Raw genomic sequence first — 288,358 nt, 5'->3', positions numbered from 1 at the left:
AAGCAGGGCAAAGGCTAAGAGTTTTGCCAATAGAACTACTGGTTGTAGCAAACACGCTCTTCCAACAACACAAGAGAAGACTCTACACTTGGACATCATCATATGGTCAAAATCGAAATCAGAGTGATCATATTATTTGCATCCAAAGATGGAGAAGCTCTATACAGTCAGCAAAAACAAGACAGGGAGCTGACTGTGGCTCAGATCATGAACTCCTTATTGCCAAATTTAGACTTCAATTGAAGAAAGTAGGGAAAACCACTAGAACATTCAGGTATGACCTAAATCAAATTCCTTATGATTATAGAGTGGCAGTGTGAAATAGATTTATGGGAGTAGATCTTATAGACAGAGTGCCTGATGAATTATGGACAGAGGTTGGTGACATTGTGCAGGAAACAGGCATCAAGACCATACCCAAGAAAAAGAAATGCAAAAAGCAAAATGGCTATCTGAGGAGGCCTTATAAATAGCTGTGAAACGAAGAGAAGCAAAAAACAAAAGAGAAAAGGAAAGATATAAGCATCTGAATGCAGAGTTCCAAAGAATAGAAAGGAGAGATAAGAAAGCCTTCCTCAGTGATCAATGCAAGAAAATAGAGGAAAACAGTGAATGGGAAAGACTAGAGATCTCTTCAAGAAAATTAGAGATACCAAGGGAACATTTCATGCAAAGATGGTCTCAATAAAGGACAAAAATGGTATGGATCTAACAGAAGCACAAGGTATTAAGAAGAGATGGCAAGAATACACAGAAGAACCGTACAAAAAGGATCTTCACGACCCAGATAATCACGATGCTGTGATCACTAACCTAGAGCCAGACATTCTGGAATGTGAAGTCAAGTGGGCCTTAGAAAGCACCACTACAAACAAAGCTAGTGGAGGTGATGGAATCTCAGTGGAGCTATTTCAAATCCTAAAAGATGATGCTGTGAAAGTGCTGCACTCAATATGCCAGCAAATGTGGAAAATTCAGCAGTGGCCTCAGGACTGGAAAAGTCAGTTTTCATTCCAATCCCAAAGAAAGACAATGCCAAAGAATGCTCAAACTACCACACAATTTCACTCATCTCACAAGCTAGTAAAATAATGCTCAAAATTCTCTAAGCCAGGTCTCAGCAATACACGAACCGTGAACTTCCAGATGTTCAAGCTGGTTTTAGAAAAGGCAGAGGAAGCAGAGATCACATTGCCAACATCCGCTGGATCATGGAAAAAGCAAGAGAGTTCCAGAAAAACATCTATTTCTTCTTTATTGACTATGCCAAGCCGTTGACTCTGTGGATCATAATAAACTGTGGAAAATTCTGAAAGAGATGGGAATATCAGACCACCTGACCTGTCCCTTGAGAAACCTATATACAGGTCAGGAAGCAACAGTTAGAACTGGACATGGAACAACAGACTGGTTCCAAATAGCAAAAGGAGTACGTCAAGGCTGTATATTGTCACCCTGCTTATTTAACTTCTGTGCAGAGTACATCATAAGAAATACTGGGCTGGAAGAAACACAAGCTGGAATCAAGATTGCCAGGAGAAATATCAATAACTTCAGATATGCAGAAGACACCACCCTTATGGCAGAAAGTGAAGAGGAGCTAAAAAGCCTCTTGATGAAAGTGAAAGAGGAGAGTGAAATAGTTGGCCTAAAGCTCAACATTCAGAAAACGAAGATCATGGCATCTGGTCCCATCACTTCATGTGAAATAGACAGGGAAACAGTGGAAACAGTGTCAGACTTTATTTTGGGGGGCTCCCAAATCACTGCAGATGGTGACTGCAGCCGTGAAATTAAAAGATGCTTGCTCCTTGGAAGAAAACTTATGACCAACATAGATAGCATATTCAAAAGCAGAGACATTACTTTGCCAACTAATGTACGACTAGTAAAGGCTATGGTTTTTCCAGTAGTCATGTATGGATGTGAGAGTTGGACTGTGAAGAAAGCTGAGTGCCAAAGAATTGATGCATTTGAACTGTGGTGTTAGAGGACTCTTGAGAGTCTCTTGGACTGCAAGGAGATCCATCCAGTCCATCCTAAAGGAGATCAGTCCTGGGTGTACATTGGAAGGAATGATGCTAAAGCTGAAACTCCAATACTTTGGCTATCTCATGAGAAGAGTTGACTCATTGGAAAAGACTCTGAGGCTGGGAGGGATTGAGGGCAGGAGGAGAAGGGAACGACAGAGGATGGGATTGCTGGATGGCATCACCGACTGATGGACATGAGTTTGGGTGAACTCTGGGAGTTGGTGATGGACAGAGAGGCCTGGCGTGCTGCACTTCATGCGGTTGCAAAGAGTCGGACACCACTGAGCGGCTGAACTGAACTGAAGTGAACTAGATGGTAGACATAAAAGCAAAAAGGGATATGATCCTGCAGTCTCCAGAATGAAAGCCACAGTCACAGAAAGCTAATCAAAATGAAAAGGCATAGACTGATGGCCCAGATGAAGGAACAAGATAATTCTCCAGAAAAATAACTAAATGAAGTCAAGATAGGCAACATTTCAGAAGAAGAATCCAGAATAATGAAAATGAAGATGATCCAGGAATTTGGAATAAGAATGGAGAAGAGGTGAAAAAGGTTTACCAAAGACCTAGAAGAACTAAAGGACAAATGAACAGAGATGAACAACACACTAGAGGAAACCTACAACAGAGTTACTGAGGCTAGAAATGGACAAATGACTTGGAATACAGAATGGTGGAAATAACTTCTGCAAAGAAAAAAAAAAGAAAGAAAAAAAAGAAAGACAGCATAAGAGACCTCTGGGATAACATTAAATGCACCAACATTCTCATTATAGTAGTCCCAGAAGGAGAAGAGAGAAAGGATGTAAGAAAATATTTGAAGAGATAATAGCTAAAAATTTGTCTAATGTGGAAAAGGAAATAGTCAACATAGTCCAGGAACTTAGAGTCCCAAGTAGGTTAAACCCAAGGAGGAACACCCTCCTCCAAGACACAAACTAATCAAACTGACAAAAATTAAAGGCAAAGATAAAATATTAAAACCAGCAAAGGAAAAATGACAAACAATATACAGGGGAACTCCTATAAGGTTATCATCTAATTTCTCAACATAAACTCTACAAGCCAGAAAAGAATAGCAAGATAAAGTCAAAGTGATTAAATGGAAAAACTTGCAACCAAAAATACCCTACCCAGCAAGACTCTTATTCAGATTTGACAAGGAAATCAAAAGTTTTTCAGAGAAGCATAAGTTAAGAGAATTCAGCACCACCAAACCAGCTTTACAAGTACTAAAGGAACTTCTCTTGGAAGAGACATACAAAAAATAAACCTCAAAAATTTAGGAAAATGGTAGTAGGATTATACATATCAATAATTACCTTAAAGGTAAACGGGTTAAATGCACCAACCAAAAGACATAGACTGGCTGGGTGAATACAAAAACAAGACTGTTTTTATGCAGTCTATATGAGACCCACCCCAGACCTAGGAATACTTACAGACTGAAAGAAAGGGGATTGGAGAAGTATTTCACACAAATGGAAACCAAAACAAAGCTGGAGAAGCAATACTTATATCATACAAAATAGATTTTAAAAATAAAGATTGTTGAAAAGCTTGTTTTGTCTCTACAAATAAGGACACTACATGATCTAGGATTCAATCCAAGAAGAAGATATAATGATTATAAATATATATCCATCCAACATAGAGTACCTCATACTAACACTCATAAAAGGGGAAGTTTACAGAAACACAATAAAATTAGGAACAAGGCTAGGATGTCCACTGTTACCACTTTTATTCAACATAGTTTTGGAAGTCTTAGCTACAGCAATTAGGGAAGAAAAATAAGTAAAAGGAATCCAAATTAGAAAAGAAAAAATTAATCTACCACTATTTCCAGATGACGTGATACTATACATAGAAGATCCTAAAGATGCTACCAGAAAAATACTGAACCTCATCAATGAATCTGGTAAAGTTGCAGGTTACAGAATTAATACACAGAAATTTGTTGCATATCTACACACTAAAAAAAAATCAAAAAGAAAAATTCAAGAAAGAATTCCATTATTATTGCATCAAAAAGAATAAGATACCAAGGAATAAACATACTTATGGAGATGAAAGACCTATATTCCCAAAACTATAAGATCCTGATGAAATACATCAAAGAACACATAAACTGATGGAAAGATATACTATGTTCGTAGATTGGAAGAATCAATATTGTTAAAATCACTACATTACCCAAGGCAATCTACAGATTCAGTACAATGGCTATCAAATTACCAATTGTATTTTTCATGGAACTAGAACTAAAAAATCTCAGAATGTATATGGTGACACAAAAGACCCTGAATAGTCAAAGCAACCTTGAAAAAGAAAAGCAGGGCTGGAGGAATAAGGCTTCCTCAAAAATAGTATGGTATTGACAAAAAAAAAAAAAAAGAAATATAGATCAATGGAACATAATAAGCCTATGGACAATTAATATATAACAAAGGAGGCAAGTCTACATAATGTTGGAAAGATCATCTCCTCAACAAATGGTGCTGGGAAACCTGGCCAGCTACATGTTAAAAAATAAAATTAGATCCTTATTTAACTCCATATAAAAAACTAAGCTCCAAATGGGTTAAAGACCTCAAAGTGAGAACAGACTCTATAAAAACCTTAGAGGAGAACATAGGCAGAATATTCTCTGACATAAATCACAGCAATATCTTTTTCAATCCATCTACAGAATAATGGAAACATAATCAAAAATAAGCAAATGGGACCTATTTAAACTCAAAAGCTTTTGCACAGAAAAGAATACAATAAGCTCAACAAAAAATTCCACAGATTAGGAGAAAATATTTGCAAGTGATGTGACCGACAAAAGGGCAGTCTAAAAATTTACCAACAGCTCATGACACTTAGGGCTTCCCTTGTGGCTCAGCTGATAAAGAATCCATCTGCAATGTGGTAGGCCTGGGTTTGATCCCTGGGTTGGGAAAATCCCCTGGAGAAGAAAGGCTACCCACTCCAGTATTTGGGCCTGGATAATTCCATGGACTGTATATTCCACGGGATTGCAAACAGTCCGACACGACTGAGTGACATTCACTTTCACTTTCTTTCATGACACTTAACAGATCAAAACAAACAGCCCTCTCAAAAAGTGAGCAGAAGACCTAAATAGGCAATTTGCCAAAGGAGACATACAGATGGCCAATAGGCACGTGAAAAGATGTTCAGTTCAGTTCAGTCGCTCAGTCGTGTCCGACTCTTTGCAACCCCATGAATCGCAGCACGCCAGGCCTCCCTGTCCATCACCAACTCCCAGAGTCCACTCTGACTCCATCGAGTCAGTGATGCCATCCAGCCATCTTATCCTCCGTCGTCCCCTTCTCCTCCTGCCCCCAGTCCCTACCCGCATCAGAGTCTTTTCCAATGAGTCAACTCTTCGCATGAGGTGGCCAAAGTGCTGGAGTTTCAGCTTTAGAATCATTCCTTCCAAAGAAATCCCAGGGCTGATCTCCTTCAGAATGGACTGGATGGATCTCCTTGCAGTCCAAGGGACTCTCAAGAATCTTCTCCAACACCACAGTTCAAAAGCATCAATTCTTCGGCACTCAGCCTTCTTCATAGTCCAACTCTCACATCTATACATGACTACTGGAAAAACCATAGCCTTGACTAGAAAGACCTTTGTTAACAAAGTAACATCTCTGCTTTTCAATATGCTATCTAGGTTGGTCAGAAATTCAAATCAAAACTACAATGAAATATTACCTTACCCCAGTCAGAATGGCCTTACACCAGATGGTTATCATCAAAAAATCCACAAATAGTAAATCCTGGAGAGAGTGTGGAGAGAAGGGAACCCTCCTACACTGTTGATGGGAATGTAAACTGGTACAGCCACTATAGAGCATGTTATGGAGATTCCTTAAAAGACTAAAAATAGAGCTACCATGTGTGTGCATGCATGCTCAGTCAATCAGTCATGTCTGACTCTTTGCTATCCACTTTGTAGCCTGCCAGGCTCTTCCATAGGATTGTCCATGGGATTTTCCAGGTAAGAATACTAGAGGGGTTGTCATTTACTTCTCCAAGAGTTACCGTATGACCCTGTAATCCCATTCCTGCACATATATTTGGAGAAAAACATGGTCTGAAAAGATGCATGCATCCCAACATTCATTATAGCACTGTTTATAATGGCCAAGACATGGAAGCAACCTAAATCTGCAGGATCTAGGTTGAGGAATGGATAAAGATGTGGTACACATATATAATGGAATATGCATATATACAGCCACTAAAAGGAATTAAATAATGCCATTTGCAGCAACATTTATGGAACTAGAGCGTGTCATACTGAGCAAAGTAAGTCAAACAAAGCAGGAGAAATATCATGACACACATTGTAGGTGGGATCTAAAAAGAAATGATACAAATGAACTTAGTTACAAAACAGAAACAGACACAGCCTTTGAGAAGGAGCTTAAGGTTACCAGGTGGAAGGATGGGGTAAGGAACAGTTAGGGAGTTTGGGATGGGCATGTACGCATTGCTATATTTAAAATGAATAACCAATAAGGATTTGCTGTATAGCACATGGAACTCTGCTCAATGTTATGTTGCAGCCTGGATGTATTATGAGTACAGAATGGATTCATGTATGTGTATGACTTAATCCTTTTGCTATTCACCAGAAATTATCCCAAAATTGTTAACTGGCTATACCCCAATACAAAATTTAAAAGTTTAATATATGTATAATACAATATATATATATATATTATACAGATATGTTTGATTTTCAAGCCCTAGTATCTCAGAATGTTCTCTTATTTGGAGATAGATTCTTTACAGAGTAATGAAATTAAAATGAGTTCATTAGTGTGGATCCTAATCCTATATTGCTTGTGTCTTCATAAAAAGAAGAAATTTTCACACTGATTTGACTGAGGTGGACAAGGAGAAGAGCATCTGAAGACACCAAGAGATTGCTATCTACAAGCCAAAGGATGCCTGAGGCCACCAGAAACTGGGGAAGATATCTCGAGCAGATTTTATCCCACAGCCCTCCCTCAGAAGGAATCGACCCTGCCAACACCCTGATTTCAGTCTTCTAGCTTCTGGGATTTTGAGATAGTACATTTCTGCTGTTTAAGCCACCCAATTTGTAGAACTTTGTTACAGCAGCTTTACCAAACAAATATGTACTATTAATTTACTAGTAGTTAAAAGGAAAGTGAACTCGTCCTCCCTACTCAATCATAAACTAGCCTTGAAAATAGAAAGCATAGAAAACTATGTAAATAAAATTCAATCAATCATGCTAATTGTAACTTCCCTTCCCATCAGTAGTTCTTAATCAGAGGAGATAAGACATCTAGGGGACATTTGGAGACATTGGGGAATATTTTGTCACAGCTGCTGGCATCTAGTGTGTCTGGAAGCAAAGGATGCTGCTAAACACCCTACAGTACACAGGCAGCCCTTCACAGTAAGATCCATCTTGTCCAAAAGGTCAAAACTACTAGTTGACAAATTCTGTTTCTTACGTTTTAGACTGAAGTTTTCTTTATACATAATATATTGTTATTTTCATTCAACAAATAGTTGAATGCTTTCTACATTTCATGTGAACATAAAAGGATATTTATTAAAACATATATTTGCTTAGTATTATAAACATTAAGCGCAATGTAGCACACCATACACAAAAAAAGTGGCTCTTCTTAAGCATCATGCCCATCTGCTTACAGCCACTAACTAACTAACTAACTAACTTAACTAATGTAAGGTTCATTATTCTTTTTCCATTTTTCAATCTGCTGAAACCAATACATCACTCTCTCCGTATACTGACTAAATCTTCTCTAATAAAATGGCACATGTCTCAAGAATGCACCTGCTCAGAAACGGGTTTAGCCTTCCTGTTTCTGTAAAACGTATGAGAAATAATCCAGACTGAAAGGAAAGTAACAGACAAGCTGCTACTAGTCTCTGATCTGATGGAACTGAGGCTACATACTCTGTGGTTTCTATTATAATGGTCTACACAATCTTTTTGGTATAGTATGTCTCCCTTTCTGGTCCACAAAAGGATTAAAACCCTTTTAACCATTTGAATTTCTGATTTTTTTCTTTAGAGAATGTGTAATGTGTTAATAGATTTTTTTCTTTGATGAGTCTGAACTCAAGTCTCAAATTGAGATAGCTAATGAAAAGATGTCTTGTAGTTTCACATAAATGTCTGGTGGTTTTTTATATACTTTAACCATTGTTTATTCAAATTTGCTTCGAGAATTTTGAGCATTACTTTACTAGCATGTGAGATGAGTGCAATTGTGTGGTAGTTTGAGCACTCTTTGGCATTGCCTTTCTTTGGGATTGGAATGAAAACTGACTTTTTCCAGTCCTGTGGCCACTGCTGAGTTTTCCAAACTTGCTGGCATATTGAGTGCAGCACTTTCACAGCATCATCTTTCAGGATTTGAAACAGCTCAACTGGAATTCCATCACCTCCACTAGCTTTGTTCTTAGTGATGCTTTCTAAGGCCCACTTGACTTCACATTCCAAGATGTCTGGCTCTGGATTAGTGATCACATCATCATGATTATCTGGGTCGTGAAGATCTTTTTTGTACAGTTCTTCCCTGTATTCTTGCCACCTCTTCTTAATATCCTCTGCTTCTGTTAGGTCCACACCATTTCTGTCCTTTATCTAGCCCATCTTTGCATGAAATGTTCCCTTGGTATCTCTAATTTTCTTGAAGAGATCTCTAGTCTTTCCCATTCACTGTTTTCCTCTATTTCTTTGCATTGATCGCTGAAGAAGGCTTTCTTATCTCTTCTTGCTATTCTTTGGAACTCTACATTCAAATGCTTATATCTTTCCTTTTCTCCTTTGCTTTTTGCCTCTCTTCTTTTCACAGCTATTTATAAGGCCTCCCAGACAGCCATTTTGCTTTTTTGCATTTCTTTTCCGTGGGGATGGTCTTGATCCCTGTCTCCTGTACAATGTCATGAACCTCATTCCATAGTTTATCAGACACTCTATCTATCAGATCTAGGCCCTTAAATCTATTTCTCACTTTCACTGTATAATCATAAGGGATTTGATTTCGGTCATACCTGAATGGTCTAGCGGTTTTCCCTACTTTCTTCAATTTAAGTCTGAATTTGGCAATAGGAGTTCATGATCTGAGCCACAGTCCGCTCCTGGTCTTGTTTTTGTTGACTCTATAGAGCTTCTCCACCTTTGGCTGCAAAGAATATAATTAATCTGATTTTGGTTTTGACCATCTGGTGATGTCCATGTGTTGAGTCTTCTCTTGTGTTGTTGGAACAGGGTGTTTGCTCTGACCAGTGCATTTTCTTGGCAAAACTCTATTAGTCTTTGCCCTGCTTCATTCCGCATTCCAAGGCAAAATTTGCCTGTTACTCCAGGTGTTTCTTTACTTCCTACTTTTGCATTCCAGTCCCCTATAATGAAAAGGACATCTTTTGGGGGTGTTCATTCTAAAAGGTCTTGTAGGTCTTCATAAAACCGTTCAACTTCAGCTTCTTCAGAGTTACTGGTTGGGGCATAGACTTGGATAACTGTAATACTGAATGCTTTGCCTTGGAGACAAACAGAGATCATTCTGTCGTTTTTGAGATTGTATCCAAGTACTGCATTTCGGACTCTTTTGTTGACCATGATGGCTACTCCATTTCTTCTGAGAGATTCCTGCCCGCAGTAGTAGATATAATGGTCATCTGGGTTAAATTCACCCATTCCAGTCCATTTTAGTTTGCTGATTCCTAGAATGCCAATGTTCACCCTTGCCATCACTTGTTTGATCACTTCCAATTTGCCTTGATTCATGGACCTGACATTCCAGGTTCCTATGCAATATTGCTCTTTACAGCATCGGATCTTGCTTCTATCACCAGTCACATCGACAACTGGGTATTGTTTTTGCTCTGGCTCAATCCCTTCATTCTTTCTGGAGTTATTTCTCCACTGATCTCCAGTAGCATATTGGACTCCTAATGACACTTCATGGGAAATAGATGGGGAAACAGTGGAAACAGTGTCAGACTTTTTTTTGGGGGGGGGGGGCGGGGGGGAGCTCCAAAATCACTGCAGAAGGTGATTGCAGCCATGAAATTAAAAGATGCTTACTCCTTGGAAGAAAAGTTATGACCAACCTAGACAGCATATTCAAAAGCAGAGACATTACTTTGCCGACTAAGGTCTGTCTAGTCAAGGCTATGGTTTTTCCTGTGGTCATGTATGGATGTGAGAGTTGGACTGTGAAGAAGGCTGAGCACCAAAGAATTGTTGCTTTTGAACTGTGGTGTTGGAGAAGACTCTTAAGAGTCCCTTGGACTGCAAGGAGATCCATCCAGTCCATTCTGAAGGAGATCAGCCCTGGGATTTCTTTGGAAGGAATGATGCTAAAGCTGAAACTCCAGTACTTTGGACACCTCATGCGAAGAGTTGACTCATTGGAAAAGACTCTGATGCTTGGACGGATTGGGGGCAGGAGGAGAAGGGGAAGACCAAGGATGAGATGGCTGGATGGCATCACGGACTCAATGGATGTGAGTCTGAGTGAACCTGGGAGATGGTGATGAACAGGGAGGCCTGGAGTGCTGCGACTCATGGGGTTGCAAAGAGTAGGACACAGGTGAGCGACTGAACTGAACTGAACTAGTTGAATTTGAGGTACGTTTTTTATTAAAAGAAAAAAAATAAATTCTAAATTACTCCAAAGGTCAGAATGAAACACACTGACAGCTTTATTCCGTGTGTTTTAACATTTATTCATTTATTCACCATATCAGAGAAAAGTTTCAAATGGCCTTTGACCAGGAAGAATCTGAGTATTTCATGTTCCTGATAAAAAGGTACCATTTTTTTCCTACATAAATGTTGAAAGCCATTACTTGATTCACAATAACTCTAAATTGATAGGTCTAAATACAAAATGGAGAAGGCAATGATGGCCCACTCCAGTACTCTTGCCTGGAAAACCCCATGGATGGAGGAAGCTGGTAGTCTGCAGCCCATGGGGTCACTAAGAGTCGGACTCGGCTGAGCGACTTCACTCTCACGTTTCACTTTCATGCATTGGAGAAAGAAATGGCAACACACTCCAGTGTTCTTGCCTGGAAAATCCCAGGGACAGTGGAGCCTGATGGGCTGCTGTCTATGGGGTCACAGAGAGACGGACACAACTGAAGTGCCTTAGCAGCAGCAACTATAAAACTGCACAGGTGAATGGTTTGCTGAAAACAAAAGTTGTGTGCATTTTAAAACATTATCAAGGAATAAGTATTACCTATATTGTACACAACAAAATTGAGTGTAAATGATCTTACAACCTTATGTCACATTTTTACTTGAGTATTATGCTATTGGGAGAATATTATGATTCTTAAAGGGAACTTAAAGAGAAGAGCTTAAAAGGAAGCTTGCAAACTCCAGAGGCAGGAGCTCCACAGCTTTTTGTTGTATATGCTGATAAAGCTTTTGCTGAAAGCCTGGAGTGCTGCAATTAAAGGAAAAGAAGAAACTTTAAATGTGCTACAAGAAACTTGTATGTGCTTGTTGTTTATTTATTCATTTGTCTACCAGGAGCATTAAATCCTTGAGGCTTCTGTCAAATACCACTCTTGCTTCCCAAAAAACAGGGTTTCCTTGGGGAAAAGATGCAAATCTTTTCAACAGCAGAGAGTCAGGAATAAACTGAAGGATAATAGAGCTGTGTGGAGTATAAGCTTCCATGTGAATGCTGTCAGCATAAATTGTGTCGTTAGAAATACCATAATAATAATAATAATATCAGAAAGACAGAGTTTTGAGAAAATAAAAAGGCAACAGTGTGTAGTGCCAAGCTTAGGAAGGGGAGTCTCTAGGGAAGGAAATGTGCAGAGATTTTATTGTAATGCAGGAAACAGGGCATGACTGTAAAAAAGAGTGAATTCTAAAGAAGAAAAAAAAAAAAGTCAACCACAAATAAAGAATACAAGACAAAGGGGTCATGAATGTATGAGGAGTTAGTAAAGACAATGAAGACTTATTAAAGGAACTGATGTTGAATAGAAATTGAATAAACCTCCAAAAGAGCCTGAAAGCACTCTCTGACATGGAAGTAATAATAAATAAAGATGCACAGATCACAAAGGCAATTTTGAAATACTAATATAGCCATTGGGGTTTATTATTCTAATAATAGGAGGTAGAGAACTATGATAAATACCCTTATGAGAAGGGATTTGTGAATTAAAACTAAACTAACACTTCTATATTTGCTTCTAATTTATTCTTATACTTTATAAAATTTATTGTCAGTTTGATTATCAAATGATCACTTTTAATCAAAGTATCACAAACAATCTCTAATCAATCTAGCATCTGAAATAAAAGTCCTTAGGTAGATTGTTGATGAAAATGATGCCAGCAGGTAACAACACCACTTCAATTAATTCAATTATTTCCTTTCCTAATAATTAGAGATAAAAGAACAGATACGATATAACCAGTAACCCAGAATGGATGGTTTCCTGACAGTATTTTTTTTTTCATTTGATAACCTCCCTTCTGTGGAAGGTAATGAATTCTCAAACACTCAGAGAGGTGGAACTCATTTGGTTATTCCTAGTTCACTCTGCACCAGATCTCCCTCATCTACTCTGTTTTAGATGGTCAGGAATTATTCAGCAGTAGCTGACAAATTATTTATTATTTCTGGCATAATGCTCAGAACCCAGTGGGAAAATTCCATACTGGGTTCTACACAGCCAATGGAAGAATTCTTGGGCTAATATTTTATACTCCTGCAGGGCTTCTTTCACAGCAGTTATTTATTCATTCTATCATCTCAAATTTACTAGTTAAAACCTGTAATCTGGCAGATAATAAGCAGTTTTCCCTGCCCATCTGGGATCTGGATTAAATTCTAAATGCAGAAGATTCTGAAGCTTTCTTTGTAGAAAGGAGTGGATATGCTGCAGGGTCTCTGTGGAAGGAGCCTGAGGTCCGGCAGCAGCCTAAGTGATGTTTTATCAATGGTGCTGTATAGAAGGAGAAGGCTTGAGACTACTGTAAAAATAAGACAGAAAACCAGAAGCAGGAGGCTTAAGTCCAAACCCTGAGAACACCAGAGAACTCCTGACTCCAGGGAATATAAATTGACAGGAGCTCATCAAACCCCTCCATACCTACACTGAAACCAAGCACCACCCAAGGGCCAACAAGATCCAGAGCAAGACATACCACGCAATTTCTCCAGTAACACAGGAACACAGCCCTGAGCTCCAATATACAGGCTGCACAAAGTTACTCCAAAACCATTGACATCTCATAACTCATTACTGGACACTTCATTGCCCTCCAAAGAGAAGAAATCCAGCTCCATCCACCAGAACACTGACACAAGCTTCCCTGACCAAGAAACATTGACAAGCTACCTGTAGAACCCCACCCACAGCAAGGAAACTCCACAATAAAGAGAACTCCACAAACTGCCAGAATACAGAAAGGCCACCCCAAACGCAGCAATATAACCAAGATGAAGAGACAGAGGAATACCCAGCAGGTAAAGGAACAGGAGAAATGCCCGCCAAACCAAACAAAAGAGGAAGAGATAGGGAATCTGCCTGAGAAAGAATTCCAAATAATGATGGTGAAAATGATGCAAAATCTTGAAATAAAAATGGAATCACAGATAAATAGCCCAGAGACAAGGATTAAGAAGATGCAAGAAAGGTTTAACAAGGACTTAGAAGAAATAAAAAAGAGTCAATATATAATGAATAATGCAATAAGTGAGATCAAAAACACTCTGGAGGCAACAAATAGTAGAATAACGGAAGCAGAAGATAGGATCAGTGGAGTAGAAGATAGAATGGTAGAAATAAATGAATCAGAGAGCAAAAAATAACAACGAATTAAAAGAAATGAGGACAATCTCAGAGACCTTCAGGACAGTGTTAAATGCCCCAACATTCGAATCATAGTCCCAGAAGAAGAAGACAAAAAGAATGACCATGAGAAAATACTTGAGGAGATAATAGTTGAAAACTTCCCTAAAATGGGGAAGGAAATAATCACCCAAGTCCAAGAAACCCAGAGAGTCCCAAACGAGATAAACCCAAGGCGAAACACTCCAAGACACATATTAATCAAATTAACAAAGATTAAACACAAAGAACAAATATTAAAAGCAGCAAAGGAAAAACAACAAATAACACACAAGGGGATTCCCATAAGGATAACAGTGGATCTTTCAATAGAAACTCTCTAAGCCAGGAGGGAATGGCAAGACATACTAAAAGTGATGAAAGAAAATAACCTACAGCCCAGATTGCTGTACCCAGCAAGGATCTCATTCAAATATGAAGGAGAAATTGAAAGCTTTACAGACAAGCAAAAGCTGAGAGAATTTGGCACCACCAAACCAGCTCTCCAACAAATGCTAAAGTATGTTCTCTAGATAGGAAACACAAAAAGGGTGTATAAACTCGAACCCAAAACAATAAAGTAAATGGCAATGGGATCATCCTTATCAATAATTACCTTAAATGTAAATGGGTTGAATGCCCCAACCAAAAGACAAAGACTGGATGAATGGATACAAAAACAAGATCCTTATATATGTTGTCTAACAAGAGACCCACCTCAAAACAAGAGACACATACAGACTGAAAGTGAAGGGCTGGAAAAAGATTTTCCATGCAAGTAGAGACCAAAGGAAAAGCAGCAGTGATTTGATACTCATATCAGATAAAATAGACTTTAAAACAAAGGCTGTGAAAAGAGACAAAAGGGACACTACATAATGATCAAAGGATCAATCCAAGAAGAAGATATAACAATTATAAATATAAATGCACCCAACATTGGAGCACGGCAATATGTAAGACAAATGCTAGCAAGTATGAAAGGGGAAATTAACAATAACACAATAATAGTGGGAGACTTTAATACCCCACTCACACCTATGGATAGATCAACTAAACAGAAAATTAACAAGGAAACACAAACTTTAAATGATACAATAGACCAGTTAGACCTAATTGATATCTATAGAACATTTCACTCCAAAACAACGAATTTCAACTTTTTCTCAAGTGCACACGGAACCTTCTGCAGTATAGGTCAAATCCTGGGCCATAAATCTAGCTTTGGTAAATTAAAAAAAAAAAAATGAAATCATTCCAATCATCTTTTCTGACCACAATGCAGTAAGATTAGACCTCAATTACAGGAGAAAAACTATTAAAAATTCCAACATACGGAAGCTGAACAACACGCTGCTGAATAACCAACAAATCACAGGCGAAATCAAAAAAGAAATCAAAATATGCATAGAAAGGAATGAAAATGAAAACACAACAACCCAAAACCTGTGAGACACTGTAAAAGCAGTGCTAAGGGGAAAGTTCATAGCAATACAGGCATACTTCAAGAAACAAGAAAAAAGTCAAATAAATAACTCTACACCTAAAGCAACTAGAAAAGGAAGAAACGAAAAACCCCAGGGTTAGTAGAAAGAAAGAAATCTCAAAAATTAGGGCAGAAATAAATGCAAAAGAAACGAAAGAGACCATAGCAAAAATTAACAAAGCCAAAAGCTGGTTCTTTGAAAGGATAAAGAAAATAGACAAACCATTAGCCAGACTCATCAGGAAACAAAGGGAGGAAAATCAAATCAATAAAATTAGAAATTAAAATGGAGAGATCACAAGAAAAAAAAATCAGAAATTCAAAGGATCATAAGAGACTACTATCAGCAATTATATGCCAATAAAATGGACAACGTGGAAGAAATGGACAAATTCTGAGAAAAGTACAACTTTCCAAAACTGAACCAGGAAGATATAGAAAATCTTAACAGACCCATCACAAGCACGGAAATTGAAACTGTAATCAGAAATCTTCCAGCAAAAAAAAAGGCCAGGTCCAGACGGCTTCACAGCTGAATTCTACCAAAAATTTAGAGAAGAGCTAACACCTATCCTACTCAAACTCTTCCAGAAAATTGCAGAGGAAGATAAACTTCCAAACTCATTCTATGAGGCCACCATCACCCTAATACCAAAACCCGAGAAAGATGCCACAAAGAAAGAAAACTACAGGCCAATATCACTGATGAACATAGATGGAAAAATCCTTAACAAAATTCTAGCAATCAGAATCTAACAAAACATTAAAAAGATCATACACCATGACGAAGTGGGCTTTATCCCAGGGATGCAAGGATTCTTCAATATCCGCAAATCAATCAATGTAATACACCACATTAACAAATTGAAAAATAAATACCATATGATTATCTCAATAGACGCAGAGAAAGCCTTTGACAAAATTCAACATCCATTTATGATAAAATCTCTCCAGAAAGCAGGAATAGAAGGAACATACCTCAACATAATAAAAGCTGTATATGACAAACCCACAGCAAACACTATCCTCAATGGTGAAAAATTGGAAGCATTTCCCCTAAAGTCAGGAACAAGACAAGGGTGCCCACTTTCACCACTACTATTCAACATAGTTCTAGAAGTTTTGGCCTCAGAAATCAGAGCGGTAAAAGAAACAAATGGAATCCAAATTGAGAAAGAAGAAGAAAAACTCTCACTCTGCAGATGACATGATCCTCTACCTAGAAAACCCTAAAGACTCCATCAAAAAATTACTAGAGCTAATCAGTGAATATAGTAAAGTTGCAGGATATAAAATCAACACACAGAAATTCCTTGCATTCCTATACACTAATAATTAGAAAATAGAAAGATAAATTAAGTAAACAATTCCATTCACCATTGCAATGGAAAGAATAAAATACTTAGGAATATATCTACCTAAAGAAACTAAAGACCTATATAGAGAAACTATAAAACACTGGTGAAAGAAATCAAAGAGGACACTAATAGATGGAGAAATATACCATGTTCATGGATCAGAAGAATCAATATAGTGAAAATGAGTATACTACCCTAAGTAATCTATAGATTCAATGCAACCCCTATCAAGCTACCAGTGGTATTTTTCACAGAGCTAGAACAAATAATTTCACAATTTGTATGGAAATACAAAAAGCCTCGAATAGCCAAAGCAATCTTGAGAAAGAAGAATGGAACTGGAGGAATCAACCTGCCTGACTTCAGGCTCTACTACAAAGCCGCAGTCATCAAGACAGTATGGTACTGGCACAAAGACAGAAATATAGATCAATGGAACAAAATAGAAAGCCCAGAGATAAATCCACACACCTATGGACACCTTATCTTTGACAAAGGAGGCAAAAATATACAATGGATTAAACACAATCTCTTTAACAAGTGGTGCTGGGAAAACTGGTCAACCACTTGTAAAAGAATGAAACTAGAACACTTTCTAACACCATACACAAAAATAAACTCAAAATGGATTAAAGATCTAAATGTAAGACCAGAAACTATAAAACTCCTAGAGGAGAACAAAAGCAAAACACTCTCTGACATACATCATAGCAGGATCCTCTATGATCCACCTCCCAGAATACTGGAAATAAAAGCAGAAATAAACAAATGGGACTTAATTAAACTTAAAAGCCTCTGCACAACAAAGGAAACTATAAGCAAGGTGAAAAGAGAGCCTTCAGAATGGGAGAAAATAATAGCAAATGAAGCAACTGACAAACAACTAATCTCAAAAATATACAAGCAACTTATGCAGCTCAATTCCAGGAAAATAAATGACCCAATCAAAAAATGAGCCAAAGAACTAAATAGCCATTTCTCCAAAAAAGACATACAGATAGCTAACAAACACATGAAAAGATGCTCAACATCACTCATTATCAGAGAAATGCAAATCAAAACCACAATGAGGTACCATTTCACACCAGTCAGAATGGCTGTGATCCAAAACTCTACAAGCAATAAATGCTGGAGAGGGTGTGGAGAAAAGGGAACCCTCTTACACTGTTGGTGGGAATCCAAACTAGTACAGCCACTATGGAAAACAATGTGGAGATTCCTTTAAAAACTGGAATTAGAACTGCCTTATGACCCAGCAACCTCACTGCTGGGCATACACACTGAGGAAACCAGAATTGAAAGTGGCACGTGTACCCCAATGTTCATTACAGCACTGTTTATAATAGCCAGGACATGGAAACAACCTAGATGTCCATCAGCAGATGAATGGATAAGAAAGCTGTGGTACATAAACACAATGGAGTATTACTCAGCCATTAAAAAGACTACATTTGAATCAGTTCTAATGAGGCGGATGAAACTGGAACCTATTATACAGAGTGAAGTAAGCCAAAAAGAAAATCTTCAATACAGTATCAATTCAGTTCACTTCAGTTCAGTAGCTCAGTCGTGTCCGACTCTTTGAGACCCCATGCATGCAGCACTTCAGGCCTCCCTGTCTATCACCAACTTCCGGGGTTCACTCAAATTCACATCCATTGAGTCAGTGATGCCATCTTGCATATATATGGAATTTAGAAAGATGGTAATGATAACCCTGTATGTGAGATAGCAAAAGAGACACAGATGTATAGAACAGTCTTTTGGACTCTGTGGGAGAGGGAGAGGGTGAGATGATTTTGGATAATGCCATGGAAACATGTATAATATCATATATGAAACGATAGCCAGTCCATGTTCGATGCATGATACTGGATGCTTGGGGCTGGTGCCCTGAGATGACCCAGAGGGATGGTACAGGGAGGGAGGATGGTGGGGGGTTCAGGATGGGAAACATGTGTATACCTGTGGTGGATTCATGTTGATTTATGGCAAAACAAATATAATATTGTAAAGTAATTAACCTCCAATTAAAATAAATAAATTTATATTTTTAAAAAAAATCCTAAATGCAACTCCTCTGAAAACTAAAGATTAGCATAACCTAAATCCTACTGACATTTAGAGGCAGGAGTAGCCACTTCTAAATGGGAAGTCCAGGAAGGCATCATGGAAGAACTTAGTTGGAATTGGTTGGAAGTGCCTCAAAAGGCAAAGTTGTGAAGGAAATTAATTCCTGCATATTACAGGCAGAATGAAGGCAAAAATCTTAAGTGTAATGTTACAGAAATAAGTGAGTAGGTAGGAGCCATTCAAGGTTGCCTAGAAAGCTGTATACTGCAAGGAAAGCAGAAGAGATTCCACTGTGAAAATAGGCAGGGCCTAGGCTGTATATTGTCACCCTGCTTATTTAACTTATATGCAGAGTACATCATGAAAAACGCTGGACTGGAAGAAACACAAGCTGGAATCAAGATTGCCGGGAGAAATATCAATAACTTCAGAAATGCAGATGACACCACCCTTATGGCAGAAAATGAAGAGGAGCTAAAAAGCCTCTTGATGAAAGTGAAAGAGGAGAGTGAAAAAGTTGGCTTAAAGTTCAACATTCAGAAAACTAAGATCATGGCATCTGGTCCCATCACTTCATGGGAAATAGATGGGAAAACAGTGGAAACAGTGTCAGACTTTATTTTTTGGGGCTCCAAAATCACTGCAGATGGTGACTGCAGCCATGAAATTAAAAGACGCTTACTCCTTGGAAGAAAAGTTATGAACAAACTAGATAGCATATTCAAAAGCAGAGACATTACTTTGCCGACTAAGGTCCGTCTAGTCAAAGCTATGGTTTTTCCTGTGGTCATGTATGGATGTGAGAGTTGGACTGTGAAGAAGGCTGAGCACCGAAGAATTGATGCTTTTGAACTGTGGTGTTGGAGAAGACTCTTGAGAGTCCCTTGGACTGCAAGAAGATCCAACCAGTCCGTTCTGAAGGAGATCAGCCCTGGGATTTCTTTGGAAGGAATGATGCTAAAGCTGAAACTCCAGTACTTTGGCCACCTCATGCAAAGAGTTGACTCATTGGAAAACCCTCTGATGCTGGGAGGTATTGGGGGCAGGAGGAGAAGGGGACGACCCAGGATGAGATGGCTGGATGGTATCACGGACTCGATGGACGTGAGTCTGAGTGAACTCCGGGAGATGGTGATGGACAGGGAGGCCTGGCGTGCTGTGATTCATGGCGTCGCAAAGAGTTGGACACGACTGAGCGACTGAACTGAACTGAACTGAATAAAGAAGGTCAACTCTCCAAGGCAGTTGAATCATTAATCAAGGCAAGAGAAAGCTCCTAAGCAAAGGAGCAAATTTAGTATGATAAATTTTCAAGTGTTTTGAATTGACTAGTGAAGATAACTGCAGATACAAAATTCAGTTAATAGAATATTCTAACAATATAGGTATAAGTTTTGTTTGAAATGGGAAGTGAGCAACTGGTTTAAAAGCTCTGATGGCATCATCATTACTATTTTTATTCAAGGTACCCAGCACCTTATACTGTATAAAGACAAGAAAATGGTTTGCTAATAAGCAAAGATTTAGAAGTAAGTTAGGAACATACACAGAACAGTGAAAACCAAAGAAAAATCAATTCCAGAGGCTGTGGCATGGTTAAGAAGGACTAAATGACTGATAGCTTTTACATAGGGCAACGTGACAATGAAGAGAAAAATAAGGGCTTAATCAGTGGGTGGCAGAAAACAGAAGGCAGAGAGTCAACTCCTATTTCAAGAAAATTGAAAGGGAAATTTTAAAAGAGAGACTGTTTGGTGAAAGGTGAATAATGAATTAAAAGCTACCTGAGAAAAATATACTTGATGAGACAAAGCCTAGTGTTCAGGAACCATGAGACCTCCAGCAAGAGATCAATTATATATAAAATTAAACATAAAATCCAGTCATTAATATTTGTTTAGCACTATTATGAACTGAAAACTATGCTAAGCGATGGAGATATGAAGATAAAAATACACTATTTCTGTCCCCACAGAATCTATATTCACAAGGGGAATCATCTAGGACTAACAGAAAATTATTATGCAGTAATGACTTTAATTAAGGCATGTACCAATTGTAATAAAAATAGGAGAGGAAGCAAAGGTTTCCTGGGAGAGTTATAGAAGATGCTGTACATCCATTTTACCTCTTCTCATTAAATGAACTTTTGTCATGCTTTTGCAGAATCTTCTCACTCGACAAAGTCCACATGGTTTAAAAGACTGACCAAGATTTCCAGCTGCAGGATAAGTATACAACCTTGGGCCAGCCAATCAGAATAACCTATCCTTCAGTGACTAGGGGATGGACATGTGACCCAGTCTAAGCCAAAATCCTTCACAGAATGTTATTTAACTGTTAAGTATCAAGACAGAGCCATTTTCTCTTTTTAAAATGCTACATAACAGAATCAAGCAAGCTTTCAGCATAAGGTTTCTCTCTGCAGAAGAGAAAAGCCAGCCTGATAAGAAGTCAACCATGAGGAATAAAATCCAAGCAAAGAGGAAAATAAAGATAATAAGAAAGAGAAGAGCCAGCCTGATAATGAAGTCAACCATGAGGAATAAAAACCAAGCAAAGAGGAAAATAAAGATAATAAAAAAGAAAAAATTCCTAATATATTTTAAGACCCTTAAGACTTTATCCACATTAGTTCTTTGAAAAGAAAGATAAAATAGGCAAACTGTTAACCAGACTCATCAAGAAAAAAAGGAGAGAAGAAGCAAATCAATAAAATTACCAACAAAAATGCAAAAAATACAATAAACAGCATAGAAATGCAAAAGATTATAAGAGACTGCTAAAGTAATCACATGGCTAATAAATGGACAACTTGGAAGAAATGGAAAAATTCTTAGAAAAGTATAAAATTCTTAGAAAGTATAACCTTTCAAAGGTTAACCAAGAAGAAATAGAAAGTTCTAACAAGACCCATCACAAGCACGGAAATTGAAACTGTAATTAAAAATTCCAACAAACAAAAGCCCAGGACCAGATGGCTTCACAGGTGAATTCTACCCAAAAGAATTAGCTCTTAGAGAAGAGCTAACAGCTATCCTACTCAAACTCTTCCAGAATATTGCAGGGGAAGGTCAACTCCCAAATTCACTCGACGAGGCCACCATCACCCTAAAACCAAAACCAGACAAAAATGCAACAAAAAAAGAAAGCTACCAGCAAATATCACTGATAAATATGGATGCAAAAATCCTCAACAAAATCCTAGCAAACAGAATCCAATAACATATTAAAAAGTTTATACATCATGACCAAGTGGGATATCCCAGGGATGCAAGGATTTTTCAATATTCACAAATCAATCAATGTGATACACCATATTAACAAATTGAAGGATAAAAACCATATGATTATCTCAATAGATGTAGAGAAAGCCTTAGGCAAAATTCAACACCCATTTATTATAAAAACTCTCCAGAAAACAAGCATAGAAGCAACATACCTTAACTAAATAAAAGCCATATATATCAAACACATAGCAAACATTATCCCCAATGGAGAAAAATTAAAAGCCTTTCCTCTAAAGTCAGGAACAAGGCAAGGGTGCCCACTCTCACCACTATTGTTAACATAGTTATGGAAGGCCTAGCCACTACAATCTTTTTTTTTTTTTTTTTTTGGTACAGTTCTTCTATGTATTGATTGTGGACAGGGAGGCCTGTTGTGCTGCAATTCATGGGGTTGCAAAGAGTCAGACACAACTGAGCGACTGAACTGAACTGAACTGAGCCACTACAATCAGAGAAGAAAAAGAAATAAATGGAATCCAGATTGGAAAAGAAGAAGTAAAACTCACTGTTTGCAGATGACGTGATCCTCTGCATGGAAAACCCTAAAGACCAAAAAAAAAAAAAATTACTAGAACTAATCAATGAATATAGCAAATTTGCAGGATACAAAATTAATACAGGAGTTGCTTATATATTTTTGAGATTAATTGTTTGTCAGTGCCTTCATTTGCTATTACTAATGGCATTGAAACATGTATAATATCATATATGAAACGAATCACCAGTCCAGGTTTGATGCATGATACTGGATGCTCGGGGTTGGTGCACTGAGATGACCCAGAGGGATGGTACAGGGAGGGAGGAGGGAGAGGGGTTCAGGATGGGGAACACGTGTATACCTGTGGCAGATTCATGCTGATGTATGGAAAAATCAATACAATATTGTAAATAATTAACCTCCAGTTAAAATAAATTTATATTAAAAATTAATACAGAAATCCCTTGCATTCCTACACACTAACAATGAAAAACAGAAAGAGACATTAAGGAAAAATCCCATTCAGCGTTTCAATGAAAAGGATAAAGTACTTAGGAATAAATGTACCTAAAGAAACAAAAGACCTATACAAAAAACTATAAAACACTGATGAAAGAAATCAAAGGTGACACAAATAAATCCTGAGAAATATACTATGTGCATGGATTGGAAGAATCAATATAGTGAAAATTAGTATTCTACATAAAGAAATCTATAGATTCAACACAACCCCTATCAAGCTACCAATGGTCTTTTTCACAGATCTAGAACAAATAATTTCACAATTTGTATGGAAACACACAAAAAAACTCAAATAGCCAAACCAATCTTGAGAAAGAAGAATGGACCTGGAGGATCAAATTTCCTGATATCAGACTGTACTATAAAGTTAAAGTCATCAAGACAGTATGGTACTGGCACAAAGATGAAATATAGATCAGTGGAACAAAATAGAAAGCCCAGAGATAAATCTATGGATGCCTTATCTTTGACAAAGGCAGGCAAAAATATACAGTGAAGAATAGACAAACTCTTTTACAAATGGTGCTGGAAAAACTGGTCAACAACATGTAAAAGAATGAAACTAGAACACTTTCTAACACCATACACAAAAATAAACTCAAAATGAATTAAAGATGTAATGTGAGACCAGAAACTATAAAACTCTTAGAGGAAAACAGGCAGAATACTCTCTGACTTAAATCACAGCAAGATCCTCTATGACCCACCTCCCAAAGTAATGGAAATAAAAATAAACAAATGGGACCTAATTAAACTTAAAAGCTTTTGCACAACAAAAGAAACTATAAGCAAGGTATAAAGGCAGCTTTTAGAATGGGGAAAGCTACTAACAAAGAATTAATCTCCAAAATATACAAGCAGTTTATACAGTTCAGTACTAGAAAAATAAACGACCCAATCTAAAAGTGGGACAAAGAGCTAAACAGACATTTCTCCAAAGAAGACATACAGATGGCTAATAAATACATGAAAAGATGTTTAACATCACTCATTATCAAAGAAATGCAAATCAAAACCACAATGAAATACCATCTCACACTGGCCAGAATGGCTGTCATCAAAAAGCCTACAAACAATAAATGCTGGAGAGGGTGTGGAGAAAAGACAACCCTCTTACACTGCTGGTGGGATGCAAACTAGTACAGCCACTATGGAGAAGAGTGTGGAGATTCCTTAAAAACTGAAAATAGAACTGCCATACTACCCAGAAAGTCCACTGCTGGGCAAACACACCAAGGAAACCAAAAATGAAAGAGATACATGTATCCCAATGTTCATTGCATCACCGTTTGCAATAGCTAGGACATGGAAGCAACTTAGATGTCAATCAGCAGACAAATGGATAAGAAAGTTGTGGTACATATACACAATGGAATATTACTCAGCTATAAAAAGAACACATTTAAGTCAGTTCTAATGAAGTGGATGAAACTAGAGCCTATTATACAGAGTGAAGTAAACCAGAAAAAGAAACACCAATACAGTATGTTAACATATATAAATGGAACTTAGAAAGGTGGTAACAACAACCCTATATGCAAGAAAACAAAAAAGACACAGAGGTAAAGAACAGACTTTTCGACTATGTGGGAGAAGGCAAGGGTGGGATGATATGAGAGAATAGCATTGAAACATGTATATTACCATATGTAAAATAGATGACCAGTGCAAGTTTGATGCATGAAGCAGGGCACTCAAAGCTGGTGCTCTGGGACACCCCAGAGGGATAGGTTGGGGAGGGAGGTGAGAGGGGGATTCAGGATGGGGGGAAACATGTACACCATGGCTTATTTATGTCAATGTATGGCAAAACTACTATAATAGTGTAAATGGTCACCTCCAATTAAAATAAAATAATTAATTATTTTTTAAAGATTTTGCCCAGCATAATTAGAAGTAACCATCCAAACTCATTTTGCACATTGGTTTGACAAAAGTGTTTTAACATACTGTTATGGACTGAAAGTCTGTGTCCTTCCCAACATTTGTTCTGAAACCTTAACCCTAAGGTAATAGCATTGCTAATCCTGCTCACAGTGCCAACTGTCTTGCCATTCACACTGCGCACACTCCATTGAACCCAGTGTAGCCAAAGCGTGAGCTAACAGGCTGGAAGAAGATGTGAAGATCCATGGAAACTGTAGACACGTTGATTCTCTCCTGGCTGGTGCAGCAGCCATAGCAGCAAACATAACATCACAACATAACCACACACAACCCTTCAGGACTTTTCCAGGTGAAGCTCATACAGGCGTACCACACAAAGTAACCCATGATCAAATGGATAGCTCATGATGTGCATATGCAGTACTGTATTTGATCTCAGCTGTTACCTAGTCATTATTTAGGAAATGTGGGGGCAAGAGAGCCTGAACATGCCATCTTGGCTAATTTGCTCTCTCTCCATAAACAGTATTTGGAGATGGGGTCTTTGGGAAATAATCAGGGTGATCTGAGATCATGAGGGAGGGACCTGGTCTGATGGAGTTAGTGTTCTAATAGAGAGAGTGCTTTCTCTTTTTATTTTCACTTACATGCACTGAGGAAAGGCTGTGTGAGGATACAGCAACTCAAGGAAAGCGTTCTCACCAGACACAAATCCTGCTGGCAGTTTGAACTTTGACCTCCAATCTTCAGTACTGTGAAAAATAAATTCCTGTTCTTTAAACAACCCAGTTTATGGTATTTTGTTACGGCAGCCCTAGCTGATTTGGTTAATAGTATCTAATGGTGATTTTTATCTATCTCCATTACTAGATCATGACCTATATTGGCAGTGCTCCTTTTACTACTAGATATATAGTCATCAATGCCTTTACATCTAATAAGGTTGGAGAATCAATTCCTGAAGTCTGAGAACCAATTCAGAAAACTCATCCTTAAGATTCCACACCTCTATAACCTCTTTCAGTATCAAGAAAGGGAGAGATTTTAAGGAATTGTTTTATACAATTGTAGGAGCCAGAAAGTTTGAGATCTGTATGGCAGGATATCAGGCTAGAAATTCATGTAACAGTTGATGTTGTAGTCTAGGGTATGAATTTCATGGAGCAAAGGCCTGGAAAATCAGGCAAGGTTTCTATGTTGCAAATTTGAGCATTCCTTCTTCTAGAAACCTGTCTTTGCTCTTGAGGCCTTCAACTGAATGGATGAGGCCCAGCACATTGGGGAATGCAATCCAGTTTACTTAAAAGCTATTGATTTAAATGTTAATTACATCTAAAAAATATTTTCACAGCTACATCTAAACTGGTGTTTGACTAAATAACTGGGCACCATAGCCAAGGGCACACAAAAAATTAACCATCGCCTCTACATAAAGATTTGTACACAAATGTTCGTATCAGCTTTATTCATAAGGATTCCAACCTAGAAACAATTCAAAATGTCCATCATCAGATTAACAGACAGACAAACTATAATATGTCCATTCAATGAAATATCACTCCCTAATAAAATGTAAGCAACAATAAGGACTCTCAAAATCATTATGCTGAATGAAAAACCAAACCAGAATACACATTGTATGATTCCATTTAATCAAATTCCAGAAAATTCAATCTATAGTTACAGAAAAGGAAAAAAAAAAAAAAAGAGGTGTATGTGCCAGGAAAAGAAGATGGGAGGAGGAATGAATTACAAAGAGAGGTGAGAAAAGTTTTGGGGGTAGGAGTGATGGAAATGGCTTTGTTTTGGATGTGTCAATAGTTTCATTGTGTACATATGTCATCATTCATATGGTAGACACTCCTAAGAAGGCCCCAACAATCCCCACTTCCTGGGAGTCATGCCCTTGTGGAATCCCCTTTGATTAAGAGTAAGTTTCATTTAGTAGCTCACTTCTTTGTAATCTAGGCATAGTTGACACATAACATATTATTTAGGTGGTGCCTGTGAAGAAAGCTGAGTGCTGAAGAATTAATGCTTTGAACTATGATGTTGGAGAAGTCCATTCTAAAGGAGATCAGTCCTGGGTGTTCATTGGAAGGACTGATGCTAAAGCTGAAACTTCAATACTTTGGCCACCTCATGCGAAGAGTTGACTCATTGGAAAAGACTCTGACTCTGGGAGGGGTTGGAGGCAGGAGGAGGAGGGGACGACAGAGGATGAGGTGGCTGGATGGTATCACTGACTTAATGGACATGAATATGAGTAAACTCCAGGAGTTGGTGATGGACAGGGAGGCCTGGCGGGCTGCAATTCATGGGGTCGCAAAGAGTCAGACAAGACTGAGAGACTGAACTGACTGAACTGAGTGATAAAGAGTCAGCCTGACAATGTAGGAGATGTAAGAGATGAGGTTTGATCCCTGGGTTGGAAAGACCCCCTGGTGGAGGGCACGGCAACCCACTCCAGTATTCTTGCCTGGAGAATCCCCATGGACAGAGGAGCCTCATGGGCTACAGTCCCTAGGGTATCAAAGAGTCAGACATGACTGAAGTGACTTAGCACAAATGCACAACTCACTTTTAGTGAATAAAATGTAATAGAAGTGATGCATTGTCACTTCAAGATTAGATTACAAAGAAACAACTATGGCTTCAGCCTGGGACACTTTCTCTCTCTCTCTCTCTCTCTCTCTCTCTCTCTCTCTCTCTCTCTCAAGATGTATATATACTTTGCTCTGAGGGGAACAAGCTGCCCTGAAGAGGTTCACAATAGCAAGAGTTGATATATCCAGCCAACAAGCCACATGAGTGAACTTGGAAATGGATCTCTTAGGCCTGCCAATAGTCATGGGAGTGAGTTTCAAAGAAGATTCACACTTTGTTCCACACTGAGATGAGTAACTCTGGCCAACACTTTCATTTCAGCCAGAGTACTCAACTCAGCAGTTTCCAGATTCCCAGTCCACAAAAATGAGGAAATAAGGAATTTTTGTTGTTTTAAATCACTGTTTTAAGGTAATTTATCATAAAGTAATAGATAACTCATACGCTTATCAGATTGTACCTTTTAAACATATGTGCAGTTATTAAACTGCCTATCAGTTAAACCTCAATAAAGCTGAAAAGAAAGAAAAAAGATAAAGGAAAGAGGGAAGAGGAAGAAAAAGGGAGCAATAAGGGGAAAGTGAGGGAGAGGGAGAGGAAAGTAGTGAGGGAGAAGGAGAGGATAATAGAGAGGGATAAGTAAAGGAAGAGAGAGAGAGATGCAGGGAGGGGGACAGACAGGATGGAATAAAGAAACTATGAGGCCAGAACAATCATACATGGTCAGAATAAGGAATGGAAAGGAAGAACATGATGTGGATGCTTAATGTTCTTGATAAATTATTCAATGACTCATTTATTGGAAGGAAAAATAGAAGTTTATCTATTTGGAATACTCAAATCCTACAAAGGAGTAATTTAGAACAAGAGTTAAGTGTAATGTCTTAGAAACAGCACTAGGCAACTAAGAAAATGGCTGCTCCCACTTCCTGATTCATTACATGTTGAAATTAGGGACAAGAGAAGACTCTATCAAGAAGACTTCTTACGGAAATCAAAGGTAGACATCACTTATGAAATGAATTTAGAGTGTTGTGCAAAGCATCAAAGTGTCAAGGAGCATGGATTTTAATGGACACAGAGGAAATGGTATGGTGGAAGAATATCAATAGAAAGATATAATTAGGGGAAGATTTAGTCAGCAATATTTGAATTTGATTACAAGAAGGTCTTCCCTGGTGGCTCAGATGGTAAAGAATCCACCTACAATATGGGAGACGTGGGTTTGATCTCTGTATTGGGAAGATCCCCTGGAGGAAGGGAATGGCTATGCGCTACAGTATTCTTGCCTGGAGAATTCCATGGACAGAAGAGCCTGGCAGGCTACAGTCCATGGGTTCACAAGGAGTCAGACACGACTGAGCGGCTTTCACTTTGCTTCCCTGGTAGCTCAGACAGTAAAGAATCCGCCTGCAATGCAGGAGACCTGGGTTTGATTCCTGGGTTGGGAAGATCCCCTAGAGGAGGGGATGGCAACCCACTCCATTATTCTTGCCTGGAGGATCCCCATGGGCAGAGGAGCCTGGTGGATGACAGTCCATGGGGTGACAAAGGGTTGGACATGACTGAGCAAGTAAACACACAGCACACACACAAGAAAGACTGTTGCCTGAAAGTCTAGTGCTTGGATCTGAAACAAAGACAAGTGGGAGGGTGAAATATCCAAACTGAACAACATGCAAAGCCGTTACGATTAGAGTGGAGTAGACTTAACAGTAGGAATTAAGAGAGACACGTATTCCTCTAAAATAGAAGTAGATTCCTGATTGTATACACAAAGTGAACTTATATTCAAAGACATTTTTAATCCTTGAAAAGGAACTGAAGACAAATTGGAATTCAGAAACTGGAAACTGGTCATTTAATATTCTACATGAGATTACTCATGTCTATTCCATGGTACAGCAGATATTTTGATTGTGCACTCAACACCTGTTGTCCCCTCCTTCCTTTAAAACAGAACAGCTATTTTACTCACATTTCCACCCCTGAGAAAGGTATTCTTATCCCCAAACCACAGGTAAATTCTGGTTAGCCCAAACCAACTGTAGTTATCCCATTATTTCACAAATGGCAGGTTTATAGACAGATACGTAATCCAGTTTGGAATAATGAAACAGACTTAAAAGGAATCAGGAGAGAAGTTTTTAAAAGTTTTCAACTAACACATAAGAAAGCAACATTGCCTCCTCTGTTCAACTTGCTCTGTCTGTTGCATTGACTAAAAAGGGATATCTTAAGACCCTTGTTGGGGGAAGCCTAAGGTCCCAACTAACTCGAACCTAACACAGTGGAAAGCTAGAAAACAAAGTGAATGCTTGATGATATGTTGGACCAGTGAATTAACCAAACCTAGAAATACCTATCTCCCAACAGTTGGTCTTTGAGCTGATTTGCCTGCATATAGCCAAATTGATTTACTCAGGATATTAACTGCATGGCATATTAAAGTGTGACATGAAAAAAGAATCCCACCACAGGCTACCATAGCAAATACCACATATTGGGTGATTTAAAACAGAAATTTATTTTCTCACAGTTCTGGAGGCTAGAAATCTATGAGTAAGATGTTTTCTTTCAAGGTCTCTCTCCTTGGCCTGTAGATGCCATCTCCTTCTAGTGGTCCACATGGTCTTCCTTCTATGTGCATACATGTCTGTGCCCAAGTTTCCTCTTCTTATCAAGACATCTGTCATATTGGATTAGAGCCCACCCATATGATTGCCGTTTACCTTAATTGCCTCTTTAAAGGCCCTGTGTCCAAGTAGAGTCACTTTATGAGATACTGGGGATTAGGACTTCAACATATGCATCTTGAAAGGACACAAATTAGCCCATAACACTTAGTAATTGGCACTGTGCTCAATTCTGGGGATGAAAATTTAATAAGAATGGTCCCTTTTCTCATAGCACTTTCATTTTAGTAGGAAAATAGCAATTAAACATGATTCTTTAATTACAGGCACAACTTGGAGAATAAAAAGTATGACAGCATAGAGTTAGGACAATAAATCTAGTGCAAATGGAAGTAATTTTGCCTCCCAGGGGACATGTGACAACATCTGAAGACATGTTTTATTGTTGCAACTTGGGAGAACTACCAGCAGATGCTGCTAAACACCCTACAATGCACAAGGCAGCTCTCCCTCAACAATTATCTTTTCCACAATGTCATAGTGACACTGTTAGGAAACCCTGACCCCATCTACAGGATCATGGAAATATCCTTTAAACTGACCTCTGAAGAATTTATACTAATTTACTGAAAGAGCAGAGTAGAAATGGAATTATAGGCAGAGATAACAGCAGATATGAATGCCTTGAGTTAGCATGAAAAATGGCACATGTGAGAACTGAAAAAGGCCAATTATGAAACACTACAGGGAGGGGAGATAAAATAGGAGGAGGTACAGCAGGAGCAGGAGGCAGCTCATGCAATCCTGGGCCATATTTGGGACTCTGGTCTTTATTTTTAACTTGATTGAAGAATGATGGTGAAGCAAGGAGTATGAAGGATCAAGGAGAAGATAAACCTACACTCTTTTAGTGATTTAGTGATATTTTGTGTGGTAAATCTTAAGAAGGTGATAAAAAAGGCGGGGATTCATTTGTGATCCATTATATTATTAATAGTTATACAAAGGAGAAAAAGAGCACTCATGAAAAATTGGATGTAGGAAAAGAATTGGAAGGTAAGACATACTACCTAGGTAGAACATTTTGTTTTGTGCTTGGAAAATCTAACAATTCTGTAGATCTAAAAAAAAAAAAAAAAAAAGTGCAAAGAAGGAATAGTAAGGGTGAAACAGAATCAGGAATGGCTTCGGTGTCTAGAATTTACACTGTAGGACAATGATTTTCAAGCTTTAGTTTGAGTAAAATCAACCCTGAAGAGCTTTTAAAAGGATAAATTCCTAAACTTGTGCTCAACCTCCAGTTTTCTAATCAGGGTCAAGCAATTTTCACTTCTAAAAGAAATCCTGGGTGATTTTAATGAAGGGATGAGGGCTTCTCTATATTTCCCTTCAGAAACTCCTCAGGAAAGTATGAGTTGATTTTCATTGTAGAAGGTATCTAGTGACAATGTGAAGGCTGATCTGAAGGGAGGTAGGGTGACTCTGGAGGTAAAAGAACCAGATAGGGGAACATTATGGTAGATCTAATAACTGAGGAGAGAATGTGAGTTATGCAACAGAAGGAAAGGTAGATAGAGCTGGGGTATCCTTGAAAGGTAGAATTGGCAGAGCTGAAGTAACTGATTGAATGTAGTCATGGCTGACTTCCAGGCTTTCAAGTTGGGTTACTGGGTAATGGTTGTACCATTAATTAGAATGGAAATCCAAGGCAGGGAGCAGCTTTAGAGGGTAGGTGAAAAGTGGTAAGGTGACACTGCTATGCTGCTGCTGCTGCTGCTGCTAAGTCGCTTCAGTGGTGTCCGACTCTGTGGGACCCCATAGATGGCAGCCCACCAGGCTCCCCCGTCCCTGGGATTCTCCAGGCAAGAACACTGGAGTGGGTTGCCATTCCCTTCTCCAATGATAAAAGTGAAAAGTGAAAGTGAAGATGCTCAGTCGTGTCCGACTCTTAGCGACCTCATGGACTGCAGCCTACCAGGCTCCCCTGTCCATGGGATTTTCCAGGCAAGAGTACTGAAGTGGGGTGCCATTGCCTTCTCCGAGAGTGCCATAGTCTACCCAATATTTTCCATAGTTCAGTAGATGGTTAGAGATGGAGGTTAGTGATAAGAACGTAAGCCTAGACATTAGAAATCAAATTGGGATCAGTTGTATATGGCTTATTATACAAGCCTTGAGAATGGTAAGATTGCTCATAAACAATATTTAGAATGAGAAAAAATGACGACAGAAGAATGACAATTAGACACCGAGAACATGTAGAGGCATAGAACAAAGGAAAGGGATAGTCAAGTAGATGACGAAAGAGAAGAAAAAAGTCTAAGAAACTAGGGAAGGAGGAATTTTTATGACTTACTATTTCCAATATGTTGGTAATATAAGGGGAACGGGAAGCAACTTATGAAACACTATAATTTTGCAAATTTTCATATATATTTAATTATAAATAAAAGTTACACTTATAAAATGCTTACTACATGCTGGGTACAGTCCAAGTACATATCTATGACATAAGTACTACTAACATTCCTGTTTTATTAAGTGGGAAAATAAGGCACACAGAGGTTAAGTAACTTGCCCAATATCCTACATTAGTACCATGCAGTCTTGCTCCAAAGTTCACACCCTTAAACTTTGTAATATAAATCCCTTATTCTTCAGTTAAAAAATTTACCATACAAGGTCATATGTTTTCCTCCATAGTAGAACATGCACAATACCTAATTCTAAGTGCACAGTGGATACTTACTGAATTGAATTCTCTGTGTAGCTAAAACCGTGAAACAAAAGGAAGTCTCTCTTCAAAGAAGAGAGGAAATGATCATTACTGATTCCACCCATAGATGTTTCTGATTAGGAAAATTTAAGACAAAAATAAAAGGAAAGGAAAGGATGGAAAAAATAAAAGGAAGGTATGGCAAGAGGGATAAGAGGAAGACAGGAAAGGAAGGGAAAATGATCCCTCAAAACGAATACACATTTTTAGCCATGGATCCTTAGATTCTGAGTTTGTTTTTGTTTTTTTTTAGCCTTTAATTCATGTTGGAACATTACAAAATTCATCCTATCTCTCAGGACCCCTATTCTTGTTTTGCACCAAATGGGGATCAGATATTTGTATTCCTAAAATAATTAGAGCTCTTTGGGGTAAAATTATTATCAAACCACAAAAGAACATTTGATTGGTGTACTTGTGGGCTGTTACCAAAGGAACAATCAAAAATTTGAAGCTGTGAATTTTCCATGCGGAAAGGAGCAATACATTTATATGAAAAACCTGTCAGTCAGTAAACAATTCTAGACAAGCTAAAGATTTCTCAGTTTCCATGTGAAATAGTATTCATTAATGAAGGTGTTCTTCAATCATAAGTAAAAAGTTAAAATTGCCTTACTATCCTAATATCACTACTTATAAATTATTATTTTAAAGATCTAAGACTTTAGTATTTGTCTTCATGGTTCTACGAGGTCAGCCTGGCACTAAACACATAAATATGAAAATAAGTGTCAGCTGACTCATCAGATATTAGAATATGTTGGGAGCATTCAATGACTGTTCTATTACAAAAACTGTAGAAGGAAAATACGTTCCTTAGTGATTCTGGTGATGGTCTGATCTGGTTAAAGCAAATGTTGTGTAGAGGTGTAGAGGAACCTGTGGAGGAGCAAAGGTAGTTTTTTTACAGCTGCCCAACATCCTGGAAGGTGGTTTTGCTTTCTCTTCCTAGAGGAATTAAAGAAGAGATTTTATGTCTTCCTTGAAAGTCAAATTCATTTCTTATTAACCTTGATTTTATTTGGTTGAACATACTCACTCTTCTTTATGTTTGTCTCTGTGCTCACTGATAAATACATAGTGTGTACTCTCTTCCTAGTGTCACTCCCTGAATCAGCTCCCACACACTCACCAATTTTAACGCCATCCTCTTGCTCACCCTCAGACTGCAATCCTGACCTCTGTTTCTTGCTTTAGAATTGCATTCATGCTATTTGATATTTCTTCTTGGGTACTACTATCTCAAACTGAATATCTTCAAAAGAGTGCTCCTGCTTCCCTCCTATAGGATATGCTCCTTTTTAACCTCAGCATTACAGCACCAGTTGTCAGTTCATCTAAAAATTAGGAATAATAGTTAATTCTCTATTTTGCTTATACCCACACCAAATTCATTAGCAAGTTCTATCAACTTCATTTTAAAATACACTCCAGGGAAGATCAAATCAGCATGGCAGAGTAGAAGGATGTACCCTCATCTTTCCCAGTGCGAGCACCAAAACCAAAACTAGCTGTCGAACAACCAGCTGGAAGACTCTGGAACACACTAAAAAGATACCCCAAGTCTGAAGACAAAGGAGAAGCCACAATGAGATGGTAGAAGAGGCATAATCACTTTGAAATGAAATCCCATACTGGATGAGTGACCTACAAACTGGAGAAGAATAATACCAAAGAAGTTCTCCCACTGTTCTGAAGGTTCTGAGCCCTATCTCAGTCTCCCTAGCCTGGGGATCCACCAAAGGGACCAGGAATTCCTGAGGAATCTGACTTTGAAGGCCAGTGAGATTTGATTATAGGACTTCCATTAGACTGGGGGAAACAGAGATTCCATTCTTGTAGGGCACAAACAAAATATTATTTGCACCAGGACTCAGGGGAAAGGAGTAGTGACCCTAAAGAAGATTGAATCAGACCTAACTGTTAGTTTTGGAGGGTCTCCTGTGGAGGTATGGGTCAGCAGTGGCTCACTGTGTGGACAGGGAAACTGGCAGCAGAAGTTCTGGGAGGTGCTCCTTGGCAAGTGAGCCCTCTTGGAGGACAGCATTATCCCTACCACAGAATGTCCACACTATGCAGAAAATACAAGAGAAGGAAGAGATCTACAAAAATTAAACCCTGAACAATTAAGATAAAGGTAATACAATCATACCTATGGATAACTACTTTAAATGTAAATGGATTAAATGCACCAACAAAAAGACATAGACTGCCTGGGTGGATGAAGACATGTGCATGTACACATTTCCACTTATCACATCACTCTACTTAAACCCCCAAATTGTATGTAATTATTTAATACTGTTAGGTTAATCATGTTTCCATTATGGCTTACAATTGTAATTATCTTTAATCTTTTTTCTGGCCATTAATTGTGAAAAAGGATAAACATATTTTACTATTGTGATTATGCAACTAGTATTCATTTTAATACCGCTGTACCATGATTGGTCAACAGAAAAATTAGAATCCTATGTCACTAAAACTACCACTTAATAGAAAAACCTGTAATCACTTTTTAAAATCCAGATGCACACTGGAATTATCTTGGAAATTTTTGAAATATACAGATGCCCCAATTTTTTTTTTCCTCCAAAGCTGCAGATGTGATTCTAATGAGCAGCCATGTTTTTAAAAAGCTTGAATATATGATGATTTTTGACTTTATCTAGTTTGTTCCACACTTCTATTTCATATTCAGGGCTCCCACTTCATTAATTTGTGTTTTTCAATTTCTCCATCTCCTTTTTTGTTGTTCTTTATCAAGCCTTTATCAACTGCAGTAGAAAAGTTTCTGTATACATACATACATATGTATAATGAGTATATTATATATATATATATATTTTAAAACTTGTGAATTTTTGCTTAGCTTTTGTTTCTACTTGCTTGACTAAATATAAACACAATGTTAGTTTCCTAATTTATATTCACTCAAAACTTTGATATAGTTCCATTTATTCTGGCATCTAGTATTACTGCTAAAAGTCTAGAAAGTTTATTTTAGTGACTTTAAAAAATTTTATAATACCATATAAGAAACGAATCACCAGTCTAGGTTTGATGCAAAATACAGGATGCTTGGGGCTGGTGCACTGGGATGACCCAGAGGGATGGTATGGGGAGGGAGGTGGGAGGAGGGTTCAGGATTGGGAGCACTTGTACACCCGTGGCAGATTCATGTTGAAGTAGGGCAAAACAAATACAGTATTGTAAAGTAAAAAAAAAAAAAAAAAAAAAAAAAAGTTTTTTGATTGAGACTTAAACGTTCTAATCCAATTCTGAAGATATAAAGAAATACTTGTTGCAAAAAAATAATAACAGAAAATTAACATGTGATAAGTATAAAGAATATGCCTGCAATGCAGAAGACCCAGGTTTTGATCCCTGGGTCAGGAAGATCTCCTGGAGAAGAAAATGGCAACCCACTCCAGTATTCTTGCCTGGAAAACCTCATGGACGGAGGAGCCTGGGGGGCTACAGTCCATGGGGTGCAAAGAGTCAGACACAACTGAATGACTAAGCCACACAGTATTCGTAACTAAAATACAGTTTTTTTTGTTTTCATACCTTTCTCAAAATTCCACATTGTATTTAGTTGCTTTGAGCAGCTTCAGCTGCATACAACAAATTCTGATAAATTGTTACAAATATTTTTATTCTGTTACAAATATTTCTAATTTTTCTTGTTTATGGCTTCTTAGATGTAACCATCATTTGAAAATGGAAATTTAATTTCCAAATACATATTTTGTTTTTGTTTTTGTTTTTTTTTTTTAAGTAGGCATGCATGCATATGTGCTCAGTTACTTTAATCAGACCTGGCTGTTTGCAATCCCATGAACTACCAGGATCTTCTGTCCTCGGGATTCTCCAGGAAAGAATACCAGAGTGAGTTGCCTTGCCCTCCACCAGGGTCTCTTTCCAACCCAGGAATCGAACCTGTGACCCCTGAGACTCCTGCAATGAAGGTGAATTCTTTACCCACTGAGCCACCTGGGGAGCCTTTTATAAGTATCATTGATATTAATTTCTCATTTAAATTTAGAAAGAATAGCATTGAAACATGTATATTATCATATATAAAACAGATAGCCAGTCCAGGTTTGATGCATGAGACAGGGTGCTCAGGGCTGGTACACTGGGATGACCCAAAGAGATGGGATGGGGAGGGGTGTGGGAGGGGGGTTCAGGATGGGGACACATGTACACCCATGGCTGATTCATATCAATGTATGGCAAAAACCACTACAATATTATAAAGCAATTAGCCTCCAACTAAAATAAATACATTCTTTTAATTTAAATACTTTCTTCTCTGAAATCACCCTTTGTGTTTTGTTTTGTTTTGTTTTAGTCTTTTAACCTTCTTGAGGCTTTCAATTGCTAAGTCAATTGTCTCTTTTGGTAAATATTGCATTGCATTTGAAAATATGTGGTTATTTTCAAATATCTTTTGATAATGATTTCTAACACAATTCCACAGCAATAAGAGAACAAATTTTGTTTGATTTCAATACCTTTAGACTGTAAAGTTATATGTCTTTGTATATGTCCACGGATATGTTCCAGTATCTCCTGGTTTATAGTCTATGAGAACTTGAATAGAATTTGTACCCTGCTACTGTGTGAAAAATGCATAAATCTTAATTACATTGAATTGGTTCATAGTGATTTTCATGTCTAGTATATCCTTCTATTTTTCTGTCTAGCCATTCTATTAATTTTTGAGAATTTGATGTTGAAATTCTAACTAGAAATTTTAATTTATCTACTTAAGAATATAGCTATAATATATAGTGGAACTATATGTAACTTTGTTCTATATTTTAAAGTCTCCTATAAATTTTTACCATCCTTTCATAATTTAAATTAAAAAAAATACAATTCAAATGTCTCCAGCTTTCAATACTGTTTCTCATATTCTCCAGTCCCAACTATAACCCAGCCATTCTTCACAGAACAGCTAGGAGAAAGAGGAAAGGAAGAGGAGAAGATGGAATCAGATCTTGCCATTCCTCTTCTTTCTAATTAATAACAAAGTCCAGAATCCTTAACCTGATATCCATATCAAGTATTTAAGTCACTGTTACTCTCTAATTCTTGCTGATGCCTTCTAGTTTCCAACTCTGCAATTTTTTGACCCGCCATAGTCTACAAAGCCAAAGATCCTACCATCTTTCACAGTCCTTCAACTTCATCATCTTCTCATTCACTTCTTTGAAAAATTGCACAATTGATCGATAATTATAACCAGTTTTTCTCATATAAACTTCTGTTATCCTAGCAAAGCCCAACACTCCATTTATGCTTAATATATTATTTCTTCTCATCCACGTGAACACATTGCCTCATACCTTTCACATTTCTTTCCAATATCTTAAAATTATCCTTCTGCACTATATCTTTTCCAAAAGCGCATAACAGTATACTTTCTCCCATGTTAAAAGTTTTGCTTTATTTCATATGCTCCTCTATTTCTGCTCTATTTCTACTCTTTCTTTCTACAATAAAACACCTCAGAAGAGTTCATTGTTATCAGTATTCCTCTCCTCTTTCCTTGAGCCCACTCTAACTGTCCTTTTAACTACTGAATTGGAAACATACACTCCTCCTGTGGGTCTCCTTTGCTTTCACACTGTACCACATTCACAACACGTCTGGTGCCAGATATGTGGGGGTTTTCCCCAATCAAGCAATACTCTGATACCAGCTGAGTGTCCTAAAATTTAACTCACTTCTGACACTATCTATCTGGAGATGGCATCAGATCCCATAGGACTCAGTCCCACAATAATCCCCCTCCTCCTTATAGATGTCACTTAGTCTTCACCCCTAATTCTGCCAACCAGCTATAAGTCAACTTTTCCATAGCCCTCTCTCTGGATTGGACCATTTTGTAGAAGGGCTTACAGAGCTCAAGGAAACACCTATTTATGTTTACTAGTTTATTAAAGGATATAATAAAAAACAAAATACAAATGAACAGTCAGAGAAGGCTTCCCTGGTGGCTCTATCGTAAAGAATACACCTGCAAATGAAGGAGATGCAAATTCGATCCCTGGATTAGGAAGATTCCTTGGAGAAGGAAACGGCAACCCACCCCAGTATTCTTGACTGGGAAATCCCATGAACCGAGGAATCTGTGGGATCACAAAAGAGTCAGACATGACTTAGCAACTAAACAACAACAAACAGCCAGATAAAGCAATACTGAGGGGGGAGGTCTAGAAGGACCTCAAATGCAGAAGCTTTGCCCCATGTAGTTGGAGTGCACCGCTTCCCAGCATTTAGATGTTTTCACCAACTCAGAAGCTCTCTGAACCCTGTATTTGGGGGATTTATATGGGCACTTCATCATATAGGCATGATGAGCTATTAACTCCACTTCTAGCTCCTCTCCCCTCTCTAGAGGAGGTAGGCAGTGGCAGTACTGAAACTTTCAAGCTTCACCTCATAGCTTGGTCTTTGAGAGAACAGGGCCCCATCCAGAAACTGTCAAGGAGCTCACTCAAAGTCACATCATTAGAACAAAGTCTCTCCTATCACCTAGGAAATTCCAAGAGATTTGGGGGCTCTGTGTCAGGAACCAGAATCAAAGAACAAGTATTAGAACAAAGGATGCTCCTAGTGCTCTTATCATTCATGAAATTACAGAACACTCAGGACCCCTGTACCAGGAACTGTAACTGCTGCTGCTGCTGCTGCTGCTGCTAAGTCACTTCAGTCGTATCCAACTCTGTGCGACCCCATAGACCACAGCCCACCAGGCTCCGCCATCCCTGGGATTCTCCAAGCAAGAACACTGAAGTGGGTTGCCACTTCCTTCTCCAATGAATGAAAGTGAAAAGTGAAAGTGAAGTCCCTCAGTCCTCTGGCTCTTCGTGACCCCATGGACTGCAGCCTACCAGGGTCCTTCATCCATGGGATATTCCAGGCAAGAGTACTGGAGTAGGTTGCCATTGCCTTCTCTGAGGAACTGTAGGCAGAGACCAATAGATACAGTTTCTGTTATTTCACAACTACCACTCCCAAAAAACTTCTTTTACCTAGTTTACCTCAAAGTTGTTGAAACTCAATACACTATGTTTCCAAGCTATCGTTTATGTGACTTGCAACAGTATTTGAAACAGTTCTTTACTGTTCTTTACTTTACTCCCCCTGCCTTGTTAACACTTCATTCAATAATGTCTGGCATTCCATACTCACTTGCTTTACCTTCTATCTCATTAACCGTTCTTTCTCAGTCTACATTGCTGGCTCCTTATCTTTTCCCCAATCTATTACTGTTGATGTACTCTAAGCTTGAGTCCTCATACCATTTCTCCTCTCTTTCCAGTCTTCTTCCTTTGATGATCTCACCCAGATACATGGCTTTATATAGAATGTGGTGGTGGTTTAGTCACTAAGTCATGTCCAGATCACCCTATAGATTATAGCCTGCCATTACCCTATAGACTATATCCCGCCAGGCTCCTCTGTCATGGAATTCTCCAGACAAGAATATTGGAGTGGGCTTCCATTTCCTTCTTCAGGGGATCTTCCCAACCCAGGGATCGAACCCATGTCTCCTGCATTTAAGGCAATTTCTTTACCACATATATCATACATATACTAATAATTCCCTAATTTATAACCCTGAACTCCAGATTCACAAACCCAAGCACCTTCTCAATAACCTTAAATAACATCTAAATGTCTAAAAGCTATTTAAAACTTAAAATGTCCAAATTTGAGCTCTTGATCTTCCTTCTCAAGCTTTCACCTCTAAAGTCTTCCCCATTTTAACTCCATTTTTCCAGGACCATAGGCTGAAATCTTTCTTTCTCTCATACTGCACATCCAATTTGTCAGCACACTATGCAGGTACCACCTGAGTACAAACAACTAGGCTTCCTGTTTCTCTTTCTTCCTGTGTAGATTACTGCAGTAGCCACATAACAGGTCTCCTTGCCCTTATCTTTGCCACATTACAGGTTTTTCTCAATGCAGCAGCCAGAGTGACCCTGTTAAAACATAACTGACCCCATCAAAACCCTCTAATAGCATCCCATTTCAGTATAGGGAAAAACCACAATCCTTAGAATAGCCTACAAGGATTTAAGTGACATGACCCTTTCTACCACTCTGATTTCATATCTTCCTATGTCCTCAGTCTACCTTGTTCACTTCATTCCAACATACTGGTCTCCTCATTGTTGCTGAAACAAGCCAGGCAGAAGCCTTGTACTTGCAATTCCTTTTCCCCAATGATTAACACAGCTTATCTCTTTTATCTTCTTCAGGAATTTTTTAGATGCCACTATTTAAAATGACAACCTCTCTTTTTCTACAATACTTCCTATTCCTCTTTACTGCACTATTTTCCTCTGTACCACTTATCAATATTATTCATTTATGAATTCACTTCTCTGGAAATTCTTTAACTTCTTTAATCCATGAAGTATGCATGCCTGTGTGTGTGTGATAAGGGAACACACCATATTGGACCCAGCCCTCTAATCTGAATGCAAACAGAATAGAGTGGAAGATTTTCTTCTGAATGTCTCATGATTCCCCCATCAATGGTATAATTAAAATCTGAGTCTAAGCGATACTTCATAATAATCATTTTTACCCTTATTTTTGCAGATAAGAGTGTCTCAGAAAGACTTTAAATGACTGCCTAAGGTCACTCAGCCAGTAACAACTTGAAACATAATCTAAATCCAGGACTTTTTGACCCAAAAGTTCATGCACAAAATCACTTTTCTGGGCCACACTGTCCTAAAGCTGTGCTAATTATGTAATATATAACTTTCATGAAAAGAATGTACTTTCTTTTGCAATATACTATCTGCTTAAGAACAATTTTGCCTATGAATGTTATAATACAAGCTATGACTTCTTTGTCCTTTTTCCATAATACGTTAATTCTTTGTAATTATAAACTGCAAATTCCATTCATTCTAAAGAGAACACCTGCTTACACCTTCAGTACCACAAATATTTATTTTAACAACCTGCTTTATTCTTTCTACTTTGCTCACTATACTCATAATTGCCATAATTGAGGCTGAGATTCATTTTTCACAGTCAACCTAGGCCAAACAACAAACATAGACTTGCACTTTGTGAAAATGAAATGTGATTCACACTCTCAGAAATTTCTCCAGGCTTTATTTAGGAAACAGCTAAAGATATCTAATGATATGTCCCCAAAATATCCCAACCCACTCACCTCCCTTCACTCACTGGTAGATTGATGACTTTGATTTCAGCTTCTCTGCAAGGAGGCAGCAATAGACAGCCTTGCCAATACCTTCTATGAAATGCACTGCAGACCACTGTGATAAAGACCAGAGCTAGTTCTACCTTCTGAGCAAATCTTTTCATTCCCCTTCTTCACATTTGGCACCTGTTCCTGGTCAACTGGCTAAAACTGAGCTACTCCTGGGTACAAATGGCAAAATACCTTCCATTTTATGGAAAACTGTTGAATTAATGGGAATTCCTGGGGTTTAGAGTAGATAATAGTCATTTTCTAGGTACTTCATGGTCCATCTTAGTAAGTTCATATACGCTGAGCCTTGAGAGAAAAATCAGTGTCTAAATTCTTCATTCAATCAACTCAAGAAGGCTGAAAGTTTCCTACTAGCTTCCATTCTTTGATTTTAGCATTAGACCTTTCCTGGATTTATTTTAAATATAAATATTTCTGAAAGAAGTAAAATATTGTTAGTATCACTTTACTGCTGACTAGTTTATCAGATGTTTTCTTAGAACAGAAGTCATAGAAGCAGTATTAGATTTATGACTTAAAAAAAGGTGGAAGTGCTGGCCCAGAAAAGGGAAATCAGTAATGCATAGTATAAACCTGGCGCTTTTCCAAGGCCCCATAAGTGGTTGATGGGAGGAAAAAAGGAAGGAACAAGGAGCAAAAGAAAATTATGTAATATTTTCATAGAAATACAATAAACACAAAGATTTTTTTCTTAAGTCTTCTAAGAGTTAAGTTTCAACAAGGTTCAACATTACTTTTATAACTCACATTCAATATTTACATTCTCTAAAAATAATTTTAATCCAAAGTTTCTATTCAAGATTTTCTTCATCATGTCCTTACCAATTATACACACTTAAATATTATTGCTTATGCTCCAGAAGTACCCCCACCCTCCCATTTCAGATACCTAATATCTGAAAAGTAAAAATCAGTCATTAGTGTTCATCCTTCCTAGGACTAAACTACTCTACAGAATTTCTTAGATCTAGGATTAATCTGTGTGCTTCGTACTTCTCCACTCTACAAAGGGTACAGTAATACCTTCAATTGTAGAGAAATACTCAGATTCCCTGACATAAAGGGAATTAACTCAAACAGCTCTGCTAAAATCACACAAGCCTGATTATCCCCTACAGAACATTGGAAAATACTTCAACCATCTTAACCTCTATTTGCCTAGTCCCTATCAGCAGTTTACTCTACTCTCACTAAAATTATCTAAGGATTTGCAAGCAGTTGGTTGCAAGGATAAAAAAGCCTATAAAAATACCCACATTGTTTTTTCTACTTCCTTCTTCCAAGTACACTGGAAAGGACAGGATTTCACACAGGAAACACTTAATGATAATATTTGGAGGAAACTTGCTGACTTTGTAAGACACAACTGGCCAAAATTCAGGTCAGAAATACCCAGGGAAGTAAAAGGCTCCTAGAATTATGGATATGAGGTTTCTTCAGGCAAAGAAGCCTTCTGTAAAGGACAAAGGATAATATGCTTACAAATGAAAAGAGAGAAATATTAGCAAGGCTGCCAACAGCCCAGAGTGTGGTAAACAGGTATGCCAAAAAGTAACTAAAGTGTGACTTTGCAATGAGTGAAAGAAAAAAAAAAGGCCTTTGACTTAATGAATACAGAAGAAGGAAAATGAGAAAGGGAAGGGAAAGGAGAAGATGAAGGCAAGAAAAGAAAAGAACTACCCAGGAACAGATTCAGCAAAATAAGATCCGTGCTGTAGGACTGAGTGGATAATTCTCTGAGATGCCAATGGAGAGAATTATGTAAGAAAATCCTATACTAAAGAATGTTTGAGAGTGTTCTTGCTATGTGCATTCACCCTAAGTCGCTTCAGTCCTGTCCAACTCTTTGCTACCCTATGGACTGTAGCCCACCAGGCTCCTCTGCGCATGGGGATTCTCCAGGGAGAAATACTGGAGTGGTTTGTCATGCCCTCTTCCAGGGGATCTTCTCAATCCAGGAATTGTACCCACATCTCTTATGTCTCCTGAATTGGCAAGCAGGTTCTTTACCACTAGCACCACCTGGGAAGACCCTGGTTTTTGCTATAGTCATTAACTTTATTGATAATTATAAACTGCTGAGCCCATGAAGTAAAATTATCACTTCGTTTCCTAAAAACGTAAGTACTACAAAAGATGTTCATTTATTTCCTCCTAAAGCACTATAAATCAAATCAAAACCACAATGAGATACCATTTCACACCAGTCAGAATGGCTGCGATCCAAAACTCTACAAGCAATAAATGCTGGAGAGGGTGTGGAGAAAAGGGAACCCGCTTACACTGTTGGTGGGAATCCAAATTAGTACAGCCACTATGGAGAACAGTGTGGAGATTCCTTAAAAAACTGGAAATAGAACTGTCTTATGACCCAGCAATCCAACTGCTGGGCATACACACCAAGGAAACCAGAATTGAAAGAGACACGTGTACCCCAATGTTCATCACAGCACTATTTATAATAGCCAGGACATGGACGCAACCTAGATGTCCATCAGCAGATGAATGGATAAGAAAGCTGTGGTACATAAACACAATGGAGTATTACTCAGCCACTAAAAAGAATACATTTGAATCAGTTCTAATGAGGTGGATGAAACTGGAGCTGATTATACAGAGTGAATTAAGCCAGAAAGAAAAACACCAATACAGTATACTAACACACATATATGGAATTTAGAAAGATGGTAACGATAACCCTGTATGCGAGACAGCAAAAGTGACACAGATGTATAGAACAGTCTTCTGGACTCTGTGGGAGAGGAAGAGGGTGGGATGATTTGGGAGAATGGCATTGAAACATGTATAATATCATATAAGAAATAAATCGCCAGTCTAGGTTCGATGCAGGATACAGGATGCTTGGGGCTGATGCACTGGGATGACCCAGAGAGATGGTATGGGGTGGGAGGTGGGAGGGGGTTCAGGATTGGGAACACGTGTACACCTATGGCAGATTCATGTTGATGTATAGCAAAACCAATATAGTATTGTAAAATAAAATAAAATAAATAAATAAATAATAATAAAGCACTATAAAGATAAATGTGTTTCGTCCTATTAAATTCACTGGGGAACAAGTTCCAATGCTAATATTGAAATATATGGAAGGACATGTTAGATGTTTAGAATGTTAAGCAATCAAAGTCAAAAGATATCTTAAATGTTCTTATGAGTTAAGAAACTAAAGCTAAATGACACCCAAAGTCATATCCAGCTAGACAGAACTGGATATTAAACTTTCACCCAGTTTAATATCCAGTTCCCGTGAGCTGTGATAAAGAGCCATTTCCAAGAGTGTTAAGAAAAGGAAAAGCCCATTATCTTCTCAGCCACAAATGCATATGATGCCAGGAACTGGACTAGGGACTAGGGATATTAAGGTGACTCCTCCACGGAGTTCATGAGCTGAGGGAGAGAATGAGACAAACATTTATAAACAACTAAAATCCGTGAAGACACATATAGGATAATATCAGAGTATACAGCTGGGGCACCATTCTGGAGTTCTGGGGGACAATTATAAGGGAATGGGCAGGCCAAAGACAAATAGGTACATTAGAAATGCAGTCTATAAAGATCAAAGTTTTGCTAACAACTAAACAAAAATGGTTTTGCCTCCCCAGCTTCTCAGAAAACACTGAACAGAAAATGGGTGAATGCCTTTGGGTTTGGAAGGTCCCTGTCTGGGCCCAGTAGATCTGTGATCCAGAATTTTAAACTGGCACAGAGCCCAGGTTTACAGCTGACAGGTGTGTGTCCAGAAGGGCAAAAGGAAAGCCTGTTCTGCAGGACATTTCATGTGTTTCATTCCTAAATCCCTTTCCCTGAGGTGGATTTTGGCTGTAAAAACACTTCTGCTAATTCCTTGCCAGAAGAATTCATTATACTCATAAGTGCTGGTCATAGAACCAGGAAGTGATCTCAGAAGCTTCTGAAAATTGGACATTCTATAAAGCCCTCTTTGAATTGGAGAATTTCATCTTTAATAATTTCATAAGTAAGCCTTTGGGCTTTACTAAGTGTCTGGTCTTGGGCATACTCTCTTCAGTACTATAGGCACTGGAGAAGATGGGCCTAAATAATGAAGAAATGATCCTTTATTCTTCTGAAGATGTGTCAAGAGCCTTGAATACATGACATGATTGAGACAGAGGAACCAGAACAGAAATTAACACAGAGCATGAAGCTTCTGAGCTTCCTTTAGTTTAGTGTATAGGACAAGGAACACTTTTCTCCCTGGAGCTGCAGAGTTTGAGATCATTTGAGCATACACTGCTTAATAGGGATTAGAGTGATCATTAGAGCTGGGAGGAAGTAACAATGCAGGAATGTGATCCAGGAAATAATAGAACTAGTGATTCCTATATTAAGAGTAAGAAGGAGAGAATGTTTTCCATATAGTTTTTCAGGTATACACTAATGATATCATATGTGGTAATTCTTGCTAATAGACAGCCCTCCCCTCAATAGGAATGTGATGTCCATCATCTGAGGAAAGCAGAACTCAGAACCAAAAGAGAAATGTTCATTTTTACACTTACAAAACAAGCTCTAAAAGTCCAATTTGGAGACAAGGCTTTCACTTGGGAGAACTAAGCTATGTTCCAAAAGAAAAGAATTTGTGTAATACAAGGAGCCAAGGTAAAGGACCAGAATGTATATAAAAGTTAATCAGCGCACATGGAAGGGTGCTGGGTAATGTAAAATTGCATTTTACTGCCCCCCCCCACCCCACCATGAAGGAGAAGAAGCCCTTCTTGGATCAGGTAAAGATGCTATAGAACAGCTAGAAAGGGTTAAGACATTAGTACAGGGTCTTCTCCCTTCTTCCAATTTTGGATTAAAGTTTCCAAAGGATGATGGAGACACCAAGATAATGTTTATGATTCTGATGCCTAAAAGTCTGTGAGAAGACTACTCTGATGACTTCACCAAGCAGAGGGTAGGCTCAGAAAGGGGAGAACAGAGGAACTAGGTAAACCCTTGACTGTTCTTCTGTTTGAATAAGCGCCCTACAGTGTATATGGTCGTAATATCTACTCTACCTGTGCTTCCTCTGCTCTGCTCTTAAGTGTTGGTTGTTGAAAGGGACGCTTGTTCAGGCCTCATGTTTCCTTGTGAGGGAATTTCACCTAGAGGGACATTTCTGGTTTATCTTCAGCCCCTCTCATAACTCCTGAAAGCAAGAAGCACAACTTATTTTATGGGACAAAGCTCTGTGACCTCTGACCTGTCTATCCAGAGTGTCTGCCTCTGGGTCAGATTAGACAACTATGTGGGGTGGAAGGTGAAGGATTTATATGTAGATGCAAATGTCCTTCTGGACTTAGGAGCCAGAAGAAGACCCATCATTATCATATGCCATCACAATGATTTTTTTTTCTTACATTGGGTCTATTAAAACTTGAAATTATACTTTCTTAAGGAATCTTCATATTCAGAAACAATGTGTGTTTGTAAATATACATGTGATTGAGTACTATTGCTTGTTCATGAAAGCTATTGCATTTGGATTATATTGACTAATGGATGAATGCTCAATGATATTATATTTTAATGACAAATGAAATAGTATAAAATAAAAGCTAAGTACTCTATTGTGCTTTCTTGGGAACACAGAATGTTAGAAACCACATGAAACAAGTAAGTAAGAAATTTTTAATTCCGATTTTCTTACCACAGCCATCAATACTTTTACTAGCATTATAAAAGTTAAATTGTATACTGCTGCTAGATTTCTATATAGTCAGAGCATCTATTATCTTTGAATTAAAACCTGGCAGATGAAAGAAATTGCAAAAGTTTCAAAATTTACAGACATTTGTATCAAAGATTTTCAAAGACATGGGATGCTGTAAATTGTAAATACCCGCAAAACTGTTTTTGATTAGTCTGACAGATCAGAGCCTACTATATTTCAATTTGTCTGTCAATGGAAAATTAAGGAGATGCATACCATTTTGAAATTTCCAGGTGAGTGTAGCTGAGGAAACTGCAGATAGATGGTCCAGGTACAACACCCTAAAAAAGCAGCACACACTGCATCTCTAGGAAGGAAATCATTACTTCACTGAGTATAATTTGAAACTGTGTTTTCAATAAGTCAAAGATTTCATCTTGTTTAGTTGAAACATGTTGTGTTTCAACTGTGTGTGTGGCACACAGTTCAGAGCAAACATATCTTATTCTTCCCTTGAAGCCTGTAATTTAAGCATCAAGGATCTTCAAAACAGATATTTCACATAAGGAATAAAACATCTGATTGATTTCCCAATTTCTGACAGCAGAAATATCCAAGAAGCCTAGTTCATGAGATGGTGTTTTCACTGGCATCCCCAGCTGACAATGATAATAAAGAGATTCAGAGATCTTCCAAATGTGGTTCAAAGGTTCTTGATTCACAGCAGTGAATTCATATCACTGCAGGCATCATGTGAAAAGTATATATAATCTGCCCCATTATAGAACTAGGGGTTAGGAATGTTATTTAATTCTTTAAGGCAAAGACAGCACACAAAGCTCAACCTTTTGAAATCTAAGTCTCAATTCACATTATTAAATTGATTATAAAAAGTACAGTGGAAATATGGGTTATACAGCTAATTTGATCTCTGTGGACAACAAATTAGATTTGTTTACTTAAATGTCTTAATATCATCCAGGAAAAATTAAGTGTTAAATGTTAGGTCTGCACAGATGAATACACTATATTTGGACTTTAATAATAAAAACCTAAAACATAAGAAATTGAATGATTTTAGATCTCAAGGTGTTAACTGTAATACTCCAGTTAGCTTGTTCTTCATGTTGAAATCTTAGGATGAACAACTTTTATTAGCTTTGTTTTTTTCTTTATATTTTGAATCTTATAGTGTCAACAATATACAAATCACAGCTTGGAGCTGAATATATATAGTTAGATTCTTGCTGCAGTTTATGCTGACCACAAAACCCCTCCTGTTTCCATCTCACGCCACCATGCTCTTCTACTAGTTATTCTCCTCCTGTGCTATCTCTGAATATTATTCAGGAGATTTCTGAACCAACTTGCCTGGATTCAAATCCTAGATTGGAAGCCTACATGTGTCTCTGTTTCCTTACATGCACTTCATGCTTGTTGCAAGGATTAAATACATCAATGACTATATCCCATAGAGGCCAAGATAACAGAGTAGAAAGGACTTGAACTCACCTGCATTACAGCCATTTGTACAGCAACTACCAATGAGAAAGTAATAAAGATTATCAGAAGAGATTTTCCACTTCTAAAGATATCAAGAAGGAACCTCAACAAAAAAAGGGAAAAGAGGCAGAGACACAGTATATTCAAATCCACAACCCAGGTAGACACCCACAAATGACAAATATGGGGCAGAAATCTCTAATTGATATACATATTTAAAAAAGAAAGTAATACAAACATAACAGTAAAGACAATGATCAAATCACAAGGGAAGAGAACAAAAGAGGAAGAAGAAAAACAGAGCTATAAAACAATCAGAAAACAATCATCAAAATGGCAATAAGTACACACCAATAAATAATTAAGTGGTAATAGACTGAAACACTCAATCAAAAGAGAGTAGCTTAATGAATTTTTAATTTATTTCTTTTTTATTAAAGTATAGTTGATTTATAATGTTAGTTTCTGCTGTACAGCAAAGTGAGTCACTTATACATATGCATATATCCACTCTTTGTTTTTATTATTCTATTTCCATATAGGACATTACAGAGTACTGAATACAATTCCCTGTGCAATAAGTAGGTTATTATTCATTATATAGCTTATATATAGTAGTGTGTATGTGCCAGCTCCAATCCCTAATTTATCCCCCCTGGTATCCATAAGTTTGTTTGCTACATCCATTACTCAATTTCTGTTCAGTAAACAGGTTCATTTGTATCATTTGTTATATATCACATGATATTTACATTTATCTGACTTACTTCACTAGGTATGACAATCTCTAGGTCCATCCATGTCACTGCATATACATTTTATTGTACTTTTTATTGCCAAATAGTGTTCCATTGTATTTATGTACCATATCTTACTTATCCATTCCTCTGTTAATGAACATTTAACTGCTTCCATGTCTTGGCTATTATAAATTGTGCCGCAATGAACATTGGGGTGCATGTATGTCTTTACATTATGGTTTTCTCCAGATAAATGCCCAAGAGTGGGATTCCAAGGTCATATAGTAGTTCTATCTTTAGTTTTTAAGGAACCTCCATACTGTTCTCCACAGTGATTGTACCAGTCTACATTTCCATCAAAAGAGTAAGAGGATTCCCTTTTTTCCATACCTTCTCCAGGATGTATTGTTTATAGAATTTTTTGATGATGGCCATGCTCAGCAGTGTTAGGTGATAGCTCATTGTAGTTTTTATTTACATTTCTCTAATAATTATTGATGTTGAGCATCTTTTCATGTTTCTTTTTCTTTTGCCATCTTATTTGGAGTTCAGTTCAGTTCAGTTCAGTTGCTCAGTCATGTTCGACTCTTTGCGACCCCATGAATTGCAACATGCCAGGCCTCCCTGTCCATCACCATCTCCCAGAGTTCACTCAAACTCACGTCCATTGAGTCAGTGATGCCATCCAGCCGTCTCATCCTCTGTCGTCCCCTTCTTCTCCTGCCCCGAATCCCTCCCAGCATCAAAGTCTTTTCCAATGAATCAACTCTTCGCATGAGGTGGCCAAAGTACTGGAGTTTCAGCTTCAGCATCATTCCTTCCAAAGACCACCCAGGGCTGTTATCATTTAGAATGGACTGGTTGGATCTCCTTGCAGTCCAAGGGATTCTCAAGGGTCTTCTCCAACACCACAGTTCTAAAGCATCAGTTCTTTGGTGTTCAGCTTTCTTAACAGTCCAACTCTCACATCCATACATGAACACTGGAAAAACCATAGCCTTGACAAAACCGACCTTTGTTGGCAAAGTAATGTCTCTGCTTTTGAATATGCTATCCAGGTTGGTCATAACTTTCCTTCCAAGGAGTAAGCATCTTTTAATTTCATGGTTGCAATCACCATCTGCAGTGATTTCGGAGCCCAAAAAGATAAACTCTGACACTGTTTCCACTGTTTTGCCATCTATTTCCCATGAAGTAATGGGACCAGATGTCATGATCTTCATTTTCTGAATATTGAGCTTTAAGCCAACTTTTTCACTCTCCTCTTTCACTTCCATCAAGAGGCTTTTTAGTTCCTCTTCACTTTCTGCCATAGGATGGTGTCATCTGCATATCTGAGGTTATTGATATTTCTCTTGGCAAACTTGATTCCAGATTGTGCTTCTTCCAGTCCAGCATTTCTCATGATGTACTCTGCATAGAAGTTAAATAAGCAGGGTGACAATATACAGCCTTGATATACTCCTTTTCTTATTTGGAACCAGTCTGTTGTTCCATGTCCAGTTCTAACTGTTTCTTTCTGACCTGCATATAGGTTTCTCAAGAGGCAGGTCAGGTGATCTGGTATTCCCATAACACTTATTTATATCCTTCCCTCTGTTTTGTATTGGTTCTATTTTTGTTTTGTTGTTGTTATTGTTTTTTATTGAGCTGCGTAAGCTATTTGTATATATTGGAGATTAATCCCCTGTTGGTCACTTCCTTGCAAATATTTTCTCTCAATATCAGGGTTGAGATTTTTTGTTTTGTTTTGTTCATGATTTCTTTTGCTGTGCAAAAGTTTTTATGCTCACTTAGGTTCCATTTACTTTTGTTTTTATTTTCACTACTCTAGGAGGTGGATAAAGAAGATCTTGCTGTGATTTATATCAAAGAGTGTTCTACTTATGTTTTCTTCTAAGAGTTTTATAGTATCAGGCTTTACCCTTACATCTTTAATCCATTCTGAGTTTATATTTGTGTATGCTGTTATGAAGTGGTCTAATTTTATTCTTTTACATGGAGCTGCCCAGTTTTTCCAGCTCCACTTATGGAAAAGGTTGTCTTTTCTCTATTGTGCATCCTTGCCTCCTTTGCCATAGATTAGATGACCTTTACTTCTGGGGTGTCTATCCTGCTCCACTGATCTATATTTCTACTATTGCGCCAATGCCATACTATCTTGATTACTTGATTACTGTATCTTTGTAGTATAGTCTGAATTCAGGGAACCTGATCCCTCTAGCTCTCCTCTTCTTTCTCAAGATTGCCTTTTTTTTTTTTTGCTTCCATAAAAATTGCAAAATATTTGTTCTAATAGTGTGGGAAAATACAATTGGTAGTTTGATAAGGAATGCTTTCAATCTGTAGATTACTTTGAATAATATAATTATTTTCACAATACTGATTCTTTCACAATACTGATAACATGGTGTATCTCTACACCTACTTCTGTCAACTTTGATTTCCTTCATCAGTATCTTATATTTTTCTGAGTACATGTTTTTACCTTCTCAGGGAATTGTATACCTAGGATTTTATTATTTTTGTTGTGATACTAAATGGGACTGTTTCTTTCTGATCTTTCATTGTTAGCGTACAGGAAATTTATATGTGTTAATTTTGTATCCTGCAGCTATAACAAATTTACTGTTTAACTCCAGTGGTTTTCTCATAGCATGTTAAGGACTTTTAATGTATAGTATCATGTCATCTGCAAACAGTGGAAGTTTCGCTTCTGCTTTTCCAATTTGAGCTCATTTTATTTCATTTCTAATTGTTGTGTTTAGGACTTTCAGAACTATGTTGAATGATAGCGGTGAGAGTGGACATCCTTTTTTTTTATTCCTGGCCTTAAAGGAAATGCTTTCAGCTTTCTCCATCGAGAATGATCTTAGCTACGGGTGTGTCATATATGGCCTTAATTATCTTGAGATATGTTTCCTCAGTGCCGACTTTTTGGATAGTTTCTATAATAAATAGGTGTTGAACTTTGTCAAAAGGTTTTTCTCCATCTAATAAGATGGTCATTTTTTTTTTTTGGTTTGTTACTGTGGTATATTATATTGAGTGATTTGCATATGTTGATGAATATTTGCATCCCTTGGATAAATCTCTCTTGTTCGTGGTGTTTGACCCTTTTAATGTGTTGGTAGATTCTGTTTGCTAGTATTTTGTTGAGGATTTTTGGATCTATGTTCATCAGTGATGTTGACCTGAAATTTTATTTTCTGTGTGATATTTTTGTCTGATTTTGGTATCAGGGTGATTGTGACCACATAGAATTACCTTGGGGGTGTTCCTTCCTATGCAATTTTTTAAAAAAGGTTTGAGAAGAATAGATGTTAGCTCTTTTCTAAAAGTTAGGTGGAATTCACCCGTGAAGCTTTTGTCAGCAAAGTGATGTCTCCTTTTTAATATAGTCTAGGTTTGTCATAGCTTTCCCTCCAAGAGTAAGCATCTTTTAATTTATGGCTTCAGTCACTGTCCTCAGTGATTTTGGAGCCCAAAAAAATAAAGTCTGTCACTGTTTCCATGCCCTGTTTTCAAAGCAGAGACAAAGATCATGTAGTCAGACAAAAATCATATAGTCAGACAAAGATCATATAGTCAGACAATGATCATATTGTCAGAGCTATGGTTTTTCCAGTAGCCACATACGGATGTGAGAGTTGGACCATAAAGATGGTTGTGGTGCTGGAGAAAACTCGAGTCCCTTGGATAGCAAAGAGGTCAAACAATCAATCTTAAAGGAAATCAACCCTGAATATTCATTGGAAGGACTGATGCTGAAGCTAAAGCTTCAATACTAGGAGCTCCAATACTGGCCCCCTGTTGGGAACAACTGACTCATTGGAAAAGACCATGATGTTGGGAAAGATTGAAGGCAGAAGGATAAAAGAGTGACAGAGGATGAAATATTTGGATGGCATCACTGATTCAATGGACATGAACTTGGGCAAACTTGGAGATAATGAAAGACAGGGAGGCCTGGTGTGCTGCAATCTGTGGGGTCACAAAGAGTTGGACACAACTGAGCGATTTAACAACAACAACCTGTGAAGCCATGTAGTTCTGCACTTTTGTGGAAGATTTTTAAACACTGCTTCAATTTCATTACTTGTGATTGGTCATTTCATATTTTCCATTTCTCCCTGGTTCAGTCTTGGAAGATTGTATATTTATTAGAATTAGTCCATTTCTTCCAGGTTGTCCTTTATTGACATGTAGTTGATCTTAGTAGTTTCTTATGATCCTGCTGTCAGTTCTAACTTCTTTTTCACCTCTAATTTTACTAATTTGAAACTTCTCCCTTTCTTTCTTGATTAATCTGGCAAAAGGTTTATCAATTTTGTTTAACTTCTCAAAGAACCAGCTTTTAGTTTCACTGATCTTTGCTGTTTTTCTTCATGTCAATTTCATTTCTCCTCTGATCCTTACAATGTCTTCCATTCTGCAAATTTGGGTTTTGTTTCCCCTTCTTCCTCTAGTAACTTTAGGTGTAAAGTTAGGTTATTTCTTTATGATTTGACTTGTTTATTTTCTAATCTATTGTTATTTTTTAATGCCAAAAACATTTTTGTATTGCAGTATAGCTGATTAACAATGTTGTGATAGTTTCAGGTGAAGAGCAAAGAGACTCGCCTTACATATACATGTATCCATTCTCCTCCAAATATGATGTCATACATAGAAAACTTAAAAGATTCTATCAGAAAATTACTAGAGCTAATCAGTGAATTCAGTAATGTCACAGGACATAAAATCAATACACAGAAATCACTTGCATTCTTATTCACTAACAATGAAAAATCAGAAATAGAAATTAAGGACTCAATCACATCTACCATTGTAAGAAAAGAATAAACTTTACCTAATAACACAAAAGAGCAATATACATAGAACTATAAAACACAGATAAAACAAATCAAAGACAACGTTCTTCAATGTTCTTGAGTTGCAAAATGAGTATACTACCAAATGCAATCTACAGATTCAATGTGATCCCCATCAAATTATCAATGGCATTTTCCATAGAACCAGAACATTAAAAAAAAAAACTCACAATTCATATGGATACACAAAGACCCCAAATAGCTAAAGCAATCTTGAGAAAAAAGTATGGTGCTGGATGGAATCTACCTTCCTGACTTCAGACTATACTACAAAGCTACAGTCATCAAAACAGTAATGTACTGGCACAAAAAGAGAAATATAGGCTAATGAAACAAGATAGAAAGTCCAGAGATAAACCCAAGCACATATGGGCATCTTATCCTGACAAAGAAGGCAAGAATATAGAGTGGAGAAAAGGTAGTCTCTTCAACAAGTGGTGTTGGGAAAACTGAACCAGTATGTGTAAAAGAATTAAATTAGAAGATTTCAAACACCATGCTCAAAGGGAAACTTAAAATGGATTAAAGACCTAAATGTGAGACCAGAAACTATAACATCTTAGGAAAAAACATAGGCAGAACACTGACATAAATCACAGCAAGATCCTCTGTGACTTACCTCTTCAGTTCAGTTCAGTCTCTCAGTCGTGTCCGACTCTGCGACCCCATGAATCGCAGCACGCCAGGCCTCCCTGTCCATCACCAACTCCCGGGGTTCACTCAGACTCACGTCCACCAAGTCAGTGATGTCATCCAGCCATCTCATCCTCTACCATCCCCTTCTCCTCCTGCCCCCAAACCCTCCCAGCATCAGAGTCTTTTCCAATGAGTCAACTCTTCACATGAGGTGGCCAAAGTACTGGAGTTTCAGCTTCAGCATCATTCCCTCCAAAGAAATCCCAGGGCTGATCTCCTTCAGAATGGACTGGTTGGATCTCCTTGCAGTCCAGGGGACTCTCAAGAGCCTTCTCCAACACCACAGTTCAAAAGCATCAATTCTTCAGCGCTCAGCTTTCTTCACAGTTCAATTCTCACATCCATACATGACCACTGGAAAAACCATAGCCTAGCCTAGACTAGACAGAGCTTTGTTGGCAAAGTAATGTCTCTGCTTTTGAATATGCTATCCAGGTTGGTCATAACTTTCCTTCCAAGGAGTAAGCGTCTTTTTTTTTTTTTAATTTTAAAATCTTTAATTCTTACATGCGTTCCCAAACATGACCCCCCCTCCCACCTCCCTCCCCACAACATCTCTCTGGGTCATCCCCATGCACCAGCCCCAAGCATGCTGCACCCTATGTCAGACATGGACTGGCGATTCAATTCTTACATGATAGTCTACATGTTAGAATTCCCATTTTCCCAAATCATCCCACCCTCTCCCTCTCCCTCTGAGTCCAAAAGTCCGTTATACACATCTGTGTCTTTTTTCCTGTCTTGCATACAGGGTCGTCATTGCCATCTTCCTATATTCCATATATATGTGTTAGTATACTGTATTGGTGTTTTTCTTTCTGGCTTACTTCACTCTGTATAATTGGCTCCCGTTTCATCCATCTCATCAGAACTGATTCAAATGAATTCTTTTTAACGGCTGAGTAATACTCCATTGTGTATATGTACCACAGCTTTCTTATCCATTCATCTGCTGATGGACATCTAGGTTGTTTCCATGTCCTGGCTATTATAAACAGTGCTGCGATGAACATTGGGGTACATGTGTCTCTTTCAATTCTGGTTTCCTCGGTGTGTATGCCCAGGAGTGGGATTGCTGGGTCATAAGGTAGTTCTATTTGCAATTTTTTAAGGAATCTCCACACTGTTCTCCATAGTGGCTGTACTAGTTTGCATTCCCACCAACAGTGTAGGAGGGTTCCCTTTTCTCCACACCCTCTCCAGCATTTATTGCTTGCAGATTTTTGGATCACAGCCATTCTGACTGGTGTGAAGTGGTACCTCATTGTGGTTTTGATTTGCATTTCTCTAATAATGAGTGATTTTGGAGCCCAGAAAAATAAAGTCTGACACTGTTTCCACTGTTTCCCCATCAATTTCCCATGAAGCGATGGGACCAAATGCTATGATCTTCGTTTTCTGAATGTTAAGCTTTAGGCCAACTTTTTCACTCTCCACTTTCACTTTCATCAAGAGGCTTTTTAGTTCCTCTTCACTTTCTGCCATAAGGGTGGTGTTACCTGCATATCTGAGGTTATTGATATTTCTCCCAGCAATCTTGATTCCAGCTTGTGCTTCTCCCAGCCCAGCATTTCTCATGATGTACTCTGCATAGTAGTTAAATAAGCAGAGTGACAATATACAGCCTTGACGTACTCCTTTTCTTATTTGGAACCAGTCTGTTGTTCCATGTCCAACTTACCTCTTAGAATAATGGAAATAAAATCAAATATAAACAAATGGGACCTAGTTAAACTTAAACACTTTTGCACAGCTTTAAGGAAACTATAAACAACTTGAAAAGGCAACTCTCAGAATGGGAAAATATAAGAGCAAATGAAACAACTGACAATGGGTTCATCTCCATAATATACAAGCAGTTCCTGCAGCTCATTGTGAGAAAAACAAACAACACAATCAAAAATTGGGAGAAAGAAGACCAAAATAGACATTTTTTTTCAAAGAAGACTTACAGACGGCTAATAAACACAAGAAAAAAATGCTCAAGAAAGCTCATTATTAGAGAAATGCAAATCAAAACTTCAATGAACGATCACCACTGATTAGAATCAGTTCAGTTCAGTTTCTCAGTCGTGTCCAATTCTTTGTGACCCCATAGACTGCAGCACGCCAGTTTTCCCTGTCCATCACCAACTCCCAGAGCTTGGTCAAACTCATATCCATCGAGTTGGTGATGCCCATCTGATCTGAATGGCCACCATCTATAAAATATACAAATGATAAACTCTGGAGAGGGTGTAGAGAAAAAGGAACGCTCTTGCACTGTTGATGGAATGTAAACTGATAAAGACAACATGAAACACAGTATAGAGATTCCTTTAAAAATTAGAAATAAAACTATCATATGACCTAACAATCCCACTCCCAGGCATATACTCTGAGAAAACCATAATTGAAAAAGACACATGTGACCCAATGTTTCATCGACGCATTATTTATAATAACTAGGACATGGAAGCAACCTAGATGTCCTTCAACAGATGAATGGATAAAAAATTATGGTACATGTATTCAGTGGAATTTACTCAGCCACAAAAAAGGAACGCATTTGTGTCAGTTCTAATGAGGTGGATGAACCTAGAGGCTAGAGTCAGAAAAAGAAAAACAAATGTTGTATATTAATACATATATGTGTAATCTGGGGCTTTCCCAGTGTTGCTGGTGGTAAAAAGCTGCCTGCCAATGAAGGAGACATAAGAGATGCAGGTTCCATCCCTGGGTGGAGAAGATCATCTGGAGGAGGGCATAGCAACCCACTCTAGTATTCTTGCCTGGAGAATCCCATGGACAGAGAAGTCTGGCAGGCTACAGTGCAGTGCATTGCAAAGAGTCTAACACAACTGAAATGACAGCTTGCACACATGCACATATGGAATCTAGAAAGATGATACTGATGAACTTATTTTAGGGCAGCAATGAACACTTAGACATACAGAACAGCCTTGTGGACACAGTGGGGAGAAAAGAATGGGACAAATATATATATTTGTCAGTCAGTCAGTTCAGTCGCTCAGTCATGTCCAACTCTTTGCGACCCCATGAACTGCAGCATGCCAGGCCTCCCTGTCCATCACCAACTCCCGAAGTTCACTCAGACTCATGTCCATCTAGTCAGTGATGCCATCCAGCCATCTCATCCTCTGTCGTCCCCTTTTCCTCCTGCCCCCAATCCCTCCCAGCATCAGAGTCTTTTCCAATGAGTCAACTCTTCGCATGAGGTGGCCAAAGTATTGGAGTTTCAGCTTTAGCATCATTCCTTCCAAAGAAATCCCAGGGCTGATCTCTTTCAGAATGGACTGGTTGGATCTCCTTGCAGTCCAAGGGACTCTCAAGTGTCTTCTCCAACACCACAGTTCAAAAGCATCAATTCTGCAGCACTCAGCCTTCTTCACAGTTCAACTCTCACATCCGTACATGACCACTGGAAAAACCATAGCCTTGACTAGATGGAGCTTTGTTGGCAAAGTAATGTCTCTGCTTTTCATATAATCGTAAAGATACCATCAAAACTGTAAAATTTAATAACTTAATTCCATAAAGTTTCAGGATACAAAATTAATATACAGAAATTTGGTTTTTTCTCTGCATTAACAATGAACTATCAGAAAGAGATATTAAGAATACAATCCCATTTATAATTGCAATGAGATATCACTTTACACCTGTCAGAATAATTGTCAAAAAGAGAATGAACAGCAATGGTTGGCTAGGATGTGGAGAGATGAGAACACTCTGTCACCGTTGGTGGGAATGTAAATTGATGCAGTCACTATGTAGAAAAATATGGAGGTTCCTCAAAAAGTTAAAAATAAATATTTCCAAAATCCAGCAATTCAACTTCTGGGTATTTTTCCAAATAAAACAAAAACACTAATTTGAAAAGGTATTGCAACTCTATGTTCTTTTTAACATACCTCACAATAGGTAAGATATGGGAGCAACCTAAGAGTGCTCACTGATAATAAATGGCTAACAATGCAGCATATGTGTATGTGTATACATGTATGTATGTATATGTATATATATTGAGTGGGGTTTCCCTGGTAGCTCAGTGATAAAGAATCCACTGTCAGTGTAGATGTGGGCTCGATCTTGGAATTGGGAACATACCTTGGAGAAGGAAATGGCAACCCACTCTAGTATTATTGGCTGGGAAATTGCATGGACAGAGGAGCCTGGTGGGCTACAGTCGATGGGATTACAAAAGCGTTGGACACGACTTAGTGACTAAATAGCAGCAACTAGTATATAATAAGAGGTTACATCACCATAAGAAAGAATGAAACCTTGGCATTTTTTACAACATAGATGGGCATAGAGTGTACTATGATAAGCGAAATGTCAGACAGAGAAAGACAAATGCTATATGATTTGGCTTTTATGTGGAAATTTTAAAATAAAACAAATGAGCAAACATAAAAACAAAAACAGAGTCACAGAACAGAGAACAAACAAGTGTTTTCCAAAAGAGAACAAGATAGGCGGATGAGTGAAATAGGTGAGGTACAAGCTTCCAGTTACAAAATAAAAAAGTCATGGGTAGAAGGGAGGGAAAGATGGCGGAGGAATAGGACGGGAAGATCACGTTCTCCCTCACAAATTCCTCAAAAGAACATTTCAACGCCGAGCAAACTCCACAAAACAACTTCTGTAGGCTGGCAGAGGACATCAGGCAACCAGAAAAGCAGACCATTGTCTTCAAAAACAGGTAGGAAAAAATATAAAAGATGAAAAAGGAGACAAAGGAGGTGGGGAGGGAGCTCCGTCCCGGGAAGGGAAGCCCATCCCGGGAAGGGAATTTTAAGAAGAGAGGTTTCCAAACACCAGGAAACACTCTCCCTGCCGAGTCTGTGGCGAGCCTTGGAAACACAGAGGGAAACATAACAGGAAGGAAAAATAGATAAATAATTAAAACCAAGAGATTACAAGCCCACCAGTAACTCCCCCAGCGGAAAAGCAGCACAGACGCCTGCATCCGCCACTGGGAAGTGGGGGCAGGGCAGGGACGCGCGGGAGGCACGGGCTGCAGAGCTTTGTAAGAATCGGGCAGGAACGCCCCACGTGCAACCAGAACGATCTAACTTGGGCTCGCAAACCAGACTGTGGGATAGCTACCAAGCGAAAAGCTCGAACATAAGACACCGCCAGGACCGAGCACAGAACAAAGGACTGAGCGGAAAAAGCCGGCTGCAGACCATTCCCCGCCGGGGACAGGCAGCCAGAGCCGTAAGGACTGGAAAGGGGCAATTGCAGACCCGGAGAGACTTTACTTACCTAACTGCAAGCAGGCTCCTTTGCTAAGACTTCTGGGGGTGCTGGACAGTCACAGTCTGCCTCACGGGGTGCGCCAGCGGTCCACCCAGAGAGCTGAGCGGCAGCGGCGGAAAAGGTGACAAGCCGCAGCGATCGCGCTCGCCAAACTCCTGAGCTACTCGGACCTGGGAAGGGCACAAAGCGCAGTCCCAGCCGCATTTGTGCCTCTCAGGGCTGCCTGAGCGCCGAACCTGAGCGGCTTGGACCGGGGAAGTGCACGCAGCCTAGGGCCGGCCCCAGACGGTTCCCAGCTGAGCATCGTAGAGCCGGAGCGGTTTGTGCGCCGCGAGAAAGGACAGGTCAAGCGGGGCAGAGATACTGTGTACACACGACAGTGCTATTTGTTTGCAGCATCCCCCCTCCCCACAGCGCGACTGAACTAGTGAGCCTAAAAACCAGCAAACAGAAGTTAAACAGAGGGAACCACCTTGGAAGTGAGCCCACATGGCCCATAACATCAGAGAAGAGCCAGATATATTTTTAATTTTTTAATATTTTTAAAATCATTCTTTTTTTTTTGCTTTTTTCTTTTTTTTTCTTTTTTTGTCCGAGCTTTTTTTTAATTGCTAAGTCTTCTATTTCTCCTCTAATTTTTATTTCTATAACCTAGTATTACTATTTAAAAAAAAAAAAAAGACTTTTTTTTTTTTAAGGCAAACACCATATATACTCTTTGGATGGTTGTTGGTGTTTTGTTTTGTTTTTTTTGTTTGTTTGTTATTTAGTAATTCTTTTTTTTTTTCTTTCTTCCTTTTTCCTTCTGCTTTTCTTTAATATTGTATCTTTGAAAATCCAACCTCTACTCCAGATTTTTAATCTTTGCTCTTAGGTATTTGTTGTCAATTTTGTACATTTAAAAACCCAAACTTCACTACCCAAGTTTACCTGAGAGCGAGATTACTGGCTTGACCACTCTCTCCTCCTCTGGACTCTCCTTTTTCTCCACCAGGTGGCCTCTGTATCTTTTCTCCCCCATCTCTTCTCTATCCAACTCTGTGAATCTCTGTGTGTTCCAGACGGTAGAGAACACCTAAGGAACTGGTTACTGGCAGGATTTGTCTCTCTCCTACTCATTCCTCTCCCTTATCCTCCTGGTCACCTCTGTCTACTTCCTCCCTCTCCTCTTCCCCGTATAACTCTGTAAATACCTCTGAGCGGTCCAGACTATAGAGCGCACATAAGGAAGTGACTACTGGCTAGCTTGCTCTCTCCTCTCTTGATCTCACCGCATCTCATTCCAGTTACCTCTAACTACCCCCTCCATCTTCTCTTCTCCTTGTAACTCAGTGAACCTCTCTGAGTGTCCCTCAATGTGGAGAAACTTTTCATCTTTAACCTAGATGTTTTATCATCGGTGCTGTATAGATGGAGAAGTGTAGAGGCTACTGTAAAAATAAAACTGAAAACCAGAAGCAGGAAGCTTAAACCCAAAGCCTGAAAACATTAGAGAACTCTTGAATTCAGGGAACATTAAGCAATAGGAGCTCATCAAATGCCTTCATACCTACACTGAAACCAAGCTCCACCCAAGGGCCAACAAGTTCCAAAACAAGACATACCACCCAAATTCTCCAGCAACACAGGAACACTCCCCTGAGCCTCAATATACAGGCAGCTCAAAATTATCCCAAAACCTTTGATGTCTCATAACCCATTACGGGTCACTCCACTGCACTCCAGAGAGAAGAAACCCAGCTCCACCCACCAAAACTCCAACACAAGCCTCCCTAACCAGGAAACCTTGACAAGCCACTGATAGAACCCCACCCAAAGTGAGGAATCTCCATAATAAAGAGAACTCTACAAATTACCAGAATATAAAAAGGCCACCCCAAACGCAGCAATATAACCAAGATGAAGAGACAGAGGAATACTCAGCAGGTAAAGGAACAGGAGAGTTGCCCACCAAACCAAACAAAAGAGGAAGAAGTAGGGAATCTACCGGAGAAGGAATTCCGAATATTGATAGTGAAAATGACCCAAAATCTTGAAATCAAAATGGAAACACAGATAAATAGCCTAGAGACAAGGATTGAGAAGATGCAAGAAAGGTTTAACAAGGACCTAGAAGAAATAAAAAAGAGTCAAAATATAATGAATAACACAATAAATGAGATCAGAAACACTCTGGAGGCAACAAATAGTAGAATAACAGAGGCAGAAGATAGGATTAGTGAAATAGAAGATAGAATGGTAGAAATAAATGAATCAGAGAGGAAACAAGAAAAATGAATTAAAAGAAACGAGGACAATCTCAGAGACCTCCAGGACAATATGAAACGCTCCAACATTCGAATTATAGGAGTCCCAGAAGAAGAAGACAGAAAGAAAGATCATGAGAAAATCCTTGAGGAGATAATAGTTGAAAACTTCCCTAAAATGGGGAAGGAAATAATCACCCAAGTCCAAGAAACACAGAGAGTCCCAAATGGGATAAACCCAAGGTGAAACACCCCAAGACACATATTAATCAAATTAACAAAGATCAAACACAAAGAACAAATATTAAAAGCAGCAAGGGAAAAACAACAAATAACACACAAGGGGATTCCCATAAGGATAACAGCTGATCTGTCAATAGAAACTCTTCAGACCAGGAGGGAATGGCAAGACACACTTAAAGTGATGAAAGACAATAACCTACAGCCCAGATTACTGTACCCAGCAAGGATCTCATTCAAATACGAAGAAGAAATCAAAAGCTTTACAGACAAGCAAAAGCTGAGAGAATTCAGCACCACCAAACCAGCTCTCCAACAAATTCTAAAGGATATCCTCTAGACAGGAAACACGAAAAGGGTGTATAAACCCGAACCCAAAACAATAAAGTAAATGGCAACGGGATCATACTTATCAATAATTACCTTAAACGTAAATGGGTTGAACGCCCCAACCAAAAGACAAAGACTGGCCGAATGGATACAAAAACAAGACCCCTCTATATGCTGCTTACAAGAGACCCACCTCAAAACAAGGGACACATACAGACTGAAAGTGAAGGGCTGGAAAAAGATATACCACGCGAATAGAGACCAAAAGAAAGCAGGAGTGGCAATACTCATATCCGATAAAATAGACTTTAAAATAAAGGCTGTGAAAAGAGACAAAGAAGGCCACTACATAATGATCAAAGGACCAATCCAAGAAGAAGATATAACAATTATAAATATATATGCACCCAATATAGGAGTACCACAATATGTAAGACAAATGCTAACAAGTATGAAAGGGGAAATCAACAATAACACAATAATAGTGGGAGACTTTAATACCCCACTCACACCTATGGACAGATCAACTAAACAGAAAATTAACAAAGAAACGCAAACTTTAAATGATACATTAGATCAGTTAGACCTAATTGATATCTATAGGACATTTCACCCCAAAACAACGAATTTCACCTTTTTTTCAAGTGCTCATGGAACCTTCTCCAGGATAGATCACATCCTGGGCCATAAATCTAAACTTGATAAATTCAAAAAAATCAAAATCATTCCAAGCATCTTTTCTGACCATAATGCATTAAGATTAGATCTCAATTACAGGAGAAAAACTATTAAAAATTCCAACATATGGAGGTTGAACAACACACTTCTGAATAACCAACAAATCACAGAAGAAATCAAAAAAGAAATCAAAATATGCATAGAAACTAATGAAAATGAAAACACAACAACCCAAAACCTGTGGGACACTATAAAAGCAGTGCTAAGAGGAAACTTCATAGCAATACAGGCATACCTCAAGAAACAAGAAAAAAGTCAAATAAATAACCTAACTCTACAACTAAAGCAACTAGAAAAGGAAGAGTTGGAGAACCCCAGAGTTAGTAGAAGGAAAGAAATCTTAAAAATTAGGGCAGAAATAAATGCAAAAGAAACAAAAGAGACCATAGCAAAAATCAACAAAGCCAAAAGCTGGTTCTTTGAAAGGATAAAGAAAATTGACAAACCATTAGCCAGACTCATCAAGAAGCAAAGAGAGAAAAATCAAATCAATAAAATTAGAAATGAAAATGGAGAGATCACAACAGACAACACAGAAATACAAAGGATCATAAGAGACTACTATCAGCAGTTGTATGCCAATAAAATGGACAACGTGGAAGAAATGGACAAATTCTTAGAAAAGTACAATTTTCCAAAACTGAACCAGGAAGAAATAGAAAATCTTAACAGACCCATCACAAGCACGGAAATTGATACTGTAATCAGAAATCTTCCAGCAAACAAAAGCCCAGGTCCAGACGGCTTCACAGCTGAATTCTACCAAAAATTTCGAGAAGAGCTAACACCTATCCTCCTCAAACTCTTCCAGAAAATTGCAGAGGAAGGTAAACTTCCAAACTCATTCTATGAGGCCACCATCACCCTAATACCAAAACCTGACAAAGATGTCACAAAAAAAACTACAGGCCAATATCTCTGATGAACATAGATGCAAAAATCCTCAACAAAATTCTAGCAATCAGAATCCAACACATTAAAAAGATCATACACCATGACGAAGTGGGCTTTATCCCAGGGATGCAAGGATTCTTCAATATCCGCAAATCAATCAATGTAATTCACCACATTAACAAATTGAAAAATAAATACCATATGATTATCTCAATAGATGCAGAGAAGGCCTTTGACAAAATTCAACATCCATTTATGATAAAAACTCTCCAGAAAGCAGGAATAGAAGGAACATACCTCAACATAATAAAAGCTATCTATGACAAACCCACAGCAAACATTATCCTCAATGGTGAAAAATTGAAAGCATTTCCTCTAAAGTCAGGAACAAGACAAGGGTGTCCACTTTCACCGCTACTATTCAACATAGTTCTGGAAGTTTTGGCGACAGCAATCAGAGCAGAAAAAGAAATAAAAGGAATCCAAATTGGAAAAGAAGAAGTAAAACTCTCACTGTTTGCAGATGACATGATCCTCTACATGGAAAACCCTAAAGACTCCACCAGAAAATTACTAGAGCTAATCAATGAATATAGTAAAGTTGCAGGATATAAAATCAACACACAGAAATCCCTTGCATTCCTATACACGAATAATGAGAAAGTAGAAAAAGAAGTTAAGGAAACAATTCCATTCACCATTGCAACGAAAAGAATAAAATACTTAGGAATATATCTACCTAAAGAAACTAAAGACCTATATATAGAAAACTATAAAACACTGATGAAAGAAATCAAAGAGGACACTAATAGATGGAGAAATATACCATGTTCATGGATTGGAAGAATCAATATAGTGAAAATGAGTATACTACCCAAAGCAATTTACAAATTCAATGCAATCCCTATCAAGCTACCAGCCACATTTTTCACAGAACTAGAACAAATAATTTCAAGATTTGTATGGAAATACAAAAAACCTCGAATAGCCAAAGCAATCTTGTGAAAGAAGAATGGAACTGGAGGAATCAACTTGCCTGACTTCAGGCTCTACTACAAAGCCGCAGTCATCAAGACAGTATGGTACTGGCACAAAGACAGACATATAGATCAATGGAACAAAATAGAAAGCCCATAGATAAATCCACACACATATGGACACCTTATCTTTGACAAAGGAGGCAAGAATATACAATGGAGTAAAGACAATCTCTTTAACAAGTGGTGCTTGGAAAACTGGTCAACCACTTGTAAAAGAATGAAACTAGATCACTTTCTAACACCGCACACAAAAATAAACTCAAAATGGATTAAAGATCTAAATGTAAGATCAGAAACTATAAAACTCCTAGAGGAGAACATAGGCAAAACACTCTCCGACATACATCACAGCAGGATCCTCTATGATCCACCTCCCAGAATTCTGGAAATAAAAGCAAAAATAAACAAATGGGATCTAATTAAAATTAAAAGCTTCTGCACAACAAAGGAAAATATAAGCAAGGTGAAAAGACAGCCTTCTGAATGGGAGAAAATAATAGCAAATGAAGCAACTGACAAACAACTAATCTCAAAAATATACAAACAACTTATGCAGCTCAACTCCAGAAAAATAAACGACCCAATCAAAAAATGGGCCAAAGAACTAAATAGACATTTCTCCAAAGAAGACATAAGGATGGCTAACAAACACATGAAAAGATGCTCAACATCACTCATTATTAGAGAAATGCAAATCAAAACCACAATGAGGTACCACTTCACACCAGTCAGAATGGCTGCGATCCAAAAATCTGCAAGCAATAAATGCTGGAGAGGGTGTGGAGAAAAGGGAACACTCCTACACTGTTGGTGGGAATGCAAACTAGTACAACCACTATGGAGAACAGTGTGGAGATTCCTTAAAAAATTGCAAATAGAACTACCTTATGACCCAGCAATCCCACTGCTGGGCATACACACTGAGGAAACCAGAATTGAAAGAGACACATGTACCCCAATGTTCATCGCAGCACTGTTTATAATAGCCAGGACATGGAAACAACCTAGATGTCCATCAGCAGATGAATGGATAAGAAAGCTGTGGTACATATACACAATGGAGTATTACTCAGCCGTTAAAAAGAATTCATTTGAATCAGTTCTGATGAGATGGATGAAACGGGAGCCAATTATACAGAGTGAAGTAAGCCAGAAAGAAAAACACCAATACAGTATACTAACACATATATATGGAATTTAGGAAGATGGCAATGACGACCCTGTATGCAAGACAGGGGAAGAGACACAGATGTGTATAATGGACTTTTGGACTCAGAGGGAGAGGGAGAGGGTGGGATGATTTGGGAGAATGACATTCTAACATGTATACTATCATGTGAATTGAATCGCCAGTCTATGTCTGACGCAGGATGCAGCATGCTTGGGGCTGGTGCATGGGGATGACCCAGAGAGATGTTATGGGGAGGGAGGTGGGAGGGGGGTTCATGTTTGGGAATGCATGTAAGAATTAAAGATTTTAAAATTTAAAAAATAAAAAACAAAGTACATCCTGAAAAAAAAAAAGTCATGGATATAAGGTGTGTAATATGGGGAATATAGTCAAGAAAAAATGTAATATCTTTCTATGAGAATAGAGGGTAAGAGACTTATACTGGTGATAATTTTGCAATGCATAGAAATATCAAATCTTCATGTTATACACCAGTAACTAATGCTGTGTATGACAATTATACTTCAAAAAACAAAGAAATTCCTCATAGAAAAAGAGATTAGATTTGTGGTTACCAGAGGCAGGTGTAATGGAGGAAGGTGAATTGGATCAAGGTGGTCAAAAGGTAAAATTTTCTAGTTATAAGAAATAACTATTAAAGATATAATTTAAACATGATAAATATATTAACTTCTATATATTATTTATGAAGTTATTAAGAGAGTAAATCCTAAGAGTCCTCATCATGAGAAAGAAAATTAATAGTTTTTTTTTCTTTTTTCTCTCACTATTTTTTCTCATCATCCATATGAGATGGTGAATGGTCACTAAATTTATTGGGGTAATTATTTCATTATGTATGTAAGTCAAATCATAGTATACACCTTAAACTTATTACAGTGTTGTAAGTTAGTTTTGTTGTTGTTTTTCAGTCACTAAGTTATGTCTGACTCTTTAGAACTCCATGGACTGTAGCACAGCAGTCTCCTCTGTTCACTGTCTCCTGGAGTTTGCTCAAATTCATGTCCATTGAGTCAGTACATTAGTTATATTGAATCGCCAGTCTATGTCTGACGCAGGATGCAGCATGCTTGGGGCTGGTGCATGGGGATGACCCACAGAGATGTTATGGGGAGGGAGGTGGGAGGGGGTTCATGTTTGGGAACGCATGTAAGAATTAAAGATTTTAAAATTTAAAAAATAAAAAACTGAAAAAAAAAAACTGGAAGAATTTTTAAACTACTTCTAAATTAAATATCTCTAATTTAAATACCTCTAATTAAATATCATTTGAAATGCTTGATAAAGTAAGAAAATTCCATTTTTAAAAAAAAAAAAAAGGTTAATGATTATAAAGAACTTGGAAGGGTGCCAGGCACATAAGAAGTACTCAATATATGTTAGCCATTTTAGTCAACATCATCATCATATTATTCTTTTATATTCTGTTTCTCTGACCTCCTGTTAAATAAAGTCACTCCATTGTCCTTGCCTGGAGAATTCCAGGGACGGGGGAGCCTGGTGGGCTGCCGTCTATGGGGTCGCACAGAGTCAGACACGACTGAAGTGACTTAGCAGCAGCAGGAGACCATTTATTCTGACTTCAAGTCACATGAAGGAACTTCATCTATAACAACCCTTCCAGTTTCTTTCTTGTGCTTCTCAATGAAGAAGGAGTAGCTTATCAGATTGCTGAGCTTCAGAAAGGGACGCTCATTTTTTTTAGTCTGCTTTCATGCAGAAACGTGTTTTCTGATTAACTCTCCTTTCCAAAGCCAAGGACAAGTACAAATGTCTATTAGGTGAAATTCTAGCAATACTTTTTCACCTCAGAAATGTTCTCTAATCAATTTTTGTCAGTAATTGGGGTAATGTTTCCATTGTTAACTGTCTGCTTTTTGTGTCTAGCTCATGTTTGTGTTTTTTTGTTGTTTTTTTTTTTTTAAACAGCAAAGGAAAAGGAATGTAACCTATTCGCTGGCTAAAGTCCCAGCATTAACCTGCACCCAAATTCTAGTTCTTGTCCTGCACTCTCAATCCACTCCTTTTAATTCCATCTCTCATCTAATGACACAACTGCAGACACATTTCTGGGATAGCTCTGCCCAACCACTGTCCAAAATGGAGTTCATATCTATACCCTGGCCATGATCTTTCTTATTGTTGCTGTTGTTCAGTCTCTCAGTGTGTCCTACTATTTGTGACCCCATAGACTGCAGGACACCAAACCTCCCTGCCCCTCATCATCTCCCAAAGTTTGCCCAAATTCATGTCCATTGCACTGGTGATGCCATTCAGCCATCTCATCCTCTGACACCCTCTTCTGCTTCTGTTACTCAGTCTTTCCCGGCATCAGGGACTTTTCCAATGAGCTGGCTATTTGCATCAGATGACCAAAATACTAGAGTTTTAGCTTCAACATCAGTCTTTCCAATGAGTATTCAGGGTTGATTTCCTTTAATTTTGATGGGTTTGATCTCCTCGATGTCCAGGGGACTCTCAGGAGTCTTCTATAGCACCACAGTTCAAAGGCATCAATTCTTTGGCGTTCTGCCTTCTCTACAGTTCACTCTCACAACCGTACATAACCACTGGGAAGACCATAAACTTGACTGTATGGACCTTGTCAGCAAAGTGATGTGTCTGCTTTTCAACACATTGTCCAGGTTTGTCATAGCTTTCCTGCCAAGAAGCAATCATATTCTGATTTTACAATCAACATCTTCAGGGATCTTAGAGCTCAAGAAATGAAAGTGTGTCACTGCTTCCACTTTTTCCCCTTCTATTTGCCATAAAGTAATGGGGTCAGATGCCATAATCTTAGTTTAATATTTATAATTAAGTTGGCTTTTCCATCCTCCTCTTTTAACCTCACCAAGAGGTTCTTTCTTCTTTGCTTTCTGCCATTAGAATGATATGATCCACATATCTGAGTTTGTTGATATTCTCCTGCCTATCTTAATTCCAGCTTGTAACTCATCTGGCCCAGCATTTCTCATGATGTGTTCAGTATATAAATTAAATAAATAGAGTGACAACAGACAGCCCTGTCATACTCCTTTCTCAATCCTGAACCAATCAGTTGTTCCATACAGGGTTCTGCTACTTCTTGACCCAAATACAGGTTTCTCAGGACACAAGTAAGATGGCCTGGTATTCCCATCCCTTAAGAACTTTCCACAGTTTGTTATGATCCCCACAGCCAAAGGCTGTAGCATAATCAATGAAACAGAGGTAGCTATTTTTTCTGGAATTCCTTTTCATTCTCTACGACCCAGTGAATGTTGCCAATTTGATCTCTGGTTCCTCTACCTCTTCTAAACCCAGCTTGAATGTTTGGAAGTTCTTGGTTTGTGTAATTCTGAAGCCTAGCATGCAAGATATTAAGCATGACCTTACTAGCACAGGAGATGAGTGCAATTATCTGATTGTCTGAACATTCTTTAGTACTGCCCTTCTCTGGAATTGGGATGAGGATTGACCTTTTCCAGTCCTGTGGCACTGCTGGGTCTTCAGAATTTTTGACATATTGAGTGCAACACTGTGATAGCATCATCTTTTAGGGTTTTGAATAGCTCTACTAGAATTCCATCATATTCACTACCTTTATCGACAGCAGCCCTTCCTAAGACCCACCTGACTTCACACTCCAGAATGTCTGGCTCTGGGTGACTGATCACACCATTGAGGTTATCTAGTTCATTAAGATCTTTTTTGTGCAGTTCTTCTGTTTCTTCTTTCCATCTCTTCTTGATCTCTTCTGCTTCTACTAGGTCTCTACCATTTCTGTCCTTTAGTCTGTCCTTCTTTGGATGAAATGTTCCCTTGATATTTCCAGTTTTCCTGAAGAGATCTCTAGTCTTTTCCCTTCTGTTGTTTTCCTCTATTTTTAAGCATTGTTCGTTGAAGAAAGCCTTCTTGTATCTCCTTCTTATTCTTTGAAACTCTGCATTTAGTTGGGTGTACCTTTCCCTTTCTCCCTTGATTTTTGTTTCTCTTCTTTCTTCAGCTATTTGTAAAGCCTCCTCAGATAACCACTTTGCCTTCTTGCTTTTCTTTTTCTTTGGGATGGTTTTATTTGCTGCCTTCTGTACAATATTACAGACCTCTGTCCACTGTTTCCTATGTCTATTCTCTTGAATCTATTCATCACCTCCACCAAATTCACCGTAATTCATAAGGGATTTAAGTTGTACCTGGCTGGCCTAGTAGTTTTACCTGCTTTCTTTAGGTTAAGCCTGAATTTTGCTATATGAAGCTGATGATCTGAGACAGTCAGCTCCAGGTCTTGTTTTTGCTGACTCCATCTTTGACTACAAAGAATATAATCAATTTGATTTTGGTATTGATCATTCGGTGATGTCCACGTGTAAAGTCATCTCTTGTGTTGTGAAAAGGGGGTATTTTCTATGACCACTGCATTCTCTTGGCAGAATTCAGTTAGCCTTTTCCCTACTTTGTTTTGTACTCCAAGGCCAAACTTGCCTGTTACTCCAAGTATCTCTTGACTTCCTACTTTGCATTTCAATTCCCAGTGATGAATAGAACATCTCTTTTGGTGTTAGTTCTAGGTGGTCTTCTAGGTCTTCATAGAACTAATCAGCTTCTTCAGCATTGGTGGTAGGGGCATAGATTTGAATTCCTATGATGCTGAACGGCTTGCCTTGGAAATGAACCGAGATCATTCTTTCATTTTCGACAAGTGCTGCATTTGGGATGCATCCAAGTGCTGCATTTTGGATTCTTTCGTTGATTATGAGGGCTACTCCATTTCTTCTAAGGGATTCTTGCCCACAGTAACAGATATAACGGTTATCTGAATTAAATTCACCCATTCCCATCCATTTTAGTTCATTGATTCCAAAAATGTCAAAGTTTAGTCTTACCATCTCCTGCTTGAACACATCTAATTCACCTTGATTCATGCACCTAATATTCCATGTTCCTATGCAATACTGTTTTTGCAGCATCAGATTTTACTTTTGCCACTAGACACATCCACAATTGACCATCAATTCTACTTTGGCCCAGCTGCTTCATTCTTTCTGGAGCTATTAGCAGTTATCCTTCACTCTTTCCCAGTAGCATGTTGTACACCTACCAACATGGTAAGAGGAGGGGGCTCATCTTTCAGGGTCATATCTTTGTGTCTTTTTATACATAAAGACTTTTTATTCATGAAGTTCTCACGACAAGTAGACTGGGGTGGTTTGCCATTCCGTCCTCCTCCTCTTTATTCCAGCTTTAATGTCTTTGTTAGTCACTTGTCTCCCAGGTGAGAATCTCGAGTTTTAACTGACCCCTCTCTTTTGCTCACCTTACATGTTCAATTCTATCTGCCTGATAGATCTCCTGTTTTTCTTGTCCTCATTTCCCACCCTGACACCCTTAATTTGGACTTTCCTCATGTCTCATATATAACAATACCCTGCACTTTTCCTGCCACCAATCTTTCCCCCTCCTCTCCATTTTCCAACTGCTGCTAGGGTGATCTTTCTAAAACAACAACAAAAGAAATCAGTGTAACAATCTTCCTGAATAAGGTTTGAACTCTTCAAGGTAAAAGCTTGCATTATTTGTCTCCTATCTAACTCTCCAGCCTGATTCCTCATGATTAATCTCTTGTATTGATATGCCCTATAACTTGGTCATATTGTACCCTTTTAAAAATACTGAGATTTATTCACATGACTTAATTTGTAGGCTTAAGCACAAAAATAAAGTGTGCAGTCAAGATAAAATTTAATTTTACCATCACCAAAAATTCTATCCTACCAAATATGAGTAAAAATCCATGAGTACTTCAAATATGCATTCAAACTGTAATATTTTAAAGATAACAATGGTTAAATCAAATGAGCATGTTGAATGATACTTTCCTTTATGTCACATCAATGTTAACGTCGGTGTTTTCAGTGAAGAAAAATCCAACAAAGAACCTCTCATGTCTCATGTCATACTATTCTCAACATAGAACTCATTGGGCTCAAAATTCATTCTCTCAAGCCTTTAGGCATTACATGCTGCTCCCTTTCCCCCAAATCTTCTTCACTACATGTCTTCTTAACCCTGTGACTTCAAGTTGGATATAATTTCCTTCAAAGAGTCTTTGCTAATCTCTTGCATACCCACTGTAATTCTCTCATCCCCACTCCTGAACCTTCGGTGCACACCACTATGGCTACCTATTTTGCCTGCATGTTCTTCCAATCTTATTTAAGGCAGGCACCCTGTCCATTGACTAGTGAATCACAACAACATATCAATCATCGTGTTGCACACAGTAAGTGTTCAACGATTGCTTGTTAAAGAAATTAACAGGCAAAATGAAAGTATAAAGTAATATACCGCGCTTTATGGTAAATACAAAAGATAGAAAAGTGGATAGAGTAGAAAGGCACAAAATAGTAAATGGTACTATATTGACTTTACAATATACTTTGAAGAATAAAATTATGTGATACAGACCAGCTCTCTCAGTAGTTTATTCCCCTGTATTCTTCAAATAATAAATATCAATGACAATTTTTCAACTGCATTCTGATACAGCAAAAAAACTTCTGAAAAACTACATTAACTTATAACAGTCAATAATTGTGTTTTGACAGTGTATTTATGATCATTTATTGCCTTTAGTACCCCTAATAAGGAAGAACAGAATCCTCTGCCTCAGCACGCATAGCTGTCACTGCCTTTATTACCTGTGAGCAGTACATGCTTGCCAATGCTAGTTGTATATGAATTGGGGTTTACGTTTCATGAACTTAGACAATAGCAATTGATATTTTTTCCTGTGCTCTTAAAATCTCACTATTATAAATACCCATAAATAATGTCACTCTGTATTGGCACATGAACCTGTGAAACATGTCATCTTGAAGCTAATCATAGATCATGCTGCTGTCATTGATTCCAGACTTTAATTCCTAACAGCTTGATAAAGCCATGGCTGTGAGTCCTACTGGGTTAATATGCACTAGGACAATGTCTCTGATTTTATCCAGACAAAAAAATCAGCTTTGAGTCATTCCACTTTTTTAAACAAAGCATCATGAGCATTTTCCACCAAAACTTGTTTTTAATTAGGGCCTTTTTACAACATGGATGCCAGACTCTTCTAGAAAAAGCAGTAGTCAACCAGCTAATAACACTCCTGGGTAAATCACTGACTGAGTTTGCTTCTTGCTGCAAGAAAACTAAAGCCAGACATTTATGGGTTCTTGAGCTTCCCTTGTGGCTCAGCTAGTAAAGAATCCGCCTGCAAATCGGGAGACCTGGATTCAATCCCTGGGTTGGGAAGATTTCCTGCAGAAGGGAAAAGCTACCCACTCCAGTATTCTGGCTTAGAGAATTCCATGGACTACATAGTCCAAGGCGTTGCAGAGTCGGACACGACTGAGCGGCTTTCACTTTCACTTTTATGGATTCTTAGACATGAAATCCTGCAGGCACATCATAGATGACATACCAAGGACAACTGACACTTTTTTAAAGCCTATGTTTTAAAAATAAGCTGTAGGAATTAGGGGAAAACAAATATATCAGGTCGGTTTACCTGATGACGGTATAATTGCGTTGTGCCGGTTTTGACAGATCGGTCATGCACTACCAGAAATGCAGCCCATTGAGGTTTGTGCCAGCATTCACACCCAGCTCATATATTTTAAGAGTACTAAACATAATCAACTCAGAGAACAAAAGTCCTCAGTTCAGTCACTCAGTCATGTCCGACTCTTTGCGACTCCATGAATCACAGCACGCCAGGCCTCCCTGTCCATCACCAACTCCTGAAGTTTGCTCAAACTCATGTCCATCGTGGTGGTGATGCCATCCAGCCATCTCATCCTCTGTCGTCCCCTTCTCCTCCTGCCCCCAATCCCTCCCAGCTTCAGAGTCTTTTCCAATAAGTCAACTCTTCGCATGAGGTGGCCTAAGTACTGGAGTTTCAGCTTTAGCATCATTCCTTCCAAAGAACACCCAGGACTGATCTCCTTTAGAATGGGTTGGTTGGATCTCCTTGCAGTCTGAGGGATTCTCAAGAGTCTTCTCCAACACCACAGTTCAAGAACATCAATTCTTTGGCGCTCAGCTTTCTTCACAGTCTAACTCTCACATCCATACATGACCACTGGAAAAACCATAGCCTTGACTAGATGGACTTTTGTTGACAAAGTAATGTCTCTGCTTTTGAATATACTATCTAGGTTGGTCATAACTTTCCTTCCAAGGAGTAAGTGTCTTTTAATTTTATGGCTGCAATCACCATCTGCAGTGATTTTGGAGCCCAAAACAAATAAAGTCTGACACTGTTTCCACTGTTTCCCCATCTATTTCCCATGAATTGATGGGATCAGATTTGCATGAAATGTTCCCTTGGTATCTCTAATTTTCTTGAAGAGAGCTCTAGCTTTTCCCATTCTGTTGTTTCCCTCTATTTCTTTGCATTGATCGCTGAAGAAGGCTTTCTTATCTCTTCTTGCTATTCTTTGGAACTCTGCATCCGGATGCTTATATCTTTCCTTTTCTCCTTTGCTTTTTGCTTCTCTTCTTTTCATAGCTATTTGTAAGGCCTTCCCAGACAGCCATTTTGCTTTTTTGCATTTCTTTTCCATGGGGATGGTCTTGATCCCTGTCTCTTGTACAATGTCACCAACCTCATTCCATAGTTCATCAGGCACTCTATCAGATCTAGTCCCTTAAATCTATTCCTCACTTCCACTGTATAATCATAAGGGATTTGATTTAGGTCATACCTGAATGGTCTAGTGGTTTTCCCTACTTTCTTCAATTGAAGTCTGAATTTGGCAATAAGGAGTTCATGATCTGAGCCACAGTCAGCTCCCAGTCTTGTTTTTGCTTACTGTATAGTGCTTCTCCATCTTTGGCTACAAAGAATATAATCAGTCTGATTTTGGTGTTGACTATATAGTGATGTTCATGTGTAGAGTCTTCTCTTGTGTTGTTGGAAGAGGGTGTTTGCTATGACCAGTGCATTTTCTTGGCAAAACTATTAGTTTTTGCCCTGCTTCATTCCGTATTCCAAGGCCAAATTTGCCTGTTACTCCAGGTGTTTCTTTACTTCCTACTTTTGCATTCCAGTCCCCTATAATGAAAAGGAAGGAGAAATTGTCCTCAAACAGGATACATTGTTTTATATCATCCTTAGAACAGAGTTTAAACTAAGTTGTTTGTTGTGTAATCATCAGTTGACTAAAAAAAAAAAAGAAGTTTTATGTGACTAAGACTAAGGAATATAAAGGCGAAGAAAAAGACATTTGTTCTTCCTTCCTCCTTGAGAATTCCAGACCCCTCTCTCCTCCTCGGGAGCCCCAGACCCTTTTCTTCTCCCCAGGGACCCCGGACTTCTTATCAACCTGCCTAGAAATTGACTTTGTCATCCTCTACATAGAAAACCTTAAAGACTCCATGAGAAAATTACTAGAGCTTTTCAGTGAATATAATAAATTTGCAGGATGTAAAATTAATACACAGATATAACTTGCATTCCTACCCACTAACAATGAGAAAAGAGGAAACTATCCGATTCAGCATTAAAATGAAAAGAATAAAACACTTAGGAATAAATATACCCATAGAAACAAAAGACCCTTATATAGAAAACTATAAAACACTGATGAAATCAAATTGACACAAATAGATGGAGAAATATACCATGTTCTTTGATTGTAAGAATCAATATAATGAAAATGAGTCTACTACCCAAAGCAACCTATAGATTCAATGCAATCCCTATCAAGTTACCAATGGTATTTTTCACAGAACTAGAACAAATAATTTCACAATTTGTATGGAAATACAAAAAGCCTCAAACAGCCAAATGATGTTGAGAAAGAAGAATGGAACTGGAAGAATCAACCTGCCTGACTTCAGACTATACTACAAAGCTACAGTCATCAAGACAGTATGGTACAGGCACAAAGACAGGAATATAGACCAAAGGAACAAAATAGAAAGCCCAGAGATAAATCCGCACATCTATGGATACCTCATCTTTGACAAAGGAGGCAGAAATATTCAATGGAGAATAGACAATCTCTTTAACAAGTGGTGCTGGGTAAACTGGTCAACCACTTGTAAAAGAATGAAACTAGAACACTTTCTAACACCATACACAAAAATAAATTCAAAATGGATTAAAGATCTAGATGTAAGACTAGAAACTGTAAAACTTTTATAGGAAAACATAGGCAGAACACTTTCTGACATAAATTACAGCACAATCCTCTACGATTCACCTCCCAGAGTAAAGGAAATAAAAAGAAAAATAAACAAATTGTACTTAATTAAACTTAAAGCTTTTGCACAATGAAGCAAACTATAAGCAATATGAAAAGGTAGCCTTTGGAATGAGAGAAAATAATAGTGAATGAAGCAACTGACAAAGAATCACCAAAATATACAAGCAATACATGCAGCTCAACACCAGAAAAATAAATGACCCAATCAAGAAATTGACCAAAGACTTGGTGATCATTTTACAATACATACAAGGGTGGAGTCGTTGTATCATCTACCCAGATCTAATATAGTGCTAGAACTTATGCCTTAATAATAATGTGAATCAGTGAATTTGCATCAGATCAGTTCAGTTCAGTCACTCAATCATGTCCGACTCCTTGCAACCCCATGGACTGCAGGACACCAGGCTTCCCTGTTCATCACAAACTCCCAGAGCTTGCTCAAACTCGTGTCCATTGATTCAGGGATGCCATCCAACCATTTCATTCTCTTTTATCCCCTTCTCCTCCTGCCTTCAATCTTTCCCAGCATGAGGGTCTTTTCCAATGAGTCAGTTCTTCACATCAGGTAACCAAAGTATTGGAGCTTCAGCTTTAGCATCAGTTTTTCAAATTAATATTCAGGACTGATTTGCTAAGATTGACTAGTTTGATCTCTTTGCAGTCCAAGGGACTCTCAAGATGTCTGTGATCCAGAAGTCTGCAAGCAATAAATGCTGGAGAGGGTGTGGAGAAAAGGGAACCCTCCTACACTGTTGGTGGGAATGCAAACTAGTACAGCCACTATGGAGAACAGCGTGGAGATTCCTTTAAAAATTGCAAATAGAACTGCCTTATGACCCAGCAATCCCACTTCTGGGCATACACACTGAGGAAACCAGAATTGAAAGAGACACATGTACCCCAATGTTCATCGCAGCACTGTTTATAATAGCCAGGACATGGAAACAACCTAGATGTCCATCAGCAGATGAATGGATAAGAAAGCTGTGGTACGTATACACAATGGAGTATTACTCAGCCATTAAAAAGAATACATTTGAATCAGTTCTAATAAGATGGATGAAACTGGAGCCTATTATACAGAGTGAAGTAAGCCAGAAAGAAAAACACCAGTACAGTATACTAACACATATATATGGAATTTAGAAAGATGGCAATGATGACCCTGTATGCAAGACAGCAAAAGAGACACAGATGTGTAGAGTGGACTTTTGGACTCAGAGGGAGAGGGAGAGGGTGGGATGATTTAGGAGAATGGCATTGAAACATGTACACTATCATGTAAGAAACGAATTGCCAGTCTATGTCCGATGCAGGATATAGGATGCTTGGGGCTGGTGCATGGGGATGACCCAGAGAGATGTTATGGGGAGGGAGGTGGGAGGGGGGTTCATGTTTGGGAATGCATGTACACCCATGGTGGATTCATGTCAATGTATGGCAAAACCACTACAGTATTATAAAGTAAAATAAAGTAAAAATAAAAAAATTTTTTAAAAAGAATCTTCTCCAACACCACAGCTCAAAAGCATCAATTCTTCAGTACTCAGCTTTCTTTATCGTCCAACTCTCACATCCATACATGACTATTGGAAAAATCATAGCTTTCACTAGATGGGCACTTGTTGGCAAAGTAATGTCACTGCTTTTTAATATGCTGTCTAGGTTGGTCATAGCTTTTCTCTGCGGAGCAAGCATCTTTTACTTTCATGGCTGCAGTCACCATCTGCAGTGATTTTGGAGCCTCCCAAAACAAAGTCTCTCAATGTTTCCATTGTTTCCCATCTATTTGCCATGAAGTGATGGGATTGGATACCATGATCTTAGCTTTCTGAATGTTAAGATTTTGAGCCAACTTTTTCACTCTCCTCTTTCACTATCAAGAAGCTCGTTAGTTCTTCTTCACTGTCTGCCATAAGGGTGGTGTCATCTGCATATCTGAGTATCCACAATGCCCAGTTGTGGATGTGACTGGTGATGGAAATAAAGTCCAATGCTGTAAAGAACAATACTGCATTGGAACCTGGAATGTTACATCCATTAATCAAGGTAAATTTTTATCAAATATTGACACAGATTATGTGAATTGTATTTTGACACTAACTTTACTGTTCAAATTGTATTTTGCTTAAGCTCATTAAGAAATTAACTTGTCTTCTTGGAGTTTACATTGACATATATGAGGCAAAATGTACCAGCTCTTAAGTGAATTATCTTCTGAATGTAATTTTCAAATGTAAAAGTAACTGTAAGTCACACTTACTTTTTATAATTACAAAGTATGTGTAAGTCACACTTACTTCAGCCTTTCTTTGTCATTTTACTGCCCTAGCTTAGGTGTTTAGTTCCTCTCACTTGGACTTCAGCATGATAGGATGTCCTTATTTTTAGAATTCAGTGTTGGAATTTAGAAAGATGGCAATGATGACCCTGTATGCAAGACAGCAAAAGAGACACAGATGTGTAGAGTGGACTTTCGGACTCAGAGGGAGAGGGTGGGATGATTTGGGAGAATGGCTTTGAAACATGTATAAGATGCCTGAAACATACCTTCAAATAGATCAGGAGGAAAAACTACAGAAAGCAAATACAGTAAAATGTTAAGAATAGAACCTAGAGGTTTTCAATGTGCTTATCTTTCAGCTTTTCTGTGTTTGAAAATTTTATAGCAAAATAAGGAAAAATAACTCCTTAATGGATTCAACCTACTCATCCTCTAAGTTTTTGCAAAGCAACTATAATTGTCTTCTTTAAAACTAATGATAATGTCACTCTCTTGCTTAGAAAACTTCAGGAACTCCAAAATCACCTTGTAGCATTGGAGACACTGTTTATTAATAACACTGATGATATACATAGGCCCTGTGGTCAGACCACTTAAGTTCAAGTCCTAGAGTTATTACTTGTTATCTTGTGAAATGGACACATTTCTTAACCTCTCTGTGCCTCAAATTCCACATATGTGAAAAGAAAAGTGAAGTCACTCAGTCATGTCTGATTCTTTGCGACCTCATGGAGTGTAGCTTACCAGGCTCCTCCATCCATGGAATTTTTCAAGCAAGAATACTGAAGTGGGTTGCCATTTCCTTCTCCAATTTTTGAAAAGAAGATAAATAATAACAGTACCTACCACACAAAGTGTCAAAAGGATTAAATGGGCAAATGCATGTATCTCACAAAAGACTGTGTGCCCAGCACATAGTTACGTATCACTGGTAGTTTTATGTAGGTTTAAGTTACTTCCTTTCATAATATTATTTTTTAATTATTATTATTTTACTTTACAGTATTGTATTGGTTTTGTCACACATCAACATGAATCCACCACAGGTGTATACCTGTTCCCAATCCTGAACCCCCCTCCCACTTCACAAGCCTTTAGAAAATGCCAGATTAAATTAAGTAAAGTGAGAATCTTGACTGTATGAATTCTAATTACAATTAAATATTTTAGTGTCAATGATGAATCTTCAGATATGTGAATCTCACATTCAGTGCATCTCCTTGGACAAGTACATTGCAGATGTGACTTAGGGAACTGCTGAAATAGGAAATACAATCTCAGTTCCTTCACTTGATTTTGAAGGGCTTCCAGGACAAAGCTGTATCCACCTGTCAGCCTCTCAGTCTTCTGCTTTCACGTACTTTGTTCTTCAGCCAAACTTCAATCCCTGCCACATCCCATGTGCCATTCATTTCTCCAAGAGTGCTTTCCTGTCTGCCTGTGGAAATTTTTCTCCCGTCTCCACCCATCAAAACCCAATCAAGTCGAGTTGCCTTTACAAAGACCACCCAAAATTAATTTTCTATCCTTATTCCAACTGCATATTTTGTTTGTTGTTGTTTAGTTAAGAAGCTATTTTCAACCCTTCTGCAACCCCAGGGACTGTAGCCTTCCAGGCTCCTCTGTTCATGGGATTTCCCAGACAAGAATATTAGAGTTGGTTGCCATTTCCTTCTCCAGGGGATCTCCCTAACCCAGGGATAGAACCCACATCTCTTACATTGGCAGGTGAATACTCTACCACTGAGCCACCAGAGAAACCTGAGTATTTTGTTCAAAATTCTATAAAATTCTATGAAAATATATGACATTTTATCATATATTATGGGTTTTTACTTTTATTTTTATGAAAAATTGTATTGGAATTATCTGTAACTGTGTAAGAAGCACATTCAAGATATAGAGGAAAACATTTGTTCACACTCATTTTAATCTCTTCCTTCAAATAATTTTTTAATTCTTTGTGACACACACTGGTAGTAGTATATTCTGAACTGAACATGTCTGCGTCCATACAAAGCTATACATTGCTAGAGGGTCAAATATAATCTGGTCATTTTCTACATCTCTCATAATACCTAACAGAGTTCAATCAGTTCAATTCAGTCACTCATTTGTGTCTGACTCCTTGTGACCCCATGGGCTGTAGCCAGCCAGACTTCCCTACTCATCATCAATTCCTGGAGCTTGCTCAAACTCATGTCCATTGAGTCGGTGATGCCATCCAACCATCTCATTCTCTGTCATCCCCTTCTATATTCCCCAGCATCAAGGTCTTTTCAATAAATACTCTGTATGCTACATAAATATGTGGAACATTATTGACTATCAAAATCTGTGCTCACACACTTTGACTCAGAATAAAAGAAAGAAGAGAAAGAATAACTTTTAAAATAATAGCTATTTTGGAGAGGTGGGCAAAATGGCAAAGTAAGAAGACCCTGACCTCACATCTTCCTTCTGTCACCAAAAAAAAATTACAACTATTTGCAGAGCAACTACCAATCAGAATGTCCTGAAAACTAATAGTAGAAAAGATTCTCTGCAACAAAATATATGAAGAAGGAACTACACTGAGATAAGTTGGAGGGGCAGAGTCCCAGTCTAGTCTAGACCCATATCCCTGGTCCATGACCCACAAAGAGGAAGATAATCAATCACAATTGCAGAGGTTCTCACCAAGGAGTGATGGATCCAAGCCCCACATCAGGACTGCAACCCAGAGGTTGTGCACCAGAACGACAAGGCCCCAGGATGTCTGGTTTTGAAGGCCAGTGGGGCTTACATGGGGCAAAGATGTAGGGCTATAGTAAGCAGAGACTTTGCCCTTAACAGGCACACTCAAAATCTCACACACTCCAAGTCTCCCAGTGCAGAGGCAATAATTAAGAGTCTGTCAGACCCACTTGCTTGCTGATCTTTGAGAGCTTCCTGGAGAGACAACTGAAACTCTCTCTGGTGACAGAGACACATGTGGCAGGTATTTTGAGAATCTCATTCTACAATAAGGCCACTAGTGCTGGCAAGCACCATTTTGGTGTCCTTCTAACTATTAGCGTCAGAGGCGTATTCACACACAAGTAAGTTAACACTAGTCCTGGGACACCCTGGGCCAAACTGCCAGCCATACAGGGACCCAGTCCCACACACTGAAGAGCTAGGCTCCTGCCCACACAGCCAGCTGTGCTGAATCCAAGCCCCACCCACTAGTGGGCTAGTAGCCAACCAAGCCAAAGGTAAGCGCCCCATTACCATTCTCATAATAACCCCACCACAACAGGAAGGCCAACACAGCACACAGGGCGGCACCTCGAGCATATAGCTCTGGTGATAAGAGAGAGTGCTACTGGGCCACATAAGGCATCATATACATAAGACCATTTCTCCAAGATCTGCGAATTTGCCTGACCTGCCTAACACATATAAATAAATACAGATGATTAGGCAAAATAGGGAGACAAAGAAGTACATTCTAAATAAAGAAACAAAGCAACACTTTACAGGAAAAACTAAACAAAGTGGAGATAAGCAATCTACCTAGTAAAGAATTCAAGGTAATGATCATCAAGTTGCTCAATAAACTCAGGAGAACAGTAGATGAACACAGAGAGAACAAAGTGTTGGAAAATACAAAGAAGAACCAAACAGAGTTGAGGATTACAATAACTGAAATTTCAAAATACACTGGAAAGAATAAAAAGTAGATTAGGTGGTAACATAATCTATATATTCAATGCAACCTCTGTCTAAATTCCACTGGCATTTATCACAGAGCTAGAACAAAAAATGCTAAAATGTGTATGGAAATTAAAAAAAAGTTAAAATAATATTGAGAAAGAAGAACAAAGGAAGAGGTATTATGCTTTCAGATTTCAAACTTCAGTTTTTTTGTTTTTTTGTTTTTTTTTTTTGCTCTCCCTTTTTTTTTTAAATTTATTTATTTTTTTTTAATTTTAAAATCTTTAATTCTTACATGCGTTCCCAAACATGACCCCCCCTCCCACCTCCCTCCCCACAACATCTCTCTGGGTCATCCCCATGTACCAGCCCCAAGCATGCTGCACCCTACGTCAGACATGGACTGGCGATTCAATTCTTACATGATTTGAAATGTGCAAATCTACAGTAATCAAAATAGTACAGGAGGGGACATATGCATACCTATGGCTGATTCATGTTAAGTTTGGCAGAAACCAACACACCATTGTAGAGAAAATATCCTTCAATTAAAAATAAATAAATTTAATTATATTTACCAAAAAATGAAAAAACAAACAGTATGGTACTGGAACAAAGATAGATATATATAGATCAATAGAATAAACAACCTGGAAAGAAATATACACCTATATAGTCAATAGAGACAAGACTATACAATGGGGGAAAGACAGCTTCTTCAATAAACAATGGTGGGAAAACTGGACAGCTATGTGCAATAGATTATGTGCAGTGGATTACTTTTACTTTCACACACCATACAAAAATAAATAAATAAACTCAAAATTGATTAAAGCTGTAAATGTCATATCTAAAACCATAAAACTCCTTAATTAATACATAGGTAGTAAAGGATTTTGACATCTGTCCTAGCAGTATTTTTTTTCAATCTATCTCTTCACACAAGTGCAACAAAAGCAAAAATAAACAAATCAAACTAAAAGTTTACTCAGAATTGCTTTGGTAATTCTGGATATTTTGTGGTTCTGTATAAAATTTAGGATTATTTGTTCTAGTTTTATGAAAACATCATGGGCATTTTCCTTGCATATTTTATGAAAATGTCATAGGTAATCTCCACAAAGAGACAGACATGACTGAACTAACATGGGTATTTTGACAGGGATTACAATCTGTAGATTGCTTTAGGTAATATGGTGATTTTAACAATATTAATTCTTCCTAACCCAAGAGCATGGGCTATCTTTCCATTTCTTTGAATCATCTTCAGTTTCCTTTATCAGTGTTTTATAGTTTTTAGTATATATGTCTTTCACTTCCTTGGTTTATTCCCAGATATTTTTTGATGCAATTTTAAATAAGATTTTATTTTACTCTCTCTTTCTCATATTTCATGGTAGTGTAAAAAAATGCAACAGATTTCTGTATGCAAATCTTGTATCCTGATACCTTGCTTAATTTATCAGTTCTAATAGTTTCATGTGTAGTTTTTAAAAAGAAAGTTCACACCAGTCATAAAGGTTATCCTCAAAAAGTCTTCAAATAATAAATGCTAGAGAGGGTGTAGACTCTGACACTCTTGATAGGAATGTAAAGTGGTACAGACACTATGGAAAATAGTATAAAGACTCCTTAAAAACTAAAATAGAGCTAACAAATGGTCCAGCAATTCAGCTCTTGGGCATATATCCAGAAAAGGTGAAATTCTAACTTGAGAAAGATATATGTACCCCAGTGTTCATAAAAGAACTATTTACAATAGCCAAGACATGGAGACAACCTCACTGTCCATCACTGGACAATTAATATAAGAAGCTATATATAATGGAGATTGCCTTTTGCAGTAAATCTATGGACCTAGAGAAAATCATACTAAGTGAAGTAAGTCAGACAGAGAAACTCAAGTATTATATCATTTATATGTGGAATCTAAAAAGTAATAAAAATGAATCTATAAAGAAAACAGAAATAGAATCACAGGCAGAAAACAAACTTATGGCTACCAAAGAGGAAAAGGGTGAGAGGAGGATAAATTAGGAGTATGGGATTAATAGATACTAGTTCAGTTCAGTTGCTCAGTCCTGTCCAACTCTTTCCAACCCATGGATTGCAGCTTGCCAAGCTTCCCTATCCATTACCAAATCCTGGAGCTTTCTCAAACTCATGTCTATCTATTCAGTGATGCCATTCAATCATTTCATCCTCTGTTGTCCCCTTCTCCTCCTGCCTTCAATCTTTCCCAGCATCAGGGTCTTTTCCAATGAGTCAGTTCTTCACATTAGGTGGCAAAAGTATTGGAGTTTCAGCATCAGTCTTTTCAATGAATATTCAGGACTGATTTCCTTTAGGATGAACTAGTTTGATCTCCTTGCAGTCTAGAGGACTCACAACAGTCTTCTCCAACACCATAGTTCAAAAGCATCAATTTTTCAGTGCTCGGCTGTCTTTATGGTCCAACTCTTACATTTATACATGACTACTGGAAAAACCAAGCTTTAACTAGACTGACCTTTGTTGGCAAAGTAATGTCTCTGCTTTTTAATATTCTGTCTAGATTGGGTTAAAGCTTTTCCTCCAAGGAGCAAGCGTCTTTTAATTTCATGGCTGCAGTCACCATCTGCAGTGATTTTGGAGCCCAAGAAAATAAAGTCTGTCAATGTTTCCATTGTTTCCCCATCTATTTGCCATGAAGTGATGGGATCAGATGCCATGATCTTAGTTTCTTTTAGTAGATCAGATCATGAGCTCTTTGTTGCAAAATTCAGACTTAAATTGAAGAAAGCAGGGAAAACCACTAGACCATTCAGGTATGACTGAAATCAACTCTCTTATGATTATAAAGTGGAAGTGACAGATTAGGGGTTAGATCCAATAGACAGATTGCCTGAAGAACTATGGGCAGAGGTTTGTGACACTGTATAGGAGGCAGTGATCAAGACCATCCCCAAGGTGGGGGCAGGGGGATGTTAAAAGGCAAAATGGTTGTCTCAGGAGGCCTTACAAATAGCTGAGAAAAGAAGAAAGTGAAAGGCAAAGGAGAAAAGGAAAGCTATACCCATCTGAATGCAGAATTCCAAAGACTATCAAGGAGAGATAGGAAAACTTTACTCAGTGGTCAATGCAAAATAAATAGAGGAAAACAATAGAATGAAAAAGACTGGAGATTTCTTTAAGAAAATTAGAGATACCAAGGGAATATTTCATGCAAAGATGGGCACAATACAGGACTGAAATGGTATGGACCTAACAGAAGCAGAAGATATTAAGAAGAGGTGGCAAGAACACAAAGAAGAACTATACAAAAAAGATCTTCATGACTCAGATAACCACGATGGTGAGATCACTCACCTAGAGCCAGACATCCTGGAATGTGAAGTCAAGTGGGCCTTAGGAGGCATCACTACAAACAAAGCTAGTAGAAGTGATGGAATTCCAGTTGAGCTATTACAAATCCTTAAAGATGATGCTGTTAAAATGCTCCAATCAATATGCCAGCAAATTTGAAAACTCAGCAATGGTCACAAGACTGGAAAAAGTTTTCATTCCAATCCCAAAAAAAGGCAAGGCCAAATAATGTTCAAACTACCACACAATTGCACTCATCTCACACACTAGGAAAATAATGCTCAAAATTCTCCAGGCCAGGCTTCAACAGTGCATGAAGCAAGAACTTCCAGATGTTTAACCTGGATTTAGAAAAGGCAGAGGAAACAGAGACTAAATTGCCAACATCCATTGGGTCATAAACAAAGCAAGAGAATTCCAGAAAAACATTTACTTCTTATTTACTCACTGTGTGCATCACATCAAACTGTGGAAAATTCTTCAAGAGATGGGACTACCAGACCACTTTACCTGCCTCCTGAGAAATCTGTATGAAGGTCAAGAAGCAACAGCTAGAACCAGATGGAACAATGTACTGGTTCAAAATTGGGAAAGGAGTACCTTAGGGCTCTATATTGTCACTCTGCTTATTTAACTTATTTGCAGAATAAAGCATGCAAAATGCTGGGCTAGATGAGTTGGAATCAAGCACAAGCTGGAATCAAGATTGCCAGGAGAAACATCAATAACCTCAAATATGCAGATGGCACCACCTTTATGGCAGAAACAAAGAAGAACTAAAGAGCCTCTTGATGAAAGTGAAAGAGGAGAGTGAAAAATTTGGCTTAAAACAGATACTAACAACTATATATAAAATAGATAAGCAACAAGATTTACTATATAATGCAGGGAATTATAGTCAATATTTTGTGATAACCTACAATGGATGTATATAAATTATGTGTGTATATATATATATATATATGTATATATACACCACTTTTCTGTACACTGGAAACTAACACATTATTGTAAGTCAAATTTCTGTACTGTACTTTCTGTGCTAATTTTTAAAAATAAAGAACTTTTTCTGCTTCTCCATTTGAATGCTATAAACTAACTGAAGAAATGAACTCTGTAAACAAACTGAACATTTTGATTTCCCTTTAATAATGGCAATAGGCAAGGTGCAGAAACCAAAACTTACTACGGAGAAAGTAAATGTTATTTGGGCAGCATACCCCATTGACATGAAATCCAGTGGGAAATGGTAATTTAATATGTTCAGATTCTGATCATCTGGAAATATTGTTTTTGTTCATTTGCTCAGTCATGTTTGACTCTTTGCAACTCCATGGACTGCAGCATGCCTGCCGTCCTCCCTGTCCTTCACTGTCTCTTGGAGTCTGCTCAAACTCATGTCCATTGAGCAGGTGATGTCATCCAACCATCTCATCCTCTGTGGTCCTCTTTTCCTCCTACCCTGAGTCTTTCCCAGCATTATGGTCTTTTCCAATGAGTCAGTTCTTCACATCCGGTGGTCAAAGTATTGGAGCTTCAGCTCCAGCATCAGTTCTTCCAATAAATATTCAGGGTTGATTTCCTTTAGGAAAAGAATGAATGATACACATCCAATGAATTGTTTTAGAACTTCCCTATAGGAAGCCTCTAAGTTTGATTTGTGTTGGAGAAATTTTGATCAAAAAAGGAACATGTGCATGGGATTTGAATATAGTCCAAAAAGTGGCCTTCTTGGACCCCAAATCATGTAATTCTAGAAGACAGCATAAGGAGAGTAATGTCTGGAGAACTCGTGGAGTTAACCAATAAATATCTACCTAGAATTTCTAATGTCTCAGGCAATAAGCAATTTGATATTTTATATGAGAACCTTTACATTAGAAACAAAATGCCCTACCAAAAATTGTTGCTGTAAATTCTGTAAGCTTTAAGCACTGGGAGTGATTCCAAAGCAAAAGGAAACAACTAAATGATGTACAGACAACATTTCACTCCCATGCAGTAGTGACATTAGCAGAGCTTATTTTAAGCCAGGCCAAGGAGGGCTGAGTGGTACAGATTTTGGCTATTTTCAGAAGGGGGCTAAAGGCATTTGTAGAAAATAAAAACATGAAAATTCTATGGACTTATATATAGATTAAATCACAAATGAGCTTCTCTGGAAACATAAAGGCAGTGAAAGGGTCATCTTGTTATTGTTCAAAGGTATTATGGTACTCAAATGACTGAACTAATAATAAGTGAAGCAGAGAAGGAAGAATCTGACTCTCTAGCTTTTCCAGGCATCACTGGGCTAACCATGACTTAGAGGTTTGACTCTGTTTGGAAATTTTAAGTGGATATGAAAGAATTGCCAAGTTTCAAAATATTCTTGGAAGCAAATTTAAAAACATAATTACCTTGGGTCCTTCAAAAAGCGGGGGTGGGGGTGTCAGGGAATGTATTTGTCTATATTATCATTTGAAATAACAAGCATGTTCTCATGTGGTTTTCTTCTTCCTACTCCTGAAATGTGAATTGCAATCTTAAAGCTTTCAGTTATGAGCAATATACTTCAGATGTGATCTCCTGAAGCAAATAGTTTCTGCAGAAGGAGAAAGCTGGAATAATGGTCTGAAGAGCTTGAAAGATGACTTCTTTCATATCATGGATTGGCCACTCACTAGGTTGTAACTTTAGTTAAGACTCCAAGCTTCAGTTTCCTAATTAAAAAATGGGATAAATTATACCTACCATACAGTATTGTAAAGATAAAATAAGATAATGTATGTACAGTGCTTTACTTGTAGTAAGTCTGACTTTATTTTTCAGTCTTTTTATTTGAGAGTCTAGGTAAAACCATGCTGTTGTCCAGTCACTCAGTCGAGACCAACTCTTTGCAATCCCATGGACTGCCGCATGCCAGCTATGGGATTGATAGTATGTAATGATAGATAGTAAATACATATTTTAGTATCTAATACAGTCTATTTTTCTCAAGCAGAAATGTGTCTGACTGCTTCCATATTCATCATAAAATTTAATTCCCTGGTGATGCAAAGCAATAAAATCACTGTGTGATTACAACCATCAAAGTCTTGTGTGTGCTAAGTCATTTCAGTTGCTCTTTGTGAACCCATGGAGTGCAGCCCACCAGGCTCTTCTCCAGGCACGAATACTGGAGTGGGTTGCAATGCCCTCCTCCAGGTAATCTTCCCAACCCACAGATCAAACCCATATGTCATGTTTCCGAAATTGGCACGCTTGTTCTTTACCACTGAGCCACCTGGAAGCCCTACCACTGAAGCCTTAACTATTTATCATGCAAGTCCTTTGAATAACTTTTCATATCCTCATCTGATTCTCATGGTAAAACTAGCTTTATGTCTCTTTTTGCTAAAGCAGGCAATAAAGCACAAAAACTTAAACAATCTGCTTATAGTTACACAGCTTATAAGTGGCAGCCCTGAAACTCAACCCCAAGTAGTCTGACTGAAGGGCCCATACTCTCAGAAACTATTACCTACAATGATGAATACACATTCAGTTCCCAGAATACTTTCGTTCCCAGTGAGAGAGACAGTGTGTGCTGCCATCACTTGATAGCAACTACCCTCAGATCTCTCCTGCTATCACACACACATGTACAAAGTCATTTTCAACGATAAAGCTCACACCTCATTTTCATATGAAATTCTTTAAGAACTATCAGGAAAAGTGCTAGGATTTCACCTGCTTCAATACTGCATTGAACGTTTATATGCCTATTAAAGGAAAGCTACCTTCTGACTCCAAGATTCTTGTCTCTGTGTTGTGTTAGCATATCCAACTTTTTGCAACCCCATAGACTTTAGCCCACCAGGCTCCTCTGTCCATGGAATTCTCCAAGCAAGAATATTGGAGTGTGTTGCCATTTCCTTCACCAGAATCTTGTCTGATATCTAACAAGGAAAGCCTATCATTAGTCTGTTTCTCCATTTTTCACTTCATTGGTGGATTAGTAGATTAGTGATGCCATTGAGGGGAGAGTTATTCCTATCACTGTCCACCAGCTAATTTCTTCATCCTTCAGATGCTCTCTGGAATGTCACTTCTTCAGAGGAAACTTCCATTCCCCTTCACAGACTTAAGCTACTCACTTATCCAGCTTGTAACTTTCAATACCATGAAACAGTAATGATGTCAATTCCTAAATTTATACCTCCAACTAAGACAAGGTATTGACCTCTGCATGATCAACACACACTTCAATCTTGACATGTCCTAAACTGAATTCCTGGTCCTTAACCTCAAAACCTGCCCCATCCTCAATCTCTCTCATCTCAATTAGTGGCTTCTCTACTTTTAAGTTGGTCAAACCAAATGTCTGTCCAACAGACAAATGATTGTGCCTCCTCTCTTTATCTCCTCCTCTCTTTAAAAACGTCCATCCAAAACTAGAAAAAATGGCACTTGATGAACCTAGTAGAGAATGGACTTATGAACACAGCAGGGTAAGGTGAGGATGGGGTGAATTGAGAAAGTAGTATTTACATATATGCTCTATCACTTAGAAATAGTTAGTGGGAAGTTGCTAAATAGCACAGGGAGTCCAGTCTGGTGCTCTGTGATGACTTAGAGGGATGGGATAAGGGGAAGGAATGGAGGCTCGGGAAGGAAGGGATATGCATATCATTATGACTGGATCACATTGCTGTATGGCAGAAACCAACACAAAATTGAAAAGCAATTTTCCACCAATTAAAAAAATAATTTTTTTTAATTTCCATCCAATCTTTCAGGAAATTCTATTAGCTGTACCTTCAAAGACTAGCCTGAATTTTACCAATTCTCAATACCATCAACATCCATACTGCTATAATATTTCTCTGAATTTTGGGTATCTTGGCTTCCCTCTTTGATCCTTTAAAACTTTCATCACAACAGCCAGAGTGATCCTCTTATAAGTAAGATGATGTCTCTATTCAGAACATTCATAGCTCCTGGCTCTGACTAAAATAGTGTTGCAAAGGCCTACAAGGCCCTACTTGGTCTGCCACTCACTGCCTCTCTGACAAGTCCCCTAAATCTCTCTACTCCTTCCAGCCACATTGGCTTCCACGCAGCTCCTTGAACTCACCAGATGTGTTCCTGCTCGCTCCAGGAGTTTGAACTTGCTCCTCTCTGACCACAGCTCTTTCCCTCATTTCTTTCAAGTTTTCAGGCACACTTCACCCTCTCAAAAAGGCCCTTTCTCACTACACCATTAAAAATTGCAGATTCTTGCTCTGTGCTGTTTTTCTCCTTTCACAGTTTTATACTTCTCCATAGCACTTATATTGGAAGCAATATACTACAAAATTAGCTTCTTTTGTTTGTCTGTATCACTAAAGAAATAAATCAAAAGAATTTAATATGGAAATCTTTCTTCAAAAGCTTGCTTGAATCTGGGAGGTATCTTCCAAGAATAAGAAATTTTTTCCAAGGATAAAAAAGAAGAATGTTATAGGATTATTTCAGCATATTCTAAACAGAAAAATCAAGTTACAAGCCTGAATTATCCGAAGCCTGAAAGAAAAGAGGTTAGAAAACTTTTTACTCCTAAGAGCAAGCTGAATTTGCACTTAAAAAAAAAAAATCAATGTGCTTTTGATATGTTTCTGTGTTTTTGTTTTGTTTTTACTCCTAGTACACAATTACCCCTCTCAAGACAGTTGTCTTTTTTTTTTTTTTAATTTTTATTTTTACTTTATTTTACTTTACAATACTGTATTGGTTTTGCCATACATTGACATGAATCCACCACGGGTGTACATGCGTTCCCAAACATGAACCCCCCTCCCACCTCCCTCCCCATAACATCTCTCTGGGTCATCCCCGTGAACCAGCCCCAAGCATCCTGTATCCTGCATCGGACATAGACTGGCAATTCATTTATTACATGATAGTATACATGTTTCAATGCCATTCTCCCAAATCATCCCACCCTCTCCCTCTCCCTCAGAGTCCAAAAGTCCACTCTACACATCTGTGTCTCTTTTGCTGTCTTGCATACAGGGTCATCATTGCCATCTTTCTAAATTCCATATATATGTGTTAGTATACTGTACTGGTGTTTTTCTTTCTGGCTTACTTCACTCTGTATAATCGGCTCCAGTTTCATCCACCTCATTAGAACTGATTCAAATGTATTCTTTTTAATGGCTGAGTAATACTCCATTGTATATATGTACCACAGCTTTCTTATCCATTCATCTGCTGATGGACATCTAGGTTGCGTCCATGTCCTGGCTATTATAAACAGTGCTATGATGAACATTGGGGTGCATGTGTCTCCTTCAATCCTGGTTTCCTCGGTGTGTATGCCCAGAAGTGGGATTGCTGGGTCATAAGGCAGTTCTATTTGCAATTTTTTAAGGAATCTCCACACTGTTCTCCATAGTGGCTCTACAGTTTGCATTCCCACCAACAGTGTAGGAGGGTTCCCTTTTCTCCACACCCTCTCCAGCATTTATTGCTTGTAGACTTTTGGATCGCAGCCATTCTGACTGGTGTGAAGTGATACCTCATTGTGGTTTTGATTTGCATTTCTCTAATAATGAGTGATGCTGAGCATCTTTTCATGTGTTTGTTAGCCATCCATATATCTTCTTTGGAGAAATGTCTATTTAGTTCTTTGGCCCATTTTTTGATTGGGTCGTTTATTTTTCTGGAATTGAGCTGCATAAGTTGCTTGTATATTTTTGAGATTAGTTGTTTGTCAGTTGCTTCGTCTTTAAACTGTGATAGTAGATGTTAAACTTGCTTTGAAATTGGGGAAAATAAATTTTGTTAGCTTTTTGTTGGTGTTATATTGCCATCTAGTGATGAAAAACTATATGACTAGCACACAGCTAAAAGGCAAAGTAAAATCTCCACATGGCTTTTCCTTTCCTTTACTCTCTAAAATTTTACTGGATTTTTTCTTTCTGGCTTACTTCACTCTATATACAGATGGTAATGATAACCCTATATGTGAGACAGCAAAAGAGACACAGATGTAGAGAACAGACTTTTGGACTCTGTGGGAGAGGGAGAGGGTGGGATGATTTGGGAGAATGACATTGAAACATATATACTATCACGTAAGAAATGAATTGCTAGTCTATGTTCGATACAGGATACAGGATGCTTGGGGCTGGTGCACTGACTGGGATGACCCAGAGAGATGATATGGGGAGGATGGTGGGAGGGAGGTTCAGGGTTGGGAACTATGTACACCTGTGGTGGATTCATGTCAATGTATGGCAAAACCAATACAGTATTATAAAGTTAAAAAAAAAATTAAAATTAAAATAAAATAAAATTTTACTGGAGTGTGGCTGATTTACAATGTTATGTTAGTTTTATATGTACAGAAAAAATGAATTAGCTATACATATACATATATCCATTCATTTTTAGATTCTTTTCCCATACAAGTCATTATAGAGTGTTAAGTAGGGTTTCCTGTGCTATACAGTAGGTTCTTAATAGTTATCTATTTTATATATGGTATTGTGTACATATCATTCCCTCTCCCATATCTCCTGGTATCCATAAGTGTTTTCTACATCTGTAATTCTGTTTTATAAATAAGTTCATTTGTCCCCTTTTATTAGATCCCGCATATAAGTGCACATATAGGGCTTCCAGGTGGTGCTGGTGGCAAAGAACCCACCTGCCAGTGCAGGAGACTTAAGAGACACAGCTTTGACCCCTGGGTTGGGAGGATCTCCTGGAGGAGGGCTGGCAACTCACTTCAGTATTCTTACCTGGAGAATTCCATGGACAGAGGACCCCAGTGGACTAAGTCTGAAACCATTGCACTGCACATAAGTGATATTGTATATTTTTTTTGTCTGACTTGCTTCACTGACTTTACTTCAATCTCTAGGCTCATCCATGTCACTGCAAATGGCATTACTTCATTCTTTTTTATGGCTGTGTAATATCCCATTGTACTTTATCCATTCCTCTGTTGATGGTCATTTAGGCTCCTTCCATGTCCTGGCTATTGTAAATAGTATTGCAATGAATATTGGGGTATATGCGTCTTTTCAAATTATGTTTTTTTCCAGACATATGGTCAAGAGTGGAATTGCTGGATAGTATGGTAGTTCTAAAGCTAATATACACAAATGGTACCTAATTAAACTTAAAGATTTGCACGGCAAAGGAAACCATAAACAAAACAAAAAGACAATCACAGAATGGGAGAAAATGTTTGCAAATGAAGTTACTGACAAGGGCTTAATCTCAAAATAAGCAGCACATGCAGCTCACTATCAAAAGAAGAAAACAAAATCAAAATGGACAAAAGTTCTAAATAGCTATTTCTCCAAAGAAGATATACAAGCGACCAAAAAAGCTCATGAAAAGATTCTGGACATTACTACTTATTAGAGAAATGCATATAGAACCAACACTCACACTGGTCAGAATGGCCATCATCGAAAAATCTACAAACAATAAATGCTGGGGAGGGTGTGGAGGAAAGGGAACCCTCTTACACCGCTTGTGGGAATGTAAATAAGTTCAAAAAGCTATGTGGAATGTAGAAAAGGATACAAATGGACTTACTTACAAGACAGAAATAGTCAGAGATGTAGAAAACAAATCTATGGTTACTGAGGGACAAAGCAGGCAGGGATAAATTAGGAGACTGCGATTGATGTATACACACTAGTGATAGAACAATGTCAGAAACCTGATCTCCAAAGAAGATTTAGCTTCAGGATCACTCAGAACCAGGCTTGATCACTCAGAACTTTTGGGTGGCAGAAGTTTTATTACAGTGAAAAAGGACAGACAGAGATTCTGACATAGACATCAGAAGGACAGAGAGTGCCCACTCACTAGTCTTAGCAAGGGAAGTATATGCTTTTTCAATTGGTTATTACTGTAAATCAAAAGAATATCTCTAGGTTGTACACTTCTTACCAGACCCACTCCCACAACTTACATTTTAAGATAACAGGATTAGAATTAACAATAGAAAGATCTTACCAGACCAAATCCCACAAAGTACACTTTAAAATGACAGGATTAGTCAAAAGTTTCTTAAGGAGAAACATGTCCTCAAGCAGAATACATCGTTGTTATATAATCATTGATACAGTATGTATGTTAGTCGCTCAGTCATGTCTTTGAGACCCCATGGACTGTAGCCCACCAGGCTCCTTTGTCCACGGGATTCTCCAGGCAAGAATACTGGAGTGGGTTGTCATTTCCTTCTCAGAGCTTAAGGAAAATCACCCTTGAGCAAGAGGAGTTGTTTTGTTGTGTCATTAACTCTGGAATTAAACAAGAAAGGTTTGTCATTTTCCCCTCCAGAGCCCCAGACCCCTTCTCCTCAGAGACCACAGACTACCTAAGAATTAACTCTGTCACTACTATATGTAAAATAGATAACTATCAATAATAAGGACCTACTCTATAGCACAGTAGGTCTATAATGATCTGTATGGTATCAAAACTCCATAATGATCTGTATGGGGAAAGAACCTAAAAAGGAGAGGGTATACATATAACTGAGTAACTTAACTGTACAGCACAAACTAATACAACATTGTAAATCAACTATACTTCAATAAAAATTAATTTTAAAAAAACTACACATCCAGCTCATCAAGCTTTGCCTTGGACATCCCTTCCAGACAATCTGCTGAGTTAGAACCTCTTCCTGACTAAAGCTTGCCCCTGAAATGTCCAAGCATGGAAAATGATTTCTGTATTTGATAACTTCCCTGTACCAAATAAAAAAGGCTTCCCTGGTAGCTCAGCTGGTAAAGAATCCACCTGCAATACAGAAGACCCTGGTTCAATTCCTGGACTGGGAAGATCCTCTGGAGCAGGGATAGGCTTTACCCACTCCAGTATTCTTGGGCTTCCATGGTGGCTAAGCTGGTAAAGAATCTGCCTGCAATGGAGGAGACCTGGGTTCGATCCATGAGTTGGGAAGATCCCCTGGAGAAGAGAACAGCTAGCTACTCCAGTATTCTGGCCTGGAGAATCCCATGGACTATATGGTCTGAAAGAATCAGACGTGATTTTCACTTTCACTTTTTTCTGTACCAAGTTGACAGCTTTTGCATGATTCACAAATCACTTTAATGGTACTCATGAAGAAAACACCCTATTTGGGAGATGTAATTCATTAATGTCTCTTCTGGCTTCATGGCAATCAAGGGATGCTTTGGTCAGGGACCTGAAACACTTTTCTATCCACTTCAAAGCAGAGAAACTTTAGAGACCAGTGTAGTTCCATTTAGATATATGTGAACACAAATATTTATGCATATTTTGGGGATCAATGATAATTACAAAATACTCATATTACATAAATTTATTCATCTTCTAACAAATTTACATTATTGCACTCAACTGACACTTAAGCCCCTGGAAATGACCAGCTTTTATGAATAATTTTTTCTGGCTAATAAGCCCAAACTGCTAGTTTATTTGCCTTTCATCTCTCACCACACTTACTTTATATAACAAATGCATTTAATAATTTTATAATAATATTTTAGTTGGCTTATCTTTTTCTTAATAATGTCTACATTTCTAAACATAACATATAAAGAAAAATGTGATGCAGAAATTAGAATGCATTCACTTAGTTGCTCTTATATGAACAAAAATGGGTTGGTATACACTTATAAGATCATCTTGTCTGGTTAACATCTCTTATGGATATATTTAGAGTACAAGGAGGTCTCCAGAGAGATGGAAGCATGTTTACAAAATGAAACAGAGGTGGTGGTACAGGCCTTGTAATCTATTGATTTATTGCCACTGTGAAAAACAAGGACATCCTTCATTTTTATTCAAGGGAGTTAAATGTGTTTCTCATGGGAAAGATTGTTACAGTTATGGATACTGCGTGCTACCTCAGTCCACTCAGTTACTATAACAAAATATCATAAACTTGCATTTATAAACAACAGACATTTATTTCTCAAAGTTCTGGGAGCTGGAGGTCAAGACACAAGCAGGTTCAGCATCTGGGCTCTTGCCCACTTTCTGGTTCATACATGGCTTTTTTCTTGCTGTGTTCTCACAATGCAGAAGAGATAAGGGAGCTATCTGGGATCTCTTTATAAGGGCACCAATCCATTCATAACTGCTACATCCTTGTGACCTCATCACCCCACAAAGGCCCCACCTCCAAATACCATTACAATGGGCATTGGGATTTAACATATGAATTTTGTGGGGAGGGACACAAACATTAGGTCTATAGCTCATGTAAACAGCATATTCTTATAAGAAAGGACAGTAAGTTAAGGGGTTTATTGACACTCCCAAAGCAGAAACTGAATATTATCTACTTAAATAGCTCATTAGTAGATAATGAGTAATTAACTGATTTTATTTTGCCTTGTCTTGGTAGCAAAATTTTAAAATAAAGCTAAGAAAGGTGTCTGATATACCATAAACTACAGACAAGCTACACACAAGATGGCTAAGTAGAAGGACATGTTCTTATCTGCTGCAAGAACTCCAAAATTACAACTCACTGCTGAACAACCATTGACAGGAGAATGTTGAATCCCACCAAAAAAGGATACCCCACATCTAAGGGCAAAGGAGAAGCCCCAGCAAGATGGTAGGAGGGGTAAAATCACATTTAGAATCAAACCCCATATCCACCAGAGAGCCTCAGAGGGTTCAAACAAAACCTAGTGCACACGAGGACCCAGACACCCTACAGAGACTGAGCCAGACCTGCCTGTGAGAGTTGGAGTGTCTCCTGAGGAGGTACAGGTCAGCAGTGGCCTGCCAGAGGGTCAGGGACTCTGGGTGCAACAGACCTGGGCCACACAGCATATGGCATAAGCACTTTTGGAAGAGGTTGCCATCAACCCCACCATGGAACCACCAAGCAGACAACCGACAAACTGCAGGAAAATTATACCAAATAAATTCTTACACTGTTAAGAAAGTTCTAGGAACAACAACAGATTTTCCAACAGGGGGATCTGGAAAAGGTACTGAGAACTCCCAGGGAAACTGACTTTGGAGGCAAGTGGGATTTGATTACAGAACTTCCACAGGACTGGGGAAACAGGCTCTTGCAGGGCACAAACAAAACCTTGTGTGCACTAGGATCCAGGAGAAAGGAGCAGTGACCCTACAAGAAACTGACCCAGATTTGCCTGCGAGTGTCCAGGAGTCTCCGGCAGAGGCATGGGTCTGCCATGGCCTGCTGCAGGGTTGGGGGCACTGAAAGCAGCAGTGAGTGCATGGGACCTTTGGAAGGAGATCCCATTATCTTCATTGCCTCCACCACAGTTTGGTATCAGGTCAAACAACAGGGAGGGAAAACAGCCCTGCCCATCAGCAGAAAATTGAATTAAAGATTTACTGAGCATGCTGCTGCTACTGCTAAGTCTCTTCGGTAGTGTCTGACTCTGTGCGGCCCCATAGACGGCAGCCCACCAGGCTCCCCCGTCCCTGGGATTCTCCAGGCAAGAACAATGGAGTGGGTTGCCATTTCCTTCTCCAATGCATGAAAGTGAAAAGTGAAAGTGAAGTCACTGAGTCGTGTCCAACTCTCAGCGACCCCATGGACTGCAGCCTACCAGGCTCCTCTGTCCATGGGATTTTCCAGGCAAGAATACTGGAGTGGGGTGCCATTGCATGGCCCTGCCCAACAGAGCAGGATCCAGTTTCCCCCAGAGTCAGTCTCTCCCAACAGGAAGCTTACATAAGCCTCTTATCCTTATCCATCAGAGGGCAAACAGAATGAAAACTACAATCACAGAAAACTAACCAAACTAATCACACTGACCATGGCCTTGTCTAACTCAGTGAAACTGTGAGCCATGCCATGTATGGTCAACAAAGACAGACAGGCTATGGTGGAGAGTTCTGACAAAACGTGGTCCACTGGAGAAGGAAATGGCAAACCACTTCAATCTTCTTGCCTTGAGAACCCCATGAACAGTACAAAAATGTAAAAATACATGACACTGAAAGAAGAACTCCCCAGGTTGGTAGGTAATTCCAGAAAGAATGAAGAGATAGAGCTAAAGTAAAAACAATGCCCAGGTGTAGATATGACTGGAGATTGAATTAAAGTCTGATGCTGTAAGAACAATGTTGCATAGGAACCCGGAATGTTAGGTCCATGAATCAAGGTAAACTAGAAGTGGCCAAACATGAGATGGCAAGAGTGAACATCAACATTTTAGGAATCAGTGAAATAAAATGGACTGGAATGGATGACTTTAATTCAGATGACTGAATGGAGGAGGGGTGAAATCACATTTATTTTATTTTTTTTTAATTTTTATTTTACTTTATTTTACTTTACAATACTGTATTGGTTTTGCCATACATTGACATGAATCCACCATGGGTGTACATGCGTTCCCAAACATGAACCCCCCTCCCACCTGTGAAAAAAAGAAATCACATTTAGAATCAAACCCCATATCCACCAGAGAGCCTCAGAGGGTTCAAACAAAACCTAGTGCACACGAGGACGCAGACACCCTACAGAGACTGAGCCAGACCTGCCTGTGAGAGTTTGAGTGTCTCCTGGGGAGGTACAACTACTACTGTGGGCAAGAATTCCTTATAAGGAATGAAATAGCCATCATAGTCAACAAAGGAGTCCAAAATGCAGTACTTGGGTGCAGTCTCAAAAATGAGAGAATGATCTCTGTTCATTTCCAAGGCAAACCATTCAATATTACAGTAATCCAAGTCCATGTCCCAACCAGTAATGCTGAAGAAGCTGAAGTTGAATGGTTCTATGAAGACCTGCAAGACTTTCTAGAACTAACACCAAAAAAAAGATGTCCTTTTCATCATAGGGGACTGGAATGCAAAAGGAGGAAGTTAAGAGTTACATGGATAAACAGGCAAATTTGGCCTTGGAGTACAAAATGAATCAGGGCAAAGGCTACCAGAATTTTGCCAAGAGAACGCACTGGTCATAGCAAACACCCTCTTCCAACAACACAACAGAAAACTCTACACATGAACATCACCAATGACCAATACTGAATCAGATTAATTATTATTTTTCCAGCCAAAGATGGAGAAGGTCTATACAGTCAATTAAAGCAAGACCATGAGCTGACTGTGGCTCAGAACATGAACTCTTTATAGCAAAATTCAGACATAAATTGAAGAAAGTAGGGAAACCACTGGACCATACAGGTACGACCTAAATCAAATCCCTTATGATTATACAGGGGAAGTGAAAAATGGATTCAAGGGTTTAGATCTGATAGACAGAGTGTCTGAAGAACTATGGACAGAGGTTTGTGCCACTGTACCAGAGGCAGGGATCAAAACCATCCCCCCCAAAAAAGAAAAGCTAAAAGGCAAAATAGTTGTCTGAGGAGGCCTTAAAATGGCTAAGAAAAGAAGAGATGCTAAAGGCAAAGGGGAAAAGGAAAGATATACACATTTGAATGCAGAGTTCCAAAGAATAGCAAGGAGAGATTAAAAAAAAAAAAAAAAGCCTTCCTCAGTGATCAATGCAAAGCAATAGAGGAAAGTAGTAGAATGGGAAAGCCTAGAGATCTCTTCAAGAATATTAGAGATCCCAAGGGAATATTTCATGCAAGGATGGGCACGATAAAGGAAAGAAATGGTATGGACCTAACAGAAGCAGGAGATGTTAAGAAGAGGTGGCAAGAATACACAGAAGAACTATACAAAAAAGATCTTCACGACCCAGATAATCACGATGGTGTGATCACTGACCTAGAGTCAGGCATCCTGGTATTTGAAGTCAAGTGAGCCTTAGCAAGCATCACTACAAACAAAACTAGTGGAGGTGATCAAATTCAAATTGAGCTATTACAAATCCTTAAAAATGATGCTGTGAAAGTGCTGTACTCAATATACCAGCAAATTTGGAAAACACATCCGTGGTCACAGGATTGGAAAAGGTCAGTTTTCATTTAAATACCAAAGAAAGGCACTGCCAAAGGATGCTCAAATACAACTGCACTCATCTCACATGCTAGCAAAGTAATGCTCATAATTCTCCAAGCCAGGTTTCAGCAGTATGTGAATCGAGAACTTTCAGATGTTCAAACTGGATCTAGAAAAGGCAAAAGAACCAGAGATCAAATTGCTAACATCTGTTGCATCACAGAAAAATATCTACTTCTGCTTTATTCATTATGACAAAGTCTTTGACTGTGTGCATCACATCAAACAGTAGAAAATTCTTCAAGAGATGAAAATGCCAGACCACCTTACTTGCCTCCTGAGAAATTTGAATGCAGGCCAAGAAGCAACAATTAGAACCAGACATGGTACAAACCGGTTCTAAATTGTGAAAGGAGTACGACAAGGCTGCATATTGTCACCCTGCTTATTTAGCTTATATACAGAGTACATCATGAGAAACACTGGGCTGGATGAAGCACAAGCTGGAATCAAAACTGTAAAGGAGAAATATCAATAACTTCAGATGACATCACCCTTATGGCAGAAAGTGAAGAAGAACTAAAGCACCTCTTGATAAAAGTGGGAGAGTGAAAAAGTTGGCTTAAAGCTCAACATTCAGAAAACTAAGATCATGGCATCTGGTCCCATCACTTCATGGCAAATAGATGGGGAAACAAAGGAAACAGTGAGAGACTTTTTTTTCTTGGGCTCCAAAATCACTGCAGATCATGATTGCAGCCCTGAAATTAAAAGACGCTTGCTCCATGGAAGAAAAGCTATGCCCAACCAAGACAGCATATTAAAAAGCAGAGACAATACTTTGCCAACAAAGGCCCTTCTAGTCAAAGCTCTGGTTTGTCTAGTAGTCATGTATAAACGTGAGAGTTGGACCATAAAGAAAGCTGAATGCCAAAGAATTGATGCTTTTGAACTGTGGTGTTGGAGAAGACTCTTGAGAGTCCCTGGGACTGCAAGAAGATCAAACCAGTCCATTGTAAAGGAAATCGGTCCTGAATATTCATGGGAAGGACTGATGCTGAAGCTGAAGGTCCGATACTTTGGCCACCTGATTAAAAAACTGACTCATTGGAAAAGACTCTGATGCTGGGTAAGATTGATGGCAAGACAAGAAGGGGATGACAGAAGATGAGATGGATAAATGGCATCACCAACTTGATGCACATGAGTTTGAGAAAACTCCAGGAATTGGGGATCTACAGTGAAGCCTGGTGTACTGCAGTCCACGGGGTTGCAAAAAGTCAGATATGACTGAGCAACTGAACTGAACTGATACCATAAACATTTAGTAAATAATAGTGACTCACTAACTGAAGTTGTGCTATATATTTGAACTGATAGAGACAAAGTGGCTCAGACGATAAAGCGTCTGCCTACAGTGCGGGAGACGCGGGTTCGGTCCTTGGGTCAGGAAGATCCTCTGGAGAAGGAAATGGCAACACAACCCAGTACTCTTGCCTGGAAAATCCCATGGAGAGAGGAGTGTGGTAGGCTACAGTCCATGGGGTCGCAAAGAGTCAGACACTACTGAGCGACTTCACTTTCCTTTTCTTTAGGGCAGAAAGTGAAAAGAAAGAGAAAGTGAAGATAGTAGGGGGCTGGAATGCGACAGTAGGAAGTCAAGAGATATCTGGAGTAACTGGCAGATTTGGCCTTCCAATATAAAATGAGGCAGGCAAAGACTAACCTAGTTTTGCCAAGAGAATACACTGATATAGCAAACTTTGTCTCAGCAAGTGGCAAACTCATATTTTATATATCAGGTTTAAAAAAAAAAAATGCAAGACCAGCTAATGAATAAAGATCCAGAACCAACATTGAAGTCCCAAAGACTTGTGACTTCTAACTACTGCACTACTGCCTCCAGCAAATAATAATATACCATGCACATCAGTTAATCAAATATTTCTTGAGAAACTATTATGCTACATTTTTTCAATTAAAAAATGAGGGCATGGTGTCTGTATCAAGCTTACACTGGGCATAACAAAATAAACAAAAATTTAATGAAGTGTGATACATTCAATAAAAGAGTTACAAGATTGTGAGAGCACAAAAATGTTGAGTAATTCAGGAAGTAAAGAGGAAAAAAGTAGGGCTGGCCTCACAGAATTTCAAGACTGTGGACACTAACACGTGTTTCCACACATGAAAAATACATGTATTTAAGAGAAAGAACAGCTCAATGTAAATGTGTTGTTAGCCTTTCAGAGACCTCTTGGTGCCAACTTGCAAGGCCAGTTTGGCCTGCAGTTATTTTGGAAGCCAAGGGGGTGCCACAGTGAATCCAAAATCAGTGAGAATTGAAACTCAAAAGTTTTAGAACACATTTATTTTACTTTCTAAAAAGTATGCTTTTTCTTATCATTTATATGCCATATTTTATTAAATGAATTAACAAAAAGGTAATGAATATAGCTTAAAATATGATAAAAATACTGACTTTGAAATTTTGCATATGAACTTACACCATGGGCAGGACAATAGACTCCCCTGAACAAAGTAGGCATGACACAGAAGCAAGGATGGTGAGTTATGAAGATATTTCAACTTTATAAACAGATACAAGGGATTCTCTATTTATTATTTCTTCAGACTGATGTATACTTATTTCTCACAGAAAAATAGTGCTATAGATCTTATTACAAAAACCATACATACTGAGATGTACTTGAAAAGATACACAGTTATTTCATTCTTTCTCCAAGTTGTAGACCCTTGGTGAAACTTCCTCCCTAGAAAGAAAAACAGAACACACCTTTGCATCATTCATGAAAAAAACCATAACCCACAAGAGATAAACGATAGACCAGAAGTTAGTCTTTTAAGAGATCAGGCCAAAAATTTTAAGCAATCTTAAAATCTTAATTATGAATGCCCCAGAAATATGCAGGTGTGAGTTTGTCGGCATCAAATCCATCTGATCATGTGGTAAAAGCAGTTTTCTTATGTCATCCTAGCCATAAAAAGCTGCCATTGCCCTGCTAAGATACACCGAATTTTTTTCACCTTACTACCTCAGAATAACTGAGCACTGTACTTAGGGAAAAACAAACAAACAAAAAAAACCTTCTTTCCAACTTCATCCTAGCCTACAAATCTAACTTGAAAACTACTGCTACTGCTAAGTCACTTCAGTCGTGTCCGACTCTGTGCGACCCCGTAGACGGCAGCCCACAAGGCTCCCCCGTCCCTGGGATTCTCCAGGCAAGAACACTGGAGTGGGTTGCCATTTCCTTCTTCAGTGCATGAAAGTGAAAAGTTAAAGTGAAATCGCTCAGTCATGTCCGACTCTTAGCGACCCCATGGACTGCAGCCCACCAGACTCCTCCGTCCATGGGATTTTCTAAGCAATAGTACTGGAGTGGGTTGCCATTGCCTTCTCCAAAACCTAGCCAGGCCTAATTCCGTGGCTCCAGCCCTTGCCCTTGGCAATGGTTCACACCCTGAAGAGTGGCTTCTCTCTGGATCCTAACAAATCCACCTCTTATCGCTTTGTCCTTCAGTGAATTTTTGCAATGAGACATCAGGGCCTGAGTTTCATTAGTTTTGGCCAAGCTTGAGTCCCAGGAGAGAGTTGAAGGACAGGAGGAAAAAGCAGTGGGAGAAACGTACCAAGGAATCCCCTTCATAGCCCGCCAGAAAATTTGCTAAATATCTGACAGGTGCTCACAATTTCATTGGTCTGATCCTTGGCACAGAGAAGACAAAGAACAGAAGAACCCCCACCGGCTTATGTAACAGCTACTGGGGCTCTGCAGATAGCACCTTTGGGACATGCTGAGGAGTAGCCTCTCCAGAGTCCCTCAATTGTGCTCCCTGCCAACTGCTTGTTCACAGGAGGTTTGAGGGAACAAGAAACGAGAGATTGTAAAGGAATTAAGATTTCATTAGGCATGTTCCTCCAGCCATAGGAGCAAGGAAAAACATTAAATCAATTATTTTTTTTATTTTAAAGTAACATAACCTATCATGCCTCTCCAGGCTACCTATTATTAATACTTAACACATACATCATAAAATGTAAATCATTTTAAAATAAAGTATAATATATTTATATTCAAGAAATAGTACCAACACAATTCTGGGTATAAACCATATAACGAAGAAAATATAAGTGAACTAACCTGTTACTGCTATTTATAAATTGAAACTACTCATTCCTATGAAAAGAAGAAAATACAGTTGGACAAATTAATATTTAATAGATATGTGTTGAACTTATCCGAATTTTAACATTTGGGCAACATTGGGACAAGGAGATACATACACACAAACAAATCATGAATCAGGAAAATAATGCAGTTCGTACCTCAGAATTTCTTACTTAAAATCCTCAAAGAATTGTCCCCTGGGATGACCCATCAGTGCAATATATTTCTAAATTACATTTGTGTTTGTAACAAGTAGATGCTGTGAAGTAATGGGAAGATCGAGACTTGGTAGTAAAGGATTATGTTTCAGCGCCATCTCTGCCATTTTTTCTAACCTTTGGCAAGTTACTGAGCCTTAGTTTGTCCTTTGTAAAACAGGGAAATTTACAAGTTTCAGCACGTCACTGTGAGGATAAAGTAGGGAACTTCAGGTCAGTTCAGTCCTCAGTCATGTCCCACTCTTTGCGATCTCATGCACTGCAGCATGCCAGTCTTCCCCATCCATCACCAACTCCTGGATCTGGCTCAAACTCATGTCCATAGAGTTGGTGATGCCATCTAATCATCTCATCCTCTGTTGTCCTCTTCTCCTCCTGCCTTCAATCTTTCCCAACATCAGGGTCTTTTCCAGTGAGTCAGTTCTTTGCATAAGGTGGCTGAAGTATTGGAGTTTCACCTTCAGCATCAGCCCTTCCAATGAATATTCAAGACTGATTTCCTTTATGATGGACTGGTTTGATCTTCTTGCAGTCCAAGGGTCAGGAGTCTTCTCTCAAGAGTCTTCTCCAACATCACAGTAAAAAAGCATCAATTCTTTATCACTCAGCTTTCTTTATGGTCCAACTCTCATGTCCATATATGACTACTCGAAAAACCATAGCTTTGACTAGATGGACATTTGTCAGCAAAGTAATGTCTCTGCTTTTTAATATGCTGTCTAGGTTGGGCATACCTTTGCTTTCAATGAGCAAGTGTCTTTTAATTTCACAGCTGCAGTCACCATCTGCAGTGATTTTGGAGCCCAAGAAAAGAAAGTCTCTCACTGTTTCCATTGTTTCCTCATCTGTTTGCCATGAAATGATGGGACCAGATGCTATGATCTTAGTTTTTTGAAAGTTGAGTTTTAAGCCACTTTCATTCTCCTCTTTCACTTTCATCAAGAGGTTCTTTAGTTCCTCTTCACTTTCTGACATATGGGTGGTGTCATCTGCATATTTGAGGTTATTGATATTTCTCCTAGCAATCTTGATTCCAGCTTGTGCTTCATCTAGCCCAACATTTCTCATGAAGTACTCTTCATATAAGCTAAATAAGCAGGGTGACAATATACAGCCTTGTCATACTCCTTTCCCAATTTGGAACCAGTCTGTTGTTCCATGTCCGGTTCTAACTGTTGCTTCTTGACCTGCATACATATTTCTCAGGAGGCAGGTAAGGTGTTCTGGTACTCAGCACTTGTCACAGGACTGAAAAAGGTCAGTTTTCATTCCAACCCCAAAGAAAGGCAATGCCAAAGAATGTTCATACTACTGCACAATTGCAATCATCTCACACACTAGCAAAGTAATGCTCAAAATTCTCTCATGAAGCTTCAACAGTACATGAACAGAGGACTTCCAGATGTTCAAGCTGGATTTAGAAAGGGCAGAGGAACAAGAGACCAAATTGCCAACATCCACTGGATCATCAAAAAAGCAAGAGAGTTCCAGAAAAACATCTACTTCTTCTTTATTAACTACGCCAAAGCCTTTGACTGTGTGGATCATGACAAACTCTGGAAAAGTAGGGAAAGTGGCCAGTGAGTAGTGGATACCCAGCAATATATTTTTCTCTATCGTTTCCTTAATTCCCATGACTCCATACTCAGACCTTTTGATAAGTTTAAGATGCTCTCTACTTGATAATACAAGCAAATAACTCATTCAAATATTTGCTTTTATTTTTTTTTCACTTTCTTTTTTTAATTTAAATTTACTTATTTTAATTGGAGGCTAATTACTTTACAATATTGTATTGGTTTTGCCATACACCAACATGAATCCGCCATGGGTACTTTTAGCATCTTTCTCCTATAGGAGAAATATCTTGAACGATACTAAGAGCACTCCTATAGGATAAATAGGCAAGGGAAATAAAACCAAAATAAACTAATGGGACTCCATCAAACTAAAAAGCTTTTGCACAGCAAAGGAAACCGTCAATTTAAAAAAAGACAGCCTACCAAATGGGAGAAGATATTTGCAAGTGATATATTTGATGTGTGAGTATATAAAATATATATTTATACATATAATATATATTACTATAGAAATTTATATAGAAAATACATAAAGAATTCATACAACCCCAGAACCCATACAACCAAAGAACAAAAGTCATCAGAAGATCTGATAGACAACTTTCCAAAGAAGACATAAAGATGGCCAACTGGCACATGAAAAAGTGTTCTCACATCACTAACTATTAGGAAAATGCAAATTAAAACCACAATGAGATATCACCTTACACTTCTCAGAATAGCTGTCACCAAAAAGATAAAAAATAGCAAGTGTTAATGAGGAGGTGGAGAAAAAGGAACACTTGTACACTATTAGTGGAAATGTAAATTGATGAGGCTGCTTTGGAAAATAGTACGGATGTTCCTCAAAAAGCTAAAAATAGAGTCGATGGGAAGATGGCAGAGGAACAAGATGGGGAGATAAACTTCCTCTCCACAAATACATCAGAAATATATCTGCATGTGGAACAACTCCTACAGAACACCTTCTGAATGCTGAATTTCAATTAACCTCCAATTGAAATAAATAAATTTATATTAAAAAAAGAACTCCCCCTAATTTTTTTTAAGTACTCTTTTGTTATATTGCATTTTTTCCATGTTTTTGATTTTGTATTTTTGCTAATCTAGTTTTTAGTATTCATTTTCACTTATGGGTTAGTTTATTGACTTGATTGCTCTCTTTTTTTGATTCTTGTTTTTAATCCTTTCTTTTTCTCTTTTTACACTTTGTAAGTGTGTAAGTTTCTTTGGCTAATCTTGGCTGTTAAGTGTTGCTTTTACTATTAGTCTTGGAGTCTTGTCTTCTGTGCTGTGTGGCCTATGAAATGTTGGTGCTACAGTAAGGAGTTGGGCCTGAACTTCCAAAGAGGGAGACCTGAGTCAAGGTCTCTGTACCACCAGAGACCTCCTGCCCCATGGAGCATTAATCAGTGAGAGCTTTCACAAAGGCTTCCATCACAATTCTAAGACCAAGTTCAACCCAAAGAACAGCAAGCACCAGTGCTAGATGCCTCATGTCAAACTTTCAGTGAAACAAGCACAAAATCCTGTTAGACAGTCTACCCAAAAGCATACCAAGCCCCCAGAAACCCCCAAACACACTACCAGACATGGCACTGCCCTTCAGAAAGACAAGATATAGCTCCATCCACAAGAACACAGGCACAAGTCCCCCCAACCAAGGAAGCTTAGCAAGGTCCAACCCCACTCATGGGGGGAAGACACCACAAATAAGAGGAACTATAGTCTTTCAGCCAGCAGAAAGGAGATGACAAACATAGTAAATTAAACAAAATAAAAAGACAAAGAAACATGCAATAGATGAAGGAACATGGTAACACCCACAAGATAAACAAATGAAGAAGAAGCAGGCAGCCCACCTTAAAAATAATTCAGAGTAAAAGTAGGAAAGATGATCTAAAATCTTGGAAGTAAAAGAGAGACACAAAGGGAATGAAGGCATGGATCAAGAAGATACAAGAAATATTTAACAAGGACCTAGAATAAACAAAGAACAGACAATCAGCAATAAACAACAGAATGAGACAAAGGATACACTGGAGGAAACCAGTAACATAATAACTGAAGCAGAAAAACAGATACATGAGCTGGGGTGGAAATAGCTGAAGCAAAGCAGAATAAAGAAAAAAGGGTGAAAAAAAATGAGGACAGCCTCAGAGGCCCTTGGGACTACATTAAATGCACCAACATCTGGTCTCTGGTGGTACAAAGTCCTGGACTCAGGTCCCCCTCTTTGGAAGTTCAGGCCCAACTCCTTACTGTAGCACCAACATTTCATAGGCTACACAGCACAGAAGACAAGACTCCAAGACTAATGGTAAAAGCAACACTTAGCAGCCAAGATTAGCCAAAGAAACTTACACACTTACAAAGAGTGAAAGGGTTCCAGAAGAAGGCAAAAAGAAAGGGCTTGAGAAAATACTTGTTGAGATTATAGTCAAAAAATTCCCTAACATGGGAAAGGAAATAGCCACCCAAGTCCAGACAGACAAAGAGACCCATAGAAAATAAACCCAAAGACAAATAAGCCAATCAAACATATTAATTGAAACATATTATTCAGGAACATATTAATCAAACTAACAAAGATTAAACACAAAGAAAAATATTAAAAAGAGCAAAGAAAAAGAAACAAATAACATTCAGGGAGATCCACATAAGACTAACAGCTGATCTTTCAACAGAAATTCATCAGGCCAGAAGGGGGTAACAGGGTATACTTAAAGTGATAAAAGGGGAAAAACCTACTGCAACCAAGATTGCTCTATCCAGCAAGGATCTCATTCAGATTCAAAGGAGAAATAAAACATTTTACAGATAAACAAAAGTCAGGAGAATTCACAATCAAACCAGCTTTATAACAAATACTAAAGAAACTTCTCTAGAAAAGGAAACATAAGAGAAAGAAAAGGCCTACAGAAACAACCCCAAAATAATAAACTAAATGATAATAGAATCATACATATCAATATATATCATTTACATAAATGTAAATGGATTAAAAGATCCAACCAAAAGAAGTAGATTGGGTGAAAGGACATGAAAACAAGACTCCTATATTTGCTGTCTACAAGAGACCTACTTCATAACTATAAATATATACAGATTGAAAGTGAGGGGATGGATAAAGATATTCCATGCAAATTGAAATCAAAAGAAAGCAGGGGTAGCAATACTCATATCAGATAAAATAGACTCTAAAATAAAGACCATTACAAGACACAGTGAAGGACACTACATAACAATGAAGGGATCAATCCAAGAAGACGATATAACAATTATAAATATATATGCGCCCAACATAGGAGCATCTCAATACATAAGGCAAATGTCAACAGTTCTTAAAGGTGACTCAGAAGTAGCACAATAATGGTGAGGGATTTAACACTCCACTCACATCAATGGACAGATCATCCAGACAGACAGACAAATTAATAAGAAACACAACCATAAAAGATATGCAAGAATAGTTGTACCTAATTGATATCTGTAGAGCATTTCATCCAAAGAGTTCATTTCACTTTTTTCCAAGTACACATGGAACATACTCCAGGATTGATCACATTTTGGGTCACAAATAAAGTCTTGGTAAATTTTTTTTATTTATTTTTTTTTGTAGTTTTATTTATTTTTTTTTATATTTATTATTATTTTTTTTACTTTACAATATTGTATTGTTTTTTTTTTTTATTTTAAAATCTTTAACTCTTACATGCGTTCCCAAACATGACCCCCCCTCCCACCTCCCTCCCCACAGCAACTCTCTGGGTCATCCCCATGCACCAGCCCCAAGCATGCTGCACCCTATGTCAGACATGGACTGGCGATTCAATTCTTACATGATAGTTTACGTGTTAGAATTCCCATTCTCCCAAATCATCCCACCCTCTCCCTCTCCCTCTGAGTCCAAAAGTCCACTCTACACATCTGTGTCTTTTTTCCTGTCTTGCATACAGGGTCGTCATTGCCATCTTCCTAAATTCCATATATATGTGTTAGTATACTGTATTGGTGTTTTTCTTTCTGGCTTACTTCACTCTGTATAATTGGCTCCAGTTTCATCCATCTCATCAGAACTGATTCAAATGAATTCTTTTTAACAGCTGAGTAATACTCCATTGTGTATATGTACCACAGCTTTCTTATCCATTCATCTGCTGATGGACATCTAGGTTGTTTCCATGTCCTGGCTATTATAAACAGTGCTGCGATGAACATTGGGGTACATGTGTCTCTTTCAATTCTGGTTTCCTCGGTGTGTATGCCCAGCAGTGGGATTGCTGGGTAAATTTTTTTTTAATTGAAATTATTTCAATCATCTTTTCTGACCACATTGCTATAGAATTAGATGTCAAATACAAGAAAATGCCTGTAAAAAACACAAACACATGGAGGCTAAACAATATGCTCTGAATATCCAAAGGGTCACTGAAGAAATCAAAGAAGAAATTAAAAAAAAAATACCTATAAACAATTGACAATGAAAACACAACTAAAAACCTATAGGATGTAATAAAAGTAGTGGTAAGAGGGAAGTTTATAGCAATACAAGCCAACTTCAAGAAACAAAAGAAATATCAAATAAAAGCAAGTAGAAAAAGAAGAATCCAAAATTCCAAAATTAGTAGAAGGAAAGAAATCCTAAAGATCAGAGCAGAAGTAAATGAAATGGAGACAATAGCAAAGATCAATAAAACTAAAAGATTGTTCTTTGAGAAAATAAACAAATTTGTCAAACCATTAGCCAGACTCATCCAGAAAAAAAACTGAGAAGACTCAAATCAACAAAATTAGAAAACAAAAAGGAGAAATGACAACAAACATTCAGAAATGCAAAGGATCATAAGAGACTTGGAGAGGGCAATGGCAACCCACTCCAGTACTTTTGCTTGGAAAACCCCATGGGCAGAGGAGCCTGGTAGGCTGCCATCCATGGGGTCGCTAAGAGTCGGACATGACTGGGCGACTTCACTTTCACTTTACACTTTCCTTTTTTTTTTCGGGGTTGGGGGGGGGGGGACAGTTAAAAGTCACCGGCTTTAAAGCAGACTCGGACAGGATGGTCCCAGCCTCGCAAGGGGACAGCCCGGCGGTCGTGGGAACACTCATCGCAGAAGCCCTGTCCACAGGCCTGGTAGTGATGCTTCGAGAGCTTGACGCTGAACTCCTTCCAGCAGCTTTGGCAGTGCAGGATCTCGTGGTCCAGGACCCAGTACACCGGCCTGGCCGCATCCTTCACCAGACCTAGTGGTACATCAATGGCTGTCACTACGGCTCCTAAAGTGTTCTGCACGGCCTCGCCCACTTTCCGAGCGATCAGTGTTCCACTTTTGTTGTCCCCCTGTGCCTCAGTGACATCTAACTGGGAATTCCTGTCTTCATAGCAGTTGTCACACACCTGCATGGGCTCAGGGGCACAGCCCCACTCAGGCACCGGCCAGGTCTTAGATGAACAGCTGTCACAGAAGCCCTCCCCACAGGCCCGGCAGTGATGCTTGGTGTTGTTATCTTTAAAGGATGTAGCACATTTGCTGCAGCTCAGGATCTGGGAGTTGGGCTTCCAGTAGGCAGGGGCAATCTGGTCTGTCAGCCAGGACGTCACAGCCTTGGTGGGCCCAAGGCTAAGCTCAGACACCGACTGAGCCATGAAGTTCATTCTGTCCAAGAGGCGCTGGGCAGCATTGTTATTGTCTTTCAGAAATCCATTGGTTCCAGGCCACACATGCACAATCTCTGTCCCCACCACCATATCCACAGGATCTTGGTTCCCAAACCAGTACTGCTGGCTACGATAGACCACAATGCAGTTGGGACATTTGATCAAGTACCCAGACCAGGCATATTTTGCAAGACCCATCCAGGGGGAGTCAGTGGAAGCAGCCGTCTTGGGCACCACACTGACTTCACTGCCTCTCTCGTAGCAGGCCTTGCAGGTGAAAACCCAGTTGTCATACTGGTGGGAATATCTGCAGTGGCTCTTGGCTTCATGAGGTACCCCTTCTTTCCCATGATTCATGCTATTCTTACATCCAGCCCCGCAACTGAGACACAGGGAGGAGCAGGTGGAGTACTCGTCTGGAAAAAAGGAGCTGTATGCCATCTGGTCATCGGGGATCTCACCACTGAAGCGGTCACTCAGAGCCTTCAGGTCTTTGAAGATGATGCCCGGGTGCCAGGGAGAATGGGTGGTATTGTTCTCCGGTCGCTTCTCCAGAGCACGCCCAAGCCCAGAAAAGTCAATGGGAAGGTTGTAGGCCCTCGTCCCCTTGTAGTGAATAGAACTGAAAGCTTCTGGGAAGCATCCCAGCTTTCAGAACCGGTCCTGGATGAGCTTCTCCGGCACCTCGGAGGGGTGATCAGAGCCCAGCAGCTGGGTGTGCACAGTCTCATGGAAAATGATAACAGCAGGGCCCAAGGTGGGCAAGGGGACGTCCAGGCCACAGCGGGCAGTGGTAGCCTTGAGCTCCTTAGTGAAATGTTTCAAATAAGCTTCTGAGGCATCTCCAAGGAACTTGAAGAGGTCGTTGTGCAGTCGGTCTACATGAGTTCAATAGATGACAAGGTCTGAGATGGCCAGGACCTTAAGCAGCAGCCCTGTTCTCTGGCTTAGATTCACTGTAGCTCCCAAGAACCCTTTGATGTCTATCACAGCTATTCTGTGGTTGGGTCATATGCTGCCCACACTCCCACAGTGCAGGACTCCTGGGTAGGGGAGGTTTTGAAGACTTCTTGGCCATAAAAGAAAGTGTGGTTGAGGGTATGAGACTTCCCATCCCCAGTATTTCCAAAGATGGAAACCACTTTCAGATATTGATCAGGTTTGCAGTTAAATTTCCTAATGAAGTCCTCTTCATTCATTACCTGAATTTCTTCATTTTCATCTACTAGCAGGAAACTCACAACCTTCTCAGTCATCTTCTTCCTCTTGGTCTCCTCATCCATCCCTTCTTCTTTCAGCAACTCCTGGACCTTAGTGACATGGTGCACAGTAACGGGGTGCCTCCTTTTGTTACCCCCAGAATGAGTCCTTTTCTGGCACTCCAGGCACAAACTGATTTTACAGGTCTGGCACCTCACCACTGCCCTCTGCTTCACACCTGGATAGTGCCCATTAGGGCCCTTTCAGGGGTCACAGTAAGGGACATGGCCAGCTTTGAGTCTGATCCACTCATGGTCTCTCAGGTGCTCCTGACGATGGAGTTCCTCCTCACAACCGAAACACTACAGGCTGCAATACTCATCACACTCGAAGACAGCTTTGTCAGTCCCACTGCAGGTGTAACTTTCCTGGCACAGCAGCCCTGGATTCAGGCCCTTCTCTGCTGGGGAAGTCTGGGCACTCATATTCAGACTGGAAGGAAACCGCCTACCATGTAACGGTACCTGGGCTTTCCCCAGGGGAAGTGAAGACAGAGGTGTTGAGTCTGAAGACTGCACACAACTTCCACAGGGTTCTGAATACCCTAAAAATACAGTGTTTTGTTTTAAAAAAAAAGATGTCCTATTAGAATTCTTCATACACTCACAAATGTTCCAATGTTTAATTTTCTGCCTCTAAGATTCTCAAATCAGCAGCAATGTTGATTTGGTTTGATATTTTTATCTTCCATAAAGTGCAGGCAAATATGTGGTCAAAATCAACTCAAAAGGGTCTTTTATGGCTATCAGAGAGATCTGATGGATTTACTGAGGTGGGCTCATGGGTGGGGCCTCAGCCGCAAGGTTTTGGTAATGAAAGAGTGGTCAGGAGCCTTTCAATATTATCCAACCTCAAGTCAATATTTCTGGGGAAACCACTAAGCAGTTCTGTCATGGCGAGGCAGCATCTGGGAACTACAGGGCACCGGTGGAGGTGGGGATGTTCTTCAGGGCACTGGTGGATCCATCCCCATCTCCATTTCCACCGCCCTCCACTTTACACTTTCATGCATTGAAGAAGGAAATGGCAATCCACTCCAGTGCTCTTGCCTTGAGAATCCCAGGGAAGGGGGAGCCTGGTGGGCTGCTGTTTATGGGATCGCACAGAGTTGGACACGACTGAAGCAACTTAGCAGCAGCTGCAGCAGCATAAGAGACTACTAAGAGCAACTATGCCAATAAAATAGATGACCTGGAAGAACTGGAAAAATTCTTAGGAAAGTACAACCTTTTAAAACTGAATGAGAAAGAAATTGAAAATTTGAACAGACCAATCATAAACATGAACATCAAACCTGATCAAACCTGTGATCAAAAACCTTCCCACAAACAAAAGCCCACAGTCAGATGACTTCGCAGATGAATTCTAGCAAAAGAGCTAATACCTATCTTTCTCAAACTCTTCCAGAAAATTGCAGAGGAAGGAATACTTCCAAACTCATTATATGAGGCCAACATCACCCTGACACAGAAATCAGACAAAGATATCACACACACAAAAAAACAAAATTACAGGACAATGTCACTGATGAACATAGATGCAAAAATCTTCAACAAAATTCTAGCAAACAGAATCCGTGATCAAGTGGGCTTTATCCCTGGGATGCAAGGATTCTTTGATATATGCAAATCAATCCCTGTGAAAAAAACCATATTAACAAGTTGAAAGATAAAAACTATACAGTCCTCAATAGATGCAGAGAAAGGTTTTGACAAAATTTAATACCCATTTATTACAAAAGAGAAAAAAAGAAAACTCTCCAGAAAGTAAGCATTGAAGGAACATACTTCAACATTATAAAAGTGAAAGTGAAAGTTGCTCAGTTGTGTCTGACTCCTTGTGACCCCATGGACAACTCCGTGGAATTTTCCAGGCCAGAATACTGGAATGGGTAGACTTTCCCATCTCCTGGGGATCTTCCCAACCCAGTAATTGAATCCAGGTTATCCACATTGTAGGTGGATTCTTTACCAGCTGAGCCACAGGGGAAGCGTAATACAGACCATATACCAAAAATCCACAGCAAACATTATCCTCAGTGGTCAAAAGCTGAAAACATTTCCTAAGATCAGGAACAAGACAAGGGTGCCCACTCTCATCACAATTATTCAACATAGTTTTGAAAGTCCTAGCCACAGCAAATCAGAAAAGAAAAAGAAATAAAAGAATACAGATTGAAAAAAAAGTAAAACTCTCACTGTTTGCAGATGACATAATAACATACATAGAAAATTCTGAAGATGCTATCAGAAAATTACTTAAAGCTAATCAGGGAATTTAGCAAAGTGGAAGGATATAAAATTAATATTCAAAAATCCCTTACATCCTATACACTAACAATTAGAATTCAGACAGAGAAATTATGGAAATAATCCTATTCACCACTGCAGCAACAAAATAAAATATCTAATAATAAACCTACCTAAAGAGACTGTATGCAGAAAACTAAATCACTAATGAAAGAAATCAAAGGCAACACAAAAAGATGGAGAGATATACCTGTTCTTGGACTGGAAGAATCAATATTGTGAAAATAACTATACTATCCAAAGTATAGATTTAATGCAATTCCTTTCAAAATACTAGCAGTATTTTTCACAGAAATAAGACAAAAATTTCACCAAAAGAAACACAAAAGACCCCAAATAGCCAAAGCAATCTTGAGAAGAATCACACTGGAGAAATCAACCTCCCTACCTTCAGACTATTCTACAAAGCTATAGTCATCAAGACGCATGGTGCTGGCCCCCAAAAATAGAAATATAGATCAATGGAATAGGATAGAAAGCCCAGAGATAAACCCACACACCTATGGGCACCTTATCTTTGACAAAGGAGGCAAGAATACACAATGGAGAAAAGATAACCTCTTCAATCATTGGCGTTGGAAAACTGGATAGCTATAAGTAAAAGAATGAAATTAGAACACTTTCTAACACCATACACACCATACACAAAAATAAACTCAAAATGGATTAAAGACTTAAATGGGAGGCCAGAAATATAAATTTCTTATAGCAAAACATAGGCAGTACATTCTTTGACATAAATCACGGCAAGATTCTCTTTGACCCACCTCCTAGAGGAATGGAAATAAAAAGAAAAATAAACAAATGATACCTAATTAAACTTAAAAGCTTTTACACAGCAAAGGAAAACAATAAATGATTAAAAGGCAACCCTTAGAATGGGAGATAATAATTGCAAATGAAGCAACTGGCAAAGGATTAATCTCTAAAGTATATAAGCAGTTCTTACAGCTCAATATTGGAAAAACAAAGTCCAATCAAAAAATGGTCAGAAGACCTAAACAGACACTTCTTCGAAGAAGACCTACAGGTGGCCAATAAATACCTGAAAAGATGCTCACTATCACTCATTATTAGAGAAATGCAAATCAAAACTATAATGAGGTATCACCTCACACTTATAAGAATGGCCTTCACAAAAAAAAATCTACAAAAAATAAATGCTGGAGAGGATGTGGAGGAAAGGGAGCCCTCTTGAACTGTTGGTGGGAGTGCAAACTGCTACAGCCAGTATGGAGAGCAGCATTGGGATTCCTATAAAACTATGAGTAATACTACCATGCTGCTGCTAAGTCACTTCAGTCGTGTCTGACTCTGTGCGACCCCATAGACGGCAGCCCATGAGGCTCCCCCGTCTCTGGGGTTCTCCAGGCAAGAACACTGGATTGGGTTGCCATTTCCTTCTCCAATGCATGAAAGTGAAAAGTGAAAGTATAGTCGCTCAGTCGTGTCCGACTCTTACCGACCCCATGGACTGCGGCCCACCAAGCTCCTCCGTCCATGGGATTTTCCAGGTAAGAGTGCTGCTATACGACCCAACAATTCCACTGCTGGGCATATACCCTGAGAAAACCATGACTGAAAAAGACATTTGTACCCCAAAGTTCATTGCAACACTATTTACAATACCTAGGACATAGAAGCAACCTAGATGTCCATCAACAGATGATTAAAAAAGTCATGGTGCATATGTACCATGGGACATTACTCAACCATAAAAAAGAACAAATTTTTGTTCATTCTAGTGAGGTGGATGAACCTAGAGTCTATTACACAGAGTGAAGTAAATCAGAAAAAGAAAGACAATTATTGCATATTAATGTGTATATATGGAAACCAGAAAGGTGATATTGATTAATCTATTTGCAGGGACGGAATGGAGATGTAGATATAGAGAACAGCCTTGTGGACACAGTGAGGGAAGGAAAGATTGGGACAAATGGAAAAAGCAGCACTGACATATATACACCACCATATGGAAAACAAATAGTTGATGAGAAGCTACTGTACTACATGGGGAGCACAGCTTGGCACTCTGTAATTACCTGTAGAAGATTCCCACTGCAGAGGGGTAGGATGGGTTGAAGGGTGAAAGATGTACCTGCTGATCTGCATTGTTGTATGGCAAACACCAACACAACATTGTAAAGCAATTTTCCTCCAATTAAAAAATAAAAATAACTGAAATTGAATTACTATATGATTCAGCAACTTCACTCCTGGCTATATAACTTAAGAAAATGAAAACACTAATTTGAAAAGATGCACTCACACCAAAGTTCACAGCCCATTATTTACAATAGCTAGGATATGGAACGGAGAAGGCAATGGCACCCCACTCCAGTTCTCTTGCCTGGAAAATCCCATGGATGGAGGAGCCTGGTAGGCTGCAGTCTATTCTAAGGGTCAGACATGACTGAGTGACTTCCCTTTCACTTTTCACTTTCATGCATTAGAGAAGGAAATGGCAACCCACTCCAGTGTTCTTGAGTGGAGAATCCCAGAGACAGGGGAGCCTGGTGGGCTGCAATCTATGGGGTCGCATAGAGTCGGACACGACTGAAGTGATTTACTGGCAAGATATGGAAGCAACCTAAGTATTTGTCCATCAACAGATGAATAAAGATGTGGACAATATGCATGTATAAAGTGGAATATGATTTAACCATAAAAAATGAAATTATGCCATTTACAATGACATAGATGGACATAGAGGCAATATGTCTGGTGACATAAGTCAGACAAAGGAAGATGAATATTTCATGTGAATCTAAAAAATAGAACAAGTGAATAAAAATATAGCAGAAACAGACTCAGAGATACAGAGAATGGACTAGTGGTTACCAATGGGGATAAAGAAGTGGAGAGGTGGAGAGAAGGTAGGGGATTAATAGGAACAACCAACTATGTAAAAATAAATAAGCTATAAGTATATATTGTATCCCTGGAGGAGGGCACAGCAACTCACTCCAGTATTCTTGCCTGGAGAATTCCATGGACAGAGAAGCCTGGCAATATACAGTCCATAGGATCGCAAAGCATCAGACACAACTGAAGTGACTTAGCACGTTAGCATACATGTATGCATATATTGTATAGCATAGGGAAATACATACACTGCTTTGTAATAACTCTATTGTATAATCTATAGCCATAACATATTTTATACCTGAAAATAATATAATATTGTAAATCAACTATTCTTCAGTCTTTAAAATGAGAAACATGTAGATCCAGAGAAGAAAGTAGTGGTTACCAGAGCAAGGAGAGATGGGAATTAGGGCAAAATGGGTGGAGGACGTTAACTGCATGAAAAGTAAATGTTTTGATGATGATGTAAAGTACACAGAAGTAGAAATACAGTATTGTACATGTAAACTTATATAATGTTATAAATCACTGTTAACCTCAGTAAAATTAATTAAACTATAAAATTTGCTTTTAATAGAACCAGACCATTGGACTGAACTGTCTCATCTAGTCAAAATGTTAAACTGGTTGCTTTCTGGGAAAAAAAGAAAAAGGCCTTAAAGTTAAGGCAAGTATTACAACACACTTTTTGGAGGATTATGACTGTTTCTGCTTTCTCTTTGAAGAGAAAGAGTGGGTGACTGACACCCTCAATCTCTGGTGCTGCTGGACACTTTTCAGTAGGAGACTTGTTGAGGGGACTGCTTTGCTGTGCTATAGTACAGCCAACATTAACTACAAGGTGAGAACTCTGTAATTGCAGCTGTACTTCTCTGGAAATTTTAAAATTTCAGGAAACAGCAATAATTTAGGATCCATGGAGGAAAATGTATGTGTGATAATTTCATCTCATAACTCACTGCAAGGGCTTAGTATAGCCTAGAAGCCTATAGCAATCAGACTTAAAATCTAAAACCAAAGTCTCTGACTACCATATCTGGGCCCATCAACTCTTGGGATGAAATGCTATAGAGGCTTAGCAACCTCTGCCTTTGATGGAAGAAAGCACTACATAAGTACAGCTAGAAGTTTGCCAGAAAACCTATGAAGCGGTCAACTTGTTCACTGTACCTGCCGCCATGTGCCATTTGATCCAACTCCAAGATCTCCCAAACTACTCCCTTTGAGCGTTGTTTCATGCCCTGATGGACTGATTTTTCTGTATTCCTCCACTTTCTAGATACTCTGATTACAAGATGCTTTTGCAATTTCTGCCCTATTAGGGATATTCCTGGTAGGATACAATATAGTAAGTGATTAGCAGCATTTTGGCTTACATATGTAGTTATATGTACTTGTGGGGCTTCCCTGATGGCTCAGAGGTTAAAGCGTCTGCCTGGAATGTGGGAGACCCGGGTTCAATCCCTGGGTCAGGAATACCCCTGGAGAAGGAAATGGCAACCCACTCCAGTACTCTTGCCTGGAGAATCCCATGGAGGGAGGAGCATACTTGTATTATAAGTATCTGAGATCCATTTCTGGCTCTGGTAACTTTGAACAGGTCACTTACCTGGAGTTAGTAAAACTGCAAAGTTCAAGGACATAGTCCTCTAGGCTCCCAAGACCTCTGACACCATCTGCAAAGTTGGAGGGGAAAGTCCACAGAAAACCACCCTTACTTTTGACAGCAACTGCAAGTTCAGAGAATTCCCAAACCACCCTCAAGTATGATAGTCAGGAGAAGGACTCAGAAATGAAAGCTGTTGTATTCATGATTATGGTTTATTACAAGACAAGGGTGCATATTAAAATCAGAAAGTGAATTGATGCAAAGGACAGAGTCTGGAAGTATTACAAAAGTGAAGTTTCTATCACCCTCATGGCATTGCTCTCCTCTCAGTATCCATGTGTGATGATATACACAGAGTATTGCCAATCAGGGAGGCTCCGGCAAGTCTCCACTTCAGAGTTGTTATTGGGACTCTATTACTTAGCCAGGATTGATTGATTAATTGCCTTTGTGGCTGAACTCAGCATCCAGGTCAACTAATACTTTGCTCCCCACCCTAAATCACATGGTTTGTCCCTGTGGTATTGGCAACTCCCATGTTAAGACCGTCAGATGTGTTCAGCCACCACCATAAACAAAGACATTCTACCAGTGTAATATAGAGGCAACTCCCAGAAATCAGGGGCAAAGGTCAGTGCTCTCTCTGGGCAAGTCTAAAATCTTTGCTACACATTACTTAACATCTCTGAGACTCAGTTTTCTCATCTAAATGAGAATAATCATGTTGACCTTATGATTTTTAGGCCTTAAGTCATAAAACATGAAACAATTTTCTAGATTCAAAAAGTCCCACTTTAGAGAATCCTTTGAGATTTCTGCTTAATTACAGTAGTTTCTGTGTCTGGCTCAAATATTTTAAGTAGTTCCTGCCTCCAAACCCACATTCCAAAGAGTTCTTTGATAATTCTCATTGTACAACATCCTCAAGAGCAGACAGTCTCTATTGTCAGGAGAACTAGTCCACCACAGTAGAAAGCCCACTGGGTCAAGCACTGGTAGAAGAGCTGGCTCCAGCCCTCATCAGCTGCATGATCTAGGGCAAGTCATTTAACTTCTGTAAGCCTCAGGTTTCTCATCTGAAAAATGAAGATATCATGCCTGCAAGGTCTACCTCACAGGTAGATTTCATATATATGTGAAAATGTTTTTAAGCAAACTTTATCGAAAGTATGGTCAAGCTCTCAGATACTAGAACTCCATATGTTCCCTCCTTCTTGAACCTCCCTCCCACCTCCCACCCCATCTGACCTCTCTAGGTTGTCACGGAGCACTGGATTTGAGCTCTCTGCATCATACAGCCACCTTGCACTGGCTATCTAATTTTACATGTGGTTTGTGCTTATGTATGTTTCAATACCGCTCTCTCACTTCATCCCACTGCCTCTCCTCTCCAGCCTCACCCCCACAGCACCCCAATCGTGCCCACAAGTCTGTTCTCAATGTCTGCCCGTATATGTGCATAGTATATTAATGTAATAATGTGTTTTTCTCTTTTTGACTTACTTCACTCTATATACCAGTCTCTAGGTTTATCTGCTTCATTAGAACTGAGTCAAATGCATTCCTTTTTATGGCTAAGTAATACTCCATTGTGTATATGTACCACAATTTGTTTATCCATTCATCTGTTGATGGACATTTAGGTTGCTTCCATATCCTAGCTCTTGTAAATACTGCTGCAGTGAACATTGGGGAACATGTCTTTTTCAGTTATGGTTTTCTCAGAGTATATGCCCAGTAGTGAGACTGCTAAATCATATAGTAGTTTTATTCCTAATTTTTAAAGGAATCTCCATGCTATTCTTATAGTGGCCATATCAATTTGCATTCTCACCAATAATTCAAGAGGGTTCCCTTTCCTCCACACCCTCTCCAGTTTGTAGTTTTTTGGTGTTGGCCATTCTGATAGGTGTGAGATGATACCTCATGGTAGTTTTGATTTGTATTTCTGTAGTAATGAGCAATGAACAATAATGAGCAGTAAACATTTTTTCACATGTTTATTGGTAACCCATATGTCTTCTTTAAAGAAATGTCTGTTTAGGTATTCTGTCCACTCTTTGATTGGGTTGTTTATTTTTCTAATATTGAGCTGCATGAGCTGCTTGTATATTTTGGAGATTAATCCTTTGCTAGTTGTTTCATTTTTTCATTATTTTCTCTCATTTTGAGGACTGCCTTTTCACTTTATTTAGAGTTTCCTTTGATGTGTAAATGCTTTTCATTTAATTGGGCCCCATTTGTTTATTTTTGTTTTTATTTCCATTACTCTAGGAGGTGGGTCATAGAGTATGAGTTTTGTAGTTTCTGGTCTTACATTTAGGTCTTTAATCCATTTTGACCTTATTTTTGTGTACAGTGTTAGAAAGTGTTCTAATTTCATTATTTTACACATAGCTGTCCAGTTTTCCCAGCACCACTTATTGAAAAGACTGTCTTTTCTCCATCATATATTATTGCCTCCTTTGTCAAAGAAAAGGTGCCCATAAGATGTTTCAGTTTATCTCAGGGCTTTCTATCTTGTTCCATTGTTCTATATTTCTATTTCTGGACCAGTACCATACTGTCTTGATGGCTGCAGCTTTGTAGTATAGTCTCAAGTCAGGCAGGTTGATTTCTCCAGCTCCATTCTCCTTTCTCAAGATTGTACAAAGCTTTTTCTGAACCACGGTACAATTTAACTAAAACATACTCAGCACCAAAATGTAAAGATTTTAATAAGCCTTCTATTTTGATCTTCCCTTACTTTCTATAGAGAATTTCCTATTTGTAGGCATATGGGATTATCAAATAAAGAACTTTAATAAATATCTTAATAATAATCATCCTTTCTCCTAGTTAATAAGAGAAGACTGAGCTTCTGGAAGGTGCCAAGTCCACTGCAACTATCACTTAGCAAAGTCTTCTGAGCAGGGCCCAGGACTTTCTCTGCAAAGCCATGATGCCTGATCTTTCAAGCTCAGTTTTCTAATGTTAGATTAGTTTTGCTACTGTTTCTAATATTTGACAATATGAAAAGAAACTTAATTCTTTAATAAATTTCTGTTTTACTCGGGGGCTTTACTTTAGATAGCTGGTCAGTCAGTTCAGTCACTCACATGTCCAACTCTTTGCAACGCCATGGACTGCAGCATGCCAGGCTTCCCTGTCCATGACCAAACGCAGAGCTTGCTCAAACCCATATCAATCAAGTCGATGATACCATTCAACCATCTCATCCTCTGTCAACCCCTTCTCCTCCTACCTTCAATCTTTCCCAGCATCAGGGTCTTTTCTGGTGAGTCAGTTCTTCTCATCAGGTGGCCATAGTATTGGAGTTTCAGCTTCAGCATCAGTCCTTCCAATGAATATTCAGGACTGACTTCCTTTACAATGGACTGGCTTCATCTCCTTGCAGTCTAAAGGACTCTGAAGAGTCTTCTCCAACATCACAGTTCAAAAGTATCAATTAATCCTCACACAGCTTTCTTTATAGTCCGACTCTCATTCATTAATGACAACTGGAAAAACCATAGCTTTGACTAGATGGACGTTTTTTTGGAAAAGTCTCTGCTTTTTAGTATGCTCTCTAGGTTGGTCAAAGTTTTTCTTCCAAGGAACAAATATCTTTTAATTTCGTGGCTGCAGTCACCATCTGCAGTGATTTTGGAGCCCAAAAAAGTAAAGTCTGTCAATGTTTTCATTATTTCCAGTCTATTTGCCATGAAGTGATGGGGCCAGATGCCATGATCTTAGTTTTCTGACTGTTGAGTTTTAAGCCAACTTTTTCACTCTCCTCTCTTTCTTTCATCAAGAGGCTCTTTAGTTTCTCTTCACTTTCTGCCGTTAGGGTAGTGTCATCTGCATATTTGAAGCTATTGATATTTCTCTCAACAATCTTGATTCTAGCTTTTTCTTCATCCAGCCCCACATTTCACATGATGTACTCTGCATGTAATTTAAATAAGCAGGGTGACAAGATACAGACTTCACGTGCTCCTTTCCCAATTTGGAACCAGTCCATTGTTCCATATCCAGTTCTAACTACTGATTCTTGACCTGCATACAGATTTCTCAGGAGGCAAGTAAGGTGGTCTGGTATTTCCTTCTCTCTAAGAATTTTCCACAGCTTGTTATCTATACAGTCAAATGCTTTGGCATAATCAATAAAGCAGAAGTAGATATTTTTCTGGAACTGTCTTGCTTTTCCTATGATGCAATGGATGTTGGCAATTTGATTTCCAGTTCCTCTGTGTTTTCTAAATCCATCTTGAATATCACAATGTTTCATGGTACATGTGCTGTTGAAGCCTGCATTGGAGAATTTTGAACATTACTTTGCTAGCATGTGAGATGACTACAATTGTGCGGTAATTTGAACATTCTTTGGCATTGCCCTTCTTTGGGATTGGAAGGAAAACTGACCTTTTCCAGTCCTGTCACCACTGTTGAGTTTTCCAAATTTGCTAGCATGTTGACTGAAGCACTTTAACAGCATCATATTTGAGAATTTCTAATAGCGTAACTGGAATTCCATCACCTCCACTAGCTTTGTTTGCAGTGATGCTACCTAAGACCCACTTGACTTCACATTTCAAGATGTCTGGCTCTAGGATCTGGCTCAGAGTGATCACACCATCGTGGTTACCTGGGTTATGAAGATCTTTTTTGTGTAGTTCTTCTGTGTATTCTTACCACCTTTTCTTAATATCTTCTGCCTCTGTTAGGTCCATAACATTTCTGTCCTTTATTGTGCCCATCTATGCATGAAGTGTTCCCTTAGTATCTCTAATTTTCTTGAAGAGATCTCTAGTCTTTCCTATTCTATTGTTTTCCTCTTTCTCTGCACTGATTACTGAGGAAGGCTTTCTTACCTATCCTTGCTATTCTTTGGAACTCTGAATTCAAATGAGTATATCTTTCCTCTGCTCCTTTTCCTTTAGCTTCTCTTCTTTTCTCAGCTATTTGTAAGGCCTCCTCAGACAACCTTTTTGCCTTTTTGTATTTATTTTTCTTCAGGATGGTCTTGATCCCTGCCTCCTGTACAACGTCACGAACCTCTGTCCAGAGTTCTTCAGATACTCTGTCTATCAGGTCTAATACCTTGAATCTATTTCTCACTTCCACTGTATAATCATAAGAGATTTTATTTCAGTCATACTGGAATGGTCTAGTGGTTTCCCCTACTTTCTTCAATTTAAGTCTGAATTTTGCAATAAGGAGTTCATGATCTGAGCCACAATCAACTCCTGGTATTGGTTTTGCTGACTGTGTAGAGCTTCTCCTTCTCTGGCAGCAGAGAATATAATCAATCTGATTTTGGTGTTGGCCATCTGGTGATGTCCATGTGTAGAGTCTTCACTTGTGTTTTTGGAAGAGGGTGTTTGCTATGACCAGGCCATTCTCTTGACAGAATTCTTCTAGCTTTTACCTTGCTTCATTTTGTACTCCAGGGCCAATTTTGCCTGTTTCTCAAGGTATCCTTTGACTTTCTACTTTTGCATTCCAGTCCATTATTATGAAAATGACATCTTTTGGGGGTGTTAGTTCTAAAACGTCTTGTAGGTCTCCATAAAACCGTTCAGCTTCAGCTTCTTGAGCATTTCTGGTAAAGTTGAATTACTGTGATATTGAATGGTTTGCCTTGGAATTGAACAGAGACCATTCTGTCATTTTTTAGATTGCATCCAAGTACTGCATCTCAGATTCTTTTTGACTAAGAGGGCTATTCCATTTCTTCTATGGAATTCTTGCCCACAGTAGGAGATATAATGGTCATCTGAATTAAATTTGCCCATTCCAGTCCACTTTTGTTCACTGCTTCCTAAAATATTGATATTCACTCTTGCTAACTCCTGCTTGACCACTTCCAATTTGCCTTGATTCATGGACCTAACATTCCAGGTTCCTATGCAATTTTGCTCTTAACAACATCGGACTATACTTCCATCACCAGTCGCATCCACAGCTGGTCATTGTTTTTGCTTTGGCTCTGTCTCTTCATTTTTTTCTGGAGTTATTTCTCCACTCACTCTTCTCCAGTAGCATATTGGGCACCTACCAACCTGGGGATTTCATCTTTTGGTGTCATATCTTTTTGGCTTTTCATGGGGTTCTCAAGGCAAGAATACTGAGGTGGTGTGCCATTCCCTTCTCCAGTGGACCATGTTTTATCAGAATGCTCCACCATGACCTGTCCATCTTGGGTGGCCCTACACAGCATGGCTCATAGTTTCATTGAGTTAGACAAGGCTGTGGTCCATGTAATCAGCTTGATTAGTTTTCTGTGATTGTGGTTTTCATCTCTCTGCCCTCTGACAGATAAAATAAGAAGCTTATGTAAGCTTCCTGATGGGAGAGACTGACTGTGGGGAAAACTGGGATTTTTTTCTGATGTGTGGGGCCTTGTTCAGTAAATCTTTAATCCGATTTTCTGTTGATAGGCGGGACTTTCTTCTCTCCCTGTTGTTTGGCCTGAGACCAAACTATGGTGGAGTCAATGAAGAGAATGGCAATCTCCTTCAAAATGTCCCCTACAGGCATGCCACACTCCATGTCCCCAAGCTCTCAGCAGGCCACTGCCTACCCACCCCTCTACCAGAGACTCCTATACTCTCACAGACAAATCTGGCTCAGTCTCTTGTGGTGCCACTGCTCCTTTCTCCTGGATCCTGGTGCACACAAGGTTTTGTTTGTGCCTTCCAAGAGTCTGTTTCCCCAGTCCTGTGGAAGTTCTGTAATCAAATCCCACTTGCCTCTAAAGTCAAATTCCCTGGGGGTTCTCAGTCCTTTTGCCAGATCCTCAGGTTGGGAAATCTGTTGTAAGCCATAGAATTTTCTTAACATTGCAAGAAATTCTTTTGTATAATTGTTCTGGAGTTTGTGGGTCATCTGCTCAGCAGCTCTGTGGTGGGGTTAGTGACGACTTCCTCCAAGGCTTATGCTGTGTGACCCAGGTAGCTGCACCCTGAGCCCCTGACCCTGAAGCAGACTATTTCTGACCCATACCTCCACTGGAGACTCAAACACATATCTGGCTCAATCTCTGTGTGGTCTCTGAGTCCTGGTGCTCACAAGGTTTGGTTTAAGTCCTCTGAGTGTCTCCAGTGGGTATGGGGTTTAATTCTAAATGTGATGTCACCCCTCCTGCCATCTTGCTGGGGCTTCTCCTTTGCCCTTGGATGTGGGGTATTTTTTTGTGTGTTGGGGGGTGGGGATCCAAGATTCTCCTGCCAATGATTGTTCAGCAGTGAATTGTAATTTTGGAGTTCTCACAGGAGAAGATGAGAGGGAAAGAGAAGATTTCAGATAAGCCAGACACATTCCAAAATTAGGATCTGCACTTTCAAGGTCAGGGTTGGGCTAGGGTATGGCTAGAGGTTGTGGAGAAGGCCCAGGGGATCCTCTTGATGGCAAATTTCCAGAAAGAAAACTGAGGCTGAGGGAGGCCCCTTCTAGATGGAAGGTCAACAGTACTGAGGGGGAAGGAGTGCCTAGGCTGCTTGACCTCAGCCTCTTTTCTGACTAAATGTAGTCATGATGCAGAGAGGGTCAGAGGGACAGGCGGAGGGGGGAAGGCGGGGGGGTGGGGAGGCGGGGGGGGGGGGGGGCGGCTAGGGACTGTGGCACAGCAAATGCCAGGGGATAGGGGAGGCAAAAGAGATGGAAAGACATGGGAGAAGGAAAGTTATGGAAAGTCCTGACAGATAAAATATGCCTGAGACAGAGGTGATCAGGAAAACAGAAAAGTAGAAAAGAAATGCAAGAGAAATGGATAAATGTTTTCTGTTGTGAAAACTCAAAAATAATATCAGGTTTGAAGTGACTCCAGAGTGGGGGGGAAATGACTTTCTGCTTTTCCATTTCTTCGTTTAGATACACCCTCAAAGAATTTGTCAGTGTTGGCCACATATAGCTTAAGGAGGATCGCAGGTTACCCAGACACAAAAAGCTAGAGTCTACGTTATCTCATTCTCTGATGGGTGAAGGGTCATATTCTTAAATTTGTGTGTGTATAGTAAAAGGCAGAAAAGATAATATGACCAAGTAGACTTTTCACTTACAAAGGACTCAGCCAAACTCTAGCACCTAATCCATTTTCACATCTTTCTGTCAGTTCTGCCTGTTTGCTGCACAGGATCTTGACTGGATCCTGTGGCTGGATCTTGAAGTGGACACACACAGCTGGTGCTTTCTTACTTTATTTACATACTGTATCATTCTTCATCCTGTTCACAGTGCCAATTGTCTTGCTGTTCACACTGTCCGCACCGTTCACTGAACCCAGGTTAGGCAAGGTGTGAGCTAAGAGGCCGGAAGAAGATACAAGAAGCTGTAGGAACTCAGTCACATTTATTTTCTTCCAGCTGGCATAGCAGCCACAGCAGCAGACATAACATAACACAACCTAACTGCACACAACCTCTCTCCTGGCTGACACAGCAGCCACAACAGTATTCTCTCCTGGTTGATGCAGCAGCCATAGCAGTAAATACACTATATTCTCTCCTCTCATGGCTGACCCAACAGACACAGCCATGACACAGCAAAAAAAAAAAAAAAATGCCGCTTCTTTCTTGGGTGAAGTTCATATATCCCTACAGCACAAAGCAGCTCATGACCAAGCAAGTACCTCATGGCATGCATGTGCAGCACTATGTGATCTCAGCTGTTACATAGTCATTATTTACAAAACGTGGGGCGAGAGAGCCTGAACACACCATCTTGGCTACTTTGAACATACCAAGTACACACATATGTACTTGGCTTTAAAATACCTCTGTATATTTAGTGAACAGGGAAATATATTTTAGGTATGAGAGGGTAACAGGCAAGAAGGCCAGGGGTCTCCAAACGGAGGAAATAGGCTACAAGTGACAGACATTTTTATCTCTCTCTTAAGAGGCAGGAGGAAACAAACGTGATATATATATTTCCCCCTTCTCAAATTTTCCTCTTTTCCCCCTTCTACAAATTTAAAAGGAGGTTTCTTTAAAATACTGTGTTGCCATAATAACACCTAATTCCACCTGAAGTTAACTATTCTCAAACCTTGAGTTAACCTATGTATTCTTCTTATGGAAATGTTTGTCTTAAGCTATGTTAATGTACTATGCATTTACCCCAGACTCTGTCTTCAAGTAGGTTCCCCCTAATGACTCAGAACCTACTTGACAAACCATTATGTTATACTCAGATATTGTCCCCCTAATCTATGTAATCGAAACTATTTGTATGGTAACCTGCTCTTCTACAAGATTCAAGTCAATTGCTTTATGGCCCAGGATGAATCACTTGGTGCCGAGATTATCCCAAAATACATCTTATGGATGAGGGGCCTGATGCCATTCTGAGTTTTAAGTCATCCCTTTCTTTCATTAACAGACTGCTAATGACTATATAACATCCAGCTGAAGACTAGTTGGGGGGGGGGGTACTCTTTCTGCCCCCTTCTGATGCCTATGTCAGAAGCTTTCTCTATCTCCTTTATATTTTAATAAAACTTTATTACACAGAAGCTCTGAGTGTTCAAGCCTTGTCTCTGGACCTGATTGAATTCTTCTCCTCCAGAGGCCAAGAATCCTGGCATCTTTTCATGGGTCAGCAACAACCTTTCAGGTTTAAAGTGAAGAATGCTGAACCACCACTGCTCTAATCTTCTCTGCATGCATGCCAGCATGCTAAGTCACTTCAGTCATATCTGACTCTTTGCAACCCTGTGGACTGCAGTCTGCCAGGCTTCTCTGTCCATGGAATTCTCCAGGCAAGAATACTAGAGTAAGTTGCCATGCCTTTCTCCAGGGGCCAGACCCCAAATTCCACAGCCACATTTCACGTGATCAGATGAGCCAGGGTAGTAACTGCACAGAGCCCTCCTGGTCAGGCTCAACGTTTTCCCTCACCATCTTGCTCTTCAAACTTAAAGTTTAAAATAAACACAGAGGAAAAGCTGCAGGTATGTTTCTGGAGTGAAGGATAGCTATGGGCAAATGACTGTGGCCAGCTGCTTGCAGACTGTTTCATTGCAAGGGCAGATGAGAAGGTAACAGGCAGGAAGGCTAGGGGTCCCCAAGTGGAGAAAACAGGCTGCAAGTGTCAGACTTTTTTTCTCTCTCTCTTAAGTGGCAGGAGAAAACAAACTACAAGTGTCAGATTTTTTTTTTTCCCTTTGTGCCCAATATGCTACTGGAGATCAGTGGAGAAATAACTCCAGAAAGAATGAAGGGATAGAGCCAAAGCAAAAACAATATCCAGCTGTGGATGTGACTTGTGATAGAAGCAAGGTCCAATGCTGTAAAGAGCAATATTGCATAGGAACCTGGAATGTCAGGTCCATGAATCAAGGCAAATTGGAAGTGGTCAAACAAGAGATGGCAAGAGTGAACGTCAACATTCGAGGAATCAGTGAACTAAAATGGACTGGAATGGGTGAATTTAACTCAGATGACCATTACATCTACTACTGTGGGCAGGAATCCCTCAGAAGAAATGGAGTAGCCATCATGGTCAAAAAAAGAGTCCGAAATGCAGTACTTGGATGCAATCTCAAAAACCACAGAATGATCTCTGTTCATCTCCAAGGCAAACCATTCAATATCACAGTAATCCAAGTCTATGCCCCAACCAGTAATGCTGAAGAAGCTGAAGTTGAATGGTTCCATGAAGACCTAGAAGACCTTTTAGAACTAATATCCAAAAAAGATGTCCTTTTCATTATAAGGGACTGGAATGCAAAAGTAGGAAGTCAAGAAACACCTGGAGTAACAGGCAAATTTGGCCTTGGAATGCAGAATGAAGCAGGGCAAAGACTAACAGAGTTTTGCCAAGAAAATGCACTGGTCATAGCAAACACCCTCTTCCAACAACACAAGAGAAGACTCTACACATGGACATCACCAGATGGTCAACACCGAAAGCAGATTGATTATATTCTTTGCAGTGAAAGATGGAGAAGCTCTATACAGTCAGCAAAAACAAGATTTCGACCTGACTGTGGCTCAGATCATGAACTCCTTATTGTAAAATTCAGACTTAAATAGAAGAAAGTAGGGGAAACCACTAGACCATTCAGGTATGACCTAAATCAAATCCCTTATGACTATACAGTGGAAGTGACAAATAGATTCAAGGTATTAGATCTGATAAACAGAGTGCCTGAAGAACTCTGGACAGAGGTTTGTGACACTGTACAGGAGGCAGGGATCAAGAACATCCCCAAGAAAAAGAAATGCAAAAGCAAAATGGTTGTCTGAGGAGGTCTTACAAACTGATATGAAAAGAAGAGAAGATGGATGAAACTGGAGCCGATTATACAGAGTGAAGTAAGCCAGAAAGAAAAACACCAATACAGTATATTAACACATATATATGGAATTTAGAAAGATGGCAATGACGACCCTGTATGCAAGACAGGAAAAAAGACACAGCTGTGTATAACGGACTTTTGGACTCAGAGGGAGAGGGAGAGGGTGGGATGATTTGGGAGAATGGCATTCTAACATGTATACTATCATGTAAGAATTGAATCGCCAGTCTATGTCTGATGTAGGATACAGCATGCTTGGGGCTGGTGCATGGGGATGACCCACAGAGATGTTATGGGGAGGGAGGTGGGAGGGGGGTTCATGTTTGGGAACACATGTAAGAATTAAAGATTTTTAAATTAAAAAAAAATAAAAAACTAAAAAAAAAAAAAACTGAAAGGAAGTGCATAGTAAAACAGGTTCACAAAGTATTACTTGTATTACACGACTATTTTACATGTAAAACTAAAAAGGAGTTTCCCATACCCCTCAGTGTGAACCACTTCTCTATATAAGTTGAATAATAGATAGAATTAAATTGGCCATTAAAAGAAAAAAAAAAGAGAGAAGTGAAAGGCAAAGGAAAAAAGGAAAGATATATCCATTGGAATGCAGAGTTCCAAAGAAGAGTAAGGAGATATAAGAAAGCCTTCCTCTGTTATCAATGCAAAGCAATAGAGGAAAACAATAGAATGGGAAAGACTAGAGATGTCTTCAAGAAAATTAGAGATACCAACGGAAATTTTCAAGCAATGATGGGCACATTAAAGGACAGAAATGGTATGGACGTAACAGAAGCAGCAAATATTGAGAAGAGGTGGCAAGAATACACAGAACTACACAAAAAGATCTTCATGATCCAGATGATCACGATGGTGTGATCACTCACCTAGAGCCAAACATCCTGGAGATCAAGTGGGTCTTAAAAAGAATCACTACAAACAAAGCTAGTGGTGGTGATGGAATTCCAGTTGAGCTATTACAAATCGTCAAATATGATGCTGCACTCAATATGCTAGCAAATTTGGAAAACTCAGCAATGGCCACAGGACTGGAAAAGGTCAGTTTCATTCCAATCCCAAAGATAGGCAATGTCAAAGAATGCTGAAACTGCCGCATAATTGTATTCATCTCACATGCTAGCAGGAGAAGGCAATGGCAACCCACTCCAGTACTCTTTCCTGGAAAATCCCATGGACAAAGGAGCCTGGTAGGCTCTAGTCTATGGGGTCGCTAAGATTCGGACATGAGTGAGCGACTTCTCTTTCACTTTTCACTTTCCTGTATTGGAGAAGGAAATGGTAACCCACTCCAGTGTTCTTGCCTGGAGAATCCCAGGGACGAGGGAGCCTGGCGGGCTGCTGTCTCTGGGGTCGCACAGAGTCAGACATGACTGAAGTGACTTAGCAGCAGCAGCAGCACATGCTAGAAAAGTAATGCTCAAAATTCTCCAAGCCAGGCTTCAGCAATACATGAACTGTAAATTTCCACATGTTCAAGCTGGATTTAGAAAAGGTAGAGGAACCAGAGATCAAATTGACATCTATTGGATCATCAAAAAAAGAGATTTCCAGAAAAACATCTACTCCTGCTTTATTGACTACACCAAAGCCTTTGATTGTTTGGATAACAACAAACTGTGGAACATTCTTAAAGAGATGGGAATACCAGACCACCTGACCTGCCTCTTGAGAAATCTGTATGCAGGTCAGGAAGAAACAGTTAGAACTGGACATGGAACAACAGACTGGCTCCAAATAGGAAAAGAAATACGTCAATGTTGTATGTTGTCACCCTGCTTATTTAACTTATGTGCAGAGTACATCATGAGAAATGCTGGACTGGATGAATCAAGATTGCTGGGAGAAATATCAATAACCTCAGATATGCAGATGCTGCTGCTGCTAAGTCCCTTCAGTCGTGTCCTACTCTGTGAAACCCCATAGACAGCAGCCCACCAGGCCCCCCTGTCCCTGGGATCCTCCAGGCAAAAATACTGGAATGGGTTGCCATTTCCTTCTCCAATGCATGAAGGTGAAAAGTGAAAGTGAAGTTGCTCAGTCATGTCCAATTCCTAGCGACACCATGGACTACAGCCTACCAGGCTCTTCTGTCCATGGGATTCGCCAGGCAAGAGTACTGGAGTGGGTTGCCATTGCCTTCTCCAGATATGCAGATGACACCACTGTTATGACAGAAAGTGAAGAACTAAAGACCCTCTTGATGAAAGTGAAAGAGGAGAGTGAAAAAGCTGGGTTAAAACTCAACATTCAGAAGACTAAGATCATGACATCTGGTCCCATCACTTCATGGCAAATAGATGGGGAAACAGTGGAAACAGTGATGGGCTTTATTTGGGGGGGCTCCAAAATCACTGCAGATGGTGACTACAACCATGAAATTAAAAGACACTTTCTCCTTGGAAGAAAAGTTATGACCAACCTAGACAGCATATTAAAAAGCAGAGTCATTACTTTGCCAACAAAGGTCCATCTAGTCAGAGCTATGGTTTTTCCTGTAGTTATGTATGGATGTGAGAGTTGGACTATAAAGAAAGCTGAGTGCCAAAGAACTTTTGCTTTTGAATTGTGGTGTTGGAGAGGATTCTTGAGACTCCCTTGGTCTGCAAGGAGATCCAACCAGTCCATCCTAAAGGAAATCAGTCCTGAATATTCATTGGAAGGACTAATGCTGGAGCTGAAACTCCAGTACTTCGGCCATCTGATGTGAACAGCTGACTCATTTGAAAAGATCCTGATGCTGGGAAAGACTGAGTGCGGGAGGTAAAGGGGATGACAGAGGAGGAGATGGTTGGATGGTATCACCGACTCAATGGACTGACTTTGAGTAAACTCTGGGAGTTGGTGATGGACAGGGAGGCCTGGCATGCTGCAGTCCATGGGGTCGCAAAGAGTCAGACACGACTGAGAGTGAACTGACTGAACTGAACTCATAGTCTAAGTATGGGTTTAACTTGCATTAAGAGGCCATCCCCGAATCTAGTCTAAAGCAAGTTGCTCTGACATTTCTCTTTATCCACACACTAGTCCTTCCTATCACTTTACTCATCACAATGCTTAATTACATGTTCATTTTCGTGTATATGTATTTAAAGTTTATGTCCACACCTGATCCATGGAATCACATTTTGACCACCAAAATAATATACACAGTACATGCAGTGCTTGCACTGTGCTTGGCATATAGCAGTCACTTAACAAATTTAAAATTATAGAAGATGAATCAATGAGAGGCTGCTCTCAAGGGAATACATTTTTTATCACATGATCAAAACTGTAGACCAAAAATAATACAGAATTAAATACATATCATAGGGATTTTTTAAAATTTTTATTCATTTAGAATGCAATTCTGGGACAATCTACAACCAAGAAAAACCCTACATTTTGAAGTAGTGTTAGCACACTGAATAATATAACACTATTGTGCCAATGTATACAAGCAAGAAATCAATTTCCACTCTTTTCATAAAACTTCTCACTAAACATTTACATTTTACTCCCATCAAGTAGACTTACCCTGGTGGCTCAGAGGGCAAAGCATCTGCCTACAGTGCAGAAGACCCGAGTTCAATCCCTGGGTTGGGAAGATCTCCTGGAGAAGGAAATGGCGACCCACTCCAGTACTCTTGCCTGGAGAATCCCATGGACAGAGGAGCCTGGTAGGCTACAGTCCATGGGGTCACAAAGAGTTGGACACAACTGAACGACTTCACTTTCACTTTCCCATCAAGAATGTGTTAACAAGATCATACTTCTATAGCTAGACAGCATACTACACAATGATGATTAATACAGGACTGTTTAAGTTTTGCAGTATAGTGCTGACAACTCAACCTGTAGCTGTTGACTTTTCCAATGGCTTCATTATGTGACACTGTCACCAGTTACATTAATTAAAAGGACTCTATTTTTTCTTTTTTTCGCTTTTAGCTTTTATCCTGTCAAAGTACCCCTTGTTTACTCTCCCCTTCTATCCATTGCACAGATGCTTTTTCAAATACATTTTCCTTTCTTTTTTTAGGATTTAAAAAAATTTTTACTTTATATTAGAGTATAGCTGATCAACAATGTTGTGATAGTTTCGGGTGTATGGCAAAGGGACTCAATCGTATATATATATATATATATATATATATATATATATATATATATCCATTCTCTCCCAAATATCCCTCCCCTCCAGGCTGCCAGATAACACTAAGCAGAGTTCTCTGTACTATACAGTAGGACCTTACTGGTTATCCATTTTAAATATAGCAGTGTCTACATGCTGATCCCAGACTCCCTATCTCTTCTTCCCCTATGGCAACCATAAGTGGATTCACTAATTTTTAAAACCTAGAATTACTCAAAAAGTTCTATATTGTAAATAACATATGGAATATTGTCTCTAAGCCTAAAATGGCAAAATCACTCAAATCTCTTCTACAGTCCTCTGTATCACATATATAGGAAAATGAATGCTATAGACCAAGTTCTTATATTTTAACCTAAGAGTCTATTTTAAGTAATATCTATTAATATTTAAATGATCAAAAATAAATCAATGTTAAATATTAACTGCACAAAATCTAAAAGAAAATGGCCACATTACATCATACTACATACATTATATAGATTAAAAGCAATTAATTAGAAGCTTCCTTAAAAGTTTAAAGTTTCTGACATCATCTTCCACCATTCCATTAATTCTTCCTTCTCTTCTTCTTTCCTTTCAGAAAATGACTCCAGTTCAAAATCAACCTAAAGGAGAAAATAAGAATATATTATTATCAAATTGATTATATACTTTTAAAAACTAAAATTAAAAATGAACAGGTTTAAAGTTTATTAGAATAATCTCAATCTAGCCATCTGAATTAAAGTAAACCCTAAAAAATGTCTCATGATAACCAAAAAGATACTTTTAGGGAAAAAGAATATCAAAAGTCATTATGTTTGAAATGTGCTTTGATCTAATAAGGTCTCAAAGAATCAGACATGACTGAAGCAGTTTAGCACATGCACATGCTCAGTATTATTGGAAAGCAGATTATTTATGGGCAGATTATTTAAAGGCAGTCTTTTCCCCCATAAAAAGATGTAACTTCTTTCAAATTAACCCACCCTCTCCTCCCTCACCGCATCCAAAAGTCAGTTCTTTATGCCTGTCTCCTTTGCTGCCCTGCAAGTAGGATCATCAGTTCTATCTTTCTAGATTCCACACTGCTGCTGCTAAGTCGCTTCAGTCATGTCCGACTCTGCGACGGCAGCCCACCAGGCTCCCCAGTCCCTGGGATTCTCCAGGCAAGAACACTGGAGTGGGTTGCCATTTCCTTCTCCAATGCATGAAAGTGAAAAGTGCGAGTGAAGTTGCTCAGTCGTGTCTGACTCTTAGTGACTCCATGGACTGCAGTCCACCAGGCTCCTCCATCCATAGGATTTTCCAGGCAAGAGTAGTGGAGTGGGGTGCTATTGCCTTCTCTGTTCTAGATTCCATATATGTGCATTAGTATATATTGTCTTTCTCTTTTTAACTTACTTCACTCTGTCTATGGCTGATTAATACTGATGTATGGCAGAAACCATCACAATATTGTAAAGTAATTATCCTCTAATTAAAAATAAAAATTAAAAAAAAAAAAAACCACATAGCTTTTACAGGGATCTGTTTTCCAGAATCTTGCATCTGTGAAAGAACTGATGGAACTACATACACCTCCAACCACCATGAAGATCAGTAACCCAGGAACTCAATTCGCCTATAGACTGGGCATCCTCATCAGGTCTATGGAGAATTCATACATTTTTCCACAAAGGACTATTTAAAATATGCAAGCTATTTGGGCCCATGAGATAGCCATGCTCCATTCCACATGGAGCTAAGAGCTCTTTGATTCGGCTACTCAAGCCTATGGTTATTTAAGAATGTGACTACTCAAAACCTCTTTGAATTAACACATAGCAGAAAGGCCAAGGGTCAAAATAGTTGAAATCTTTTATAACCTGACTCTGAAACAAACATTTTTCCAGGATTTACTTGTTCAAATTTACCTCCTGATTTTAATACATATCCAGCCTAATAAACACATACAATCAAAACCAAAGGATCACTTGAAAACCCAAGATATTTAGCTTGCAAAACCAAGCATTTATACTCCAATCTTTGGGTATATAACCAAAAATACAATAGATTCTTTTCAAGTAAGGCTTTTAATTGGAAATCCTGTAGGCCATTCCATAGTAATATATTACAAGGATAATAGTAAAATCATGCTCTATGAGATTTTTGGTCTCATCACCATCACCCTTAGTAGTTAAATATCAATAAATGTCATCTACTTAAATAAGTATCATTTTTTATAGTTCTTATCATAGAGGACCTGACTTTGCTAATAGTATGTGCTTAATAGATGTTTAGTTAGTACCTAAAATTACATTGCAGGCCTAATTTATTTTTCAAAATACTTATTGAGTAAGGTATGATACTAGCTGTTAGGGATAAAAAGATAAATCAAACAGAACATTATTTAGATATAAATCAAGATCAGCAAATAAAACTTTAATTTTTTCATTTTATTTAATTTTTTGTGGATCTCTTCAGAAATTGAGAAATGGTAACAGAGTTTCACGTTGAGTGGTATTAAATTAAACACTGAGCCTTTGGGCAAGTCACTTAACTTTTCAAGGCCTCAGTTTTCTCATCTTTTAACAGATGGACAACAGGGTAATAGTAGAGTTATTATGAAAGCTAAATATAATGATTTAAATATGCTTGACCCATGGTAAGTGTTTAATAAATTTTAGCTATTATCATGATCACTTACCCTGACAGCAGGGCTATAAGGAACTGCCACTTTCTTTGCTATTGCCAGATAGCCTGGTGCTGAGGCTGTAAGTTTATAGTTTCCAGGAACGAGCAATCTCCAGTAATCACCATCCTTTGCTGTGGGGAACAGAATATCAAGTCACAGGCACATATGAGAAATTCATAGTTATGCCACCTAAATTCATTTTTTATTCTCTGTCTTTAGATATTTATAGAATTTAATGAAATTCCATTAAAAAGAGTATGACACTCTCTAGAAGGCATCATTTCTTATAGCAGTTTTACAGATAATAATGTTATTTAATGAATCTTTTAATATAATGAATCATCATATTCACGTGAGAAATAACACAGATTAATGGATATTCTCAAGTCCCCAAGCTGCTGGCACCATAATTTGATTCTTGCTGTGAAGATCTGAAGATCTGAGAGTCTAGGTCAGTATCTCATGAAGTGTGACCTGATGGCACCTCTTTGGAAATCCTGAGGGATGTGTTAGAATTTAGATTTCAAAAGACAAAACAGCTGGCATGCTTTCTAGGATTGCATTTTCAACCAACTTTCCAGAGGATTTCTAAGCAGAGTTGTGTTCCTGTACCTCCATCCTCTTTTTGAGCAGCTTAGGTTCCCAGATCCCCTAGTCATCCACTCACATGTCTCCTTCAACTGATGTGCTGTTCCCCACCTGCTTATATGCCTGGCAAGCCGTCAGCACTGGAAAACACCCACCCCTCTACTCTCTGCCTGCCTCTGTGGCTGCAAGGGGCTGGGGAAAACACACACCGATGATGAGCTGTCCCCTGTCTACAAACACAAGGCCCTGGTCCTGCCCTGTTTTCCTCCCAAGTCCTTTCACTTTCCTGTTTCTTAGATTAGTGCACATCAATCACCTGAGAGACAGTAAGGAGCAAATCCTAATTCCCTAGATCTGGGATGAGGCCTGAGATTCTGCATTTCTAGCTAGTTCCAGGTGATTGCTGAATTCGGTCTTGGTAGGGGCCACACTGAATAGCAAGGTCCAAGTGGAATTTTCCCTTTTCCTAACACCTGTACTGCATCCCCTTCATCCTCACTCTTAGTTGATGCTTCACATTGTATTAATATTTCACTGTGAATATGGAAACCATCAGAAAAAAACAAACTCCCATCACCATCTCTTCTTTATGAACTCTACATTTCCTTTAACCTAGTGTCTCATTTCTTTTCTTCACTTTACAGCAAAAGTTCTAGAAAGACTTGTCAATACTCTCCATTTCAGGCCCTTTCCTTCTCCTCCACAGTCCACTGAAATAGACTCATCAAGACTCCACACTGCCTCATTCAAAGGTGCATCTTTCCTGACACTTCACATTTCATCTCTCCTGAAATGCTTTCAGGTTTCCCAGACAAGGCATTACATTTTCTCTCCACCTTTGACTCCACTGCCCCATTGCTTGTTTCTCCTTACTACCCTATACTGCCCTTGAAAAACTGCTGTGTCAAGGGAGAACAAGATGGCAGAGGAGTAGATGGACTTGGAGTACATCTCTTTTCATGGATACATCAGGAATACACCTTCAGACACAGAAGTGCATCTAGAACACCAGCTGAAAGTGGACAGGAGTACCTGACCAGTGGAAAAGAATATATAGAACCACAAAACTTGAGAGGATGAAGGAACTAGGGGAGAAAACAGGAATGTTAGTAGGACTGGACCTGCCTTTGGTGGGTGGGGGAACTGAAGCAGGGGTCCAATCCCCACATTGGGGCAATTGTCTGAGTCAGAGGAGAAACATTTAAGGCTGAGAGTGAAACCACTGATCTGTGGCAGCCTAAATGGAATGAGAATCAGACAGTCCTTGCCACAGCCATTCATACCCCGGGCAGGAATGCTGGTCTCCTGGAAGGGGCAGCTGCTGGGAGCTGGAGTTTAGGGACTGTGGAGCAATCCCAGGGTAAGGGCTGCTGTTGACTGCAAAGAGATAGATTGAGGGGATGTGAGGGAGGAGATAGTGGTGGGAAATGCCAGTAGAAGAAAGCCAAGCAGCCATGGAAGCAAGGCGATACTGCTGAGTCACGCGTCCGGGGTGGAGCCATCATCATAGCCTCTCTCTCCCTGCATGCCAGGATTGGCAGCTGAACAACAGAGTGGCTGGCCCATCAAATGCCTGACTGCACTGAACTACAGAGTAGGACCCCACACAGGGTACTCCTTTCAGTGACTGATGCGCCAAACTACAGAGTAGGGACCCACCCAGGTGCCCCTTTAAATGTCCCATGTGCCGGTCTACAGACTACGACCCCAGTCAGGGGGGGCCCTTCTATGTGCTTGACACGCCAAACAACAGAGAAGGACCCGAGGCAAAGGAGCCCTCTAAGTGTTCTAATGGGTGGAGCTGTGAAGAAAGACTGGCCAAAGAGGCCTTCTGATCACCAGCTACAAGAGGCTCAAAAAAGACTCTGATAGGGCCATATCTCCTGCAGCGGAAGCAGTCTGTGTTCCTGCACACTTGGCGCTGCCAGGGTCCCCGAAACCCAAGCAACTGCACCATGTTCATGCTCAGCTCTCACAGGGGAAGAGATGCCACAGGCAAAAAAAATAGTCTTGCATTTATGTGCGCAGGGTCACTTCGGTCATGTCCGACTCTTTGTGACCCTGTAGACTGTGGTCAAAATAGAGAGCCCAGAAAAAAACCTATGCACCTAAGGGTACCTTATTTTTGACAAAGGAAGCAAGAATATACAATGGGGCAAAGACAGCCTCTTCAATAAATGGTGCTGGGAAAACTGGACAGCTGCATATAAAAGAATGAAATTAGAACACTTCCAAACACCATACACAAAGATAAACTCAAAATGGATTTAAGACATTAATGTAAGACCAGAAACTATAGAACTCTTAGAGGAAAACATAGGCAGAATACTCAATGACATAAATCAAAGCAAGATCCTGTATGACCCACTTCCTAGAGTAACAGAAATAAAAACAATAGTAAACAAGTGGGACCTGATTAAACTTAAAAGCTTTTATACAGCAAAGGAAACTATAAGCAAGGTGAAAAGACAACACTCAGAATGGGAGAAAACAATAGCAAGTGAAACAACTGACAAAGGATTAATTTCCAAAATATACAAGCAGCTCATACAACTCAATGCCAGAAAAACAAACAACCCAATCAAAAAGTGGGAAAAAGACCTAAACAGACATTTCTCCAAAGAAGACATACAGATGGCTAACAAACACATGAAAAGATGCTCAATATTGCTTATTATTAGAGAAATGCAAATCAAAACTACAATGAGATATCACCTCACAAAAAGCCTACAAACAATAAATGCTGGAGAGAGTGTGGAGAAAAGGGAACGCTCTTGTACTTTTGCTGGGAATGTAAATTGATACAGCCACTATGGAAGATGGTATGGAGATTCCTTAAAATAAACTAGGAGTAAAACCACCATATGACCCAGCAATCCCACTTCTAGGCATATGTCCTGAGGAAACCAAAATTGAAAGAGAAACATGTATCTCATCATTCATTGCAGCACTATTTACAATAGCTAGAACATGGAAGCAACCTAGATGTCCATCAACAGATGAATGGATAAAGAAGTTGTGGTACATATACACAATGGAATATTACTCAGTCATAAAAAGGAATGCATTTGAGTCAGTTCTAATGGGGTGGATGAACCTAGAACACATACAGAATGAAGTGAGTTAGAAAGAGAAAGATGAATACCTTATATTAATGCATATATATGGAATCTAGAAAAATGGTACTGAAGAATTTATTTACAGGGCAACAATGGAGAAACAGACATAGAGAATAGACTTATGGACATGGGGACAGGGGAGAAGAGGGTGAGATGTATGTTAAGAGTAACATAGAACTTACATTACCATATGTAAAATAGTCTATGGGAATTTTCTGTATGGCTCAGGAAACTCAAACAGGGGCTCTGTATCATCCTCGAAGGGTGGGATGGGGAGGGAGGTGGGAGGGAGTTTCAAAATGGAGGGGATATATGTATTCCTATGGCTGATTCATGTTGAGGATTTGACAGAAAACAGCAAAATTCTGTAAAGCAATTATCCTTCAATAAAAAATAAATTAATTTTGAAAAAAAAGCTAAAGTCCCAGAACCTGCTCCTCAGATTTCATTCCTTTCTACCTATTTATACTGCCAACGTGAGATTTTCCTAAAATTTTCACATCTGGAATGCAGAGAAAATAATGTTTATATGTTACTAAGATTAACAAAAGCAGTTGCTTGTGGCCATAGGGTGCACGGCCTAGGTCCTTCAAGAAGTCCCGCCCCGGGGGTGAAAGGAGCAAAAATTTGGCACAGGTTCTGGCATATTGGTCCAGAAGGTAGGCTGGCGCTTCACCAGGTGTTGATAAGCATTGCTGTTTGAATAAATAAATGGATTTTTAGAAAACAAATATTCAAGATTAAAAAATACAAATTATAAATGTGAGGTTAAATAAGAGTTAATGGTATAGGATGTTTGGGAACTAATTTAAAGGTTAACTAATGCTAAGGTCTTGAAACATGTAGAGTTTATAGCTAAAAAGATATTGTTGTTTTTGATAAGATACAAACAAATGAGAATTACACTAAAATGAGTTGGAGAGATGTTTATTAACAGGAGTAGATAGGTTTGCCAGAAAAACACATCATTTCCCCCAAACTAGGAAAATGGAAAGAAGGCTTTAAACCTTGAAATAATTAACATCAACTTCAATCCTGTAAGGTCCTTTTCAGCCTTGGATATATCCAGCTTTATGATACAGATTAAATGAAGAAATGGATGGGACATCCTGGACAACAAAACACAGGCAGTTACCCTCCTTCCTACTCTTCTGCTCCTTCCTGAGTTTCACCAATTAACAGCTCTTTAGAATCTCTTCTTAGGAGATATTATTAAGAGACAGCATTTCAATTCCAGCTGGTTCACCTTCCTTTGCCTTGACAACTGCAAAGAGTCTCACAGACAGCCCTGCCTCACAGCCCTCCTAAGTAACTGCCTGACTTGTTCCCCAGATAAAAATTTAACTAGATCAAAGCTGAAGAGAGACAGTAAAGAGACATGAGGCATTTAATTGCTTTGCATAGAACAGTATAAGAATGTATCTAGGCTAAGAAGTAGCCACGGTCTCATATGCAATACTAGAGCCTCTGATCACAGCGAAGAACACCCACCAGATGTGACATCATGGTCTATTCCTTCCACAGAGATGGTGGCGTTAGCAATTGGGTTACCCTGAAGATCTCGGACAAATCCTTTAACCCCTCGGTGTATCTGTGATGGTCAAGAATAACAACAACAAAAAAAATTGTATTAGAAACAACATAAAAACATGCTTCATATCAAACATCTCCTTATTTTCTAGCAAAATACTGCAGATTCCTATTGTTTAGGAATCAAAACAAGCTTAAAAAGTCACTGAATTTTGTGAACATTCTTTACTCTGCTTTTTCTCAAGTAGACAAATGAGAAGTAACCCCTGGAAAATTGATATCTTATTCTGAGTCAAATAAGACTTTGAAGTACCTTCCAAACCACCAAAACAAATAAACAAACAAAAACCTGTCAATGTGTAAAACAGTTCTGGTCTGAACATATTCCATTGCTTTCTATTTTAAATTTGGTTAATTATGTATACTTTATATGTCATGTATCAGTTAAAAAGTTATCACATTATAGCCCTTCAATACTTGTTCCTTATAGATAAAAGGATATATATACTGTGAATATTTTTGCATTAAACCCACTAATAATATTATTTTGGTTGAAAATCACTGCATGAAAAGTCAGTGAACTTACTAACTGAAAACTGGGTTTATTAATAAAAAAGATTTTATGTCGAGAACAAGCTATTGAATTAAGTTGCTGTCATCAAAACAACTTTATTTCTAAATGATAATTCAACTAAGTCAACATGTATTTGAAGTAAAGGAGGGTCACTTAAGGTCTTTGAGAAAGTACTGCTTCCGGAATATCAAATGATAATCTATCAATTTTGATAATTTAGCAAAACACCATCCACCCTACCCCAGTTGTTCTTCACTCATATGACCCCAGAAAATGAATTTTGTTTTGCTATTGATGGTATTTACATATTTTCCTACAGAAAGTAGAATAAATCTCATGTGTCCCTTTCTCATTGGAGAGTAAATATGGCAGTGGTACAATGTTTTATCAAAGAGATACCCTTTGTATACTAATAAAATTTTTTGAATTTGTTATTTAAAAAAATAACAATAAAACTCTTTATAACACATAATTCTTTTCTCCAAACGCAATTTACTCATGATAAAAAAGTGATACAGGGACTTTCTGGGTGGTTCAGTGGCTAAGACTGTGTGCTCTCAATGCAGGAGGCCTGAGTTTGATCCCTGGTCAGAGAACTAGATCCCACATGCCACAACTAAAAAATCCTGCATGCCGAAGATTGAAAATCCTATGTGCTAAAACTAAGATCCAATGCAGCCAAATAAATAAACATTTTTAAGTGATACATTTGCAGTAATAATAATAATTTTAATGGCAATCAGTAAAGTGAGAAGAGAGTAAACACATTTTTAAAACAAAAAGATATTTTTAATCTTTTCCCCAAGACTCACCTATGGATTAGCCAGCCAAATTGAATGAGACTGAAATTTAGCTACTGGAAACAAGAGAAGTTAGCTTTCTGAATGAAATTCACATGGTAAAAGTATTAGAAAAATTGTAAAGATCAATTTATTCATCTTGGGGCATTATAATCCTGATACATAAGTTTAAAATTTCCTTGTCATTGCAAAAATAAATCAATCACTTCAAAAACATATAATTCACCTACATTAGGTATAAATACACACATTAATATTCATAATTGTACGTTTTTCTGCCTCTGCAACCCAACACTTAAATTACAGTATGTGATTAACAAATAGTTATGTTAGGTAGGAAATTAGGCATGAGCAACAAGCGGTGGCCTAGCTGAAAAGGATGCAAGCTGATCTCTAAACCCCAGCCTAAACACACCCAGGAGAGATCACAGATATGCTACAAAAATAACCACAGTGATTTTTCCAACTTCTGCACATGCACCCTAGGCACACAGTGAATACAAACTAACCACAGGGGCTTCTTCGAGTAATCTTAAACAGCTAGGAGCCCATTAAGGACTCATAAATACTCATAATATGTATGGATTTATGGATACTTACATAGTCATAAATATGTATGTGTTCATATATACATATATTTGATTGTACAAACTGAATGATGGGAAAGACATGCACAGCAGAGACTGTTGCTGTGTAACTTGCAAGTGTCAATTGGCCTTGACTGTATGCCCTTTCCTGATAGGTGGTGAGTACAGGTCCTATTTTGCACAGGACAGAACCAAGAGGAAGAGACAGGAAGTATAACAGGATAAGCCAAGAGGGATTGTTATGACTCCTTTGGGATTGGCCTACTGCCACGTCTCTTTAATAAAAGTTCTGTCTGCTTGAGCTATAACTGGACTGTAACTTGTCTGTTGTTTCAAACCCTTTAGTCCATCATTCTAAATCTTTGTTGCTATGAGACAAGAATCGAGGGTGACAAATAAACCAACTTCTTCAGTTCAGTTCAGTCACTCAGTCGTGTCGGATTCTTTGCGACCCCATGAATTGCAGCACGCCAGGCCTCGCTGTCCATCACCAACTCCCGGAGTACACTCAGACTCATGTCCATCGAGTCAGTGATGCCATCCAGTCATCTCATCCTCGGTCGTCCCCTTCTCCTCCTGCCCCCAATCCCTCCCAGCATCAGAGTCTTTTCCAATGAGTCAACTCTTCGCATGAGGTGGCCAAAATATTGGAGTTTCAGCTTTAGCATCATTCTTTCCAAAGAAATCCCAGGGCTGATCTCCTTCAGAATGGACTGCTTGGATCTCCTTGCAGTCCAAGGGACTCTCAAGAGTCTTCTCCAACACCACAGTTCAAATGCATCAAATCTGTGGTGCTCAGCCTTCTTCACAGTCCAACGCTCACATCCATACATGACTACTGGAAAAACCATAGCCTTGACTAGATGGACATTTGCTGGCAAAGTAATGTCTCTGCTTTTGAATATGCTGTCTAGGTTGGTCATAAGTTTTCTTCCAAGGAGCAAGCATCTTTTAATTTATGGCTGCAGTCACCATCTGCAGTGATTTGGGAGCCCAAAAAAATAAAGTCTGACACTGTTTCCATTGTTTCCCCATCTATTTCACATGAAGTGATGGGATCAGATGCCATGATCTTTGTTTTCTGCATGTTGAGCTTTAAGCCAACTATTTCACTCTCCTCTTTCACTTTCATCAAGAGGCTTTTTAGTTCCTCTTCACTTTCTGCCATAAGGGTGGTGTCATCTGCATATCTGAGGTTACTGATATTTCTCCCAGCAATCTTGATTCCAGTTTGTGTTTCTTCCAGCCCAGCGTTTCTCATGATGTACTCTGCATATAAGTTAAATAAGCAGGGTGACAATATACAGCCTTGACGTACTCCTTTTCCTATTTGAAACCAGTCTGTTGTTCCATGTCCAGTTCTAACTGTTGCTTCCTGACCTGCATACAGATTTCTCAAGAGGCAGGTCAGGTGGTCTGGTATTCCCATCTCTTTCAGACTTTTCCATAGTTTATTGTGATCCACACAGTCAAAGGCTTTGGCATAGTCAATAAAGCAGAAAGAGATGTTTTTCTGGAACTCTCTTGCTTTTTCCATGATCTAGTAGATGTTGGCAATTTGATCTCTGGTTCCTCTGCCTTTTCTAAAATCAGCTTGAACATCAGGATGTTCACGGTTCACATATTGCTGAAGCCTGGCTTGGAGAATTTTGAGCATTACTTTACCAGCATGTAAGATGAGTGCAGTTGTGTAGTAGCTTGAGCATTCTTTGGCATTCCCTTTCTTTGGGATTGCAATGAAAACAGACCTTTTCCAGTCCTGTGGCCACTGCTGAGTTTTCCACATTTGCTGGTGTATTGCACTTTCACAGCATCATCTTTCAGGATTTGAAATAGCTCAGCTGGAATTCCATCACCTCCACTAGCTTTTTTCGTAGTGATGCTTTCTAAGGCCCACTTGACTTCACATTCCAGGATGTGTGGCTCTAGATAAGTGATCACACCATCATGATTATCCGGGTCATCAAGATCTTCTTTGTACAGTTCTTCTGTGTATTCTTGCCACCTCTTCTTAATATCTTCTGCTTCTGTTAGGTCCATACCATTTCTGTCCTTTATCGAGCCCATTTTTGCATGAAATGTTCCCTTGGTATCTCAAATTTTCTTAAAGAGATGATGGTTAAATAAATAAATGTCTGATATACCAATTATGGAGCATTATTTTTCTGTTTGAAATTTTCCACTATAGGAGTAAACCTCAATGGAAATGTTATGGGCTACCAGGACTCCACAGGAATGCAGACTGGAAAACACAGTCATTTTATGGTGTTTGCAAAAGAAATCCCAGAAGTTTGTTAATAAATTTCACTCATATCTGGGGAAGTTATTTTACTACACTGTTATTCCTATAATTCTCCCTCCCCAGATTCCAAACATTTCAGTCAAGCAAGGCTAAAAAACAAAAAAATTAAATCTTCATTGTTGCTAGAATTGTTTAATGTCAATTACCCTTAAATCTTCAAATACTCCTGCTCTTCAAGGGGACTGTGTTGGACTGAAAACTCATTTTTAACAATAATCTAGATGAGTCTGAGGCAAGTGCTCATGAACCATTCTTTGAAAAATTCTTTGGAAATTCTGAGAACTAGACAGTTCCATGGTTATTTCATAGGAGCTCTTTTTAGCAAACTATTTATGTTGATTAACTTTACAACTCCAGGTCCTAGAAACATCCTTTTAAGTTTCGGCAAGAGATTTCTTCTCAACCAATCATTGAATTGGATCTCCTAATTACCAATAGAGTTTTGCCAAGAGAACTCACTGGTCATAGCAAATACCCTCTTCCAACAAGAAAAGAAGACTACATATGGACATCACCAGATAGCCAACACCGAAATCAGATAGATTATATTCTTTGCAGCCAAAGATTGAGAAGCTCTATACAGTCAGCAAAAACAAGACCAGAGGTGACTGTGGTTCAGATCATGAACTCCTTATGCTGTATTCAAACTTAAATAGGAGAAAGTAGGGAAAACCACTAGACCATTCAGGTATGACCTAAATCAAATCCCTTACAATTATACAGTGGATGTTAGAAATAGATTTGAGGGACTAGATCTGATAGACAGAGTGCTGATGAACTATAGATGGAGGTTCGTGACATTGTACAGGAGACAGGGATCAAGACCATCCCCATGGAAAAGAAATGCAAAAAAAACCAAAATGGCTGCCTGAGGAGGCCTTATAAATAGCTGTGAAATGAAGAGAAGCAAAAAGCAAAGGGGAAAAGTAAAGATATACCCATTTGAATGCAGAGTTACAAAGAAGAGCAAGGAGAGATAAGAAAGCCTTCCTCAGTGATCAGTGCAAAGAAATAGAGGAAAACAACAAATGGGAAAGACTAGAGATCTCTTCAAGAAAATTAGAGATAACAAGGGAACGTTTCATGCAAAGATGGGCTCGTAAAAGGACAGAAATGGTATGGACCTAACAGAAGCAGAAGATATTAAGAAGAGGTGGCAAGAATACATAGAGGAACTGTACAAAAGAGATTTTCATGATTCAAATGATCACGATGGTGTGATCACTCACCTAGAGCCAGACATCCTGGAATGTGAAGGATTCAAGTGGGCCTTAGAAATCATCAATGGAATTCCAGGTGAGCTATTTCAAATCCTGAAAGATGATGCTGTGAAAGTGCTGCACTCAATATGCCAGCAAATGTGGAAAACTCAGCAGTGGCCACAGGACTGGAAAAGGTCAGTTTTCATCCCAATCCCAAAGAAAGGGAATGCCAAAGAATGCTCAAACTACTACACAACTGCACACATCTTACATGCTGGTAAAGTAATGCTCAAAATTCTCCAAGCCAGGCTTCAGCAATAGATGAACCGTGAACATTCACATGTTCAAGCTGGTTTTAGAAAAGGCAGAAGAACCAGAGATCAAATTGCCAACATCTGCTGGATCATGGAAAACGCAAGAGAGTTCCAGAAAAACATCTATTTCTGCTTTCTTGACTATGCCAAAGCCTTTGACTGTGTGGATGACAATAAACAGTGGAAAACAGTGGAAAATCAGGCACTACCTGATGTGCCTCTTGAGAAACCTGTATGCAGGTCAGGAAGCAACAGTTAGAACTGGACATGGAAAAACAGATTGGTTCCAAATAGGAAAAGGAGTATGTCAAGGCTGTATATTGTCACCCTGCTTATTTAACTTATATGAAGAGTACATCATGAGAAACCCTGGGCTGGATGAAGCACAGGCTGCAACCAAGATTGCAGGGAGAAATACCAATAACCTGATATGCAGATGACGCCACCCTTATGGCAGAAAGTGAAGAAGAAGTAAAGTGCTTCTTGATGAAAGTGAAAGAAGATAGTGAAAAAGTTGGCTTAAAGCTCAACATTCAGAAAAGAAAGATCATGGCATCCGGTCCCATCACTTCATGCGAAATAGATGGGAAACAGTGGCTGACTTTATTTATTTTATTTTATTTTATTTTATTTTATTTTAGCTCCAAAATCATGCAGATGGTGATCGCAGCCATGAAATTAAAAGATGCTTGCTCCTTGGAAGGAAAGTTATGATCAACCTAGACAGCATATTAAAAAGCAGAGACATTATTTTGCCAACAAATGTCCATCTAGTCAAGGCTATGGTTTTTTCAGTAGTCAAGTATGGATGTGAGAGTTGGACTATAAAGAAAGCTGAGCACTGAAGAATTGATGCTTTTGAACTGTGGTGTTGGAGAAGACTCTTGAAAGTCCCTTGGACTGCAAGGAGATCCAACCAGTCCACCCTAAAGGAGATCAATCCTGAGTATTCATTGGAAGGACTGATGCTGAAGCTGAAACTCCGATATTTTGGCCACCTGATGCAAAGAGCTGACTCGTTTGAAAAGACCCTGATGCTGGAAAAGATTGATAGCAGGAGGAGAAGGGGATGACAGAGGATGAGATGTTTGGATGGCATCACCAACTCAATGGACATGAGTTTGGGTAGCCCTCGGGAGTTGGTGGTGGACAGGGAGACCTGGCATGCTGCGGTCCCTGGGGTCACAAAGAGTCAGACACGACTGAGTGACTGAATGAAATGAATGGAATCACCTATTTTCCATCTGTTATAAAACTAGTCAATGATTAGATTTTAGGCCCAAGTGTTCAAGTATTAATCACCACCATATTGTTCCACTGTCATGAAACAATTTCAACACAGAACTTCTGGAAGCCTTCACCGATATTCCACTAGCCTTTGATTCCCTAATCTGGAGTGTCCTTTGAGGCAAGCTGGTGTGTGTTCACTGCAAATACCAATCTTACTGCTTCCATACATTCTGTACAATAATAGTGATGTTACACCAGGATGGGTCACAGGGATCTGTCGACAGATCAAATTTTCATTACAAGAGGCATAAAACAGGACTGTATCATCTGATCCCTCTTCTTTTGAGCTGATTCTTATGTAAACTGATACAGCTTTTAGATTAATTAATGCACCTGCCACCATAAATATGCCAATCACTCTACTCTTTCTGATGGCACACATTTGGGTTTTGTTTTATAGTGCATTTTTTCTCAAGCACTAAGATAGGACTTCCTTGGTAGTTTAGTGGTTAAGAATCCACCTGCCAATCCAGGGAACATAGGTTCAACCCCTGGTCCAGGAAGATTCCACATGCCATAACCATGCACCACAGCAACTGAGCCTGGGCAACACAACTACTAAGCCTGTGCTCTAGAGCCCATGAGCCACAACTACTGAGCTTGCACACTCTAGAACCCATGCTCTGCAACCAGAGAATACACCACAATAAGAAGTTTGCACACCACAACTAGAGAGTAGCCCCCACTCACTGCAACTAGAATAAGTTCATGTGAGGCAATGAAGGTTCATGTGCATCAATGAAGATTCAGCACAGTCAACAATAAATAAATTACAACTGAGAACTTAAATAGCAGCTGAACTTTTTCTTTTAATTCTTGACAGTATAATAATTTTACTGACATCAACTGTAGGGAATCCTAGAACATAGCTCCAAGAAGCCTTTTCTGAACTGGCAGCACTGGCTTAAGGACCCTTCTGTGTACTGCTATTGCTCTTTATGTTAACATTTATCATCCTCTCTTGTAGTTAGGTATTGATATCTGAACTTAAGATGAAACACACTCTCTCCAGAGTGCCTAGGACATAAAAGCTTAATAAATTTTTGCTGTAAAAATAAATAAATAAAATGAAAAGTATTGAATTAAGGAAGCATTCTTTGATATCTAAGCAAAGAACACACCAAATAGCCCCATCTTACTTACTCAGCCTACAACTTTACTTTTAAATTTTGCTCTTAAAATATCCATCCAAATATAGCTCTCCTCAAACGACATTCCACAAGGGTGCCCACTAAGATTTTTTCAGAATCAACATAGCTAATTATCTTTAGCTTTGTTGTTGAAAATATCTTTTTGTGTTAACATGCACTTTTATGTTAATTCCATTGACTGATACAAATCCTGTATAATGGATGTTTTTTAATCACTGTCATCACTGTATCTATTCCATGATAATACCTTTTGGTAAGGTACATGGATACTTGTGGAGAAGGCAATGGCAACCCACTCCAGTACTCTTGCCTGGAAAATCCCATGGACAGAGACGCTTGGTAGGCTGCAGTCCATGGGGTCGCCAAGAGTCGGACACAACTGAGCAACTTCACTTTGACTTTTCATTTTCATGCATTGGAGAAGGAAATGGCAACCCACTCCATTGTTCTTGCCTGGAGAATCCCAGTGATGGGGGAGCCTGGTGGGCTGCCATCTATGGGGTTGCACAGAGTTGGACACAACTGAAGCGACCTAACAGCAGCAGCATGGATACTTGACAAGTGTAAAAGAATTCTTAAGCTGATTTCACATTTTTAATGCATTGGGTTCACGTGTATATGTCTCTATGTACCTGTGGGTGTGAGCTAAGTCACTTCAGTAGTGTCCTATTCTTTGCAACCCTGTGGACTGTAGCCCACCAGGTTCCTCTGTCCTTGGAATTTCCCAAGCAAGAACACTGGAGTGGGTCACCATTCCCTTCTCCAGAGAATCTTCCTGATCCAGGGATCAAACTTTCATTTCTTATGTCTCCTGCATTGGCAAGCAGGTTCTTTACCACTAATGCCACCTGGGAAGCCCTTTTATATGTACATGTATGTGCAAATAGCTACTTATCTATACAATAGCATTTGTTTATATCAAATTAGTTTAAAAATCAGTCTATACTACCTGCCAATATATGAAACTAACATTACTCTCCCTGACTTTGGATGTAAATGGCCACATACAGAATGGAAAGTGAAACTGTCAAGGCACTGCAAGCAAAGAACAGAGTCCTTAGGTCTTTCCCAACAGTACTGCCCCTGGTGTTGGTCTCTACCTAGTACAGAGGGATGCGGTTAACAGGGAACTGGCCTGGATCAAGTCTGAACAGGTAGGTATTTTATTCTGACCCGTGGTGAGATTCTCCAAAATTCTGTACAGTGACTCTCTGCTAAAGATCTAAATTTATGTCATGAGAGGCAACACAGCATGGTGATTCTGGAACTAGACAGCCTGGATTCTGGCAGAATAACTCAGACAAGTTGTTTAACTTCTCTGTGCTTCTGATTTCTTATTTTTAGTTCATGGGTGATAATGGTGGTGGAATAAAAGATGATGTTGATGATGATATAACTTTCCTCATGGAGTTGTGACAATTAAATTAATCAATTACTACATTAAGGCATTTAGAATAATGCCTGGGAAAGAGTTAATGCCCCGTATATGTAACTTACCCATCATTGCCATTACCTCATCTCCAGTTGAGTCTGGGCTGTGACAAGTGAGGCATAAGGAGACTTTCACTCCTAGGTGCTGATCCTACACCTGCATAACCCTGGGAGTGAATGGCTCATTAAATTTTGTATCCTGGGTGCCTCATTTACCTCATTCTAGTTTTGGTCCTGCCTGGACTGTCTGACAAACCCAAGGTGATCAGGGTAGAGGAGTATCCTAGGATTGCCCTTGATTAATGCAATATGAAAGAAGAGAGGGTGTCACTCTACCTTTCCATAATTCCAGTTTAATCAGTTCTCAGCGAATATTCATGAACTAAAAAAACAATTACAAATGAAAGACTATTTGAATCACGACTGATGCATTTTCCAAATGTAGCATTCTCACTCTGGGTCAGGTGGATTCATATAGTCTGGGATCCTCTTAGGAGACTATTGTGCACCAGGTTACTATTATGCACTTAGATCTCCCATTTTATGCTGGAGACTGGGTTTACCTGATGAATGTAGCTAATGAGGGAGTTTTTGTTATCCTCCCAGTAGTTCTTCAAAGTCTCTTCAGGTGGAAACTTTTCACAGCTAAGCTCCACAGTAATCTCAAAGCAGTTGCTGCTGAGGTAATTGAAATCTTGCATTCCTGCCAAAACACCAAATGAAAAGTTAAAATATGCATGTGGTGACTAGAACCCACACCAACTGTTCTGCTGACAGCTAGGTAAAAACTGTACCAATCCATGCATCTTGAGGAGACTGTGGAAAATTGCCAATGAAATCACCTACTATATGAGAAGGAACAACATACTTGGGGGATAGTTACCACTACACAAGCACAAATTCTCTCAGGTTCTTAAACAGTCATTTAGTGTAATACATTGCTGTTGTATAGTCCTAAAGCAAGTATCAGCCACATTCCACAGTGCTGGAATCAACTTCAAAGACAACAGGAGAGTGACATCATCAAAAAGGTGAAGCAGGAATTTTCTACTATCTTCCCTCCCCCCCAAAATACAAATTTTAACAATTACCCATGAATAGAATGTGTTTGTGGAAGTTCAGGAATCTAATGGAAAAGTTAAAGCACACTATTGGAGAAAAAGATTCAAGACTGGACACGTTGAAGTGAGGAAGAGGAACAGTTTCACTTTACCTGTATTACCTCCTTCCCTAAGATGACATAGCTTAGTGCCAAAGAGACTTAATTAGTAATATGAAAACATATAAAAACATACAACACATTGGTAAAGGTAAGTATATAGTCAGATTCACAATATTCTAGTACTGTAATATGAAAGTGTATTATTCACTTTACTATAAAGTTTTTAAATATTAAAAATAAGTATAGCTACAATAATCTGTTCATAGATACACAAAATGGAAAGATGTAAATTGTGACATCAAAACATAAAATGTGGGATAAAGTTTTTGCTTGCAATCAAAGTTAAGTTGTTGACAGCCTAAAATGGACTATTACACTATAAGATGTTTTATGTAAGCCACATGGTAACCACAAAGCAAAAACCTATTCAGAAACAGTAAAGAGAAAAGAATCAAAGCATATCATTGTAGAAAATCATCAATTCACAAAGAAAGAGAGCAAGAGAAGAAGAAAGGAACAAGGCAACTTCAAAACAGAAAAACAATATGGCAAGGCCTTATCTATCAATAATTATTTTATGCATGGGGATGACCCAGAGAGATGTTATGGGGAGGAAGGTGGGAGGGGGGTTCATGTTTGGGAACACATGTAAGAATTAAAGATTTTAAAATTAAAAAAATAAAAAAAATAATTATTTTAAATATAAATAAATTAAATTCTTTAATCAAAAGACATAGAGTAGCTGAATAGATTTAAAAAAACAAGACCCAACTATGTGGTGCCTACAAGAAACTCACTTCAGGTTTAAGAACACACATAAGCTCAAAGTGAAGAGATGACAAAAGATATTCAGTGCTTATGAAAACCAGAAGAGAGAAGAGGTAGCAGTACTTTTCTCAGACAAAATACAGTTAAAGCCAAAAACTGTAATAAGAGACAAATACCATTATATTTTGATAAATGGGTCAATTCATCAAAGGATGATACAACTATCAAAAATACACAAACACTCAACATTGGAGTATCTAAATATATTAAGCAAATACTAATAGGCCTGAAGAGAGGAATGATTACGGTACTATAACAGTAGGGGACTTCAGTATCCTACTTCCAATAATGGATAACTAGATCATCCATACAGTCTCAGCAAGGAAAAACTGGCCTTGAACTATACTTTATATTACTGTGAAGAAGGCTGAGCACCAAAGAATTGACGCTTTTGAACTGTGGTGTTGGAGAAGACTCTTGAGAGTCCCTTGGACTGCAAGGAGATTCAACCAGTCCATTCGGAAGGAGATCAACCCTGGGATTTCTTTGGAAGGAATGATGCTAAAGCTGAAGCTCCAGTACTTTGGCCACCTCATGCGAAGAGTTGACTCATTGGAAAAGACTCTGATGCTGGGAGGGATTGAGGGTGGGAGGAGAAGGGGACAACCGAGGATGAGATGGCTGGATGGCATCACTGACTCGATGGACGTGAGTCTGAGTGAACTCCGGGAGTTGGTGACGGACAGGGAGGCCTGGCGTGCTGCGATTCATGGGGTCGCAAAGAGTCGGACACGACTGAGTGACTGAACTGAACTGAACTGAACTGAATAGCCATACAGAACAAACCATTCAACAGCTGCAGAATAAACATTCTTCTCAAGCATACATGGAACATTCTCTAGGAGAGATCATATCATAGGTCACAAAACAAATCTCAGCAGACTAAAGTAGGCTGAAATTATGCCAACTATCTTTTCCAATCACAATGGTACAGAACTAGAAATCATAACAAGAGAAAAACTAGAAAATTCACAAACATGTAGAAAAGTAAACAACACACTCTTGAACAAGTCAAAGGGAAACCAAAATATCTTGAACAAATGAAAACAGTAACACAACCTACCAAAACTTATGAGATGTAGCAAAAGCAATCCTAAGAAAGAAGCTCATTATGACAAATGCTCACATTTAAAGAAAAAAGAAATATGTAAAATAAATTATTTGCTCTTACACTTTAAAAAACTAGAAAATGAACAAATCAAGCACAAAGTTGCAGGAGGATGGGAATAATAAGGATCAAAGCAGAAATAAACGAAATAGAGGCAGGGATAACAATAGAAAATATAAATCTAAGGACTGTTTTTTTTTTCTTATGGTTTTATTTATTTATTTATTTTAATTGGAGAATAATTACTTTACAATATTGTGATTTTTTTTGCCACACATCGACATGAATCAGCCATGGGTACACATGACTGGTTTTTGAAAAGATAAAACAGACAAAGCTTTAGTTAGACTTACCAAGAATAAAAGAAAGGGGAAAAATTTCAACTGATACTATAGAAATGCAAAGGATCATAAAAGACTGTGAACAATTATAAGCCAACAACTGGACAACCTAGAAGAAATGGATACATTCCCAGAATCATACAACTTACCAGACTGAACCAGGAAGAAACAGAAAATCAAAACAAATCAATTACTAGTAGGGAAATTGAATCAGTAATCAAAAACTTTCCAAAAAGAAAAGCCCAGAACCAGAAGGTTTCACTGGTGAATTCTACCAAACATTTAAAGAAGAATTCACATCAATCCTCATCAAAATTTTCCAAAAAAACTGAAGAGAAGGGAACACTCTCAAACTTTTTTTTACAAGTCCAGCATAATGCTGATTTCAAAGCTAGATAAGGATACTACAGAAAAAGAAATTACAGGCTGGCTAATTATCATGATGAATAAAGATGCAAAAATTCTCAACAAAAATTAGCAAATTGAATTCAACAGCACATAAAAAACATCATACACCATGACCAAGTGAAATTTATCCCTAGGATGCAAGGATGGTTCAACAAAGACTAATCAACAAATATACTGCATTAATAGAATGAAAGATAAAAGTTAAATGATCATTTCAAAATATGAAGAAAAATCACCTGAAAAAATTCAGCATGTTTTAATGATAAAAACTCTTAACAGGTTGGGTAGAAAAGGAACATACCTTAACATAGTAAAGTCCATATATGACAATTCCACAACTAACATACTCAGTGTTGAAAGATTTAAAGCTTCTCCTTTAAGATCAAGAACAAGACAAGGAAGCCTACTCTCACCATTCCTATTCAATATAGTGTTAGAAGTCCTATCCAGAGAAATGAGGCAAAGATAATAAATAAGAGACACACGTTAGAAAGGAAGAAGTAAAATTATCTGTCTGTAATGATATGACTTTATATATAGAAAACCCTAGAGACTACCAAGCACACACACACACACACACACACACACACACACACACAACTATTTGGACTAATAAAATAATTCATTAAAGTCTCAGGATACCAAATCAACATACAAAGATAAGTTACATTTCTATCTGCTAACAAAAAACTATCCAACATACATATAAAGAAATCAATCTCACTTACAATAGCAACAAAAACAATAAAATACTTAGGAACAACTTTAACCAAGGAGATGAAAGAGCTAAACAAAGAAAACTATAAGACAATGATTAAAAAAAAAGAAAGAAAGAAATGAAAGAACGTACAATGATAATGGAAAGATATCCCATGTTCGTAAATTTAATACTGTTAAAATATCCATAGCACTCAAACTATCTATAGATTGAATACAATTCCTATCAAAATCCCAATGACGTTTTTCACAAAGCTAGTGGGAAAAAATCCTAAAATGCATATAGAAACACAAAAGATACTGAATAGCCAAAACAACCTTGAAAAAAAAAGAACAAATGAAAAATAAGAACTTCCTTATTTCAAGTGACAAGTGAAAGTGTTAGTCACTCAGTCATGTCCAACTCTACAACCCCATGGACTGTAGCCAACCAGGTTCCTCTGTCCATGGAATTCTCCAGGCAAGAATACTGGAGTGGGTAGCCATTTCCTACTCCAGGGGATCTTCCCAACCCAGTGATCGAACCCAGGCTGCCCGCACTGCAAAACATACTACCAAACTATAATAAACAAAGCAGTTTGGTATCAGCATAAAAACAGACACATATACTAAACAAAATCAAGACTGAGCCCAGAAATAAACCCTGATGTATACAGCCAACTAAGGAGATCAGTCCTGGGTGTTCTTTGGAAGGACTGATGCTAAAGCTGAAACTCCAATACTTTGGCCACCTCATGCGAAGAGTTGACTCATTGGAAAAGACTGATGCTGGGAGGGATTCAGGGCAGGAGGAGAAGGGGATGACAGAGGATGAGATGGCTGGATGGCATCACCGACTCCATGTACATGAGTTTGGGTGAACTCCGGGAGCTGGTGATTGACAGGGAGGCCTGGCGTGCTGCAATTCATGGGGTCGCAAACAGTCGGACATGACTGAGCGACCGAACTGAAATGAACTGAATATTTGACAACAGAGCCAAGAATGCTCAATGGAAATAAGATAGTCTCTTTAATAAAAAGCTTTGGGAAAACTTGATACATACCTATAAAAGCAACAAATGGGACTTTTATCTTATACAAAAATTAATTTAAAATGGGTTAAAGGATTAAATTCAAGACTTTGAACTGTAAAGCTCCTAGAAGGAAACAGAGAAAAAAGCTCCCAACATTGGTCTTAACTAAATTTGGGGGCCATGATACCAAAAGTATTAGATTAGTGCAAAAGTGTGGTTTTGCATTGTTGAACTTTGTCATTTGATACTGGAATACATTCTTAAATAAATGTGGTTGTGTTATACATCATTTTACTGCACAATATCTAGCTTTATGTTTTTTGCTAATGACATTACTTGCTCTTTATTTTATATTTATTTTAGACTATAGAAATGATGTTAGACAAAAAGCAAATTCAAGTGAAAAAATAAAAGTTTGACACTGCTTCCACTGTTTCCCCATCTATTTCCCATGAAGTGATGTGACCAGATGCCATGAGCTTCATTTTCTGAATGTTGAGCTTTAAGCCAACTTTTTCACTCTCCTCTTTCACTTTCATCAAGAGGCTTTTTAGTCCCTCTTCACTTTCTGCCATAAGAGAGGTATTATCTGCATATATGAGGTTATTGATATTTCTCCTGGCAATCTTGATTCCAGCTTGTGCTTCTTCCAGTCCAGCATGTCTCATGATATACTCTGCATAATTGCTCAGAATTCTCCAACCCAGGCTTCAGTAATACATGAACCATGAACTTCCAGATGTTCAAGCTGATTTTTGAAATTGCAGAGGAACCAGAGATCAAATTGCCAACATCCACTGAATCATCAAAAAAGCAAGAGAGTTCTAGAAAAACATCTATTTCTGCTTTATTGACTATGCCAAAGCCTTTGACTGTGTGGATCACAATAAACTGTGGAAAATTCTGAGAGAGATGGGAATACCAGACCACCTGACCTGCCTCTTGAGAAACCTATATGCTGGTCAGGAAGCAACAATTAGAACTGGACATGGGACAACAGACTGGTTCCAAATAGGAAAAGGAGTATGTCTAGGCTGTATATTGTCACCGTCATTATTTAACTTATTGAGTGCAGCAGAGGTACAAATTATTACATATAAAATAAATAAGCTACAAGGATATATAGCATAGGGAAGATAGCCAATATTTTATATGGCGACCCACTCCAATATCCCTGCCTGAAAAAATCATATGGATAGAAGAGCCTGGCGGGCTACAGTCCATGGTGTCACACATAGTTAGATATAACTGAGCAATTGAACACAAAGAAATTGAGTACAACCTTTAAAACTTCTGAATCACTATGTTGTACACCTGTAACTTACATAATACTTTACATCAACTACCTCAATTTTAAATAAAACAAGATAAGCACATATAAGAAAGAAAAATATCTGAAAGAATATGTTTATCAGGGCATAATTCAACCCAAAAAAAAGCATATTGAACAAACCAAGTCCTATAGTTAGCCACTACTGCTACTGTCCTAATTCTCTTTTCACTTTTCTTTTCAGGTGGGCCACAGAAAATTGTTCTTAGGCTGAGGAAAAAAGCGGTATCTTTACATTTCACTCTTTGTCCTTGGTAAAGGTGATGCTACACAACTGTGAGTGATGGAGGTAGCCAGAAAAGTGAGAGCTCTTCAAAGTTTACACTCGAGCAGAGAGCCATAAGAGCTGCCTTGATGTCTAGAACTGCTTCTTCCAGCTGTGCTGAGGTGAGTTTTTCCATGTCCAGACTCAATAAAATGTGTAGCGCTTTCTGAACTGATAATAGTACTTACTGCATTAATGAATACAAAATAAACATCCTATATGAAGTGGAACTTACTAAATAAAAACAAAAGGTATATGAACCAAGATATACTAAAGGCCAAAGCCAGCCCTCTAAAATATACATTTACATATGGCAAAGCATGACTAACATATAATCATGATGATATCTTGTTTAATAAGGCCAGAATTTGAAAACTAGGGTAATTAACAGTGTTCAATTTGAATTTTCCCAGTGGATATCTTCAGTTCCTTTCCTACATCTCTTCTACATCTCAAATTCAACAATCTCATCCTCTGTCGTTCCCTTCTCCTCCTGCCTTCAATCTTTCCCAGCATCAGGGTCTTTTCCAATGAGTCGGTTCTTCTCATCACGTGGCCAAATTATTGGAGTTTCAGCTTCAGCATCAGTCCTTCTAATAAGTATTCAAGACTGATTTCCTTTAGGGTTGACTGGTTGGATCTCCTTGCAATCCAAGAGACTCTCAAGAGTCTTCTCCCACACCACAGTTCAAAAGCTAAATATAAATGGTAATTATTTTTTAAAAGTCACTATTCACATGAAGAGTGAAAGGGAAACTCACCTCCAGGCACGCTGTACCATGCAGCGCCATTGGTCGTTCCTTCTACAAAGCTGCTGTCATCATCATTCTTGCGACATGGGGGCCGATCTGGGTCCGACATAGGGGGGTTGAAGGATGAGTATGCCCGAGCTAAGCTTTGGAAGACGTCATCATCTGGGCAGAAGCTGTATTCGTGAGCACTACCTGGAAAATAAAGCCACAACACTAAGGAAACTGACACAAACCAACTAGTACTGCATGTTTTCTGAAGACTGATTCAGTGTTGATCTCCTGCTGATGCATTTTTAGCTACATCACTATGGGAAAGGAGTGAAGGCTTAAGTACTCAACAATTACACTTAGTTTTCTTTCAGGTTTTATAAGGCCCACTGCTGATACTGCAAAGTAAAAATTGAGTAGAATGTACTTTCTTCTAGTGAATTGAAAGCTTCACAAGAAAAGAGATAAGCACCTAGTAAAGTGGACTTGGGAAGACAGTAAGGAGATTCCATTGTTAAAATTTTTAATTTATAAATTGCACCTGTACAAATCCACTAGGCACTGTGAACCACTGTCATACATATTTTTCAGTATCTGAATTTACAGTTTTTAAAAACCTCCTACTACTGAAATAAATAGCATCTATTTTGGTACACTGTATTCTTATTCTGTATTATCAAATATGCCAGTCTTTAAATTTCCCAGCTATTGACAAACCATTAAGTCTAAATTTCAAGTTTCCTGTGTTGGTGCTTTCAAATTGTGGTGCTGGAGAAGACTCTCAAGAGTTCCTTGGACAGCAAGAAGGTCAACCCAGTGAATCCTAAAGGAAATCAACACTAAATATTCATTGGAAACACTGATGCTGAAGCTGAAGCTCCAATACTTTGGCTACCTGATGCGAAGAGCTGACTCACTAGAAAAGACTCTGGTGCTAAGAAAGACTGAGGCCAGGAGGAGTAGGGGATGACACAGGATGAGATGGTTGGATGGTATCTCCAACTCAATGGATATGAATTTGAGCAAACTCCCGGGAAACAGTGAAGGACAGGGAAACCTGGCATGCTGCAGTCCATAGGGTCACAAAGAATCAGACATGACTTAGAGGCTGAACAACAATATCCTGTATTACAAAAACCTAACTCTTCAAAGTCTCCTGAAAATTGATTCAAAGTAGGTAATTTCTTAAAAAAAAAAAAAAAACAAAGTAGGTAATTTCTTGAAACAACAAAAATTAAGCTGAGAATATCTATCTGGCTAAAGTTTGCTGTGTCTAAAGATTAGCTATAACTAGTTTAGTTCAGTCCAGTCGCTCAGTAGTGTCCGACTCTTTGCGACCCCATGAATCGCAGCACACCAGGCCTCCCTGTCCATCATCAACTCCTGGAGTTGACTCAGATTCACATTCATCGAGTTAGTGATGCCATCCAGCCATCTCATCCTCAGTCGTCCCCTTCTCCGCCTGCCCCCAATCCCTCCCAGCATCAGAGTCTTTTCCAATGAGTCAACACTTCACATGAGGTGGTCAAAGTACTGGAGTTTCAGCTTTAGCATCATTCCTTCCAAAGAAATCCCAGGGTTGATCTCCTTCATAATGGACTGGTTGGATCTCCTTGCAGTCTCAAGAATCTTCTCCAACACCACAGTTCAAACACATCAAATCTTCGGTGTTCAGCCTTCTTCGCAGTCCAACTCTCACACCCATACATGACTACTGGAAAAACCATAGCCTCGACTAGATGGACCTTAGTTGGCAAAGTAATATCTTTGCTTTTGAATATGCTATCTACGTTGGTCATAACTTTCATTCCAAGGAGTAAGCGTCTTTTAATTTCATGGCTGCAATCACCATCTGCAGTGATTTTGGAGCCCCCAAAAATAAAGTCTGACACTGTTTCCAATGTTTCCCCATCTATTTCCCATGAAGTGATGGGACCAGATGCCATGATCTTCATTTTCTGAATGTTGAGCTTTAAGCCAACTTTTCCACTCTCCTCTTTCACTTTCGTCAAGAGGCTTTTTAGTTCCTCTTCACTTTCTGCCATAAGACTGGTGTCATCTGCATATCTGAGGTTATTGATATTTCTCCCGACAATCTTGATTCCAGCTTGTGTTTCTTCCAGTCCAGCGTTTCTCATGATGTACTCTGCATATAAGTTAAATAAGCAGGGTGACAATATACAGCCTTGACGTACTCCTTTTCCTATTTGGAACCAGTCTGTTGTTCCATGTCCAGTTCTAACTGCATACAGATTTCTCAAGAGGCAGGTCAGGTGGTCTGGTATTCCCAATTCTTTCAGAATTTTCCACAGTTTATTGTGATCCACACAGTCAAAGGCTTTGGCATAGTCAATAAAGCATAAATAGATGTTTTTCTGGAATTCTCTTGCTTTTCCCATGATCCAGCAGATGATGGTAATTTGATCTCTGGTTCCTCTGCCTTTTCTAAAACCAGCTTGAACATCTGGAAGTTCACGGTTCACATATTGCTGAAGCCTGAGTTGGAGAATTTTGAGCATTACTTTACTAGCATGTGAGATGAGTGCAACTGTGGCAGTAGTTTGAGCATTCTTTGGCATTGCCTTTCTTTGGGATTGCAATGAAAGCTGACCTTTTCCGGTCTTGTGGCCACTGCTGAGTTTTCCAAATTTGCTGGCATATTGAGTGCAGCTAAAACTAGTTAAATAAAATCAAAGCATCACTTCTTCTCCCTGACACCACCAAGAAACACTTCCAATTGTAGAAGTGTGAATGCATAATAAGTGTGAATGCACACGCAGAGATATTCATGGGCCCCTGATGGAGTTCTAAAAGTTTGCCTTCAGTTTTAAGCTGTCTTGTACATAAAGCTACATAGATCCATTATTCCTCCATTTACCAGATTCCAAGAGTTACCCAAGTTCACAACTTCTGTTTTTTCCCTTTCTCTTACCTAAGTGATTATGTTTCTCTTCATTTAATTTTTTTTAATTACAGTCTTTTTTTGCCAGATATATGGCAGTGCCACATGAAACAGAGGATATTCCAGTTCAGCAGATGTATTTATATAGGCAAAATCACTGAACAATCAGTTCCTTAAAAGAATACCACAGAAATCATTCAATAAACCCTTGTAAAGTAATTGTAAACCTTGAATTAATTAGAGAAACAGGAAGAACACCTACCACTCCGCGTCTCATCATATGGATAATTGGCCACAAGATCTCCTCCATGAAGATTGGCAGAGAGCACAAAAGGAATATCCATAATCCAATGAATGACAGCCTTCGTCTCAGGAGCAAGCTGTATTAAAGATTAGAGGTTAAAAGGATTCTAAATGTGGCATTCATTGGTGGGTCACTTGACAGAAAAGACATAAAAGGTAAGAACAATATCAACTGAAATTTTGTCATATTCCAAGCACTCTATGATTGTTTTCATAGAAAAAAGAAAAGAGGAGCATTCCCCATCTCTATCTTTCTCAGACTTACAATAAAAAATATTTCTATTTCCTTAAAAGTTCTATTTAAAAGCTACCAGTTTTCTTTCTTTGTATGACAGCATAGAAATCATTTACAAATATGGGTACATCTCCATCTGAACTTGTTAATAATAATGATAAGACAAGGAGAAAAGAAAATAGCTAAGCCGAACAAGGTTCTTCTTTATGGTGGTTCAATTCAAGAAAGGTGGTAGATTTTCTTTCCAAGTTTTGTTTACTATTTCTCCAATTCCCTTCAACCACTTCAACATTTTTCCTATAAAAAAAATTAAATTTGGTCTTTTTCAGATTTTACCACCGAATAATGTACTTCGGGATGATCATCTCAAATTTTAAAACAACAGCAAAAGTTTTAGGAATTCCTGTGGTCTTTTGAAAGATTCACAGCCCCTCTTACCGAAGCAAAACAAAGGAGGAAAGAAATCTATACCAAAGAATTAATCTGAGCCAAAAGCTTGACACTTTCATGTGATGTGTTTTTAACAGCAACTAGGAAGACTCTCAAAATCCCAATTACCTTTTGATTTTAATTCCTCACCCCACCCCACCCCCACTGGAGATGTGGTTCACATTGTTCTTAGGGACAGAATATCTAAAAACCACTGGATTGTATACTTCACATGGGTGAGTTCTATGTTATGTAAATCATATATTAATAAACCTGCTTTTTAAAAAGAGGAAAAGAAAAAATAATACAGTCCTGAGTACACAAAGTAGTATATGACTATTGGATTTTTGCCTACTGTTAGTTCCTATACAGAGTCTATTTCTTACATATATTGCATTCACTGTTCATGCTACTAAATGTTCAAAAACAAACAAACTCCACAATTTTATCAGTTAAACTTAATTTCTCTTTGACTATTATAGAGTCTTTTAGGCTGACTAAATGCTGAAATATCCTCAGTACTGTAATCACATATTTAACTAACCCATAGAGGCGGCTTTGGAGCACCCCTAAATGGGGCTGGTTAAGCCAGTCCTTAACAGAATCTAGAGCCAAATATAACCTATTTTTTAAACTTTCATTGAGAGATTATAAGTATAGTTCAAATGTTATGCTCTATAATTATATAGCTTGGCTTTTAAAAATATCAAAGCCATGTTTATTCTATATTCTTCACAACTCTAGCCACTAAAGACAAGTATTTAATATAATTATTTGATGTAATCATTGTTTGGATTCAAGCCAAGGCCCATATACTGAGCCCAGACAATGGTGGACATAACCAGACTGAAGACCTCGAGAGCAGATGAGAAATGATTCAGCAGGAAGAACTCCAGGGAACAGAATGATCCTGTGCTCAGAGAGGTTCAGAAGAGCAAAGAGATCATCTGGAGGACTTGGTAAAAATGTATGTTCCTTTCCATCACTCAACCCCATTGCATACACACCCCAGACTTCCTGATTCAGCATTCACAGGAATCTGAATTTTTTTAATTGACATATAGTTGATGTACAACTCATGAGAAACGCTAGACTGGAGAGGAACTAAAAAGCCTCTTGATGAAAGTGAAAGAGGAGAGTGAAAAAGTTGGCTTAAAGCTCAACATTCAGAAAATGAAGATCATGGCATCTGGTCCCATCACTTCATGGGAAATAGATGGGGAAACAGTGGAAACAGTGTCAGACTTTATTTTGGGGGGCTCCAAAATCACTGCAGATGGTGACTGCAGCCATGAAATTAAAAGACGCTTACTCCTTGGAATGAAAGTTATGACCAACCTAGATAGCATATTGAAAAGCAGAGATATTACTTTGCCGACTAAGGTCCGTCTAGTCAAGGCTGTGGTTTTTCCTGAGGTCATGTATGGATGTGACAGTTGGACTGTGAAGAAGGCTGAGCGCCAAAGAACTGATGTGTTCGAACTGTGGTGTTGGAGAAGACTTTTGAGAGTCCCTAGGACGGCAAGGCGATCCAACCAGTCCATTCTGAAGGAGATCAGCCCTGGGATTTCTTTGGAAGGAATGATGCTAAAGCTGAAGCTCCAGTACTTTGACCACCTCATGTGAAGAGTTAACTCATTGGAAAAGACTCTGATGCTGGGAGGGATTGGGGGCAGGAGGAGAAGGGGACAACCGAGGATGAGATGGCTGGATGGCATCACTGACTGGATGGACGTGAGTCTGAGTGAACTCCGGGAGTTGGTGATGGACAGGGAGGCCTGGTGTGCTGCGATTCATGGGGTTGCAAAGATTCAGACATGACTGATCAACTGAACTGAACTGAACTGAACTGATGTACAACATTACAGGAGTTTCAGGTATACAGCATAGTGATTTTCAATTTTTAAAGGTTATATTCCATTTATAGTTATTATAAAATACTGGCTATATTCCCTGTGATGTACAATATGTCCTTGCAGCTTATTTATTTTATTCATGGTAGTTTGACCCACTTAATCCCCAACCCCTATCTATCTCTTCCCTTTCCCCCTCCCCACTGTAACCACTAGTTCTCTATATCTGTGAGTCTGCTTTTTTTTGTTATATTCACTACTCTGTTTTATATTTTAGATTTCACATATAGGTGATACCATACAGTATTTATCTATCTATGTCTGATTTAGTCCACTTAATACCCTCCATATCCATCCATGTTGTTGTAAATGGCAACATTTTACTCTTTTTTTATGGCTGAGTAGCTTTCCATTATGTGTGTATGTGTGTGTGCTTCTTTATCTAGTCATCTGTTGCTTCCATATCTTGCCTATTGTAAATAAGGAATCTGCCTTTTTAATCCTTCATTCCTATAACTCTATAGATTTTAAACCACACTAATGATACAGCATATTCCCTCATAGCTCAGTTGGCAAAGAATCCGCCTGAGACCATGGTTCAATTCATGGGTAGGGAAGATTTGCTGGAGAAGGGATAGGCTACCAACTGCAGTATTCTTGGGCCTCCTTTGTGGTTCAGCTGGTAAAGAATCTGCCTGCAATGTAGGAGATCTGGATTCAATCCCTGGGTTGAGACAATCCCCTGGGGAAAGGAAAGTCTACCCACTCCAGTATTCTGACCTGGAGAATTCCATGGGCTGTATAGTCCATGGGGTTGCAAATAGTGAGACACGACTAAGCAACTTTCACTTTCTAATGATACAGAGAAGAGATTGATGGTTGCCAGAGGCAAATTACAAACTTTGGATTATAAAATAAATCCTAGACATGTAATGTATAGCATAGAGACTATAGTTAATATAGTTAATAGATTTGGGAGAATGGCAATGAAACATACATAATATATATAAACGAATTGCCAGTCCAGGTTCGATGCGTGATACTGGATGCTTGGGGCTGGTGCACTGGGACGACCCAGACGGATGGTACATGGAGGGAGGAGGGAGGGGGGTTCAGGATGGGGAACACGTGTATACCTGTGGCAGATTCATGTTGATGTATGGCAAAATCAGTACAATATTGTAAAGTCATTAACATCCAATTAAAATAAATAAATTATATTTTAAAATAATAACAATACTGTATTGTATACTTGAAAGTTGCTAAGAGAAAATATCTTAAAAGTTCTCATCACAATCAAGAAAAAAAATGTAACTATGTATGCTGATAAATGTTAACTAGACTTATTATCCAATCATCTCACAATATATACAAATATCAAATCAATGTGTTGTATGCTTCAAATTAAATAACATTATAAATTAATTATATCTATAGGTATGTATCTGTCTATACCTATCTATATCTATAGATATATATAAACACAGTACCTACATACCTACATTTGAGCTATTTCAAATCCTAAAAGATGATGCTGTGAAAGTGCTGACAAAGATGGAAAAAGGAGATGAGGCAGACATGGGCAATATCATCCATGATTTAAGCAGATTTACTGAAGATTTAGTAAAATGTAAACAAATCTTGCTTCTCTTCCTGAAAAGAGTTCAAAACTTAACTTTTATATATTTCTCTTTTTATTACCTTTATAATACCCAGGAAAGGTATTGGCATTGAGACTTTTTAAAATAAAAGCTCTATTTTTTTTTAAGTTTCATGACATGCATCTTTTTTAAAATATTGCTTAAACTAGATATATGAAAATATCTAATATAAAGCTGATAGAAATATTATATAGGTTCCATTGGGGAAAAGGATAGTAGTGCTGGCTGAAAATGACAGTATTTTCACTAAAACTGTTAATCTAATAGCCTGTCAACCTGAGTTTATTTCATGCTTTTTCCATGATTGGTAACAAGAATTCTTTTTCTCGTTGCTTAGTTTCTTTTTTCCTACACAATACTATGTTTATCAGTTTTCATAAGTAATAGACAAAGAGTAAAAGATAATTACAATTGCAGCCCATAATAGTAACATGATTAACTTAACAATGTGAAATAATTACATACAAGTTGGGGGTCAAGTAGAATGATGTGGTAAGTGGAAGTGCATATGTGCACATGTTTTCATCCACCCAGTCAATCTATGTTTTTTGATTGGTGCATTTAACCCATTTACATTTAAAGTAATTATTAATATGCATGATACTTTTACCATTTTACTAACTGTTTGGGGTTTATTCTCTGTAGGTCTTTTCCTTCTCTTGTGTTTCCTGCCTAAAGAAGTTCCTTTAGCATTTGTTTTCAAGCTGGTCTGGGGGTGCCTAATTCTCTTAACCTTTGCTTGTCTGGAAAGCTTTTGATTTCTCCATCAACTCTGAAGCAGAGTTTTGCTGGGTAGAGTATTCTTAGTTGTAGGAGTTCCCTTTCATCACTTTAAATGTATCATGCCATTCCCTCCGGCTTGTAGAGTTTCTGTTGAGAAATCAGCCTGATGTGAGTTCCTTTATGTTATTTGTTGTTTTTCCTTTGTTGCTTTCAATATTTTATCTTTGTCTTTAATTTTTGTCAATTTGATCACTATGTGCTTTGATGTGTTCCTCCATGGGTTTATCCTGCGTGGGACTCTCTGTGTTTCCTGGACTTGGTTGACTAGTTTCTTTCCTACGGTAGGGAAGTTTTCAGTTATTATTGTCTTCAAATATCTTCTCAGGACCTTTCTCTCTCTCTTCTCCTCTGGGACTTCTATAATGCAAATATTGCTGCATTTAATATTGTCCCAGAGGTCTCTCAGGCTGTCTTGATTTCTTTTCATTCTTTTTTCTATATTCTGTTCTGTGGCAGTGATGTCCACCATTTTGTCCTCCAGGTCATTTATCTTTCTGCCTCAGTTATTCTGCTATTGATTTCTTCACATCTTCTCCATTGTTTTCTCAAGATCCTAGATCATCTTCACTATTCATTACTCTGGATTGTTTTTCTGGAAGGTTGCCTGTCCCCACTTCATTTAGTTGTTTTTCTGGGGTTTTATCTTGTCCCTTCATCTGGGACATAACTTTCTGCTTTTTCGTCATGATTCAGTTCAGTTCAGTTCAGTTCAGTTCAGTTGATCAGTCGTGTCCGACTCTTTGCGACCCCATGAATCGCAGCACACCAGGCCTCTCTGTCCATCAACTCCCAGAGTTCACTCAGACTCACGTCCATTGACTCAGTGATGCCATCCAGCTATCTCATCCTCTGTTGTCCCCTTCTCCTCCTGCCCCCAATCCCTCCCAGCATCAGAGTCTTTTCCAATGAGTCAACTCTTTGCATGGCCTAAGTACTGGAGTTTCAGCTTCAGCATCATTCCTTCCAAAGAAATCCCAGGGCTGATCTTCAGAATGGACTGGTTGGATATCCTTGCCGTCCAAGGGACTCTCAAGAGTCTTCTCCAACACCACAGTTCAAAAGCATCAATTATTCGGTGCTTAGCTTTCTTCAAAGTCCAACTCTCACATCCATACACCACTGGGAAAACCTTAGCCTTGACTAGACAGACCTTTGTTGGCAAAGTAATGTCTCTGCTTTTCAATATGCTACCTAGGTTGGTCATACCTTTTCTTCCAAGGAGTAAGTGTCTTTTAATTTCATGGCTGCAGTCACCATCTCCAGTGATTTTGGAGCCCAAAAAAATAGTCTGACACTCTTTCCACTGTTTCCCCATCTATTTCCCATGAAGCAATGGGACCAGATGCCATGATCTTCGTTTTCTGAATGTTGAGCTTTAAGCCAACTTTTTCACTCTCCTCTTTTACTTTCATCAAGAGGCTTTTTGGTTCCTCTTCACTTTATGCCATAAGGGTGGTGTCACCTGCATATCTGAGGTTATTGATATTTCTCCTGGCAATCTTGATTCCAGCCTGTGCTTCTTCCAGCCCAGCATTTCTCATGATGTTCTCTGCATATAAGTTAAATGAGCAGGGTGACAATATACAGCCTTGACGTACTCCTTTTCCTATTTGGAACCAGTCTGTTGTTCCATGTCCAGTTCTAACTGTTGCTTCCTGACCTGCATATAGGTTTCTCAAGAGGCAGGTCAGGTGATCTGGTATTCCCATCTCTTTCAGAATTTTCCACAGTTGATTGTGATCCACACAGTCAAAGCATTTGGCATAGTCAATAAAGCAGAAATAGATGTTTTTCTGGAACTCTCTTGGTTTTTTGATGATCCAGCGGATGTTGGCAATTTGATCTCTCATTCCTCTTCCTTTTCTATCATATTAGCTTTCTGTAATGTGGTTTTTGTTTTAACTGCTATGGGACTGTGGTTCTTCTTGCTTCTTCTGTATGCCCTCTGATGTAAGAGGCTAAAAGGCTTGTGTATGCTTCCTGATGGGAGGAACTGCTAGTGGGAAAAACTGGACCTTGCTCTGGTGGGCAGGGCCTTGCTCAGTAAAGCTTTAATCCAATTATCTGCTTATAGATGTGGTTGCACTCCCTCCCTGGTAGTTGTTTGGCCTGAGCAACCCAGCCCTGGGGTCTGTGGGCTCTATGGTAGAGTTAATGGTGACCTCCAAGAGGGCTTTCATCAAGGATGACCATCCCAGACTGCTGCTTCCAGTGTCCCAGTCCCTGTGGTGAGCCCCTGCTGACCCACACCTCAACAGGAAACCCTTCATTTTGGTTCAGTCTTCTGTGGAGTCACTGTTCCTTTCCTCTGGGTCTTGGTGTACACAAGATTTTTGTTTGTGCCCTCCAAGACTGGATTCTCTGTTTCCCCCAGTCCTGTAGAAGTCCTATAGTCAAATCATACTGGTCCTCAAGGTCAAGTTCCTTGGGAATTCCTAGTCCCTTTCTTGGATCCCCAGGCAGGGAAGCCTGATGTGGGGTTCAGAATCTTCACAACAGTGAGAGAACGTATTTGGTATTATTGTTCTCCAGTTTGCAGGTCACCCACCAGCAAGTATGGAATTTTATTTTATCATGATTGCACCCCTCTTATCATTTCTCTGTGGTCTCTTCTTTGTCTTTAGATGTGGAGTATCTTTTTGTGGTGGGTTCCAGTGTCCTCCTATTGATGGTCATTCAACAGCTAGTTGTGATTTTGGTGCTCTCACAGAAGGAGATGCTCTCATTTCTTAATTGTACAGACAGCATGGGCAATGGGGAAAATTTGGGAAGATAGCCACACTAAGCTTTCAGAACAATTTTTCATTTCTGTCTTATGCCACATCACACAGGACTATCCTCTTTTCCCTTTTGATTACCCCTGCCCTTTTCTTTTCTAGCCCTCCCTTCTCCCAGGAAAGATGATTTAGGAGCAGAAAAAATGAAGATCTGTGACTCAGAAACAAGTGTGCTTAATTCACCCATTTATCAAGTTCTGCCAAAATCCTTGGCCCCAGACAGCCCTTTCACAGACTGATCCCCATTTATAGACTCAGCCCAGGTTTCTGGGATGAATTCTAAATATAGACAGGAAAATTTTAAGAATTTTAGACCAATAATCTGAGACTCCCTTTCTCCTGGATCTTCTAACAAGTGTCTCAGCCATGTGCTGAGTGCATGTCTGGAGCTCCAGCAGCTGGTTTTCAGATGTTGTGATCTTCTTGGCAGGCTGGATTGAACTCATTTATAATAGGCTTCAAGCCTACTATATGTTAGATTCAAATAGGAATTCTAATTCCTGTAATCAGGGGACTGAAATCTAAAATCAAAAAGAAAAACAGCTGTGTAAACAAATAGTAATATGACATATACAAAGTTCTATGCAACTATAAGCACCAGGCTGGAAGTATATATAAAGAACATAAAGGCAGGCTTAACAGAATGTCTGGAAGAGCAGAGAAAGGCTTCACAGAGGAGGTGATAGGGAAGGAAAGTGAAAAGCACTGTGAACAGCTGGAATAAGCACACATATAAAGATATAAAGTTATTAGAAGATGATACACTTAAGAAGTACATGGCATATCAAAGCCAGATTAAGGAGTGGCTGAGCTGGCAGCTGCTAGGGGCCAAGGGAAATTTGAATGGTCCTGGAGCTATAATAAAATGGAGACACTGTCCTTTCCAATCTCTCACTTAGAAAGGTAGTAGAAGAAGTTGATAAGTAAGAGTGGAAATGCCAGGAAAGACACAAGAGGCAGAGGAACCAGCAGTCCTCACCATTCCTCCATAATGGGCTCACCTCCCCTACATGGAACTAAAAACAACGTTCAAACAGTATAAGCTTCAAACTCAATGTTTAGTGGGTGGGTGTGTGTCCATTTGACCCTGTGGTCCATAATAAAGCACTGAGAAACAATGCCGACACAGTAGTAAGAATTCTAGACCCTGGCCTCAAGCTCTTTATATATACTAACTCACTCAATCCTCACAACCACTCTATGTAATAGATACTACAATCATCTCCATATTTCAAATGAAGATAAAGAAGCACACAGTTGTTAAATAACTTTGCAAAACTCATACAGCAAGAACAGAACCAACATTTGAACCAAGGTGGCTGCCTCCAGAATCTTCACACTAAACTATCACAGTGGTTTCACATTTTGAGTTTTTACTTTATTCTTTGGAGCAGTGGAGACCTGACAAGTTTAGAGATTTTAAGCAATAGAGCATTTATTTCTGTATGAAGATCACTCTGGAGGAATTTGAGAAGACTAAAAGGAGTTGGAAGAGGCTGAACCCAAAACAAGGATGGCGGCTACCTTCCTCATGAGGACAGAAGACCATAGGGCCTGAGTTTTCAGAGGAGAGAGAGGCTGAGGGTGTCATCAAGATCTGGTAACATGTGTGGGGAGTAGTGACAGAGAGAAAATTCAAGGTCTTAATGATCGAGTAAATGAGAGAATAGTGTTTCTTAGGAAAAGATTTATTTCTGGCCATGCTAAGTTTGAGGCCCTAGATGTCACCACATAAAGGGACTGAGTGAGTAAGTAAAGAGATCTGGGAGAATCTGTATAATCAACAACATACTGAAGGTACAGAAGAGGATAGAAACCCAGGGAGAGAAATAAGGGTAGCAGATGGGACCTTAAAGGCCAGTGTTTAAGCCAAGGCAGAAGAAGCAGGGAAAGAAACTCAGAAGTGATTTAAAAGGTATTAGAAGAGGTAGAAGAAAGTAGAGTTGTGCAAAGCAGGAGAAAGTTCTGGAAAAGAAGAAAATGTCAACAGTGTAAAATCCTGTAGGAGAAGCAAATCAAACGTGCTGATAAAGGGCCCCTAAATAGGCCAAAAATACTTTCTAAACAACTGGGTTCCTCCCTCCTGCCCCTACTGTTACATTCAATGTCATAAATTCATGACCAATTCTAGTCGCAGGACTACTTTCCAGGCCCCAGGCTCCCAGCCTTGACTTTCACAGCCACAGGGAAGTATCCCATAGAGGCATTCATGACACTTCTGCATACTTCATTGTTATGAAGATAGTAGATGTATTTCCTCAGACTGGAGGAACAGAACGCAAGAAAACCATACATGTTCTCTACCTTTGTGTTTTGATCCACAATTTTCTTCAGATTTTTCAATAGATGATTATTTGGACCACCTTCTTTCTCATTAACATAAACTATTCTGTCCAGGTCTGGAAAGTTCCGGTTCAGATCTATTCCCTGGGCATTGCTTCGACCCACGAACCAGTCCTTCAGCTCACCAAGCTGGAAAAAAAAATCAGAGGAAACTCATCAGTTATTTATTTAAAGTCTTCATTAACGGCTTTTAAAATAATTTTTAAGACTATTCATTTCAACAGTATCCTCCTACAGTGGCACTTCATTATCTAACTGATACACACATGAAAGTATCAGGTTTAAAGCATTTTTTATGGATATTTTCAAAACATTCTCAATGAACAATATTTTAAATGTTAATTATATATACAAGATATTCAACATCAAACTGCATATATGTTAGCTGCTAATGTAGATGGCACGTCTCACAAACTGCATATATGTTAGCTATTAATGTAGATGGAATGTCTCACAGCACACTACTCTTTACTTGGTTTAAGTAAAATACTCACTATCTCTGAAAACCACAGCAATCTATTTACAAATATTTGAAAGAATAAATTACTAAATAAGGTTGGGCACTTAAAATGAGTTTAATGTGAATTATTTACATGTTACCTCTCTCTTATATTCTTAATGAAAAAGTGTGAGCTCTGTAACTTCTGTTTCAACTTTGTAAATTGAAAATTTTCTGCTTAATTCTAAACACTTCATTTCACTAATGATATAATCCAGAAACTTAATAAATTTCTAGAATATTCATTTATATTCCATTTTTTGTTTTACTATTAGTACTAAATCTCTAATACAGAGATAATGTCCATATTCTTAAAGTCATGTAAGTTCAGATGGCTTAGACTGTGAGGAATTGAAATCTATGAGACAAAAAATAGCAATGACAGTTTTTTGTCCATCTTGATATTCCTGAATATCACTTTAAAATAGTCAATAATTTAATTCTCTATGTACTACAATATACTAGAATTTTTCTCTTCATAACTTTAGAAATTATATCAACATTGTACTTACAGAAATTCACTGTTTGGGTTTTTTACAAGGTCAAATGGTAATTGGATTTTTTATTTTTAATGTACAAAACAAATTCTTAGCTATAGATAAATATACTAAATATATACTTCAATACATTTCCATTAAACACAAAAATTATTTCGAACTGTAGAAAACAACAAATAAAATGTCCTGCATCCCTGTCCAAACACTTAATTATGAAAATGTAATTACTACTCAGTTTCCCTAACAGTTAAAATTTACTAAATTTGTTTTTTATTTATGTTACGAAGGTTTTGTTCTGTTTATTTGTTTCTTTTTTGCTTTATGGATCATGTATATCAATAGATAAGACTAGGATTAAGCATCCATAAAATATTATCTAGCCAAATATCCTTATTTCTTGATTTCAGTAGATGGCAATATGATATCATCTCATTTAGAAACAGCAATGTCCTCACTCTTCAATACATGGGAGTAGATAGCTGTCAATCTTCTGGATTTTTAGAAAGAAAGTAACCTAGTGACAAACATGAATGAATAAATATGATTCATTAAGCAACAATAACCAAACAATTAAATATTGACTTATAAATTTTCTCATTTGGAATTTCTGTGGAAGAAACCCTCAGCCATCATTCCTTACCTTCTGAACTTTTTCATTACCCAGAAACTGAATACCATTTCACTTATACTCAGCCCTGCACTCTCTGTAAGCTTCATGTGAGCATATATTCCTTGTCTATAAGTATATATGTACAAACCTTAAAAAAAAAATTCATGCTCTGCTGTGATCTGACCCACACCCACCTGAGATGCTGCCTTTTCAAAGCCATCAGGGTTCAGGGAAGGCATGATGTGGATTCGGGTGTTATGGATCAGCTGGACAATTGTCTCATTCCCTTTTTGGTACTCATTGCACAGGTACTGGGCCAGAAAAATGAGCAGCTCCCGTCCGACAGCTTCATTGCCATGCATATTCCCGATGTATTTAAATTCAGGCTCACCTAAAAGCCCAAAAATAAATAGTATAGAGGCTTTTTCTATCATACCAGAGAGAAGGCAAATAACACACAGTGTAAAAAAAAGTTGTACAGTTACTAACTTATTACACAAAGATTATAACTTCTTTGCCCTCCACAGTTGATGTCTAAGAAATCTAATGTAAGCATAAAATACTTAACATTTCCCTTCCATCTTTTGAGTTCTGTCTTCCAAGTCTCCCACTTATTGTACCCTGAATTTTGACCCCCAAAATCATAAGCCTAAATCCTAAGTTTGAATGTAATTGTATCTGGAGATATGACCCTTAATGAGGTAATTAAGGTTAAATGAGGTCATAACCCAGAAGGACTACTGCCCTTATAAGAAAATGAAGAGAGAGATAGCAGAAGCAAAAAGAGCTACAATCCTTGAGCCTGCGAAATTAAAGCAACAATCACAGAAAGTTAGAAAAAATGCAAACGCAGAGGATTATGTCCTAGATGAAGGAACAAGATAAAATCCCCAGAAAAAAGCAACTAAATGAAGTGGAGATAGGCAAACTTGTAAAAAAAAAAAATTTTTTTTTTCAGAATAATTATAGTGAACATGATCCAGGATCTCAGAAAAAGAATGGAGGCAAAGACTGAGAAGATGCAAGAAAAGGTTAACAGAGACCTAGAAGAACTAAAGAACAAACAGAGATGAACAATACAATAACTGAAATGAAAAATATACTAGGAGGAATCAATAGCAGAATAACTGAGACAAATGAGCAGATAAGTGACCTGGAAGAAAGAATGGTGGAAATCACACTGAAGACCAGAATAAAGAAAAAAGAATGAAAAGAAATGAAGATAGCTTAAGAGACCTCTGGGACAACATTAAATGCACCAACATTCACATTATAGGGGTCCCAGAAGGAGAAAGAGAGAGGACATGAGAAAATATTTGAAGTCATGATAGCTGAAAACTTCCCTAATATGGAAAAGGAAGCAGTCAACCAAGTCCAGCAAGCACAGAGAATCCCACACAGGATAAACAAAAGGAGAAACATATTGACACATACTAATCAAATTGACAAAAACTAAGACAAAGAAAAAATATTAAAAGTAACAAGGGAAAATGAAAAATAACTCACAAGAGAACTCCCAGAAGACCATCAGATAATTTCTCAGCAGAAACAATGCAAGCTGAAAGGAGTGTCGTGATATATGTAAAGGTGTGAAAGGGAAGAATATATAACCAAGAAAACTCGACCCAGTGAGAATCTCATTCAGATTTGATGGAGACATAAAAAGCTTTACACATAACTAAAAGCTAAGAGAACTCAGCATCACCAGGCCAATTTTACAAAAAATGCTAAAGGACTCATCTAGGCAGAAAAGAGAATAGCAATTCTAAGGAAAAATAATTCTACACATTCAGTTCAGCACAGTTCACTCTGTCATATCCAATTCTTTGTGACTCCACAGACTGCAGAACACCAGACTTCCTTGTCCTTCAGCACCTCCCAGAACATGCTCAAACTCATGTTCATCAAGTTGATGATGCCATCCAACCATCTCATCCTCTGTTGTCCCCTCCTCTTCCTGTCTTCAATCTTTTCCAGGATCAAGGTCTTTTCCATTGAGTCGGCTCTTCTCATCAAGTGGTCAAAGTATTGGAGCTTCACCTTCAGCATCAGTCTTTCTGATGAATATTCAGGGCTGATTCCCTTTACGTTTGACTGGTTTGATCTTCTTGTAGTCCAAGGGACTCTCAAGAGTCTTCTACAGTGTCACAGCTCAAAAGCATCAATTTTTTTGGCACTCATGCTTTCTTTATGGTCCAACTCTCACATCCATACGTGACTAATGGAAAAACCTTAGCTTTGACTAGATGGACCTTTGTTGGAAGTAATGTCTTTGCTTTTTAATATGCTGTCTAGGTTTGTCATAGCTTTTCTTCAAAGGAGCAAGCATCTTTCAATTTCATCGCTGCAGTCACCATCTGCAGTGATTTTGGAGCCCAAGAAAATAAAGCCTCTCACTGTTTCCATTGTTTCCCTATTTGCCATAAAGTGATAGGACCAGATGACATGATGTTTGTTTTTGAATGTTGAGTTTTAAGCCAGCTTTTTTCACGCTCCTCTTTCATTTTCATCAAGAGGCTCTTTAGTTCCTCTTGCTTTCTACCATGAGATTGGTGTCATCAGCATATCTGAGGTTATTGATATTTCTCCCAGCAGTTTTAATTCCAAGGTGTGCTTCCTCCAGCCCAGTATTTCGCAGGATGCACTCTACATACAAGTTAAGTAAGCAGGATGATAATATACAGCCTCAAAATACTCCTTTCTCAATTTGGAACCAGTCTGTTGTTCCATGTCCCATTTTAACTGTTGCTTCTTGACTGGCATACAAATTTCTCAGGAGGCAGGTAAAATGGTCTGTATTCCCATCTCTTGAAGAATTTTCTACAGTTTGTCATAATCCACATAGTCAAAGGCTTTGGTATAATCAATAAAGCAGAAGTAGATGTTTTTCTGGAACTCTCTTGCTTTGTCTATGGTCCAAATGATGTTGGCAATTTGATCTCTGGTTCCTCTGTCTTTTCTAAATCCAGCTTCAACATCTGGAAGTTCTCAGCTCACATACTGTTGAACCCTAGCTTGGAGAACTTTGAGCATTACTTTGCTAGTGTGTGAGAAGAGTACATCTGTATGGTAGTTGGAACATTCTTTGGCATTACCTTTCTTTGGGATTGGAAGGAAAATTAACCTTTTCCAGTCCTGTGACCACTGCTGAGTTTTCCAAATTTGCTGGCATATTGAGTGTGGCACTTTCCCAGCATCATCTTTGAGGGTTTTAAATAGTTCGACTGGAATTCCATCACCTCCAGTAGCTTTGTTTGTAGTGATGCTTCCTAAGGCCCACTTGCTTGCATTCCAGGATGTCTGGCTCTAGGTGAGTAATCACACCATCATAGTTATCTGGGTCATGAAGATCTTTTTTGTATAGTTCTTTGGTGTATTCTTGCCACCTGTTCTTAATATCTTCTGCTTCTATTAGGTCCATATAGTTTCTGTCCTTTATTGTGCCCATCTGTACATGAAATATTCCCTTGGTATCTCTAATTTTCTTGAAGAGATCTCTAGTCTTTCCCATTCTATTGTTTTCCTCTATTTCTTTGAACGGACCACTGAGGAAGGCTTTCTTATCTCTCCTTGCTATTTGGAAGTCTGACTGTTTCCATGTTGAACAGTTCTATGATGACCTATAAGACCTTCTAGAACTAACACCAAGAAAAAAAGATGTCTTTTTCATCATAGGGGACTAGAATACAAAAGTAAGAAATCAAGAAATACCTAGAGTAACAGGCAAGTTTGGCCTTGGAGTACTAAATGAAGCAGGGAAAGGGCTAACATAATTTTGCCAAGAGAAAGCACTGGTCATAGCAAGAGATGACTTTATCATTGGACTTCACCAGACAGTCAATATTGAAATCAGATTGATTATATTCTTTGGAGCCAAAGATGGAGAAGCTCTATACAGTCAGCAAAAACAAGACTGGGTGCTGACTGTGGCTCAGATCATGAACTCCTTATTGCAAAATTCAAACTTAAATTGAAGAAAGTGGGGAAAACCATTAGGTCATTCAGGTATGACCTAAATCAAATCCCTTACAATTATACAGTGGAAGTAACAAATAGATTGAAGGGATTAGATTTGATATACAGAGTGCCTGAAGAACTATGGACAGAGGTTCTACACATTCAAACTATTATATCAAAACCTCATGGGAATAGAAAAGCCCAAAGCTACAAAAGATATACACACACAAAAGAAAAAGCAATGCAAACACAAAATAAAGATGGTAATCGAACCACAAGAGACGAGAACAAAAGAAGAAGAGAAGAAAAAAAAGACCAACAAAAACAAATCCAACATATTAAGCAAATGGCAATAAGAATACACATCTCAATAATTGCCTTAAATATAAATGTACTAAATGCACCAACCAGAAGACATAGACTGGTTGTGTGGATTTAAAAAACAATGTCTTTATATACGCTTTCTAAAAAAGACCTACCTCAGACCTAGGAACACATACAGACTGAACATGAGGGGATGGAAGAAGGTATTCCATGTAAATGGATATCAAATGAAAGCTGGAAAATCAATATTCATAGCAGAGAAAATAGACTTCAAAACAAAACTGTTACAAGAGACAAAAAGGGACACTACATAATGATCAAGGGATCAATCTAAGAAGATTTAACAATTGTAAGTATACATGCACACAACATAGGAGCACCTCGATATATAAGGCAAATAAGAACAGCCATAAAAGGAGAAATTAACAGTAACACAGTAATAGTGAGGGAAGTCAGCACCCAATTTTCAACAATGGGCAGATCATCCAAACAGAAAATCAATAAGAAAACACAGGCTTTAAATGACAAATTAGACCAGATGGGCCTAATTGATATTTATAGAGCATTCCATCCAAAACCAGCAGATTACACATTATTTTCAAGTGCACATGGAACATTCTCCAGGATTGACCACATGCTAGACCACAAAGCAAGCCTTAAAATTTAAGAAAACTGCAATCATATCAAGCATCTTTCCTGATCACACTATGAGATTAGAAATAAACTATAGGAAAAAAAATATTAAAAAAAAAAACACAAACAATAGGGGCTCAACAATATTCTACTAAACAACCAATGGATCACTGAATAAATAAAAAAAATACCTAAAGACAAATGAAGGTGAAAGCACACTGATTCAAAACCTATGGAATGCAGCAAAAGCAGTCCTAAGAGGGAAGTTTACTACAATACAATCTTACCTCAGGAAACAAGAAAAGTCTCAAGGAAACAACTTAATGTACATCTCAAACAACTAGAGAAAGAAGAATAAGTAAAACTTTAAATTAGTAGAAGCAAATAAATCATAAAGATCAGAGCAGAAATAGATGAAACAGAGACCAAAAAAAACAACAAAGATCGATGAAACTTGAAGCTGGTTCTTTGAGAAGATAAAAAAGATTGATAAACCTTTAGCCAGACTCTTCAAGAAAAAAGGGAGAGGGCTCATATCAATAAAGTTAGAAAAGGAAAAGAAGTTACAATTGACACCACAGAAATACAAAGGATCACAAGAGACTACTACCAGCAACTGTATGCCAATTAAATGGATAACCTGAAAGAAAGATGGACAAATTCTTAGAAAGATAAAGTCTCCCAAGACTGAATCAGGAAGAAACAGACTAATCACAATACTGAAATTGAAACTGTGTTTTAAAATTTTCCAATAAACAAAAGTCCAGGACCAGCTGGCTTCATAGTTGAACTCTATCAAACATTTAGAGAAGACTTACTATGTATCCTTCTAAGAGGATTAACAGTCATGTAGGAAGGCCAGGGTTCCCCAAGAAGCAGGAGGAAATAAACTGCAAGTGGCAGACATTTTTTTCTCTTCTAATTCTGTGCTGTAATGATGTCATCTGGTTCTGCCTGAACTTAACTTTTCTCAAACCTTGAGCTAACCCATGTGTTTTTCTCATGGAAATGTTTTTCTTAAGGGATGTTAATGAACTATGTATTTGCTTGGAAATCTGCCTTTCTTCAAGATTCATGTCAATTGTTTTATGGCCCAGGACTACTCCCTTTGTGCCAGTGCTATCTCAAAATGCATGTTGTAGGTGAGGGGGCCATGTGCAACTCTCTCAGTCTTGAGATATTTCTTTTATCTGATTAGCAGCTGCAGTGTAGGAGACCTGGGTTCGATCCCTGGGTTGGGAAGATCCCTTGGAGAAAGAAATGGCAACCCACTCCAGTATCCTTGCTTGGAAAATCTCGTGGACAGAGGAACCTGGTGGGCTGCAGTCCATGGGGTCACAAAGAGTCGGACACGACTGAGCAACTAATGCTTAATGCTAACAGGTATACAATGCTTTGCTAAGAGCTCATCCGAAGAGTTGACTCATTGGAAAATACTGTGATGCTGGGAGGGATTGGGGGCAGGAGGAAAAGGGGACGACAGAGGATGAGATGGCTGGATGGCATCACGGACTCAATGGACGTGAGTTTCAGTGAACTCCAGGAGTTGGTGATGGACAGAGAGGCCTGGAGTGCTGCAATTCATGGAGTCACAAAGAGTCGGACACGACTGAGCGACTGAACTGAACTGAACTGAAGAGCTCGCAAGGGGGCACTCTTTCTGTCCCTTTCTGATGTCTATGTCAGAAGCTTTCTCTATCTCTTTTATACCTTAATAAAACTTTGCTACACAAAAGTTCTGAGTGATTAAGCCTCATCACTGCCTGTGGATCAAAATCCTCTCCTCCAGAGGCCATGAATCCTGGTTTCATTCACAGCTTGCAGCCAGAGCCTTTCACTTCTGAAAATGTTCCAGAACAACTGCAAAGGCAGAACAATTCCCAAATTCATTCTGTGAGGCCACCGTCATGCTGACACCAAAACCAGATAAAAATATCACAAAAAAGAAAATTACAAGCCAATATCACTGTAAAGAATCTGCCTACAAGGTAAGAGACCTGGGTTTGATCCCTGGGTTGGGGATATCGCTTGAAGAAGGGCATGGCAACCCACTCCAGTATTCTCACCTGGAGAATCCCCAAGGACAGAGGAGTATGGCAAGCTAGAGTCCATGGGGTTGCAAAGGGTCAGACACAACTGAGCAACTAAGCATACATGCATATCACTGGTGAACATAGATGCAAAAATCCTTAACAAATATTAGAATTCTGAATCCACAATCAATTAAAAAGGATCATGTACCATGATTAAGTAGAATTTATCCCAGAGATACAAGGATTTTTCAATATCAGCAAATCAATCAGTATGATATAGCACATCAACAAATTGAAGAATAAAAACCATATGATCATCTCAGTAGATGTGGGGGAAGTTTTTGATAAAATTCAACAGCTATTTATGATAAAATCTCTCCAGAAAGTTGTCATACAAGGAACATACCTCAACATAATAAAGCCCATATACAACAAACCTGCAGCTAACATCATACTCAGTTGTGAAAAGCTGAAAGCATTTCCTCTAAGATCAGGGGCAAGATAAGGATATCCACTCTCACAACCTTTATTCAACATAGTTTTGGAAGTCCTGGGTACAAAAATCAGAGAAGAAAAAGAAATAAAGGAATACAAGTTGGAAAAGAAGAAGTTAAACTGTCATTGTCTGCAGATAACATAATACTATACATAGAAAATCCTAAAAATGCTACCAGGAAACTACTGAAGCTCATCCAGGAACCTAGTAAAATTATAGATTACAAAATTCATACACAGAAATCTTTTGCATTTCTATACACTAACAATGAAAGTTCAGAAAGAAAAATTCAAGAAACAATCCCATTTACCACTGCACCAAAAAGAATAAGATACCTAGGAATACACCTATCTAATGAGAAAAAGACTGTACTCTGAAAACTATAAGATGCTGATGAAAGAAATTGAAGAATACACAAGCAAATGAAAGATATACCATGTTTGTGGATTGGAAGAATCAATATCATCAAAATGACTGTCATACCCAAGGCAATCTACAAGATTCAGTGCAATTCTTATCTAATTACCAATCGCTTTTTTTCACAGAACTAAAACAAAAATCTTAAAATTTGTATGGAGACATAAAAGACCTCTAATAGTCAAAGCAATTTTGAGAAAGAAAAATGGAGCTGGAAAAATCAAGCTCCCTGACTTCAGACTATAAAAGCTATAGCCATCAAAGCAGTAAGGTATCATGGAATAGGATAGAAAGCCCAGAGATAAACCCATGCACCTGTGGTCAATAAATCTATGACAAAGGAGGCAAAACTAAAGAATAGTGGAAAGACAGTCTCTTTAATAAATGGTGCTGGGAAAACTGGACAGCTACATGTAAGAAAATGAAACTAGATCATACTTTTAAGCCACACACACAAAAAATAAGTTCAAAATGGATAAAAGACCTAAATGTGAGACTTCAGTTCAGTTCAGTTTAGTCGCTCAGTCATGTCCGACTCTTTGCGACCCCAAGAATTGCAGCATGCCAGGCCTCCCTGTCCATCACCAACTCCCGGAGTTCACTCAAACTCGTGTCCATCAAGTCCGTGATGCCATCCAGCCATCTCATCCTCTGTCGTCCCCTTTTCCTCCTGCCCCCAATCCCTCGCAGCATCAGAGTCTAGACACTATTAAACTCCTAGAGGAAAACATAGGCAGAACACTCTCTAACATAAATCACAGCAATATCTTTTTCAGTCTATCTCCCAGAATAATGGAAATAAAAGTAAAAATAAACAAATGGGACCTACTTAAACTCAAAAGCTTATGCACAACAAGAAAACAATAAGCAAAATAAAGAGACCACCAATGGATTGGGAGAAAATATTGGCAAATGATGTGACCCACAATGCATTAGTCTCCAAAATTTACAAATAGCTCATAAAGCTTTATATCATCAAAACAACCAACCAATCAAAAACTGGGCAGAAGACCTAAATAGACATTTCTCCAAAGACATACTATGACCAAGAGCCACATGAAAATAGTTTCAACATCACTAATTATTAGAGAAATGCAAAACTACAATGAATATCACACAAGTCAGAATGGCTATCATAAAAAAAATCCATAAACAATAAATGCTAGAGAGGTGTGGAGAGAAGGGAACCTTCCTAAACTCTTGGTGGGCATAGAAGTTGGTACAGCCACTATGGAGAACAGTATGGAGATTTTTTAACAAACTAAAAGTAGAGCTACACTATGACCCTGCAACTCTCCTCCTGGAATATATCCAGAGAAAAACATGGTTCTAAAGGATACAAGCTCCCCAAGCATCATCACAGCACTATTTACAATAGCCAAGAAAAAGAATGAAATAATGCTATTTGCAGCAACATAATGGACGCAGATATTGTCATACTGAGTGAAGTAAGTCAGACAGATAAAGAGAAACATCATGATATCCCTTATATGCAGAATCTAAAAAGAAATGAAACAAATGAACTTATCTACAAAATAGAAACAGGCTCACATACATAGAGAACAAAATTATGATTACCGGGGTTGGGGAGGAAAGATGGGGAAGGGATTGTTAGATAGTTTGGGATCAACATGTACACACTGCTATATATATATATATCATAGATAACAAAATAAGGACCTAAGTATGGCACAGGGAACTCTACTCAAAGTTATGTGGCAGCCTAGATGAGAAGGGAGTTTGGGGAGACTGGATATATATATATATATATATATATATATATATATATATATATATATATGACTGAGTTCCTTTTGCTGTCCACATGAAACTACCACAACTTTGCTAATTGGCTATACTCCAATATAAAATTAAAAGCTTAAAAAAAAAAAAGAAGAAGAAGAAGAAGAGGAAGAGACACCAAAGAATTCCTCCCTACCCACCCTCTCTCTTCAGATGCATGAAGAAAATGCAGTGTGAAGACACTGTGGACAGGCAGCAACCTAAAAGTCAGGAAGAGGGGCCTCACTAGGAACCAACACTGCATATACCTTGACCTTGGAATCCCAGCTTCTAGAGCTGTGAGAAAACAAGCGTCCATTGTGTCCACAAGTCTCCAAGTGTCCATGTGACCCAGAGTCCTGGGTCATTTAAATATCATTATCATATCACATTATCTTGTCATTGTGAGATTTACCTCACATAATCTAGTTTTCTCCCTGCAAAAGCTCAATAAACTACTGACGACACTCATTATCATTATCATAGAAACGTGGGAAAAGAAGATAAGTTTTGTTGAAGGGCCCAGAATTCAAACATAAATCATGCTGCCCATTCCCTTGCATTTTATAAGGAGTAATAAAACTGCAGAGCATGGCTGCAAAATAATCTGAATTAATCTGTTGTTCTGATTCTTTCTGCTTCACCCATCTAACAGGCCCAATTTCTGCAATGGAAAACATCTTCCCATTAAAAAAAAGAAGAAGAAGTTGGAATTATTCTTCTCTCAGAAATACATTATCTAAATATTTTCTGTGTGATTTGAGTGACCACTAACTTTAGAAACCCTGTCCCTGGTGACTTCTCAGCCTGAGCTGAAGCTAATCCTAACCTAAGGATCAGGAGGGAGCAGTCAGAGGTATATTTATAAAGTCTCCATAAAACTACACTCAGGGTCTCGTCCAGAAGGTATGTATGTGGGAAGCAAGTTTTCTTTCCTTCTGATTTCATAGTCATAATATTATGACTATTGAAATCATAATATTTCATAGTCATAATATTCAAATCATAATAATCGTGTACCTTTCCATCAAGCCCATCCTCTCAGTGTGTGTGTTGGTGGGACTGAGGTGCAGGGGAAGCTGCCACAGTCCACTGAGACTGGACCAAGAGAAAACAGAGACCAGGATGCCAGGGGGTCTTAGAAACCTGCCTCCCCAGAGTATTTGAGGAGATTGCAATGTCGGAGGCTTTCTGGTCACGTTGCTTTACCCCAGTACAGCTTGAAGCTTCAGTCGCTCAAGAGAGCTTGGCCCACAACCCATAATGAACACATTGAAATTTTCTATTACTCTTCTGGATTAAAAAACAAAAATTCTTTAATGACTTAAAGGGGAAATAGCAAACTCAGTCACTTAGCCAAATTTGGCTGCCAGAGCCTAAACTTGTGTTTGAATTTGAATGCTCTGGCACGGAGCGTGCAGTTTCCAGTCTGCTACAGGTGGTGCCATACCATATCACTGCTTTATTTGTTTCCAGAGTCAAAAAATTTCCAGTGTGGTTTTGCTTCTTTAACTATGGAGAAAATCTCAGAAACAAATCTCTCCCAATATGCTTATTATATTTTTAAGAAGGTAGTAATGACAACAGCAATGCTTTAGGCTGACATAAAGGTAGGATTGTAAAGGTCATTTTATAGAAGATATTCATATATGGAAATAAAGTACAAGGCATATATGAGTTAGCAAAAGAAAATAAAGTATTTTTATATACTTCTTTGGTCTTCAGGAATAAAGTTGATTGCTAGATAATGCTACCACCAAAATATAGAAGGGCTATGATCTTTTAGTGCTTCCCTTGTGGCTCAGACGGTAAAGAATTTGCCCACAATGTGGGAGACCTGGGTTCAATCCCTAGGTTGGAAAGATCCCCTGGAGAAGGGCATGGCAAGCCACTCTAGTATGCTTGCCTGGAGAATCCCCATGGACAGAGGAGTCTGGGGGGCTACATTCCATGCGGTCACAAAGAGTCAGACACAACTGAGCGAGTAAGCACAGCACAGCATGGCAGATGATCTTTTAAGTCTACTGTCTTATGAGACAAGGAAGCGTCGCAGTTCAAATACAGCATTTGTTGAATGTATGCAAATATGCAAATCGCAGTTTCAGACAGTAAGGGGCACCCAAAGCAAGTAAAGCAGCACTCTTAAACTCAAGGAATGCAGGGTCTGGACGAGAGTGCAGACATGCAGACAGCAGTCAGGAGGGAGGAGGCAACCATGAAGAAAGAAATGTTGGATCCATAATCAACCAGCTTCAAGTCCCCAAGATGAAATATTGCCACCACCGCTCTGGCCTCCCTCTAGCCCTTTTCCCTCCCAAGGCCAGATCTATTTTTTGAAAAATGAAATATTTTTCACCGTATCAGTAAACAAAGATGTCGCTCAGCAGTGGTTACAGCCCTCCATTGTCAGTTGGTGAGCCCTAAGGGCTCTCAGGAAGAAGAAAAATACTTGTGATCTACCACTCATCAGACTGCAGCCACCCCATACGATGGACCCCAAGGGAGCTCAGGATGTGAAAAACATAATATACTGGCCCCAGATAGGTGAAGTACATTTGAAAGGAATGATTTCACTGAGCCCAGACTCTTGCACCTTCCCATATATAGAGAAGTGCTAAATTCTTTAATTGGGAATGCCTGGTTTTCTTTCAGTTCAGTTCAGTTCATTCACTCAGTTGTGTCCAGCTCTTTGCAACCCCATGGACTGCAGCATGCCAGGCCTCCCTGTCCATCACCAATTCCTGGAGTTTACTCAAACTCATGTCCTATGAATCGGTGACGCCATCCAACCATCTCATCCTCTGTCATTCCCTTCTCCTCTTTTCTTCAATCTTTCCCAGCATCAGGGTCTTTCCCAATGAGTCAGCTCTTATCATCAGGTGGCCAAAGTATTGGAGCTTCAGCTTTAACATCAGTCCTTTCAATGAACATTCAGGACTGATTTCCTTTAGGATGGACTGGTTGGATCTCCTTGCAGTCCAAGGGACTTTCAAGAGTCTTCTCCAACACCACAGTTCAAAAGTATCAATTCTTCTGCGCTCAGCTTTCTTTATAGTCCAACTCTTACATCCATACATGACTCCTAGAAAAACCATAGCCTTGACTAGACAGACGTTTGTTGGCAAAGTAATGTCTCTGCTTTTTAACATGCTGTCTAGGTTTTCTTCCAAGGAGTAAATGTCTTTTAATTTCATGGCTGCAGTCACCATCTGCAGTGATTTTGGAGCCCAAAAAAATAAAATCTGACACTATTTCCACTGTTTCCCCATCTATTTCCCATGAAGTGATGGGACTGCGTGCCATGATCTTTGTTTTCTGAATGTTGAGCTTTATGCCAACTTTTTCACTCTCCTCTTTCACTTTCATCAAGAGGCTCTTTAGTTTCTCTTCAATTTCTGCCATAAGGGTGGTATTATCTGCATATCTGAGGTTATTGATATTTCTCCTGGCTATCTTGATTCCAGCTTGTGCTTCATCCAGCCCAGCGTTTCTCATGATGTACTCTGCGTATAAGTTAAATAAACAGGGTGACAATATACAGCCTTGACATACTCCTTTCCCAATTTGGAACCAATCTGTTGTTCCACGTCGAGTTCTAACTGTTGCTTCCTGGCCTACATACAGATTTCTCAGGAGGCAGGTCAGGTGATCTGGTATTCCCATTTCTTTCAGAATTTTCCACAGTTTATTGTGATCCACACAGTCAAAGGCTTTGGCATAGTCAATAAAGCAGAAATAGATGTTTTTTCTGGAACTCTCTTGCTTTTTTGGTGATCCACTGGATGTTGGCAATTTCATCTCTGGTTCCTCTGCCTTTTCTAAAACCAGGTTGAACATCTGGAATTTCATAGCTCACGTATGAACTTGTTGAGCTTGTTGAAGCCTGGCTTGGAGAATTTTGAGCATTACTTTGCTAGCATGTGAGTAGAATACAATTTGCGGTAGCTTGAGCATTGTTTGGCATTGCCTTTCTTTGGGACTGCAACAAAAACTGACCTTTTCCAGTCCTGTGGCTACTGCTGAGTTTTCCAAATTTGTTGTTATATTGAGTGCAGCACTTTCACAGCATCATCTTCCAGGATTTCAAGTAGCTCAACTGGAATTCCATCACTTCCACTAGCTTTGTTCATAGTGATGCTTCCTAAGGCCCACTTGACTTCACATTCCAGGATGTCTGGCTCTAGGAGAGTGATCATACCATTGTGGTTATCTGGGTCATGAAGATCTTTTTTACATAGTTCTGTGTGTTCTTGCCATCTTCATAATATATTCTTTCTCTGTTAGGTGCATACCATTTCAGTTCTTTATTGTGCCCATCTTTGCATGAAATATTCCCTTGGTATCTCTAATTTTCTTGAAGACATCTCTAGTCTTTCCCACTCTATTGTTTTCCTCTATTTCTTTGCACTGATCACTGAGGAAGCCTTTCTTATCTCTCCTTTCTATTCTTTGGAACTCTGCATTCAAATGGGTACATCTTTTCTTTTCTCCTTTGCTTTTCACTTCTCTTCTTTCCTCAGCTATTTGTAAGGCCTCTTCAAATAGCTTTTTTGCATTTTTTTCCTTGGGGATGGTCTTGCTCCCTGTCTCCTGTACAATGTCAGAACATCCGTCCATGGTTTTCTTTAATTAACTATAATCTTTTGATGTTCAGACTACCTGCCCTTTGTTGCAAAACTTCTAAATAACCTGGTTCCTCCCTGTGCCTCCTTGGGGCAGTTCTCTCAGGGTTACTTAAGATGCCATCTTCTGGGCTTGGAGTTCGAAAAATTCACACTGAATAAAATATAACTCTCAACTTTTAAGTTGTGAGCATTTTTAAGTTGACACTTTTAAAAATACAGTCCTTATCTGGTTCCCTCTACATGAAAATCCATCAGCTAACTTCCCACTGGACTATACCATAAACACCAAAGTTCTCCATAGTGTTACAGTAGGCAGGTAGCTGGATATGAGCAGAAAAAGGGGAGCATGAGCCAGGTGGCAAGACATCATGCATCTTGTAAACAGTGTACATCCATGGACAGATAAAGAAAAGGAGGAACCTTCAGACTGATAGGAAACCATACATTTTGAGGCAGACAAAGAAAGGTAGGAAGAGGTGAGAATCTCCAATGTCCAAATGTAACCTGTTGCTCATTATGTTATTATTACAATAAAATTAGCCTAGAAGCTAAGAAGTACCCACCATGCATTGATGCCATAACAATTCTAATCTAAGCTAAATAAGGACAAAAATCACTACTCCCCTTGGGAAGGTGGAGGTGGGATGAAAATCAAGGAAGAAGACCTTCCAAACTTCTTCCCTAATGAATATTCCACCCATTCATTTGTATGCCCCTCATAACCAGCTTGCCAAAGGAACCCAGCTACTCACTTGTCTGCCAGCTCTCCCTCTGAGAGCATATTCTTACTTAAATAAATCCTCACTTTATTTTCTTGATTTCCCTGTCTCATTTCTGAATGAGGGGTCTGGTCTGAGGACTCTGGTGTCTCCTGAGCACCATCTCCTCTCCCATCTTCCAGCCATACTTTCTTCAGCACAGGGCTCTTCCTGTGATGCTCTTTACTCCTCACACTCACTTTGCTCTCTCATCTCTATGATCATGGTAACTATGATTTCCTTAGAGCATTTTTGTCACAGTTCAGTTCCTTTGTTATCTTTAGTACCTCAGTTGAAAATGTACATTAATCAGAGTGGTTATATGTTTAATCCCCACCCCATACTGTATGTAGTGGGATGGTGTCCATGTCAGCTTACATGTTTATCACCTGTGCCTGGCATTGAGTCTGAGACACAGTGAGAGAATAAATTCATTATTAAGTAAATAAAGGAATAGTGTTCTTCTAAATCCTATGATCCCAGCAACATGCTGCTGCTGCTAAGTTGCTTCAGTCATGTCCGATCTGTGCAGCCCCAGAGATGGCAGCCCACCGGGCTTCCCCATCCCTGGGATTCTCCAGGCAAGAACACTGGTGTGGGTTGCCATTGCCTTCTAAACTTGCCCTTGAGATGTTCCTTTCTGGAATAGTGAGAGGAATAACTGAATAACTGAAGGGGCCTGAGGCAGTGTCAGGGAAGTCACACCTGAGGCCTCAGCACCTGTTGCCCTATCTCACATTCTCAGGCAGGAATGGAAATTCTTTGGGAATGAAGGCAACAGTGTTGTGAATAGCTGATCTCCTAGGAAGAAGATTAATCTCCATGATCACAGAGAAACACAAAAACTCTCCAGGCAAGCAGCTCCCTAAGGATGTTTTTGCTGTAAAGTCCAAACAAAGGATTCTGAAGAGACTTTGCCTTCATAATCTTTAATCCAGAAATAGAGATAAAATGGAAACATTTAGACTTGGAATAAACTTCTCTGTGTCAATTTACTTTCAATTTGTTTAACAAAAGAGTGACAGCTTTTCCTCAGCAGTTTTGTTTTCTGTTGCTATACAGATGGAGTTTACAACAGGATGGCATATGCATTCCTGTTTACCAGATCCAAGGTTTAACATGGACGTCATTCCTCATGGATATAACTGGTGACGCATGTGTACCTGGGTGCGGGCTTCTCTCTCTCCTGGCAACAAGAAGAAAAGGCAGCAGCCACACTTCCCAGTACACTTGGGGATGATTGTTTTTACTTTCATCTTGCTTTACTCAATATCTTTTTATGAAGTAGTTACCCTGTTAAGTGATTCTGCAGGTGAGGAATCACACTTGCACAGGCTGCATCACACTGGCTCAGGAAGCACAGTTTCCCTGTGGCATCAATTTTTCCTCAATTTTGTGCACTATCAGTTTTCCAGTTTTCCAGGCACACAATCCTCAATTAGGCCAGCATTAAAAGACAGTCAACTCACAAACCACATTCAGTCTGTGTCAGCTGTTTCTGTCTTTCTCATTTGCGTTTCAGAATGCACCTGAGTGGATCTGTATTTTCATCAGAAAAAGATAAGAATAACTTACAAGAATTTTTAAACCTAAGAGTCAAACTTTTATTGAAGTCAGAAATAATAAATACTAAACTGGAGCAAACAAATGATTTTAAACTCTTAATTTTTCCCACATGTATTGATATGATTTGAATAAATAAATCAGGAAGAAAGGAGAGGGGAAAGGGAGGAAGGAATTTCTATTGTTTTTAAAATAAAACGTAAGTATTTTCTACCCCAGAACCCCACATCTTTAGGCTCAGCATTTGAGTGAAGTTTGCAGCTGACAGCAGAATGTCAAATCCCCAAATAGGAGTAATTAATGGCCAGAGAGACCATGAAGCAGAATCCATATTCAATCAGCTAAGCCTGAAACAAAATCACCAAATAAATAGGTAAAAGTAAAAAATAATACTGCCTGCCTTTCCCACAAAAAATAAAAACTTTCACCTCCTTATTTGACCCAATTAGTCCCTCTAATATGTTTTCCTCCTGGAAATAACTGATAGGCCAACTACGGGTAGAATAATTGATCAAATATTTCCCCTTTAAATCTTAGAGTCAGTTATTTAATGACTTTATGGGAAGAAACCTGCAGAGGGAAAATATCTAGTGGAAAATGAGATAAATGTGAAAGTGGGTGGTAAATTGTGAAGTTCTATTTAAGAGGCATAGGGCAACGGCACCCCACTCCAGTACTCTTGCCTGGAAAATCCCATGGACAGAGGAGCCTGGTAGGCTTCAGTCCATGGGGTCGCTAAGAGTCGGACACGACTGAGCAAATTCACTTTCAATTTTCACTTTCATGCACTGGAGAAGGAAATGGCAACCCAGTCCAGTGTTCTTGCCTGGAGAATCCCAGGGATGGGGGAGCCTGGTGGGCTACCGTCTATGGGGTCGCACAGAGTTGGACACGACTGAAGCGACTTAGCAGCAGCAGCAGCAGCAGCAGCAGCAGCAGCAGCAGCATCACTATATAGAAAAAATATGCAGACTAAGGATACTTTAAGAAAGAACTTGATGATAGTAACAAACCCTTCTCTTTCATCCTGAAAATAGAAATGGAACTCATACCAAGATTAATCCTCCAACATCAAATTATTGCCAAAATATAATTTCACTAACTCATTTGAAGTAAATATACGTGTTCAGTTGTGTCTGACTCTTTGGGACCCCATGAACTGTAGCCCCACGAGGCTCCTCTGTCCATGGGATTTTTCAGGCAAGAATACTGGAGTGAGTTGCCATGTTCTACTCCATATAAATTCTCTGGGCAAGAACATTGGAGTAGATAGCCATTCTCTTCTCCAGGGGATCTTCCTGACCCAGGGATCAATCTCAGGTCTCCTACACTGCATGAAGATTCTTTACCATCTGAGTCAGCAAGGAAGCCCCCACCAGGGGAACACTCAAATACCTCCATATACTTAACTCACTGATTACACAGTTCTTAGAGCTAGGGACAATTCCAAATACATGTTGCCTGGTACGTGTAATATATTAAACACACTGCTGAATACCTATAGCATCCAAAACTAAAACCCCATTTCTCAAAGATATCATGTTAAAATGAGAACATAATCAATGATTTTGAGAAACAGATAAACAGTTACACAAGCAGCACAGTCACTGAACTGACTTGATTCACTGCATAAGCAAGTCAGACACACCTTTGGAACAGATGGCCTTTTAATCAATGACTTTCCTCCCTCAGTGGTAAACCTAAGATTAAGACATTAGTGTTGGTAATGATTTCCAATTGTTTGACATCCTAACATATTATAGCCTGTAAATCATTCTTACAGAATGAACCCTGCAAGTTTCCTAGAACTTGTAGACAAATAATAGTCATTAATTGTCTCCTGTGTTAGCACATCTTAGCAACCTAAAATGCTGAGCAAATTCCTAAAAGAAATGCAAATAAACAATGGAAGAGAGTGACTATGGTTATAAAATTAGATTCCCTCTTCTACAGAAGTGATGAGAAGCAAAGAAGGAAAGAAGGGGAAAAGAAATATTTTAATTAAAATATTTGTTTTCACATGAGAATGCTAGATTACAATGAGAAGCTGGTAAATATTTCATAGCCAGCTCTTATCTGTAACATTTGCTAACTTCCATGCTGTAAATACTCCCACCATAGCCAATTTGAAGCTATATATCTGAGATCAATTTGCCCACAAATTTACTGAATAGTAAAAAATAGCTCTCATAAACCAGTACAAACATATTCCAGCATACCACTGCATATGGAGAGCAATTATTTGGGATGTATGACTTTCAGTTTCTTCATAAGTTTTCCAGGGGGGAATCTGAGGCCTAGAAAATCTGAAGGCTTTTCAAACACATGATAAGAAATATAACCAGATTAGCTTCTACTCTACTGTCTTTATGTTTCATTTTATACAGGAAGAATTGAGAGAGGCTCAGATTCTTTTTTTCTTATATTGAAATAGACCTGTTTTCCAAAGCATTGCACCATTGTTCATTTATTCTAGGAGGAAGGAAAGGTAGAGAGAAGTGGGGAATATTTTGGGGCTGAGTTAATTATCCTAGCAGTTACTAATTCACTGGACCCTTTGCTCTAAATTTGGCCAAAATAAATTAATGAAAAAAATTTAACTTTAACCTAGATATTTATCAGCAATTTCATGTCTTCAAAGTTCCTCTGTTCTTCTTACAGTCTTGAACTACAAGGCTATCTTTACGATGGAAAAGGCAATATAATTTCTGTGCCCACTCACAGACTGAGTGACTGCCCACAAAAACCTTTATATTCAGAAAAATCTTTGACTTAAAAACATCTTGAAGTGAACAAAGAGACTTTTAATACAGAAATGAGATAAGGCAGATATTGTTTTAATGATGTAGTCTCATGAAAGATAATCTTTCTATAATCAGAGAATTGCTTTAAAGCACCGCAACAGTTATGGATCTACTCAAAAGCTTGGTAGGATGTGTTTGTGCATTCATTTACTAAAAATGGCTTTTGGACCTTAAAGCATCCTTTAAAAGTATCAATTTCTAGTTATTTTAGATAATTCAGAAGATTCTGCTGTCTCACCAGTATTCTTATCAAATAAAATAAACTATAAGAAAAATTTCTCTAACAGGCCAGGAACAGAATAGAATTAAAAGAACTGGCACTAGAAGAGAAGAAAAGAAACAGGAAAGGACCTAGTTTCAGACAAGTGATTATGATTCAGTCTTTGCCTACTCTCTCTCTAACATATCTGGCTGTGATTGGTATGTCTATTGGAAAAACAATGCTCATGAAGAATTCACTTTGTATCTTGAGAAGATTAGATGTAGCATCAAGTTTCTGAAGATTGAAATTTAAGTTTCCTAAAGTTGTTATGCAGGGAAGGATTTAATTGATCCTGCAAAAGTCCAGAGGACAAAACTAGAATTGAAATTAGAAGGTTCCAACAGGGAGCATTAACACAGGTGAAGAACAAATCTTTCAGCTAGAGCTGTTGGAAGATAGAATGGCTAGGATGAAGTCATTCATTCCTCTGGAAGGCACAAAGCTATCTCAAAGACATGGTATAGAGGTTGGACTGGATGGTCTCTGAAACATCATCCTATGATTCCATTGAAATAGGACCTTTGACAAGCTATTGGTATTCAAGCATCTAAACTTGTACTATACAAATCACAGCCCTCAATACATGATAGTTGACAATTTTGATAGTTCTCTGAAAGAGAAAATGATGAATCATCATAGTGAACTAAGACATGGTCACAAAACATAATGAAAAAACATGAGTCTATTTCCACCAATGCCCATGAATAAAGAGTTCATCTTATCTCAAAAATGATTATTATAGAGGGTGAATAAAATCTGTGTGGGTGGAAAATGCCAAGCATTTCTAGCAGACATGGATGAATGATGAAGAAAACCCTCAATTTGCTAATAAGCAGATAAAGTGGTAGCACAAGCATGTGCACTACCTAAAACAAAATCAGCAACGTAAAAGCTTAGTTGATCTGTCCCTCACCAGAAACTCCTTGGAAATTTCTTTTCAATTCTCTCAGGGAAAAAACCCTCAAAAGTCAAATTTAATTGTCAAAACATCTTTAAGATGCTGTTTTTTTCAACATCATAACTAAAGACTTGCAATGCTGAACATATACTAGTCTCAGAAGAAATGAACAACACAGTAGAATCTTTAAAGATGAGTAAAGGATCAAATGGAGCCTGGGTCTCTCTGCTGCCTCAGCACTGTAGCCAGCACCTAGCCAGTTATGGATCACCTGTGGGAGAGCTGGGTCTACTCCAGGTCTCCCTCCAGATTATTCCATATCAGGGCATGCATGAAGTATCTTCTTTGTTTTTCAAAGTCTTTAAAGAAAAGCATGCTGACATAACAGCTCTGTAGGTCAGAATCACTTGTGGGCTTCCTATACATACAGATTTCTGAGCTCCATTATCATAGATCATACTTCAAAAGATCTGAGGAAGAGGCTGAATACATGTATTTTTCGAAGGACCTAGAGGCGACTCTGATGCATTTCCAGGATTGAGAAGGAGTGGTTAAGGAGGCAGGTACAGGGAAAGTCTACAGGTGGGAGGAGGTCAATAATGACACCAAACAGGTGGGATTTCCAACAGCTAATTCCATCAGAATATAACCTGAGTAGGAAAAGGAGTATGTCACGGCTGTATATTGCCACCCTGCTTATTTAACTTATATGCAGAGTACATCATGAGACATGCTGGACTGGAAGAAACACAAGCTGGAATCAAGATTGCCGGGAGAAATATCAATAACCTCAGATATGCAGATGACACCACCCTTGTGGCAGAAAGTGAAGAGGAACTCAAAAGCCTCTTGATGAAAGTGAAAGAGGAGAGTGAAATAGTTGGCTTAAAGCTCAACATTCAGAAAACGGAGATCATGGCATCTGGTCCCATCACTTCATGGGAAATAGATGGGGAAACAGTAGAAACAGTGTCAGACTTTATTTTGGGGGGCTCCAAAATCACTGCAGATGGTGACTGCAGCCATGAAATTAAAAGACGCTTACTCCTTGGAAGAAAAGTTATGACCAACCTGGATAGTATATTGAAAAGCAGAGACATTACTTCGCCGACTAAGGTCTGTCTAGTCAAGGCTATGGTTTTTCCTGTGGTCATCTATGGATGTGAGAGTTGGCTGAGCGCCGAAGAATTGATGTGTTTGAACTGTGGTGTTGGAGAAGACTTTTGAAGGTCCCTTGGACTTCAAGGAGATCCAACCAGTCCATTCTGAAGGAGATCAACCCTGGGATTTCTTTGGAAGGAATGATGCTAAAGCTGAAGCTCCAGTACTTTGGACACCTCATGAGAAGAGTTGACTCATTGGAAAAGACTCTGATGCTGGGAGGGACTGGGGGCAGGAGGAGAAGGGGACGACCGAGGATGAGATGGCTGCATGGCATCACAGACTCGATGGACCTGAGTCTGAGTGAACTCCAGGAGATGGTGATGGACAGGGAGGCCTGGCATGCTGCGATTCATGGGGTTGCAAAGAGTCAGACACGGCTGAGCGATTGAACTGAATTGAACTGAGGATGATAGTTCTTAACACTTTATGGATCATAAACTTTTTTTGAGAAGTTGATTTAAAACAACACTATGAATTCTTTTTCCTCACATTTGCAAGAAAGCAATCCACAAAACTATGTAAAGATCTTACACACATAAGGAATTGTATACTAAACAATGTATGGAAAGAGGGAATTACATGTCAGGAAAGAGGGAAATGCATAGCCACCATAAATATTAATCTCTTACACAGGCTTGTTTTCCCTTCTAAACAAACAGGAGACTATTATGTATACTTCCTTCCTGCAAATAGAACACAGAACACGTGTACACCCATGGCGGATTCATGTTGATGTATGGCAAAACCAATACAGTATTGTAAAGTAAAATAAAATAAAATAAGTTGGGAAAGTGGGGAGCATGCACTTGGGTAAGACAAACTTGGGTTTGAATTTCAGCTCTAACATATCTAAACTTCTGCACCTTCTCTGAGCCCTAGTGTTCTTTTCTGTAAATTGTATTAAAACCTCTTTCACTGACTCATTGAGAGGGTTAAATAAGAAAATATATAGATATTTTGCATCATCCCAAATGAATAATAGGTAACTAATAAATGGAAGTAACATTACCCATTACAAACATTGCTATGATATGAGTAATCTTCCCTACCCAAGACATATAGAGGCTAGAAGCTTCCAACAGGAATAAGAGGTTGTGCTTGGATCTTTCAAAGAACTATGGAACCAAAGTGGATTTGGAAAACTAACCAATCCTTCCAGGAATGTAGATAATTTCAGCCTACATCAACCTATCCCATATAGCAGGCTCTTTGAGCCTGGATATGCATTTTAATGGCCTGGAGATCATGTTAAAATGTAGATTCCAATTCAGTACTTCTGCAGTGGGGCATGAGAGCCTGAAGCTCTAATAATCTCCCTGTTGATACCATGCTGTTAGTCCGTGGACCACTCTTTCAATGAGGAAAGACTATCTGAAACCTCTAAAATCAAGAATAGGGGAGAGAAGGAGATAATAAGAGAGACTGATTTTTAAATAATAATAACTCTTTAGAAACTTGAGTGCTTTCTCTTATTGTTGGCTTACTCCAATCAACCTGAGTGCCTACCACCCCAAAGGCATGCAGCATAATTCTGGAGGCCATGATGCAGCCTTGGGTCTAAGATTCACTATAAATGCTAAACTGTGTGACTAAAAAACTATCTGTTGGTGTATTCTGAACCCAAGTTAGATGCAGAAAGATGGTAGACTATTACAGGGTTTCCTGAAATAACCCTAAACACTCTGAAACTATTCAGATCATAGGAAAGCAGACAGCTCTTCTCAATTCTAAGTTCAATGTTTAACTTTTTTTTTCTTTTTTCTTTTTTTTTTCTTTTTTAAATTTTAAAATCTTTAATTCTTATATGCGTTCCCAAACATGACCCCCACTCCCACCTCCCTCCCCACAACATCTCTCTGGGTCATCCCCATGCACCAGCCCCAAGCATGCTGCACCCTACGTCAGACATGGACTGGCGATTCAATTCTTACATGATAGTATACATGTTAGAATTCCCATTCTCCCAAATCATCCCACCCTCTCCCTCTCCCTCTGAGTCCAAAAGTCCGTTATACACATCTGTGTCTTTTTTCCTGTCTTGCATACAGGGTCGTCATTGCCATCTTCCTAAATTCCCTATATATGTGTTAGTATACTGTATTGGTGTTTTTCTTTCTGGCTTACTTCACTCTGTATAATTGGCTCCAGTTTCATCCATCTCATCAGAACTGATTCAAATGAATTCTTTTTAATGGCTGAGTAATACTCCATTGTGTATATGTACCACAGCTTTCTTATCCATTCATCTGCTGATGGACATCTAGGTTGTTTCCATGTCCTGGCTATTATAAACAGTGCCGCGATGAACATTGGGGTACATGTGTCTCTTTCAATTCTGGTTTCCTCGGTGTGTATGCCCAGCAGTGGGATTGCTGGGTCATAAGGTAGTTCTATTTGCAATTTTTTAAGGAATCTCCACAGTGTTCTCCATAGTGGCTGTACTAGTTTGCATTCCCACCAACAGTGTAGGAGGGTTCCCTTTTCTCCACACCCTCTCCAGCATTTATTGCTTGCAGATTTTTGGATCGCAGCCATTCTGACTGGTGTGAAGTGGTACCTCATTGTGGTTTTGATTTGCATTTCTCTAATAATGAGTGATGTTGAGCATCTTTTCATGTGTTTGTTAGCCATCCGTATGTCTTCTTTGGAGAAATGTCTATTTAGTTCTTTGGCCCATTTTTTGATTGGGTCGTTTATTTTTCTGGAATTGAGCTGCATAAGTTGCTTGTATATTTTTGAGATTAGTTGTTTGTCAGTTGCTTCATTTGCTATTATTTTCTCCCATTCAGAAGGCTGTCTTTTCACCTTGCTTATATTTTCCTTTGTTGTGCAGAAGCTTTTAATTTTAATTAGATCCCATTTGTTTATTTTTGCTTTTATTTCCAGAATTCTGGGAGGTGGATCATAGAGGATCCTGCTGTGATGTATGTCGGAGAGTGTTTTGCCTATGTTCTCCTCTAGGAGTTTTATAGTTTCTGATCTTACATTTAGATCTTTAATCCTTTTTGAGTTTATTTTTGTGTACGGTGTTAGAAAGTGATCTAGTTTCATTCTTTTACAAGTGGTTGCCCAGTTTTCCCAGCACCACTTGTTAAAGAGATTGTCTTTACTCCATTGTATATTCTTGCCTCCTTTGTCAAAGATAAGGTGTCCATATGTGTGTGGATTTATCTCTGGGCTTTCTATTTTGTTCCATTGATCTATGTGTCTGTCTTTGTACAGAGATATATTTTTAATAAAGTTGTGAATAAATTGTGAGTAGAGTCTTCAGGACATGTGCTATCATATTTTATTTTGTTTATAGTTTTCTCATTAAGTATTTTCATGATTTTCACTGATTGAAACTATTCTAATTTTACTTCCCATTCTATCTCACCCATTTTCTGTTACTCTTTGTATTTCCTCAAAGACTAAGACCTATAGAAAAAAATTTTTTTTGCAATGAAGAAAAAAGGTTAGTAAAATAAAGGACAAAATCATATAAGGACAAGTAGACAACTAAACAAATTTACATGCCCCCCCCCCAAAGACTAGAGATTTCTGATCTTATATAATACTTCATATTATATGTTTGTATTAGTACTTTATCTTTTCCTTCCCTTAGGGATTCTTTAATGTTAATTTAAATAATTGTTCTACAAGCATTCAAAAGTAAAAAATATATATATATTGATATGTTTTTTATGAGTTACCTGGCTTCAGTTAAAAGATAATGAAGAAATAATGTCTTAAGTATTAGCTAATTACTTTTAATTTCATGTGATCACAAATAAACCATATCAAGAATCCCAAAATATCAACATAAAATTTTATACTGAACCTCGTCATTACTTTTGCTATCATTGGTTTTGTTCATGATTCTTTTAAAGCTATTTAAGATTGCATATTTGGATGGTTTGAGATATCTTGTCAAAACATTCTTATGGGAACATTTCTTAGTGAACAAAATAAACAGTTGTCTGTTTTCAAGTTTAATGATAAGAATCATCATGTGTATCAAAAGTTTCTATCTAAAAAGATTTTCTAACTGCTTAACAGCTCAGAAAAAGAAAAATAATTACATCCCAAGCCCAACAAAAGAAAAGAATGTGTTTTCTGGGAACAGAATTAAGTAACTAAAAACAAACAGAAAAAATGCTCATGATACTGCACAAAATCAAAAACAACCAAAAACTTGTACAGCTCTATTCACATAGATAAATATGTATACTTCAATAGCTTCTTCCAAAGAGTTACAGTAATTCACACACCCATCAGCAATATATGACAGTATTTGTTTACCCATACCATTGTCAGCAATGGAGCTTATTGTCTATTTTTAATTTTAATAATACTTTTGATTAAATTTTAATTTCTTTTATTATAGAAGTTGAACCTCTTTTATGTATTTCATACATTTGTACTGGCCATCTGCCTTCCATCTTAAATACCTTGTTTAATTGCAGGCTTTGCCTATTTGTTAAATCATATTTCTATTTTTCTTATTGTTTTATAGGAGCTCATCGCACATTAAGTACAAGTTGCTTGTTTATCATGCAGTCTTGCAAATATTTTCTCGGTTTAGACTTATCTTTTTTACTTTTTGTCATATATTTCCCACACAGAAATTCCTAATTTTGTTAGTCAAAAAATTTTCAACTCTTTTTAAGTGGCATCTGGATTTTTCCTCTCTTTTAAGGAAAATTAAATAAATGTAATTCTAAAGTGTCTTCTGTTTATCATTTTAATCTTTGAATTTAGATCTTTATTCTACCTCAAATATATATATATATATATATATATATATATATATATGATGTGAAATAGCTTTTAACTTTATCTTATTCCAGATGGAGACCATAATTGGAGGCCTATAACATTTTCCCTCTGCATTTAAATTAGACATTTATCACAAATTCTATTTCCATATATAATTTAAATCTATTTCTGGATGTTTTTCTTTTCTACTAGTTTCTGGATTTCATATAATGCTGATTTGATCATATAATCTTAAAAGTATATTTTAACAGCTGGTAATACAGTATAATTTTCATTTTCTAAGACATTCTCTAGAACTGTGATACATTCATTCTTTCATATAGAAATGAAAATAATTTCCTTCATTTTGGAAACATAAGACTGTAGTTGGAATTTCATTAAAAATGCACATTCATTTGGAAGAATTACTATTTTCATGATTTTAAGTCTTCCTGTGAATTCAGTTTTCATTTATCGAACTCTTATCAATAATGTTGTACATCCTTCCTCACATAGAAGCTGCACCCTTCTTGTTAAATATATTCCTGGATATATAATGATGAAAGGAGTATATTTTCCACTATTCTATCTAACTTATTATTGCTGCTATTTTTAAAAAACTGTTGCCTTTTTGTTATTCTCTTTATTTTTTCAAATGCAAAGAAAATACTAAAATCAACAAAAGAAGGTGGGAAATTTTCAAAGCTATAAGCAAAAATTAACCGATACAATAGGAAATATTAATTAAATGTTTTGTTGAGCCTGAAAAGAGAAAAAAAAAAAAAAGTAAAATAAATTTACATACTATTAAAAGAAAGGGAAAAAATAACACAAATGTAGACAAAGTTAAAATCACTTTTATTCTTACTAGTAAAAAAAAAAAAAAGGCAACAAAAGAGAAAGGAAACAAGTGGGATTACATCAAACCTGTGAACTCTTTTCCCCACTTGGCCATCATCATCCCCAAACCTCCACCTCAATTAAAAGCTATTTCTTTGCCTAATACATTTCAAACCCAAATGGACTGTCAACTTAAGAAGATAATGTCAAAATGCAAGTTCTGGAGGTAAACAGGCTAGATTTCTGTGTTTCATCATTTACCAGCTGGGAGACTTTGGGTAGGAGAAGGCAATGGCAACCCACTCCAGTACCCTTGCCTGGATAATTCCATGGACGGAGAAGCCTGGTAGGCTGCAGTCCATGGGGTCACTAAGAGTCGGGCACGAATGAACGACTTCACTTTCACTTTTCACCTTCATGCGTTGCAGAAGGAAATGGCAACCCAGTCCAGTATTCTTGCCTGGAGAATCCCAGGGACAGAGGAACCTAGTGGGCTGCCATCTGTGGGGTCGCACAGAGTCAGACACGACTGAAGCGACTTAGCAGCAGCAGCAGCAACAGACTTTGGGTAAGGTATTTATCCTCTGTACCTCTGTTTCCTCAACTCAGACACTGAAATAACAATAAAACCTACTTCATAGCATTATTGGGAGGATTAAATTTTAAAATCTATTAAAAGCACCTAGGATTGCAGGTAATAAATGCCTCAGAATATTAACTATTTGATAATGGTGATGATGGTGGAGAGGAGGGAGGAGAGAGGGGAGTAGAAGAGAGAGGAAGAGGAGAAAGCACTCAGAAAAATGCTGCTTGCTAAATTCTTTATCCTGACTTCTATGTGGAAGGCACTTCCAATAAATTCCTAGAGAAACTTCAAAATGATCCAAACCTCAAGAGATGCCCAAATCTTTGTACTTAGAACTGCTTTAATTGGTCTTTGCTAAGCTCTTTGATTTTCTGCTATGAGCCAGGCCCTGGGGTCACAGTGGAAAACAAAGCAGATGTAGACCTTGCCGTCATGAAATTTCAAGTCTCTTAGACCTTGGGTTTTAAATTCTGGGATCACTCTTAGGTTTCATTGCTCTTCCTCAAAGTAACATAAAGGCTTCTCCTAGAGCTCTGACTCACTAGCACAGAATCAGATCTGAATATACAACTGTAGGTTGACTCAACTAAATTTTCACTGGAGAATAAAAGGAGTGTTTATACAAAATCTGCCTATTCCTCTGTTATCTCAGTCCAGTAGAACTTTCTGTACTGGTGACAATTTCCTATATCTGTGTTGTCCACTATAGTAACACGAGGGCACCCAAAATGCGGCTAGTGCAACTGAGAACTGAATTTTTAATTATACTTAATTTTAAAAGCTGTATGTGGCTACCATATTGAAGAACACAATATTAAACACATATGGAAGAATATTTTTGTTTGTTTATAACAATCTGGAAACTGAATTTGGCTTTTTTATTATTATTATTAATTCCCTGTATGCTGAGTTTATTTACATTGCAAAAAAATGTAAATGTTGCTTTTTGCCATAAGGGTGGTGTCATCTGCATATCTGAGGTTATTGATATTTCTCCCAGCAATCTTGATTCCAGCTTGTGCTTCATCCAGCCCAGCATTTCTCATGATGTACTCTGCATATAAGTGAAATAAGCAGGGTGACAATATACAGCCTTGACATACTCCTTTTCCTATTTGGAACCAGTCTGTTGTTCCATGTCCAGTTCTAACTGTTGCTTCCTGACCTACATACAGGTTTCTCAAGAGGCACGTCAGGTGGGCTGGTATTCCCATCTCTTGAAGAAGTCTCCAGTTTCTTGCTATCCACACAGTCAAAGGCTTTGGTATAGTCAATAAAGCAGAAGTAGATGTTTTTCGGGAACTCTCTTCCTTTTTCAATGATCCAACGGCAATTACTAGACAGCCAGTTTTTACATTTTGTTATTTGGAGGTGGGGGATTTTTGGTGGTGGTTATTAATTGGGTTGGTTTCTTGGTTGGTTTTTTTAGAAATGTGAAACTAGACCCAAAAACATCTTTAGTGAAACAAGCAAATGAAATGCTTTCTCAATATTCTTTTTGTCTGTGTCAGAATTATAAGAGCCAGATTCTCTGAAGGTTTAAGTCTCTTCCTGGCTGCAAATCAGACACGTTTGAAAAATACACTTACTCTTTTAAAATACCAGGACACATTAGTCAGAACTGCTTTGTGCCAAATCACCCATTGTGAAAGGGACTAGTCTTCACAATGGAAGTCAGTCCAAGCATCTCTGCCTCTGCCCAGTCTTTGCACTAAAATAATAGTAAGCTTACTATTTTTTCATTTCCTTATATATTTCAGGAGTAAGAGTTTTTAAAGTTTTAACAAAAATTTTTAAAGATTGTAACTTTTCCCATTATTCATTAAGACTGCTCTTTATGGTCACTCATTTTTATGATCCTACATTGCTATGCAAAGTGAAAACTGCCTATGTACTTAGGTATCATTAGCACAAAAGTTCGATCTAAAGCTGTGACACTGTGAGAGACATACTTAAAAAAATGTTTTATCAACTGCAAGTTGTGACTCATAAGTGTGTACTGCAATGAATTTAGTGGATGTGAAGACAATGTTTAATGAATTAGAGAAGAGAAAAGAATACATCAAAGTGCATTGTGTTTGGAGAACGTTGACGAGGTGTGTGTGTGTTTGTGTGTGTGAGCGTGCATGCTCAGGAATATCATGAAATGTAACTTTTTTTACTACATATGAATCAAAATGAGTTTCAAAGTCACTGAACAAAGAAATGTATACAGAGAGAGGAAAAGGCTCAAGGACAAAGTCCCAGATACTCTAAATATTTGAGTTTGGGTAGTTGAAGGAACTATAAAGCAAATAGAGAAGAATCAGCCAATGAGAAAAGAGGAGAACTAAGAAACCAAGTCAAAAAGTATTTGTTTTAAGAAGGAAGAAATGACTAGCAAGAGTGGCTACTAATCCAATTACTACTGTATCAGCAACGTGGGTCCTGACAGTCTCACAGTCACAGAGATAGTAAACTTCAGTGGGGTTGAAGGAGAAAAAGCTTAACTGTAATTTATTCAACGGGAAGGAAAGTGAAGACTCCAACACAAAGGTCTTCCAGTAAAATAGCATAGATTGATATCCAAAATATGTGAGGGGCATGACACCAATGAAGGGAAAAAATGTCAGTACACATGGTATCGATAATGGCATATAAAATGTGTTCAAATGTGTTATTATATATATTATTTTTCTCTCCCCTTCTATACATTTTATGAATCATAAAGCTAAGAGGGCACACAAGAGGTAACAGTGCTCATATTTCCAAAACTTTAGGTAATTTTTAATATTTTGCATCATAGGTATAATCATTTTCTATGACTAAACAACCCATGACCTATTCCATTAATGACTTAACTATATATGTCTTTGTAAAAACCCAAGTTCAAGCTTTCATCCTTTCTTCCTTTGTATCTCTGAATTATTTTCCAAGTTGTATTCTCTTCTACAGCCCAAAAAGCATTAGCATTTCAATTCTCCCAGAGGTTGGGAAATTAAAATGGGGGCTTTTTTCAGGCTTCAGATGCAGAAGAGCAGGCCTCTGACCCGCCTGGACACTGCCTGGATTCCATGTCTGCCTGCAAGCACAACAAGTCAGGTGGCACTTTAGATAAGAAGAGAGTGAGTCCTGGAATTCTTAATCTCCTGAAGTTCTGACCAATACCCAAAGTCTAACAAAATCCTATGACTCACCAGGTGAAACAAACAGCCTCTTAAAAAGGTTAAAGTAAACCCAGAGCTGAAACTTCTGTGTGCAAACTGATGATAATATCAGTTTGAGGCTTAGGATTATAATCAGGAGTCCCCGAAACTGCAATTTGAAGTCTCACCCAGGGGGTGGATGCACTACCTGGGACCCTTTCCCAAGTGGGACTCCAGATTGTGGTTAAGGAAGGGACTTCTCAACACTGTTTTTGAGTCTGAAGATAAGCCCAATTTGATGATATGTACATTGTTACTTCTCTCTATTGTTTCTTTTCTTTTAATGATTGTATATTGAAATTAGGTCAAAAAAATCTTCTATAAAAAATTGAAATTGTTTATGTGTGTAACAAGTGGTTTCTTCTGCTCTGTTAACAAATTCTTCAAACCTAAAATGGAAGTAAAACTTTCAGCACAACACCCAGAAAGTCATAATGTGCAAAATCAAGGTCCTTTTCATTTCACAGAGGCTATATAGATAGATTATTTGAGACTATAACTTTTCCATATTTTTTCCTACAGTTTTGACTAACTAGCTACAAAGATCTTTTGTTAGCACACATCAATTACCAAGTGTTGCTACAGCTCTTCTACCTGCTCACCCCCTACTAGCAGATTCCCTCATTCTTACTTCCAGAGCTTCATCTCCATCAGGAGCTCATTAAACCCAATGTTCATGGCAACATAGTCCAGGTGGGCACTGTGATCCCATGCTGGTGTTTGTTGGTTCCAATGAGATCTATAGGTGCTGAAAGTAGAGAACTATAAGAAAGAGGGCACATTAGGTTGAGACACAAGAAACTGCCTTTTTTGTAGGTCAAGAATAGTCAAGTGTAGGCAGTTTCATACAGTTCAGCCTCTGCAAAAAAAATGTTTTTGTTGTAAAAATCTGTGTGTCCTCATGGCTACATATCGTTTCATCTTCATACTAGAAACAGTTTTTCTAATATCAATTTTCACATTTACAGATAACAATTGTACATTTATTTATTTAGCAAATATTTGCTAACTGCCTAATCTAAAGGCACAAGATTTGATGCTGAGAATTCATAGCTGAAACTCCTCAGGTTTCACTGTATAGTAAGAGGCTAAATGTTAGACAAACAATGACACAAGTGTTTGTTTCATTAAAACTACAACTAAAAACCATTTTTTTAAAAATATGGAATAGCATAAAGAACCTACATTAGTCTGGGGGGATAGGGACAATTTCCCTTGGAAAGTGATATTTAAGCTGAGAGCAGAAGGTTGAGTGGGAGTTAAGAAAGTGAAGTTTTCCATGGAAAGGAAAACAACTTGTAAAGACTGTAAATCAAATTGTAAAGATCACAAGTCAGGAAGGAGCTTGGAGCTTTCAAGGATCTCACTGACATAAGGCCAAAAGGACTGGCTTTAAATGATCAAGAAAGAAGGGGTCACAAGCAGATCAAAGACACAGGCATTTCCAGTTTACTTCCGTGAGCTGTGAAAGCATTAGGCAGGAGTCAGATACCATTCACTTAGCATTTAAGCATCATAAGCCAGAGAAGGATTGAGGAGGATTTTCTAATTGAGGAGGATTCTCAGCAAACTATAGCTAGGACACTAAACCCTGTTGCTGCTGCTGCTGCTAAGTCATTTCAGTCATGTCTGACTCTGTGCAACACCATAGATGGCAGCCCACCAGGGTCCCCCGTCCCTGGGATTCTCCAGGCAAGAACACTGGAGTGGGTTGCCATTGCCTTCTCCAATGCATGAAAGTGAAAAGTCAAAGTGAAGTTGCTCAGCCGTGTCCAACTCTTCATGACGCCATGGATGGAAGCCCACCAGGCTCCTCCACCCATGGGATTTTCCAGGCAAGAGTACTGGAGTGGGTTGCTATTGCCTTCTCTGAAACCCTGTTGCTATCTCTCTGTAAATAAATTTTTATTAGAATACCAATACCATTTTGTTTATCCCTTCAATGACAGATTAAATAGCTGAGACAGAGATGGTATGGCTGAAAAGCTGGAAATTGTATCTATTATTGGACCTTTACAGAAAAGTTTATTGACTCCTGATGTGGGGAATGAATTGGAGGAGCCAATAATGTAAAAGGAAAGAAGTTAGGAAGCACTGTACTGGCCCAAGCAGGACTGGAACTAGACGGCGGTGGAAGTCATAAACAGCAGTGGACAGACTTGAGAAAGAACCAACAGGGATAGCTTATGGGCTTGGGAGGGCAGAGAGGCAGCTGGGGGTGGTGGTATCACTTATGCAATTAGGAAACAAAGAATAAATGGGTTCAAGAGAGCAGATTAGGAACTGTTCCTGAACTTCCAAGACAAACAAGAGTAATCCATCTGGCTTCCCTGATAGCTCAGTTGGTAAAGAATCTGCCTACAATGCTGGAGACCTGGGTTAGATCCCTGGGTTGGGAAGATCCCCTGGAGAAGGGAAAGGCTGGAGAATTCTTCTGGCCTGGAGAATTCCAAGGACTGTATAGTCCATTGGGTCGCAAAGAATCGGACACAAATGAGTGACTTTCACTTCACTTCACATCTGGATGATGGAGTCACTGGTGAGACAGTCACTGGTGAATCTATCATCTGCACCCAACACCATGGCTAGAATATAGCTGTACTCACAGAACATCAGGTGAAGGAAGGCAGGGCAAACAAATCTTCCCAAACCAATCACATTCTCATTTTTTGAGTATCCAGACCTTCTTTTCCCTTTGATAGTCTTACATTGTTTTACAATGGTTGTTTCTGTTTTGTTTGGGGGAGTGGATGGTGAGTAGGAGAGATGGAGTATATGTTTTGTTCTGTTTTTCTATCTACCACATTCTTCTCTCTTGCCTTTTTTACTTAGGTTCTCTATTGGCCCCTGCAATTGATGGGAATATCTATTCTGTGAAATCCTCAATATGTGCCCTTCCCTTTAGATCTTTTCTCATATATTTAACCATGCTTATTACTCTCTGGGATCTTTATTATCCTTTACCACACTTTAGTGCCTTCATATTCAAATAATCTAAAAATCAGCTTTCCCAAGTCTATGTCCAAAACTCCAAGTCCTTCAGGTACTTAATTTCAGCTATCACCATTGTATGTTATACAGAAAAAGCAGGAGATTTTCATTTTAAATGTTTCAAACTTGTAAGGCAGCAGCATGTTGTGGTGGGAAAAGTATGGTTTTTTGCCCTTATTATCAACTATGTGTCCTGATGTAATGGGGCTATGAACACCTACTTCATAGAGACCTAAGGGAATTAAACACAAAAATTCCATATAGAAAGCACCCCCAAGTTATCTTTCCCTTCTCCCCTTTCCCTTCCTTCTCTTACCCAGAAAGAATCAGTTCTGTTAGTCCTTTGCCCTTTTTAACAAGGGTAATTTGGTAGTATCAATATGCCTAAACCACAGCCAGAGTGGTATGGAGTTGATACAAAAACAAATGCTAATACTAACCTGGGTGACATAATGTAGGCATGGACAGTGAGCAACAGCAGTGTCCCTTCAGGATAAGAGAGCCCTACCAGAGAAGGATCTGATGGGTATGGAGCCCACTCAACATCAAAGCTCCTGAGCTCACAGGAAATATGGCCCATATATCAATACAAGAATATCTAAGGCAAAAAGAAAATAAAAAACTGGGAGGCTGGGGAAAGGCAGGAACATGCAAACTCACTAGGAAATGGGGCTGGAGCTCCATCTTTCCAGAGTGAGCAGCTGCAGTAGCAGGCTGAGGCCAAGAGCTGAAGGGATGGCTGTCTTTGGAGGTAAGTTTACTGGAAAAGGCCAGAGCACAGGGCTGCTCATGAGCAACCATCAAATCCAAAGTTTCCTCTGGTAGGGCAGGCTCTGCATCAGTAACAGGAGACTATGGCTCGGACATGCCCAGAGTCCCATTCAATCCCTAGCCTCCTCCAGACTGTGCCAGCATCCTTCAACATAAATCCAAATATTCAACATAAATCATTTTCTGATTGTTTTTTTCACTTCTGAAGTACAACTTGCTCACTCTAAATTTCACTCTCCCTTAATAACCCTGAGAAATTTATATCCTTAAATTTCTTTTTACATTTCTTTTATAAAGCATATAGATCTATCATTTTCACATAGATCTACATTTTTTTCAAACTCCAACATGAAATGAAAACTATATATTTTACTAGCACACAGTTTCAATTATCAATCATAATTTGAGTTCCAGAGAGCCCTTATCACCCTCCTTTTGGGACTTGTGCTAAAAATGATACTTAATATTAGTTGACAACAATTTTAGTCCGTTACCTTCAAAATGTCATTGCAATGGGATCCTGAAGAATATATCTATAAACATCATTCTGAAATCCCACACAAGCACTTAGGTTTAAAACCAGGCCCCCATAATAGTTTTTTATGTTATTTTGTCAAACATTGTTTTGCACTGCTTTAAAAAATTTTGTGCAAACTTAGCAGTGTGACATTTTCTCAACAGAAGAAGTCTTGTAGCAAATATAACTAAGATTACTTCTTCCCAAAATTGAAGTTAAATTTTCCAAAATAAGTTTAAAAATTCCAAAAATAAGTTAAAAATTAACTTATTAAGCAGTTAATTTTTTAAATAAAAACTATCCCTCATATATATTTACATATACATGGAAAGAGGGCAAAAAAAGACTAATGCCAAAAGCACTACTGTGATAACTTATATTTTTAATTTTCCCAGCTATGTCCATGTCTTTCTTTTATAAACCAGAAATATTCCATTTCAGATAGACAAAGGGGATTTTTACTTCCTCTTACTTCTAGAAGAATTTGAGGCAGCTTACACAATTTAACATTATATAAACTGTTGTTATCCCTGTTTAGTTGCTAAGTCATATCCGACTCTTTTGTGACCTGATACAAAAATAAATAAAAAGACTAAAATCAATCCATTTTAAAAAGCATGGTATCAATAAATGATATTATTTCTATTTTTCTTTGATATTTGCAATCAGCTTGCAAACAGAAGAATCATTCCCAAGAGAATCCTGGATGAACTCATGCCAACTGAGGTTATGACTTCCCCAGGGATTAAAAGCTAAGCATTATCTTTTTTATCAGCCACTATACTCCAGTACTCTCTCGATAGCACCCCACTCCAGTACTCTTGCCTGGAAAATCCCATGGATGGAGGAGCCTGGTAGGCTGCCGTCTATGGGGTCGCATAGAGTCGGACACGACTGAAGAGACTTAGCAGCAGTAGCAGCAGCAGCAGTCATATATACAGCATGAAAAATAATCTAAAAACATAAGTCCAGCATAAACAAGAATTCATAATCCCTTACAGTTTGTCTTGGTGGTTTTATTTTTCTAATATTATATGTATGTATATTTAACCATTCTTATAAATTTTAAGTGTTGGTAATGTGACAGAAGCTTAATAATTTTTAAAGTGTGTGTAAAAGAACAAAGAATCTTCTCAATATGCTTACTTTGGGAATGCTTTCTTACACAGGTTTGGATTTCTAAACATTTCAAATAGGGGAGATGCAGGGTATTACTAAAAACTGTTAAATCAGTGACCTTTAAAAAATCACAACTCTGAGTTCACATCCTCTGTCATCCCCTCTGGCCTGCTGTTAACCCACAGCCTGCACAGGCAGACATAAGTGTAGTTATGAATCCACCAGCTTCTATATGAAATCAGGCAAACTGAGAACTGCCCAGCTGAACCTAGCCCAAATTGCTGACCCACAGATTTATGAAGAAAATCAGATGACTGTTTTAAAGCCACTAAGTTTTGAGGGGGGTTTGTTATGTAGCAATAGATAACAAACTAATACAGGAGAGAAGCGTGACAGGACTGGTTAAGAGAAACAAAGAAGACTGATGTTATTAAAAGATAAATTGAAATACACTAAATTTTTTTAGAATTTATTTCAGCAAAATTTGATTCAAATCAGGTAGTATCCAATCTAGCAAATAGAAAGGAGCTTCATGAAGTGTACAAAATGGCAAACTTCTACAGGCAGAAGGGAGCACAAAAAGGAAGTTATACAAGGCCAAAAAAAAAAAATGCAGGTCGCTTATTGCAAAATTACTTTCCTTCAGTGAATGGCAGAGATCTATTGGGCAGATTACCTACTAGTGCTGACAGGTGCTTCCTAATTGACTGGTGAAGATTTCATTTCCAAATTTGCTGTATGACCCAGGGTACTCAAACCAGAGCTCTGAAACAACCTAAAGGGGTGAGAAGGAGGTTCAAGAAGGAGGGTACGTATGTATACCTATGGCTGATTCATGTTGATGTTCGGCAGAAACCAACACAATACTGTAAAGCAATTATCCTTCAATTAAAAATTATTTTTAAAAAAGAGAATTAAAAAAGAGATTTCAAGAGACCTGAAACTATAATTAAGTCTGGTTTGGTGATGTGGGGCTCAGCATAAGTGATTCCATATGCTATAAGAAGAGATACCACATACAAAAGAGGAGAAAGCAATGTGACTACAGAGGCAGAGACTACAGTGAGGTGGCCACAGCCAAGGAATGCTGGCAGCAACCACATGCTGGAACAGAAAAGGAAGGGGCTCGCCCCTAGAGCTTCTGGAGGGAGCACTGGCCCTGCCAACACCTTTATTATGGCTCAATAATACTAATCTCAAAATTCTAGCCTCCAAAACTGTAGAGAAGAAATTTCTGTTGTTTTAAACCACCAAATTTGTTACATAACCCACAGGAAACTAATACAATGGGTAATGAATGTATATGGGAAACCAGCTGTCTTTATGTGTGATGTCAAAGAAAATATTATCTCCCATTACAGACAGACCTTTTTTCGTCGAGCAGTAGGTCATTCCTTGAGTGTTTTCACACTGGAATACTTCAAACTAGCCAACGAGTAAGAAAGTACAGCATAAAGCATAAAATCTGAAGGAAAGAGTTCATTTCACTAGTAGGCAATAAAAACACTATTTTTATTTATAGAATGCAATATAAATTCGTATGAATTTTTGAAGAAAATTAAACCTAAAATAAATATCAAATTTATTGATATTTATATCAAGATATGGGTGCTTAAGAGTGCACCCCGAGACTGTTGGAGATTCTAAATCACTATCCCCTACTGCTAGAGGAAATTTCATGAACAATACCAAGATGAGTTATATTCATGTGCATTCACATGACAGGGACAATGGACACTCCTAACAGAGTTTTAGAGAAATGAAGCATCATCAGTAGGGAGTTCTGTCCACATTGTAGAAGGCAGGGTCTACTTCAGAGGATCTAATATTCAGAAACAAAGAATCAAAAAATTTTGTAGGTTCTTACCCAATGTCCATATATTTTTTTTTAAATTCAGAAAGTATTCTCCACAAAACAAATAAATTATTCTACATCCACAAAATGGAATATTATGCAACCATTAATATGTCTTCCAAATCCCTGTAGGAAATGGTTAAGGAGATGTTTCTGGTAAAATGCTTTAAAAAAGCAAGACAAAACTATAATAACTATATACACATATGCATGGAAAGAGGGCAAAAAAGGAGTAATGCCACAGCACTGCTGTGATTATTTATGTTTTTCATTTTCCCAACTGTGTGCATGTCTTTCTTTTATAAACCAGAAATGGTCAACCTAAGATGGACACAGATTTTTACTTCTTCCTATGTCTAAAAGTATTTGAGGCAGCTTATAGAAATTAAGAGGCTTCCATGGTGGCTCCAACAGTAAAGGATCCACCTGCAATGCAGGAGACCTGGATTCAATCCCTGGGTCGGGAAGATCTCCAGAGAAGGGAATCTTCACTCCAGTATTCTTGTCGGAAGAATTCCATGGACAAAGGAGTCTGGTGGGCTACAGTCCATGGGGTCTCAGAGTCAGACATGACTAAATGACTAACATTTTCACTTTACACAATTTAACATTACATGAACTGCTGTTGTTTTTGTTTAGTTAAGTCATGCCTGACTCTTCTGCTACTCCATGGACTGCAGGCCACCAGGCTGCTGTGTCCATGGGATTTCCCAGGCAGAGTGATGGCCATTTCCTTCTCCAGGGGATCTTGCTTACCCAGGGATCAAACCCTCATCCTCTACATTTGCAGGCAATTCTTTACCACCGAGCCACCAGGAAAGCCTCTGACATAAACCAGACAACTGAAATTGAAAATAGAACCAAAACCAACAAAAGAGGTGTCTCAAACTTTACTGTGCATAGAAATCACCTGGGACTTTGTTAACTCAGAGACATTGATCCAGTGAGTCTGTCTGGAACCTGAGAGACTGAACTTCTAAAGCAGGTGTTGCCAATGCTGCTGGTAGAGAGGGTGGAATGGGCACCACACTCCAGAGAGCAAGGAAAGAAACAGGGAGCAGGTGGCGTAGAGCACCTGAGATGACATACTCAGTATAACTGAATGCTGGATTTAGCATTTTTCCCACTTGTTTAAACAGAATGAATCACCATACATAACAAAGGCTAACTTTGGAAACTGTAGTTTAGTAAAAAGAATTTCTCCAAAACCTGGCCTTAAATTTTTTTAAAAAAAATACAGGTTTGCTGCACACGCTTCTTGAAAAAACAGTATTTATAGATTTACAAGGCGGGCGCAGGAGGGGCGAAAGGAGCTACTCCACGTTCAAGGTCAGGAGGGGTGTCTGTGAGGAGATACCCCTCATCCAAGGTAAGGAGCAGCGGCTACGCTTTGCTGGAGTAGGCGTGAAGAGATACCCCACATCCAAGGTAAGACGGCAGGTGTTGTGAGAGGGCATCAGAGGGCAGACACACTGAAACCATAATCACAGAAAACTACTCAGTCTAATCACATGGACCACAGCCTTGTCTAACTCAATGAAACTAAGCCATGCTGTGTGGGGTCATCCAAGATGGGCAGGTTATGGTGGAGAAGTCTGACAGAATGTGGTCCACTGGAGAAGGGAATGGCAAACCATTTCAGTATTCTTGCCTTGAGAACTCCATGAACAGTATGAAAAGGCAAAATGATAGGATATTAAAAGCGGAACTCCCCAGGTCAGTAGGTGCCCAATATGCTACTGGAGATCAGTGGAGAAATAACTCCAAAAAGAATGAAGGGATGGAGCCAGAAAAAAACAATACCTAGTTGTGGATGTGACTGGTGATAGAAGCAAGGTCTGATGCTGTAAAGAGCAATACTGCATAGGAACCTGGAATGATAGGAATGCAAATTGGAAGTAGTCAAAAAGGAGATGGCAAGACTGAACATCGACATTCTAGAAATCAGCGAACTAAAATGGACTGGAATGGGTGAATTTAACTCGCATGACCATTATATCTACTACTGTAGGCAGGAATCCCTTAGAAGAAATGGAGTAGCCATCATGGTCAACAAAAGGGGCCAAAGTGCAGCACTTGGATGCAATCTCAAAAACGACAGAATGATCTCTCTTCATTTCCAAAGCAAACCATTCAATATCGTAGTAAACTAAGTCTATGTACCAACCAGTAACGCTGAAGAAGCCGAAGTGGAATGGTTCTATGAAGAACTCCAAGGCCTTTTAGAAATAACACCCAAATAAGATGTCCTCTTCATTATAGGGGACTGGAATGAAAAAGGAGAAAGTCAAGAAACACCTGGGTTAACAGGCAAACTTGGCATATGGACATCACCAGATGGTCAACACCAAAATCAGATTGATTATCTTCTTTGCAGCCAAAGATGGAGAAGCTCTATACAATCAGCAAAAACAAGACCAGGAGCTGATTGTGGCTCAGATCATGAATACCTTATTGCCAAATTAGGCTTAAATTGAAGAAATAAGGGGAAACCACTAGGCCATTCAGGTATGACCTAAATCAAATTGCTTATGATTATACAGTGGAAGTGAGAAATAGATTTAAGGTGCTAGATCTGATAGATACAGTGACTGATGAACTATGGACGGAGGTTTGTGACATTGTACAGGAGACAGGGATCAAGACCATCCGCATGGAAAAGAAATGCAAAAAAAGCAAAAGGGCTGTCTGCGGAGGCCTTACAAAAGCTGTGAAAAGAAGAGAAGCAAAAAGCAAAGGAGAAAAGGAAAGATATAGGCATCTGAATGCAGAGTTCCAAAGAATAGCAAGAAGAGATAAAGCCTTCCTCAGCGATCAATGCAAAGAAATAGAGGAAAACAACAGAATGGGAAGGACTAGAGATCTCTTTGAGAAAATTAAAGAAACCAAGGGAACATTTCATGCAAAGACGGGCTCAATAAAGGACAGAAATGGTACGGACCTAACAGAAGCAGAAGATATTAAGAAAGGTGGCAAGAATACACAGAAGAACTGTAGAAAAAAGATCTTCACGACCCAGATAATCACGATAGTGTGATCACTCATCTAGAGCCAGACATCCTGGAATGTGAAGTCAAGTGGGCCTTAGAAAGCATCACTACAAACAAAGCTAGTGGAGGCGATGGAGTTCCAGTTGAGCTGTTTCAAATCCTGAAAGATGATGCTGTGAAAGTGCTGCACTCAATATGCCAGCAAATGTGGAAAACTCAGCAGTGGCCACAGGACTGGAAAGGGTCAGTTTTCATTCCAATCCCCAAGAAGGGCAATGCCAAAGAATGCTCAAACTACTGCACAATTGCACTCATCTCACATGCTAGTAAAGTAATGCTCAAAATTCTCCAAGCCAGGCTTCAGCAATTGGTGAACCGTGAACTTCCAGATGTTCAAGCTGGTTTTAGAAAAGGCAGAGGAACCAGAGATAAAATTGCCAACATCTGCTGGATCATCAAAAAACCAAGAGAGTTCCAGAAAAACATCTATTTCTGCTTTCTTGACTATGCCAAACGCTTTGACTGTGTGAATCACAATAAACTGTGGAAAATTCTGAAAGAGATGGGAATGCCAGACCACCTGACCTCCCTCTTGAGAAGTCTGTATGCAGGTCAGGAAGCAACAGTTAGAACTGGACATGGAACAATAGACTGGTTCAAATAGGAAAGGAGTACGTCAAGGCCGTATATTGTCACCCTGCTTATTTAACTTATATGCAGAGTACATCATGAAAAACGCTGGGCTGGAAGAAGCACAGGCTGGAATCAAGATCGCTGGGAGAAATATCAATAACCTCAGATATGCAGATGACACCACCCTTATGGCAGAAATTGAAGAGGAACTAAATAGCCTCTTGAGGAAAGTGAAAGAGGAGAGTGAAAAAGCTGGCTTAAAACTCAACATTCAGAAAACGAAGGTATGGCATCTGGTCCCATCACTTCATAGGAAATAGATGGGGAAACAGTGGAAACAGTGTCAGACTTTATTTTGGGGGGATCCAAAATCACTGCAAATAGTGATGCAGCCATGAAATTAAAAGACGCGTACTCCCTGGAAGAAAAGTTATGATCAACCTAGATAGCATATTTAAAAGCAGAGACATTACTTTGCTGACTAAGGTCCATCCAGTCAAGGCTATGGTTTTTCCAGTGGTCATGTATGGATGTGAGAGTTGGACTGTGAAGAAAGCTGAGCCCCAAAGAATTGATGCTTTTGAACTGTGGTGTTGGAGAAGACTCTTGAGAGTCCTTTGGACTGCAAGGAGATCCAACCAGTCCATTCTAAAGGAGATCAGTCCTGGGTGTTCTTTGGAAGGACTGACATTGAAGCTGAAACTCCAATACTTTGGCCACCTCATGCGAAGAGTTGACTCATGGGAAAAGACTTTGATGCTGGGAGGGATTGGGGGCAGGAGGAGAAGGGGACGGCAGATGATGAGATGGCTGGATGGCATCACCGACTCGATGGACATGAGATGGGTGAACTCCGGGAGTTGGTGGTGGACAGGGAGGCCTGGCGTGCTGCAATTCATGGGTTGCAAAGGGTCAGACACGACTGAGTGACTGAAATGAACTGAACTGAACTGATGACCTCTGAACAACAGATGCCAGTAAAACCTCCCAGATTTGTGACAACCAAAAATATCTCCAGACATACATAAACGATCCCTGGGGAGCAATCTCCCCTTGAAAACCACTAATTTAAAATATCTACTTGGACTTATTGGTATTAAGTAACTTTTTAGGAAAATATTTTACTTTTAAAAGTATCTGACTTTGAGCAATCTTTGCATTATTTTAAGTACATTGTCAATATCTTAACAACTCTGACAGATTATCTTTCAATTATGGCTCATCTTTATCCAAGAAACAGGCAGGTTGAATTTTCTACTAAAAATTTTCCTAAATAAGAATCAGGCAAAGTTTTCACCCTGTCTCTGTCTGTAGGCATATAAAGGGAGTATTAATTCAAACTATTGCTTGAACAGAGTTTTATAAATACCTTAGACTTGAAATTAACTCAAGAACCACAAAATACAGTAAGAAAAAAGAAACTGTAGCAGTTTCTTAACAAGATAAAAGTATGGAAGCTGAAAAATCAAAGTAAAAACATAAGTTAAATACAAATAACCAATAAATATTAAAAGAGAATTTATATTTTTATATTAATAAAAAGATTATAAATCTATATTATCTTTATAGTCAGCAATAGTGGAATTTAAAAGACATTTCTACTTTTTAAATCATTATAGAAATTAAAAGATGATGACCTTTGTTGCAAAATGCAGAATAGAAAGCAAAGAGTAATAGAACACAAAAGAATGACAAGATTAAACATTATAATTATGACAATCAACATGAATCTTTTATATTTTAATATCAAAATGATAAAAAGCCTAATATGTGATGAGAAATAACTAACTCTACAACTTCTGATAAATATATCTAAAATAAAATGACATGGAAATACTTTTTTTAAAGATCAGTGCTTCATCTCCACCAACTGAGAACTATGTGCTAATTCAGACAATGTTTTCTGAGTCACCAGGAATTTTACAAGAGCATTCCACCAAAGTAATTTTGTTCAATAAATACATTTTTCTTCCTTCTGAAAAAAAAAAAGAATATGTATGATGCATATAAAACAAATCAAAAAATAAAAAAGTAAGCTAATTTGCAGAGTTGCCTTTAACTTTTTCTAAAACGAAGACATATTTTGAAGTTACAATATTACTGAGTACATATAAGTCTGATTAATGCATCAAGAAAAGTACATACAAAAACACCTTTGGAGATATAAGCAGAAAACTGTCAAAGGACAATTACATAAGAGACCAACCAACTTTAATCAATTTTCAGTAGGTCAAGCAGACAAAAAGAAGAATAGCAGAGATTTTTAAAAAGAAAGATAAACATTAATCAAAACATATTCAACTTGACAATCTAGAAATGAGGATTTCATCTTCTAAGCATACAAATGTAACATAATGACTAGTTACATAACTGGTCATAGACAAATTTCTGAGTAATTTTATCACAGGGATGCAAGCATTCTTCAATATCTGCAAATCAATCAATGTAATACACCACATTAACAAATTGAAAAATAGGTACCATATGATTATCTCAATAGATGCAGAGAAAGCCTTTGACAAAATTCAACATCCATTTAATGATAAAAACTCTCCAGAAAGCAGGAATAGAAGGAACATACCTCAATATAATAAAACCTATATATGACAAACCCACAGCAAACATTATCCTCAATGGTGAAAAATTGAAAGCATTTCCCTTAAAGTCAGGAATAAGACAAGGGTGCCCACTTTCACCACTACTATTCAACATAGTTTTGGAAGTTTTGGCCACAGCAATCAGAGCAGAAAAAGAAATAAAAAGAATCCAAATTAGAAAAGAAGAAGTAAAACTCTCACTGTTTGCAGATGACATGATCCTCTACATAGAAAACCCTAAAGACTCCACCAGAAAATTTCTAGAGCTAATCAATGAATATAGTAAAGTTGCAGGATATAAAATCAACACACAGAAATCCCTTGCATTCCTATACGCTAATAATGAGAAAATAGAAAGAGAAATTAAGGAAACAATTCCATTCACCATTGCAACAAAAAGAATAAAATACTTAGGAATATACCCACCTAAAGAAACTAAAGACCTATATATAGAAAACTATAAAACACTGGTGAAAGAAATCAAAGAGGACACTAATAGATGGAGAAATATAACCATGTTCGTGGATCAGAAGAATCAATATAGTGAAAATGAGTATATTACACAAAGCAATCTATAGATTCAGTGCAATCCCTATCAAGCTACCAGCAGTATTTTTCACAGAGCTAGAACAAATAATTTCACAATTTGTATGGAAATACAAAAAAACTCAAATAGCCAAAGCAATCCTGAGAAAGAAGAATGGAACTGGAGGAATCAACCTGCCTGACTTCAGGCTCTACTACAAAGCCACAGTCATCAAGACAGAATGGTACTGGCACAAAGACAGAAATATAGATCAATGGAAGCAAATAGAAAGCACAGAGATAAATCCACGCACCTATGGACACCTTATCTTTGACAAAGGAGGCAAGAATATGCAATGGAGAAAAGACAGTCTCTGTAACAAGTGGTGCTGGGAAAACTGGTCAACCACTCGTAAAAGAATGAAACTAGAACACTTTCTAACACCATACACAAAAATAAACTCAAAATCGATTAAAGATCTAAATATAAGACCAGAAACTATAAAACTCCTAGAGGAGAACATAGGCAAAACACTCTCCGACATACATCACAGCAGGATCCTCTATGACCCACCTCCCAAAATACTGGAAATAAAAGCAAAAATAAACAAATGGGACCTAATTAAACTTAAAAGCTTCTGCACAACAAAGGAAACTATAAGCAAGGTGAAAAGATAGCCTTCTGAATGGGAGAAAATAATAGCAAATGAAGCCACTGACAAACAACTAATTTCAAAAATATACAAGCAACTCCTGCAGCTCCATTCCAGAAAAATAACCCAATCAAAAAAATGGGCCAAATAACTAAATAGACATTTTTCCAAAAAAGACATACAGATGGCTAACAAACACATGAAAATATGCTCAACATCACTCATTATCAGAGAAATGCAAAACAAAACACAATGAGGTACCACTTCACGCCAGTCAGAATGGCTGCAATCCAAAAGTGTACAAGCAATAAGTGCTGGAGAGGGTGTGGAGAAAAGGGAACCCTCTTATACTGTTGGTGGGAATGCAAACTAGTACAGCCACTATGGAGAACAGTGTGGAGATTCCTTAAAAAACTGCAAATAGAACTGCTTTAAGACCCAGCAACCCCACTGCTGGGCATACACACCAAGGAAACCAGAATTGAAAGAGACACATGTACCCCAATGTTCATCACAGCACTGTTTATAATTGCCAGGACATGGAAGCAACCTAGATGTCCATCAGCAGATGAATGCATAAGAAAGCTGTGGTACATACACACAATGGAGTATTACTCAGTCATTAAAAAGAATACACTTGAATCAGTTCTAATGAAGTGGATGAAACTGGAGCCAATTATACAGAGTGAAGTAAGCTAGAAAGAAAAACACCAATACAGTATACTAATGCATATATATGGAATTTAGAAAGATGGTAACGATAACCCTGTATGTGAGATAGCAAAAGAGACACAGATGTATAGAACAGTATTTTGGACTGTGTGGGAGAGGGAGAGGGTAGGATGATTTGGGAGAATGACATTGAAACAAGAATAGTATCATATAAGAAACAAATCACCAGTCTAGGTTCGATGCAGGATACAGGATGTTTGGGGCTGGTGCACTGGGATGACCCAGAGAGATGGTATGGGGAATGAGGTGGGAGAGGGGTTCAGGATTGGGAACACATGTATACCTGTGGCAGATTCATATTGATGTATGGCAAAACCAAAACAGTATTTTAAAGAAAAATAAAGTAAAAAAAAAATGCCTAGGAAAAAAATAAAATTAAATAAATAAATTTATATTTTAAAAAATAAATAAATAAAAGGCAAAGTTGTATAAATAAAACTATAGATCACATTCTCTAATAACCATACAACAAAACTTGTAATTAATAAAAAGTTTGAAAAGAGGCTTGTCACCTGCTTATTTTTAACTTATATATAGAATACATCACTTGAAATAGACTGGATGAAGCTCAAGATGGAATCAAGATTGCCAGGAGAAATATTAATAACCTCAGATATGCATATGACAACATCCTAATGACAGAAAGCAAAGATGAACTAAAGAGCCTCTTGCTGAAAGTGAAAGAAGAGAGTGAAAAAGCTGGCTTAAAATTCAACATTCAAAAATCTAAGATCATGGCATCCAGTCCCCTTGCCACTTCATGGCAAATAGGAAAAAAAAAATTAAAACAGTGACAGACTTTATTTTCTTGAGCTCCAAAATTACTGCGGATGGTGACTGCAACCATGAAATTAATAGACACTGCGCATTGGAAGAAAAGCTATGACAAACATAGACAGTGTATTAAGAAGCAGAGGCATCTCCTATGGCTGATTCATGTCAATATGGCAAAAACCACCACAATATTGTAAAGTCATTAGCCTCAAATTAAAATAAATAACAATTTTTAAAAAAAGAAAAACAGAAACATCACTTTGCTGACAAAGGTCTGTATAGTGAAAGCTACGTTTTTTTTCAGTAGTCATTCATGGATGTGAGAGCTGGACCATAAAGAAGGCTGAGTGCTAAAGAACTGATGCCTTCAAATTATGGTGCTGGAGAAGACTCTTGAGAGTCCTTTGGACAGCAAGGATATCAAACCAGTCAATCCTAAAGGAAATCAACTCTGAATAGTCATTGAAAAGACCAAGGCTGAAGCTGAAACTCCAATACTTTGGCCACCTGATGCAAAGAGCTGATTCACTGGAAAAGACCCTGCTGGGAAAGATTGAGGGCAGGAAGAGAGGAGGACGCAGAGGATGAAATGGTTGGATGGCATCACAAACTCAATGGAGAAGTTTATGTAAACTCCAGGAGATAATGAAGGACAGGGAAGCCTGGCATGCTGTAGTCCATGGGGGTCACAAAGTCGGACAAGACTGAGCAACTGAACAACAACAAATAAAATTAGAAAGTTTAAAACTTTTTTCCTAAAAAATTACGCAATTTTTTAAAAGAAAAAAATAAAAATTAAATAGCAATAATGAGTTTGCTTTACCAAAACCTTTAGGATTTGTCCCTTTAGGGCTTCCCTGTTAGCTCAGCTGGTAAAAGAATCCACCCGCAATACAGGAGACCCCCAGCTCGATTTCTGGGCCAAGAAGTTCCCTGGAGAAGAGATAGGCTACCAACTCCAGTATTTTGGGGCTTCCCTGGTGGCTCAGATGGTTAAAAAATCCTCCTGCAATGTGGGAAATCTGGGTTCAATCCTTTGGTTGCGAAGATTCCCTGGAGAAGGGAACAGCTACCCAACTCCAGTACACTGGCCTGGAGAATTCCACGGACAGAGGAGCCTGACAGGCTAAAATCTATGAGATTGCAAAGAATCTGACAGGACAGAGCGACTTTCACTCAGGATTTAGTGAGTTAGGATTGGTCAAATGTATATGTATTCAGAGATATTATCATTATTTTTTCATATTTACATATTAAAATAAATGGAAAACCCTATTTAAAAATTTAAAAAGATGGAAATTTTCTTTAAAAATAAGTAAAAGTAAACAAATAAGATGGAAAAACTGAATTGAATAAACAAATTCCAAAGCCCCTTTTTTGAAGAAATAATAATGTTGATAAAATAGACTGTGTGTTAGTCGTTCAGCTGTGTCTGACTCTTTGTGACCCCATGGATTGGGGCCCACCAGGCTCTTCCGTCCATGGGATTTTTCAGGCAAGAATACTGGAGTAGGTTGCCATTCCCTTCTCAAGGGATAAAATAGACTAACGCTTTCCAAACTAGTGTTAAGAAAAAGTCAGTAACTGTGCCAAGAAACTCTTCCTCTACACAAATAAGTTCTTTATTTTTAAGTCCTTTAAAACATTAAATAGACCAGGAGTTTTCTCTTTTACTTTAAAACTTCTTAGATCTTTTCTTATGTTAATATGTACTTTGAATCCTCAAGGAGGGTATTTACTACAATTTACCAAGCTTATTTGCCCTCTTTTTTAATATTCTGAGGACAGCTTGCAAAATCCTGTACTAGACAAACTTGTAGCAAACCTGCTAATGAAAAAAGCAGAAATAATAAATTCAAAAAATAGAAATAATATATAGAGAAAAATGTGCTAAAATGGAATGCTATGCACAGTCACACATTAATTAAAATGGGAGAACACAATGAGAAAACACTACCTTTTCATTTTAACTTTTGTTTTAAATCAGGATGTGATATTAATTAGGATTATAAGATGGATGAAAATGTAAGCACAAAATATTTAGCCTAAATCAAATTTTAAGTGAGGATCTATAACTATAATTCAAATTGTCCTTTCTCCTGCTGAAAAGATAGGCTGTTTGAAGGGAGACAAAGAAATTTCAAGTGTTTCTCTTTTAAAAGTGAGAAGGATAGGGGATTTGTTAGGCAAATGTTAGGGATTCTTTGGGCAAACTTGGAGAAGAAAAGGGAATTCACCCATTGGGAATGATCCCTACTTCAGTGAGACACAGGGACAGGAACTTTAAATTGCCAAGTCCAGGAAATGGAATGGGGTAGAGGTTATTTGCTGATCAGTCACACAAGGGACATAAACATTAAGATTCAGTCCCTTCTCTGCACACTGGAGGACAAGAAGTCAGTAATGCACATCCTGAAAGTAAACCCTTCATTATATCTATTATTTTCTTCCCCAAAGAAACCATTAGCCTACAGAGCACAGCAATGAAAAGTCTGCAGATCCAACTATGAGGGGAGCAGAAAAAAAACAGATTTAGATGGTAAAATACTTTTTACTTTACTACAACACTTAAGTGTTTGCCATGCTTAATTTGGCCAGTCTTAGGCAATTAAAGGAAAAGAGCAGATAATCACACAGTGTTAAGAAATGTAATTTTCCTATGATACAGACCTAAATATATTTACTATTACATTAATAAATATGTTGATCTCCTTAAATGATTTTCTGAAAATAAATTACAACTCTAATTCCAAATCTGACAAAAATTATAAAAAATAGAAAAGCCAACTGAAAAAAATGCACAACCTAAAAGCTGAGAATTATTGGGGACAATATGAGCACTTAAGCCAGGGATACAGGCTCTCAGTAGCTCTGAGAGACAGCTCTGAAGAGGGAAGGGAGGAGCCAGGATACATAGGAGTTTTTGCAACCAAGACCAGGTAATCAGAACATCAAAAGATTACTGTTAATTAAAGATAATCAGACATCTCAAGTTAATGAATTTAACACTTTCCTATGTTATCGTACTTATGCTCAGTCACTTAAGTCGTGTCCTTCTTTTTGCAACCCTATGGACTGTAGGCCGCCTGGCTCCCCTGTTGGTGGGGACTTCCAGATAAAAATACTGGAGTGGGTTGCCATTTCCTTACCCAGGGTATCTTCTCTACACAAGGATTGAACTCATGTCCCCTGTGTCTCCTGCCTTGGCAGGTGGATTCTTTACCACTGAGCCACCAGGGAAGACCTTTTTCTATGTATGGGAAGATGCAAGAATCAGGGTTTATTAAATTATTCCTTTGATACGTATCTTAGCTCTCTAGGGTCAGTATCCTGCTTTTCTCCATCCTGAATCCCCTCAGATACACAAGTGAGAAGGAGGGTGACTGCAGTGTCTGACTGCTAGATGGTGGGGCATCTTGTTTCTATCCTGAGTTCTCTTAAGGCTCACTGTTAGGGCAGCTGTAATGTGATGGCTTGAAGGTTGCAACACCATTTGCAACTGATATGGCAGGGAACATTTTTCATTGATAAAGCCAATCTCCTTTATGAAAAGAGACATAAAAATCTAAGTGAAACATCAGAAAACAGAATATATTAGAACAATCTGCCCCAGAGTTTTTTGCAATATCTTTTAAAAAAAAATTATTTCAAGTCAAAACAACATTTGATAAAACGAATTAAAGGCTAATTAAGGCTTAACATATTGAATCTGCAAGTGTAGAATATCGTCATTTACATGCTCAAGTAGGCACATGGACCATCATGCAGTGATACAGAGCCATTCCCTTAAAAGTCAGAGGGAAAAGATACCTAATGGTATTGTTATGTAACAATATACTAGAAATTCTTAACTTTTACTATACACATGTGAATAAATTAAGATATATAAACTCTGAAAAAGAAAATGCAAACATTATATACAAATTATATTGTATATTCAGAAAAAAATGAAAGGATCAACCGAACTGTTATTTGAGAGGTAAGCAAAATGGCCAAAAACAAGATACATATACAAAAACTGAACAGTTCTTATACTCCAGCAATAACAACTATAAAATACTATTGAAAGGCAATTCATCCACAGTAGCAATAAAAGCATTGTTTATATAGGAATGACTATAATAAAATTATATTACCTATATTAATAAACTGTTAGAATTTTCTGAGAAACAAAAGATATACATTATTTTCATTTTTCCCAGATTCATTCTTTGATGCATTTTCAGTCGGTATAAAAGGGGATATTTTTGTTACATGATAAAATGATTCTATAGCCAACATCACAGTCAATGGTAAAAAGCTGAAAGCACTTCTTCAAAGATAAGGGACAAGAATACAGATGCCCATTCTTGCCATTTCTATTTAGTATAGTATTAGAAGTCATAATTCAGAGAAGAAAAAGAAATAAAAACAATCCAAATTGGAAAGAAGTAAAACTGTCACTGTTTGCACATGACCGATACTATATATAGAAAATCCTAAAAGCATTACCAAAAAACTTAGAACTCATCAGTAAATTCAGTAAAGTTGCAGGATATAGAATTAGAAGTATATATGCTTCTAATAGTAATATATATACTAATAATATATATACTGTATATAATATATATTCTGCTAAGTCACTTCAATTATGTCCGACTCTGTGCGACCCCATAGATGGCAGCCCACCAGGCTCCCCCATCCCTGGGATTCTCCAGGCAAGAACACTAGAGTGGGTTGCCATTTCCTTCTCCAATGAATGAAAGTGAAAAGTGAAAGTGAAGTCGCTCAGTCGTGTCCGACTCTTAGCGACCCCATGGACTGCAGCCCACTGCAGCTCCTCCGTCCATGGGATTTTCCAGGCAAGGGTACTGGAGTGGGGTGCCATTGCCTTCTCCTATAATATATATAGTTTTATATATTATATAGTAATAATATATATACTATATAGTAATATATAATATATACACTATATATATTACAGTATATATTATATATAATATTTACAGTATTATATTGTATATAATATAATAGCAGTATTGTATTATATATAATATAATAATATATATACCATATATAGAAGTCTATTGCATTTTTATACATTAAGAATGAGCTATCAGAAAGAGAAATTAAGAAAACAATTACATTTACAATTACATAAAAAAGAATAAAATATCTAGGAATAAATTTAGCTGATGAGGTAAAAGACACATACTCAGAAAACTAAAAGACTAATGACAGAAACTTAAGACAACACAAACAAATTGAAAGATATACTGTGTTTATAGATTGGGAGAATTAAAATAAAATGGTCATACTAATCAACACAATCCACAGATTGAATGCAATCCCTGTCTAAATACCTAAGTCATTTTTCACATAACTAGAACAAATAATTCTAAAATTTGTATGGAAATACGAAAGATCCCAAATGTCCAAGTAACCTTAGGAAATGAAAACAGGCTGAAGGTATTAAACTTCTGATTTCAAACTGTACTACAGCGGTATTGTAATCAAGCCATTATGGTACTGGCACAAAAACAGACACATAGATCAATGGAATAGAATAGCCCAGAAACAAATCCACATGTATATGGTCAATTAATCTGTAAAAAAGCAAGCAAGAATGTACAAAAGGGAAAAGACAGCTTCTTCAATAAACAGTATTAGGAAAACTGGACAGCTAATTGTAAAAGAATCAAACCAGATTACTTCCTCACACCATGTACAAAAATAAACTCAAATATGGATTAAAGACTTAAATGTAAGACCTAAAATGATAAAAAAAAATCCTAGAAGAAAACATAGGTAGTACACTCTTTGACACTGGTTTTAAAATATTCTTTTTGGATTTTTCTCCTGAGGCAAGGGAAACAAAAGCAAAAATAAACAAATGGAAACACAACAAACTAAAAAACTTCTACACAGTGAAGGAAAGTACCAACAGAATGAAAACTCAGCCTAGTATATGGGAGAAGATATTTGCCAATTATATGCCTGATAAAGGACTAGTATGCAAAACATACAAAGAACTTACAACTCGATGTCAAAAAACAACCAATCTGATTTGAAAATGGGCAGAGGATCCAAATAGACACTTTTCAAAGAAGACATACAGATCATCAACAGGCACATTAAAAAAAAAAACCTCAACATCACTAACCAACAAGGAAATACAAATCAAAACCACAAAATACCATCTCACACTTGTCAGAATGTCACTTGATATCTATCTTCAAGGACAACAAATAACAAGTGCTGGTGAAAATGCAAAAAAAAAAAAAGTGGGCGGGAGGAACCCTAATAACTCCTGGTGGGAATGTAAACTGGTACAGCAGTTTACTATGGAAAATAGCATGGAGTTTCCTCAAAAAATTAAAAACTATTTTAATTAAAATTTTATTTAAAAATTAAAATTAAGAACTATGACACAATTTAGTAATTGCCCTTTTTCTGAAGAAAGCAAAAACATTAATTAATTCAAAGAGATATATGCACCCCTATGTAGAACGCAGCATTATTTATAATAGCCAAGATACAGAAGCAACCTAATTGTCCATCAATAGATAAAGATGTATATATATATATATACAATTAAATATTAATCAGTCATAAAAAATTAAATTTGCCATTTGTGACAACATGGATGGATTTAGAGAGTATTATGTTAAGTGAAATAAGTCAGAAGACAGATACTGTACGATCTCACTTATATGTGAAATCTAGGAAACAAAGCAACATGAAAACAGACTCACAGATCCGGAGAACAAGTGTGGTTGCCAAACGGGAAGGCAGTGGGAGTGGGTGGAGGAAATTCATAAAGGGGATTAAGAGTATAAACCTCCAGTTACATAATAAATAAATCCTAAAATGGAATATAGAGCATAAGTAAATAGTCAATAACATTTTAATAAATTTGTATGAGGACAGATGGTCAATGAACTTATCATAGTGATCATTTCATAATGTACTTAGATGTCAAATCATTATGTAGTATACCTGAAATAATATTATACATCAACTACATTTCAATTTAAAAAATTTAAGCACAGACAATTAAGTCCTTTACTTAAAACCTATTCCCAGTTCTAAGTGTTTGACTGTATCTACCTTAAAACATTGAATGAATTTTTTTCAAATTCTCCCAATACCATGCCAAATGATCCATTCTCCCTGCTATATTTTCCCCTCAACTTTCTAATTAAACTTCTGTACCTTAAGCCTCAACATTTTTATTTCTCCTTTTCTATATACCATACCAAAGGTCTTTCTAATGGCCTTTGGTATGGGATATAGAAAAAAATCCAAAAATGTTTTGTACTTTCTTTTGGTTAAAAAATTAAAATTGCCATCCTATTGCCATTCTTAGGGGAATTGTTTATTACATCAAAATGTGAAAAACAAAACTTTTAAAATAATTTTGGTCACAGTCTCTAAGTAAACAAAACCTCTAATGGAATAACCCATATCACATTTCTGTTATCCTGACACAAATACACACTTAATCCTCTGTTTCAGCACTATTACTGTTTCTTTTAATAAACACTAGCCAAAGTTTTAATTTTTTCCCCAAACCTCAAAATATAGATGAATAATTTTATAGTCTGTGATTTTTAGCACAATTACCCCTCACTGAATACTTCCTGTCACCATATGCCTCTGTTAAGGCCAAATAGAACATTTCTTGGCTTGCTTCCTTTCTGCAATCTGTTGTCTGGCATTTTTCTCACCACCTCCTGGCCTTCTGTATTTTTGGAGAGCTGCTCCAATCTGATCGATTCTCAGCTCTTCCCACTCATGTGTTCCTGGTTTTACCAGTGGATTTTGAATGTCAATCAATGGGCGAAGTTCTCATTCACATAAAATGTGTTTGCCTTGCTGCCAGCTGATGATACTTGTGTTTTAAGCCAACATATTTATTACTTCCTGTATCTATTATTCTAAACAACTGTTGCATCTGTATCTTCTGTCTTAAAGATGTAGACAACAAGAAACTTAGTTCCCCTCAGAATTTTATTCAACAGTGAGTATAACAATGTGTGTGTATGCTAAGTCGCTCCAGTCATGTCTGACTCATTGCAAACCTGTAGACTGTAGCCTATCAGGCTCCTCTGTCCATGGGATTCTTCCAGCAAGAATAATGGAGTGGTTTTGCCATGCCCTCCTCTGGGGGATCATCCCAACCCAGGGATCAAACCCAAGTCTTATGTCCCCTGCATAAGAATAGGTGGGTTCTTTACCACTAACACCGCCTGGGAAACCCAAGTGTAACCGTATCATGAATTTGATCCTTAAAGTCCTTCATAACTTACATTCAGTGAAATACCTTACACAGAACCATGGGGGGAAATATCACACTTTGTTAATACTGAGTAAAAAATAATTTATGGGCCTGACTTGACTTTTCTCATCCACCATAAATTACTTATTAAGTGTCCACCATGTTCCAGGCATTATTCTAGGGGCTGAAGAATCAACATATTAAAGTTATTATTAAAGAGACAACACATTGAAGTTATAACAGAAGTTACAGAACTTACAGCCCTAGACACTTTTGAATGAGTTAAATGGTGACGTTTCTCCCTTATACTGACATTATCTACTTATTTTAGTGCTCTTTTCTACATGGCTCTTTCTGGAATAAAATCTAGGAGGTTCTAAATTTAATGTACTTGTTGCCATTAAAAAACACAAAGCCAGTGATGAAAAACTCTAATTGCCAACAAATATTTTTTTATGACTGAATAAGTGAATAGCTCCCAGCTCTATTGTTCATAGTTTTGCAACTCTAAAGCTAATTAGTCCCTCTGAGCTTGTCTTCTTACCTCTAAAGTAAAATTCGCACCTCAATAGATTACTGTGTTAAAGAAGGTAATAATTCACATAAAGTCCCAGCCCGTAAATGTTGCTCAATAACATAGTTCTATATATACCTATCCCTGGTGGCTAAGATGGTAAAGCATCTGCCTACAGTGTGAGAGACCTGGGTTCAGTCCCTGGGTCGGTAAGATCTCCTGGAGAAGGAAATGAAGCCCACTCCAGTATTCTTGCCTGGAAAATCCCATGGACGGAGGAACCTAGTAGGCTACAGTCCATGGGATCGCAAAGAGTTGGACACAACTGAGCGACTTCACTTTCTTTTCTTTCATATATACCTATAGCTGATTCATGTTGATATATAGCAGAAACCAACACAATATTTAAAGCAATTATCCTCCAATTAAAAATAAATTTTAAAAATAAGAAAAAAGATAATATAGCTATCTCTAAATCAAATGTCATCCAATAATATCGAGAACCATATTTCACTGAGTCCGAACATTTTCCTATGGCTACATATGCCTTTTAGGAAATTCACTCATTTTTTTAAAAGTTCAAATTAAACAGAATGGACAGTTTTCCAATTTCCATAATCATCAACACCACAACTGCCACTCAGCCTGTACCAGCTACCCCATTCCATATTATCTTCAAGTCTGAGAAAATGCCCTATCTCTCTGCCTCTTGAATTCAGTGGTCAATTTACACCTTTTATAAGAAACCTACCAGCTTTCCAAATAAAATCCAATCCCTATCCTGAAACATTACAATGAAGAAAGCATCATCCAATAAGGTCAAAGGAAACTGGATGGCAGAGTTTCAGCTGTTTTTTTCTGAACTCCCATTCACTTTGACTCACTCAGACTTTTTTAAAAAAGTCAGACTTCGTTAATAATGAACAGAAAACGATTGACAGCTCTGACTTTTCTTGTCTACCATAAATTATTTATTAAGTGCCCACTGTGCATCAAGCACAGTTCTGGGTGCTGAGGACACAGTGCTGGAAAAGACAGACAAAATGCCTACCTCTGCAAGCAGAAGGCCTAACATGATGTGTGACTGCAAAACAGGGTGATGAACAGGCAGCTGTGGGTTTACTAGAGTCTATATGGCCAATCTAAACCAGACCTTGGGAACTGGGGGAATCTTACCTACTCTGAAATCTAAAGAGTAAGAAGAAGCTAGTCAGACACAGATTGGAAGAGTAGACTGAGAAGAGGGAAATAGCATGTGCAAAGCCTGGAACTGGAGTGTTTGGGGGCTGTGCAGATAAAGTTATATGGAAGGGCTTAAACTGCCTATTGCATTTCCTTCCCTTGCTGGTTTCCAATCTGTTACCCCAAAGCCTCTAACTTCCCATGTGTGAGTGCTTCACCATGCCATGAGCTGTGCTAATGAAAACTGGAAAAAGTTTTCTGTGTCCTCACGTGGAAGCGAGCGTGAGGAGAGCAAGCCCCCAGAACCAGGCCTGTGATGGCAGCTGGACTGCAGACAGCCGCCAGGGGAGGAAAGTGGAGGGAGGCAGGCAGAGTCAGGACCAGGCTTGGTTACACCTTCCATGGATACACTTCTCCCTCCATCATCCAGCATGGAAGATCAGGCTGAGTTGTACTAAAAAGGCCAGAGTTTCCCTGCACTGAACTGGAAGGCACTGACTTGGTCTCAATTAAAGTTATAGCTGAGCTAACACAGGAGTATGGATGGTGGCCAAGCTGGAAGGAAATACAGATGAGAATGTGCTTACCTGGACCAGCACCTAAGTCTCCAAAAAAGCATGAATGCCATGCATAGAACTAGAGAACTCAAGCCAAGTTCATATTCTCTCTATTTTATATCTACTGTTTAAATCTAGTGGATCTAGATCCTTAAAAAAAAAAAAAAAACTACACACTCAACCAAAGAGCCTGTCTTCTTTGAGGGCTTATATATAATAGCGTGGTGAAGTTTATCTAGTCTTCCCTGATAGCTCAGTTGGTAAAGAATCTGGCTACAATGCAGGAGACCCTGGTTCAATTCCTGGGTGGGGAAGATCTGCTGGAGAAGGGATAGGCTACCCACTCCTATTCACTCCAGTATTCTTGGGCTTCCCTTGTAGCTCAGCTGGTAAAGAATCCACCTGCAATGCAGGAGACCTAGGTTCGATCCCCGGGTTGAGAAGATCCCCTGGCAAAGGGAACAGCTAACCACTCCAGTATTCTGGCCTGGAGAATTTCATGGACTATATAGTCTATGGGGCTGCAAAGAGTTGGACACCACTGAGCAACTCTCACTTTCATTTTCACTTTTTAATGAAATTTAGTTCATTTCTCCCATTTTACTTACCAGACAAAGGACTTATTCATGACAATTTTGATCTATGCAACATTATTATCTACAAAACTGAAATTATGCACTTTCAAGTTATGAAATAATTAGATGATGCTGGGGGACCAGAAGGCTTCCCTGGAGGCTCAGATGGTAAAAACTCTGCAGTGCAATGCAGAAGACCTGGGCTCAATCCCTTGATTGGGAAGATCCCCTGGAGGAAGACATGGCAACACACTACAGTATTTTTCCCTGGAGAATCCCCATGGACAGAGGAGCCTGGTGGGCTACAGTCCATGGGGTCACAAAGAGTTGGATATGACTGAGCAAGTAAACACAGCACAGGGCAGGGGACCAGAGACAGACACAGAATATAAATGTTCACCCAAAAGTTTGTACTTCTGAAAATTTAAGTATTATTATTGTTAATTACCTCAAAACATATCTTCAAGGAAAATAACGCTGAGAAAATATTAAAGACTGTGGTGACAGCTACCCTAAATAATGATGCTTTCATTTTGCTATATTTAATTCATGTGGTAAAATAATTTATTAAAATTACCTTCCGGGTAGCAGGGTAGTTTTAAAAGACAACTCAAGCCAGTGATGGACAGGGAGGCCTGGCGTGCTGCAGTTCATGGGGTCACAAAGAGTCGGACACAACTAAGCGACTGAACTGAACTGAACAAGTCAGTTCTTACATAATCATTCCCTAAAGAACAACTTGGAGAAGGCAATGGCACCTCACTCCAGTACTCTTGACTAGAAAATCCCATGGATGGAGGAGCCTGGTAGGCTGCAGTCCATGAGGTCGCTAAGAGTTGGGCACGACTGAGCAACTTCACTTTCACTTTTCACTTTGATGCATTGGAGAAGGAAATGGCAACCCACTCCAGTATTCTTTCCTGGAGAATCCCAGGGATGGGGGAGCCTGGTGGGCTGCCGTCTATGGGGTCGCACAGAGTCAGACTTGACTGAAGTGACTTAGCAGCAGCAGCAGCGGAGAACAACTTATACAATCCTGTTACCCCCACATCAGAAGAAGCAGATTAGCTCACCACCACAGAAACCTGTTAAAAACTTTCTACGAAGGTTTTCCCAGTCAGGAAGTCAATGATGCAGAAAAACTTTCAGGTTTGGCACTATTAACTTTTTCACTGATTTTAGCTGATAAAGATTTGTGATCAGTAAGGCTAAGGATGTAACAAAGATTCTAGACCAATGTTTCCTTCAAACATATTAATTTGGAGTTAACTTATAACACGAAGGTAATAACTGGAAAACTCATCTTAGTGTTAACATTGCTACAAAAATTGGCTTCCTGTCCTTCCAATCTGGCACTTACTCTTTGCAACCCCATGGACTGAAGATTGGAGAGTTAACAAAAGGATTTGTATTTTGTATTGATATGTTCTAGCAACTCTAAGTACTGAAAGCTTTTGTAAAAGGATGGGAGAAAAAGACCATATAGTAGTTACTCGACTTTTTGACAAGACATAGTATTACATGATAACCTTGGAAAAGGGCAAAAATGCTCTTTTGGTTTTCCCCCTACCTGATTCATGTTCCATTCCTTCACAACTTCTTATATTGTCTCTTCTTGATTTTCTTGACCTCTAAATGTGAGGGTCCCAGATAGAATACACAGAAGAACTATACAAAAAAAAGACCTTCACAATCCAGATAATCACTATGGTATGATCACTCACCTAGAGCCAGACATCCTGGAATGCAAAGTCAAGTGGGAAGCATCACTACAAACAAAGCTAGTGGAGTGATGGAATTCCAGCTGAGCTATTTCAAATCCTAAAAGATGATGCTGTCAAAGTGCTGCACTCAATATGTCAGCAAATTTGGAAAACTCAGCAGTGGCCACAGGACTGGGAAGGGTCAGTTTTCATTCCAATCCCCAAGAAGGGCAATGCCAAAGAATGCTCAAACTACCACACAATTGCACCCATTTCACACGCTAGTAAAGTAATGCTCAAAATTCTCCAAGCCAGGCTTCAACAATGCATGAACCGTGAACTTCCAGATGTTCAAGCTGGATTTAGAAAAGGCAGAGGAACCAGAGATCAAATTGCCAACATCTGCTGGATGATGGAAAAAGCAAGAGAGTTCCAGAAAAACATCGATTTCTGCTTTATTGACTATGCCAAAGCCTTTGACTATGTGGATCACCACAAACTGTGGAAAATTCTTTAAAAGATGGGAATACCAGAACACCTGATCTGCCTCTTGAGAGATCTGTATGCAGGTCAAGGAGCAACATTAGAACTGGACATGGAACAATAGACTGGTTCCAAATTAGGAAAGGAGTACCTCAAGGCTGTATATTGTCACCCTGCTTATTTAACTTATACGCAGAGTACATCATGAGAAATGCTGGACTGGATGAAGCACAAGCTGGAATCAAAATTGCTGGGAGAAATATCAATAACCTCAGATATGCAGATGATACCATCCTTATGGCAGAAAGCAAAGAAGAACTAAAGAGCCTCTTGATGAAAGTGAAAAAAGAGAGTGAAAAAGTTGGCTTAAAACTCAACATTCAGAAAACTAAGATCATGGCATCTGGTCCCATCACTTTTGGCAAATAGATGGGGAAACAGTAGCAACAGTGACAGATTTTATTTTGGGGTTCCAAAATCACTGCAGATGGTGACTGCAGCCATGAAATTAAAAGACGCTTGCTACTTGGAAGAAATTTTATCACCAAACTAGACAGCATATTAAAAAACAGAGACATTACAGTATATTAAAAAACAGAGACATTACTTTGCCAACAAAGGTCCATCTAGTCAAAGCTATGTTTTTTCCAGTAGTCATGTATGGATGTGAGATTTGGACTATAAAGAAAGCTGAGAGTTGAAGAAATGATGCTTTTGAACTGAGATGTTGGAGAAGACTCTTGAGAGTCCGTTAGACAGCAAAGAGTTCCAACCAGTCCATCCTAAAGGAAATCAGTTCTGAATATTCATTGGAAGGACTGATGCTGAAGCTGAAACACCAATATTTTGGCCACCTGATTCAAAAAACTGACTCATTTGAAAAGACTCTCATGCTGGGAAATATTGAAGGTGGGAGGAGAAGGGGACAACAGGGTCATCCCTGTAACAATCGAGCCAGGCAGCCTTCAAAGGAACACTTTTCAGCTCTTTAATACACACACAATTTATTCAGAAAAAGTATTCTTACCTTCCTGACTGCATTACTGTTGTTATTTTTCTTACATAAAAGCTATTCTTAGAAGCCTAACAAATTTTGGTTTTCAAATAAGAACATCTGGCTTTAGGTTGTGTACAGCTACACTTAATATTTAAGTTCACCTTTCTTTAAGGCAGGTCATCCTATTCACTACAAGACTCTTTAAAATTTATAACTTTGCTTTTATTTATAATAAAAAAACTTTCTTTGGAATAAAATATATATTACCCAAAAAGGCAGAACTATTTTCAAAATATGTTCATCTGACCAATTTGATACATAAAGCCTCTTCAAGGAAAAATTCCTCAAGTTATTTTAGGAGGACCAATGAAAGAGTAAAAGCTTAAAATAAAAATTACATACTTTTAAAAATTCTAAATCCTTCATTGATTTTATTTTACTATTCTATTTTAGGAAAAGTAAACAAATCTTCCAAGAAATAATAAAGCTAAGACTTTTTTTTCCCAGTAAGCTATAAGCAAGTTCAGAAAATGTTTCAAACTGAGCATTCTTCCTACCCATATTAGAAACAGTATTCTCCAAGTGCTATTAATAATTTAACTTAGAATCATAAATATGCATGAATGGAAGATCACTTGCCCTATCCCAATGCTCAGAAAGACCTTGGACTGCACTTTTCAGAAAAATAAATGTTTAGTATCTCTAGGCATGTCTATGCCAGATGCTCTAAGGAAGATGAAGACTTTAGTGGCAGCTTCCTGGACTCTGGGCTGCACTGGTTGCTGCTCCTCTGTGTTCCCACGGCAGTATCCCATAATATGCATTATGTGCAATAATTATCTGTTAACAAGTCAGTTTCCCACAGAAAAGTTTCCAAGCCATTTTAGTCATCCTTGCTTTTTCATTTGAGAAAACAAGCTCAGAAAGGTTAAGTAACTGGCTTAAAGTCTCAAAAGTAGTAAGTGATAAAGCCAGGATTCAATTAAGAGACATCTGATTACAAAGTCCCTCAGACTCTTCATTATATGTTATATGTCAATTAAATTTCAATTAAAAGAGAGATTGAGAAATAGAGAGCCTGCTAAGAAGTTTGAGTCTGACCAGAGTACAGGCAGATCACTGGAGGGTTTTGAGCAGAGGAGGTTGAGATCTATGTTTGGCAGAAAACACTCTTCAACAGTGGGGAGAATGGGGAAGGAGGACATGCTGATTGGAGGCTGATAAGCCAACAAGGAGCCTGGGGCATTAACCAAGCTAGAGATAGAGGAGCAGGCCCCAGAACTTCTCCTTGATGTAGCAATTCAAATACAGCACTATCCAATTTTTTTATCTTTTCATATGTTTTCAATGTGAAGAAAAATACTTGCCCTGCTTGCCTCATGGGCTATTGTTATGGCTAAGACAGCACACAGTGCCAGAGCTGACTGCATGACCTGGGTATGCGGCACATGGGAGCACAGACTTGGGGGTAAGAAAGTCTGGGTGCCAACACAGTCTTCTCTGCTTCCTCTGTGAAACTTTGGGCAAGTTATGTCACCTCTCTGTGCCTCAGTTTCCTAATATGTGAAATAAAGGTAATACTGGTGCCTAATTCACAGTTTGTTGAGAGGATTTAATGAAAGAATATCTGTTTTATTTATGGCCTTATTTCTAGCATCTATAATTGTGCCTGGTATTTAGTAAGTGCTCATTAATGTTAAAATTAATTTGAAAATTATAAAGGACTATGTAATTGTAATGAGTTCCTCTTCTTTTACAAGATAATTTTGGCTGAGAGCTTCCCAGATGGCTCAGTGGTAAAGAATCTGCCTGTCAATTCAGGAAACACAGGTGAGATCCACTGGTCAGGAATAGCCCCTGGAGGAGGAAATGGAAACCCATTCCAGTATTCTTACCTGGAGAATCCCATGGACAGAGGAGCCTGGCAGGCTACAGTCCATAGGGTCACAAAGAGTCAGACACAACTGAATCACTGAGCACTCATATGTAATTGTGAGGAATCACTGTAATTACAAAATGTATTTAATGCCTCCAATTTCCCCCACTAACACTATACTAAAAAAAAAAAAATCCACAATCTTTGTTAATAGCACATCTATTCTGTTAAACATAAAAAGGAAGTTTACATCCTTCTCTTTTGTTTCTTTCTTAACTTTTCCATTATGTGCTCTATTCTTTCAAACAAAACCCCATCTGTTGAATGTATTTGTAAACCCTCAGTTTCAGGCTGGCTCAGACCCAAATGCCCTCCAGCATCACCTACACCTGCTGTGCTCGTGGACAGATATTGTTTCACCAGAACAGCTGTCCCTTGGGTGAGACATACTAGCTCACATGATGGCAGCCGCTTGCTGTGCCAAAAGTTGTGAATGAGTACAAAAAAGATGGTTCCATTGTAGACAGAAAATACTTTCATATTTGAAGAGAGGGATTCATTCTCATGGAGGAATTTAGACACTCAGACCCTACTGTTCTGCACACTTGCTTTCTGCACTCCTTCCAGTAAAGAAAGGTTTTCTCCTCCAATCATCAGTAACAGGTGTAGTGCTTCATCCAGCAGGGCCAGAATCCACGGAACAACTCATAAGACACTAATAAGAGCAAATTCTTCACTATGAATACAATTATTGAAAAAATCATTTGATCATTAAACAAAATGTGTTTGCCATGTACCCTATCCCCTGACAGGCCCTACCCATGAGAAAGTGGCTTCAAGCACATTACAAGGTTTCCACTGTGTACCATAAAGAGTTAGAATTCAAGTGGCCATACCTAAACGAGAAGAGAACACTGGTGTTCATCTTCATTCAAAAGAGACTAAGGAGGCCACTGTTGCCCAATCATTTAGCAATTTCTGTGGTACTGACTGGCCAACTGTATGGAATGTCAAGTGGATTCTACTAGAGGGTTGACTGTGAACTCCAGAATGAGATAAACAATGAAATAAGGGGTCACAGGAAGTTGAGGGGGAAAAGCAGCAAGGAGTTAGGAGGAAGCGAGAGAGGGAAAGGAGGAAAGGGAGGGAGAAAGTGGGAAAGGAGAGGAAGATGGGAAAGATGGAGGAAAAGAAGCAGAGTTGGCAAAGTCATTTTTTAAATAAACAAGCACTGGCAGTGCCTCTCTTATGTGGCTGAAAAAGCTTCCTTTCTAATAACAGTTGTTTTAATTTATTTTCACAGAAGACAGAAAAAAGGGGGGGGGGGTAATATTTCCTCCAGAGAAGAAAAAGGCCAATTCTCAGAAACAATGAGTTAGATTTTTATCTTAAGTGATAGTGTGGTCAAGATCCTGTACAATAATACTGAAATAATCACTTCCCTATATCTTTCACGTCTGAAAGACTATAATGGCTTCCATTCACATAATCTTTGGTCCTGGATTCATCTCCTTGTACAGTCAGGAAATTACCTTTGACATCCCCCAAACTAGACTTCCTGCTGAACTGTTGTTCTTTAGCCTCAAATCCAGTAGCACCCACAGAAAGAGAATGCCAACATATACACACACACACACACACACACACACACACACACACACACACAATGTACCTAAGAGGCAAGGTAGCACCATGAATGAAAAAAAATTTAGAGCAAGATTTTCTCATTCTCTAAAGTAATTCCAGGTTAATTTTGTGTGTTAGTCGCTCAGTCTTGTCCAACTCTTTGCAGTCCCATGGACTGTAGCCCACCAGGCTCCTCTGTCCATGGAATTCTCCAGGCAAGAATACTGGAGTGGGCTGCAATTTCCTATTCCAGGGGATCTTCCCAACCCGGGTATCAAACCATTGCAAGTAAATGGTTTACTATCTGAGCTACTAGGGAAGCCCAGGTTTTTAGTTAAGCCTTTCAAATACCTGCTAATAAATTATTCCACCCTTCATCTGGGGAAGGAATAAATGTGAAAACAAATTTTATTCACTTCCTTTAGTTATCTTTTCTTTTCTTTCAATAGCTACAAACTTATAAAACTTCTGCCTCTTAAATAGTACTGAGATTCTATTTCAGCACTTTTTGGGATGACAAAAATCCATTCAAATGTATACTAAAAAAATGAATTCCATTAATAGCGGGGTCTTTGGCAGCTGACAGAGTTACTGGTCTCTTTAATTAACTCCCCAGAAAGGCTGTGAGTTCTTTGGGCACAACTGTGAATAGGACCATTAATAATCAGCCTGCATCAAAAAGGAATCAGTTCAAAGCTCTTGGCTTCAATGATCATTTTTTTGATCAAATTGTCCTTCTCAGTAGATCATTCATACAGCTCAAGACTGATCTACTAAGATCCCTGATTTTTTTAATTAATTAATTTTAAAAAGCCTTGTATGGTTGATAGATACAGAGGCGATCAGTACACAATCCTGAGATTATATGAATTCCATTAATATTGCTTCTGCAATGAATTTACAGAACTCAGCAATACAAAGATTACTAGGTGAGCATAAAATCTAAATAAACTATAGTGTAAAACAATAAAGACTAGTCCATTCATGTTTACTGCAGGATGAGGTTATCATAGTATTTCAAAGTTTCTTAGAAAAGGAACACATTTGAGTCAGTCCTGATGGGGTGGATGAACCTAGAACCTATTATACAGAGTGAAGTGAGTCAGAAAGAGAAAGATAAATATTGTATTTAACGCATATATATGGAATCTAGAAAAGTGGTCCTGAAGAATTTATTTACAGGGCAGCAGTGGAGAAACAGACATAGAGAATAGATTTATGGACATGGGGAGAGGGGAGAAGAGGGTGAGATGTGTGGAAAGAGTAACATGGAAACTTGCATTACCATTTGTAAAATATAGCCAATGGGAATTTGTTGTATGGCTCAGGAAACTCAAATAGAGGCTCTGTATCAATCTAGAGGGGTGGGATAGGGTGGGAGATGGTAGGGAGGTCCAAAAGGGAGGGGATACATGTATACCTATGGCTGATTCATGTTGAGGTTTGACAGAAAACAACAAAATTCTATAAAGCAATTATCCTTCAATAAAAAACAATAAATTTAAAAAAAAGAAGTAATAACCCCCCCCAAAAAAAAAACACAACTTCTTAGAAAAGCTTCTTTTTTTATATTTTCTTTATCAAGATTTGTACTTTGAAGGACTTAAAGCCAAAGAAAATCATCAAATTAAGTCCATTATTTAATTTTAGTGTCTCATACAAATGGCATCAATTCACTGAAACTGACTGTGGGTTAGAAGATTCTAACCAGCCTCACTCACATTACTTTCCTGAATCAGATTCACAGTCTAGCTGCTCTCTCTACACTTCTTCCACCAACTGCTCCTGAACCACCACCCACTCCACAATGAGACTGCCTATGCACTCAGCAGCTCAGCTGCTGTAGGAAAAGTTGTGACAAAACAAATGTAAGAAAATACATTTCTCCTCTGTGACTTCAGCAGTTGGAAGCAAAGATTGAGGTAGGTTTCTTTTTTACTTTTTTTTTTAATTTATTGCTATATAGTTGATTTACAATGCTGCATCCATTTCAGGTGTACAGTAAAGTGATTCAGTTATACATATGTATATATATATATTTTAATACTCTGCCATTGTAGATTATTATAAGATATTTAGTAGACTTCCTTAGTTATCTATTTTATATATAGCAGTGAAGTGAAGTCTTGGACTGTAGCCCACCAGGCTCCTCTGTCCATGCAATTTTCCAGGGTACTGGAGTGGGTTGCCATATGTATATTTTAATCCCAAACTCCTAATTTATCCTACTCCTATGTAACCATAAGTTTGTTTTATATGTACTTGAGTCTATTTCTATTTTGTAAATAATTTCATCAGTATTCTTTCTAGAGTCCACATATAGACCATATCATATGATATGTCTTTCCCTAACTTACTTCACTTATTATTATAATCTGTAGGTCCATCAATGTTGCTGTAAATGGCATTATTTGATTGTTTTCATGGCTGAGTAATAATTCCTTGTATTTGTACACCACATCCTTTTATCCATTCAGTGCTGCAATTAACACTGGGGTGCATGTATATTTTTTAATTACAGTTATCTCTGATTATGTGCCCAAGAATGGAATTGCAGAGTCAAGGAGGCAAGAAAATACAATGGAGAAAGAGTCTCTTCAATAAGTGGGCTTCCCTGGAGGCTCAGACAGTAAAGAGTCAGCCTGCAATGCAGGAGACCCAGGTTCAATCCCAGGGTTGGGAAGATCGCCTGGCGAAGGAAACAGCTACCCACTGCAGTATGCTTGCCTGAATATAAGTGGTGCTGAGAAAACCGGACAGCTACGTGTGAAAGAATGAAATGAGAACACTTTCTAACACCATGTTATCGTTGTTCAGTCACTAAATCACGTCCAACTCTTTCTGACTCCATGGACTGCAGCATGCCAGGCTTTCTTGTCCTTCACTATCTCCCCGAGTTTGCTCAAAACTCATGTCCATTGAGTCGGTGAAGTGAAGTGAAGTTGCTCAGTCGTGTCCAACTCTTTGCGACAGCATGGACTGTAGCTTACCAGGCTCCTCCGTCCATGGGATTTTCCAGGCAAGAATACAGAAGTGGGTTGCCATTTCCTTCTCTAGGAGATGTTCCCGACCCAGGAATTGAACCGGGGTCTCCCACACTGTAGGCAGACGCTTTACTGTCTGAGCTACCAGGGAAGTCGGTGATGCCATCCAAGCATCTCATCATCTGTTCCCCCGCTTCTCCTGTCCTCAATCTCTCCCAGCATCAGGGTCTTTTCCAATGAGTCAGCTCTTCCCATCAGGTGGCCAAAGTACTGGAACTTCAGCTTCAGCATCAGTCCTTCCAATGAATATTCAGGCTTGATTTCCCTTAGGATTGACTAGTTTGATCTCCTTGCAATCTAAGGACCACTCAAGAGTCTTCTCCAGCACCACAATTCAAAAGTACCAATTCTTCAGCACTCAGTCTTCTTTATGGTCCAACTTTCACATCAGTTCATGACTACTGGAAAAACCAAAGCTTTGACTATACAGATCTTTGTCAGCAAAGTGATGTCTCTGCTTTTTATTAATAATTATTAATACATTAATTAGTAAACCTAGACAAACCATCTAGATTTGTCATAGCTTTCCTTCCAAGGAGCAAGTGCCTCTTAATTTCATGGCTGCACTCACCATGTGCAGTGGTTTATAAAATAAAATCTGGAGCCCATGAAAAAAAAATCTGTCATTGCTTCTACCACTTCCCCATCTTTCTGCCATGACGTGATGGAACAAATGTCATGATCCTAGTTTTCATAATGTTGAATTTCAACTCAGCCTTTTCACTCTCATCAAGAGGCTCTTTAGTTCCTTTTTGCACATGTGTGCATGCTCAGTCATGCTCAATAGCTTCAGTCATGTCTGACTCTCTGCGACCCCATGGACTGCAGCTCGCCAGGCTCTTCTGTTCATGGGATTCTCTAGGGAAGAATACTGGAGTGAATTGCCATGCACTGCTCCAGGGGATCTTCCCGACCCAGGAATCGAACTCAAGTTTCCTGCATCTCCTGCACTGCAAGCAGATTCTTTACCAATGACCCATCAGGTAAGCGCAGTTCCTCTTCACTTCCTGCCATTAGAGCAGTATCATCTGCATATCTGAGATTATTGATATTTCTCCTGGCAATCTTGATTCCAGATTGTGACTCATCCAGCCTTCACATGGTGTACTCTGCATATGTTAAATAAGCAGGGTGACAATATATACCCTTGTCATATTCCTTTCCCAATGTTGAACCGATTCCTGTCCCATTCTAACTGTTGCTTCTTGACCCTCATACATTTCTCAAGAGACAGGTAAGGCCATCTGGTATTCCAGAATTTTCCACAATTTGTTGTGATCCACACCGTCGAAAGCTTTAGCATAGACAGTGAAGCAGAAGTAGATGTTTTCCTGGAACTCCCTTGATTTCTACATAATCCAATGAATATTGACAATTTAAATCCAGCTTGCATATCTGGAAGTTCACATTTCACATACTGTTAAAGCCTAGCTTGAAGGATTTTGAATCTTATCTTGCTAGCGTGTGAAATGACCACAACTGTATGGTAATTTGAACCTTCTTTGGTATTGCCTTTCTTTGGGATTGGAATGCAAACTGACTGTTTCTAGTCCTGTGACCACTGCTGAGTGGCCACAAATTTGCTGACATACTGACTGCAGCTTGTTAACAGCATCATCTTTTAAGACTTTAAATAGTTTAACTGGAATTCCACCACCTTCACTAGCTTTGTTCGTAGTAATGCTTCCTAAGGCTCACTTGACTTCACACTCCAGAATGTCCAGCTCTAGGTTTGTGACCACACCATCGTAGTTATCCAGGTCATTAATACTCTTTTGTATAGTTTTTCTGTGTATTCTTGCCACTTCTTCTTAATCTCTTCTATATCTGTTAGGTCCTTACCATTTCTGTCCTTTATCATGCCCATCCTTGCATGAAATGTTCCCTTGATATCTCCAATTTTCTTGAAGAGATCTCTCATCGTTCCCATTCTATTGTTTTCCTCTGTTTCTTTACATTGTTCATTTAAGGCTTTCTTATCTCTCCTTGCTGTTCTCTAAAACTCTGATTCAGTTGAGTATATCTTTCCCTTTCTCTCTTGCCTTTCACTCTTCTTTCCTCAGCTCTTTGTAAAACTTCCTCAGACAACCACTTTGCCTTCTTTCATTTCTTTTTCTTTGGGATGGTTTTGGTCACTGCCCCCTATATAATGTTATAGACCTCTGTCCATAGTTCTTCAGGCACTCTCTCTACCAAATCTAACCTCATGAATCTAGTCATCACCTCCACTGTATAATCATAAGGGATTTGATTTAGGTTAAACCTGAAAGGTCTAGTTGTTTTCCCTACTTTCTTCACTTTAAGGATGAATTTTGCAATAAGAAGCTCCCTCATTTGAGCATAAGAATCATTTTAGCAGGTAGCATTAGGCTTGCCCTGAAATATACTCTCCAGTAAGTCTACTCCCATCTTTAATATTCCCAGTATTTGAATGAAGCAAAGATGAAAGTGTGAATTAAGAGTTGCTTTCAAGGGTGGAATGAAAGCTGGTTTGCGTGGCAGTCTCTAGGAAGACTCAGCCAAGTGCTATCCTCTCCTGCCAATCAGATGTGCTCAGGTAAGGATCACAGTGAGGGAGATAGTCATTAATGCATCCTGACAGGTTCCTGAGAAAAAAAAAGAGTAAGGCTTTCTCACTTTTTACAAACTGCTGTACAATATGAAAGAGGTACTAAATGTGATGCAGTTAGCTCCTGGGAAAAGTGATGCCATGGCAGTGAGGGATGAAATTCTCAGCTAGTTCAGGTCATTTTGTGAATAGCATGTGTCACTTCCTGGAAATATACTGGTTGGCCCAAAAGTTCATTTGAGTTTCCATAAAATGTTATGAAAACCCCAAACTTTGCGGCCAACTTTATAGTAAATAAACCCTGGAGCAGGAAATGGCAACCCATTACAGTATTCTTGCCTGGGAAATTCCATGGACAGAGGAGTCTGGTGGGCTACAGTCCATAGCGTCTCACAGAGTCAGACATGACTGAAGCAACGGCATGCACATGCACTTCCACAGAAGCATATTGTACGCCTTCCAACCTGGGCAGAGCTCATCATCTGGTGTTGAATCTTATGCCTTTTCATACTGTACGAGGTTCTCTAGGCAAGAATACTGGAGTGGGTTGCCATTTCTATGTCTAGTGGATCACATTTTGTCATAACTCTTCACTAAGAACTATTTGGGTGCCCCTGCTTGTGAAGGACCTAAGCTACTCCATCTTGTTAACAAAAAAACTCCATTTTGTAAGGGTCCAGGAAAAGAGCCTTTAAAAATCCAAGAGCCTTTGAAAATCCCCTGACCTCACCCCACCACCCTCGAGCTAATCAGACCCCAGACCAAAATCTCCTGACTTAACGTAGTCTACCTAGGTAATGGGAACCAATCAGAACCCGGGGCCAGCCCGGGGAAAATAAGAATCAATCAGAAACCAACACCTAACCCTTCCACAGAAGGTAACCAATTAGATGTCTCCCAACCCAGAAACTCCCGTTTTTCAAATTTCTCGCGCGAGAATACCCTATATAAGCAATGTAACCCAGAACTCGTGGCTCCTCCCTATAGCCGCTACATCAGTATCAGGTGGGAGCCCCAGCTCGAGCTTGGTAATAAAAACTCTCTTGCTTTTGCATAGGATATCGGCTCCCTGGTGGTCATTGGGAGATTTCACGACTTGGGCATAACACTTGGCATGGCTCAAAGCTTTATTGAGTTGCTCAAGCCCCTTCGCCACAACAAGGCTGTGATCCATGAAGGGAAAAAGAGACATACAAAAGGCACATGAAAAGATGCTTAGCATCATTAATTGTTAGAGAAATGCAAATCAAGTAACAATGAGATACTACTTCACACCTAGTAGAATGACTATGTCAAAATGACATAAAATAACCAGGTATTGATATAGGAAAATCAGAACCTTCATGTATTGATGGGAGGAATGTAAAATGGTGCAGCCACTTTAGAAAACAGTCAGGCATTTCCTAAACATGTTAAACTAAAAGTTACAATATGACCCAGCAATTTCATTGCTAGGACTGTATCTTAAAAAATGACAACATATGTCCCCACAAAAACTTGTACATGAATGTTCATAGCAGCATTGTTTATATCATCAAAAAGTAGAAAGCAATCCAAATATCTATCAGCTGGTGAATGGCTAAACTGTGGAATATTCATAGATAAATATTATTTGGCAGTAAAAATGAATTAGGTACTAATACATGCTACAACATGGATGAATCTTAAAAATATTATGCTAAATGAAAGAAGCCGATTAACAAAAGACCACACATTGTATGATTCTATATATATGAAATACTTAGAAAAGGCAAATCCATAGAGACAAAAAGTAGATTAGTGATTGCCAAGGGCTACAGGAAATGAGGAAATGGAGAATGATTGCTAATGGGTACAGGGTTCCTCATTAGGGAAATAAAAATGCTCTAAAATTGCCTGTGGTGATGGCTGCACAGAACTGTGAATACACTGTGTGAATTTTTTGGTGTGTGATATCTTTCTCAATAAACAAAACTTACTGTAATAAGTATACTATAGTAAAAATAATAATAACAGTAAGGCTTCAGCCATTAAAATAAAAGAAGCAAGTTTTAGCATAGAGCTTGAGAACAGTATGACTGAAATCTCAGGGACAAAATCTGTGATGTCAGTTCAATTGTATTCTTCTTAATTACAGTGTATCAAAGGAAATTTTTAAAAAGATGAAAATAAGATTAGAAATGTGAGTTTAAGGGACCATTGACTTTATCTTTTTATGTCATTAGCAAGTCAGAAAATACATCCCTGTGGTATATATGCAATTTAAATTTTCAAAAATTAAATCATTGTCACATTAATAATAATGACAACATTTCAGAGCTGGAGCCCTAGTGATTGTCTATTTCAACTTGTGCTTTTTACAAAAATAAACTTCTCTAACATTTTTCATATCACTCCACACTGCCTCCTCACCAATATACAAACATTAGCTTTTACTTAATGCAGTTCTAATAAGTTGTCTTCTGGAACATGTGTTTCAATGGTCTCAAGTTTGAAGTTTCTTTTGTCTTAAATTTTTCATATTACCTTCTTTTCAAGCTTAGTTCACTTGAATATTTGCTATAATGGTAGGTGGTGATGGTTTCCTTTGGTGATATACATACATCATAAACCTTTCAGCTTTTTTCCTTTTAATACATTTTCTAGGTAGTTATACAGAGCTAGAAAAGAATCAAGTGGCCATCTAAGCGCTCTTCATAATTGCCATTAATTTTTAGTTCTTTCCCAGTGCTGGACTACTAAAAAATTTAATGTCTGAGCTTTAACAACTCACATTTAAAATCTGAGCTCAAATTTGGTGTGTCTACACTTCAAGACCAACTATTTCCCAATATTTGTTCCAATCTTGAAAAAAGGAGGAAGTCTTGCAATTTACATTCCATAGTTCAAAGTATAAATTATTCCGAAAATTTACAAGTATTTAAAGACATAGATAGTTTTCCCCTTTCCATTTTCAACTTGCCAAATTTATTCTAATTCCATATCTAATCTTTTCTCTTCAGTGGAAATAAATCTTTTTGTGATATATTTTTGAAAGTCTGTATCTTACTTCATGTGGTATCGTATAACAAGCTAGAATCACCTGAGGTACAAACATCCTTCGACAGTGAATTATGTATTAGGAGAAGTTTCCATGTGCTGTGCTTAGTCACTCAGTCATGTCTGACTCTTGGCGACCCCATGGAATGTAGCCCTCCAGGCTCCTCTGTTCATGGGATTCTCCAGGCAAGAATACTACAGTGGGTTGCCATTTCCTTTTCCAAAAGTCTCCATAACTATGAGAATAATAAAGGCATCACAACTGGGGCCAGTCATTTACAAAAATCATGCAAAATCTGAAGAGGTAAATTAATATCTAAGTAAACAGTGGGTGGGAGAAGGCAATGGCAACCCACTCCAGTACTCTTGCCTGGAAAATCCCATGGACGGAGGAGCCTGGTAGGCTGCAGTCCATGGGGTCACGAAGGGTCGGACACGACTGAGTGACTTCACTTTCACTTTTTACTTTCATGCACTGGAGAAGGAAATGGTAACCCAGTCCAGTATTCTTGCCTGGAGAATCCCAGGGACGGGGGAGCCTGGTGGGCTGCCGTCTATGGGGTCGCACAGAGTCGGACACGACTGAAGCGACTTAGCAGCAGCAGCAGCAAACAGTGGGTGAATCAAGCTGAAGATGTTTTCCATCATTATTATACATTCTCCTTTCTCACATACAGAATGGCTCAAAATAGTCGTGATAAAGTTTTACTAAATCTTTAATAAATATATCTTATCAATGAAAATGAAGTTATAGTCTTCTGAAGAACAGATATGAAAAACAATCTACAGATTTACCACCTCGCCCTACCTATCTTTTCCTCTTTATCCCACTGTCACCACCCTCTTCTAAGTCCTCATCAAATTATGCCACTATTATTTCAATGGCTTCTTGGCTATTTTCCCTACCTTCATTTTTAATACATCTGGCTTGATAATAAAATAATGAATTTTACTGAAACACCACTTTTCATAGAGTCACCCTTATACTTAAAAAGCTTACAGATGCCCCTGTTACCCACCATCATCTCTAAGGTTCTCTGCTCAGCTCTGGGTTCCCCTGAATATGAACCTGCCTCCACTTAGGCAGGTGTTCTGCATCTCATCAAGATGGGAAATATGGGAAGAGAATAAGGTTTGAGGAATAATAGTAATTCCCATTACTTATTAAAGATTATCGTGTGCCATGAGCCATTATTAGTATATTACATGTGCTATCTCATTCTCTCCCCACATAAATCATGCTTGAGAGGTTTGTTGGTTTTACAGAATGAACACTGAGTCACATAGAGTTTAAATATCTTCGGCAAGGTTTCTAAACTATTAAATGGGACAGCTGGCAATCTATGTCTCCCTTACTCCAACACTCAAATTCTCTACCATGTGTTGAATTTCACTTACAGTGAAAGTGTCCATTAGGCAGATGAATATATAAATCTTAAATTTTAAGAAGAGAAGTCAGATCAATATCTTGCAGTCATTGACTTAGGTTAGCTGTACCTATCTCTAAGAATGAGCATATCCACAGAGAACGTGTATAATAGAAAGAAGGAAAAAACAAGAACAGAACTCTGAGAAATAGTACCACTTGAAGGCTGAAGAGAAGAAGGGGGGACCTGGGAAGTGACTGAGAATATATGAGGAGAACCAGGAGAGTTACTCAGCACAAGTCAAAGAAAAGAAATTTCAAGTCACAGTAAAAGATCATGATCAACTCATAAAGCAAAAAAATTAAATAAGGTCAAGTAAGATAAAAAATGAAAACTGCTCACTGAAATTTTTAGTTAAGACCTAGGGTGACTCAAAACTTGTCATCCAAACCTGGACAGTTTTGAGAGTGAAAGAGAGTTCCAGTAGCAAATACCTCAGGAATATTGTCCCGTGCAAGCCAGGACATAAGGACACCCTGTTAAGGGGTCACCAGTCCCCTTCATGTAAACAGTTTCAATAGAGAGAAGCAGTGCAAGCCACACTGTTGTACGTTCAGAAGGAAAGTGTGATGAAGACTAGTCTTTCAAGAACTTCGGTTTGATTGATGGGTAACAAAAAGGTTAGTGTTGTAGTGGAATACTTCCTCCACTTCCAACTATTCATGCTCTAACCTATTAATCATCCTAAGCAATCATTATTTTAAAAAACACAGTGTGAGAGGATGTTTTATTGAATAGGTACATTTTTAGGTACATAAAAATTAATGTGACCACGTGAAGGTGTGTATTTAGGGAATTAAATTTATGTAACATATGTTATTTATGTAGTATATGTAAAGCTCAAAAATAAAGCTTTTTAATTTCTAGTCTCATAGCCAAGAATTATGAATTACTAATTGGCTATAATAGGCAGTGATTTGAAGGAGAATTTCTTAGTCACTTATTTCTTAAAACAACTAATGCCAACAAAACCTGTTTCTAACACCTCAGTGTGTCATCCCATATTCATTATCCAACAGAACTGTACCTTTTGAAACAGCTAATGCCAGATGGTCTCCTCAATAAAAAACAGCAGGAGGCAACATATTAATGCTACTCAGCAAACAAGTCTGCAGACACTCAACCAATGAAATTAGTCTTCAGTTGCTAAGCCACCCTGTCACCATGGCAACCTCTAGTTCAGAAAAAAATATTGGATTTTTAAGTTTAAAGGGCCACCCATCTTAAAATTTCAGTATCCTTCAAGCTTATGATGATCATACTTCAGCTAAAAGAACTGCCTAGATTTTCTCACTCATCTCAAATCAGACCTACTCATTTGCCCTTTCACTTAAAAATATTTATTTACACTCAGTTTCTAACTTTATTGACTTCCTAGATAAACACATCCCATTTAAAGATGTTTTTGTTTATATATATTTATGTGCACATACTTGCAGGCTAATAGTTGTAAATATAATGACAAATGTTACTGCCTTAGAAAATTTTCACTGGTACATTCTCTTATCAGTCTATTATATCTGATTAAAGAGAATAAGCAAAGAAATAAATAATGTGGTAAGACTGAATGATATTCTTATTATTACTTAAGATAACTAATATGAACATTCAAAGTAACAATTAAATCTTATTTTTAAAACAGCTTTATATTTAAGTTGAAATGATAATTTGCCCAAGGAAAATGATCTTATTTTACCTCATGAAAATGCAGAGAATCTGAAATAATGTTTGGAAATATATTGTAGAATCAAGATATGATGATGAGGTGGAGAGGAGCCTTATTTTGGAAGCAAGGACACAGAGTATCTTAGAACATGGCAGCAACTCCCACTCAAAGCACATGGTAAGAAGAATTCTCCAAAAGGAAAGAAAGGCGAGAAGAAAGGAGATAATTCAGAAGGAAAGGGGAAGAAGCAAATGGTGTCTAATGTACTTATTTTTATATTTAGCTAACAATGTAGTTATATATAAATATATTTTTCATATCTTGTTTTGCCACTTATAAGCCTGTGATCTCTCAGGTAAGGGAATAAATCACTTATCTCCCTGTGCTTTAGCTTCCTAATTTATAGAATAGGGATAATAATAGTACCAACTCCACAGGGGTTGAGGATTAGATGAGTTAAGCTTTTAAATAGTACTTGATATGTACTGAGCATTACTTAACTATGAGGGGGGAAAAGTATATTCAATTGTACATTTTTCAACATTTAAATTTTCTGTTTAATCTTTCTATTTCATCTTTAAATTTGATTTTTTTCTTACTTTTACTGTTTCCTAATTTTTTTTTCTATGTTTGCCTCATATTTCAGTCTGTCTTAATCTTTTTAGCCATCTTTTACTATCTTAACTTCCTATCTGAGATTTCCTGTATTTGATGGCTCACTTCCTAGGAGATACCTCAAAGCCAAGTTGTAGGAGTTACAACAGACAGACTGACACCAGGCCACAAACCATGGTTGTGACACTGATAGCTCCTACATCACCTCTGTCACCTCCCCCTAATTAAAGATGACTTCAGGAACTCATCCCAGGAAACAAAAACCTCACCATGCAAAAAAAATACAGCTGCTGGTCTGAAAAGTTTCTTTCATGAAGCCTGTTGTATTTGAAATTTCTGCATAAGAGCACATATGTATGCGCACACACACGCACACACACACACGCACACACACACATGCACTTTCCCTCTGAAGGGAGGAGAAAAGAGCAAAGGCAATGGAACATCTTTGAGGTGCCTCCTTTTTGTGGGGAGAAAAACATTGCAATGGTCTTAGAACAACTGACTGGATAGAGGTCAATATAATTTTTTATTTATCATACTTAAGAGAAGGCCAGAATTCCACATCTCAGAATTAGCCAGGCCCTCTGGCCCATGCATACATGACTGGGTCACCCCATCCTGCTTCTGAAGTACTCCAGGCACCCATGGGTCCTGCACGTAATGGATTAGCACCTTCTAGAATTAACATTTCCCAAGAGTCCTGTACAATTCCCTGCATAGGAAACAATAGCTAATACCTTTGAACTACATAGAATGCACAGCATTTATGATTTCAAGGTGTATCCTAAGTGTCTATTTAGCCTCTAAACTGAATATATACTTAACAGAAAGCAAGAAAAAAACGAAAGCTGATTCACAGTCTTCTCTTTATTCTAATCCATTTACAGAAAAGGACTTGAAAATGATGGTAATAAGTCACTGTTTATTAGTCTGACAAAAAGAAATGGCTGCTAATAAAACTGCCCAAAGGATCCCAGCATTACTTACTGACCCCTACTACACACAGAACTCTCGCTCCCCAACCTTCTTCCTGGCCTTGCACCTGATTAGGTTCTGGGCTCCCACTCTCCTAATGCCCAACAGCTATGACTGTACACAGACCAAAAGAAGATTTAAGTAATTAACTGCATCATTCAGACCAAACACTTTCACCTGAAATAACATGGTCATCAAAAGGTAAGTTATTTACCCCAAATTAACTGAAACTACCTTGTCATTTCACTGTGTTATTAGCCCCCTTCCTGCTCATGAAAATACAACCTCTCATACAAACATCAGCCTGAAGATATAGGCATGTTTTTTGTTTGTCCATGTCCTGATTACAAATTACCAACAGAATTTTTATCATCTACTCATCTCGGTAGAGTTTCTCAAATGGTAAGAAACAAAACAGAAAATTTCAACTATATTTTATATTCTTAAATTCCTGCAATAATGAATTCCACTATTCCCTGAATAATAATTTAAGGACACACTTTACTCCAAGCATAGTTCTTATATATATTTATTCTTTTACTATAGGCTATTTGTTAGATATGCAACATAATATCAATAATTCTTACACCATTGTAATATGTTATAAAAGATTCACAAATATGGATATAAAGTTATTTTTATTTTTAATTGGACTATAATTGCTTTACAATGTTGTGTTAGTTTCTGCTGTACAACAATGTGAATCATCTATATGTATACATAAATCCCCTTCCTCTTAGGCCTCCCTTCCACCCTTCCCCATCCAACCCATCTAGGTCATCACAGAGAACTGAGCTTACTTCCCTGTGCTACACAACCGTTTTCCAATAGCTATCTAATGCCAAAAAGATAGCACTGTTGGTGGGAATGTAAATTGATGCAACCAGTATGAACAGAATAGATGTTCCTTAAAAAACTATAAATAAAACTACCATATGACCCAGAAATCCCACTACTGGGCATATACTCTGAGAAAAGCATAATGCAAAAAGACATATGTATCTGAATATTCACTGCAGCACTATTTACAACAGCCAGGACATGGAAGCAACTTAATCGTCCATCAACAGATGAATGAATAAAGAAGATGTGGTACAAATATACAATAGACTATTACTCAGCCATAAAAGGAACAAAATTGGGTTATTTGTAGTGATGTGGATGAACATAGAGTCTGTCATACAGAGTGAAGTAAGTCCGAAAGAGAAAAATAAATATCATCAGTTCAGTTCAGTTTAGTCACTCAGTCGTGTCCGACTCTTTGCGACCCCATGAATCGCAGCACGCCAGGCCTCCCTGTCCATCTCCAACTCCTGGAGTTTACTCAGACTCATATCCATCGAGTCGGTGATGCCATCCAACCATCTCATCCTCTGTTGCCCCCTTCTCCTCCTGCCCCCAATCCCCCCCAGCATCAGAGTCTTTTCCAATGAGTCAACTCTTCGCATGAGGTAGCCAAAGTATTGGAGTTTAGCTTTAGCATCGGTCCTTCCAATGAACACCCAGGACTGATCTTTAGGATGGACTGGTTGGATCCCCTTGCAGTCCATATTAATGCATATATATGAAATCTAGAAAAATGATACTGGAGATGCAGACATAGGGGATAGACTTATAGGCACCATGGGGGAAAGAGAAGGAGGGGCAAATTGAAATACTGGAAATAAAGGAACTCTCAAGAGTCTTCTCCAGTGCCACAATTTAAAAGCATCAATTCTTTGGCACTCAGCTTTCTTCACAGTCCAACTCTCACATCCATACATGACCACTGGAAAAACCATAGCCTTGACTAGACGGACATTTGTTGGCAAAGTAATGTCTCTGCTTTTCAATATGCTATCTAGGTTGGTCATAACTTTCCTTCCAAGGAGTAAGCATCTTTTAATTTCATGACTACAATCACCATCTGCAGTGATTTCGGAGCCCCAAAAAATAAAGTCTGACACTGTTTCCACTGTTTCCTCATCTATTTCCCATGAAGTGATCGGACCCAATGCCATGATCTTCATTTTCTGAATGCTGCTGTTGCTGCTGCTGCTGCTGCTAAGTCGCTTCAGTCGTGCCCGACTCTGTGCGACCCCATAGACAGCAGCCAACCAGGCTCCCTCGTCCCCGGGATTCTCCAGGCAAGAACACTGGAGTGGGTTGCCATTTCCTTTTCCAATGCATGAAAGTGAAAAGTGAAAGTAAAGTCACTCAGTCGTGTCCGACTCCTAGCGACCCCATGGACTGCAGCCCACCAGGCTCCTCCATCCATGGGATTTTCCAGGCAAGAGTACTCGAGTGGGGTGCCATTGCCTTCTCCTATTTTCTGAAAGTTGAGCTTTAAGCCAACTTTTTAACTCTCTTCTTTCCCTTTCATCAAGAGGCTTTTTAGTTCCTCTTTACTTTCTGCCATGAGGGTGGTGTCATCTGCATATCTGAGGTTATTGAGATTTCTCCCAGCAATCTTGATTCCAGCTTGTGCTTCTTCCAGTCCAGCATTTCTCATGATGTACTGTGCACTTAAGTTAAATAAGCAGGGTGACACTATACAGTATGCCAAAGTGATTTAACCTCAATCCTTTCTGGATTTCTTGCCTCTCAACATACTTTCCCACCGCCCATGTCCTATTATTCTACCTGGAAACACAGACCCATTTACAGATTATAGATCAGGAAACTGCACTAAAGAATTGAAAATTCACTGTTATATTACCGTACACACCAGCACAGACTGCAGTCCACATAAATAATTCATAACTCTTGGCATTGAAACATGTGTAATACCATATATGAAATGAATCACCAGTACAGGTTTGACGCATGATACTGGATGCCTGGGGCTGCTGCACTGAGACGACCCAGAGGGATGGTACAGGGAGGGAGGAGGGAGGGGGGTTCAGGATGGGGAACACGTGTATACCTGTGGTGGATTCATGTTGATGTATGGCAAAACCAATACAATATTGTAAAGTAATTAACCTCCAATTAAAATAAATAAATTCATATTTAAAAATAATAATAATGATTCATGACCCTTATTGGCCACAGAATAAATAGTTATATTTATCCCCCATCTGTATACATTGCTGTGGGGAATATTTTGACAATAATGCCCAACCTCCTATATCAGGAAATGGGTTCTAGCTTTCAAGGCTATATAATAAACTTGAGCACATTGTTTAAAAATCTCTCTGAAACAATTTATTCATTTTTAAAATGAGTATTCCTTTCAGCTAAGGGAAAAACCTATAATTCAGTGTTTCACAATTCTACGTAACATTAATGAAGATTGGGATTAACATAAGGAGTAATTAAAAATAAATTTAACCTAATCAAAAATGTATAATTATAAATTGTAAATAATAAATCTTAATAGTGAAATTTTCTCCCCAAAAGCATTCAACAAACTACAAAATCATATTTAAGTGTTAGAAAAGAGTAGCTAGATGATGTTCTAGAGAGGCTGCAGTACATGAAGAAAAACTGGGTTGCATCTTCCTTCAATAACTCAGACTATAGCACTTTTCTTGTTGTGGTTCTTATTTTGTTGTTAAATAGTTTGTGAAATGCATAAATGGGTTGTATGTACCTGCTGGAAACTGGCCTAATAAAACCAAAATTACTTGACATCTTTTTACTCTGTGCCTTTAAGAGAGTGTTCAGTAATAGCTACCTTGAGGGAAAATAATAGATACCTTGAGGGGCTTCCCTGGTGGCTCAGATGGTAAGGAATCTGCCTGCAATGCAGGAGACCCAGGTTTGATCCCTGGGTTGGGAAGATCCCCTGGAAATGGCAACCCTCTCTAGTATTCTTGCCTAGAGAATCCCATGGACAGGGGGGCCTGGCAGGCTACAGTCTGTGGGGTTGAAAAGAGGCAGACATAACTGAGCAACTAACCCTGAGGGGAAAGGAATTGTTTCTCTATCTTGAGGCAAAAGGAATCATGACCTACTACAATGTAATACATATCATATGCTTAATATAATTATACTTACATGATAACCATATCATTATACATATATATATATACATATCTGTTGTTGTTGTTCAGTCACCAAGTCATGTCTGACTCTTTGCGACCCCTTGGACTGCAAGGGATCCCTGTCCCTCACCATCTCCTGGAGTTTGCCCAAGATCATGTCTATTGAATCAATGATGTCATCCAACCACCGCATCCTCTGTTACCCTCTTCTCCTTCTGCCTTCAATCTTTCCCAGAATTAGAGTCTTTTTCAATGAGTTGGCTCTTCACATCAGGTGGGCAAAGCTTCAGTCATCGGTTGTTCCAACAAGTATTGGAACAGCTAAGGATTGATTTCCTCTAAAACTGACTGGCTTGATCTCCTTGCTGTCCAAGGTACTCTTAAGAGTCTTCTCCAACACCACAGTTCAAAAGCATCAATTCTTCAGTGCTCTGCCTTCCTTATGGTCTAGCTCTCACATGCATACGTGACTACTAGAAAGACCATAGCCTTGACTATATGACCTTTCTTGGCAAAGTGATGTCTTTGCTTTTTAATACACTGTCTAGGTTTGTCATAGCTTTCTTTCCAAGAAGCAATCATCTTCTAATTTCATGGCTGCAGTCAACATCTGTAGTGATTTTAGAGTTCAAGAAGAGGAAATCCGTCACTGTTTCCACCTTATCCCCTTCTATTTGCCATGGGTGTTCACTGGAAGGACTGATGCTAAAGCTGAAACTCCAATACTTTGGCTACCTCATGCGAAGAGCTGACTCCCTGGAAAAGACTCTGATGCTGGGAGGGATTGGAGGCAGGAGGAGAAGGGGACGACAGAGGATGAGATGGCTGGATGGCATCACTGAGTTGATGGACATGAGTCTGAGTGAACTCCAGGAGTTGGTGATCGACAGGGAGGCCTGGCGTGCTGAGATTCATGGGGTTGCAAAGAGTCGGACACGACTGAGCAACTGAACTGAACTGAACTGAATGGGACCAGATGCCATGATTTTAGTTTTTTTAAATATTGAGTTTCAAACCAACTGTTTCACTCTCCTCTTTCACCCTTATCCCTTTCATGAATCACTGCCTTGTCATGGTGAAGGGTTACATAACTCAATGAAGCTGTGAGCCATGCCATGCAGGGCTCCCCAAGACAGATAAGACATAGTTCAGACAAAATGTGATCCACTGGAGAAGGGAACGGCAAACCACTCTAGTATACTTGCCATGAGAACCCCATGAACTGTATAAAAAGGCAAAAAGATATATACGTATCTGTCCAAAGGACTCTCAAGAGTCTGCTCTAACACCATAGTTCAAAAGCATATATATATCATAACCTCCATCTCAAATAGTTTTACCCTCATGATGAGAGAAATCAACTCTAAAGGACAACATCCCAAAAACTATGTTATCTCTAACAAGGTGGAAATTTCAATTTAATGGAATGTGTCATTATTTCACAATAATGGAATATAATTATATGTCACAATGCTAACTGAATATAGCTATGACACCACCATTGGGATAGTGGAGAAAGAGACAAAAGATGCATCAATGATCTTATACTGGCACAGAATGAAGTCCTCTAATCTTCTTTCCAGATGTGATTCGTCCTTTAAGACCTGCTCAAATCCCCACCTCCTTCTGAACCCCTTCCTTTGATGATCTGTCAACTTTACCATAGAAATTGAATTATACCTTCATATTAAGTACCCTGTAAAACTGCTGTGTGCTGTTCCTTTTGTAAGTATCTCTTCAATGTTCAGAATGTCACTAAAACAGCAGGCACTTGGCTATTCTTGTGAAGTACATCACAGATACAAATATAATAGCACACACAGTAATGAAAGATGCGCTTCATTCTGCCCTGCGCTATTCAAGAGTTTGAGATGGTTTAAAAGCATTTCTATCTGGTATTTCCAAATGTCTAGTGAATGAATGCCTTCAGTTTTCTTGGTAATTTGTACAATTAGGGTGATTTATACCTGCAACATTAAGAAAACTAAGATCATGGCATCTGGTCCCATCACTTCATGGGAAATAGATGGGGAAACAGTGGAAACAGTGTCAGACTTTATTTTGAGGGGGTTCCAAAATCACTGCAGATGGTGACTGCAGCCATGAAATTGAAAGACGCTTACTCCTTGGAAGAAAAGTTATGAACAAACTAGATAGCATAATCAAAAGCAGAGAGACATTACTTTGCCAACAAATGTCCGTCTAGTCAAGGCTATGGTTTTTCCAGTGGTCATGTATGGATGTGAGAGTTGGACTGTGAAGAAAACTGAACGCCGAAGAATTGATGCTTTTGAATTGTAGTGTTGGAGAAGACTCTTGAGAGTCCCATGGACTGCAAGGAGATCCAACCAGTCCATTCTAAAGGAGATCAGGCCTGGGTGTTCATTGGAAGGACTGATGTTAAAGCTCAAACTCCAATACTTTGACCACCTCATGCAAAGAGTTGACTCATTAGAAAAGACTCTGATGCTGGGAGGGATTGAGGGCAAGAGGAAAAGGGGACGACAGAGGATGAGATGGCTGGATGGCATCATCACTGACTTGATGGACGTGAGTCTGAGTGAACTCCGGGAGTTGGTGATGGACAGGGAGGCCTGGCATGCTGCGATTCATGGGGTCACAAAGAGTCGGACATGACTGAGGGACTGAACTGAACTGAACTGATACCTGCAAGGTTAATATGATATAAAAATACTAAAGTGTTACTACCTTGTTCTGGAAACAGGACATCATGGAAAGTCTGGTATGAACTAGCTACAAAGGAAAGCCTTTTTGGCCTCTTCAAAATGCTGGTAAGGGTATGAATGTTTTACTTATGCTACTGTCTTTATAGAAGCTATAAACACATCATCTTTATTCTATAAATTTTGGGGGAAATACCATTCAGCCTCACCCTCTGTAGATTCATTTCAGAAACACGTTTTCATTCATTCCCTCTCCTTGTGCAAACATGGCATAGAATTACTGCAGCCAATGATTCAGCCTCAATGTTAGAAAAACAACAACAACAATACAAGTTTTAAAACTATTCAGGAAAAATGCTTGATGTTCCTGAAAGTTATGTGTTATTTTTAAAAATATACTTTTTGCAAACTAAAACAGAGTCCAAAGAGAAGGGAAAATATTTGTTAGAATAATACAAGGTGCCATCCAGCCATTTGAATCAACTATGAAAAGCACACCAAAAGATCTAGAAATAATGTAAAAGATGTCTCAGAAATATTAAAGACATTTATCACATATTTCATGGCTTTTATCATTAGTTCAAGACCTAGAGCTGTCCTCAACATACAGCACCTCATGTAGACACCAGAGTGAAATTAATTCTGTCAATGAGATTTCTCCAGGTCGTCCACAGGTAACAGTGAAGAATGACAAATTAGGCACTAAGTGGGTTTGAAAAGTACGTGAGAATGTGTAAAATACACATATGAACCAATTCCCCACGGATACTGAAGGATGACTGCACAGACTTAACAAAATGTGCAATATTTTAAGATTCAAACTGTTCCTTCTACAGCTGTTTAAAATAACTTCCTTAAAAACTGAACACCTGAAGTTACCTGTCTTTTTTACAGTGTAACTGTTCTTAATATATTCACTAAGATTTTTCAAAAGTAACAGCAATTTATGTGCCTTTTAACACGGAATTAAGATCATTGTGACAAGGTCTCTAAAAAACAAGACAGTCCACATTTCTAATTTTTCTCTTAAATACCTCTTTTCAACAACAGGCAAACCATCCTTGGATCTTTCAGTTCAGTTCAGTTCAGTTCAGTCGCTCAGTCGTGTCTGACTCTTTGCGACTCCATGAATTGCAGCAAGACAGGCTTCCCTGTCCATCACGATCTCCCTGAGTTCACTCGACTCACGTCCATTGAGTCCATGATGCCATCCAGCCATCTCATCCTCGGTCATCCCCTTCTCCGCCTGCCCCCAATCCCTCCCAGCATCAGGGTTTTTCCAATGAGTCAACACTTCACATGAGGTGGCCAAAGTACTGGAGCTTCAGCTTTAGCATCATTCCTTCCAAAGAAATCCCAGGATTGATCTTCAGAATGGACTGGATGAATCTCCTTGCAGTCCGAGGGACTCTCAAGAGTCTTCTCCAACACCACAGTTCAAAAGCATCAATACTTCGGCACTCAGCCTTCTTCACAATCCAACTCTCACATCCATAAATGACCACAGGAAAAACCATAGCCTTGACTAGATAGACCTTAGTTGGCAAAGTAATGTCTCTGCTTTTGAATATACTATCTAGGTTGGTCATAAGTTTTCTTCCAAGGAGTAAGCGTCTTTTAATTTCATGGTTGCAGTCACCATCTGCAGTGATTTTGGAGCCTAAAAAGATAAAGTCTGACATTGTTTCCACTGTTTCCCAATCTATTTCCCATGAAGTGATGGGACCGGATGCCATGATCTTCGTTTTCTGAATGTTGAGCTTTAAGCCAATTTTTTCGCTCTCTACTTTCACTTTCATCAAGAGGCTTTTTAGCTCCTCTTCATTTTCTGCCATAAGGGTGGTGTCATCTGCATATCTGAGGTTATTGATATTTCTCCCAGCAATCTTGATTCCAGCTTGTGTTTCTTCCAGTCCAGCGTTTCTCATGATGTACTCTGCATATAAGTTAAATAAGCAGAGTGAAAATATACGGCCTTGACGTACTCCTTTTCCTATTTGGAATCAGTCTGTTGTTCCACGTCCAGTTCTAACTGTTGCTTCCTGACCTGCATACAGATTTCTCAAGAGGCAGGCCAGGTGGTCTGGTATTCCCATCTATCAGAATTTTCCACAGTTTCTTGTGATCCTCACAGTCAAAGGCTTTGGCATAGTCAATAAAGCAGAAATCAATGTTTTTCTGGAACTCTCTTGCTTTTTCCATGATCCAGCAGATGTTGGCAATTTGATCTCTGGTTCCTCTGCCTTTTCTAAAACCAGCTTGAACATCAGGGAGTCCACGGTTCATGTATTGCTGAAGCCTGGCTTGGAGAATTTTGAGCATTACTTTACTAGCGTGTGAGATGTGTGCAATTGTGTGGTAGTTTGAGCATTCTTTGGCATTGCCTGTCTTTGGGATTGGAATGAAAACTGACCTTTTCCAGTCCTGTGGCCACTGTTGAGTTTTCCACATTTGCTGGCATATTGAGTGCAGCACTTTCATAGCATCATCTTTCAGGATTTGAAATAGCTCACCTGGAATTCCATCACCTCCACTAGCTTTGTTCGTAGTGATGCTTTCTAAGGCCCACTTGACTTCACATTCCAGGATGTCTGGCTCTAGATTAGTGATCACATCATCGTGATTATCTGGGTCGTGAAGATCTTTTTTGTACAGTTCTTCTGTGCATTCTTGCCACCTCTTCTTAATATCTTCGGCTTCTGTTAGGTCCACACCATTTCTATCCTTTATCGAGCCCATCTTTGCACGAAATGTTCCCTTGGTATCTCTAATTTTCTCAAAGAGATCTCTACTCTTTCCCATTCTGTTGTTTTCCTCTATTTCTTTGCATTGATCGCTGAGGAAGGCTTTCTTATCTCTTCTTGCTATTCTTTGGAACTCTGCATTCAGATGCTTATATATTTGCTTTTCTCCTTTGCTTTTCACCTCTCTTCTTTTCACAGCTATTTGTAAGGCCTCCCCAAACAGCCATTGTGCTTTTTTGCATTTCTTTTCCATGGGGATGGTCTTGATCCCTGTCTCCTGTACAATGTCACGAACTTCATTCCATAGTTCATCAGGCACTCTATCTATCAGATCTAGGCCCTTAAATCTATTTCTCACTTCCACTGTGTAATCATAAGGGATTTGATTTAGGTCATACCTGAATGGTCTAGAGGTTTTCCCTATTTTCTTCAATTTGAGTCTGAATTTGGTAATAAGGAGTTCATGATCTGAGCCACAGTCAGCTCCTGGTCTTGTTTTTGTTGACTCTATAGAGCTTCTCCATCTTTGGCTGCAAAGAATATAATCAATCTGCTTTCGGTGTTGACCATCTGGTGATGTCCATGTGTAGAGTCTTCTCTTGAGTTGTTGGAAGAGAGTGTTTGCTATGACCAGTGCATTTTCTTGGCAAAACTCTATTAGTCTTTGCCCTGCTTCATTCTGCATTCCAAGGCCAAATTTGCCTGTTACTCCAGGTGTTTCTTGACTTCCTACTTTTGCATTCCAGTGCCCTATAATGAAAAGGACATCTTTTTTGAGTGTTAGTTCTAAAAGTTCTTGTAGGTCTTCATAAATCCGTTCAACTTCAGCTTCTTCAGCGTTACTCGTTGGGGCATAGACTTGGATAACTGTGATATTGAATGGTTTGCCTTGGAAATGAACAGAGATCATTCTGTCGTTTCTGAGATTGCATCCAAGTACTGCATTTCGGACTCTTTTGTTGACCATGATGGCTACGCCATTTCTTCTGGGGGATTCCTGCCCGCAGTAGTAGATATAATTGTCATCTGAGTTAAATTCACCCATTCCAGTCCATTTTAGTTCAGTGATTCCTACAATGTCAACGTTCACCCTTGCCATCTCTTGTTTGACCACTTCCAATTTGCCTTGATTCATGGACCTGACATTCCAGGTTCCTATGCAATATTGCTCTTTACAGCATCAGATCTTGCATCTATCACCAGTCACATCCACAACTAGGTATTGTTTTTGCTTTGGATCTATCCCTTCATTCTTTCTAGAGTTATTTCTCCACTGATCTCCAGTAGCATATTGGGCACCTAATGACCTGGGGAGTTCCTCTTTCGGTATCCTATCATTTTGCCTTTTCCTACTGTTCATGGGGTTCTCAAGGCAAGAATACTGAAGTGGCTTGCCATTCCCTTCTCCAGTGGACCACATTCTGTCAGACATCTCCACCACGACCCACCCGTCTTGGGTTGCCCCACAGGCATGGCTCTTTAAGTCCCCATAAAGATAAATATTATCTAATTCCTCGCTTGTGATAGGTATGAAAAAGCTGTTTATTTAAGACCAAACTAGAGACTATTTATGGGGAGCCATGAAGTAAATGAGCCAGGACAACGTGGGTTTGTGCATGCTAGGTCGCTTCAGTTGTGTCCAACTGTGTGACCCTGTGGACTGCAGCCCATCAGGCCCCTCTGTCCCTGAGACTCTCCAGGCAAGAACACTGGAGTGGGTTTTCAGGCCCTCCCCCAGAAGGATCCTGACCCAGGGATCAAACCCAGGTCTCTCACATTTGCAGGCAGATTCTTTACCATCTGTGCCACCAAGGAAGTCCCACATTTATCAGAGGAAGCCTCTCAGATGACATCCAGATGATGACCCTTTCTTATTCTAATACCCACAGAAGAGGAGGAAGCAGAGGGTGAGGAGTAGAACAGGAAAGGCTACATCCATCTATTATGGTCTCCAAACTCATCTCAGAGGGTACTTAGGCAGAATCCTCATGAAAGGACAATGTGGCCAAATATTTGAAATCCTGGTGGAATATATGACCATATTTAAAGAGAAAAATAATAGCCCAAGAAAATTTTCGAGAAAAAAATTTTGAGAAATGATTTTTCATATAAGCCACTTAGATAAAAGAGAAAATTCTTTAATTTCTGATAAAAGCTACAGATAAAGTAAAAACAATTAAAATGAAGGCATTCTATAGATGCAAGTGAAATTTAAAATAATGCAAAATGACTGCCACACTCATGATTATCCCGCCGTCATCAAGACTTAGACAAAACCTACATGTCTATATGATATTTTAGTCTACGTGTCAATAAAGCATTAGTCACTGCTGCTAATGCTGATGCTAAGTCGCTTCAGTCGTGTCCGACTCTGTGCAACTCCGTAGACGGCAGCCCACCAGGCTCCCCCATCCCTGGGGTTCTCCAAGCAAGAACGCTGGAGTGGGTTGCCATTTCCTGTTCCAGTCCATGAAAGTGAAAGTGAAGTCGTTTAGTTGTGTCTGACTCTTCGCGACCCCATCCATGGGGTCCTCTGTCCATGGGATTTTCCAGGCAGGAGTACTGGAGTGGGGTGCCATTGCCTTCTCCGATTAGTCACTATACATCCATAAAATAGTTACATGAGAAGTATCCATATTTTGCATTGCATTAGCATCTTCCAAAAACTGAATTTGACTCTTGAGAGAATATATTTAACAAGCAGAATTGTCTCTGTATACTTCATGATATAGGTCCTGCTGATTTTGTAGAGTTAGTGCTGTTTCCCAAAGTAGGTTAACTTAATTTTCATGATACTGATTATGTGCCGAATATGGCCTAACATAATATACTGAGATCCACAGTGAATAAGACTGGTTTTCTCTAATAAAATTTTTATTTTTTATTTTTTATTTTTTTTTTTTTTCAAATCCACTTTTATTTTCCTTTTTCCTCCTCACATACAGAACTTTTCCACACACTCAATTTCTTGTAGCTATAAAGTCACTTGATGTTGGTCAGGTACCATTTTATCCCTTAAAACTTTGCTGGCATCAAAATATGACAGTTAACCAGTGTTAAATCTATAAAATATTTACATAGCACAGCACATTAAGCTTTAGACACTTGGCAATTAAACCACATAAAAATTGGACAAGACCCCCAACCTACATGTTCAGAATCAGGTGTTCACAGTCCCTATCTGTGTACATGGTTCAAAAGGCAGCAGAGGCAACAGGCAGTTACTCCGAAGGACATGGACCACTATTATCTGGAAGCACATTATGTTATCCCAGTGTCATGTACCACTCCACCTTTCTCCAAGGCGGTCTCATAATTCTGGAATGGCAGGTCCCGCTTATACAAAATGAAGACAGACAACACAACGTTTACTCTGTAGAGACATCCTAACTCCTACTATGCATGCATGGTGATCTTGAATGCAACGCGTCCTAAAAACTTGTCACGGTCATTCTGGGTTTTTAGGTTGGGTGATCCATCAATCTTGCACTCAACCATTACTTCTTTTACGTCACCATCACTACCAAAGCTGACCTGGACGGCAACTAGTGGCTGCAGGTAGCTCCCATGCAGTTTTTTCCCATAATATGGAAAATATTTTAAATCTATCGTTCCATTGGAAGGATAAGTTGATAGAAATGCTGTGCTTTCACTCTTTGCAATACAGTCTATCCTGGGTTCTCCTTGAGGCTTTAATCCAATTATTCTGTTCATTTTCACAAGAATACAAGGCTTTCCTTCTTGGTAGCCAAACGTGGGATCATCCACACCACTGCATGCTTCAAGTAAAGCAAGAGGAAACTGACACGCTGTGTATTCTGGACCCTTCTGCTCAAAAAAGGTTCCACTGGTACAATCTGTGAGATTCTTCTGTTCTTCTAAGCCATATGGCTTTAGAAATTTCTTAAGGTCATCAATGTACCCTTGATAGGATTCTAAATCAGACAGGCTGAATGAAAAATCCAACGCAGACACTGGTTTTGGAAAAACCATAAGTCCTGGACTAGGAATCTGGTCACGATATTTTGGAACCTCATCATTCAGAGTCTGAAGCATGGCCCACATTGTGAATGAAAAGAGTGCCGCCAGGAACCCATAAAAGACTAGGTAGAAGAGCAAGATCAAACCCCAGCTCTTGGCGGTGCGCCCCAGGAATTCTCCGGTTGTCCGGTTGTAGATGAAGAGCTTCCACTCGGCCAGGCTTTGGTTGAAGGACTTCTTGTCTGTCTTCGTCATGGTGTGTGTGCCGACGGCGAGAGGAGCGGCGGCCGCGGGGGTGGAAGCGGCGAGGAGCGCTGAGGCGCGTCCCGGCACGAGCGGGGAAGCTCGGCGGCGGCGGCAGGAAGCGGGACGGCAGAGGAAACCTTCTCGCTGCGGTGAGCGCTCAAGCAGACTGCGCTGCGCCGCGCCGAGCCGGGGCCGCCGCTCCGGCCGCGGGAGCCTGACGTCTCCCTAATAAAATTTTTAAAATTGTGCTGAACAACATCACAACTTGAGACAAATGGAGCTATTTCAATAGAACTATCATACTTTAAAAGCAGATGTCCAGTGCCACACCTAACACAAAAGGGCAAAAACCATTTTATTTTGTAAATGTCTAAGATTTCCAGTAGTTTCACTTGCAGATACTGTCTTTATATCCACTGCATTAAGAATAGTATAAGGAACTATTTGACCCTTGAATCTATGTGCAGAATACATTTTGCAGAATTAAGGGATGTGTCCACTAGTTATATACATGTGACATTGTACAGGAGACAGGGATCAAGACCATCCACATGGATAAGTAATGCAAAAAAAGCAAAATACTGTCTGGGGAGGCCTTAAAAATAGCTGTGGAAAGAAGAGAGGTGAAAAGCAAAGGAGAAAAGCAAAGATATAAGCATCTGAATGCAGAGTTCCAAGAACAGCAAGAAGAGATAAGAAAGCCTTCCTCAGCGATCAATGCAAAGAAATAGAGGAAAACAACAGAATGGGAAAGACTAGAGATCTCTATGAGAAAATTAGAGATACCAAGGGAACATTTCATGCAAAGATGGGCTCAATAAAGGACAGAAATGATCTGGACCTAACAGTAGCAGAAGATATTAAGAAGAGGTGGCAAGAATACACGGAAGAACTGTACAAAAAAGATCTTCACGACCCGGATAATCACGATGGTGTGATCACTAATCTAGAGCCAGACATCCTGGAATGTGAAGTCAAGTGGGCCTTAGAAAGCATCACTACAAATAAAGCTAGTGGAGGTGATGGAATTCCAGGTGAGCTATTTCAAATCCTGAAAGATGATGCTATGAAAGTGCTGCACTCAATATGCCAGCAAATGTGGAAAACTCAACAGTGGCCACAGGACTGGAAAAGGTCAGTTTTCATTCCAATCCCAAAGACAGGCAATGCCAAAGAATGCTCAAACTACCACACAATTGCACACATCTCACACGCTAGTAAAGTAATGCTCAAAATTCTCCAAGCCAGGCTTCAGCAATACATGACCCGTGGACTCCCTGACGTTCAAGCTGGTTTTAGAAAAGGCAGAGGAACCAGAGATCAAATTGCCAACATCTGCTGGATCATGGAAAAAGCAAGAGAGTTCCAGAAAAACATCAATTTCTGCTTTATTGACTATGCCAAAGCCTTTGACTATGTGGATCACAAGAAACTGTGGAAAATTCTGAAAGAGATGGGAATACCAGACCACCTGGCCTGCCTCTTGAGAAATCTGTATGCAGGTCAGGAAGCAACAGTTAGAACTGTACATGGAACAACAGACTGGTTCCAAATAGGAAAAGGAGTACGTCAAGGCTGTATATTGTCACCCTGCTTATTTAACTTATATGCAGAGTACATCATGAGAAATGCTGGACTGGAAGAAACACAAGCTGGAATCAAGATTGCCGGGAGAAATATCAATAACCTCAGATATGCAGATGACACCACCCTTATGGCAGAAAATGAAGAGGAGCTAAAAAGCCTCTTGATGAAAGTGAAAGTAGAGAGTGGAAAAGTTGGCTTAAAGCTCAACATTCAGAAAACGAAGATCATAGCATCTCGTCCCATCACTTCATGTGAAATAGATGGGGAAACAGTGGAAACAGTGTCAGACTTTATTGTTGGGGGCTCCGAAATCACTGCAGATGGTGACTGCAGCCATGAAATTAAAAGACGCTTGCTCCTTGGAAGAAAACTTATGACCAACCTAGATAGTATATTCAAAAGCAGAGACATTACTTTGCCAGCAAAGGTCCATCTAGTCAAGGCTATCGTTTTTCCAGTGGTCATGTATAAATATGAGAGTTGGACTGTGAAGAAGGCTGAGCACTGAAGAATTGATGCTTTTGAATTGTGGTGTTGGAGAAGACTCTTGAGAGTCCCTTGGACTGCAAGGAGATCCAACCAATCCATTCTGAAGGAGATCAGCCCTGGGTGTTCTTTGGAAGGAATGATGCTAAAGCTGAAGCTCCAGTACTTTGGCCACCTCATGCGAAGAGTTGACTCATTGGAAAAGACCCTGATGCTGGGAGAGATTGGGGGCAGGAGGAGAAGGGGACGACCCAGGATGAGATGGCTAGATGGCATTACGGACTCGATGGACATGAGTCTGAGTGAACTCCAGGAGTTGGTGATGGACAGGGAGCCTGTCGTGCTGCAATTCATGGGGTCACAAAGAGTCGGACACGACTGAGCAAGTGAACTGACTGACTGACTGACTGACTGACTGTGCATACTAAGTCGCTTCAATCATTTCCAATTATTTGCGACCCTATGGACTATAGCCCACCAGGCTCCTCGATCCATGGGATTCTCCAGGCCATGCCCTCCTCCGGGGGGGGATTTTCCCTACCCAGGGCTTGAACCGATGTCTCTTACGTCTCCTGCGTTGGCAGGTGGGTTCTTTACCACTAGCGTCACCTGGGGAGTCCATCCACTGGCTATACAACATGTCCATTAAGCTCAACATTCGTGAAAGAGTGAATCCAAGACCAATACCCAAATACACATTTCAGTACACTAAGGAACTGCCTGAAAGGGTGACTGGCAGATAGAGGAAAATAGCATGTACATCATGAATATTCAGTAACTATTCCCAAAATTAAATTGACAGTACAAACTATATTAACAAAAGCCTATAGTTTCTTTTCATCTTGCAAAGTTGATTCCAGCTTAGAATGCTACATAGAAATTTTTATAATGGTTATGAGAAAAGGTTGTTTTAAAAATCACCCCTTGGCCAGGAAGGGAAACATACGAAGTATTTAGGACACTGATCAGGGAGGTGACGGTTCAACCTGTATATTCAAGTTATCCTACTCTGAACTCATGGTCAAAGCTTATGATTTGTTCAATCTGCTGAACTGAGCACTAGAAACAAGACATTTCTTGGGGGACAAAAATTACAGCATGGCAATGAAGGGAAATTTTCTGTTTTTTTTTAATACTTTAGGCTATAGAGGAAGGGAAGTCAGGCAGGTCCACTCTGGCAGCATCACATGTAGGACTTACACATTTGAGTAGCTGCCTGCATGTGCAAATACATGAGATAATTGTTGTCTTTCCTAATTACCTTGACATGAATTACCACAGCAAGGGATTTTTTTTAGAATCCATAGAAGTCCTATTTAAATAATAAGTAATCTGTATCCACTTTTTAAATATTAAAATTTCTATTTGAAATCAAGTACCTTTAATATCAGCAGCATTATTATTATTGAACTATGGTGTCAGAGTGATTTCATAGGTAAACAGATCTCTATTTAAAAAACAAAATATTTACTGGTAGTAGAAAGTTGTTTCGGGGTTTACTATCATAATTAAGTTACTTATTTTTGTTTTGTTTAAGAATCAACTCTGTAACTCTGTACAAAAGCTACCCTCAAATTTACTAACTGTGAACAAAGTCGAAGATAAATCATTTGACTTATTAAGAGACACTGACAACACAAACAGTCCCTTCTTCAAGGCCATATTGTATTAGAAAGAACTGGCTGCTAGAAGGCCTAGGAAAACTTCACCCTGAATTTCAAAAGAAACAGAAACATTCAGACAGCAAAGGATTAGCAGCAATTCTCATAAGTAACATGCTTAGTTGCTTCAGTCGTGTCTAACTCTGTGCAATCTATAGCCATATGGACTGTAGCCTGCCAGGCTCCTCTGTCCATGGGCTTCTCCAGGCAGGAATACTGGAGTGGGTTGCCAGGCCCTCCTTCAGGGGATCTTCCTGAGCCATGGATCAAACCTGGTTCTCCTGCATTGTACGCAGATTCTTTACCACTGAGCCACCAGGGAAGCTCCAAATCTTTATGCTATCGCTCTTCAAAGAATTGTGGAAACACAAAGAAAAGATCCCGGTGTGGGTAAGAAAATTAGGCAGGGGTGAGAAAGGATTCGAAGATCTTCCACTTATACTGAGTCAGTAAAGGAATAAAGCAATCAGGACCTGAGCATTTTCATTATAAATTCTTCAGAAAAATAAGTTAGTTTGCCAAAGTAAATCCTGGAGTTGCCCTAGGTTTATTTAGCTACCTGAAGATACAGTCCTAAAGACATTCTCAAATAATGATGAACACTTTCACTGTTTCTAATTAATGAAGCAAAATAAGATGTCAAACTGAAGCAAAGAAGAAATGGCCTACATTTTAAAAATTGAGAGAAGACAAACACTTGTTAACAAGGATACCCAGATAATGGGAAGAAGTCCCTCAGAGTCTCCTGCTGGGCTTATGCAGATGGGCTTCCACTGTAACATCCAAGGGCCCCTGTGATGACAAGCCAAGGAGGCCCCTTCCAATGGGGAAAGCCAATGAACAAAGGCTAGACCAATTTGCAATCATGAAGACACATTTTAACAAATTAGCCCATGTTCTTAATAACTCCATGAAAACAAATTCATTAAATTATTTTCTATATTACTCTGGTCTCACAGCAGCCCTGTGAAGTTTGAGTTCTTAAAGTATTTCTATGGCAACCCATGTCAGTATTCTTGTCTGGGAAATCCCATGGACAGAGGGAGCCTAGCAGGCTATAGTCCACGGAATCGCAAAAGAGTCAGACATGACTTAGCAAATAAACAACAACGATTTTATTGACAAGAAAAGGAGGTAAACAGAAGTTAAAGCATGAAGCTACTTAACAATAAAAGAATTGGAATGCATTTGTCACTTTAATCTTTCCAGTCAAAAGTATGTGTCCTCAAAATCATGTTCTCAATTCAATAAGCACATCTTAAGAGATTATATAAGTCATTAAGTTAGCTATTTATGGGCAAAAAAAAAAAAATAATTTGGAAAACTTATGCTCCACATCCCTGAGGAACTCCTTATTTGAGTGTCTCTGCTAAAGAATTACCAAATAAATCCCTCAAAATACAAAAATGAATAATAATAAGGACTGCAAGGAGATCCAACCAGTCCATCATAAAGGAAATCAGTCCTGGGTGTTCACTGAAAGGAGTGATGTTGAAGCTGTAACTCCAATATTTTGGCCACCTGATGCGAAGAGCTGACTCACTTAAAAAGACCCTGATGTTGGGAAAGATTGAAAGCAGGAGGAGAAGGAAATGACAGAGGGTGAGATGGTTGGATGGCATCACTGACTCAATGGACATGAGTTTGGGTGGACTCCAGGCTGGGGAGGCCTGGCGGGCTGCAGTTCATGGGGTCACAAAGAGTCAGACATGACTGAGGGACTGAACTGACTGACTGACTGAGTGCTACACTTTTCAAACTAGTGAAATACCAGGAACAAGATAAGCTCCTTGGGGACAAAAAGAAGTTCCATGGTGAAAATGCTGTAGGGTATACAGCTGGAGGTTTGAAACACACATTATCATATTTCAAGTCTTGCCACACCCAAACCTATTAATCTTTGTTTACCTAATCCTTTTCAAACCAAGCTAACTAATATTCCATTAAGTACACTTTGGGAAAAGCCTGTCATGTGTCACTTCTTCTTCTGGAGCTGTTTTTGTATTTGTCAAAAATAGCTTTTCTAAAGAACTATAAAGGTGAGTATTGGAATATCCTCTGTGCTACACAATGAGGGAGATGCTGGCAGATGATTCCTTTGCTGCCTCTCAAGTCAGTTTCACAGAAAGACACTTATTTTATCTGATACAAGGTTAGGGGCCAGCTCAATTTCCTCTCTTTCTTTAGCCAATCACAAATCAATCAAATACATTATTTCCAACAAGAGCTACATTGACTCACTTGGGTCTAAAAAATAACTCTTGGCCACATGTAGTACATTTAGATCCCTCTCCAGAATCTAACATCAATATTCACTAGTTGTAAGGTGTTACTCAGCTGTGAGCATTTCCCACGAATTCACACTAATCTAGTATTAAAAGAGGCCATACAAAATAACCAAAATCCCCACTTCTTTTTTTTTTTTTGAGTTGTATAGAAATTTTGCCAGCATTTAATATTCCATCACAATATTTGGCAAATGCACACTGGCATTCATACACTTTAAATCTGAACAGATTTGGGAAGGAACAAGTCCAAAATAATCATTCCAAACTTTGAGAGGGGAAAGTCTATGCCCTAAAGAACATTTCTAAGATAACATTTTAGCTATAAATCAGATTTACTCCCCAAGAGCAATTTTAAACTACATGTAAAAGAATTAAGAGCTTTAAACAAACTAATCTTAACTCATGTTTAGCCCTGAGAGAAGTAGTCTGGGAAAACAGATTCCATTGCTTAGACATAAATTGATAATGGTTTCTTTTATAAGTACTGCAATGATGAATATATATGCCTAGGAAAGCATATGTTTGGGTTCAAGCATATGAGCCCCATATGTAGAAATATTTTAAATGTATAAAATATAAGCAAACAGAAGGAAAAATGGGAAACAAGAACAGGTTTGGCAGGAATATCTCAAGGGAACACATCTGAGTGCAGAGTCTAAATCTTAGCTGAGCCTAAATCTTAGCTGAGCCTCTATCCCAGTCCTAGATCTGGAGTCCAGATTCACGACGTGTGAGGAGATGAGACTGGGGCCAAGACCATGCACAGGTCTTCTGAGAATGGCTAGACCCATCACCCTCCTCCAGCAGATTTGTTCAGTCCTCCAAAGTAATAAAAACGATAACTGAGATCCAGCATCCAGCTGGGCAGAATAGATGTTGATATTCCTCCCTCACCAGTTCCAAATAGAATTTTCTTTCCCTTTTGATGAATTCAAATGCAGAATACCTGAGAGAATAGATCATTTTCAGGAGATCAGTTCAAATTCAGCCCATGGTCTGGTGCCAAACAAGTCTGATGATCATTTTTTTCCACTTAGGAAGGGAGGTGGTGGGATCAAGGAACACCTTTTGTCCATAACTGCAAATCTAACCACGTCAACTTCTACCACAAAGAAAGGCTTGATGTTGTCTTGTTTGGGGAGAGTTTTTCTATGATGATACTAAATATTTGGTCATGATCTACAATTTTTTAAAGTTCAGAAAAATAATTTAGATTAAGAAGACATGTGACACCTTGCTCATTTTGGAAGATAAAATGAATATGGGCAACTTCATCAATGTTTAAGTCAAGTAAACAAATTTGTTAAGCTAAACATTATTTCTGGGTAGCTTCATCAGAAACATTATTTCATCTCTCCCCAAAACACTTATAATATGAAAAGAGTTGAGGTACATTGGAATTGGTAAATTTCAGTAATCAGTATATCCCTGCCTTCTCATCATCCATTCTTCAATAACCAAATGCCCCTGACCTAATGTCCATAGTCTCTTTCTCTGGGCCTCCCACTCCCTTCTTACAGCCTTGACGACCTTTAAACTGTCCTGCAACCTCCCAACTCTCAATCTCCCACAGGGCGAGGACCATCCTGTGTATTACTATACAACCCATGTAAGTTTGCTCACTTAGTATATGGTGTTCAAAACACACTGAATTAACCCATTTCTATCTCAAAATAAGTATGAAAATTCCTTTTCATTCCTTAAAATATTTTAATCTAAAAAGGAATATGAAGGCCGTTTAAGAATGGTGACTACATCCCTTCATTCAAAACTTCCTAAAAGTTAATTCCCTCAAGCGCTGTTAAGCTCATATACTGATCAGATCTCCGCACCCAAAGCCAGTGCTCTAGGACAACCCAGAGTGGTAGGGGGCATGGTGGGGAGGGAAATGTGGTAACTCAGGATAGGGGGACAAATGTACACCTGTGGCCAATTTATGTTGATGCATGGCAAAAACTATCATGATATTGTAAAGTAATTATCCTCCAATTAAATAACTGAAAACCAACAAAAAAAAGACAGGGCTTTCCTGGTGGCCCAGTTTTTAAGAATTTGCCTTGCAATGCAGGGGACATGGGTGAAACCCTTGTCGGGAAACTAAAATCCCCCATGCCATGGGGCAACTGAGCTCACGTGCCTCAACTAAAGAACTTGTGTGCTGCAGCTACTGGAGCCCACACACAACAACTGGAAAGTCCGTGTGCCAAAGCAAAAACTCACACCTGACCAACTAAGACCAGATACAGCCAAATATATAAATAATTTTTTAAGAAAAGACAATAGGCGCCACATGGAGTTGCTCATGCTAAAGCCTCACAAAACCAAACCAAGACTAACTTACAGTTTTGGCTCTTTCAGAAATGAAATCTTAACCCAATTAGGAATCCTGTGATCAGTACAACGTCCTGTAAAAGGGAGTAACTTTGCAATAAGCAATCCATTTTTTGCCTAGTGTAACTTCCTTGTTCCAGCTCCCATCTACCTACAAGCCTTTCATTTTGTACAAATCTTAGGAACATCTTTCTATCTGCTAGATTGAATGATGTCCAATTCGTGAATAACCAAATAGTCAACAAGATCTTTACAATTTACTCAGTTGATTTTTTTTTTTAATTAGTTCCCTGAAGATTTCCAACCTGTTCATCTCTTCTTAAAAGATGGTAGAGGGGGAAATCACCCCGTGTTTTTCATGCTGGCACATAACAGTTTATTGCAACCTTTAAAAATACAATTGGTAGACATTTTGTATTCTATTTATTAAGCAATACCATGAACTTAGTTTCCTTCATTTAACAAGCAGTAAAGCAGGTAATGTAAATATTTCTTTCTTTGCCTTCTTAAAATGAGTTAAGTTGCTGTATTTTGTGTTTAAAAGGAACAAAACATAGAAGGCATTGTGTTATTCAGCAAATAACTGACTCATCTTTTTCCCTAATGTGACCTGAGTGCCTGCTGTGTGCCAGACCTGCCCTGGGTGCTGGAGACACAGCTCTACCCCAAGGAGCCTAGAGCTGGAGAAAGAGACCTGCAGATCTTGACAGACTATACATTTCAGATATTTAAGCAAAAGAATTATGGTTTTCATTTTCAAAAGCATATCACATTTTAACAGTAATATCACTTTACAATTTTGTTTCTAAACTTGAAGACAACAAATAGTTAACATTTGCTTTCATATGATCTCTTTGAAGAAATAACAAAATCTGAGGAGCAGTCTATGATAGAATAACTAAAGGTTCCAATTAAATAGGCAGGAGAATCACAAATATTTAGATTCTCCTTAAACCTAAGATGTTTTGACTTCAATTATCTAAAATAACTGAAGATGAGTTTTCACATATAAAATTTTTCTTTATCTTCAGATACAAATATGAAACTAACTTTCTAAATTTCTGATTCTACATGCTGAATCCTGCTAGAGAGCATTCAGTTCAGTTAAGTCACTCAGTCGTGTCCGACTCTTTGCGACCCCATGGACTGCAGCATGCCAGGCCTCCCTGTCCATCACCAACTCCTGAAACCTACTCAAACTCATGTCCATCGCATTGGTGATGCCATCCAACCATCTCATCCTCTGTCCTCCCCTTCTCCCACCTTCAATCGTTCCTAGCATCAGACAGCATTACTGAAAATGTTTTCCAGGATCTAGTTTTAGGGTTTTGATGGCAAAATTATACAAACCTTTCCATTTACATTATTTGAAGGTAAGAAATGTTTCCCATTTTACTAAAAATTTACTATTGATCAGACCATACTCCTTCCACTTGAAGATCAAAGTGTCTCCATGGATCACATATTTTAATCCCATCTCAATTTGGTTCTTAAATATCATTATAAAACTATTCTGGCCCTACATTTGAGAGTTTTTACCTGTTTTCTTGCTTTGTCATTAAAAAAGAAAAAAAAAAGCATACCATGCTGATGCAATTAGCCCAGATTAACCTTTATAGTCAGAAGACCAGGCCTTAAAACTTGTTATTTTCAAAGAGCAAAGAAAAAGAAGAACCAAAAACATTTTTCAAGATATCTCTTTATTAATACCAATTGCGTAACATTTAACATAAATTAAAACGTGCCCTAACACACTCAAGAGGAAGATGAATAAGATGGTCATATGGAAACATCGGTTGTAATAAAATCCTGATCGCAAACTACTCATCTCCAAGGCTAGAACAGAAAAAAAAAAAAAAAAAAAGGAATATTCCTTTTTCCTCAGAAAGACTGTGTGCAGTTTTGAGATCGGAATGCCTGCCATAGGCGGCTTTATCACCCTCTACCCGCCAGCGTTACCAAGATCCTTAACATCCCAGCAGTGCGCGTTACCTAATACGCACATACAGGTAGAGATGGACACCTAGAGCCTCCAAGGCCAATAAACTGGTCCTCTGGAAATTAGGAAACAAATGATAAATGACTTTTCCTCATTTCCTCAGACCCTGCCTTCTGCACCTTATCGTTCTACTCCAGCTTGCAAGGAAGGACGACCTCCTTCCTGACGCCTCACAGTTATTCCCTACGGTCTTAGGCACAGCGAAGTAGGGGGTGACAGCGGGTTTGCGGGGGCGCAGATTTGCTTGCCGCGCTCCCACCTCCATCAGCCGCAGCCCCTCCGGCCTGGGCTTACCCAGGGGGAGGGGTGTGCAAGGCTGGGGAGGACAGCCAGCCGACAGGGCTTGGCAAATCCCAGCCCCAGCCCTCCCCCCACGTACACTTTCCACCCCGGGTGCCTCTCGCCCTCCTCTCCCACCGCCGGGCCACCCCGCGCGGCTCCCTTACCCGGCTCGTGGACGCCGGGGCTGTCGGACAGCTCGAGCACCAGCAGCTCGCGGCCCTCGAAGCTGCGCCCCACCGTGTAGATCCTGCTGACCGCGGCGCACTGCAGCCACACGGACACGAGCGCCTCACGAAGCTCTGGGTAGCGGTGGTACTCAAAGGAGATGCCGTCCTCCTGCGGCCGCCGGCGCCGCCTCGCGCCCGCCACAGGGCCCCCAGCCCCCCGGGCCTCGGCGCCCAGGAGCCAGGCACAGGCGGCCAGCGAGCCGCACAGCGCCAGCAGCGCGCAGCCCCCTCGCCGGGCCATCGCGTCCCGCGTCTTCTGTGCGGCCTCCTCTGGGCCCGCAACCTCGGGGTGCACGGCCTGTGGGTCCCCTCGACTCGCCTCCCGGCGGCCTGGAGCGGGGAGGGCAGCGAAGATCTAAGCAGGGACCGCGAAGCAGTAGAGGAGCGCAGGACGCACCGCCGCCGAGTGTGGGACGCAAGGGAGGCGGCGCGGAGCCCGGCGAGGCGCACGGGCGGGGCAGGGAGGGCGGCGCCGCCCGCCGGATTCGCCGCTAACCGGGGGCCGCTATGCTATTTGCGGACTTGGAGCCACGTCAGAATCAAATGGCGCCGCTAGGACCCAGGTGAGATGACAGCTAAGGTCGGATGTGGGCACTTTGCTGTCATCATTGAGAGACCTGTGACAGTGCCTGTTGGGAGGTGGGGGAAAACACTCTGAGATCGTCAGAGTCTTTTAAACGTGCCATCTGTTCCAAGCGGACCAGGTTTTCATCTTGATGCTCCCAGGACTAGATAATATTCCAGAAAAAAAAAGAGAAAGAAACACAAAGGCAGTCACTTGCCTTCTGCCCGTGATGTGTCTTTAATAACTGTATTGATAGTTCAAACACAAACCCACCAGTTGGCTGTTAATTGATTGCATGGTCTGTCTGAAAAACAGAACACTGGGCACTTGGATTTAGAGGTTTAAGAAACTGAAAATGCGTTCTATCGATTTGCAGATAGTGTCTTTAATTGTGTTTATGCACATACCTGGGTTCTTCCCGAGGGGAAGGAAAAGAGTAAGACAATGTCATCTGCCAGTGCCTGTGCCAACCCCCTTCTGTAATTCCTATGGAGAAAGCAGAGTACAGCTCAAGCGCTGGTCAAGGGATTTAGTTGGGTATTAAGGTTAAATCTTTCCAAAACCGCTTTTCCGGGAGGTTCAGGCTCAGTCTCTTACCTGGTTGTAACTAAGATGCTGCCAGGACTGCAGTCATCTGAAGGCTTGACTGGGGCTAGAGAATCTTCTTCCAAGAAAAAAAAAGTTAAGGATCAAAACTGTTACAGAAAGAAAACTCTGATCATGAAAGATACTATCTCCATTCCCCTCCCATAATTATTGCAAAAATATAAAATCATTTATAGCTTTAGATACCCAGCCTTTACACAGAATTTGTAGTAGAGCAAATGTTATTCTGAAGAGGTTGCCTTTTGGATTCAATAATAGCACAAATCTAAGTAAGTAATCCACTGGGTATTTCAACCAAGCAGGAAAAATACACATCATATGGGTAATTTTTTATGTTAGACATTTGTTTGTTTTAACTCATTCCTTTTCCCCCTAACAGTGCAGTGCACTGAATAAAAACTCTCTCCTGGGAATGGATTCATTAAAAAAAAAAGAAAAAATGGTGCTGGTTTCAAAACTTTCTGAAAGCAGCATGGATCTTTTTTGAATTTTGGGGGATGGACTGCCACTGGAAAGACATGCCACTCAGTTGAATTTGGACCTGGCCATGTACCTTGTCAATTTAGGCAAAGCTAAGAACCCTGTATTTTTCTCAGTGACCAATCTCAGTTTGATTACATGGTTCAAAAGTTTGCAACCAGAGTTATAATTAGCTTTCTAAAATCATGCCCAAAAGAACAACCTTGTAAATCTAGAAAAAGAAAACAGTGTAGCTAAAACCAATCACTTCAGCAGCGGAAGGTTAAGATTTTCAGGTTAGCAATTTATGGTAACCACACTAATTTGTGGCAAGATGGGTCATATACTAGTGACAACACATGTAAACAGCATATGGTTTGGTGAAGTCCTGTGTTGCCCTTAAGTTTCTCTTCAAAAAAGGGTGTGTTTTCTATTTTCTCCCAAATTTCAGTTTTATAGTGTTTTTGTTTTTTGTTTTTTTTGTTTTTGGTGGTTTTTTTTTTTTTTTTTTGCTTTTTTGTAAACAGGCGAGATCCTGCCAGCAATGTGGTCTCACTTGAAAGGAATCTCTTGGAAGAACCTTAGAAGTTTGTTTTCTTTATCTATTAAAATGAAGTATTTTGATTCATTCAAGTGCAGCAGGGTCATCTAGAGAATTTGTAAAATGCGCAGATTCCTAAACACCCACCAATACAGAGATGGGATTCAGGAATTAACAAGGTTCCAGGTTTTAATAAGAACCCAGGTATTTTTTATTTTGCTGTTTGATTGATGAACATGCTTCAAAAATCTCAAATACTGCAACTCTGGAAGTTTTCTTTTTGAGAAAAGTTCCTGTTCACCAGAACACAGAGGCACACCACATAAACCAATAAATCAATTCACAGGAATTAAAACTTTGTTTTTGAATTTCTGGGCAATTTTAGGTGTAGGTCAGCTTCACTGGAGTGTAATTACTTTTTGTAGTTTCATAGGCAATTATGTAAAAGGTTATATACCCATCCTGATTGCTAGATAGAAAATCTTGCATGCTAAACATTTAATATATTTGACCTTGTGCATTCATAGGTAAATCTAGTATGAAGGCACATTTTAAATTATTCATATATATGCACACACACACAAGGAAGAAAGATCTGTTTTTTGTGTCACTTCTGAACATCTATATGAGCATATTTAAGCCCCCTGAAGCTTCACTTCCTGCATCACTTCTATTATTTTCAAATCCAGAAACTGTTTCTTCCTATATCCCAAACCTTGTATTCAGTTCAGTTCAGTCATTCAGTCATGTCTAACTCTTTGCGACCCCATGAACTGCAGCATGCCAGGCCTCCCTGTCCATCACCAGCTCCCAGAGTTTACTCAAACAGGTGTCCATTGAGTGGGTGATGCCATCCAACCATCTCATCCTCTGTTGTCCCCTTCTCCTCCTGCCTTCAATCTTTCTCATCATCAGGGTCTTTTCAAATGAGTCAGCTCTTCACATCAGGTGGCCAAAGTATTGGAGTTTCAGCTTCAACATCAGTCCTTCCAATGAACACCCAGGACTGATCTCCTTTAGGATGGACTGGTTGGATCTCCTTGCAGTCCAAGGGACTCTCAAGAGTCTTCTCCAACACCACAGTTCAAAAGCATCAATTCTTCGGCACTCAGCTTTATTTATAGTCCAACTCTCACATCCACACATTACTACTGGAAAAACCATAGCTTTGACTAGATGGACCTTTGTGAACAACGTAATGTCTCTGCTGTTTAATATGCTGTCTAGGTTGGTCATAACTTTCCTTCGAAGGAGTAAGCGTCTTTTAATTTCATGGCTGCAATCACCATCTGCAGTGATTTTGGAGTCCAATAAAATAAAGTCAGCCACCCTTTCCACTGTTTCCCCATCTATTTCCCATGAAGTGATGGGACCCGATGCCATGATCTTAGTTTTCTGAATGTTGAGCTTTAAGCCAACTTTTTCACTCTCTTCTTTCACCTTCATCAAGAGGCTCTTTAGTTCCTCTTCACTTTCTGCCATAAGGCTGTCATCTGCATGTCTGAGGTTATTGATATTTCTCCCGGCAATCTTGATTCCAGCTTGTGCTTCCTCCAGCCCAGCGTTTCTCATGATGTACTCTGCATATAAGTTAAATAAGCAGGGTGACAATATACAGCCTTGACGTTCTCCTTTTCCTATTTGGAACCAGTCTGTTGTTCCATGTATTACTTCTTTCCAAAGCCCTGTCTAGTCATCTACTCCAGAAAGGTTCTGTAAACGCATAGCTTTATATCTATCTGGTGGTAAATGTTGACACTCAACTTTCCTTGGGATATAAAACCTGATTTAGAGTGTTTCCTGATTTCCATCGTGTAAATGTTCCTCCATGGCTGATTTCAAGTTGCCAATGTGACATGACTGAACACAGCCTTGAGAAGAGGTATGTAGTACCATACTTTCATGCAAGTTCTTTATCTCCTCCCTTTCAAGAGGGAGGGCTTAATTCCTTTCTACTTGAGTGTAGGAAGTAGTGACTTGCTTCTGATGAATGCGATATAGCAGAAGTGATAGGATATATCTACAGGTGGTGCTAGTGGTAAAGAACACGCCTGCCCCAGCAGGAGACATAAGAGACAAGGGTTTGATATCTGGATCAGGAAGATCCCATGGAGAAGGGAATGGCAACCCCCTCCAGTATTCTTGCCTGAAAACTCCCATGGACAGAGAAGCCTGTTGGGCTACAGTCCAGGAGGCTCACAAAGAGTGGGGCATGGCGGAGCGGCTGAGCACACACGTGCGATGCATAAACAGTGTCCCCCATGTTGATGCAAGAGACATAAACAACCTTGAGCACACAGAGGGTAATAGAATATGGCAGAATATGGAGAAGTGATGGATTTCCATTACGTATTGCCTTTGTTCTTCATTGTTGTTCAGTCACTGTCATGTCCAACTCCTTGTGACCCCATGGACCGCAGCACACCAGGCTTCCCTTGTCCTTCAGTATCTCCCGGAGTTTGCTCAAACTCATGTCCATTGAGTCAGTGATGCCATCCAGCCATCTCATTCTCTGTTGTCCCCTTCTCCTCCTGCCCTCAATCTTTCCCAGCATCAGGGTCTTTTCCAATGAGCCAGCTCTTTGCATCGGGTGGCCAAAATATTAGAGCTTCAGCTTCAACATCAGTCCTTCCAATGAATATTCAGGGTTGATTTCCTTTAGGATTGACTGGTTTGATCTCCTCGAAGTCCAAGGGACTCTCAAGAGTCTTCTCCAACACTACAATTCGAAAGCATCAGTTCTTCAGTGCCTCAGCTTTCTTTATGGTCCAACTCTCACATCCATACATGACTACTGGAACAGCCATAGATTTGATTATAGAGACCTTTGTTGGCAAAATAACATCTCTGCTGCTTAATATGCTGTCTAGGTTGGTCATAGTTTTTCTTCCAAGGAGCAAGCATCTTTTGATTTTATGGCTGCAGTCACCATCTGCAGTGATCTTGGAGCCCAAGCAAAGTATGTCACTGTTTCCATTGTTTCCCCATCTATTTTCTGTGAAGTGATGGGACCAGACGCCATGACCTAATTTTTTTGAATGTTGAGTTTTAAGCCAGCTTTTTCACTGTCCTCTTTCACCTTCATCAAGAAGCTCTTTAGTAGTTCCTTCTCACTTTCTGTCATAAGGGTGGTATCATCTGCATATCTAAGGTTACTGATATTTCTCCCAACAATCTTGATTCCAGCTTGTGCTTTATCCAGCCTGGCATTTCACATGATGTACTCTGCATGTAAGTTAAATAAGCACAGTGACAATATACAGCTTTGAAGTACTCCTTTCCCAATTTGGAACCAGTCCATTGTTCCATGTCCAGTTCTAACTGTTGCTTCTTGACCTGCATACAGATTTCTCAGGAGGCAGGTAATGTGGTCTCATATTCCCATCACGTTAAGAATTTTCCACAGTTTGTTATGGTCCACACAGTCAAAAGGCTTTAGCATAATCAATGAAGTTGAAGTAGATGTTTTTCTGGAGTTTCCTTGTTTTTTCTATGATCCCACTGATATTGGCAATTTGATCTCTGGTTCCTTTGCCTTTCCTAAAGCCAGCTTGTACATCTGTAAGTTTTTCATATAATTTATTTAATTGTAACTTTATATAATTTACTTTTTAATAAATAATGACTGTATTTAACAAGTGAGTCATAAGATTCCTTCAGTTTTACCATCGCCTCTTGCAGGTGTCAACCAAGAAAGCCAGGAGTTGCAAATAAGTAAAGAGTTATCTGGAGGTCCTAGAAAATGCAATACTGGAGACACAGATTCAGGTAAAACCGAGAGTTCAAAGGAAGAGAAGGAGTCAGGGGTGTATAAAGGCAAAAGCCACAAGGTTGTTAAAGTTCTGGCAAAAATCATGATGGACTTCGATGCAAGAAGGAGATATTTTTCCTTAAAGGATAGGATGTCTGCATCATTTAGGGTAAGGGTCCAATAAGCATCTTGAGTTTCTGGGACATTGGGCAGATGCTCTGGTTGCTCAAGTTAAGACAGTAAGTGGTTAAAATGTCAGATTCCATCCAGAATCACTTCCTTGGTGGCCTTGAGGCTTTGTTTCAGAGCACCTCTAGCAGTGCCTACTGTGTTTGATTTTCCTTCCACACAGGATGGCTCCACTCTTCCCTCTCCAGCCCCAGTCCTCACTCAACAGGACCCCTTTCAGCCTGGCCCTCCTCTGTGGTTCCCCATAGAGGCAAGGTTGTATTGAACTTCAGGGTTCATGAACTTTCCACATCAGAATCACCTGGTGAGCATGGCCACATTCTGGACCAGTTGAATACAATTTTCTGGGGCTGGTGCTTAGAAGTCTGCACTTGAGCAAGCTCACCCCACCCCCATCCTCTCAGGGGAACTTTGGTGCGTAATAGGATTAGAGGAATACTGTCCGGTTAAGGAGACTAGTGTTGAGGTTTGACAGACAGCATTCTAATCCCAGGTCTGCTTATTCCTAGAAGCTGCTCCATGACTTCACCCTAAAATAAGGGACACAGCATTCCATGAACTCATAATAATGCAAGCAGAGGGAGGCAGAGTCAAAGAGAGAAGAGGCTATGCTGCTGGCTTGGAAGATGGAGGAAAAGGCCACCAAACCAAGGAATGCTGGCAGACACTAGAAGATGGAAAAGGAACTAAGCCTTTTTCTCCCCCAGCTTCCATGATGAATAAATAAGAATTTATCTCCATGTAAACTCACTTCATTTTCTGTAAAAAATCTCAACAACCACACTGTTCTCTTTCTGACACAGAATGCATGTGGATGCCCCGTGGATGGGCATGAATCAGGAGGGCAGCAGGTTTCAGGTCCCCACACTCATCCTCATGCAGCTCGACAGCGCCCAGACCAGACAGTGCCTCAGGGAAGGGCCTCTGGGCCAGCAGAGACTGCAGTGAGCTCAGCTTCTGGTCCACAGAGCTGAGCTCCATCTTTATAGCCATCCTCCGTAGCTCAGAGGTTAAAGCATCTGCCTGCAATGCAGGAGAGCTGGGTTCGATCCCTGGGTTGGGAAGATCCCCTGGAGAAGGAAATGGAAACCCGCTCCATTATTCTTGCCTGGAAAGTGACATGGACAGAGGAGCCTAGAGGGCTATACTCCAGGAGTAGCAAAGAGTCAGACACGACTGAGTAACTTCACTTCACTCCCCTGCCTCCCAGCTGGTGGGCACAAGAGGAGTGCTCAGTAAAGAAGCCTTCTGAGCTCCTTCCCTCCCTGCTAGGACAGCCTCCAGTCATGGTCAGTGGCCAGTACTCTCACTGGCCTGGCAGCACCATTCAGTCATCCTGCTTCAGAATCCTTGCTCCCACCATGAAGCCTGTGTCCCTGACTTGACCAGGGCTGCAGCTGGTCTCATAGGTCTCCCATTTTTCCCATTTCTCATTTCTCTCATTATTGGGTTGTGTGCAAACCAAGCATCAGTCACCAAAATATTCATGCCACTTTTACTTGTCACTGTGTAATTAATAAAATAAAACAAAACTGAGTAAACTGATAAATACAAGAGTAGAAAAAAGTTGAATGCCTTGGAAGCACTTGAAGTTTAAAAATGGAATTAAAATGTATGAAAAGGTATGAATAAGAAAACAGTGAAGGACTGAGGAAAAGATAAAAAATATCAAAAGATACTGCTTTTAGATTTGTTCAAAAATCTGACACCAAAACTATAGTGGTAGAAAACACATTATGGGAAGGAGTTCT

General features: G+C 38.8%; 2 protein-coding genes and 1 pseudogene across 2 annotated transcripts; all 3 read right to left on the bottom strand.

The window, feature by feature from the left end:
• Window positions 1-113,225: 113,225 nt before the first annotated feature.
• On the bottom strand, window positions 113,226-115,607 carry LOC138422802 (zinc finger FYVE domain-containing protein 1-like; annotated as a pseudogene).
• Window positions 115,608-136,524: 20,917 nt separating this feature from the next.
• Window positions 136,525-280,983, bottom strand: CPE (carboxypeptidase E). The gene is made up of 9 exons (XM_069556627.1): window positions 280,434-280,983; window positions 177,896-178,092; window positions 176,057-176,224; window positions 165,974-166,091; window positions 162,831-163,013; window positions 155,461-155,600; window positions 145,208-145,307; window positions 140,022-140,140; window positions 136,525-137,958 (listed from the first exon to the last, which is right to left on the bottom strand). Exons 1-9 carry the CDS (start codon window positions 280,735-280,737, stop codon window positions 137,860-137,862), a joined length of 1,428 nt encoding a protein of 475 aa, XP_069412728.1. The 5' UTR covers window positions 280,738-280,983; the 3' UTR covers window positions 136,525-137,859.
• On the bottom strand, window positions 268,280-270,009 carry LOC138422136 (sodium/potassium-transporting ATPase subunit beta-3). Its single transcript, XM_069556635.1, has one exon. The coding sequence runs from the start codon at window positions 269,642-269,644 to the stop codon at window positions 268,805-268,807; it is 840 nt and encodes a 279-aa protein (XP_069412736.1). The 5' UTR covers window positions 269,645-270,009; the 3' UTR covers window positions 268,280-268,804.
• Window positions 280,984-288,358: the final 7,375 nt, after the last annotated feature.

The sequence above is a fragment of the Ovis canadensis genome, chromosome 17, assembly GCF_042477335.2.
Source record: "Ovis canadensis isolate MfBH-ARS-UI-01 breed Bighorn chromosome 17, ARS-UI_OviCan_v2, whole genome shotgun sequence".
Lineage (NCBI taxonomy): Eukaryota > Metazoa > Chordata > Mammalia > Artiodactyla > Bovidae > Ovis > Ovis canadensis.
Note: the sequence above shows the minus strand (reverse complement) of the source record. Positions and strands in the feature narration are given on the sequence as shown.

Bases quoted from the DNA above. Each gene is read 5' to 3' on its own strand.
- CPE (XM_069556627.1), bottom strand. From the start codon at position 280,737: ATGGCCCGGCGAGGGGGCTGCGCGCTGCTGGCGCTGTGCGGCTCGCTG. The intron at 176,225-177,895 runs GTGGGTGTGGGT...TTTTTTTTCCAG, and splicing joins TTGAAAAGGCAGCATCTCAG to CTTGGTGAGCTGAAGGACTG. The intron at 155,601-162,830 runs GTGAGTTTCCCT...GTGTTTTGGCAG, and splicing joins ATGGTACAGCGTGCCTGGAG to GAATGCAAGATTTCAATTAC.
- LOC138422136 (XM_069556635.1), bottom strand. From the start codon at position 269,644: ATGACGAAGACAGACAAGAAGTCCTTCAACCAAAGCCTGGCCGAGTGG.